Source organism: Bos indicus x Bos taurus, chromosome X (genome assembly GCF_003369695.1).
Source record: "Bos indicus x Bos taurus breed Angus x Brahman F1 hybrid chromosome X, Bos_hybrid_MaternalHap_v2.0, whole genome shotgun sequence".
NCBI lineage: Eukaryota > Metazoa > Chordata > Mammalia > Artiodactyla > Bovidae > Bos > Bos indicus x Bos taurus.
This window is the reverse complement of record NC_040105.1, coordinates 58,596,218-58,884,575: the sequence shown is the minus strand read 5'-3', so window position 1 is coordinate 58,884,575 and position 288,358 is coordinate 58,596,218. Positions and strand designations below refer to the sequence as shown.

The following is a 288,358-nucleotide window of genomic DNA, read 5'->3' as shown; positions in this document are numbered from 1 at the left end:
CACTCTATATATTCACTCACTATATATTCACTCACTTCTCATATCCTTTTTGAATCAGCTTGTTAAACTTTTGGCTTCCTCATTAATGAATTAAATCAACATTTGATACTGGTTCACTGTCAATTTGTCTATGAATTATGTTTTAATATTATGAAATATATATTTCATATATATAATATATGAAATATATAATATATATATGAATATACCTTGGTAGTATCCTTTTCAAGCAAAGGTTATCAACTAGGAGGCAGTAGGGTAAATAACTGTAAGATGGAATTGTCATTGTTAAAAAGCTGGACAAGAGATGTAGGAACTGAGTTTACTTCTGCCAGCATGGAAGAGTGATACAACAGGTTCGAAAAGAACTTACACTGTCTCAACAGGAAGTATAAGCATGAGTTTTCTAAAGAGTTTGAGAAAAAGAAAAATTTGAAATCACACTAATTTAAAATTAAAATACCATGCCCACATATAAATTTCAAGATTCTGTTATCTTTCTCATAGGAAAGTTTTTAAAAAGAGTTTGACCAAATTTGTACTTCTGGTCATCTGAATGTCTGGTTACCTAGTTATCTCTGCAGATTAATAATCAGTCAGTAAATTTGCATTAGAAATTTTCTTCTTTGCGTATCTGACTCCCGTAGCTCATTTTTTATTGGTTTTCATCAGTTAGTACCTATGGGTTTCACTGTTCCCATTGAGATTTTTCATAATTGTGGCAGATCTGTAACACTGCCAAGAAGATATGGTCTTCCTATTCTTTTTCTGTATCATGTGCCATCATGCACACATTCTGAAGCCAATTAGTATATGAAAAATATGTAATATATGTGAATTCAGACCCTCGCTTTCCAAGAAGTAATATCCCTAATACTTTCAGACAAATGGCTTGTAGTACAGCAAATGGAATGGAAACTTCAGGGCCCTCCATTTGCATGAGTCCTGTACACACCTCAGGAGGGTTCCTAGCAATTTTGTATTCCTAATTTGTATTATTTTTCCTAGAAAAGACCCAAGCTAAGTTGTATAAACTACAAACCCTACAAATCCTGCATTTCTCTCTTAGGATCAACTGCTGTTGATCAGATGCCATTTCTGTTGTTGTTGTTTAGTCGCTAAGTTGTGTCCAACTCTTGGGACCCCATGGACTGCAGCACGCCAGGTTCCCCTGTCCTCCACTATCTTCCAGAGTTTGCTCAGATTTATGACCACTGAGTTGATGATGCTATCTAACCTCTCATCTTCTATCTCCCCCTTCTCCTTTTGCCTTCAGTCTTTCCCAGCATCAGGGTCTTTTCCAACAAGTTGGCTCTTCACATCAGGTGGCCAAAGCATTGGAGCTTCAGATTTAGCATCAGTCCTTCCAAAGAATATTCAGGGCTGATATCGTTTAGGATTGACTGGTTTGATCTCCTTGCAGACCAAGGGACTCTCAAAATTTTTCTCCAACACCACAGTTCGAAAGCACCAATTCTTCAGCACTCAGTCTTCTTTATGGTCCAATTCTCACATCCATAAATAACTACTGGAAAAACCATAACTTTGCCTATATGGACCTTTGTTGAAAAAGTGATGTCTCTGCTTTTTAATATGCTGTATAGGTTTATAAATGAATGAAAGAAAAGAGCTAAAGATTATGTTTTCTTGCCTGATTCATGCAGCTGGGTGTTTGTGGTGGGGAAGCAAAGAAGTGGAAAATGTGAAATCTAGCACAAAGAAATCTAGCAAGGCAACTCTTAAGGAAGATTTTGTCTAGAATGAGCCCTGACCTTTTTTTTTTTTTTAACTTTTGCCAGGAACCGGGGCGGTGGGGAGGGGGGGCGGGGGGAGACGGGACAGTAGGAAAGAAATCCTAATCTTAAAGTCCCAGGGACTTTCAAGCCTGCTTAGGTGTTGGCCATCTCTATATTAACCACTTCCTCATGTAAGATGTAGGAAACGTTGTTAAATATCCTTTTACTAAATTTTTTGCCTTGTGGCATCAGTTTTCTTCGCCAAATCTTTCTTATTGACTATTTTGGAATTGTATACTATACAATTGTTGACAAGTAGCAATTTATGGGTTGGGATCTTTATGTCAGATTGAGAGCTTATGTTTTATCCACGTGCATAGAGGAAACTAGGAAATAAAATATATAATTTAACTTGGGTGAAATGGGAAGTAGCTCTTTTATTAATAAGATCCCAAAGGTAAAAACAAATTTTATGAACTAACACACTCTGAGTAGCTCTGTGGCTTTAGTTTCATCACAGTTTGTCCCTTTCCTGAAAAGTATTGAAATGAATGTCTGGAAAATGAAATTTTCACTAGAAGATTTTTTTAGTCCAGAAACTATTTTTAAAATAGTTTTCATTGGAACTGCTTTGCTGTAAAGTTACTGGAATGATTTTTATTATATGCTGCTAAAACCATTTACTTCTGAGACTCCTTTCTTGACTTTTCCACCCTCCCTGCTCCTGTTTCAGTTAAAAGTCTGTTTCCTTTGTCATTCTTTCTCTGTACTAACTTCCAAATATTGCTTGCTTGGTTTACATTAAGAATTTTCCAACAACAGTCAACAATATATCCTATGCTAAGAGCAGTCAGAGAAATATGCAGTCTTTATAGTCTGATTACCCACAATTTTTGATGCTTTTAAAAATCATTAGAACTGACTGATAAGAGGGTAAAAAAATAGATAAGAACTAACTAAAAGTTAAAGTATGAGAAGAGATGTTGGTTCAAAAATCTATAAAAAGAAAACAAATTATCTACATATATAGTTTTTTAAACTTCTCAATTTCTTCTTCAGTATACACACACACACACACACACACACACACACACACACACACACACAGTTCATATATTGACAGAACTGACTCTTGCTATGTCATCTCCTCTGAGATGACACCCCAGAAATCTATGCCTTCCAGTATTTATTTGTTTGTTTAGTCCCCTGCCTTAGGGAGTCAGGGCCAACCCTGTGTTGTTACTGCACAGAGCAAGCTCCTTGCTGCTACAGCAGAGGCTCCAGTAAAGCCTTGCCTGAATTTCTTGTCTGGCCTCTGGTCAATTTCTATTGATTAAGGAGGCCAAGAACCCTGATCAGTAACATACTTTTTGATGCCCAGTGTAGGGCAATTGTTCATCAGGCACTCTATCAGATCTAAGCCCTTAAATCTATTTCTCACTTCCACTGTATAATCACAAGGGATTTGATTTAGGTCATGCATGAATGGTCTAGTGGTTTTCCCTACTTTCTTCAATTTAACTCTGAATTTGGCATTGTACAGGAGACAGGGATCAAGACCATCCCCATGTAAAAGAAATGCAAAAAAGCAAAATGGCTGTCTGGGGAGGCCTTACATATAGCTGTGAAAAGAAGAGAAGCGAAAAGCAAAGGAGAAAAGGAAAGATATAAACATCTGAATGTAGAGTTCCAAAGAATAGCAAGAAGAGATAAGAAAGCCTTCTTCAGCGATCAATGCAAAGAAATAGAGGAAGACAACAGAATGGGAAAGACTAGAGATCTCTTCAAGAAAATTAGAGATACCAAAGGAACATTTCATGCAAAGATGGGCTCGATAAAGGACAGAAATGGTATGGACCTAACAGAAGCAGAAGATATTAAGAAGAGATGGCAAGAATACACAGAAGAACTGTACAAAAAAGATCTTCATGACCCAGATAATCACGATGATGTGATCACTGACCTAGAGCCAGACATCCTGGAATGTGAAGTCAAGTGGGCCTTAGAAAGCATCACTACAAACAAAGCTAGTGGAGGTGATAGAATTCCAGTTGAGCTATTTCAAATACTGAAAGATGATGCTGTGAAAGCACTGCACTCAATATGCCAGCAAATTTGGAAAACTCAGCAGTGGCCACAGGACTCAAAAAAGTCAGTTTTCATTCCAATCCCAAAGAAAGGCAATGCCAAAGAATGCTCAAACTACCGCACAATTGCACTCATCTCACACGCTAGCAAAGTAATGCTCAAAATTCTCCAAGCCAGGCTTCAGCAATATGTGAACCGTGAACTTCCTGATGTTCATGCTGGTTTTAGAAAAGGCAGAGGAAGCAGAGATCAAATTAACAACATCCGCTGGATCATGGAAAAAGCAAGAGAGTTCCAGAGAAAGATCTATTTCTGCTTTATTAACTATGCCAAAGCCTTTGACTGTGTGGATCACAATAAACTGTGGAAAATTCTGAAAGAGATGCGAATACCAGACCACCTGATCTGCCTCTTGAGAAATTTGTATGCAGGTCAGGAAGCAACAGTTAGAACTGGACATGGAACAACAGACTGGTTCCAAATAGGAAAAGGAGTACGTCAAGACTGTAAATTGTCACCCTGCTTATTTAACTCCTATGCAAAGTAGATCATGAGAAATGCTGGGCTGGAAGAAGCACAAGCTGGAATCAAGATTGCCAGGAGAAATATCAATAACCTCAGATATGCAGATGACACCACCCTTATGGCAGAAAGGGAAGAGGAACTAAAAAGCCTATTAATGAAAGTGAAAGTGGAGAGTGAAAAAGTTGGCTTAAAGCTCAACATTCAGAAAACGAAGATCATGGCATCTGGTCCCATCACTTCATGGGAAATAGATGGGGAAACAGTGGAAACAGTGTCAGACTTTATTTTTCTGGGCTCCAAAATCACTGCAGATGGTGACTGCAGCCATGAAATTAAAAGATGCTTACTCCTTGGAAGGAAAGTTATGACCAACCTAGATAGCATATTGAAAAGCAGAGACATTACTTTGCCAACAAAGGTTCGTCTAGTCAAGGCTATGGTTTTTCCAGTGGTCATGTATGGATGTGAGAGTTGGACTGTGAAGAAAGCTGAGTGCCAAAGAATTGATGCTTTTGAACTGTGGTGTTGGAGAAGACTCTTGAGAGTCCCTTGGACTGCAAGGAGATCCAACCAGTCCATTCTGAAGGAGATCAGTCCTGGGATTTCTTTGGAAGGAATGATGCTAAAGCTGAAACTTCAGTACTTTGGCCACCTCATGGGAAGAGTTGACTCATTGGAAAAGACTCTGATGCTGGGAGGGACTGGGGGCAAGAGGAGAAGGGGATGACAGAGGATGAGATGGCTGGATGTCATCACTGAATCGATGGACGTGAGTCTCAGTGAACTCCAGGAGTTGGTGATGGACAGGGAGGCCTGGCGTGCTGTGATTCATGGGGTCGCAAAGAGTCGGACACAACTGAGCGACTGATCTGATCTCATCTGTAGGGCAGTTGTCCCCTTCTGGGGAGCGGATACAAGCACCTCTAGGACCACCTAACACAGCTCTGTCGGTGACATGTGGCCACCTGAACCTCTTGTTTCAGCATCACCACATTTGGTAAGTCTGCCTTCCTAGCCCATGGGGACCTCAGGACCCTCATTCAGCCATCACTTTCCTCTCTCCCCTTTGTACTTTTTCCCTCACCATTTTCCCTTTCCCCTTTGTCTTTTTCCCTCTCTTGAAATCTCTCTCTACTTCTCTCTCTGTCCTCTCTTACTTCTGTCCTCTCCTTCTGAGACAGTGGACATCAGACAGCTACAGCATCACTCCTCTCAGCTTGCGAGACCTGCTCCCTCTGGCCTGCAGTGGCTCACCTTGACGGGTGACAAGCAGAGGTGGGAGAGGCTCGCCTCACACTGTGCAAACCTTTATGCTTCCTTGATAGCTCAGCTGGTAAAGAATCCGCCTGCGATGGAGGAGACCCTGGTTCAATTCCTGGGTTGGGAAGTTCCCTGGAGAAGGGATAGGCTACCCACTCTAGTATTCTTAGGCTTCCCTGGTGGCTCAGCTGGTAAAGAATCCACCTGTGATGCAGGAGACCTGGGTTCAATTCCTTGGTTGGGAAGATTCCCCTAGAGAAGGGCATGGCAACCCACTCCACTATTCTTGCCTGGAGAATCCCCATAGACAGAGAAGCCTAGAAGGTTACAATCCATGGAGTCTCAAAGAGTCAGATGCAACTAAACACAGCACACAGTACAAACCTTGGTCCAGTGGGCTCTCCCTCATAAGAGATTTATGAGAGTGATAGAGGTTCAAACCTCACATTCTATAGTGGCTGAAAGTACGACTGTCCCAATATTCTCACCTTTAATTTCCTGCCACCATGAGAAGTCCCATTAGGAACAGGCTGAAGTGGCAGATTTCTGTATTTTGGTGTATGCTGGATAAGAGTTTCACCTGTAGACTGCAGTGCCTCAGATAACATACAACAGTCTGGTTTCCAGGTTGATCACCCCAGTGGGCTGTGGACAGGATGCTCCCTCCTTCACTGGCCCTTTCTGGAAGCACGTGGGTTGGTGCCTGAATAGACGTCTACAGGGAACGCATTGAAACTGCAATCTCTCTCTCTCTTTCTGTCTCTTTTCATCTTTTCTGTCCCTCCTCTCTTTACCTCTCCTTTGATCCTCACCCCTGCCCTCCCGTCCCTTTTATCAAAAAATTTCTTGTTTGTGTCTTTCTTTTGTGACTTGTATCTTTGTTTGTGATATAGTTTTGTCTGTCCAACTGCTCCTGTAAGTCTCTGCCAACATTGTGGGCACAGTGGAGCACTTAGCCTTGAAATACAAACGACCCACATTGCCCAAGACTCCAGCCTTGGGTTACGTCAGTTCAGTTCAGTTCAGTCACTCAGTCCTGTCCGACTCTTTGTGACCCCATGAATCACAGCACACCAGGCCTCCCTGTCCATCACCAACTCCTGGAGTTCATCCAGACTCATGTCCATCAAGTCAGTGACGCCATCCAGCCATCTCATCCTCTGTCGTCCCCTTCTCCTCCTGCCCCCAATCCCTCCCAGCATCAGAGTCTTTTCCAATGAGTCAACTCTTCCCATGAGGTGGCCAAAGTACTGGAGTTTCAGCTTTAGCATCAGTCCTTCCGAAGAAATCCCAGGACTGATCTCCTTCAGAATGGACTGCTTGGATCTCCTTGCAGTCCAAGGGACTCTCAAGAGTCTTCTCCAACACCACAGTTCAAAAGCATCAATTCTTTGGCGTTCAGCTTTCTTCACGGCCCAACTCTCACATCCATACATGACCACTGGAAAAACCATAGCCTTGACTAGACGAACCTTTGTTGGCAAAGTAATGTCTCTGCTTTTCAATATGCTATCTAGGTTGGTCATAACTTTCCTTCCAAGGAGTAAGCATCTTTTAATTTCATGGCTGCAATCACCAACTGCAGTGATTTTGGAGCCCAGAAAAATAAAGTCTGACACTGTTTCCACTGTTTCCCCATCTATTTCCCATGAAGTGATGGGACCAGATGCCATGATCTTCATTTTCTGAATGTTGAGTTTTAAGCCAACTTTTTCACTCTCCACTTTCACTTTCATCAAGAGGCTTTTTAGTTCCTCTTCACTTTCTGCCATAAGGGTGGTGTCATCTGCATATCTGAGGTTATTGGTATTTCTCCCGGCAATCTTAATTCCAGCTTGTGCTTCTTCCAGCCCAGCGTTTCTCATGATGTACTCTGCATAGAAGTTCAATAAGCAGGGTGACAATATACAGCCTTGACATACTCCTTTTCCTATTTGGAACCAGTCTGTTGTTCCATGTCCAGTTCTAACTGTTGCTTCCTGCTGCACTCAGTATTACAGCAAATTTGGAAAACTCAGCAGTGGCCACAGGACTGGAAAAGGTCAGTTTTCATTCCAATCCCAAAGAAAGGCAATGCCAAAGAATGCTCAAACTACTGCACAATTGCACTCATCTCACCCGCTAGTAAAGTAATGCTCAAAATTCTCCAAGCCAGGCTTCAGCAATACGTGAACCATGAAATTCCAGATGTTCAAGCTGGTTTTAGAAAAGGCAGAGGAACCAGAGACCAAATTGCCAACATCCACTGGATCATCGAAAAAGCTAGAGAGCTCCAGAAAAACATCTATTTCTGTTTTATTGGGTTACTTAGTGGGATTTTAAAAGACAAAAAGAAAAGACAGGAGCTTGCATTTTCCCCTCCTCTGCCTTTGCAATGTAACTATTCTGCCTGGGATCTCAAGAACTATATGATTCATCTGTAGTCCTCCAGATTGTTGGGAGAAGAAAGGGGCCCTTTTAAATTCAAATGGGAAAACCATGAGATCTCTGGTTCTGTCTTTCTGTAAAAATTAACTTGTAAATGAGCTGTACTCAATTGGTTTAAAGGAAATTGAGGAACTTCCTTCCCTGAGAGTCCCGTGGTTAAGACTCCATGCTTGGACTTCCCTCTTAGTCCAGTGCTTAGGAATTCACCTGCTAGTACAGGGGACATGGGTTCAATCCCTGGTCTGGGAAGATTCTACACACCATGAGGCAACTAAGCCCCTGTGCCACAACTACTGGGCCCATGCACCACAACTACGGAAGTCTGCATGCCCTAGAGACTGTGCTCCACAACAAGAGAAGCCACCGCAATGAAAAGCCCATGCACTGCAACTAGAGAGTAGCCCCCACTCACTGCAACTAGAGAAAGCTGGCAAGCAGCAACCAAGACCCAGTGCAGCCAAAAATAAATAAATAAATAAATAAATAAATAATGAATTTCTAAAACTAAATTTAAAAAAAAGACTCCATGCTTTCAATGCAAGAGGGCCAAGCTTCTATCCCTGCTTGGGGAACTAAGATCCTACACACTATAGGACGGGCCAAAAAAAAAAAAAGGAAATACAGCCTCATATATATTCTCAAAAATATAGAAGAGGCTCACCATAATATGGGCTTTGCTTGTGACTCAGCTGGGAAAGAATCCACCTGCAATGCAGGAGACCTGGGTTCGATCCCTGTGTTGGGAAGATCCCCTGGAGAAGGGAAAGGCTACCCACTCCAGTATTCTAGCCTAGGGAATTACATGGACTGTATAGTCAATGAGGTCACAAAGAGTTGGACATGACTGAGTGACTTTCACTTTCACCAGAATACATTTTGGGTTCCTATGATCTGGGAAATATTCAATATTTAATTACTATCTGGTATTAAAGCTAGCTTAAGCTTGTGGGTTTAATTAATACAGACCCCTCTTTTGAGTTATCAACATTAAGTATACTACTTTTACTGTACCTAGGTTTACTGGAAGTCAATCAGTGCCTATTGTCATTGTTATGAAATCTGTTGATGGGAAAGACAACCTGACATTAATAAAATTTTTAAGCAAATGTAACTGGAATAAGAACTTTATGGTAAATGCTATAAAAAAGTATGTTTTGGAAACATCCATCTAAAATAATCTCTTCAAATGTTGGTAAGTTGAAGCTAAACTAAGTTGAATAATAGGAATTCATTTAATATCCAGGTCATTTCAAATAAAATAATTGAGAACATTAATTGCTAAACAGGTCTAAATTTACCTACTTTCATCTTCTTGTGTGAGAGAAACTAAAGATATCTGATGCCACCTTGAGATGTTGTTGTTTTTTTTTTTTTTTAAACCAATCTATAGAATGCTAATGTAGAAGACAGTTCACCGTTGCTTAAGGAAAGTAGGACGTGTGTTTTCAGAAAGGAAGATGTGAGGAATGGAAATATGTTTTGTTGAAAGGGAAAAGGTTTTTCATCCTCCAGCTGGTTATTTCTGAATGGAAAGAGTAAGGAACAAAGTATGGCTTCAGAAAGTTACAGAAGGTTTTCAGAAAGGGAACATTGAGAAAAGAATTTTATATGTGGCGAGCGTCTTCTAAGTTGGATTAAATTTAATTAGGTAAATGGATTTTTATTAAGAGTAGGCTGTTACAGGACAGGATTTGGTTTTTCTCTCTCATAAGAGAATGAAGTTTTCCTGGAATGCTCCTTTTGATATCAGATTGTGTGAGTTTCTTTCCCTTTAAGTGATCTAAAATATTTTTTCCACTTTAGGTTAAGAAATAATGATTTCACAGTGACCCATGATTCTATCTGATCAAGCATTTTAAAACTATTTGAGACTTTTGACAGACTTCTCAAACATCAATTTCTATGGAAATTCTCTTGACTTCCAGTTAACTTTGGGGTGCTTCAAGGGGCCCCTGGAACATCCCAAAGAGAGATCCTAAACTAATTGGGTTAATCTATAAAGAGAGGTTTGCCACGTTCTCAGAGAACCCTGGCAAGTTTAGGGATAAATTTGTCAGGCTGGCGTTGATACTCTGTCTCACCTGGAAGGACATCATGGTTATTCTGCCTCATTCTTGCACCCCGGATGAAAGGAGTGTATACCAAGAAATGCCAGGGAACTCGCAAATGGCCTGCTGCTGCTGCTGCTAAGTCGCTTCAGTTGTGTCCGACTCTGTGCGACCCTATAGACAGCAGCCCACCAGGCTCCCCTGTTCCTGGGATTCTTCAGGCAAGAACACTAGAGTGGGTTGCCATTTCCTTCTCCAATGCAGGAAAGTGAAAAGTGAAAGTGAAGTCGCTCAGTCGTGTCCAACTCTTAGTGACCCCATGGACTGCAGCCCACCAGGCTCCTCTGTCCATGGGATTTTCCAGGCAAGAATACTGGAGTGGGGTGCCATTGCCTTCTCCGAGCAAATGGCCTACTGGCCATCAATCCACACTACCAAATTTATCAGGTAGGTGGGGATGCAATCCCAGAACATGACCCACCTGGGGACTATGAAGATTGTGTAGGCCAGGCTAGGATGAGATGTTGTATTACTTATCTATCAGAAGAAATGAAGAAGGTATATGATGAAGCCTGTAAATTATGATAAGGTCCAAGAGGTTACACAGGAAATAGATGAAAACCTGGCAGTCTTCCTGAGTCAGGTGACAGAGGCATTCAGGAAGCACACCAATATAGACTGAGTCCACAGAAGGGAGGACACTATTGGCCATGCATTTTATCACTCAGGCTACTCCAAAAGTCTGGGGAAAATTATAAAAGCTTGAGGCTGGGCCCCAAAACCCATTATCAACCTTGGTAGAAAAGCCCATCAAGGTCTCTAACAACTGAGACTTAATGGAAGAGGCCAATGAGGATAAGAGGTTAATAAAGAAAACACAGCTTTTATTGCTCTGATTCACCCACCACCTTGACGGGACCCTGGATGGCCAAGAAGGCTGGACAGATCACCCAGAACCTCCCTAGGCCCAAACCAATGTACCTTTGGTTGTAAAGGGAGGCATTGGAGGGAGGAATGTCCTGAGTGCCCTCCTGTGGGACACCTGAGGGGCAACTCCAACTAGCCCCAGTTCCTTGTGAATCTCTCAGATGAGAGATCCCCATACACCAATTGATGGGCCTACGTGGCTTCCCAGCTCCAGATCCCACACAATCCATCCTCATTACCCCAGTGGAGCCTTGGATCACCCTTGATGTGGCAGGTAGGAGAATTAAATTCCTTGTAGACACTGGAGCTGCCTCCCCTGTTTTGACTTTGCTGGCCAGCTCCCTCTCCAACCATAACTGTACTGACAGGAGTTGAGGGACAGCCAAAGATAAGGGGATTTATGCCTCCCCTTGTCTGCAGAATCGGGTCCATTATTATTACTCACTCCTTTTTATATATGCCAGAATGCCCTGTGCCCCTCTTCGGGAGAGATCTGGTGAATAAGGATCTAGACAGGGTGAAGTCCAAGGAGGTAAAGAATCTGAACGGAGAATGCATCTGTTAGTATCCCCAGATGACCCACCCATTGGGCATCAAAATATCCCCCACAACATCCCCCAAGAAATCAGAGAACAGGTAGATTCTGCAGTTTGGGATACCTCGGTGCCAGGAAGGGCTAAATGTGTTCCCTCAATAAAAATAGGATTAAGGCCTGAGGAGAAATACCCCTGGAAGAGACAATTTCCCTTAAAGCCTGAGGCCCTGAGGGGACTCAAACTGTTGCTCAGCAAATCCCTAAAACACAGACCCATTACACCCTGCCAATTCCCTTGCAACACCCCCATCCTCCCCATTCAGAAGCCTAGCAGAGAGTATCAGTTTGTGCAACACTGACAAGCAGTGAGTGAGGCAGTCATCCCTATTCATCCACTGGTGACACCCATACCCCCTCCTCATCCAAGTGCCAGGGAACATCCAGTAAGTATTTCTCTGTTTTGGACCTCAAAGATGCATTTTTTTCTATTCTCTACATCCAGAATCTCAATACCTTTTTGCCTTTGAATGGAGGGACCCTGACACCTGGGGGCTAACCAATATACCTGGACAGTGCTTCCCCAGGGTTTTCAGAACAGCTCCCATCTTTTTGGAAATGCATTAGCAAGGGAACCGAGAGAACTGAGCCCTGAGAAGGGAACTCTGCTACAGTATGTTGATGATCGGTAATGAGACTAAACAAGATTCAGATAAAAACACTGTTAGGGTCCTAAATTTTCTGGCAAAAATGAGGATATAAAGTCTCTCCAACCAATGCTCAGATCTCACGGCAACAGGTTCCATATTTAGGATTTGTTTTGACCCCAGGGGCAAGAGCCCTGGTCACAGATGGAAAAAAAGCAATTAGTGCATTACCATCTGAAACCACAAGGGGGCGGCTTCGAGGCTTTCTTGGGATGTCTGGGTTCTGTCATATCTGGATTCCAAATTATGGCCTTATAATGGCACCCCACTCCGGTATTCTTGCCTGGAAAATCCCATGGACGGAGGAGCCTGGTAGGCTGCAGTCCATGGGGTCGCTAAGAGTCGGACACGACTGAGCGATTTCACTTTCACTTTTCACTTTCCTGCATTGGAGAAGGAAATGGCAACCCACTCCAGTATTCTTGCCTGGAAAATCCCAGGGACGGGGGAGCCTGGTGTGCTGCCGTCTATGGGGTCGCACAGAGTCGGACACGACTGAAGCGACTTAGCAGCAGCAGCAGCAGAAGCAGGAAAATCCCTATATGAGGCTCTAAAGGGAGAAGAATGGGAACTCCTTCAATGAAATAAGGACCACTAGCGAGCCTTTGAGACGCTAAAGACTGAGTTGAGTGGAGCACCAGCACTGAAGCTTCCAAATTCAGACAAGCCCTTGAGAGAATCCCTTGGGCTGCAAGTTCCAAACAGTCCATCCTAAAGGAAATCAGTCCTGAATATTCATTGGAATGACTGATGCTGAAACTGAAACTCCAATACTTTGGCCACCTGATGGGAAGAACTGACTCATTTGAAAAGACCCTTATGCTGGGAAAGATTGAAGGTGGGAGGAGAAGGGGACAACAAAGGATGAGATGGTTGGATGGCATCACCAACACAATGGACATGAGTTCAAGTAAACTCTGGGAGTTGGTGATGGACAGGGAGGCCTGGCGTGCTGCAGTCCATGGGGTTGCAAAGAGTCGGACACGACTGAGTGACTGAACTCAATTGAACTGAACTTACCCTATATGTTCATGAGAGGTCAGGGATTGCACTAGAAGTCTTGACTCAAAACTGAGAGTGGATCAGAGATCACTGGCTTATTTTTCAAAACAACTGGAATCAGTGACCCTGGGATGGCCAAGCTGTCTGTGGGCAGTAGCAGCCACAGCCCTGTTGGTTATGATGCTTTCAAGATCACCCTGGGACAACACTTAGATATGTTAACCCCTCATCAGGTACAATCTGTGCTGAAAGTCAAAGGACATCACTGGTTGACAGGAGGAAGGTTATCAAGATATCAGCCCTTCCTAATGGACACCCCTGACATTATCTTAAGGGTGAACCAAACAACAAATCCAACAGCTCTGCTTCTAGCTGTTGAGAGTGAAGACTTAGTGCATCAGTGTACAGAGGCCACAGAATAAACTTATTTCAGGAGGTCTGATCTTCTAGATGGGCCCTGAGGTCAAATGCTTTACTGATGAGAGCAGTTTTGTAGAAATGGGAACCCCCAAAGGCAGGGTATTCCATAGTCAGTCTAGATGAAGTTATAGAAGCCAAGACCTTGCCACCTCAAACACTTGCCCAGAAGGCTGAACTAATTGCATTAGTGAGAGCATTGAAATTAGGGAAGGATAAGAAATTGAAGATTTTTACTAACTCTAAATATGGGTTCCATGGGCTACATGCTCATGCTGCCATTTGGAAAGAAAGAAGAATGTTAACTGCTAAAAATTCCCCCATAAAACATAAAGATTTGATTCTGGCTCTTTTTGAAGCAGTGCAGCTTCTGACCCAGGTAGCAGTAAATAGGGCCCATCAGAGGGGTGGATCCTTTGTGAGTCAGGGGAATAGCAAAGCTGATCAAACTGTAAAACAGGCAGCTTGATCATAGGAATCTGAACAAGTTATGGCTCTAGTGATTGGTCCCCCAGAACTCCCTAGCCTTCACCAGTATTCCACACAGGAACAAGAACATGCTGAGAAATGGGCTATGAGAAGGGAATCACAGGGTGATACTAAAAAGGAAGATAAGATTCTAATCCCTGAGGCCCAACAATGTAAACTCACTAAGAGCTTACATGATGCCACCCGCTCTACGAGGGATGTACTACGGGACTTGATGCAGAAGGTCTTTTCGGTGAAGGGGCTTAAAAGAACAGTAAAATAAGTAATACATGCTTGTGATTTGTGTGCCCACAATAACCCACAGACCCATCCAATCCCCCCCCCTCCTTCATTATTCAGGTCAATCCAACACCAAGATACTTACCTGGAGGAACACTGGCAGTTAGATTTCATCCAAATGTGCCCACTGTCAGGATATAAACAACTTCTGGCATCTGTTGATACTTCCACATCCAATCTGAAGAGGTTAAGGACATCTGTAAGTCCTCTTTAAAATAAATAATTCCTCTGTTTGGACTTTCAAAATCCCTCCAGAGCAATAACGGGCCTTCTTTTATAGCCAAAATCACACAGGGGCTCACAATGGCCCTAGGAACAAGTACACACCTCTTGGTATGCCCAGTCTTCAGGGAAGGTAAAGAAAATGAACCATACTTTAAAGAAAACCATAGTGAAGCTCTGCCAAGAAGCTCATAACCCTGGACCAACTTGTTTCCTATTGTACACCTCAGGGTCCATGTAGCCCCCAGGAGTGGTCTGAGGCTCAGCCCATTTGAAATGACCAATGGAGGCCTTTTCTTACTACTGACTTTCTACTGGATGAAGACATGAGCCAAGCCCTGAGATATATTATTAATCTGGGACAAGGTCAGAAGGCAATCCAGTACTGTGCCTCCAAGGCACTGCCCACTCCCACTAAAAATACAGAGGAAGGAGCAGTTCTTACACAAACAAACCCCAGGGACCAAGTTTTTCTTAAAATCTGGAAAGAGGGGTTCCTCCCAATACCAACTATTGCCAAAATGCAAGGGCTTCTATAATATAATTTTAACCACTTCCACTGTTGTCAAACTGCAGGGGATATCCAGTTGGGTACATTTACCCAAACCAAAGCGTTTACCTTCAGAAACCCTGCAGGTCACAGCAGAACAATACACCCATAAGCCAGTGGAAGATCTGATATACCTATTCAAAAAACAGACACCATCAACAGATAAGCAAAATGATGTAGTATGTTGGCTCCTATTTGAAACCTTAATGTGACTTGGGACCTCTCTTGTTTCCTTGGCTAATGTGATTCTTGACAATTCTCTGACACTTGATTGCCTTCTGGCAGAACAAGGCAGAGGGGCTTCATGATTTTGGCAGAGGCAATATTGCCTTCGTTGTCTGGTCAACAGTTAAGGAAGCCCAAAGTTAACCCTGGTTCCTTCCCTTACTAGGCCCTTTCATGGCTATCGTTCTTCTCTCCTTTTAGCCCTTGTTTGTTTAACCTCTTGGTTAGTTTGCATCTTTTAGGCTCCAACAGTTTGAAATAAGGCTCATAATCATGGCTCAAGGAATTCAGTCCATTCTAGCAGTAAGTGGGCCAGGTTCCTACAGTTCCTCAGAACAGTCAGTGAGGGGCTTTTACACCTCTAGGGTAAGCTAGGGTCTGTGGTCCCTGTCCAGCAGGAAGAAGTTTCAAAAGAAGAGATCTTCAGCCCCTTGTTTGTTAAGTCACTCAGTCGTGTCTGGCTGTTTGCAACTCCATGAACAGAAACCTGCCAAGCTCCTCTGTCCATGGGATTTTCTAGGCAAGGATACTGGAGTAGGTTGCCATTTCCTTCTTCAGGGGATCTTCCTGACTCAGGGATCGAACCCACGTGCCCTGTTTGGCACTTGGACTTTTTACCCCTGATTACACCTCAAGAATGAGTGTGGAGTCTCTCAGGGGGGATGAGACAGGCCTGGGACCATTTGCCGGAGTGCTGCAATGTTTGCACCTGGACACACCTCTCCTCCAGCAACAAAATACAAAAAAACTATATGGAACTAAAAATAACTGTGTACATGTACAGTTGGGGCAAATACTGGACCCAAAAGATACAAAGAGACCAAAAATTCCAACTGCCACTTTTGAAGAACCTAGTGCAAAAACAGGTTATCGAGAGCACAAGCAGGGTGTAGAGAGCAAAAACAGAGTGTCAAGAGCAAAAGCAAGGTGTCGAGAGCAAAAGCAAGGTACTGCACATGCCCCCCTGCACACAATGCCACCTAATGGGTGGGCAAAACACCTAAGCTACCCCTCCAGCCTGACTCCTGGACACACTCCTACACTCACCCCATGGAAGGAGCAAGCTTGCCCCCAACTCAGAGAGTGATCAAGAAAGGGAACCTATTGTTTGTTCTGTCTCCTGCCTGGGGCAGCAGAGGCCCCAGTAAAGCCTTGTCTAGATTTCTTGTCTGGCCTCTGGTCAATTTCCATTGTTTGTGAAATGCCAAGAACAATGTGATCAATAGAATCTAGTGAAAGTGATGTGTCATTTCTTTTTTATTTTATTTTTAAACTTTACAATATTGTATTAGTTTTGCCCAACATCGAAATGAATCCGCCACAGGTATACCTGTGCTCCCCATCCTGAACCCTCCTCCCTCCTCCCTCCCCATACCATCCCTCTGGGCTGTCCCAGTGCACCAGCCCCAAGCATCCAGCATCGTGCATCGAACCTGGACCTGCAACTCGTCTCATACATGATATTACACATGTTTCAATGCCATTCTCCCAAATCTCCCCACCCTCTCCCTCTCCCACAGAGTCCACAAGACTGATCTATACATCAGTGTCTCTTTTGCTGTCTCGTACACAGGGTTATTGTTACCATCTTTCTAAATTCCATATATATGCCTTAGTATACTGTATTGGTGTTTTTCTTTCTGGCTTACTTCACTCTGTATAACAGGTTCCAGTTTCATCCACCTCATTAGAACTGATTCAAATGTATTCTTTTTAATGGCTGAGTAATACTCCATTGTGTATATGTACCACAGCTTTCTTATCCATTCATCTGCTGATGGGCATCTAGGTTGCTTCCATGTCCTGATGTGTCATTTCTGAAGTTACATTTTAAGAGGCCTTGCACTTCCCCCTCCGGCTCCCCCACCCCCACCCCCTGCCTCGCCCCACACCGCCCCCCACCGAGCCGTGCTGGTTCTGCAGCTCTGTGGCAAGCCTTGGAGTCTTGTTCCGTTCCGCGGAGTCTTGGTTCTGTTCCGCAGGATGAGGTTTGTTAAAGTTGTCAAGAACAAGGCCTACTTCAAGAGATACCAAGTGAAATTCAGAAGAAGGTGAGAGGGCAAAACTGACTACTATGCTCGGAAACGATTGGTAATCCAAGATAAAAATAAGTCCAACACACCTAAATACAGAATGATTGTTCGTGTAATGAACAGAGAAATCATTTGTCAGATGGCTTATGCCCGTATAGAAGGAGATATGATAGCTTATGCAGCTTATGCTCACGAACTCCCAAAATACGGTGTGAAGGTTGGCCTGACAAATTATGCTACAGCATACTGTACTGGCCTGCTGCTGGCCCGCGCTGCTGGCCCACAGACTTCTTAATAGGTTTGGTATGGACAAAGTTTATGAAGGCCAAGTCAAGGTGACTGGAGATGAATACAATGTGGAAAGCGTTGATGGTCAACCTGGTGCCTTCACCTGTTACTTGGATGCAGGACTTGCCAGAACTACTACTGGGAATAAAGTTTTGGGGGCCCTAAAAGGAGCTGTCAATGGAGGCTTGTTTATCCCTCACAGTACCAAACGGTTCCCTGGTTATGATTCAGAAAGCAAAGAGTTCAGTGCTGAGGTACACCGAAAGCATATCATGGGGCAAAACATTGCAGATTACATGCATTACCTGATTGAAGAAGATGAAGATGCTTACAGGAAACAATTCTCTCAGTACATAAAGAACAACATAACTCCAGACATGATGGAGGAGATGTATAAGAAAGATGTATATGCTGAAGTTAAAAAGAAGAGGTGGAACCGTCCCAAAATGTCACTTGCCCAGAAGAAAGATCGGGTAGCTCAGAAGAAGGCAAGCTTCCTTAGAGCTCAAGAACAAGCTGCTGAGAGTTAAACCAAACCACAATTTTCTATCAAGATTTTTCAGATAAGACAATAATAAATTTATTGAACAAGCAAAAAAATAAATAAATAAGAGGCCTTGCAGCTTCTGCCTTGGTCTCATGGAAAACTTATCCTTGGAGCCTTCAGCATCATATATTAAAATCGGAGTCATGTCAATATATGACAAAACCAACACAATATAGTAAAGTAATTAGCCTCCAATTAAAAGAAATAAATTTATATTTAAAAATCTGAATACCTTAAAGCTACCTTGTTGATCATACACAGAGAGGCTCTGAGATTTTATGTAGAATGATTCAGCCATTTGAGTTATCTCAGCTGAAGCTCTGGATGCAGCATGAAACTGGAATTGAGCTGTCCACCCTGGGCCCTGCTTAAATTACAGATTCAAGAGGAAAATAAATAATTGTTGTTTTAAGCCATTAAGTTTGTTACACAGCAGTGGATCATAGAAACACTCCTCTCTTTTCTCCTTCACTTGTAAAGTGTTTCCTTAGGTGAGTACAGAGTGAGCAAGCATGGGTCAGGTCAACTCGAGAAAAGGGACTTTTCCAGCCACCGTTGCTGGAGTAACTGGTTTATCCATGCTGTGAAGATATACGTCTTCAGTGCTGTCTTCTGAGAGGTAAATAACTCTATCATTTCTGTGGTCAAGACACTCAGGGGACCCAGATCATATCTGCAGCTTGTATCCAGGTGCAAACCCACAACTCAACTTCTTAATGCATATGCACATCCATCTATTTCACTGAACATGAAGGATAAGTTTCTATAGAAAAGCTATAACAAGAGTATAAGTAGCAGGAGGATTACAGGCAGAAGGAATGACCAATTTCTTTCTGGACTCTATAGACTTAGGACTGCCAGCACATGTGCCCCTTTAGGACCTGCTCCCCACTCGTGTTTGCAAAATAGAACTCATCCTATGACTGAAGCAATTAGACCAGGGGTGTGCACATGACTGATGAGTAACCATTCCATTATTGTGCATGGGTGTGAGCATGCTAAATCAGTCTGACTCTTTGTGACCCTACAGACTGTAGCCTGCTAGGATCCTCTGTCCATGGGATTCTCCAGGCAAGAATAATGGAGTGGGTTGCCATGCCTTCCTCCAGGGGATCTTCCCAAAGCAACCCAGGGATCCAACCTGAGTCTCCTGTGGCTCCTGCACTGCAGGCGGATTCTTTACCACTGAGCCACTGGGGAAGTCCAATCTGTTATTGACTGCCCAACACTTTATCTGGTGATCTTCCTTGAGAATTTGAGCTAAGATATAAAGAGACTCTAGCATACACTTGGACAGAAAGGAATGAGGAATCGGTGAGATGACTCTTCTCAGCCATATGTATGCCAATGAGTAAGTAAAGAGTGCTGGTTTGCAGGGGGAAAAAAGCAGTTATAAAATTCATTGGCAGGGGAAGGAAGGGGGGAGAAAAGAAAGAAAAAGAAAGAGCATGAGTGAACTCTAGCAGTAGTTCTTTTATTGGCTTTGAATATGCCCTAGTTTAAATAATTTAATTATTAAACAGTAATAATTATTAAACTATTTCATTTTTGGTTAGGGGTGATGGTGGGATGGGATTTAACAGAAAGGGAATTTTGTCTTCACTTTTTTTAAAGGATCCCTGAAAACACCACTCTTTGATATAGATTTTGTTTTAGGTTTAAGTTTCTCATTAATGAATACTTCAAAACCATGAGCTTTAGAGATTGTTTCTCTAAAATTAGTTTTGTTTGTTCATTAAAAGGAACAACATCACTGTGGGACAGAGCTCCCAAGGCATCAGAAGGCCTAAGCAGATACTTCTTTACTTCTCTCAGATGAATCAGAGAACAAATTTAGGAGGAGGGAGCCTTGAACAGTGCAGGCTCTGGATCTTTCTAGACCCTGTCTAACCACTCTCATTGTGACTACAGATTAGTCTCTTCACCTCTGTGGACCTCTGTTTCCTCCACTGTACTACATGGAAGTCACAATTTTAACCTTTTATGAATATAAAACATCTAAGGGTCTTACTCAAAACATTGTCACATAGACTTTTCATCTCACTCTGAAGAAGGAAAAGTGTGTACTGGTTAAAGACTCTATTGCCTAAGATCTGGAACTTAAATTAACAGTAATGTCTAATACTTGAGCACATGTACTTCTCTTCCTGATTGTGCAATAAATGGCAGGAAGTGAAAAAGGGAACATTCTTAATGCTCAAGTTAAGTCAGATGCTCATTAAGGATATACATTAGATGTGAATAAGTGTGGGAAAGTAGAAAGTTAACCAAATTTAAGCCTACACAATCTGCATTTGATGTCCTACCAAACGCCAAAATACTGTGCTCAGAGAATTAAACCAACAACTTACTTTGTGTATTGTAGTAAAAGTCAACCCAAGCATAGCATATGTTAATATTTAATATTTTAAAAAAGTCTTCAAAAAAAATAAAAAATAAAAAAAGTCTTCAGACAAACCCTACAGCATTTATTGAGAATATATCTGATAGTTTATATGGCAATGCTTACGTCCTCCATGAGGCTATAAACTCCATGAAAACCCTTTTACCATTACTCTCCCCCGACCCCTCCTCTTGAGCCACTTTGGGAAAGAATAGGGAAAGGTTGTAAATGTTTCCTTCACTAGTATGCAAGCATTCATTTGACAAACGTCTTATTGAGCAATTAGTGTGGAGTTAAGCAAGGCTTGGGGGATTTAAAAAAAGACAGGGCTTTTGGTCTCGAGAAATTCACAGTTCCAATAAGGAGACAGTACAAAAATACTTATTTTTCCAAGTTCTTGTTCAATTTTAGAGTCATTCGCAGAAGCTCTAAGAAAGCACGTTAGAGAGGGCAAGGAGGGTCAGAAAGGTCGTTGGGGGAATTTCCTGGGGTGGGGGGTGACACTAGCCAGACGACGTGGGGTCAAGGATTGAGGCCAGTGAATTTCAGGACCCTTCCTGCACCAGCAGGAATTCCTGTTCCCTCACCAATAGCATCACAAAACTGAAGTCTAATGTCAACTAGGCTGCCCTTCCGGGTCTAGAACTTGGAAACTGAGAACCTAGGGCAAAAAGACCTGGCTGTCGCAGATGTACTACCGGCAGCCGGACAGTCCGGTTGAGTTCAAAGAGGGGCGGGGCAGGTTCGGAGCTGGGTCGGCTGTGCGGGAGCCGAAGCCGGCCGGACCAGCCCCTGGAGGCCGGCGCAGGAGCCCGGCCAAGATTGGTTGTGTTCGTGCGTCGACCTCTCTTCATAGGCCGCGCAGGGCTACTCGCGGGACTTTGATTGGTTCCCCGAGCGCTGAGCAGTCATTGGCTGCGGTGGGTCGTCAGGACAACTGAGAGGAAAAAGAACAGGGGTGTTGGGCCTGGCGGGCAAACCTGGGCTGCGGGCTACTGGGTGGTTCCGCGGGGCAGTGTTCAGACCGCTGCGGGGCCCAGGCGCCCGGGGTTCACATTGCAACTCCAGGAGGTGCCTGAGCCAGCAGGCCGGCGAGGAGTAGCGGCCAGTGAGACCCGGCGGGCCAAGACCATGGGCTGCTTCTTCTCCAAGAGGCGGAAGGCTGAGAAGGAGTCGCAGCCGGAGGACGAGGAAGTGCAGCCGAAGCAGTACAGCTGGGACCAGCGCGAGAAGGTAGAGTCCCTTAGCGGCTGGTCTCAGTCCTGCTGAGCAGCTCGGCGAGGGTCCCCCGCGGCCAGCATCGCTAAGGGGGCGGGCCCAGCAGCTGCTGCTCTTGCGCGCGTGCTCTCTCCCGCAAGCTGTTGAAGTCGAAGTGAATGACTTTTGGGGGAGCCGTGAAATTGAACGCTAGAGAAGGCTTCAAGGAGGGCGGTGCAGCTCTGGATGGGGCCCTAGAGCTCATTGTCCAGGCAGTTGAACACTGCGGGCTTTCCCTCCTCTCTGCATCCTGCTCTCCGGTCCAAGAATGGACTCCAGAGAAGGAAGGAGAACCTGGAATGCCCCAAATCACGTCTGCTCATTTCACTTGCAGCGCCGAGCAGGGTTTTGTCCAGTCCTCGAGTTACACTTGGGACTGATCTCATCTCTTTTGCGGCTTATGTTCTTTCTGTGGCTGTTTTCTCTTTTGTCTGCCCTAGTCAGTAAATCTCTGGTGCCTCCTGATATATTCCACTGCAGAATTTTCTCAATGATGAAGTGGACCATTTGACATATACAGCCCTGCTTTCCCTCCTCTTCCCGAAAGGAATGATGAAAATCAAATCAGTCTTTGGAATGTGTGTTAAGACTGTAAGGTGAAAATAACCTACATAAGCTAGGCAGTATTTTACTGTTGAATGAGTGAAAATGTCCTTATTTTTACTTTTCCCTATAGCCAGAAACGAAAAACCTTTGAACACGTCCACTACCTTTGAACAGTTTTAGTCTTACACAAAACACACTTAGTCATAAATTTCATAATGCTTCCTCTTTCTACATAGTTCTCCATTTATGTTTAGAAAAATACTTTGATAGATCCATTAATTTTTTTCTCTTCCAAACAAAATGATAAGAAGTTTTAAATGGGTGTTATGAACAGTTAATACAACTCCTTGCTTAATGAAACATATCTTTATCAATGAATGCTTTATAGTAAATGTTTTATTAATGATTTGTTTTCATAGACCATCCTACATGATTTCCAGTCCCCCGCAGAATTTATTCACATGAACTCGGTTCTCCAAGTGTCAGATTTTAAAAATTGGACACTTTTTTACAGACTTCTCAGCCCCATCTTTCTGCCCCTGCTTCACAGGGTTGCATAGTCGGTTTATTCTATTTTATCCATACTTGATAGCTGCATTTTTTAAATTATATTTATTTATTTTAATTGATTGATAATTGCTTTACAATATCGGTTTGCTTTCTGTGATAATCAACATGAACTAGCCATAGGTGTACATATGTCCCCTCGCTCTTGAACCTCCCTCCCACCTCCCACCCTTTCCCACCCCTCTAGGGCCTTACAGAGCCTGGGTTTGAGTTCCCTGAATCATACAGCAAATTTCCATTGGGATAGCAGCATTTTATAACGTAGGAGTGGAAAGTACTGTACTTTCTGTCTGAAAGCAAGCCCTTTTAAAAATCTTTTATACTGTTAGAGAATTGCCAGCTTACATTTTGAGACAACAGAGATACCACATTTCCCAACATTGCTTTTTCTTTTTGGAATATTTTGTTCTTTTGGAATTACTAAGAATTCATTCTTGGGCCCCTCTAATTTATGATGACCTGCTAAGGTTGTATATGATTTTAAAGTTTTTTTTTCTGCTCCTTAACTCATGAGCTCGATATGGGTAGTGTGCATATGTTCTATATTAATCCAGTGATACTTTTATTGAGTTTAGCATGGTCTTGCTTGCTTGTAGAAGATTTTAATTGTACCTTAAAAGAAACAGGATGTAAATATAGCCCAGAGAACATGAATGAGATATATTAAAGGTATATAAACAGAATGGTTTGTATTAAAAGTTTAGATCTCTGTAATATGATCATGAAATATAAACAATTTTAAAGTTACATCATACAATTACCATTAAACTTGTAAGACTTAGCTGTAAAAACAAAGTGCATTGCCTGAAAAGTTTCCTTGCAACTTGGAAAAGTGGTGTTTAGACTTTTCCTTAGGTTGCTTAATCAGTATCCTTATTCAGAGGCACCCTCAGGGATTTGGATTTTGAGTTGTGTAATTGAGTCAGTCTTAAGGGACTGAAGCTAGAAGAAATTGTCTCAATTAGAAAGAATGTTTGGGGACTTAAGTGTTGTCATGACAACTGATTTACTGTAATCAACAGTGTAAGAAGCTCATTTTCTGTTGCTGACTTTGAAAAAGAAAAAAACTTATCGTACAGTTACTACATTGATAAGATGCAAAGTATTTTTGGATTGTAAGATCTGTGTTTAAATCATTTGGAAAGAAATGCTTGTATCCTTGTTATCTGTATGCTGCTTCCCATAGCTAGGCAAATTATTCAATATATATGTCCTCAAACACCAAGGAAGACTCACAATGACAAGAATTATTTTCCATGCCCTTGAAGAGCTAACTGGCATTTTTAAATTAAAACAAGAAATATTTAAGTACAAAGGAAGGATGAGTAGTACAGGAAAATAGCTTTCATTTTCTAGTTACTTATACCATTCTCTTCCTAGATGATAGAAATGGTGGCATAGGTATGAAAGTTGTGATTTTGAGCACAGACAATACATATTATATCCACTCAGTTTTCTGAGCTACAAAATGAAACCTGGTAAAGATTTCTCTACTATTTAGTAAGGTAAACGCCTGTCCTGAGGAAGAGAGGTTAGACAGTACTGGCTACTTCTGAGGACAGAACTTGGACAGGCAGAACCAATCTTAATACAAGGCAGATCATAACTCAAGAGTTGTTCATCACCAGAAGGGGTGGCTTTGTGAAGAAACAATCTTCATGTTAGTCAGAATATTCACATAGAGGTTGGATGGTGATTTATTGGAAAGAAGTATCTGCATTGAGTAGGGGGCTGTTTTTGAGTAGATGGTATTTTTAACCTCTTAAGTACCTAAGGTATTCTGTTATCCATGGTTGCCTAGCAAACTACCCCAAAACTTAATGTCACAGAATAATGGCAAGTACTTATTTTGCTTACAATTCTGCAATTTGTGTGGGGCTTAGCCTGGTTGGCTGTCTGCTCTGTGTGTCATCAATCGCGGCAACTTGACTGGGGGATGGAGGATCTGCTTTCAATATGACTTAATCACAGAGGTGGCTGGCAAGTTGATGCTGGTTTTGGCTGGAAGCTTAGCTGGGGCTAAGGGCCAGGGGCCTCGTCATGTAGCCCGGGCTTCCCCACAGCGTGATGGCTGGGTTCCAAAGGCGAGTGTCCTGAGACTGACAGAAGCTGCATGGCTTTTTCTAACTGCTCTCTTAAGTAATGTGACATTACTTCTGCCTTTTTTTTTTTTTTTGGCCATATCGAAGCATGTGGAATTTGGGATCTTAGTTCCCCAACCAGACCAGGGATGGAACCTGTGCCCCCTGCCCAGAGTCCTAACCATTGGACAGCCCGGGAAGTCTCTGCCATATTGTTTACTAAGGCAATCACAGGTGTCACCTACATCCAAAGGGAGGGGTTCTCTTGATGGGAGAAATGTCAAACTTGTCGACTTGTTTTAAATCCTTTACATAAAGTTGTTACTTAATGGAAATAACTAGTTCTTTCTTTATACATTTAAAAATAGTTTTATTGAGATATAATTAATAGGCATACAACAAGTTCACAGAGTTCTGTTTCCATCACTGTGATGTAATTTTTTAACATTTCATCCCTCACAAAAGAAACCCAGATCCATCCCTACTCCCCCCAGCCCCAGGAAACTATAATTTTACTTTCAATCTCTAGAGATTTTGTCTATTTGGGACATTTATCAGTGAAATCATGCAGTATATGTTCTTTTGTATACTTTCACTTAGCATGTCTTTGAGATTCATCCATATTATAGCATATATCAATAATTTATTCCTTTTTATTGCTGAATAACCTTAAAATAGAGTAGATATTTTATTTAATCTTATTTATAAATAAATTTTATTTATTTTACTATCCATTTTGTTAGACATTTGGCTTGTTTCCACTTTTTGGCCGTTACATTCCACTCCTAAGTATATCCCAGAGAAATTAAAACATACTTCCACACAGAAGCTTGTACACAAATATTCGTAACAGCATTATTTGTAATGGCCAAAAAGTGGGAATAAGCCAAATATCTAGAACAGTACAATCATTTCCCCAAATTTCCTCATGCTCTTTTGTAGTCAACTCTGCCTCTAGCCTCTGATCAGTTTTTTTTTTAATTGAAGAATAATTGCTTTAGAGAATTTTGTTGTTTTCTGTCAAACCTCAACATGAATCAACCATAGGTATGCATATATACCCTCCCTTTTGAGCCTCCCTCCCATCTCCAGCCCCATCCCACCCCTCTAGATTGATACAGAACCCCTGTTTGAGTTTCCTGAGCCATATAGTAAATTCCAGTTGGCTATCTATTTTACATATGGTAATGTAAGTTTCCATGTTACTCTTTCCATACATCTCACCCTCTCCTCCCCTCTCCCAATGTCCATAAGTCTATTCTCTATGTCTGTTTCTTCATTGCTCCCCTGCAAGTAAATTCTTCAGTACCATTTTTCTAGATTCCGTATATGTGTGTTAGAATACGATATTTATCTTTTACTTTCTGACTCACTTCACTCTGTATAATAGGTTCTAGGTTCATCCACCTCATCAGAACTGACTCAAATGTGTTTATTTTTATGGCTGAGTAATATTCCATTGTGTATATGTGCCAAAACTTCTTTATCCATTCATCTGTTGATGGGCATCTAGGTTCCTTCCATGCTCTAGCTGTTGTAAATAGTGCTGCAATGAACAATGGGATACATGTGTCTTTTTCAATTTTGCTTTCCTCAGGGTATATGCCTAGGAGTGTGATTGCTGGGTCATATGGTGGTTTTATTCCTAATGCTTTAAGGAATCTCCATACCATCTTCCATAGTGGCTGTATCAATTTACATTCCCACCAACAGTACAAGAGCATTCCCTTTTCTCCACACTCTCTCCAGCATTTATTGTTTGTTGAAATTTTGATGAGGGCCATTCTGAATGGTCGGAGAAGGCAATGGCACCCTACTCCAGTACTCTTGCCTGGAAAATTCCATGGACGGAGGAGCCTGTTGGGCTGCAGTCCATGGGGTCGCTAAGAGTCAGACACGGCTAAGCGGCTTCACTTTCACTTTTCACTTTCATGCATTGGAGAAGGAACTGGCAACCCACTCCAGGATTCTTGCCTGGAGAATCCCAGGGACGGGGGAGCCTGGTGAGCTGCTGTCTATGGGGTTGCACAGAGTCAGACACAACTGAAGCAACTTAGCAGTAGCAGCATTCTGAATGGTGTGAGGTGGTATCTCATAGTTTTGATTTGCATTTCTCTAATAATGAGTGATGTTGAGCATCTTTTCATGTGTTTGTTAGCCATCTGTATGTCTTCATTGGAGAAATGTCTGTTTAGGTCTTTTCCCCACTTTTTGATTGGGTTGTTTGTTTTCCTGGTATTGAGTTGTATGAGCTGCTTGGATATTTTGGAAATTAATCCTTTGTCAGTGGCTTCATTTGCTATTATTTTCTTCTATTCTGAGGGTTTTCTTTCACCTTGTTATAGTTTCCTTTGCTGTGCAAAAGCTTTTAAGTTTAATCAGGTCCCACTTGTTTACTTTTGTTTTTATTTCCATTACTCTAGGAGGTGGGTCACAGAGGATCTTGCTTTGATTTATGTCATCGAGTGTTCTGCCTATGTTTTCCTCTTAGAGTTTTATAGTTTCTGGTCTTACATTTAGGTCTTTAATCCATTTTGAGATTATCTTTTTGTATGGTGTTAAGAAGTGTTCCAATTTCATTCTTTTACATATAGCTGTCCAGATTTCCCAGCCCCATTTACTGAAGATGCTGTCTTTGCCCCATTGTATATTCTTGCCTCCTTTGTCAAAAATAAGGTATCCATAGATGCATGGGTTTATCTCTGGGCTTTCTATCTTGTACCATTGATTTTTTGTGTGTGCCAGTACCATACTGTATTGATGACTGTAGCTTTGTAGTATTACCTGAAGTCAAGAAGATTGATTCCTCCAGCTCCATTCTTCTTTCTGAAGACTGCTTTGGCTGTTAGGGGTCTTTTGTGTTTCCATATGAATTGTGAAATTTTTTTGTTCTAGTTCTGTGAAAAATGCCCTTGTTAATTTAATATGTATCACATTGAATCTATAGATTGTGTTTGGTAGTATAATTATTTGCATAACATTGATTCTTCCTACCCAGGAACGTGGAATATCTCTCCATCTGTTTATGCTATCTTTGATTTCTTTCATTAAGTTGAGTTCAGTTTAGTTCAGTCACTCAGTCGTGTCCGACTCTTTGCCACCCCATGAATTGCAGCACGCCAGGCCTCCCTGTCCATCACCAACTCCCGAAGTTCACCCAGACTCATGTCCATCGAGTCAGTGATGCCATCCAGCCATCTCATCCTCTGTCGTCCCCTTCTCCTCCTGCCCTCAATCCCTCCCAGCATCAGAGTCTTTTCCAATGAGTCAACTCTTTGCGTGAGGTGGCCAAAGTACTGGAGTTTCAGCTTTAGCATCAGTCCTTCCAAAGAACACCCAGGACTGATCTCCTTTAGAATGGACTGGTTGGATCTCCTTGCAGTCCAAGGGACTCTCAAGAGTCTTCTCCAATACCACAGTTCAAAAGCACCAATTCTTCGGCGCTTAGCCTTCTTCACAGTCCAACTCTCACATCCATACATGACCATGGGAAAAACCATAGCCTTGACTAGATGGACCTTTGTTGGCAAAGTAATGTCTCTGCTTTTCAATATGCTATCTAGGTTGGTCATAACTTTTCTTCCAAGGAGTAAGCATCTTTTAATTTCATGGCTGCACTCACCATCTGCAGTGATTTTGGAGCACAAAAAATAAAATCTGACACTGTTTCCCCATTTATTTCCCATGAAGTGATGGGAACAGATGCCATGATCTTTGTTTTCTGAATGTTGAGCTTTAAGCCAACTTTTTCACTCTCCACTTTCACTTTCATCAAGAGGCTTTTTAGTTCCTCTTCGTTTTCTACCATAAGGGTGGTGTCATCTGCATATCTGAGGTTATTGGTATTTCTCCCGGCAATCTTGATTCCAGCTTGTGTTTCTTCCAGTCCAGCGTTTCTCATGATGTATTCTGCATATAAGTTAAATAAGCAGGGTGACAATTTACAGCCTTGACGTACTCCTTTTCCTATTTGGAACCAGTCTGTTGTTCCATGTCCAGTTCTAACTCTTGCTTCCTGACCTGCATACAGATTTCTCAAGAGGCAGATCAGGTGGTCTGGTATTCCCATCTCTTTCAGAATTTCCCACAGTTTATTGTGATCCACACAGTCAAAGGCTTTGGCATAGTCAATAAAGAAGAAATAGATGTTTTTCTGGAACTCTCTGGCTTTTTCCATGATCCAGCAGATGTTGGCAATTTGATCTCTGGTTCCTCTGCCTTTTCTAAAACCAGCTTGAACATCAGGAAGTTCACGGTTCACGTATTGTTGAAGCCTGGCTTGGAGAATTTTGAGCATTACTTTACTAGCATGTGAGATGAGTGCAATTGTGTGATAGTTTGAGCATTCTTTGGCATTGCCTTTCTTTGGGATTGGAATGAAAACTGACCTTTTCCAGTCCTGTGGCCACTGCTGAGTTTTCCAAATTTGCTGGCATATTGAGTGCAGCACTTTCACAGCATCTTCTTTCAGGATTTGAAATAGCACAACTGGAATTCCATCACCTCCACTAGCTTTGTTTGTAGTGATGCTTCCTAAGGCCCACTTGACTTCACATTCCAGGATGTCTGGCTCTAGGTCAGTGATCACACCATCGTGATTATCTGGGTCATGAAGATCTTTTTTGTACAGTTCTTCTGTGTATTCTTGCCACCTCTTCTTAATATCTTCTGCTTCTGTTAGGTCCATACCATTTCTGTCTTTTATCGAGCCCATCTTTGCATGAAATGTTCCCTTGGTATCTCTAATTTTCTTGAAGAAATGTCTAGTCTTTCCCATTCTGTTGTTTTCCTCTATTTCTTTGCATTGATCGCTGAGGAAGGCTTTCTTATCTCTTCTTGCTATTCTTTGGAACTCTGCATTCAGATGCTTATATCTTTCCTTTTCTCCTTTGCTTTTTGCTTCTATTCTTTTCACAGCTATTTGTAAGGTCTCCCCAGACAGCCATTTTGCTTTTTTGCTTTTCTTTTCCATGGGGATGGTCTTGATCCCTGTCTCCTGTACAATGTCACGAACCTCATTCCATTGTTCATCAGGCACTCTATCTATCAGATCTAGGCCCTTAAATCTATTTCTCACCTCCACTGTATAATCAAAAGGGATTTGATTTAGGTCATACCTGAATGGTCTAGTGTTTTTCCCTACTTTCTTCGATTTAAGTCTGAATTTGGTAATAAGGAGTTCATCATCTGAGCCACAATCAGCTCCTGGTCTTGTTTTTGCTGACTGTATAGAGCTTCTCCATCTTTGGCTGCAAAGAATATAATCAATCTGATTTCAGTGTTGACCATCTGGTGATGTCCATGTGTAGAGTCTTCTCTTGTGTTGTTGGAAGAGGGTTTTGCTATGACCAGTGCATTTTCTTGGCAAAACTCTATTAGTCTTTGCCCTGCTTCATTCCGTATTCCAAGGCCAAATTTGCCTGTTACTCCAGGTGTTTCTTGACTTCCTACTTTTGCATTCCAGTCCCCTATAACTCCCAGTATGGTTGATTTTCTTTGAAGATGGGGCCTCTAAGGAAATAATTAAAGTTAAATGAGGTCATAAAGGTGGGACCCTGGTCTGACAGGATTAGTACTCTTATAAGAAGAGACATCAGAAAGCTTACCCTGCACTCACCCAGGAAAGACCATGTAAGGATAATTCAAAAAGGCAACCATCCAAAAGACAAAAAGAGAGGTCTCTCCAGAAACCAACCCCAATGGCACCTTGATTTTGTACTTCCCAGCCTCCCAAATTGTGAAAAATAAATTTCTGTTTAACTTAACCAGACTGTATTATTTTCTTATGGCAGCCAGCCTTAGTCTACTCAGGCCATTATAACAAGATACCATAGACTGGGTGGCTTAAACAACAGAGATTTATTTTGCACAGTTTTGGAGGCTGGGAGGTACAAGATCAAAGTGCCAGCAGATGCAGTGTCTGGTGTCAGAGATAAATACTGCTGGACATTAGTTAAAGCAATGAAAACAGATCTTGTTCAGTGACTCCTGACAGGGGAAACAGCTGAGTTCCATTCCAATTTGTGCAGAGGTGATTTAGGCCATTTAAGAGAGAATGAGGGATGGGGGAAGAGCAGGGCCTCAGTAGAGTCAGAAAAGTGAAAAATTACAAAGTTGGTCCTTGTAAATGAGAATAGGCCAGCCATGTTTGTTAGCTGGCAGTTTAGAAGTTAAGATCTTATCTTCCCACAGAGACTGGTAAACAGAGGCCCTGTCCTTCCTAATAATTACATTTCATAGCAATGGCTCTCAGGTCCTTGAGAAAGACACTTCTAGTAAGGAATACAGTCACAGTTGTAAGCCTGTTTCAGTAAATGTTCTAAGAAAGGGAGGTCAGGGGCCTGTCATCAGATATTGGCTAGAACAAATAGTAAATGTTCATGCAGGGTTGAGCTTTTCTTGGGCAGGCATTTTAATAGGACATAGCCTTGTGCTACTAGAAGCCTTGCTAGAGTTTGGTCAAGTTTCTTAGTGCAAGGATTTGAATGGGCTTGCAGCGTGCCAAGAGTTCTGTATTTCTCACTGGTGAAAGCCCTCTTCCTGCTTGTAGTTAGCTGCCATCTTCCTGTATACTCACATGCCCTTCTTTTCCTCAGTGCCTGCCTGCATCTCTTCTTATAAGGGCATTAATCCCATCCTGAGGGCTCCTCCTTCATGACCTCCTCTAAACCTAATTGGGCTTCCCTCATAGCTCAGTCCGTAAAGAATCCGCCTGCAATGCAGGAGACCTGGGTTCGATTCCTGGGCCAGGAATATCCCCTGGAGAAGGACATGGCAATCCACTCTAGTATTCTTGCCTGGAAAGTCCAATGGACAGAGGAGCCTGGCAGGCTACAGTCCATGGGGTCACAAGAGTTGGACAGGACTTAGTGACTAAACCATCAAACAAACCTAATTACCTCCAAAGTCCCCACCTCCAAATACCATTAGAGCTTCAAGGCATGAATTTTGAGACAACACATTCAGTCCATAATACAGCCCAAGCCTAAAACAGCAGCTCAGTATTTTTGAAGTTAAGAATAGATTTTCTTTCTGCATTTGCAACAAGTCTTAACTACACTAGTGATATAGTACTAGTTATATTATAATTAATATAGTTGAAATTTCTGTATGTTAAATACTGTATGTTTATAATATATCATAAATCATTTCCCATGCCAAAAAAATAGCTGAATTCCTTTAAGAAGTATTAACTGTTTTATTTTTTATCTTTATCCAAACAGTGGTTTGTTTCCTACTTAATTCTGAGATAAATATGCTTGCAGACTTTTGAACTTGCTATCTGTGTCTTACACAAAGATAATTTGTCCAGAATCTTGAAGCCCAAATCAATTCCCCAGGAAAATACACACAAACTTTTACCTAAAAATTTTAAGCAGTTTCTGGTACAGTGAGAGTAACCATACTGAAGCTTGAAGATTTCCCCTTGCTCATTGAGTTTGAGGCCTTGGTAGAGACAGGCCAACTCCTGGGCTCTTTTTTTAAAAAGCAAAAACACCTGTTGGTGGCACTCTAGATCTTCTCATTCCCACTGTGGGAGGTGGACTGGTGCCAAGAGACAAGCTGAAGACTAGAGAGTGCTTTTTATCCTGCTTAAGGTCTAAAGCAGAACAACTTCAACCACTCTTGCATGTTGCCGACTAGATCAATATCCTATTATCCTGCTCCATGACCACATTCCCACCCCTTTCCACTGTTTGTGTTTTTGTTCTTTTGTCTTCATCATTCTTGACAGAAAGTTACCTAATTTTTAGATCCCCGCCCCCCACAGAAAAAAAAAAAAAAACCTATTTTGGGCTTTGCTGATATTTTCTACTGTATATTTGATTTCTAAATCAGTAGTCTCATATTATTTTTATCTATTTTCCTTCTACAGAAAGTCAGTTTATTGTACTTTTTATTGTCTAATTTCTTAGGATGGACATTTAATGCATTAATTTGAGAGTTTTTATTGTGGCTATTTAAAATCCATTTTTGGTGTATTCCATAGATGGTTTTTTAATATTTAATCCTAAATATTTTAGGTTATCGATTATTAAAAATAGAGACTTTCTTTACGATCTAGTACTAGTACATGAAAACGAAGATCATGGCATCTGGTCCCATCATTTCATGGGAAATAGACGGGGAAACAGTGGAAACAGTGTCAGACTTTATTTTTTGGGCTCCAAAATCACTGCAGATGGTGACTGCAGCCATGAAATTAAAAGACGCTTACTCCTTGGAAGAAAAGTTATGACCAACCTAGATAGCATATTGAAAAGCAGAGACATTACTTTGCCAACAAAGGTCCATCTAGTCAAGGCTATGGTTTTTCCTGTGGTCATGTATGGATGTGAGAGTTGGACTGTGAAGAAAGCTAAGTGCTGAAGAATTGATGCTTTTTAACTGTGGTGTTGGAGAAGAGTCTTGAGAGTCCCTTGGACTGCAAGGAGGTCCAACCAGTCCATTCTAAAGGAAATCAGTCCTGGGTGTTCTTTGGAAGGACTGATGCTAAAGCTGAAACTCTAGTACTTTGGCCACCTCATGCGAAGAGTTGACTCATTGGAAAAGACTCTGATGCTGGGAGGGATTGGGGGCAGGAGGAAAAGGGGACAACAGAGGATGAGATGGCTGGATGGCATCACTGACTTGATGGACGTGAGTCTGAGTGAACTCCAGGAGTCGGTGATGGACAGGGAGGCCTGGCGTGCTGCCATTCATGGGGTCGCAAACAGTCGGACACAACTGAGCGACTGATCTGATCTAAATCACTATCAAAGTTAATCACCACCCATTTTTCTTAGCCCTTCACCAGCACAGGGTTTTTACCTGAATTTGCTCCCAAGGAAATCTAGACCAGCAGTCTGAGTCCCAGCAGGTGTAGGGGAAGCCTTGTTGTCTCAAGATTTGGGAGGGGGAGAAGCGAGAGCAGAAATCTGAGTTTCCTTTTCTGTTTTATCTTTCACACCCACCACAAGGGTTTTGCATCATTTCCCCTTTTCTTAGTGTTTTTCTTACTTGATCCATTTGAGATTGATCTTGGGCAGTTGGGAGCCAACAATTATGCTAGTTCAGTATCTTGGTAGAGACCAAACTGGAGCACTGTACCTTTATATATATGCGTCACATGTAAAATCCTAGAAATGGAATTGTTTGAACATCCCTTCCCACTTTAAACGTGTTTTGCCTCTTGTATTTTCTTCTTTTTTTTTTTTTTTCTTTTTGGTGTGTGACAGCGTGCTGAGCTATGCAAAATCACTTCAGTCATGTCCAACTCTTTGTGATTCCGCAGGCTGTAGCCTACCAGCATCCTTTGTCCATGGGATTCTCCAGGCAAGAATACTGGAGTGGTTTGCCATTGCCTTCTCCAGGGATCTTCCCCGCCCAGGGATCAAACCCGTGTCTCTTATGTCTCCTGCATTGCAGGCATTTTCTTTATGACTAGCGCTACCTGTACCACCAATATCCAATCACATAAACCAGAGCAGTGTTTTTTCAAACCTTGGGTGGGTTAATAGAAAATATTAGGGATTTAACACAAAATAAGTGTAAGTGTTATTTTGTGAAACTTTAATTTCATTGGTATGTGTATACAAATATTCATATATATGTGTACTGGGCTGTGCAGGATAATGTTCTAATGTGGATTGTAGTCAAAAAGATTGAAAAAGCAGACTAGAGAGCTAGGTATCATGTTTGACTCATCCTTCTGCCTTACCTCCTACAGCCACTGAATTACTAATTCTGCTGATTCTACTTCCTCAATTTCTCAAATTCATCCTATCTTCCTCTTCCCTGCTAACCACTGATCTAGTTCCAGCCCTTTCTGGATGACTGAAACCGTCTCTCCAATCCCTTATACAGTGGAAGTGAGAAATATATTTAAGGGACTAGGTCTGATAGGCAGAGTGCCAGATGAACTATGGACGGAGGTTCGTGACATTGTACAGGAGACGGGGATCAAGACCATCCCCAAGAAAAAGAAATGCAAAAAAGCAAAATGGCTGTCTCAGGAGGCCTTACAAATAGCTGTGAAAAGAACAGAAGCAAAAAGCAAAGGAGAAAAGGAAGATATATACCCATTTGAATGCAGAGTTCCAAAGAATAGCAAGGAGAGATAAGAAAGATTTCCTCATCGATCAATGCAAAGAAATAGAGGAAAAAAATAGAATGGGAAAGACTAGAGATCTCTTCAAGAAAATTAGAGATACCAAGGGAACATTTCATGCAAAGATGGGCTCAATAAAGTATAGAAATGGTATGGACCTAACAGAAGCAGAAGATATTAAGAAGAGGTGGCAAGAATACACAGAAGAACTGTACAAAAAAGATCTTCATGACCCAGATAATCACAATGGTGTGATCACTGACCTAGAGCCAGACATCCTGGAATGTGAAGTCAAGTGGGCCTTAGAAAGCATCACTACAAACAAAGCTAGGGGAGGTGATGGAATTCCAGTTGAGCTATTTCAAATCCTGAAAGATGATGCTGTGAAAGTGCTGCACTCAATATGTCAGCAAATTTGGAACACTCAGCAGTAGCCACAGGACTGAAAAAGGTCAGTTTTCATTCAATCCCTAAGAAAGGCAATGCCAAAGAATGCTCAACCTACTGCACAATTGCACTCATCTCACACGCTAGCAAAGTAATGCTCAAAATTCTCCAAGCCAGGCTTCAGCAATATGTGAACTGTGAACTTCCAGATGTTCAAGCTGGTTTTAGAAAAGGCAGAGGAACCAGAGATCAAATTGCCAACATCTGCTGGATCATGGAAAAAGCTAGAGAGTTCCAGAAAAACATCTATTTCTGCTTTATTGACTATACCAAAGCCTTTGACTGTGTGGATCACAATAAACTATGGAAAATTCTGAAACAGATAGGAATACCAGACCACCTGACCTGCCTCTTGAGAAATCTGTATGCAGGTCAGGAAGCAAGAGTTAGAACTGGACATGGAACAACAGACTGGTTCCAAATAGGAAAATGAGTACGTCAAAGCTGCATATTGTCACCCTGCTTATTAACTTATATGCAGAGTACATCATGAGAAATGCTGGGCTGGAGGAAGCACAAGCTGGAATCAAGATTGTTGGGAGAAATATCAATAACCTCAGATATGCAGATGACACCACCCTTATAGCAGAAAGTGAAGAAGAACTAAAGAGCCTTTTGATGAAAGTGAAAGAGGAGAGTGAAAAAGTTGGCTTAAAAATCAACATTCAGAAAACTAAGATCATGGCATTTGTTCCCATCACTTCATGGCAAATAGATGGGGAAACAGTGGAAACAGTAGCTGACTTTATTTTTTGGGCTCCAAAATGACTGCAGATGATGATTGTAGCCATGAAATTAAAAGACGCTTACTCCTTGGAAGGAAAGTTATGACCAACCTAGATGGCATATTAAAAAGCAGAGACATTAGTTTATGAACAAAGGTCCGTTTAGTCAAGGCTATGGTTTTTCCAGTAGTCATGTATGGATGTGAGAGTTGGACTATAAAGAAAGCTGAGTGCCGAAGAATTGATGCTTTTGAACTGTGGTGCTGGAGAAGACTCTTTTTTTTTTTTTTAATTTTAATTTTAATTTTTTTTAAATTTTATTTTATTTTTAAACTTTACATAATTGTATTAGTTTCGCCAAACATCAAAATGAGTCCATCACAGGTATACATGTGCTCCCCAACCTGAACCCTCCTCCCTCCTCCCTCCCCACACCATCCCCCCGGGTCGTCCCAGTGCACTAGCCCCAAGCATCCAGCATCATGCATTGAACCTGGACTGGCATCTCGTTTCATACATGATATTTTACATGTTTCAATGCCATTCTTGAGAGTCCCTCAGACTGCAAGGAGATCCAACAGGTCCATCCTAAAGGAGATCCGTCCTGGGTGTTCATTGGAAGGACTGATGTTGAAGCTGAAACTCCAGTACTTTGGCCACCTGATGTGAAGAGTTGACTCATTTGAAAAGACCCTGATGCTGGGAAAGATTGAGGGCAGGACGAGAAGGGGACAACAGAGGATGAAGTGGTTGGATGGCATTACTGACTCAATGGACATGAGTTTGGGTAAACTCCAGGAGTTGGTGATGGACAGGGAGGCCTGGTGTGCTGCAGTTCATGGGTTCTCAGAGTCGGACACGACTGAGTGACTGAACTGAAACTGAACTGAACTCAAATCCCCATGCCATTTGTCTTTATTCTTACCAAATAATCGTCCTAAAATGTAAATTTTGCTTATTTATTTCCTTCTGTGGTACCCTACTGCCCATAGATCACTTCCAAGTTTCATAATATGGCCCCTGCCTGTCTCTCTAGCTTTATTTGCTCCCATTGCAGTATCACTGGTAACACCAAACCACTTTCCATTTTCCTCACCCTCCCTGAAGAGTTTTATTTTGTTTCATTTCTTTCGTTTTTGCCTGATAAGGGAAGGGAGATCCTTTACTACCATCCCTTTTACCTGGTGAACTTCAGCTTATTCATTCTCACTTTGAATAGGAAGTCTTATACCCCTACCTTCCCTACCCCTGGTGTTGCTTCTCTGTACTTCCAGAATATTGTGGGCATCTCTCATTACCCAGCCACATTATTTTATTGGTTTTTCCCCCCAAATTCAGATGTCCAATTTATTTATTTATTTTTAACTTTTTATTTTGTATTGGAGTATAACCAATTAATGATGCTGTGATAGTTTCAGGTGAACAGCAAAGGGACTCAGCCATACATATATATGTATCCTTTCACCCCCAGACGCCCCTAACATCAGCCAGGTTGTTTTAAAATTATTTGTTTAGTTGGTGTTCAGTTCTTTCATGGAAAAAATCTGGCCATATTCATTTTAGTGCTTAAAACAATGTCTGGCTCTAATTGGGTGTTCAGATGACTGAAAAGGTGAGTGACTGAAGATCTTGAAAGTTAAAGTGCTTTTTTCATTCATGTTGCTTATAGGTGACCAAATTGAGGCTAGAAAAGAGGCCTCTTTTGTTGCCTCATGCTACAGACCAATATTTCTTCTAGTACATTGTGTAAAACCAGATGAGTACAACATTTATTGTGTAATACTGAATAAGTCACTTTAAGCTAGTTTGCGTATGATTAAGATGATTAAATTATTCCTTTGTAAATAATGAAGTTTTTGATGTACTATACCTATGGGAGCCTGTTTCTGGTACATGAATAGTTTTGCTTGAAATTTAATATTCACAAAGAGGTAAGACAGTGCAAGTAGATTTCAAAGTAATTTGGAGAAATCAAAATGGTCCTTTAATGACTATATTTTGAGAGGTCAGCTAAAATTTAAAAGATAATGTGACAGATTCCAGGTATACTGTTTAAAAGATTCTGTGGGTTTTAGTTTAAAATACCTAAAGCTAGAAATGGTGAAATTTGGGGGAAAAAAACTTACATTGTAGGAGTAGCTTAATAAATGTTTGAATCAAATTTGTAGATACAAATTCTAACATACAGTGACTCTTATGCCTTCACGTTCTTCCATTTTCTGTAGCACGTTGCAGAAATCAGTTGGGGTTTAGAAAGTAAGACCCCAGGCATCAGTTTATAGAAGAAAAGAGAAGCATATTCCAATCTGGGCGTATTTCCAAATTCAGAAGTTTTAAAGAAACAGTTTTTTTTTTTTTAAGTGAAGCATCAGAAAAAGAAAAGGGTCAAAGCTGAAATATTACTTAATATCATCCAATATGCTGTGTGTATGTATGAGAATTTCCCCAGTTGTTTCTAAAAATTACTTTTACAGTTGATATATTGAAACAGGATCCAGCAGTGTCCACACATTGTTTGGTTGGTATGTCCTTGAGCCTTTCTTTATCTATAACAGTTTCCTCTCCCTTTTCCCTCCCATGCCTTTTATTTATTTATTAAAAAAATGTTGTCATGTTTATTTTCTCACTATGTTGCAAAGTCATTAAGAGTTGGAATATATTATTTTATCATTAAAAATTGTTCCTTCCCTTTTAGGCACCATCTAGGGCTCTGAAAATCTTTCAAGTGAATGTCAAATGAAGTAGGTCTTCTGGGAATCCTAGCTGAGATCCCGAGAACTAGGAAGGCCACTTTCTTCATAAGTCCTACCCAGTTTAGGGCATCATAAAAGGCTCTGCGGCTCTTAGTCTCCCCACTGTATCCACTAGGTTAGCCAGAACCTACCAGTTTGAGATACAGGTAGATGTGCCTGACTGCCCCACCAAGAGATTGGACTGATTGGCCTCCTTCCATGGTTTCAATGACTAGAACCCAAAAGTAGCTTTCTACTTTGGGGACTGGGTACTCAGCTTATGTAAGCTTACTGGAACCTTGTGTAGGAAACTGCCAGGTCTGGTTATAAGAAAAGTTCGTGCCATCACCCCCACGCACATCAACCAGACATGTCTCCCAGGAAGCAGGTGTCCTGGAGGCAGAGTATGTCAGGGCTCTACAATCTGTCTGTGTGGTTATTTGTGATCTTTTTTCTTTCCCTGTATTTATGAGGCTCCTGAAGGAGCCAGGAGTGTGTAGACCCCAGCTGGGGAGAGTAAAGGTGACTGATTCCAGTTTTCTGTGTGTCCTTAGCTCTGTACTTGCTTGTATCCCTGCTGGCAAAGAAAGCAGGCCTCTCCGTGTCCACGATCCCAGGCTTTCCACTTGTGTATTCCAAGGCTGGCAAACCTTGGAGCCTCTGGGCTCTGACACTAGACAGTGATCATTAGCTGGCTTGAGTCTCTGTTCTGGCATTTAAAAAAAAATTGTTCCTGACACCTAATAGACAATGTTTGCTGAATAATGTTAATAATACTGAAGGTCTGTGTTTTGTTCCTACAGGTTGATCTGAAAGACTACATGTTCAGTGGACTGAAGGATGTAACAGTAGGTCGCTTACCTGGGAAAGTGGCAGGACAACAATTTCTCATTCAAGACTGTGAGAACTGTAACATCTATATTTTTGATCATTCTGCTACCGTTACTATTGATGACTGTACTAATTGTGTCATTTTTCTGGGACCCGTGAAAGGCAGCGTGTTTTTCCGGAATTGCAGAGATTGTAAGTGCGCATTAGCCTGCCAACAGTTTCGTGTGCGGGACTGTAGAAAGCTGGAAGTCTTCTTGTGCTGCGCCACTCAGCCCATTATTGAGTCTTCCACGAATATCAAGTTTAGCTGTTTTCAATGGTATTACCCTGAATTAGCTTTCCAGTTCAAAGATGCTGGGCTCAGTATCTTCAATAATACCTGGAGTAGCATTCATGACTTTACACCTGTGTCAGGAGAACACAACTGGAGCCTTCTTCCAGAAGATGCTGTCGTTCAGGACCATGTTCCTCTACCTACTACCGAAGAGCTCAAAGCTGTCCGCGTTTCCACAGAAGCGAGTAGAAGTATCGTTCCAGTGTCCCGGGGTCAGAGACAGAAGAGCAGTGATGAGTCATGCTTAGTGGTATTATTTGCTGGTGATTATACTATAGCAAATGCCAGAAAACTAATTGATGAGGTAAGGAGAAGAGAGAGAACCAAAACAGACATACATCTATATAGGAACAAACCACTTCCTGGAGAATATCCATTCTTTTCAAATTGGCTATTAGAAATACAGGCAATCCTTAAATTATAGTCCTCTGCCCACTATGGATTTATCTGAAGTTAGGCCTCAAATACTTTCCCAAAGAAACTTTAAAAACATAATTCAATTCTGGAAGCATCCATTAAGCACTCATTATGTGGAAGTTACTGTTACCATATTTCATTGATTATAGGATATGTCTTTATTTTCCAGTTTTGCTTCTCAGAAATGCGTCTTACAATTGATGGAAGTTTAGAGCTGATGAAATGTAATATATGCTGTGAGGAGAGATACACAAACAAAATTATCTGCCCTCAAATAATTTCCATTCTTTATCACAGTAGTACTACAAAGTGAAGCATGACCTTTTATAATTACTTACTGGGGAAATTTATCTGGAGTTTTTAATTGTTTAGGGTGTGAGAAAGACATTTAGGAATTCAACTTTTGGAGCTTGTTTTGACTGTGAGAGCAACCTCCACATTACTTTCCTTACTTCCCTTTGCCCTATTGCCATGAAGAAGAAGTTAGTGTGATAGAATGAGGTGGCAGCTGGGACGCCAGAGGTTGTAGGCTCATGATCAGGGGCTTTTAGTGCATTCAGGAATAGAGAAGGGTTCTTTGGGTAGCAACTTTCACTTGAGAAATAAGTGGGGATCTGGAGGTTAGGGATTCCAGAAGTAGTAGTTCTTGGTTGGTGGATGCTCCAATGGGGAGGCAGCAATAGGAAGTATTGATTATCCATTAATCAAGCTTTCTTCAGAAAGTCTCTTTGAATTTGAAAATCAAACTTCCAGAAATGGAGAGGTGAACGGAAAACTCTTTTTGAATGGATTTTTTTAAAGTTGTAACACTTCTGTCAAAAAGAATGGTTTTAGGGGAAAAAAAAACTACAAGTGACTGCTTCTCTGTAGTTTATACATTCCACAATGTAGAAAGCCCATGTCTGAAATCTTCAAAGTATATCTGAGGTCCAGTTTTCCAAACAACTGAAGCCAAGTATAATCTTAAGAATTTGATATTTTCTTTTTGATTATGCCAATCTGATAAACATGTGCTGTGGATCTGGTGAGATGTAGAAAAAGTGCTCTGGCCTTTGAGCTGTCTAATCACATGTTAATCCAATATCTGAGGTAAACATTTTCATTATACTGTATGGTGATTTTTTTTTAAAAATCTACATACATTTTTCAAAAGAAGTAATTATTCAGGTTAAACTCCTTTTTGGTTGATAGTTCAAAGAGAACATAAAGAATGTATAATATGTTTAAAGAAAAAAAGCCATCGAAGCAAACACTGTCATTCTTCATGAGTCATCAGACATTCTTAACCTTTTAACTTGGTATCTGATATGTGAAATGACAGGTTGTGTGCACTTGAAAGTAACCTGACCAGGAAGATTTGTGTTCTTTATATAGCCTTCTGGATTACAGAATAACTGAAATAAAAATGCAACAATAACAAAAATTAAAATGATGACAATAATAATAATAGCTAACATTTATATAGTGTTTATTGTATAATATTTAAGTGAATTAACTCACTTAATTCAGAATAACCTATGAAATAGGTGCCATTGTTCCTCTTTATACAGATAAGAAATTGAGTCACAGAGAAAGTAAGTAACCAGCAAGAGGTCACTCGCTGGTAAGTAGCAGAGCCATGATTTAAATCCAGGGAGTTTGGCTTTGTAGACCATAGTCTTAACCCTTAAGCATGATACTGTTATGCTGCCTCAGAGGTAAAGGAAAGTTGATAAATGCCTGGTGGAGTAGAAATGTGACCAAAAGTGTGTGAAAGCAAAGCAGATACTACCCTCTAGCCTAGAAGGAAGAACCATGGAACTTTTTGGCTAGAGTTATCCTAACTAATTCTGAAATCACAGAATAAAGAGAACAAAAAGAAGAAAATACCAAGTACATGTGAACAGGGTATCACAACATGCTGAAAGACCAATGACTTACATATTAAGAGAGAGGTTACATAGTTTTTTTAGAAAAAAAAATGAAGCTAGAGTTCCCTGGAAAATATGTGTAGAAGCTAGTTAGTGCTGAGACGGAAAAAATAAAATGAGTCTTTCCATATCATAACACAAATGTCTTAAAACAGCTTAGACTAAAACTGTGATTGCTGTCTCTGGTTTTGTTAAACCGTAGGAGTAACACAGAATTTTTTTCATACTGTTTTTATAAATTAAAGCTATTGTAATAGTTTTTTGAGATAGAAAGTATAAAACTTGGAGAGAGTAGGAAGTCTAGAAAAACTGGGTAAACCAGAAAACACATTCCATAGGAGTCAAGAGAAATTCTCATTGTTCAGTCGCTCAGTCATGTCCAACTCTTTGGGACCCCATGGACTGCAGCACACCAGGCTTCCCTGTCCTTCACCATCTCCCAGAGTTTGCTCAAATTCATGTCCATTGAGTCAGTGATGCCATCCAACCATCTCATCCTCTGTCATCCAAGATGGTTGGATGGCGTCACTGGAGCCTCAATTTTCTCATCTAAAAATCAGATTTCCTGCTGGCTCTTAACTGCATCACAGATATGCATAGGATAAATTAAAGTAAAAGTAGTTTGAGTTGTTTGGAAGTAACCACGTGCATACGTGCTCAGTCATGTCCGACTCTTTGTGACCCATAGACTGTAACCCACCAGACTCCTCTGTCCATGAAATTGTCCAGACAAGAACACTGGAGTGGGTTGCCATTTATTCCTTTAGGGGATCTTCCAACCCAGGGATCGAACCCACGTCTCCTACTTCTGCATTGGCAGGCGAGTTCTTTACGACTGCACCATCTGGGAAGTAAAGTATTGGATAATTTAAGTTGGGTAGTTACTGCTACTTTCAAGTCTTTAAAAGTAGAATTTTCATGAAACAGTTTCTTCACATGTCTGCAGTGAAACATCAAACTAGATATACTAGTTTCATAGTTCATTATTTGTTTTTAGGTAATGGTATTTTGAATTAATCATCTTAGTTTTTGTCAGTTTATGTGTCTGACTATAAAATGAGAGGTAATGAGCAGTCTAGGGAATTAGAAACAGATGTCGGATTGTTTCTGATATTTTAAGTAACTTTGCAGTCATCGTCTGGCAGTGATGTTTATGTAATTTTCTTCTACTTTTTTAATGGGTGTTTCTTTTTATTTCTGAGGCAGCATTGAGGGCTCTGAAAAAGGATTTGAGTTTGAATCCAATTTGATGAAATAGTATGGGATAATGTAGCCATAGAATGAAATACTATCAAACATTAAAACTGATTTTATAGTAGAATAGTTGGAAAATGTTTACAACTAAGTGAAAATTTGTAGAATATTATGTATCTGATTTTTTTAAGTAGATAAGTCTGGAAAGTTATATATGCTAAAATGTTAATAGTTGTGGTTCTTCTTAGGAAGTGGATTAAGATCAGGGTTTTCTTTTTTTGTTTTTAGTTCTATGGATTTTACATAAAACCTGTATTATTTCTGTAATGGAACAAAAACTGGAAGGGTAAAAGGAAGTATACCAGGACTTCCCTGATGAAGTGGTCCAGTGGTTAAGACTCTGAGTTTCCACTTCAGGGGGCATGGGTTTGATCCCTGGTTAGGGAACTTTTAAGATCCCACAGGCCATGTGGCATGGCCCAGAAAAGAAGGTGTACCTATTATAGCAGTGACATCCTTGAGTAGTGGCAGTTTGGTCAATATTTCTTTGTTTCTGTTTTTTTCTTAATATTCTATATTGAGCTTATTTGTTACTTTTATGATTAAAATTTTCAATAGGCTTTAATTGGCTGAGTCACTTTGCATTTTTTAAAAATCTATTTATTTTTAATTGAAGGATAATTGCTTTACAGAATTTTGTTGTTTTCTGTCAAACCTCAATGAGAATCAGCCATAGGTATACATATATCCCCTCCCTTTTGAACCTTCCTCCCATCTCCCTCCCCATCCCACCCCAGTAAGTTGATACAGAACCCCATTTGAGTTTCCTGAGACATACAGCAAATTCCCATTGACTATCTATTTTACATATGGTAATGTAAGTTTCCATGTTACTCTCTCCATAATTTTGCATTTTAAAAAACTATTTTCATAATTATCTTAAAAATTAATGTGTACTCATTTTATATATGACTGAACAGTCCTATTCCTAAATATTTGCCCAAGATGGATGAAAATTATTATCACACAATAAATTGTGTTTGCATGTTTAAAAAAATATGTACTTACTGTAAAGAACTATAGAAATAGAGTAGAAATAAGCTTTTTATGCTGAACCTTGAATTATCTTTGTAGGAATAGTTTTTAATTTATTTAGTCTGTAATCACATTTGAGCAAACCCAGGGAGATAGTTAAGGACAAGGAAGCCTGGCGTGCTGCAGTCCATGGGCTTGCAAACATGGTTATGACTTAGCAACTGAACAACAGCAGTCAGATTACTTGGATTCAAATCACAGCTCTGTCACTTAATAGTTGTGTGATCACGGGCAGATGTCTTACCCACTCTGTGCTTTAATTTCTCATCTGTAAAATGAGAGTAATAATAGTATCTGTCTTGTAAGAGGGTTAAACATGTTATACATATAGAATACATAAAACTGCCTGGCACATAGTAAGTGCTCCATAAACATAATCTATCATTGTTGTGCTAGACTATGTAAATTTGAATCATGGTTTTTAAAATTAACATTATTATATAAGCTTCCCCCATTATTATTTGTTATATTTAATGAACTATGGTATTTTATCATGTGAACATACCATAATTTACTTAACCATTCTCCTCTCATTGGACATTTGCGCTATCACCAAACTAAAGCTTATATTTGTTAGTTTCAGTCAAAAAAAATTTTAAATAATGCTTAAAATTTTGAGGGCTAATTTATGTTTCTTTGGCTCTTAATTGTAACAGTAAGCATAGCAGTACTCATTCTTAACCAGAACCATGCATCTGGAAGGAAGAATCTTGTGTATGTGAAAACTTGTTACAGTAAACACCCTGAATTACAGTTCTAACTAAAATGAAAATCAGAGTGCTGTGTTGCATTTTATATAGAAAAATTGTAGAATAGGAAAACATTGTTTTAGCCTCAGGTCATTTTAAAATCTGAATGAAATTTTATTTCCCACAGATGGTTGCTAAAGGCTTTTTCCTAGTTCAGACAAAGGAGGTGTCAATGAAAGCCGAAGATGCTCAAAGGGTTTTTCATGAAAAAGCACCTGACTTCCTTCCTCTTTTGAACAAAGGTACCTTCTGGATAATTGGTATATTTTTTGTGGTTATTCTTTTAAACTGCTGATTTGACTTACTCTTGCCTTTAGTATTTCTCTTAAATTGTCTTCTCTTTGTCATTTGTTTTATGTTTTTCCTGTTACCATTCAGAAATGTCAAAATTTCACATCATTCAAAATGCCATATATAATTAACTAGACATTAGTGAAGTGAAAGGTGAAAGTGTTAGTCGCTAAGTCATGTCTCTTTGACCCCATGGACTATGGCCTGCCAGGCTCCTCTGTCCATGGAATTCTCCAGGCAAGAATAGTGGAATGGGTTGCCATTCCCTTCTCCAGGGGTCTTCCCTACCCAAGGATCGAACCTGGGTCTTCCACATTACAGACAGATTCTTTACCATCTAAGCCACCAGGGAAGCCCCAAAGACAAATGGAAGGGACCTCATACATGTAAAGCACATGCTTTACCACTGATCTGCAACCCCCACCCTGCAACTAGACACTACGCATTAGGTTTTTTCCTTCCCCTGTTCTATCATCTTATTTCTTGAAAGTCACATTTTATTATTATGTATTTTATCATCTTTAATTATTATTTTATTATTGTTGTATTATTATACTATAGTGAGTGATCATTTCCTTCTCCCTGCCAGTTATAAAGGACTTGATAAGGATTCTTTCTGCCTTCAGTGAGTGTGCTTTGACAGTACTGGAAAAGAAATAAGAAATATAAATCAAAGGGCATACCATTCTGTGTACTTAACATGATTGATTAAGTTTCTATGCATAATTAGAATTGTTTTCCCCAGTGGGCAAATGCCACCAGTAAATTTCAGACGCTGGAAATATGTCTACAAACAGAGGAACTAGAGTTCATGTGTACTTCTGAAGTGTTGCTGTTTGTCTCCATGTATTTGAAGGTGTCCTGATTCTAGAAGACAGAGTTCATCCGTCAGAGCAGGGATGTTGTTTGCTGAAGGCTCATCAGGCTTTTCTTGACTGGCCTGAGCAAAATATATAATAATACATAATGATGATTGGATATATCCTGGAAAGGGGGCACATCTGCATTCATATGCTCTTTATGTATAAATAAGTTAAAATAAACTGCAAAAAGCTATAGGAAAATATTGGAGGATTGTTAGGATAATCTTAATAACTAATGCTGGGTGTGATGCAGTCCTTAAGTATTAATACAATATATTTTATATACTTTTGTGATTCCTCTGGTAGTACCATAGACTGTCTCTAACCAGTGTATGAATCTATCCTAGATTATATATAGGAAATTATGACCTGGCTCCTTTGATGCAGCCTTATTGATACAGGAACATTCTGATGGAACCTGGAAAATAAATCTTTAAACCCTTAGCAGCTTTAAGAAAATTCAATCAAATAATAAGTGTAATAGACATATAAAAGTGTGAGGATTAGGGATGAAGTGGGCATATGAATAGACCTAAATTAATGATTTATATGCTTGTGTAATGTTAGTGAAGTGGTTTCATAGAATTGCTCTAACACAACCATAGTATGTGTTTTTAAGTCACATAACATTCCACATGGAAGAAGTGTTCTGTTCCTGCAAAAAGTAGAACTCAAACTAATGGACAGATGTTTTAAGAATTTCAGCAAAGCAATATATAAACAGCTTTTAAAATCAGAGATGTCCATAGGAAGTAGTCAGAGACTAATGAGGCCATGTCAAAAGGTCACAGGAGTCAGTTTAAAGGAATCTCAAGGAATTTCCACTGGTCAAATTTGGGACAATTTGAGCATCAAAAGCATGATGAAGTAGGGAGTATAGGTTCAATCCCTGTTTAGGAAACTAAGATCCCACATGCCATGTGGTGTGGCCCCCCCCCCAAAAAAAACCACAATAATGAAGGGAATTGATTTAACAACATCAGAAATCCATGCATCCATAGTGGTAATAAAAAAGAGGAGAGAGGAAATTGGCACTGGAACCATAGACCAGCATACCCAGTCATCTTGGAATCTATCTAACTGTATGGTCCTCACAGATATCATGAATGACTGCTAGATATTCCCATGATCCAGAAGCTTCCTATGTATGTGTTAGTCACTCAGTCGTGTCCAACTCTTTGTGACCCCATGGACTGTAACCCACCAGGCTCCTCTCTCCATGGAATTCTCCAGGCAAGAACACTGGAGTGGGTTGCCATTCCCTTCTCCAGGGGATCTTTCCAAGTCAGGGATTGAACCTGGGTCTCCTGCATTGCAGGCAGATTCTTTACCATGTGAGCCACCAGGAAAGCACTCTTCCATTAGCTTGAAATGACCAGTTCTCCAGGACCCCAAATGGTCTCACAGTAATAATCAGTTTCTCATCTAGGTAATCACAAACAAATCATCTGTTTAAAATTTGTTTTTATAGTCTGAGGAATATCTCTATAAAATTCATCAGCCCATGCTTTTTATCTAATTTGTAAAATCAATAGTATTCAATATATTCAGTTAATAAATGTGCATTAAGCACCTGGAGAAGGGAATGGCAACTCCAGTATTCTTGCCTGGAGAATTCCATGGACAGAGGAGCCTGGCGGGCTACAGCCCATGGGGTCACAAAAAGTCAGACACAACTGAGCGAATAACACACACACACACAAGCATCAAACAAAAGGGTGGGCAGGGAGAGAGGGAATAAGGAAAGCTCTTCTGTTCTTTACAGAATACTGTGGGCTAATAAACATAGAAGGAATGATAGACTTCAGAAATCACTATTTTCCAAACCCTGATGTAATAATTAACTCAAAGGTTATCAATGAATGCTAAAACTATTGGGGTAAAAGTTGATGAGAAGTAGGATACACACATTCTAATTCAAATGGAAAGTGTGCCTTTACATCAGGGTACTTAGCATCAGTGATGGCAGAGCAACCTGGCATTGTATTTCTCCTGATGTGATGGTAATAATATACAACATCATGTGTGAAGTATTCTTGCCAAAAATATTTTGCCTGAATCTAATTGAGCCAAGATTTAGCTTCTAGTTTATAGAGAATAAAGGAAATCTGGAGACATGTTAAATGACACCATGAGGGAACAATGAGACAAATCAAAAATGGAAGACATTTTACAAGGCAATTGGCAAGGACTCTGCAGACAACACCCTTGGATAAAAACAATGGGGGACTGTTCTGGATTAAACGAAACCTATATGCAGGTAAGGAAGCAACAATTAGAACTGGACATGGAACAACAGACGGGTTCCAAATAGGAAAAGGAGTACATCAAGGCTGTATATTGTCACCTTGCTTATTTAACTTATATGCAGAGTACATCATGAGAAACGCTGGGCTGGATGAAGCACAAGCTGGAATCAAGATTGCCGGGAGAAATATCAATAACCTCAGATATGCAGATGACACCACCCTTATGGCAGAAAGGGAAGAGGAACTGAAGGGCTTCTTGATGAAAGTGAAAGAGCAGAGTGAAAAAGTTGACTTAAAGCTCAACATTCAGAAAACGAAGATTATGGCAGCTGGTCCCATCACTTCATGGCAGATAGATGGGGAAACAGTGGAAACAGTGTCAGATTTTATTTTTGGGGGCTCCAAAATCACTGCAGATGGTGATTGCAGCCATGTATTTAAAAGACGCTTACTCCTTGGAAGGAAAGTTATGACCAACCTAGATAGCATATTGAAAAGCAGAGATATTACTTTGCCAACAAAGGTCAATCTAGTCAAGGCTATGGTTTTTCCAGTAGTCACGTATGGTTGTGAGAGTTGGACTGTGAAGAAAGCTGAGCGCTGAAGAATTGATGTTTTTGAACTGTGGTGTTGGAGAAGACTCTTTGAGAGTCCCCTGGACTGCAAGGAGATCCAACCAGTCCATCCTAAAGGAGATCAGTCCTGGGTGTTCATTGGAAGGACTGATGCTAAAGCTGAAACTCCAATACTTTGGCCACCTGATGCAAAGAGTTGACTCATTGGAAAAGACTCTGATGCTGGGAAGGATTGGGGGCAGGAGGAGAAGGGGACGACAGAGGATGAGATGGCTGGATGGCATCACCAACTCGATGGACATGAGTTTGAGTGAACTCTGGGAGTTGGTGATGGACAGGGAGAGCTGGCGTGCTGTGATTCATGGGGTCGCAAAGAATCAGACACGACTGAGCAACTGAACTGAACGGAACAACTAAATGAAAGGAATGAACCTTAATTGGATTTTAGATTAGGGTGGGGTGAACTCTAAAGTTTTAAAAGTCATTTTGGGGACAACTGGGGAATTTTGAAGATGATATTATGGAATTATTGTTGTAGCCTTAAGTATGATAATAGTATTGTGGTCATTTATATAGGAGATGCATGCTAAAGTGTTATGATATCTACTATTTTCAAATGGCTCAGCAATGCAAAGTGTGTGTTTGTGCATGTCTGTGTGCATGTGTGTGTATGTGTATAGTGTGTGGCAAAGCAAATGTGGCCAAATGTTAGCATTTGATGGGTATAGGTGAAGAGCAAGGGCTTCCCAGGTGGTGATAGTGATAAAGAACTTGCCTGCCAATTCAGGAGAGGTAAGAGACGTGAGTTCTACCCTGGATCAGGAAGATCCCCTGGAGGAGGGCATGGCAACCCACTCCAGTATTCTTTCCTTGAGAATCCCACGGACAGAGGAGCCTGGTAGGCTATGGTCCATAGGGTTGCAAAGAGTTGGACACGACTGAAGCGACTTAACATGAATGCAAGCGAAGAGCAAATGGATGTTTGTCATTCTTCCAACTTTTCTATAATATCTGGAATTTTTCAAAATAAAAGTTGGGCAAAAGTTTTAAGCTGCCAGTAGTGCATTGATTGACATGGAATAATGAACAGGCTGTCCGTGGAGATATTCCTGTAGGTATTGGAGGCATTGGGTCTTTATGTAAAAGTGGCCATCAGACATTCTAAGGAGAGTTTTTCAACCTCACCAGTATTTGATATTTTTAGATAATTCTTTGCTGTGATGGGTTGTTGTGTACATTATAGGATGTTTAGCAACATCCTTGGCCTCTACTGACTAGATGCCAGTAGCACACTGCCCCAATTATGGCAACCAAAAACGTTTCCAGACATTGCCAAATGCCCCTTCGGGGGCTAAATTGCCCCCAGTTGCAAACCACTGTTCTGAGAGGGGAGGGGAGTGGACTTACCCTTTGGAAAATTTGCTTTTATTTCAAATAGTTTTTATTTTAGAGTCTCTAAATTTTCATCATCATTTAAAGTAGTCACAGTTATTTCCTTTCTATTAATGAAGCTATTTGACAGCTTAATGAGGGAATTCATTGTGTTTTTTCATCCTGAGAATCTTTCGAATGACTGATTCTCAGAACTGCCTGGGGTACTATTAAAGATTTAAATTTCCAACTCCCACTTCAGGACTGATTCAAATATCTCTGAGATATTCCCTTGGCATCTGCATTTTACAAAGTTCCCCATATGGTTCTGATGATTAGTCAGATTTGGGTTCCTTTGTTTTAAAGGATCATTCATTCATTTATTCAGCAAACATAGATGAGATATGAGAAGTAGTAAAGGAAGAATCAGATAATGTAGGGCCATGTGAGCCACTGTAGAGACTTTGGCTTCTAGTTTGAGATGAAAATCTACTAGACATTTCTATTTTTTTAAATAAACTTATATTGGAATAATTTTAGACTTTCAGAAAAGTTACAAAGGTAGTACAGAGAGTTTTACTACTTATGTTCCTCTTATGTTGACATAAGCATGGTACATTTGTCAAAACTTTACATTGGTAAAATACTCTTTATTCAAACTATAAACCTTATTCAGATTTCACTGGGTTTTTTTTCACTTATGTCCTTTTTCTGTTCCAGAATTTAATCCAAGATCCCACATTGCACTTAGTCACCATATCTCCTTAATCTCTTCTAATCTATAACAGTTCCTGAGTCTTTCCTTGTTTTTCATAACCTTGAAATATTTGAACAGTACTGGTAAATTATTGTAGAATGTCCCTCGATTTGTGTGTGTCTTAGTGTTTTCTCTGGTTATACTGGGGTTTTGAGTTTTGGAGGAGAGGTGAAGTGCCTTTCTCATCACATCACATCCCATCACACCACACCGTAGGGCACGTGATAGCAACATAACTTAACACTGGTGATGTTGCCCTTAGTGACTTGGTTCAGGTGGTATCTGCCAGGTTTCTTAAACACTGTAAAGTTCCTTTTTCCCCCTTTCTATACTCTTTGGAAGTTCTTTCTATTTTTTTTTGGAATTTGAATCTCTAAGAACAGTCTACACTCAAGAAGAAGGAATTAAGCATCACCTCCTAGAGAGAGGAGTATCTACATACATTATTTGGAATTCTATATGAAAGATTTGTCCCTTCTCTCCCATTTATTTATTCAGTCATTTATGTCTGTCAGTAGGGACTCACAGATATGTATTTTATTCTTTGGGTTATAGTCCAATACTGTCAAATTGTTCCAATTTTACTCTTTGGGAGCTCTTTTAGGTTAATTCCTCTGTCTCTTTGACATGCCTTTTATTTCCTTTTTTGGCATTATTGTGTTGGCTAGGTCTTGTTGTGTAAACTAGTGAAAAGAGGACATCTCTGCCATGTTTCTGATCTCAGGATAAAATGTGTTCAGTCTCACCATTAGGAATGATGTTAGTTACAGATTTTTTTCATATATACCTTTTATTAGACTGAGGGAGTTTCATTCTATTCCTGGTTTGTTAAGTTTTTATCACGCATGGATATTGAATTTTGCTAAATTCTTTTTCTGCATTTATTGAAATGACCATATTTTTTTAAAATTATTGAGTCATTTAATCTGGTCAGTGACTTTTGTTAATTTTGAATGTCTTACCAGCCGTATATTCCTGAGATGTATGCCCTTGATCATGATGTTTTATCCCTTTCATATATTGCTGGATCCAATTTGCTAATTGAGAATTTTTACATTTTTGTTCATGAAGCATATTGTGTCTGTCATTTTCTTTTCTTGTAGTATCTTTGTCTTGCTTTGATATTAGGGTAATGCTGGCCTCATAAAATGATTTGAGAAGTATCCTTCATCTTCTGTCATCTTGGAGAGATTATAGAGAATTAGTATCATTTTTTTCCTTAAATGTCTGGTCGAATTTGCCAGCAAAACCATCTGGGCCTGAAGACTTGAGGGGAAGATTTGTAGCTATACATTTAATTAATTTATTTATATATTACATATAGAGCTCTTCAAGATATATTTTTCATCTTGGGTGAGTTTTGATAGTTTTTGTCTTTGGGGGAATTATTTCATTTCATCTGAGTTATCAAATATATAGGTGTAGAATTTATAGTATTTCCTTATTCTTATTAATGTATGCAGAATCAGTAGCGATGTCCTTATACTCCTATTGGTGATTTGAGGCTTCTCCCTCTCCATTGGCCTTGATAGAGTTTATCACTTTCGTTGATAATTTCAAAGAAAGAACTCCTTGTTTTATTGATTTTCTCTATTTCTCTTTTAAGTTTCATTGGTTTCTGCTCAATGCTTATTTACTTTTTATTTGCTTTAGGTTTGATTTGCTCTTCTTTCTCTAGTTTCTTAAGGTTTTAGTTTGCATTACTGGTTTCATCTTTTCTAATAGAGTAATTCTCGTTATTCACAGTAAATATGTTCTATAAAGTTGCTGTGAATATTGAATCAGTGAGTACTGTACTGCTACTCCTAGGAGAAATGTAGGGCTAGGTTCCTGTAAGTCTCTGGTCACAGCATTTCTTTCAACCAATCAGTATAACCTTGTTGTATGTGTGTTTCTGTTTAAAACCCTCATTTAGTATATTTTTTTGATTCATTAACATTGAACTCACAGCCAACAGCACTATAACTTGTACCTGAATGAAGCTTATCTGTTAATAACAGATATTTTCTCTGTAAGGCACTTCACAGATTTCCTAAGCTTAAGAACATTAGACCGTACTTGAGCACTACATTTGAAGGCCATTTTAAATACCAATATTACCAACAAAATGTATAAAAATGTGGTACTAAATGGACTGTGAAAAAGCCAGTTGTTTACAGAATGAATGGTTAAACAAGAAGGCAGAGCATCACTTTGTTCAAATTTACCTTGGAGCATGGATGTGAGGCAGCTCATATTTTTTGCCACTTTGTATATGTCCATGAATGACCATGAAAAAAGTGCAAGTATTGATATTAGGTAAAATATTTTGCCTGTTTGGTAAAATAAATTTTACCAAGTAAGCAATTAGCAAATAAGGAACCTGCAAATAATGAAGATTGACTGTATATGTATTTTGTGTTAGAAATTTTCCTTTAAGTGCTGCTGTAGTTGCATCCTGCCAATTTTGATATGATTTATTTTCATTTAACTCAGGGTTTGGCAAAGTATGGCCTACTGTATATTTTGTAAATGAAGTTTTATCAGAGCACAACCACACTTGTTTATTTATTAGGTTTTGCTGCTACATCTCTGCTGCAGAGATGATTAGTTGTGGCAAACATTGTATTTAGACACTAAGCCTAAAATGTTTCCCATCTGGCACTTTACAGAAAATGTGTGCTGACCCCTGATGTAGTAGTTTCCCTTGAGACTTTCCATTTGATCCATGGATTATTTAGAAGTATAATGTTTATTTTCCAAATATTTGAGAGATTGTCCAGATATGTTGCTATTACTGATTTCTAGATTAATGATCTTATGGTCTGAAAATGCACGTTGTATGATTTCTATTTTCTTTAAAAAGTTAAGGTTCTTCCTAGTCTGTGTGCATGTGAGAAGAATGTATAATCTGCTTTCGTTTCATGAAATGTTATGTAAATGTCCACTAGATTGGTTTGGTTAATGGTGCTATTCAGGTCATCTGTATCCTTACTGATTTTCTGCTTATTTGTTCTATAAATTAAAGAGAGAAGAGTGTCAAAGTCTTCAACTATAATTGTGCATTTGTCTATTTCTTTTTTCAAATCCTATCAGATTTTGCCTTATGAATTTTGAAACTCTGTTTTTAGGTGCATACACATCTAGAATTACGTCTTCTTAAAGAATCCTTTATCATTATGTAATGTCCCTCTTTGTCTCTGATAATCTTCCTTGTTCTGAAATCTGCTTCGTCTGAAATACATCTACTGCAGCTTTTGTTTGCTCATCATATATTTTTATCCATTTTCTTTTAACTATCAAAATCTGTGTATCTAAAATGAATTTTTTGTAGACAGCGTATAGTTTGTTCTTGCTTTTCAATCCAATCTGACAGTCTCTGTCTTTTAACTGCTGTGTTTACACCATTCATATTGAAAGAGATTGTTATAGTTGGATTAACATCTACATCTTGCTAGCTGCTTTCTGTTCCACTTGTTCTTTGTTTTTTTGTTAACTCTTTTTCTGTTAAATTGGGTATTTTTTAATAAAACCTATTGATTGATTTATTTATACTTCTTTTCCTAAGTCTTCTTTAATGGTCACCTTTGGTTTTACAGTATACATATTTAAATAATTTATCCAGTATTCTTGGGCTTCCCTTGTGACTCAGCTGAAAGAATCCACCTGCAATACGGGAGACCTGGGTTTGATCCCTGGGTTGGGAAGATCCCCTGGAGAAGGGAAAGGCTACTCACCCCAGTATTCTGGCCTGGAGAATTCCATGGACTGTATAGTCCATGGGATCACAAAGAGTCAGACACGACTGAGTGACTTTCACTTTCACTTTATAATAGTACTGTACCACATGGCTTGTAGTTTATAAGGACCTAATAACATCATATTCTCAAATCTTCCTTCCTATCCTTGTGTCATTGCTATATGTTTTACTATTATATATGCCGCTGCTGCTGCTGTTGCTGCTAAGTCGCTTCAGTAGTGTCCGACTCTTTGCAATCCCATGGACTGTAGCCTACCAGGCTCCTCCGCCCATGGGATTTTCCAGGCAAGAGTACTGGAGTGGGTTGCCATTGCCTTCTCCATTATATATGCTACAAACACCTAATGCATTGTTTACATTATTAAACTGTCAGTTATTTTTTTCTTTTTCTCAAGGATTTTAATAGACATTCAAGAACACATTCAATTTATCAGAAGTTGTCCCTCTACAAGAGTTGTCTGCTGTTAATCCCCTAACCACAGAAACACTTCTGGGCATCTAATATCTTTTCAGCAGAAACAAGAAATAAGGTTGCAAGATTATTGTAGTCACTCAGGAGAGAAATATTGTCCAGTAAGTCCATTATCATGGGAAGAGGTGGAGAGAAGGGAACAAATTCTAGATATGTTTTGATCGTTTGTACATAATATCACATATAAAGGCCTTATTTCTATGACTTATATACACTGCTAATCAGCAAAGAGAATCCAAAAGTCCAATAAAAAGAAGCAGTGGATATGAAGCATTCACAGTACAAGTAAGTGAGGAACTCAACATCCTTCATTATTAGAGAAACGTAAAATAAAAGGAATATGTAAAATATCCTTCAGTGGGAAAAAATGGAGGTACTTAAGAGTGTGATCTCAGTGTTGAATAACTATACTCTTTATTTCATTTTTTTAAGTTTTAAAAAATATTTATTTATTTTTGGCTGCACTACGTCTTTGTTGCTACACAAGGGCTTTCTCCAGTTCTGGTGAGCGGGGGCTACTCTCTAGTTGCAGCGTCAGGACTTCTCATTGCAGGGGTTTCTCTTGTTGCAGAGCACATACACTAGGCACACGAGCTCAGTTGCCTTGCGGCATGTGGGATCTTCCTGGTCCAGGAATCAAACTGGTGTCCTCTGCATGGTTGCAAGACAGATTCTTAACGACTGGACCACCAGGGAGGCCCTTTATTTCAGTTTTAAAGAAAGCTATGGAAGAAAAAGTTTTTATTTTTCTTTTTTATAGTCATCCTACTGTTTTAAACTTTTTACCATGGTTATTTCTAAATATTTTCATTTACTATTTGTTTGTTTCTCATGTCATTTATGCATGAGAATAAATGATTTTCTCCTTTTTTGATAATACAAGCTTCAACACAAGTGTAATGAAAGTTCTGGACAAGCCTTATTCACAATCTTAGAAATGAAGTAGCATTGTTTCCTCCATTTCTTCTTCTTCTTACTCCTCTTCTCTTCTTTTCTCCTTTTCCCCCTCACTATTCCTCCTTCTCCACAGTTGCCAGCATTTCCTACTGGTTTTCTCTGTTTTGTTCCTCTTCTTTCTTTTTTACTGCCCTTCTCTTCCCTCCCTTCTCCCTGAATTATGCCTTATTTCTCTTTCACAGATTCTTACATGACTTCAAGAGAGCTTCTCAATAAAAGAGGGAATCAGTGTGATATATGAACTATTCTTCTCAAAGACTATTAGTCAAATATTCTTTTTTAACTTTGGAAAAAAATTCTTTAACAGTTACCATGCACTCCTAACTATAATCTTTCTTTATAAAAAATGAAATTAACAATTTATAGTAAGCTCTCTGTACATCTTTTCTGAAATAATTTTCAAATTATTGAAATAAATGTAAAATGTCATTTTCAGAATCCTTTTTAGAATGTGTTTTCCTAAGTAGAGAGAGACAAATTGAGTCCCCTGATGATCTTGGCATTCTGCCTTGAGACAGTTGCAGACTTAAGTTTCAAGAAAAGTGATACCAGGAAAACCTGATGGTATCCTTCAATTGAAAGGAATAAGATCAGTTTCTCTGGGTGTAGGCAGATGGGTTTTATAGGAAATAACAGTGAGGAGCAGCTTTACAAAGAAATAGCTCTAAATTTCTGTTTAGAGTTCTGTCTTAATTCTGTTGTTGAGTATTAAGCTATTACCCTACCCTATGTGTAGGATAAAACCAAGTTTCTTCTGCAGTTCTTCTTTTTCACATTCATTGTCCTTCTGTGGTACAAATTGATCCATATTGGTGAGAATTGGAACCTTAAGTGTCAACAAGGGACTTCCCTGGTGGCCCAGTGGCCAAGATTCCACACTCCCAATGTAGGGGGCCTGGGTTTGATTCCTGGGCAGGGAATGAGATCTATGTGCCACAATTTAGAGTTCACATGCTGCAACTAAGACCCAGAGCAGCCAAGTAAATAAATAAATTTTTTTAAATATTTTATTTTATTTATTTATTTTTTATTATTATTTGCAGAGGGAAATTTTATTTTTTCATTTGTTCCAGGATTATGTGTAGCATTTAGTGGTCATGGCTCTCCCTCAATCTGAACAGCGTTTCAGTCTTTGTCTTTGGTGACGACGTTTTTTAAAGAGTTGTCTGAGGAGACTATACAAATAGCTGAGGAAAGAAGAGAAGCTATAGACAAAGGAGAAAGGGAAAGATATACCCAACTGAAGGCAGACTTTCAGAGAACACCAAGGAGAGATAACAAGCCCTTCTTAAATGAACAATGCAAAGAAATTTAGTTCCGTTCAGTTCAGTTCGTTTTAGTTGCTCAGTCATATCCAACTCTTTCAGACCCCATGGACTGCAGCACACCAGGCCTTTCTGTCCATCACTAACTCCTGGAGCCTACTCGAACTCATGTCCATTGAGCCAGTGACGCCATCCAACCATCTCATCCTCTGTCGTCCCCTTCTCTTCCTGCCTTCAATCTTTCCCAGCATCAGGGCCTTTTCAAATGAATCAGTTCTTCGCATCAGGTGGCCAAAGTATTGGAGTTTCAGCTCAACATCAATCCTTCCAATGAATATTCAGGACTGATTGCCTTTAGGATGGACTGGTTGGATCTCCCTGAAGTCCAAGGCACTCTCAATAGTCTTCTCCAACACCATGGTTCAAAAGCATCAATTTTTCAGGGCTCAGTTTTCTTTATAGCCCAATTCTCACATCCATACATAACTAGTGGAAAAATCGTAGCTTTGACTAGATGGACCTTTGTTGGCAAAGTAATGTCTCTGCTTTTTAATATGCTATCTAGGTTGGTCATAGCTTTTCTTCCAAGGAGCAAGCGTCTTTTAATTTCATAGCTACAGTCACCATCTGCAGTGATTTTGGAGCCTTAAGTGCCAACTAGAAAAATATATCCACAACCTAAATGTTAAGAGTTGTGTTTTATTTGGGTGGAAAATTTTAGGAGTTCAAGCCTGGGAGACAGCATCTCAGGTAATCCTGAGACAACTGCTCCCTAAACTGTCCATTATTTTTAGAACAATTAAAAATAAGAAAAGTATAGACATATTTTACTGGAGGTTTTAGAGCATAGGAATGCCATGGTCCCTTTAAAATGTAGCTTTTATCATTCTGGTTACTCTAAGAGAAAAACGGAGAGACCAGCTGGGAGGCTGTTGCTGTAATCTAACTGAAACGTGATAATGGCTTGTTCCAAGGTCATGTTAAATAACATAGAGTTCATTAGATAGGATATCCAGAAATCATTTTTGTTTACTTCAGAGTCTCACATTTTTTTCATGACAGTTCAAATATTTAGATTTAAAGCTACTGCAAGCTATTTGATAAGACAGTCACATTAAAACACTAAAAACATGACCAGTGATCTTCTTGACCTCATAATTCAGTTTGAAATAATCACTTGAAGTAATCACTTTGAAGTCATTGTAGTCCTCGTCATTAGATGACTAGAGATGACTGCTGCTGCTGCTAAGTCGCTTCAGTCGTGTCGGACTCTGTGCAACCCCATAGACGGTAGCCCACCAGGCTCCCCCATCCCTGGGATTCTCCAGGCAAGAACACTGGAGTAGGTTGCCATTTCCTTCTCCAATGCATGAAAGTGAAAAGTGAAAGTGAAGTTGCTTAGTCGTGTCCGACTCTTAGCGACCCCATGGGCTGCAGCCTACCAGGCTCCTCTGTCCATGGGATTTTCCAGGCAAGAGTACTGGAGTGGGGTGCCATTGCCTTCTCCAGAGATGACTAGAACTGCTTAAAAACGGCATTGTTGGTGGTGTAGTTTTTTTAAATCTAGGGTAATGCACACATGTTAATCAAAATTGATACACTTATCCGCCTTTTTGGTTAATGTTTCTTTGTTGGCAAATTAAGTCACTTATCAGAAGTTCTTAATGTTCTATTCAAAGGATAGCAACCAAGTTACATACTTGGGTAATTCTACCAAAACTGTATTTCCAAATTCTAGATTTTATTGTCTTTGTAGAATACAGGAACTTTCAGTAATAAATGTCTGACTTTATATATATATAGTGTGTATATATATTATACATATAATATTTATATATATATAATATATGTGTGTATATATGTATCTATATATATATGTATCTTTTAGTGATCCTGAATAAAAGCATATTCCATTCTATCCTAATTAAAACTTTCCATTCTCTGCAAAACTGGAAACCCTACATTATCAACTTTTTTCTTTTTAGTTCAATATTTATTCAGTTTAAAATGTATTTTTAAACTTTTTTTTGCAAACTTCTATATGTACTATCTCTACTCTAAAGTAGCTTCCAATGATTCCATGTGTACCCATACCCCAGTTTTATCAACTTTTTGCCATACTTTTAAAAATAATCTATATTCTTTTCTGCTGAAGTATTTTAATCAAGTTTTGATATGTCCTGTCATTTCATCCCTAAATATTTCAGTATGTGTGTCCTAAACAAAATGAAGTTAAAAATGACTGTTTTCTTTTTAAATAAAGATATAATTTATATACTACACAAATGTTCTCCTAAGTGGTATGTATTATCACATCCAACACGATTAACAATTTCTTAATATCTACTGACTAGTCCATATTCAAATTTCCCTAATTGTCTAAAAACGTTCTTTATATATTTTTATGATTAATTTGATCCAGATCTAAAATTGGCCTCCTTACTCACTGGATATGGTTGTTTTGTATCTTATATCACTCTTAACCAGAAACAGGTGTTCCCCGTCCCCTGTTTGTTTCATGCCTTTGTCTTGTAAAAGAAACCTGGTCAATTGTCCCATAGTATGCATGGGTTTGTTTAATTTGTCCTTCTGTAGTTCTTGTGGATTAAAAGTTAAATCAAAGCCTTGTTTACACTCAGGTTTAAGGAGTTTTTTGGGGGGTGGAGGGTAAGAATATTTCACAGGTTGTACTCTTTTCTGTAATGAGAAGGCACATAATGTTTGATTGTTGTACTTCTAGTGATGCTAAGATTCTTAGGCTCAGGTGGTGACAATCTTTTTATTGTAGTTTCCAGTCAGTCTTCCCTGTGGGATACTAAAGCCATTGATGATTGTTGCCTGATCCAGTTATTTTATTAACAGTTTCAAAATGATCATTTTCTAATTGTGTCACTACCTCTGCATTTATTAATGGATATTAACAGAACTTCTTATACACTGAGATATTTGACTAACTTGAAATATGCTTCATATCAGAAATGCAAAGTAAATAAAGGAAAAATCATTAAACATCAATTTTCAGAGTAAAAAGTTGGTGCCCTAGCAACCTTCAGTGGTGTCCAATGAATTTTGTTTGTTTGTGTCTTTTTTGAATGTTATTATGAGCTCATGACTTTATGTATTCAGTATGTTTTAATAAATTGCCATCATTATTCCTTCTGATCTCACTATGTATCATCTTTGGCCATTAGTAGCCTATTCAAGCTGGCTCCTATATCCTTTTGATAAAACCCTATTGGTCTTTGATAGCCTGATTGTTTTTTGGCTCAACAAGATATTCCAGGTTGATCTTACTCATTTCTTGCCTCAGACATAGACTCATCCTTTTTTTTTTCTGAGAAAATATTCCTCAGTTATCTTCTTTACTCAGCACCTATCTTAATCTACATACTGTGATGCTGCCAAAAGTCAAACTTGTTCACTGTATCTAATTGTAGAGTTGACTGTGACATAGCCTGTCTTTTCTGTATTTGTTGTCTGTATTAAATCACAAGCCCTTTTCTCTCATTCTTGTGCCTTGTTCTGAGGCACATGTCTACATTCATTTTAGTATTTCATTCCTTAATACTTCATTATTCTCCCTTGTTCCATATGGTTTAATAGATTTATGTCTTTTTTTCAAGAAATTTGTAATTTCCTGGAGGTCAGAACTTCTACATTACTGGGAGATAAAGAGCAAATCTATTAGGAATATAACTGAAAAAATTGAATTGACTTGAAAGGCTTGTTTTGTTTGGCTGACTTATGGCCATGTTTGCCAATAACTTGACACCAGTAGTGCCAGTGCTACATTTAGATCCCCGCCCAAACTGAATCACTAATCTTTACACCAGAATTTCAAGTACAGGTGGTTTAAAAGTAATCAAAGTAAGTATGGAAAAGGAGGCACAAATATTCTATCCAGAGAATTAAAAAATAAAATTTGTTCTTTGGTTCTAGAATATAGTTTTATGGTACATTCAAGAAAACACTTTCAGATGATCATGACTTTTGGTACCTGGCCTCAATTCCTACTTGGCTTAGCTTCATTATTGGTGGCCCAAAACTTGGCTGTAAGTAGGAGAGTTGGAAGAAAGCCTGGCTGCCTGGCAAAATGACTTGAATAGCTTTTGATCTTATTTGTCATTTTATCAGCTATTTTTTTGTACTGCTAAATGGGTGGACTTTTTATGGTTTTCATAGAAGAATGAAAACCAGAAAAGCCAGACTATTTACAACACTTAAAAATGTGACACTAGACCTGTAATGGCACTGAAGCTACTTGTCATGTGATGAAACTCTATGTTAATTTGTTTTATGATTAGAGTAAAAGTAGCTGAAGTGATGTGTCCTATCTATCTACTCTCTTCTTTCTTTTCTCTTACCCCCAAAGAAAAGGCTGTAGATTTTTCAAGGAAGAATAAGAAGATTAATTTGAGAATAGATTTGTGTTCATGATAAGACAACACTTCCTGGGTTTGCTTATAGGTCCTGTTATTGCCTTGGAGTTCAATGGAGATGGCGCTGTGGAAGGATGTCAACTTATTGTCAACGAGACATTCAAAGGGACCAAGGTACAAGATACTATTGACTATATTTCAGTCGAACCTTTCATTTCCTTCTCTTTTCATTACAATTAAATAGTACTTTTAGCACATCATGATTTTTAAAACTTTTGGTAAACAATCGAGAACTAAGCTTTGGTTTTTCCTTGCCAAACTGAAATTTTAATAGCTTAAAAATTCACAAAGTGTCTACGTGTTAAAAATCTCAATCATACGTGTTTCTAAAGTCAAATGTCTCACCAAATGTCTCTTCCTTTTTAAAAAATAGTGATATGTTGGGACTTCCCTGGCAGTCCAATGGTTAAGAATCTGTGCTCCCAGTGTAGGCAGCATAGGTTTCATCCCTGGTCAGGGAACTAAGGCCTCACAAGCCGCACAGTGTGGCAAATAAATAAAAATAGTGATATGCTGAAAATGTTACATTTCTAAGATTGTATACTTTAAATGGACAAGCCTATTGCTCAGTGTTCACTTTTATTTGCTTCAGTAATACTTCATCAAAACTTGAGCTATATCTAGAAATCATTACATGTAGATGTTGATGAGTCTAAGAATTTCAAATTTTTACTTAATATAGCTTAGAAACAAACATATAAGAGGATTAAATGAGTATATGTAACTTTTTTTATAAATATCTGAGAGGAAATGTTTGGTTTTGTAGTCTGATTTAGCTTATGGGCCTTTGAATTTGCATAATTTGAAGTACTTTGTCTTTTGTCTCATTTGATCATTGCACAAGTACTTAGGGAGAGGGCAAATATAATCAGATTGAATGGAAAAGGAAACAGAGAGAAAATGTTTATATGATTTGGAGCTTTTAGATCTGAATAAGTTATAGATTATCTAATCCAACTTTCTCATTTTACAGATGTGGAAATGGAGCCCAGAGAGGTTGATTAAATTGTCAGCATCATTCAGCTAGTTATGATAAAGATAAATAGAACTCAGGTCTCCTCTGATTTCTGGCAGACATTTATAAAAAACTGTTTTTGAAGGGTTCTATTGAGTACTGCTTTGTTGATGTTTGGAAAATAGTTAATTTAAAATTAGTAAAATATCTTTAGCAGCTTTGAAAAAAATAATCTCAAATTTTGCTTCTTGGTCTATTGAGATTCTTATTAGAAAATAGAAGAAATTAAGAGTTCTTTACATAAATCTCTTTATTCAGTAGCTTTCATAATATTGGTTTACATGTTTTAAAAACTGAAATTCCAAGAGTAGTAAAATAAAACCAAAGCATTATAAAGCAAAGACTTTAATTATATCATAAATGCTTTTAAAAGAGCTGTATTTACATCATAGCTAATTGAAACTATACTGCATGAATTCTACAGAAAATCCAGAATTTCTTTTAAATAGCAAGCTTTTGACTGTTTTGTGGAGGATGTGGGCTTTGGAATTTGGGGATTACTAATATGTTATTTTTTTCTCTTACATTTAACATAGATATTTGTATCAGAAAGCAAGGAGACGGCACCTGGAGATGTAGACAGCTTCTACAATTTTGCTGATATACAGATGGGAATATGAAGTGCAATGAGGAACCAAGGGCTTCGTATTAAGCCCTTTTCAATTTGTGTGTTAGCAATGGGTTTTTTTTTAAACTGATGCTAAAATTGTTAAAGTCATTTTTTAAATAAATTGTTGAATACTGCATCATTTATGTGAGATTCGGAAAGAGTTCATTTTAAATTAAGTAGTTTTAATCAGCTTAAAAACCATTTAACCCAGTTCAGTGAGCTTGTAGGTTTTCTCTGCATATGATACTGTTATTAGAAAACAGAAGTGACTAGCAGTTCATTATTTTAATCCTAATTAAACATTCTTTCAAATCTCTAATTTACACTTTACTCAGTACTCTATAATACTTGTTTGAGAATATCTTCCATTTTCTTTTTTAATTTAGAAGGATTCCTTACTAGCTGATCAGTTAAAATGAACCTGTGTACATTTTTCTTGTATACATATCCAGTTAAATATTTGCTTCCTAGTTCCATAATATGGAAAATGAGATTTTGTGTACAGAGTTGACCTAATACTTTGTAAATTCAATTTTTTAATTAATAGGTATTTGATAACCAGTTTTGCAAGTAGCTCATGTTGGTATAACTGTTTAAAGACTACTTTAAACAGTTGTGAGTAGTATGCTTATTTGAATATATTCCACATTGTTTATTTTTTGAATAAAACTGTTAAATGACTCTTCTGCTTCCTGGTAGGAAAAGGTATATGGAATAATGAAACTATAGAAGCCCAATCACCAGCAGTTCACAAAGGTGATTACCGTTTTATCAACTCTTATGAGCTATTAGAATTAAAACAAAACCTTGCAGCATTTTTAGGTAAGAATACTTAAGCATCTTGATGAGTTATGCAGATTGTTAAGAAGCTAGATAAATTCCTATCAATCAATGTTCAAGTCTGGTAAAAATTATTTTGGTTGCTTTAAAGCATTATTTTCCAAATCAACCTGAACGTAATAATTTACCAGGGGGCAGGAGGGAGCTACTTGTTTAAAAATCCACATTCTTGGACCAGTCCTTAGGTGCATTGATTCAGTGCCCAGGGAAAACTGATTTAAGAGGGTTGTTGTAACAGAAAGTAATCAGAAGATTTTGATAGGTTGATCTTGTGAGAAGGGACTGAACCTGCCATCTGCATCACGTGCTGTGTGCCTAGTTACTCAGTCGTGTCTGACTCTTGCAACCCCATAGACTATAGCCTGCCAGGTTCCTCCGTCCATGGCATTTCCCAAGCAAGAATGCTGGAGTAGGTTGCCATTTCCTTCTCCATACAGAGTAGCTAATTGGAAGTTAGCTTTCGTAGGTCTATTTTTAAATTTAATTCTATTTTGATAAAACTAAGACTGAAAAAAATCACTTGCAAAAATTCCTCTTACAATTGTTACTAACAATTTATTTTCATGTTTAAACTCTCTGTGGATATTTTCAGATTCATTTACAACTACTGTATTGTATGTCCAATGTTCAGAAATAATACATTAAAAGACTTTTCACTTTAAACTAATAAGTAATGTTGACCACCTAGCCTGTGCCTCACCTGTATTAGCATCATATCATTTCAGTCTTTTATAAGAGCATTCTATATTACATAACCTCTCATTAAAATCAAAATGATTTTATAAGATGCAAATAAAAATCAGTGATGGATTTAATATAATTTTGATCATAATTTACAAATTAGCTTTGCCAAATAGTGGTCAGAGGGCATTAATTTTTCTCATAGGTAAGCTAAATTAAGCATATTCTTTCTGATCATAATTATATTATTAAATCTCATTATTCACAGTTTTAAAAATCATAATACTTTTTGTCTTCCAAAAATATAGTACAATGTTATGCAATGCTGTAGACTGAGTTCTTTATCTATGGTATTTTAGCAAAAACTCAGGAATATTACATATAAGGCAGATGTTAATTTAAAAATTTCCACTAAATTTTAGTGTCTATTAACCAAAGCCTAAAATTTTATACTCTTCAGTTAGGTAAGAGCTTTTACCCAGATTTAACTTGTCTTTTAGGACAGTTCTTGTTTCTGAATGTTTGAAAAGATTTTAAAAAATAAGTAGTACTATGGTTGTTGTTTCTATCACCTTAAACCTTGATTATAATTAGTATTATACATTTTACTTCTGAATGGCTTTTGAATTCATGCAAATGTATTAGCAATGAAAACTTAGTAATTTTATTAAGTTATAGATATTTGACATTATATTAGCTTATTTCTCTTGTGTCAATAGTACTGCTTTTTACTTCTATATATTTGTGTCTAGCTTTTGTATGTAATTTATCTAGTGTTTATAAAATGTGATTTGTAATAAATATTGTCAAAATGAAAATAATTTAACACCAATTTTTGAAGAGCACTTCTATAGTATAAATTTATTCATATGTGTACCAAAATTTGATCATGACACAACTTTTTTAATGATAAAAGTAAAATACAGTGGTCTAATCTGTCTTATATTAGTGAGAAATGAACTGTATGCCATGTTGTGTGTACAAAGCTCTCTGGAGAAATGCAGAGGAAGTAGAAAACTTGTTTTAATCTGAGGAATTTCCAGTATCATGTTCCCTTTGTTAAAAGATACATTTTGTTATGATTGAATACTTACTAAGATTAGGCATGTTTTTCTTCCATACTTGAGAAAATAGCAAATTGTGACATACTTTCAGATTTATTCAAGTAGACCTTATTTTTAAATTACTACCAAATTTACCAGCCTTTCTATCTAGCTTCTCCCTCTCCCAGCCCATAAATCAGATAAACTTCAGATTGGTGAGTTTTTTAAATAACATTTATTATTATTATTTCTATGTATAAAGCTTCTACATGTACATTTAGAGCATTTGGGGGAAAAAAACAGAACTGTACAAGACAGCAGCAAAAATTACTTCCTGCTTATTGGATAATTCTTGCTGTGCTGAGTTAAAATTTTTTTTCTCATTTTTAACTCTATTTTCCATAGGAAGAGAAGATATTGTAATTAGGGTATGATTCTCCTTCAAAATCCATTCTAGAAAATATTTCATCCTTTAAAAGTATAATCTTAAAAAGTCAAATTTCATTTTAATTTTAGTAATGAAAACTTTTTTGTGAAAATCGTTTTGGGTTTCTTTTTTGGTAGAGTGTTTGAGGAGGGGAGATGACCCCCCTGGTGAAGGGAATGGCTACCCACCTTAGTATTCTTGCCTGCAGAATTCCATGGACAGAGGAGCCTGGTGGGATACAATCCAGGGAGTCACAAATAGTCGAACACAGCTAAATGACTAACATACTTCATCCACACCTTAAAGTTGGAGAAGCTTTGTCCTAGACTATTGGCTCCTCAAGCGCTAAAATCAAGGCTTAGAAACCTTTGTATTCATAGAGAGTAGCTTAGGGTCCAGTGAAAGTTGCTCAGTTGTGTCCTACTCTTTGTGACCCCATGGATTTACAGTCCATGGAATTCTCCAGGCCAGAATACTGGAGTGGGTAGCCTTTCCCTTCTCCAGGGGATCTTCCCAACCCAGGTATCAAACCCAGGTCTCCCACATTGCAGGCAGATTCTTTACCAGCTGAGCCCCAAGAGAAGCGCTTAGGGTCCAGTAATGTGATCATTATTACATTTAATAAATGTTTCTGATTGAATGAAATAATCCAGTGCTTCATTCTATTAATTCTTTATCAGATCTTAGTCTTTCCTGTAATTCCTCTCTTCACATACTCTCCTTGATTGGCTTTGGAATAAAAACATTATACAGTGTTTACTCCCTGCTCCCTGCCCCCGTGTTTTGTGTTGAAATAGTAACCAGGGTCTCTGCCCACTGAGGCTCCTAGGGAGCTTTAAGAACATCAGTGGTATGCATTGTAAACAGATAAGAGCACAGCAGTTTCTGACTTAACTTTTCATCTGATGTTCATATTCAGGTTTTATTTAATGAGCAAAGTCAAGTCAAAGTCATTCAGTCGTGTCTGACTCTGTGCAGCCCCATGGACTATACAGTCCATGGAATTCTCCAGACCAGAATACTGGAGTGGGTAGCCTTTGCCTTTTCCTTCTCCAGGGGATCTTCCCAACCCAGGGATTGAACCCAGGTCTCCTGCCTTGCAGGCGGATTCTTTACCAGCTGAGCCACAGGGAAGCCCAAGAATACTGGATTGGGTAGCCTATCTCTTCTCCAGCAGATCTTCCCAATGCAAGGATCAAACCCAGGTCTCCCTCATTGCAGGCGGATTATTTACCAGCTGAGTGTGATAATTTATTGCAGAAGCAGTTGGAAACTAATAAAGCCAGATTTCTGAGAACATCCAGGCCATATCCCAGTAACAATAAGAAAAGCTTCATGGTATTTCTATTATTCAGAAATGTAATATATCTATCACTGAACCAGTGTATTCAATCATTATCTGGTAATTATTTGCCCATCCAGTTATATATCCACTTCTCCAGTGCTTTTTATGGACCTCCATTTGGTTATCTAGCCTCCGGTCAGTAATATAAGGAGGGGGCTATACACAATAAATACAATCAATGCACACAAATACATAACAAGTACACTGTAGGCTCACAAGTGGGCACAGAGTAGGTACTCAAATGGTTGGCACTGGTAGGCAATACATATGCTGTTGTTAGCTTATTTTGTAGGGGTACATGCCACAAATGAAAGTGAAAGTCACTCAGTCGTGTCCGACTCTTTGCCACCCCATGGACTATACAGTCCATGGAATTCTCCAGACCAAAATACCGGAGTGGATAGCCTTTTCCTTCTCCAGGGGATCTTCCCAACCCAGGGATCGAACCCAGGTCTCCTGCATTGCAGGCAGATTCTTTACCAGCTGAGCCACCAGGAAAGCCCACTTAATGAGGAAACGTGTTGCATAAACCTGAGTGGTGCACTGTTGATGCTGGGGCTGAGTTAAACAGCAGTCAGCTAGTTGCTTTGGGCTTGTGGGGAAAGTCACTTAGTCCCTCTCAGATGTTATCCTCCCTCTTTATCTCTTGACATCTTCCCACCTCAAGAGTGCTTAGGGATGAGAGTGGCATCATCATCAACAGAACACGTGCAGGATTATCCAGGGAAGTAGGGGAGGAGAAGAGTAACTCTGAGCTTCCTTTCCCTGAAGACCAGCATTATCATAGCAAGTAAGTGGTAGAGCTGGGGTTTAAATGGCTGTGTCTTAACCATTATTACAAAGAGAGGGGCCTATCAAAATTACTTGTGGGTATTTTTCAAAATATATATGGCCCTTCAGGCAGTTAGAAAATCTAAACAAGGTGATTGTGTAAAGCATTAAAGGTGGGGGAAGAAGATCAAAGATGGGCAGAGAAACAACATTCACATAGCAAAAACCAAAGATCCATCTTGACGTACTGTGGACAAAAAATGTGGATTGCCATCTCAGTAAACAACAATGTTGCCCACCATTAAGCCGTCAGGCACTGCAGCCCCCAACCCCCACCCCAAGGTGACCCTCAGAGAAATTCAGATGGAGAAAAACAGGATAATGGTCTAGATAGTTAAGATGCCTATCAAAGGAACAATTTCAATGACCAGTTCATCTTCCCGTACACAGAAAAGCACTAAAATCAGTAACTGGAGGTAACTGGATTTTTTGTGATTAGCAGTAATCTTTCGATGTTCAACTACTTTTTTTGCAAAAGCTCCTATATATCCTGGCCCCTCCCTCACCTCTTCAGAACAGTTCCTTAGAGCTATCTGAGTGGCTGGCTCCTCGGCTATAGTCCTCTCTCAGTAAGGTTCTCAAATAAAACATAACTCACAACTTTTATGTTGTGTGCTTTTCTTCAGTGGGCAGTACTGATAAGGAGTAATGTTACTTGTAGGTTACAAAACTAAGGTCTACAACAGTGTAACCACTATGCTACGTTATGTATAAGAACAGGGGAGATAATAAGTACACACACACACACACATATATTCTTAATTTTGCAAAAAGGACTACTGAAAGGGCAAATCAAAAATTGCCCACAGGAGGCAAGAGGAACCAAGGGGGATGAGGTTAGAAGTGGGAATGAGACTCCTTACAGCTTTGACTTTTGAACTTTGTAAATACATTACCTGTTTTTAGATCTGAGTTGGGGGTAAAAAGCAGAAAGAAGGTGGTTAGAGAGTAAAAGAGGAAAAGAATAAAAACAGATAGTAAAATTCACGAGAATACTTTTGCCAAAGACTATTTTTTTAACTTGGGAGGGAATTCAGTCCCTCAGTCGTGTCCCCATGGACTTTGGGACCCCATGGACTGCAGCACGCCACGCTTCCCTGTCCATCACCAACTCCCGGAGCCTACTCAAACTCATGTCCATCATGTCAGTGATGCCATCCAACCATCTCATCCTCTGTCATCCCCTTCTCCCGCCTTCAATCTTTCCCAGCATGAGGGTCTTTTTCAATGAGTCGGTTCTTCGCATCAAGTGGCCAAAGTATTGGATTTTCAGCTTCAGCATCAGTCCTTCCAATGACTATCCAGGACTGATTTCCTTTAGGATTTACTGGTTGGATCTCCTTGCAGTCCAAGGGACTCTCAAGAGTCTTCTCCAACACCACAGTTCAAAAGCATCGATTCTTCAGTGCTCAGCTTTCTTTACAGTCCAACTCTCAAATCCATACATGACCACTGGAAAAAACCATAGCTTTGACTAGATGGACCTTTGTTGGTAAAGTAATTGGAGGGAATTTAGGGAAAGTAAAAAGTTAGTACACAGAGATGGCTGGTAAGAGATGACCTTTGGCTTGATACCTTAGACTGAATCTGAGGTCCAGATAGAAAAGGTGTTTCCTGAGTGACTGAGAGAGTTGAGGAAGAATCCAACTTGATGAAGGAATAGGAACCAAATAACTATCACGTCAGTGGCACATCTTCTGTTGCTATTCCTGTGCATTACTCTGCCCTCCTTGGCATGTGTTCTCCCTGCAGTGGAAGCATGGAGTCTTAACCACTGGACCACCAGGGGAGCCCCTCCCACTTTTTGCTGTGAATGTCAATGCCACTTATATTTCAGAAGAGTGCCTCTAAATCTTCTCATGAAGATCCATAGATAGTTGTTGTCTTTTATTTTTTAAGATCACACTTTGTTCCCTGTAGCATTTTTCTCTGATAATCATTGCCTTGTTCTTTAAACTTTCTCCCACCTTGGTTCCTGTGATAATGATGCAGTTATCCACCATCCATGAATTCACTGAACGCTGCTTCTTGGGCCAGGCACTGTGCTAGATTCAATTTTTCCTACTTCTTTGAGACTTAGTTTCTTTGGATAGCTCATTTCTTTTTTATTCTCTTACCTTCATTTTCCCTCTTCCATCTCAGCTGTCATCACAGTACAAGGGTCAGTTGTGAATCCTCTGCTTTGATCACCATGTCCTCTCCTTTGGCTCCATGAACCTTTCTCACAGCTTCAACCAGAACCACTGAGGACAGCTGTTTATCTGACTGCTATTGCTCAATCTTCAACTCTACCAAATATGTCCACTCCAGTAGTTAAATTTTAATTGTTCTCCTGGTCTCACCACATACTACACTGAACTCATCACATTTCTCCTTCCTAGATGGTCTCCCTGTCCTGGCATCTTTGTTTTCATTGATGACACAGAATTATCTCAGTTATACCATTGCCATTTTGGAGTCATAGTAGAATGTTCTTCCCCCACCCAACCCACCCCTTGCTAGACATTTTTTTTTTGTTTTTTGGGTTTTTTTGCTAGGTAGCTCTTAACTAGCTCTGATGTTGAAATGTTTCCATTCTCCATCCTCCCCTTTTCATGCCCATACTCATCAACTTAATGTAGCTGCATGGTTTTTATATGAGTCTTCTCACTAGAAACCCTATTTAAGATCTTTGCTTGCTTCCTCCAATGCATTCCATACACTGCAGGGTTTTGCCCTACATAGTAAAGAGCATAGCCTTTGGGGGTAGTTTTCTAAATTAATTTTTATTGGAGTATTGTTGCTCTACAATAGTTTTTGCTGTGCAGCAAAGTGAATCAACCATACATATACATATACCCACTCTTTTTAGATTTCCTTCCCATTTTCGCCACCATAGAGCAATGAGTAGAGTTTCCTGTGCTATACAGTAGTTTCTCATTAGTATGTATATATCAACCTCAATCTCCCTTTGGGGGTGGTTTTGTTACCATTAATCTCACAGCATCTTGTGACACTTCCTATTGTGGAACTCTTAAATTTCTCTCCCAAGCCAGATCGTCAACTTTTGGAGTAATCCAAATGATGAACACTTTCATTTTCAAGTCTAGGACCACTTTCTTAAAGAACAAAAATAACATAAAAAACCAAGTGGAGGGGAGTAGTGGAGGGATGAATTGGGAGTCTGGGATTAGCAGATGCAAACTATTATATGTAGAATAGATAAACAACTACTATGGATAAAGGTCCTACTGTATAGCACAGGGAACTATGTTCAATAACCTGTAATAAATCATAATGGAAAAGAATATGAAAAAGAATATATACATGTGTGTATAACTGAATCACTTTGCTATACAAGAGAAATTAACATAAATCAACTATAATTCAATAAAATACATTTTTTAAAAACTGAGCAACGACTACATGCCAGGTACTTCCACAAAATTAACTTTGGTATAGCCCACAGCAGCTATCACAGGATGCTGACAAAAGTCAACAGTTACTTGTCTAAAGAGCTCAGTCCTCCACTTTAGCCGTTTGATCTCCTGACTGTAGAATAGTCATGATCAATGAAAACTGATCTTTGCTTATGTTCCTCTCCATGCCTGGAAACTTTGATCATTCTTACTGCCCACCCCCTTACCCCAAAGCTTCAAATTCTGCCCTTCTTTCAGGACCGGCCTTATTTCTATCTCCTCCAGTAAGCCACTGGCCTCTGATCATTTGAACAAGTCAGATCAGAGTTGCAAAGAACAATTATGGATTTGAGAACCATCAGATCTGGATTTGACTTAAATTCTGCTATGTATACTACCTTTGTAGATCTCCAAAAGCCATATATGTCTATAGTTTTATCCTCTGTAAAATGAAAATAATGCCTGTTTTTCAGTTATTTTGAGTACTCAGTGAAATAAAGTAAAATTTCTAGACTAGTGTTAACTCTTCTTAATCATGCAGAACTCTGAAGTGTTACTTTTCTTGTGTCTTATTTTTCTAAAATGGCACAAAATTCACTGCGGACAGACACCAAGACTTCTGTACCTGCCATCTGTTAGCCTCAGGCAGCCAAATACTGCCTGATTGTAGATTTGAATACCAATGATTGTAGACTTGAACCATATCTACAAAGCACCTTCACATCTCCATCTAGATTAGTGTTTGAATGAATAGCTGGGAACTATAACCTAGCCCTGTAACACTAATGGTGTTGGTTGGTGTTTCATTTTGTTTTTAAATTCCATCAGAACACTTTGATCTTTGTGAAAATAAATCACAAGCCTGAACAAGCTTCCAAGAAGAGAGAATACTGGTTGGATGAATACAAATATAAACACGTATAGGGGGCTCTAGTACTCTAGTTAGTGTTAGTCACTCAGTCGTGCCGGACTCTTTGCGACCCCATGGACTGCAGTCCACCAGGCTCCTCTGTCCATGAGATTTTCCAGGCAAGGATACTGGAGTGGCTTGCCATTTCCTTCTCCAGGGGATCTTCCCAACCCAGGGATCGAACCCGGGTCTCCTGCACTACAGGCAGATCCTTTACCGACTGAGTTACAAGGGAAGCCCTCTAGTACTCTAATGCAAATACCTAAGAACATTGAACTTTTATGAGCTGAGATGATGAGTCATATGTAACAACGTCTTAAGCTAGGCAGCTAGGCAGCCCAACAACTCCAAAATGTGTTTAAGATCCTAGGTTGTATCTTCCTGCTCTGCCATCATGTTAACTTTTTTGTTATGCCAGTAACATGTCTTTCATACCTCTAAGTATGTGACTGCTTTCTAGGTAGAAATAACACAGAAGGGGAATGCCAAAAGGCCAGCTAAGTCTGTACTTTTCCATTGGGAAAATACTAACTTTCCCAGAAGTCTCACTCAGTGGACTTCTACTTATATCTCATTTGCCAGAGCTCAATCAAATGGCCATCCTACCTTCTAGAAAGTATTCCCTATTCTTACTGCGCATATTGTCTCCCTGGAAAATTGAGGTTCTGACAGTAAGATCAAAAGATCAAAATGACTATTTGGTAAGCAACTATCAGTATTTGCAACATGAAACTTACAATCTGTATAGTTTAGAATATACCACAAACAAATGGGAGGGGGAAAGTTTAAGAACATTTCCCCAAATAGCCCAAAAGTTTTTTCAGAGGAATAAAGAATGGAATGAGATCATTTGGGTAAAATATCTCAGAGGAGTAAAAAAATTCCCAAGAAATTTCTGAAGAACTTCAGGAACCAAATTATTGCTGTTGTGATTCAAAGAAACAAAACAACAACAAAAAAAAACATGTATACCATTCAGTTCAGTTCAGTTCAGTCGCTCAGTCGTGTCTGACTCTTTGTGACCCCATGAATGGCAGCATGCCAAGCCTCCCTGTCCATCTCAGGGAGTTCACTCAAACTCACGTCCATCGAGTTGGTGATGCCATCCAGCCATCTCATCCTCTGTCGTCCCCTTCTCCTCCTGCCCCCAATCCCTCCCAGCATCAGAGTCTTTTCCAATGAGTCAACTCTTCGCATCAGGTAGCCAAAGTACTGGAGTTTCAGCTTTAGCATCATTCCTTCCAAAGAACACCCAGGACTGATCTCCTTCAGAATGGACTGATTGGATCTCCTTGCAGTCCATGGGACTCTCAAGAGTCTTCTCCAACACCACAGTTCAGAAGCATCAATTCTTCAGTGCTCAGCTTTCTTCACAGTCCAACTCTCACATCCATACATGACTACTGGAAAAATCATAGCCTTGACTAGACAGACCTTTGTTGGCAAAGTAATGTCTCTGCTTTTTAATATGCTATCTAGGTTGGTCATAATTTTCTTTCCAAGGAGTAAGCGTCTTTTAATTTCATGGCTGCAGTCACCATCTGCAGTGATTTTGGAGCCCAAAAAATAAAGTCTGACACTATTTCCACTGTTTCCCCATCTATTTCCCATCGAGTGATGGGACCACATGCCATGATCTTCGTTTTCTGAATGTTGAGCTTTAAGCCAACTTTTTCACTCTCATCTTTCACTTTCATCAAGAGGCTTTTTAGTTCTTCTTCATTTTCTGCCATAAGGGTGGTGTCATCTGCATATCTGAGGTTATTGATATTTCTCCCGGCAATCTTGATTCCAGCTTGTCCTTCTTCCAGCCCAGTGTTTCTCATGATGTACTCTGCATAGAAGTTCAATAAGCAGGGTGACAATATACAGCCTTGACATACTCCTTTTCCTATTTGGAACCAGTCTGTTGTTCCATGTCCAGTTCTAACTTTTGCTTCCTGACCTGCATATAGGTTTCTCAAGAGGCAGGTCAGGTGGTCTGGTATTCCCATCTCTTTCAGAATTTTCCACAGTTTATTGTGATCCACACAGTCAAAGGCTTTGGCATAGTCAATAAAGCAGAAATAGATGTTTTTCTGGAACTCTCTGGCTTTTTCCATGATCCAGCAGATGTTGGCAATTTGATCTCTGGTTCCTCTGCCTTTTCTAAAACCAGCTTGAACATCTGGAAGTTCATGGTTCATGTATTGCTGAAGCCTGGCTTGGAGAATTTTGAGCATTACTTTACTAGCATGTGAGATGAGTGCAATTCTGCGGTAGGTTGAGCATTCTTTGGCATTGCCTTTCTTTGGGATTGGAATGAAAACTGGTCATTAGAGATGCATAATTTATGGATGGCTTTGACTAGAGTAGAGAAGGCCTGGAACAGTTTTCATGGCCTTCTGTCTATGCCATAAGATCCTGGTGCTTATATCTTCAGAAAGTCAGATACAGAGACTTCTGAAAAGTCACTTAGATGATGGTTTCCAAAAGGATCCACTCTCTCCTAAGCCACACATGGTGCAGTTTACTTCTAATATGGAAAATGATGGTTAGTCTCTAAAGTTGAGCATCCTCTGGAATCAGACAGTTCATCCCTTTTGAAATTTCCAATCTAGAAAAATCCTATCTAAGGAGAGAAGACAAAGTTCTAGATTCTGGATTTATACATAAAAGTAAAGACAGTGGTTGTATCATTCAGGATTCCACCAGAGAAACAGAATCAAGGAATTGGCTTAGGTGATTGGGGGCTGGCTAGGTAAGTCCAAAATCTGAAGCCTGTAGATGGGGGTATCAGGATGGGCAGGCTGAAGCTCTGAGGCACAAGCTGATGCTGCTGTTTATGGGTAGGATTTCTTCTTCAGGGAAGCCCTAGCTCCTAAGGCCTTAAACTGATTGAATTAGGTCCACCCAGATTATCTAGGATAATCTTCCTCACTTTAAGTCAACTGTTTATAGACTTGAATCATATCTACAAATTGCCTTCACACCCCTATCTTGATTACTGTTAAATGAATAGTTAGGAACTATAGCCTAGCCCTGTAACACTAATGGTGTTGCTTGGTATTTATTTTGTGTTCAAATTCCATCAGAACACTTTGTTCTTTGTAATAATAAATCACAAACCTGGATGAGCTTCCAAGAAGAGAGAGAGCCAATATTATCAGTCTGTCGCATCAGCATTAATACATATTTGGTCTATAAAGGTCATTAGCCAGCTGGTAACAGGAAACTTCATTGATTATAACTCACCCATTGGGTGTATGCTATTGCTTGATTCCACTAAATTGTTTTCAGCTTATTGGGCTTCCCTGATAGCGTAGTTGATAAAGAATCTGCCTGCAATGCAGAAGACCTGGGTTTGATCCCTGGGTTAGGAAGATCCCCCGGAGAAGGGAAGGCTACCCACTCCACTATTCTGGCATGGAGAATTCCATGGACTATCCATGGAGTCTCAAAGAGTCGGACACAACTGAGGGACTTTCACTTTCTATTGGTAAGAAAACTAGTTCTCCAACTAAGTTGCAGTTTCTTCCTAAAAAGGAACAAAGTATTTCAAGGAATAGGTGTGTATTTCTTCATCTGTAAATCATGTATTATCTATTTATTTGGCTGTGTTGCACAGCTTTTAGGATCTTAGTTTTCTGATCAGGGATTGAACCCAGGTCCCAGCAGTGAAAGTGCTGAGTCATAACCACTGCACCGCCAGGGAATTCCCATCATGCAACAAATGTTTAATGAATATTGGGCTAGATTAATTGACAATTTTTACCTTCACTTGATATAAAAATGGTGGATGTTTTAAATAATGAAACCTACACAAGAGTAAAAAGCATTTTGTTTGAAGCATATCTACTCTCTGTTAATGGTGTGGGGAAAGTTATTTTCTCTCTCAATCTCAGTCTGTGTACCTGTGAAGTGGGAATAATGATTACTATCTGGAGGGTTTGGGGAAGGATTAGATGACAAAATGTAAGTTGAAACACTTGAAACACACTAGATTCTCCGTACATTGATTTTCTGTCTCCTTCCATGGTAGCCTTCACAAGTGAAATCCTGTGAATTAAAAGTTCTCTCCAATGTTCTTTGCAGATTGTTTCTATTTGATAGAATTATTTTGGATATCAATATATAGCAAAGAATCAACCGAGGTTACCAGTGCTTGTGAATTTATCACACTGGCTATACTCTTTCACTGTAGTTTCTTTTGTATTTACTTACGTGCATGTTTACATGTTATCGTTTCAACCACGAGTGCAGATAAAATTCTCCATGTGTTTACAATTGCTTTTTTGTTTGAAAAATCAACAATTTTTCAAATTTTATCTGAAAATGTTCCTGAGTCATAGACGCAAAGTTCTGAACAAAGGTTAGGTGTCATCAGATTTCACAAGTCTGAATTATTTGGCTGAGGAATATTTGGCTGAGGAAAAGGGAGCATATCTTAAATTCTTTTCCTTATCAGTCTTTCTCATGTGGCCTGGCAGATGCACGGGTTATTTTGTTTTATTATTAATTGTTAATTGTGGCTCAACTGGTAAAGAATCCACCTGCAATGCAGGAGACCTGGGTTCGACCCCTGGGTTGGGAAGATCCCCTGGAGAAGGGAAAGGCTACCCACTCTAGTATTCTGACTTGGAGAATGATGGCACCCCACTCCAGTACCCTTGCCTGGAAAATCCCATGGACGGAGGAGCCTGGTAGGCTGCAGTCCATGGGGTCGTGAAGAGTCGGACACGACTGAGCGACTTCCCTTTCACTTTTCACTTTCATGCATTGGAGAAGGAAATGGCAACCCACTCCAGTGTTCTTGCCTGGAGAATCCCAGGGACGGGGGCGCCTGGTGTGCTGCCGTCTATGGGGTCGCACAGAGTCCGACACGACTGAAGCGACTTAGCAGCAGCATATAGTCCATGGGGTTGCAAAGGGTCAGACATGACTGAGAAACTTTCACTTTCACACAAATAATACCATTTTATTTTCCCTGAGAAAAATGGAAATAAATCTAAAATCCTCTTTGATTCCTACTCCCCATTGATAACTACCATCATCAATTTGGTCTGTATTCTTCCAGACCATTTGTCTATGGATTTACACATATATTACAGTACACAGACAGATGAAATTATATGGAAAGTAGCTCTTTTGCTTGTCTAAGGAAAATGGGGCCTATTATTGATTTTTATCATATAAAATTGGTGTGATGGGTAAGAGAGACTGGAAAGAAAAGAGAAGGATGGAAGGTCTTGCCAAGAGTGATAATTTAGTTCACTGTATTTCTTTGGCCTTTTCACTTTCAGTCCCCCTGAGCCCATTTCGGGCAAGCTACACATCATAATGTCTGCATAGGCAGTATAAAGATCTTGCATCCAGTTTCATCAAGGACTGGCTCAACAAAGACAGATACACAGTCCCCTAGGCCTTCTGAAAGTCTCTCTCCACTGAAGTCCAAGCATTAGTACTTCTAATTTACAAATTAAAAAAAGAAAGAAAAAGAAAAATAGTTTTGGCTTTAAAGTGCAAGCTGAAGTCATCATGATGGCAAATTCTTTCTGTTTTCCAAGTGAAACAAAAATCTCTTTGTTAATCATTTCATTAATTTCTTTTAAATGATGAGGTAACTTCATGTTCCAGACAAGAAGAAAAGTCCATCATAAAGAGAATCTGGTGCTGGAAAGAGGAATGTGGGCTGGCCAGATACCACAGGACTTGAGGAAACATAGAGGTGAGGTCCCTGGTTTCTCAATATTCCAGATTGGGTGCTGGAGAAGCCTGAAACCTAGAATCTCCAATTATAGCAGACCGAAGCAAACAAAAACAAACAAAGTCGAAGAAAAACCTGTTCTTTCTGGCCAAAGTACCTGGAAAGGAGAGAAACCGAGTCCAGAGGAGAGAAACCTTTTTGACAGCAAGTGAGGACCGGCACTAGACTTTGGTCCTCCATTCTGTAGCTGTAGTCAGCTAGGGAAAATGCTTTCCTATGCTTTCTTCTTCCTCAAAGAGCACAAACCGTGTGAGTGGGAGTGCCGTAGCACCAGACGGCCTGGGAAGCCCTCCCTACCCCCACTCCACCCCTCATGGAGAGCAAGCTGGAGCCACAGTGGCAGCCACACTGGCATGGGTGGGAGTAGGGGGGAGGGGAAGGTGGGGGTGGGGATGGTTCTGTGCTCTGCCGGCAAGAAATCCACACCACTGTGGCCCACCCGGCAACACCAGGTAGCCAGGGCTAGCACTTTCAGCCCCAGCAGGCCTGGCATCTCCCAACCCCCTCCCCTCAACCTGGTGACATGCCAAGACCAGGGAGGCACAGGATCTCCTGACCCCCATCAAGTGGCAGGTGGTGGGGAGTCACTTTCCTCTCCCACCACGGGTGTTGGCTGAGAGCACACGGGGGAGTTTGGATCTCTGTCACTCCTCTCCCACAAAGCACAAAGAGAGGATCCAGAGAGCCCCTCCCCCTGCCTGCTGTGTCAGTGGAGACCAAGTGAGAGGTCTAGACTTTTACCCTTGTCTGCCAGTGGCAACTATTGCCCTCATTCTCTCAATAAGAAAGTGAAGAGAGGATCTCAAAGAGGAGGGAGCTGGGGCGGGATTCTTTAAATCTGTATAGAAGTCCTGGAAAGATACCTGACTGACCACAAGGAAAAAACCGACTAAATCAACATGTTTGAAGGTCTGAGAACTGAACTACAGTGTGGAATACCTCTTCACTTGTCAAGGTCGTTTCAAATAGTACACAAACAAAGCAGACAGGGATAGTACTGCAAAGGTTCTAAAAACAAAATTGTCATTGGAACCACAGCCCACAAAAGAAGGCTAGCACCTGTACACTAAACCTAAATAGGATTACTGCCTGCTGAAATAGAAGATTTAAGTAGTATCCAGAGTCTCCTAATGTGCAAAATGTCCAAGAGACAATAGAAAAACACTCATCATACCAGGATCTAGTAAAATCACACCTTGACTGGGAAAAGAGAATTAACGGATATACCACTGAGATCAATCAGAGGTTATAGTTATCTTGAACGAACTATAGCGTAGCTGTCATAAAAAATGTTTCAGTGAACAATTACAAATTCTCTTGAAACAAATGGAGAGAGAATTCCCTGGCAGTCCAGTGGTTAGTACTCCCTGCTCTCACTAGACTATGATTGAGGACAGAACAATAATATTTCTCCAATCTGAACAAAAGAGAGAAAAGAGGGGTAAAACTTCCCCTGTTGTTGGACAGTAACAAAAAAGTGCTAATATTCATAAAATTGAAGTCACTGAAAGAGAAGTGAAAACGAATTTAAAGAAATAATGGCTGCAAATGTCCCAAATTTGGTGAAAGACATGAATTTACAAATTCAAGAAGCTCAGTGAAACCCAGATAGGAAAACTAAAAAATATCCACACTAAGACATATCATAAATAATTTCTGAAAACTAAAGATAAAGAAAACAAATCTTGAAAGAAGCTAGAGGGGAAAAAAATGCATTATCTGCAGAATAACACTGATTTAGATGATGGTGAATTTCTCGTCAAAAATTACAAAGGCTAGAAGGAAGTAACACATTTTTCAAATGATGGGAGAAAAGAATAGTCATATCTGGGAATTCACTGGTGGTCCAGTGGTTAAGACTCCATGCTTTAACTGTTGAGGGAATGGGTTCAATTCCTTGTTGGGGAATTAAGATCTGCAAGCCGTACAGTACAGCAAAAAAAAAAAAAAAATCAAACCTGAATTCCATGATCAGCAAAATATCCTTCAGGAATAAAGGGGAAATAAAGACATTCCTGGATAAGAGAAAACTTATAACATTTTTTATTAACAGACTTACTATTAGTGAATGGTAAAGGGAAACTCTCCAAACACAATGGAAATGATAACAGAAGGAAGCTCGGAACTTTAGAAAGAAAGGGAAACAAGAAACCATCACAATATTGTAAAGTAATTATCCTCCAATTAAAATAAATTAATTTTAAAAAAATGAAGGGAAACAAATGTGTCAAAATAAGGATAAATATAGTAGATTATCCTTCTCATGAATTTTTCAATCATGATGGATTGTTGAAACAAAATTATAACACCATCTGATGTTGGGTTTCATGTATACAGAGAAATAGATAAGAAAACTGTATTTTAAAAGTGGGAGGGTAAAGGGATATAAATGAAAATAAGATTTCTACACTTTACTAGAATTGGTAAAATTATGGCCATAGTACACTGTGATATTACATATGTGTATTTTAATATCTAGAGCAAACATTAAGAAAACTATACAAGGAATTCCCTAGTGGTCCAGTGGTTAGGCCTCTGTGCTTCCACAGCTGGGGGCCTGGGTTCAATTCCTAGTCCAGGAACTAAGATCCTTCATGCCATAAGGCAGGGCAAAAAAAAAAAAACAAAAACTATATAAAAGGATATACTCAAAAAAACAATGCAAATCAAAATGGAATTCTAAAAAAATATTCAAGCAACCTACAGTTAGGCAAGAAAAGGAAAACAGAGGAATGAGAAATTGAGGGGAAAACAAAAAGCAAATAAGAAAACATTAGACTTTAGCCCTAAGGTATCAATGACTATGCTAAAGGTAAATAGTATAAATACATGAGTTAAAAATAGCTCTGTATTTTATACAGTATTCTAACGCATATATATGGAATTTAGAAAGATGGTAACAATAACCCCGTGTACGAGACAGCAAAAGAGACACTGATGTATAGAATAGTCTTATGGACTCTGTGGGAGAGGGAGAGGGTGGGAAGATTTGGGAGAATGACATTGTAACATGTAAAATATCATGTAAGAAACGAGTTGCCAGTCCAGGTTCGATGCACGATACTGGATGCTTGGGGCTAGTGCACTGGGACGACCCAGAGGGATGGTATGGGGAGGGAGGAGGGAGGAGGGTTCAGGATGGGGAACACATGTATACCTGTGGTGGATTCATTTTGATATTTGGCAAAACTAATACAATTATGTAAAGTTTAAAAATAAAATAAAATTTAAAAAAAATAGCTCTGTATTTTAATGGCATTTAACAGAATGGCTTTTAAAAATACCCTACTATATGTTGGCTACAAGAAACTCACTTCATGTATAACATGGATAGGTAGAAAGTAAAATGATAGAAAAGGATATACTATTTAAACATTAATTTATAAAACTAGGAGTGGCTATATTAATATAAGATAAAGTAGACTTCGGAGCAAACAAAATTATAGGGATGAAGAGGAATATTACATAGTGATAAAAGAGTCAATTCACCAGGAAGACATAGCAATCCTAAATGTGTATGCACCAAACACAGGGCTTCAAAACACATGAAGTAAACTCTAATAGAACTGGAAGGAGAAACAGACATATCTATAACTATAGTTGGAAACTTCAATACTCATTCTCAGCAATAGAACTACTAAACATAAAATCAGCAAGATTATACAGCTCAACAACATCATAAAACAAGAGGACCTAATTTATAGGACACTCCACCCAAAAACATAATTCACATTCTTTTCAAATACCATTCACCAAGATAGCTCATATTCTGAGTCATAAAACAAACTTCAACAAAATGTCAAAGAACTGATATCATACAGAGTATGTTCTCAGACCATAATGGAATCAAATTAGAAATCAATAACAAAGTCAACAGGAAAATCCCCCAATACTAGGAAACTAAATAACACATTTTTCATTAATCCATAGGTCGAAAGGAAATCTCAAGGGAAATTTTAAAAAATATACTGAACTGAATAAAACTGAAAATACAACACATCAAAATTTGTGGAATGTAGCTAAAATAGTGCTGGCATGGGAATTTAGAACTAAATGCTTACATTAGAAAAGAGGAAAGGTCTCAAATCAATCATATAAGCTCCCATTACAGGAGACTAGAAAAAGAAGGACAAAAGAAAATGAACCCAAAGTGAGCAAGCAGAAGGAAGGAAATAACAAAGATAAGAACAGAAATCAATGAAATTTAAAAACAGGAAAACAATAGAGAAAATCAATTAAACAAAAAGCTGTTTCTCTGAAAAGGTCAATAAAATTTATAAACCTATAGAACTAATTGACTAAGATTAAAAAGAGAGAAGACATAAATCACTAATATCACAAATGAGCCAGAGAAATCTTTTCACAGATCCTGCAGCCAATTGAAAGGGAAATAAAGTTCTCAACCCAGTACCCAAAGTCTTTGGAAGAAAGATGCTATGGAAATGTTTGCCTATAGCAAACATATAGTCAATCCGTGACCAAAATATTCATTTAAAAATGTCACTATTTGCTTTTCTCTCCCCCTCTTTTTTTTTTTTTGGCCACATTGTGTGGTTTGTGAGATCTCAGTTCCCTAACCAGGGATTGAACCCAGGCCACAGCAATGAACGCCCAGAATCCTAACCACTAAGCCACCAGAGAACACCCCCAAAATGTCACTATTTGGAAAAGAAACTTGCAAATTATTGTATTTCTTTGACATTAGGAACACCCCCCCCCAAAAAAAAAGCTACCATATGATCCAGGAATTCCACTTCTGGGAATATATCCAAAGGAATGGAAATCAGGATCTCGTGAAATATCTGCACTCCTATGTTCAAGGTAGCAATATTCACAAGAGCCAAGGTATGGAGGCAACCTAAGAGTGTCAACAGATCAAGTAATGGATCAAGTAAATATGATATATGTGTATATATATATTTATTTATATACCATATATTCAAGAATATCACTCAGCCTTAAAAAAAGAGAAGGAAATCCTATTATTTGTGACAACATTGATGAATCTGGAGGGCATTATGTTACGTGAAATAAGTCAGAGAAAGACAAATACTGCATGGTATCACTTACATGTGAAATTTTTAAGTTAAACTGATAGAAACAGAGAATAGAATAGTGGTTGCCAGGGACTGATGGAGTAGGGAGAACTGAGAGATGTTGGTTTAATGGTACAAACTTCCAGGGGATTCCCGGGTGGTTCAGTGGTTAGGACTCCGTGCCTCCACAATAGGGGACACAGGTTTGGTCCTTGGTCTGGGAACTAAGATCCCACATGCCACGTGGGCAAAAAAAAAAACAAACAAACTTTCAGCTATAAAATGAAGAAGGTCTGAGACTCTAATGTATAACATTGTGAGTATAGTTGATAATACTATATTGTATAATTGAAATTGCTAAGAAAGTAGAACTTAAATGTTCTCACGAAAGAAAAAGAGAGTAAATATGTGAGATGATGGATGTGGTTTTTTTTTTTTTTTTTTTTTTAAGGAATACTATGGGGAATTCCCTGGTAGTCCAGTAACTAGGACTCTGAACTTCGACTGCAGGGGACATAGGTTCAATCCCTGGTCAGGAAACCAAGATCCTGAATGCCATGTGGTGTAAAAATAAATAAATATATTTTTTTAAAAAAGGAATACTATGAAAAACCCTATGTGTATAAATTCGACAACTTAGATAAAATGGACTGATTCCTTGAAAAACACAAATTATCACAACTCAGAAAATATGAAATTTATAATCTGAATGGTCCAATAACTATTAAAGAAATTAGATTTGTAATTTAAAAGGTCTTGGGAAGAAAAGTTCCAGGTCCACATGGTTTCACTGGAAAATTCTACCAAACATTTAAAGAATTAACACCAATTTTCCACAGTCTTTTCCAGAATATCAAAGAGAAGGGAGCATTTCTGTGTAAGGGGTTTCCAAGACCATCCCTGTGCTCATGCACAATGATTCACTGGGACCTCAGCATACAATCAGACTCAAGGCTATTATTTATTACAGTGAAAGAGAACGGAGCAAAACCTTCAAAGGAAAAAGGCACATGGGCAAAATCCAGAGAAAACCAGGTACAAGGTTCTAAGAGTCCTCTCCCAGTGGAGTCACACAGGATATACTTATGTCCTCCAGCAGAGTTGTGACAACACATGCGAAATGCTGTCTATCAGGGAAGCTCATTAGAAACTTAGTTCCTAGGGCATTTATTGAGAGTTGATCATATAGGCACTCACTGCTTAGCACTTACCAAAATTCCAGACTCCCAGAAGGAAAGCAGATGATCAACATAAACCATACTGTTTGTACAGTTTAGGCAGAGTGGGCTATTCTTATCAGTCCTTGGAATGGGAGGAACTCACCCCAAATCCAAGTTTCCAGATGCCATCAAAGAACCAACTTTGCAAACAGGCCTTTCAAAGGATAACAGTCAGCCTGCTATGTTAACTCTTCCGCACAGCTTGGAAATCAGGAGACTTGAATTTTAGTCCCAGCATAAATCACATTTGTACAAACAGTTTAGGCATAGTGAGTCACTCTTATCAGTTCTGGGGATGGTGGAAATCCTCCTGAAATCCCAGTTCCCAGAGGCCCACCAAGGGCCTGCTATGTTAACTCTTTTCTGTACAACTTCTCTACTCATATTATGAGGCCAGTATTCACCTAATACAAAAACCAGACAAACACACTATGAAAAAACTCTCCAAACTTCTTTTAGGGACTTTGACACAGAAATCTGCAACAAATTATTAGTGATATAGAATCCAGAAAGGTATAAAAACAATTATACCATCACCAAGTAGGGTTTATTCCAGTTATGCAAGATTAGTTAAAAAATCAATATTCAATCAATGTAAACTAAACTATGATATCCACAGGCTATAGAAGAAAAATCATATGTTCATATCAAGTAATGTAGAAAAAGCACCTGACAAAATTCACCATTCATTCATGATAAAAACTCTCAGAAAATTAGGAATAGAAGGGTATCTGCTCAACTTGACAAAAAAAGCATCTACAAAAACAAATACACAGCAACTAACAGTTTTCTTAATGGTGAAAGATGGAATGTTTCCCCCTAATATAGGGAACACGGGAAGGATGTCTGCTCAGGCCACTCTGAAAGTTCTCATCTGCACAATAAGGCAAAAAAAGGAAATAAAAGGCATACTGATTGGAAAGGAAGAAATAAAACTGTCCATATTCATGGACAACATGATTGTCTGTGGAGAAAATCCCAAAGAATCTACCCAAAAAACTGCTAAGACTAAATAATAAGTGGATTCAACAAAGTCAAAGGCTTTCCTCAGCTGCCGCTAAGGTACACGGTCCTTCCAAGGAAGCTAAGGCCCCGCTAGGGTGAGACCCTCACTTCATCTGGGCGACTAGCAGGGTTCCCGGCAGCCCCCACCAGGCACTTGCCTGCACCATACTCGCATGCACCATAGCCTCCTTGGAGCTCGCCTGCATCTACTCGGCCCTCATCCTGCAGGACACAGAGTGTAAGATCAATGCCCTCATTAAAGCAGCCGGTGTAAATGTTGAACCTTTCTGACCAGGCTTGTTTGGAAAGGCTTTGGCCAATGTCAACATCGGGAGCCTCATCTGCAACGTGGGAGCTGGAGGACTTGCCCCAGCAGCTGGTGCTGATCCCGCAGGAGGTCCTGTCCCCTCAGGAGGTCCTGTCCCCTCCACCATTGCTGCCTCAGCTAAGAAGAAAGTAAAAGCAAGGAAAGAAGAATCTGAAGAGTCTAATGATGACATGGGCTTTTGTCTTTTTGACTAAACCTTTTTAGTAACACATTCAATAAAAAGCTGAGCTCTTTGCTGAAAAAAAAAAAAGTCAAAGAATACAAGATCAACACCCAAATTAACTGCATTTCTATATATTAATAAGGAATAAAGAAGGTGAAATTCTAAACACAATATTATTTACAGTCACTCCAAAGAAAATGAAATATGGTATACACTTAACAAAACAGGTACACGATCTGCATGCTGAAAATTCCAAAATGCAATGAAAGAAATCAAAGAATATCTAAATAAATGGAGAGATATATATTGTGTTTATGGGTTAGAAGACTCAGTATAGTATAGATTTCAATTTGCCCCAAATTGATCTATAGTTTCAACACAATTCCTATCAAAATCCCAGCAAGGTTCTTGTAGATAGAGACAGGCTTATTCCAAAATTTATATAGAAAGGCAAAAACCTTGAATGGTTAAAACAGTTTTGAAGAAGAATAAAGAAATACATACCTACAGTAATCAAGATTGTTTGGTGTTGTACAGCAGAAACCAATTCAACATTGTAAAGTGATTATCTTCCAATTAAAAATGAATTTTAAGAAAGACTGCTTGGTATTCACAGAGGGATAGACAGGTATAACAGTAAAACAGAATAGTGAACCTAGAAATAGCCCCCAAACAGCCAAATACAACATGCCCAACTGATTTTGACACAGGTGCAAAAGTAATTCAATGGAGGAAAAAATAGTTATTTTAACAAATTGTGTTTCAGCCATCAGACATTCATAGGCAAAAATATGAACCTCGACCTCAAGTTCACATTTTTTACAAAAATTAATTCAAATTAATCATGGCCTTATATATAAAATATAAAACTCTAATACTTTTATGAGGAAATACAAGAGAAAATTTTGTGGGACCTAGGGCTAGGTGAAATTTTTCTCAGACGTGACACCAATTCATCATACATAAATGCAAACGTTGATAATTTGGACTTCATCAAAATTAAAAGTTTTGACCTTCAAAATCTCTTAAGAGGATGAAAAAACCAGTTACAGACTGGGAAAAATATTTGCAGATCACTTATCTGACAGAGAACTTGTATCTAGAATATATAAGGAATTCTCAAAATGTAATGGGCAGGGCTTCCCTGATGGCTCAGTAGTGAGGAATTCGGTTGCCAATGCAGGAAACACAGGTTCAATCCCTAGTTCAGGAAGATCCCACATGCCAGGGAGCAACTAAGCCCCTGTGCCACAACTATTGAGCTTGTGCTCTAGAGCCTAGAAGCCACAACTACTGAGCTCACGTGCCACAACTTCTGAAGTCTGCATGCCCTGGAGCCCGTGCTCCACAGTAAGGGAAGTCACCACAATGAGAAGCCCCCGCTTGCCACAACTAGAGAAAAGACTGCATAGCAACAAAGACCCAGCAGAGCCAAAAAAAAAAAAAAAAAATTAATGTTGTGGGCAAAATACATGAGCAGACATTTCACTAAAGAGGATATACAAATGGCAAATAAGCATATAAAAAGATGTTTAACAACATCAGCTATTGGCGAAATGCAATTTAAAACAAAGAGGTATCACAACACATCTATTAGAATGATGAAAATAAAAACATAGTCAAAAAACAACAACAACAACAACAACAACACATAGTCACTATACCAAATGCAGGCAAAGATGTAGAGAAACTGGATCTCTACATTGCTGGTGGGAATGTGAAATGGTATAGACAGTCTGGAAATTTTTGGCAGTTTCTCATAACACTAAACATACACATACCATCCAACCCAGCAATTGCACTCCTGGGTATTTGTCATGGAGAAGTTAATGTTTACACAAGAAACTCTGCATGAATATTCATCGAAATTTTATTCTTATACACAAAAATCGAAAACAACCCTAATATCCATCCAGGTGAATAGTTAAACTGTAGTACATTCATAGCAATATTACCACTCAGCAATAAAAAGGAATGATCTATTGATATGTGCAACTACTTGGATGAATCACAAAGAAATGATGCTGAATGAAGAAAAGCCAGTAGATGAATCACAAAGAAATGATGCTGAATGAAGAAAAGCCAGTTTCAAAAGGTATGATCCCATTCACATGTGATAAAATTGCACAGTTCTATACATACAGACACAGAAATGAGTGCATTTAAAACTGGTGAAATCTGAGTAAGGACTGTGGCTTGTACTAATGTCAGTATCTTGGTTATGTAAGATATTACCATTGGGGAAAATTGGGTGAAGAGTACTTGAGACTGTTTTGTAATACTTTTTTTTTTTTTTTACAGATCCTGTGAATCTATAATTATTTCAAAGTAAGTATAATATTGAGGTAGGGCTTCCCTGGTAGCTCAGCTGGTAAAGAATCTGCCAACAATGCAGGAGACCTGGGTTCCATCCGTGAGTTGGGAAGATCCCGGGAGGAGGGCATGGCAAACCACTCCAGTATTCTTGCCTGGAGAATCCCCACGGACAGAGGAGCTTGGTGGGCTACAGTCCACGGGGTCGCAAAAAGTCGGACACGACTGAGCGACTAAGGACAGCACAGTCCAGCAATACTGAGGTAAATAAAAGGAGGATAATAAATAAATGAGGTAAGTCTGAAGGACCACGAATATTTTAGAATTCACATATTTGCACGTTATGAAATAGAACTACATCTTTAATACTGAAAACAGACAAAATACAAAAAGAGCCCACATTTTTGTTTAGCCTAGAAATGTGAATGAAAACGACAATTATGAGTTCATGGTAAAGAGTTTGCTGCTTAAACATCTGTATGAGTCAGTTTTCCACCAGAGACAGACCCACAAAGACGCATACACAGTCACATTTTTATTCATTCATTGATTAGAAGACATTGGCTTACAAATGTGGGGCAGGCAAGGCAAATCCAAAATCTATAGGGCACGCAATCAGAAAGGAACGACCAGACCCATCCAGATTATCCAGGATAATCTCCCTCACTTTATGTCAACTGATCAGGAGCTTTAATTACTCGAAAATACCTTCAAAGCAACACCTTGGTTAGTGTTTGACTGAATAACTGGGGGCTGTACCCTAACCAAGTTGACTCATCAAAAAGCCATACCTCATAAACCACTTGTGCCTGCAACTGAATAAATTTATTCTGTGAATAGCCACTTCGGCTTGAATATTATTATAGGTGTAATTTAAGCGCAAACGGCTTAAATCAATAGTGACCGACAACAAGTTGCATACAGGAGGGTCCACTTATAGAACTTCAGAGTTGAAAGGGGCCCTGAAAAGCTTAGGTAGTATTTCAACACAACCCAGGCACCTCCCCGTCGTCGGCGTCTCCAGCCCTCAGAGGTGGTGAGGCGCCTCCAGGCTGCAGCGCACCCAGCAGGAGCTGAGAGGAACCCACCTGGAGCCCCGCGCGGCGCGTGCGGGAGCAGCAAGTGGGCGGGGCCTCAAGGCGCGCGGCGGTGGCAAACTGCGCCCGGCCCGCCAGAAGAGCGCGCGGCGGTCAGAGCGGTCGGACAGCAGGGAGCCAGAGACGGGTAGGGCGAGCGCGGCCGGCGGTTGGCTGCGGGTGGGGGGGCGGTTGGAGTGGAACGCGGAGGTTGGGGAGACGGTGGAGAAGGAAGGAAGGGGAAGAGGCGGAGCGTGGGAGCGCACAGTGTCAGGAATACAATAGTGTTCCGCGCCGCTTCAGCCGCTGCCGCCGCCGCCTCCTTCGCTGCCGCCGCCGCCCAACCGCCTGCCCAGCGCTGAGGCCTGACGGGCCGGGCGGGCGGGCGAGGGCCGAGGGCGGGAGCTGAGGCGCGGGGGCCGGCCCCGGCGGATCCGGCGGCGGGGCGGAGGGCGGGGGGTAAGGGAGGAGATTAGGGGGCAGGTGCGAGGGAGGGGAGAGAAGAAAGCGAGCGGTTCAGGGGGCGGTTACCACCTCTACCGGACTCGCCCGGCACGTTGCCGGGCCCTAGTGTGGAGCCGGGAAGGAGCAGCGGTCGCGCCGCGCTAAGGTAGGCGCCTCTGACTGGACGCGGGGCGAGCGGGTTTTGGGGGCGTCGCGTCGGGTGGGTAGCGGGAGTGGCGGCCTCTGGGGGTGGAAACAGGCGCCACGGAGCGCAACGTCCCAGACCAACCTCGCCGCGCTCCGGGTCGGTCCGGCTCCACACGGCGGTGGCCTCCGGCGTCCCCAGAGCCTTGGAGCCGAGAGCGTGTGTGGGCTGAGGTAAAGTGCCCGGTGGCTCCTCGGCCGGCTCCGGGCAGCGCTGGGTGGCCGGCCCGGGGGCGTGGGTGGTGGGGGCGGCCGGCCGTGTTCGGCTGCGGCTACACTCGGGCAGAAATTGAGCGCCATAACTGTTGCGGCCGTTTCCTCCGGTGCCCCCTCCTGGCGCCCCCTCCCTCCCGGTTTACTGCCTGCTCTCGGGGCTCCCGGGGTCCGACTCGCGTCGTGAGGACCCGCTCTGCGGGCCCCCTGGGGCCGGATGCTCCAGGGAGCGGGGGCGCACCCCGACTGTTTCGCTGTTGAGGGGCGGGAAGAACCGAGTCCCAGAGACTGGGGGCCGGGCGGTGCGGGCGGCGGCGTGGTCCCGCCGTTGGTGAGCCCCGGCGTCCCGCGGGCTGACGAACTTTCCCTCCCCCTCGCGTTATTGTTCCAGAGCTGCCGGTCCCGGGCCGCCGCGACCGGCGAGTGCCGGGCGGTCCGGGGGGGCGGGGGTGGGAAAAACGGGAGGGCTTTCCGAATCTTACGGGAAAATTTTTCCCACAGCTGGGCACGGCAAACTTAACTTTTCTCAGCGATTGAGTTGGTTTTATTCCCCACGCCATGGGGATATCGATTAAAAAAAAAAAAAGTCTGCCTCCAATCTTTTCCTCTCGCTTTTCTCGAGCTACTGCTTCGGTAAAGTCCGGCTTTAAATTGCACGCGGTAACCAACCTGCGTTTATTATTTGTGAGGGGGGAAAGCGGGCGAGGGACCTCGAGTGTGGGACCATAATGGTGGTATGTGAAGGCATGTTTAAAAGTTGGTATCATTGTGTAGCCCTGGGACATATGCAGCTCCTAAGCATTTGGCGAGAAACTTGTTTGGCCGCTTCTCTGACTTTCTGAGATGCAAGGAAATCCATGCTCTCATATTCATGGGGTTGTTTTTGATGTGAGATCCGTTTATCTGTAAAGCTGAGGATGAGATCCCCGTGTCCGCCCCCCCAGCGGGCCTCCTCGCCCCCCCCCCCCGCCCCCGCGCGCGCGCCTGATTGTGTAAGAAATCAAAACCGTGTTGATGGTGATTCCAGTGGCCTGGAGGGAAAGGCGACCTCATTCTCTGATAAAGATAACTGTCTGCTTCTCTCTAAACTGGCAAAGTAATGGAAAATAATTTAGGTAAAGACTGGTTGCACAACATCTTGGCTTAGTTTAAGCAACCCAGAATCCACTTTCCCAGAGTAGTTCTCTTAAATACCTTCCCTGCAGCTATTTCTTGTCAGCCTGGGGGGTGATACTGGGGCCGGGGGAGAAAGGAGTCGGCCTGAACAAAGCATTGTATTTTTATTTAATACTTTCATAATATCTGTAAACAATGGGAATGTGGATCCTAGGCCTCTGTACCCTTTGAATAGTGTAGTTCTCATGCTTTCATAGCATCATGTGGATAAGTGAAATATATGTAGGTTTTTTTTCCCCCTCTTCTGTTTAGCCTAGGAGTAAGGATCCCACCTGCTAACTCAGGAGACTTGGGTTTGATCCCTGGGTCGGGAAGATCCCCTGGAGGAGGGCAGGGCAACCCACTCCGGTATTCTTGCCTGGAGAATCCCATGGACAAGAGGAGCCTGGCGGGCTATGGTCCATAGGGTCGCAAAGAGTCCGACTTGACTTAGCAGGCAAGCATTCTATTTACCTTTATAACGTGTCATTTTCTTTTTCATCTAAAGTGAGCTCTGAATTTAAATACTTGAACTATAAGAGGGTAAAAACTCCAAGGGTGAAAGAATTACATGAGATCTTCTCAGGGTTATTTACCATCACTGACACCTTTTCTTCAACTATGCTCTTCTCTACAGTTTTGTTTGCTAGAGAAGTGCTTGTAACCTAGTCTTGGTGCCTTGACAGAGTTTCTTGCATTCTTTGTCCAGTCATTTCTGAAATATTCAGGGGTCCTTGTCTGGTTCTAGAACCTACACTTTCGTTCTCCTACTTTTCTGAGTCGTGTTTCTGTGAGTTGGTGAATCATGGTCACAGGTAGGGGAAAGTGAAGAAGGGCCTCCCAGTCCTTCCTGAAGTGTTCGTGATTAGTTGGCCGCCAGGAGTGATGTGGAAGCAGCCTGAGGGGCACCTGTGACCCACCTTCTGGCCTGTAGAGAAGGTTCCCAGGAGCAGGACAGATGATGGTTCATGGCTCTCATAGTTGAGTTGTATGGGTTAGCGAAAGTTAAAATATTTAAGAACAAAGGATGTTGAAGGCTGTAGGTTGAATATGAATTTCTTTGGTAATGCTTGTCTTTTTTTCTCCTTTGTCTTCCACCAACTCTATCAACCCATTTCTCCCCTAAGCTACACAAAGCCATTTCTTCTTTCTGCATACTACTTTGAGGTATGGCTGGAACTAAGCAAGTATTTGGGGGGAGGCAAGAGGCAGAAAGCATTGGGTGTTTTTGAAGATAGGGCATTACAGATAGGGCATTACAGAGGGCTTTAATAATCCTTGATCAGGGATACAGAGGTTGAACATTGTGTAGGACATAATGCATCTACCTCCTCATAGAGCTTACACAAAACAGGAGCTGAGGAAGGTAGAGATCATATGCTGGTTTACATTAAGAAAATCTCATCCGAGGATAACTTACTATGATCTTTATTTGTCTCACCTTATAGGTGAGGGTTGAGTGTTGGGTGACACCCATGTGGCACTCTTCTGAAATGGCTAATATGGGGACACTTGAATGATTTACAAGTTTCTACCTGTTGTCCTACTTACAGTGGCTAGGAAAGCTGAAGCATTCTGGTTTGGGGAGTGGGGAAGGTCTAGGACGAGTAGGTAGAAGTGATGAATGAATAAAAGGGTGCTAGCAAGTGGTTGTTACAGACCAAGTAACTACCGCTTTGAGTTTTCTGTTTTCTGGAATCTTTGTGATTCCCCTAGGGTTATTTTTTCTTACTCCCTGTAAGTCTCTCCATAGACAATAGCAGCAAAGCTCTTACCATCTGATCTGTCTCTGTGCTTCTCTTGTGTGGGTGGAACAGTGAGCAAGAAAGTGTGAGGAGAATTTGCCTGGCCCCATAACTGAGCTTGGGGAAGGGAAAGTAAGGACTCAAAGGGTAGCTGACTGAAGAAAGTAGGGTGCCTGGTGTGGGGAATAGTGCTGGAGCTTTGTCCAATAGGATACCTATGTGTTCATTAGTACTCTTCAAGCAATAAATAATTTAATCTCTGTCCCAACCCAGAAGTGGTGGCTGAGCCCTGTTGCCCATGGGATTTTTGTCCTTTGATATTGGCTGACAGGCAAGGAACCATGACTGGAGTGTGTTTTTTGGAACAAGTGACAAGATAATACGAAACCAGCATGGCCAGTACCTTGTGTGTTCAATCTCCTGGGAAAATCTTTTTTTTTTTTTAATTTCAAATTTTCAGAACATTTCATTTTGATATAATTACAGAAAAGTTGCAAAAATAGTACAAAGAACTCCTGTATTCCTTTTGCTCAAACTTACCATTTACTAACAGTTTGCTCCCATTTGCTTTATCATTTGCTCTGTTTTCTTTTATGACCCATTTGAAAGTAACCATTGAGATATTTGTCAAAGGCATCCGCTCATGAGGGTGGCTCGAATGCAGCTGCTGGGTATAGCAGAATATTGGTGAGTGGTCTACCTAAAGTTGTAAAATACACATTTGTAAATAACATGGAATCTCTAATACTAGATATAGAAATCATTATCAATTGTAAAAGTGGTTAAGATAAACTCCCTTTTTGTTGTCATTTTTGTCAAGTTTGTTTTTAGCTATGCCAAACTTTAATATTTTTATGAAAAGTCATTCCACCACTCCCCAACTTTGTACTTATTATATATTCTCCAACATTTTAATTTATTTAGCAAATTTGTTTGCTAGGGGTATAAGACGTGAAAGATATTCATCCCCTTGAAAGCTCAACATCCGGTGGAAAGGTAAGGAAATCTACCATCTCAATCAAGGGGAAGAGTATTCTGCTGAAGGAATTTACATGGCTGATTGGAACATCAGGCTGGTTAAGGATTTGAAGAGTTAAATACCTGGGAGTCGTTTGAGAAGTATGTAAATGTGAAGATTCATTTTTTCTGATGCTTGCTGCTCTTAGTTGACAAGGTTCATGAGTTAGAGAAACCTTTGGTGTCATATACAGCACAGGCTGTAGGGTCATGCCAACTTGGATTTTAATCCATCACTTGATTTTGACCACTTAATTTCACTGTGCCTCGGTTTCTTCATCTGCCAAAACACACTTTTGAGGTAATAATTGCTCTATAAACATTCATCTTCCCTTCCAGAATTGCATTATGGGGGAAATAGCATGAACAGGATTAGGTATTAAGGTGAAATCCAAGGAGGTGTTTCTATTTTTCTACAAATAAATATCTAATTACTAATCGTACTAAATTGCAATGAAGATTACTATAATAGCTATAACAGCAGTGATGATTTGTTAAGCATTTTTTGTGTGCTAAGCATTGTGCTAAGTGCTTATCACAGGGTTTCTTTCTGAGATATGAAGCTCAAAGAGGTGAAGCAATGGTAACTTGCCTAAAGTCAAACAGCAAGTAAGAGGTAGAATCCTTCAGAGAGGGAGATGGAGACCAGCATGGTGCCTTGAATCCTGAAGACTTAGCAGGAAAAAGCAGGGAAAAAGAGAGAAGGGATTGCCAGGCAGAGGGAACAGCAGGTGTTGTAAGGGCACTGAGGTGGGAGAGAGGTGGTAAGGATTCAAAGAGGTTTGACTAGGACCTGGAGAAAGAGATGAGACAGGCAGGGTAAGATTGACAGGGTCTTAGGGGACCTCGTTAAGGAGCTTGTGTTTTACTCCAAGGGCTGTAGGAGGCTGCTAGAAGGTGTTTCTGTGTGTGTGTGTGTGAATCCAGAAAGGCATCTCCTGAGGCCTAAACAAAAGTGGCTTAAGAGAGTCATTTCCCTTTTAGTGTCTCACTTAGTGATCCAATAGAGGCAATGTTTCTGGCCCAAATGTGTAGATCTTAAACAGTTTTTACTGCCCGCCATTAACATGGCTAAAAAGAGTTGCTGTGATGCTGGAAGAAGCTGGTCCTGTGGAATGCTTCTAGGAGGTTTAATTGGGCTCTATTACCTGATGCTTTTTAGGCTGCATTGAGGGAGCTCTTTGAGCTTTCACCAAGCCCTGTCAAATGGGGAAGCAAGTAGAATTGAAAGAAAAAGTAATTCCTAGAAACCTGAGTTCATGTTAGAAATGGAACTGTTGACTATAAGACTTTGGTTTAAATATATCATGATAAAGATGCTTCATTGACTAAATGGAAATTTTTTGTGTTGTGTGTGTGTGTGTTTTAGTGTGTGCCATCTGTGATGGCAGACAGTGCATTTGTGAGAATCCAGGAGGACTCAGGAATTTTTTTGATACTTATATATTTATTCTCATCCAGGTACTGCAGGTTTTTCTGTTTGGAACTATTATGTGCAGAGTAAACTTCATAGGGTAAGATCAGTGTTCTCTTCCCCTTTCCATATGTATTGGACCACAGACATATTTACTTTGGAGTAGCCTATGTCAGTTAACTTTTTTTTGGAGGAGGAGAGGGAGGGTGGTTAGCTGGCAAATGCATGATCTAGGATGGCCTTGCTCATACATCTGGTAGTTGCCAGGCTGGTTGGTCTAGGAGGCCCTAAGCTGGGATGGCTCATCCTCACTCCAAGTGGTCCCTCATCCAGCTGGCTAGTTTGGACTTGTTAACATCATAGTCTCAAAGGCACAAAGAGTAGCAGATGAGAGCAAGCACCAAGGCAAAAGCACTTCTCAAGTATCTTGTCTGTCACATTTGATACTGCCCCATCAGCCAAATCACAGAAGTTCCTTGGCCAAGCCCAGAGTCATTGTGGGAGAGGACCCTCCAAGGCATGGACACAAGGAGATGTGAGAAAATTGGGGACCATTACTGCAGTAATGCATATTAATTATTAATGAATATAATCTGTTTTCCTTTGATAAATCATTTTAAACACTTACTTATAAATGTAGTGTATTCTTTTTTTTTTTTTTTTTTGCCACACCACACAGCATTGTGAGATCTTAGTTCCCCAAACAGGGATCAAACCTGTGCCCCTGGCGTTAAAAGCACAGAGTCTTAACCACTGAACCACGAGGGAAGTCCCAATGTAGTATATTCTTGAAACTAAATAATATGATTGTGCCATCTCTCTTTTATCAAGTTTGAAGCTGAGTGATGGTTTTTCTGGAAGGAAGCCAGAGGGTGACATTGTGGCTCAAGATATAGTCTCATGAGTGGCTTGTTGCTCACTGATCTTATATGGCTATTATCAAAGGAGCCCCTGGGTTTCCTCAACCTCTGGTTCAAGCTTTAGCACAAAAACTGTAATGTGCTAGACTGCAATAGGTTTTGAGGTCAAGCAAAAAGACAGTTAATTGGGAATCCATCACTACCTGAAAGATGAGAGAAACATTTGCAGCCTTTCTTCATAACCTTTATGTGAGTTACAGTTTTACCTAAGAGAAGAAATCCTTATTTGGGCATTATAATAAGGACAAAGAATTCTGTTGCTGCTGCTGCTGCTGCTGCTAAGTTGCTTCAGTCATGTCCGACTCTGTGCAACCCCATAGACGGCAGCCCATCAGGCTCCACCGTCCCTGGGATTCTCCAGGCAAGAACACTGGAGTGGGTTGCCATTTCCTTCTCCAATGTGTGAAAGTGAAGTCGCTCAGTCTTGTCCGACTTAGCGACCCCACGGACTGCAGCCTACCAGGCTCCTCCGTCCATGGGGTTTTCCAGGCAAGAGTACTGAAGTGTGGTACCATTGCCTTCTGTTAGGTATGTTTTATTTGGTCAGAATTTTAAAATCTCTGTGTGGTTGCAGTGAAGAATCCACTGTTGTGCTACAGAGTTAGTGGCCAGTGATTAGTAATTTGGGGCGTCAGCCGGCCTTTGCTTGTGACGATTTTAGAAGTAATACCTTTTACATACCTGAAATAGGTTTTGCAACCAGCTTGTGGCCTGAAATATATTACATGAAAATTCAACTGGATCCTAGTAAGCACGTGGGGAAAACTGAGTAGAAGGCTTTATTTTGTACATCTTAGAGCTCCAGAAAATTGCCTGGTGATAGAATCTCAGTTTCTTTTTTTTCCTCTTAGGAGAAAAACTAAACATCCCTGATATTTTAAAAGTCAGTGACTTGGAAATAGCCATCAAAATTATAAATGCACATATCATTTGACCCAGCAAACACTTGCAGAAATGAATTCAACAAATACTTGCATATTACTTGGAGTATTGCTTATAATAGCAAAAGAGTGGTTATAGCCTAAGGATCAATCAAGGCTTGATTTCCGCAGTAGAATATTACATTGATATCACGTGATCTTCAAGATGTACAAAATGAAAAAGCAAGAAATAGAGCACTGTATATTGTATACTACCATTTGTGTATAATAGTGGGGCAGTAATACATGCATTTTTGCTTATATAAGCATAAAATATTTCTGAAAGGATATTCAAGACACTGAGCTTTGGGGCACACATGGCTGGGATAGAGGGAGGGAAGGAGACTTCATTGCATAAACTTTTATGTATGCTGCTGCTGCTGCTGCTGCTGCTAAGTCGCTTCAGTCGTGTCCGACTCTGTGCGACCTCATAGAGGGCAGCCCGCCAGGCTTCCCCGTCCCTGGGATTCTGCAGGCAAGAACACTGGAGTGGGTTGCCATTTCCTTCTCCAATGCATAAAAGTGAAAAGTGAAAGTGAAGTCAGTCGGTCGTGTCCGACTCAGCGATCCCATGGACTGCAGCCTACCAGGCTCCTCCGCTCATGGGATTCTCCAGGCAAGAGTACTGGAGTGGGGTGCCATTGCCTTCTCCGACTTTTATGTATACTTTTGGAATTTTAAGCCATGTGAATATATTACCCTATTTTAAAAATGAAGGACATTTATCTAAAAAGAAATGGTGTATGTTTATGGTGATATGAACTTCCATTGACCTGGTCAGAACTATCCTTGGTAAAAAATATATCCAGCCAGTTTTGTTTCCTAGAAATGCCTCAGAATAGCATACTTCTGAATGTTTAACTATAGCCCTACCTTTTCCAGAATGTCATATGAATGGAATAGATGCAATATGTAGCCTTTTTTGGTCTGATTTTACTTGATTCATCTAATAATACTTCTTTCCTTTTTATCATTGAATTGCATTCCATTGTATGGATGTACCACAGTTTGTTCATTCACCTGTTTGAGGACACAACTTGGTTGCTTCCAGGCAATTATGAATAAATCTGAATAAACATTTTGTGTGGATATAAGTTTTCAGTTCACTTGGGTAAATACCTAGGAGTGGGATTGCAGAGTTTTTATAAGAAACTGCCAAACTATCTTCCAAAATGGTTCTCTGTCATTTTGCATTCCCACCAGCCATGAAAATGAGTGTATGTCAAAGTTCATCTTCCTGTGTATGGATGTCCAGTAGTTCCAGAACCATTTGTTGAAAAGACTGTGTTTCTCCATTGAATTGCTTTTGTACTTCTGTCAATGCTTGTGACATATGACAATGCTTGTGTGGGTCTATTTCTGAGGTCTCTATTCTGATGAATTGATCTGTGTGTCTATCACTTTGCCATTACCACACTGTCTTGACTACAATAGATTCATAGGATTCTTGAAATCAGGTAATATGAATACTGTTATTTTTTCTTCTTTATCAGAGTTGTAGTGGTGAGAGAGGACATCCTTAATTTGATCCAATCTTCGAAAGTATTCCATCTCTCACTGTTAAGTATGATGTTAGCTGCAGGGTTTTTTTTTTTTTTAACTCTCTTGTGCTGAAAAGGGCTTCCCAGGTGGTACTAGTGGCAAAGAACCCACCTGCCATTGCAGAGATGGAAGAGATGTGAGTTCAGTCCCTAGGTCGGGAAGATCCCCAGGAGGAGGACATGGCAACCCACTCCAGTGTTCTTGTCTGGAAAATCACATGGACAGAGGAGCCTGGCGGGCTACAATCCTTGGGGTCACAAAGAGTTGGACATGACTGAAGAGACTTAGCATGCACACACACTGAAAAGATTTAATATAGGCCTAAGGGTGCTATCTTTAGAAGGCCTGCTTGAAAGATTGACCCTTGACTGGTATCTGGGAAATTGGCTTTTCAAACATTTTTCTAATTAACATTTTTAAAAATTTTATTTGGTTGTACCAGGTCTTGGTTGTGGCATGCACAGTCTTTGATCTTTGTTGCAGTGTGTGAATTCTTTAGTTGCAGCATGTGGGATCTAGTTCCCTGACCAGGGATCAAACCCAGGCCCCCTGCATTGGCAGTGTGGAGTCTGAGCCACTGGACCACCAGGGAAGTCCCTCATTTTTGAAACATTTTGAAAAGAAAATATTATATTCTACATTCATTTATTCCTTTCCCAGTGCTTTTCATTTCTTTATGCTAATCCAAGTTCCTACCTTATTCATAATCTTTCTGCCTGAAGAATGTTCCTTTAACATCAACTTTTATGCTAGATATACTGTCAGTAAATATTTTGTTTCTGTTTGAGAAAGTCTTTTTTTCCCTCACTTTTGAAGGACATTTTCATGGGATGTGGAATTTTCATGGAATGTTGACACTTTTTTCCTCTCTCCATTGTTGCCTTGCTTGCGTGGTTTCTGATAAGTCTGCTGTAATTCTTTCTTGTTCTTCCATAGTTAATTTGTCTTTTTGCCTCTGGTTCCCTTTAATCACTTTGTATTTGCTTAGGTGTGGCTTTCTTTTTTTCATATTTATGCTGCTTGGTATTCTCTGAGCTTCTTGTATCTGTGGTTTGCTGTCTGTCACTAATTTTGAAAGTTCTCAGCCATTATTTCTTCAAATAATTATTGTGCCCAGTTCTCTATTTTTTCTTCCTTCTGGGGTTCCAATTACAAGTATGTTATTCTGTTTGATATTGCCCCACAGTTCTTGAATGCTGTGTTCTATTTTTTTCTCTTTTGTCTCTTTTCATTTTTATTGACCTGATCAGTAAACTTGATCTGTATGTTCACTTATTCTTTCTTTGTCTGTGTCAGTTCTGCTGTTGAGCATGGTGTGTTTTTTACTGTTTTCATATTGAGCATTTCCATTTGATTCTTTATCACAGTTAACACCTCTTTGGTGAAATTATCCATCTGCTCTTGCATATTGTCTACCTTTTCCTTTAAGAGTTTTTAGCATAGTAAACATAATTCTTACAGATTTCATTTCTGATAGCCCCAATTTCTGTGTCATACTGAGTCTGGACCTGATGGTTGTTTTGGCATTTGGAATATCTTCCTGCCTTTTATTATACCTCGTAAATAAGCTGAAAGCTGAACATGGGTAGGAGAACACAAGTTTTCTTCTGCTAGGCCTTTAGTGTGGGGATTTAAATTAGTCAGGAGTTGGCCTATGTTCCATCTTTGTTTTTGCTATGGGCACCAGAGATTTCTGATTCTTCTAGTGATTGATACCTTCTTTTTGACTCCTGCTTAGCTTTGGGTTTTTCCTTGTGCTGTTTCCCAAGAGGAAAGAGGTCTCTTATAGCCCTCCCAGTTGTATTCCACCATTGCTAACCCAGTAGCTGGTTTGCCAGGTGGTGGTTGGTGGGGGAGGAGTTCTCTGATGATTTGAATAACTCTCAGGCAGGTGCTGGAACTGCCTTTAGTGTGTCTTGAGTGTGTCCTTCATAAAATTTCCTGCCCCGCTTCCAGGGGTGGAGCTTCTTTTTCTTTTACCTCTGTTCCTTCTCCCAGCTGCAATGAGTATCCACCAGTATCCTCAAGCCAGAGATTTTAAGTCCACCCCTCAAACCCCTGCAAATTAAGCCTTTTGTTCTGTGTGATAGATAAAGGAAAGGGGTCTGAGTGGATTTCACAGTGAGTGCTGTTTTCCTCAGCCAACCAGCACCTTGGTGGAAGCTTTGACATTTTTCCTAATCCCTGTAGGAACCTTGTGGGATTCCTTTTGGTAAAACTTGAGGATGGGAAACCCCACCCCCACAATGTGGAGCCCAGGAACTTCATACTCTCATGATGTTTCCATACTCTGGTCTCCAGTAATTTGTCAGAATCTCTAGTTTAATCTTCCTCCCAGCTTACACATTCAGATCCTGTGTCTACCTGCAGGCACCAATCGCTTCAGATAGTGGGATGGTGGTTTGCCCTGTGACTTCATTTCTCTGATAGGGCCATTGGACATATCAAGAGGAGTCATTGATTTTCAGTGGATCTAGCTTCTTTCTTGTTGTAAAAGTGGAAATGATGGCCTCCCAATACTTTACATGACCGAACTGACACTTAAGTCCTCAAAGAAAGTTTTAATTTACATAAATGTCTAGTATGCAGCCCACAGAAACTTAGTGCAGGTTAGTTTTTTCCCCCTATTTTTATTTTTCTCATACCCTTGAATTTTATAGTTGTATGGTTAGGGAGCCAGGAATAATTGATTCTGGTTTGGCTTCTGCCTATTTTAGACTTTAAAAACCTCTGTACCACTGGTGGTATGTTAAATGTTTGTCTTGCTCTCTTTCAAAATTCTGTGTGTGCCTTTGTAATTATTGAGTATGTTGTTAGCAGTCAATAATAATTTGCTTCATTCAAAATTAGAGCATGGTTTAGCCTTTCTAGATTATAGGGTTTGTTGGTGACCATGTGTTTGTCATTTTTATTCTCCACATTTCCAGGTGCAGTTCAGTTCAGCTAATATTTGAGTGCCCACTGTGTTATGAGTGAGGCACTAAGTGTTAAGTAGAATACAAGCCTAACCTGGTAAATAGAGTAACCAAGGGGTGCCTGAAGGCAATGGAAGCCCCATGGATGGAAATATATTGTAACTTGGGAATCATCTCCATTTTAATTGAGAAGGATTTTTAAAATTCTTTTTAAATTTTTGTTTTTAATTATACTAGTGATGCATGAATGCATTCTAGTAAAAACTGAAAAGTTGTAGAAAGAGCCATGGTTGTCCATGACATCCTTATGACACTCATTCCATCACGTTCTCCTTCCCAGAGTTAATTTTGGTTACATACTTTTGTTTTCGTCTGCAAATTGCTATATTAAATATATCATCTAATAAGTTTTTTGCTGCTGCTGCTGCTAAGTCACATCAGTCGTGTCTGACTCTGTGTGACCCCATAGATGGTACCCAACAGGCTCCTCTGTCCCTGGGATTCTCCAGGCAAGAATACTAGAGTGGGTTGCCATTTCCTTCTCCAATGCATGAAAGTGAAAAGTGAAAGTGAAGTTGCTTAGTCATGTCCAACTCTTAGCGACCCCACGGACTGCAGCCTACCAGGCTCCTCCATCCATGGGATTCTCCAGGCAAGAGTACTGGAGTGGGTTGCCATTGCCTTCTCCAATAAGTTTACTGAAATACTTTTAATATTTTTTGGCCGCATCACATAGCATTTGGGCTCTTAGTTCCCCAACCAGGGATCGAACCCATGCCCCCTGCAGTGGAAGCACAGAGTCTTAACTTGGACTTCCTTCAGGGAAGTCCTGTGAAATACTTTTATTTTTAATGAAATAAGCATCCAAATTCATTTAACTTTTAAGGAATGTTTATTAGAGGTAACTGTCATCATTCCAATTGGATGTGTGGCCTAATCATGGTTCTTTGCTTCACATTATAATTTAACTCTTCTAATTTTTAAACCTGAAGACTAGTGTTGGTGATACATTGAACTGTAGAAGGTTATTGTGAGTAAATGAGAAATACAGAAATTAGTACTGACCAAAAAGATGATGACCTGTTGCCTTTTTCTTTATCTTACGGTATATATGACTTTTGGGGGGATGTGTATAGTTGTGTGGATTTTGACACATGTATATAGATCAGTGTAACCACTGTCAAAATCAAAGTACAAAACAATTCCATCACTTCAGGAAATTCCTTTGTGCTACCTCTTTCAGTCACATTCTGTTCCCACCCCAACTCCTGGCAGCTACTGATCTGTGCTCTATCATACTCTAGTTTTGTCACTCTGATGTAACATAAATGGAGTCAGACTATATGTAATCTTTTGAATCTAATTTTTTTTCACTCAGCATAATGCTTTTGAGATTCATCCAAGTTGTGTGTTTCAAATGGCTTGTTCTTTTTTATTATTGAGTAATCTTCTATTATATGAATGTACCACATTTTGGTTGTTTCCAGTTTTGGGTGATTATAAGTAGAGCTGCTATAAAAGTTCACATGCAAGTGTTTGTGTGCCCATAAATTTGCATTTTTTCTAGGGTAAATACCTGAGCGTGAGATTGCTAGAATTACACTGCCATTCATGGTAAAACTAGTTAGCTAAAGTTTGAATGCTAGAATGGATAGAATAGCGAAGAGCCAAGTTGTTTAAATCTTGCTTTTGCCTTTTTCTAGCTATGCAACCTCGAGTGAGTTTAACCTCTTTGTGCCACAGTTTCTTTATTTGTATAGTTTTAATTGAGTTGTTTTTTTTTCCTCGCCTCTCCACATGGCTTGTGGAATCTTAGTTCCTTGACCAGGGATTGAACGCACACCCTCTGCATTGGAAGGTGGAGTCTTAACAACTGGGCTGATGGGGAACTCCCCAGTTTCCTTGTTTGTAAAATGAAGTTCATATGGGCTTCCCAGGTGGCACTAGTAGTAAAGAACACACTTGCCAATGCAGGAGGCACAAGAGACACTGGCTCAATCCCTGGATGGGGAAGATCCCCTGGAGGAGGACATGGCAACCCACTCCAGTATTCTTGCTGAGAGAATCCCATGGACAGAGGAGCCTGACAGGCTACAGTCCATGGGGTCACAGAGTCGGACACAACTGAAGTGATTTAGCATGCACGGGATTATTGTGTGGAATTAATGGCAAATTAAGAATAAAATGCTGATCAATGTCTGGCAAACAAATACATTATTCTTATCATCTCATGTTTAATAGAACCTTTACTTGTCAGAAACATTTACCTTTAGTCAGCTAAAATGGAGAAATTAAATAATCCATAGGGGTGGCGTGTTTGGTAGGCAGGTCTTCAAAGCATGTTGTCAATGAGTGAAATCTTAAAAGTTGTCCTTAGTGGTGAAAAAGTTTAGGATCATATAGATGTATGGGAGTCCTATATAATATCTGAAGTTTGGACCCACTTTTGGACAACCCAGATGCCTACTGTTAATGGTTTTCCTTGTCCTCCCAATGTTAAAGAATCAGTTCACCAAAAATTTAGTGTATTGCTATATTTTATAAAGAAGCTGCAAAAAGCTCAGAATCAGGTAGTTCAGAATCAACTAACACTCTTTGAGTGCTTGCTGTATACCAAGCCCATGTCTAGACACTCCTCAAGTATGTATATAAACCTGAGTATCTTCCCCATGAAATAATTTGGATAATCACTAAATGTTATTTTTATACTTTTAAAAAAAACTAACTGTTAAGGACACTAATGAGGCATGATTTCTGGGAACCTCCATGATATGAACCATTTATGATTTCTTAGATCCTAAAATAAAACACATATTTTTAAAGGAAGTCTCCCCAGTTTTGAAGAGCACATTGAGAGAATTGGCAAAAACTCAGCATGCCCACTCAGATCTCTACCTAGAACACTATGTCATTAGGAAATGCAGTGGAGTCCCTTTCTTGCATAACTGCTATATACTGTGGTCTGGCTCAGTCTGAGCAAGCACCAAGGGCAGAGGAGATGTGTTTTCCCCTTGAAGAACTTTTTCCTATCCTGTGATGTACTCACAAAGGGCCACCCATTCACCTACCAGATAGTAGATGAAGCCCTGTATATGCAAAAAGGAACCTAAATATCCTTTCTTTTCCTGTCTGTTAGTTGAGTTGTTTGTAATGTTTTCACATGATACAATCCATCAACTGAGGACAGTTCTTCACCTGGAATTTCAGAGCAACTAGGTGGAACAGTCTAGGAAGTCATTTCTGAGTTGTTTTCTCACTGCCTCCCCTCTACCAATACCACCAGCACTCCAGTTTACCTGGAGCCTTTCCTCACAACTAGATCATCCTGTCCTCTTCACCCTGCCAGTCAGTCCTGCCTGGGCCAATTCCAAATTCTTGGAAATTCTAGCTTAGCAGGAGATTCCCCACTTCCCCAAAGGCCACTCATTTGGATGTAATCCTCTACACTATATTCTCTCATTTTAAGTCTTGTCTTCTGTATTCACTTTGGCACCTAATGCCATACTTCCTTACTCTGTGACTTATTTCATATACACATGACCTGAAGGTTACAACTAGACTTCCACTCCCATGGTGCTAGGAAGCCTTCAAATTCTCTACATTTTATCTCTCAGAAATACCTGAAACAGAATTGTTGCCTGCTGATGTTTTTATTTTCTATTGAAGTATAGTTGATTTACAATGTTGTATTAGTTTTAGGTGTACAGCAGAGTTATTCAGATACATATATATGTATGTATATAAGTGGCACTAATGGTAAAGAACCCGCCTGCCAATGCAGGAGACATAAGAGATGTGGGTTCAGTCCCTGGTGGCTCAGACAGTAAAGAATCTGCCTGCAATGTGGGAGACCCGGGTTGAATCCCTGTCTTGGGAAGATCCCCTGGAGAAGGGAATGACAATCCACTGCAGTATTCTTGCCTGGAGAATTCCACGGACAGAGGAGCCTGATGGGCTATAGTCCACGGGGTCACAAAGAGTCAGACACGACTGAGTGACTCACACACACACACACATTCTTTTTCAGATTATTTTCCCTTATAAATTATTACAAAATATTTAGTATAGTTCTTTGTGCTATACAGTAGGTCCTTGTTGGTTATCTGTTTTCTGCCTGCTGTTCAATTAACAAACCAAATATCACTTCTCATTTTGTGTTTAAAAATCACACATAGCATATTTTGATGGCCACGTAAGTCCTGTGGAAAGCAGTAATTTGGGGGAAAGAAATACACATTTTGCAGACTGTCAAAAGAAAACTGATATTTTCCTATGTTGCCAATGTGAAAAGTGTAGCTATACAGTCTGCCTGGGCAGAGCATGGCTTCACAGTATAGATTACAGTCAAAACTGCAGGCAGCTTTCACCTGGCTCCATCATGGTTTCCAGCCTTTTCCACAACTCCTTGCCTACTTATAATATTAAGGAGCACTAGGATTTTTTCTTTTGAAATATAGACAAAACTTTGACTGTAAACAGTTGTATCCTACTTGTCACACATGAAACTTGCATCTTACACAGGAGAGAGGGGTGGGTGGGTGGGTGGGTGTGGGGGGGGGGTGTGTGTGTGTGTGTGTGTGTGTGTGTGTGTGATGAGTCTAAGTTTAGCTCTCTCTAGGAAGGCAATGGCACCCCACTCCAGTACTCTTGCCTGGAAAATCCCATGGATGGAGGAGCCTGGTGGGCTGCAGTCCATGGGGTCGCTAAGAGTCAGACATGACTGAACGACTTCACTTTCACTTTTCACTTTCACGCATTGGAGAAGGAAATGGCAACCCACTCCAGTGTTCTTGCCTGGAGAATTCCAGGGATGGGGGAGCCTTGTTGGCTGCCATCTTTGGGGTCGCACAGAGTCAGACATGACTGAAGCAACTTAGCAGCAGCAGCAGGATAACCTTATATGCAGAGTACATCATGAGAAACACTGGGCTGGATGAAGCACAAGCTGGAATCAGGGTTGCTGGGAGAAATATCAATAACCTCAGATATTCAGATGATGCCACCCTTATGGCAGAAAGCGAAGAAGAACTAAAGAGCCTCTTGATGAAAGTGAAAGAGGAGAGTGAAAAAGTTGGCTTAAAAATCAACATTCAGAAAACAAAATCATGGCATTCAGTCCCATCACTTCATGGCAAATAGATGGGGAAACAGTGGAAACAGTGGCAGACTTTATTTTGGGGGGCTCCAAAATCACAGCAGATAGTGAGTGCAGCCATGAAATTAAAAGATGTTTACTCCTTGGAAGGAAAGTTATGACCAACCTAGATAGCATATTAAAAAGCAAAGACATTACTTTGCCAACAAAGGTCCGTCTAGTTATGGATGTCAGAGTTGGACTATAAAGAAAGCTGAGCGCCGAAGAATTGATGCTTTTGAACTGTGGTGTTGGAGAAGACTCTTGAGAGTCCCTTGGACTGCAAGGAGATCCAACCAGTCCATCCTAAAGGAAATCAGTCCTGGGTGTTCAGTGGAAGGACTGATGTTGAAGCTGAAACTCCAATACTTTAGCCACCTGATGCGAAGAGCTGACTCATTGGAAAAGACCCTGATGCTGGGAAAGATTGAAGGCGGAAGGAGAAGGGGATGACAGAGGATGAGATGGTTCGGTGGCATCACTGACTCGATGGACATGAGTTTGAGTAAACTCCGGGAGTTGGTGACGGACAGGGAGGCCTGGCGTGCTGCAGGCCATGGGGTCATAAAGAGTCGGACACGACTGAGTGACTGAACTAACTGAGGATAACCAATTAAATCCAGAATAAACATGTTTTTATACTTCTAAATAAGCTTACTTGTAAAAAACTCCAATTATGCCCATTAACTCCTTGAGCAGAATCCATGTAAGCACTTGTCTTTAGGGAAACTGTCTCTAGGCTGATTTCTTGCCATGATCTCTGTACCACTCCAGGTCCAGCTCAACTTCCTTCCAAATGGCTGTTCATAAAGATGCAGGTTGTAAAGGCCTCTTCCGTATACCCACTTCTGCCACTAGGCCACCATGCACCCCTCACTGCTCACTGCATAGTAGGTATATCTGTACTCCTGAGAGCCTAGCAGGTAAAGTCCCCCACAGCCAAGTATAACCTTTCCCATCATTCTTAATACTTATGTCTGAAATCCTCTCCTCTACCCATTGTACCCAAGTGTGCATTCACTAGAGTCTAAACATACCATGAGTCATCCTGCCAGTCCGTCTGTACTGACTCTGCCTGAAGTTCTGCACATTCCTCTGTGTTTGTTCTAGCTGCATGTTTCTCAGGATCCACTCAGAAGCTCATATTTTTTTTCACCTCAGTGGTTCCTACCGTCTCTCAAGGCTCAAGAACTATGTGCTCAACACTTATATTCCCAAATGGGATAGTGTGATAGAGTGCTTAGTGCCCACCCAATCTTACATCTCTGTATATATACCACTTTACAGTGTGACTTTGCAGCTCCTCCCATCAGGAGGTGGAATATATTTCTCTACTCCATGAATCTGGGCTGTTTTTGTAACTTGCTTTGGCCAATATATGCAGCATGAGTAACTCTGGGTGACTTCTGAGCCTAGATCTCAAGAAGTCTTGTATCTTTCCTCTTTTTCCTGGGAACTCTGAAGCAACCATGTGAAGAAGCCCAAACTAGTCTGCTGGAGGAAGAGAGGTGGTGTGGACAGGCCAGTCAACAGCCAACCATTAGACATGTGAGTGAGGCCATCTTTATTCAGCCCTAATCATATTGCCAGATGACTAACCTCATGAGGGACTCTAGGAAGGACTAGCAGAACCACTCAGCTGATTCTCGCCCAAATTGCTGATGCAGAGAATTATGAGCAAATAAAATGGTTGTTATTTTAAGCCACTAGGTTTCGGGGTGAATTGTTTCATGCAGCAATAAATAACTGAAAGGGCAGATTTTGTTCTGCTGTATTCCTGGCTTCTAGAGAGCATGTCCATGATAGGTTTTCAGTAAGAGATTGTGGATAACTGTCATTATCATGTCATTCCTCTCTTTACTTAGTAAGCAACCAAACTTCCCAGTCCTTATGTCTCTCCCTGGCTCTCAAACAATTCAAAGCTTGAGCTCAACACTGTCTTCCAGAATGACACCTTGTAGTTCTCTTTTGCTCCACTGGACCAATATCCATTCACTTGCTCCCTTCACACCCCTGTGACAGGTTGTATCTCTCAGCTCTACTCTGCATCCCTCATTACTTACCTCATTCACTAACTCTGAGGGGCCAACCCATGGACTGCCTCAGTGCCATAAAGCTGTTCTCAATTTCCCAGCCTTCCATCATCACTCTGAACCCTCACTACCTGATTCACATGTGCTTATAGTTAGGAGAGACCCAAGAGATTGTCTAGGACAACCCCTTCTAGTTATGAATGAGGAAAGAAGGTCTCAGATTAAAAAAAATAATAAATGGCTTATTCAGGGTAATATGGTGGCAGTCTCAATACCAGAACCCACATGTCATGTAGATTATCACCTAGTAGATTGCTTATTTATGCTTGGTTCCTGTGTGTGCAACTGTGCCCTGTGATTTAGACTGTGGAAGTTCTTTGGAGACAGACATAATATCTTTAACTTCTGCTTTTTTACACTCTCCTGCTATCCCCAAAGACTAACCAGTAACTATTGGACACATCAGTAGTCAATAAATACTTGTTGATTAATTGACATTTAAGAGGAAATTATGCTTGGAACTGTTTTGTATTTGGTTTCTGATGTTAATTGCAACCATAGGTATTTGTCAAAACTCGAACTGTATATTAAAAAGGGTAAATTATACTGTGTGTAAATTTTTCAATTAAGGTATAATTCAAAGCAATTATGCTGAAGAGATCTATTTATTTGATAAAAGTGGCTAAATATATAGGTAATGTATTACTGTGAGAAAATAAATTTGTACATAATAGGCACTCAGTAACGTTAGTTTCCTTCCTGTACACAAATGCTTCATGATTACCTGTCAAAACTATGAAAGAAAGCATTCCTGTCCTAGGAGATGCCTGGATCTCAGATGACTTCTAAGATACAGTGATTGGTTTGAAAGGTAAATAAATTATTATTTTGGAATGTATGTGTAAAGTAAAATACAGAAGTGCTACCACACTATTCTAAAGGTGAGCCCCCTAGAACCTTAATTTTATTTCCAAAGATTTAGACTCACTTATAAAACTATTAACCCTCTGTTAATAGAGATTATTTTAAAACTTAAAAGTAATACAAAAGAATGATCAAATGTCCTTTCATTGTCATCCTGGAGCATTGTCCCTGGGTGGAGAGGCCCACCCAGGGATTATTTAGTTCTCTAGGGAATTACATCTTTGCTTGGCTTATTATTCACTAATGATTAGGAGCTAGACCTTTTGAAGAGACATGTTAACTTACAGATTTTTGTCTGATAGAGATGAAAAAAAAATTTATGTTCGGTAGAAGAAATAATCCCAAAGACTATGGATTAACTGTCCTATAGTGCATTAACCACATTTCTATCTAATTTAGCTATCTTATTTTAGCCTTTTTACTTTCAGTATCTATATATACTGAGTCTCTCAAACATTCTTTGAATCAGCCTTGCATAATTCTGGGCCCTCACTAATAGTCTTTGACATGTTCATTCTGTATTTGTATATGAGTCATGTTTTTAATTTTGAAAATTATATTTTGACACTCCAGACATCATATGATGTTGTCTGTGGACCATGCCCCATCCTATACAAAGTCACTGAAATCTACTACTGATTGCTGGTTTTAATGCTGTATGAGCACCTTGAGATACATTTTTGATCATGCTGGTACCTAAAGAGATCTTCTCAGGAAAAAAACTAAGTGCCTCTGCAAGTGCTCAAGAAAACTGCAGAAAGACTTTCTGGAACTACTCCCACAAAATTCGAAACTGATGTTCTTTCCTATCATGTTACTGTTCTCTATCTATAAACCAAGAGGATGGCATTAAGAACCGTGGTTTTAGAGATCCAGAGCAAAGAGACTCACACTGGGCCCTTCTTTCCTGTTAAACACTAATCCTATAATCTGCTTTTGCTAGTAATGGCCATAAAATAACTATATTGGGGCACTAAAAATTGATAAACTAGGAGCTGCCTCAAAAATCTAATAGCTTTGGCAAAATATACTGCAGCTTGTTGTGATAGAGCTTCCTTTTCCCTAACAGGTTTTATTTTAACACTTTCTTTTTCACACCACTGAATAGTATAATCAAATTAACAAATTCAGCAAATGCTCAGTGAGTTCCAGGTACTAGGCACTACTCAACCAGGTACTAGGCACTACTCAGCCCTGACTGCCCTCACCGCCTTCCCTAAGCAGGCTCAGCTAGTACTCAATATCAATCATTGATTTTCAGTTGTCCAGGATGAAAATGGAGACTAGAACCCAAATATAGGGTTGCAGTCTGCCCTGTTGTCACCCAAAAGATTTAAAATAGAGTCAAGCAAAAGAATGGATCTGTTTCACTTTAAAACAATTTAATGATCTACAACACCACTGAATATTTAATGCATACAGATTTGAAACATACTGAGAAACAGGAAGGGTGGGTTAAAACATGGTTCACAAACAAACTGGTATTTATAAATATTCTGAAATCACCTTGACAACTTTATTGAAAGAGGTATGAAACAAATATCTTCCAATAAATATTCAAACTCAGAAATAATCCAAATGTGCCCTTTCTTACAAAGACCAAAGTGCCACGTTTCCATGCAGTGTAGGGAATCCTCTGCAAAGGAAGTCTGAATCAAAATTCTAAAACACCAGAGAGGAGGGGGTGAAGTGGGTTGAGGCTATGGAACAGGAATAGGAGAAAGTTTTTCAACCTACCTTTTCTCTGGTGATTATTAAAACGAAATTCTGTAATAGTTCACAATAAAATGCTTTTGAAAAATAATCATTTTGGGCCAGCTTTGCCTTGGGATGTAGGGAGCTGGAAGTAGTGTTGCTCTTACCCTTATAATTTAGCCAAACTAAATTAAAATTCATGACCTTTATTGAGTCCATCAGAGAGTAGTATTTTACTCAAGTATTTGTTGAGAAGAATATTTGTTCAAATATTTCTGCTCATTTTTAAATTTAGTAGTTTTCTTACTGTTGTGTTTTGAGAGTTTCAGGGGTTTTTTGTTCTGTTTTGTTTTGTTTGGCTGCACTGTGCAGCATGTGGGATCTTAGTTCCCTGACCAGGGGTCAAACCCACATCCCCTGCACTGGAAGCGTAGAGTCTTAACCATTGGATGCCAGGGAAGTCATGTTCATGTTTTGTTAGATTTACACCTGAGTGTTTCATTTCTTTGAAGCTGTTGTAAATGATACATGTTTTAAAGATTCAGTTTCTAGTTTATTGCCACCATATAGAAATATGATTGATTTCTGTATTGACCTTATATCCTGCTTCCTTGCTAAGCTGTTAGTTATAGGACTTAAAAAAATAAATTCTCTGATATATTCTAAGCAAACAATCATGTTGTTTAGGAGTAGGGATACTTTCATTTTCTTTCAATCTGTATACCTTTTATATATTTTTTGTCTCTTATTGCACAGGCCAAGATTTCTATTATGAGCTTTAATAAGAGTGATGAAAGAGCACATCTTTTTTTTTTTGTTTCACCTTTAAGTTCTTTATCAAGTTGAGGAAGTTCCCTTTTCCTAGTATGCTAAGAGTTTCTATTACAAATGCATTCTGAATATTGTCAGATGCTTTTGTCCTCATCAACTGATACGATCATTTGGTTTTTCTTTCTTAGATTCAATATGTTGATTATACTGAGTGACTTTCAAATATTGGACCTGCCTTGCATTCCTGGGAGAAACCCCATTTGGTTGTATATGTGTGTTCAGTCGCTCAGCTGTGTCCAACTCTTTGTGACCCCATGGAGTATAGCCCACCAGACTCCTCTGTCCATGGAATTTTTCAGGCAAGAATACTGTAGTGGGTTTCCATTTCTTCTTCCAGGGGATCTTCCCAACCCAGGGATCGACCTTCATCTCTTTGCATCTCCTGCATTCACAGGCAGAGTCTATAACACTAGTGCCACCTGGGAAGCAAGGTGTTAGTTTTTTGTTTTTTGTGTTTTTTTGTTGTTGTTGAGGGTATTTTCTGTTATATTCCTGAGGGATATTGGTCTATAGTTTTCTTTTTCGTATTATGTTTGGGTTTAGTATCAGGGCTTTATAAACTGAGTTGGGAGAAATTCTATCCTCTACTGTTTTCTAGAAGAGATCTTACAAAATTAGTGTTATCTTTTCTTTAAATGTTAGTTCAAATTTGCCAGCAAAACTATCTGGGCCTGGGCATTTCTTTCCAAAAAGATTTTTAGCTATGAATTGAATTTCCTTAATAGATGGAGCATTATACAGGTTACCTAGTTCATCTTCAATGAGTTTTAGTAGTTTGTGGAGTTTTGAGGAATGTATTTCATTTAAGTTATCTAACTTACATGCATAGAGGTATTCATCATTGTATCCCCCTTATTATCTTTTTATGTCTGTGGGGTCTATAGTGATAATCTCTTTTGTTCTGCATATTGGGTAATTTGTTCTTTTTTTTATTTCTCAGATAAAGTAGAGGTTTATCAATTTTATTGCTCTTTTGAAAGTACCAGCTTTTGTTTTCATTTATCTTTCTCTGTTTTTCTGTTTTCACCTTCATTGATTTCTGCTTTATCTTGATTATTTCCTTTTTCTGCTTGCTTTGAGTTTATTTTACTTTTTTAAATAGTTTCCTAAGGTGGAAGTGTAGATTATAGTTGACCCTTGAACAATAGGGATTTGAACTGCATAGGCCCACATATATGTGGATTTTTTTTCAGTAGTAAATACTACAGTACTGCATGATTGGTTGAATCCACAGATGTGGAACTGCCAATACAGAGGAACAGATGTTATGGAGGAACCATGGATAGGGAGGGCTGACAATAAATTAGATAAGGATTTTCAACTGTGCAGAGGTTTGCCACCCCTGGCCCCTGCATTGTTCAAGGGTCAACTGTATTTATATGAAAACTTTTTTTTATCTAGATTATTATTTATTGCTATGAGTTTCCAAGTCAACAAGTTGAGTTATGTTGTATTTTCATTTTTCTTTAATTAAAAATATTTTCTAATTTCCCTTAAAAGTTTATCTTTGATTAATGAATTATTTAGGTGCATGCTATCCAATAGCCAAGTGTTTGGAGCTTTTCCTCTTCTCTCTCTATTGTTAATTTCTGTTTTATTTCCTTTATAGTCAGGGATCATATTCTTTATGATTTCAATTCTTTTTATGTTTGAGGTTTGTTTTGTGGCCCAGGATGTGGTCTCTCTTGTTGAAAGAATATATATTCTGCTATATTCTGCTATTGTTGGATAGAGTGTTCTGTACATATTGGCTAATTCCACTTGGTTGATAATGGTGTTCAGTTCTTACATATTCTTGCTGATTTTCTGTCTACTAGTTCTGTATATTAATTAGAGAGCAATATTGAAACCTCCAACTATAATTGTGGATTTTTCTGCTTCTGATTGTAGATCTAAGAGTTTTGCTTCACCTATTTTGAAGCACTGTTGTTAGGTGTTTACACATTAGGATTGTTAAGCCTTTGAGGCGAATTAAATAACCCTTTTAGCATTATGATACTCCCTTTATATCCCACTTTATCCTTTAGGTGAATATACATTTATTCTATTATTATATATAGTTGAACAGGCGCTATACACAAAATTTTATGGTTTAAGTTTTTTTTTTTTTTTTTTTGAGTGGGAAGGAATTTGGGTCTCAGAAGTTTTTGTGAGCCTGCTACATGTTTTCTGGCAGTCATTTAAGTGGGTTTTTTAAAAGCCCCTTGAAGAAAATATGATAAAAGTTGGTTCAAGAAAACCAGCAATTAGATTTCAAAATTAAACTACCTGTTAAGATAGTAAACCAAGAACTGGAAAGAACTGGGGCAATTCCTCTTCCACATTTCCTATATACCCAAATCCACCCTGGGAAACAGAAGCCTAGTCTAATGGGAAGACATGATGCAAGCAGAATGTGGTGGCATGCCCAACCACAACTGATGGCCTGGCAAGTTTGTGGAATGATGAGGCTCTTGAGGATAGTTTGAGCAGGGATGAGAAAAATAGCTGTAGGCAACACATAAAATTGGAAACCAACTGAAATTGTGTTGACACCAACTACATGACTTTTATCAGTAGCCTTATGGGAATGGATAAAGTGACTTGACCCATAATAACACTGATTAGACTTTGCAATGTTATTTTTAAATAAAACCAACCCTATTTCCCCCCTAAGGTGGCTTAGAGATTTCATAATGGTCACCAAGTAATACTGCAGATAAAACATTTAAAGTTTTGGTCCAAGCTTTTTCTGTCCTCCTGCATTTGAAAGGTATTTGATGAACACCAATTTCCCAATCCTAGCATCACTAGGGAGAAAGCAGTGGCAACTCACTCCAGTATTCTTGCCTGGAGAATCCCAGGGACAGAGGAGCCTGGTGGGCTGCCATCTATGGGGTCGCACAGAGTCAGACACGACTGAAGCGACTTAGCAGCAGCAGCAGCATCACTAGTTTACAAATCTTAGGGCTAATTAACTCCCTTCTCATTTACCTAATGTGCAGTTTCCATCTGTTTCAGTAACCAGTGTAAATAGCGTGGTTATTTTGCATGAAGTTCAATATTCTGCAGATCCCAGTTTTGTGATTGAACCAGGAACTGCCACCTTTTATGTGAATTTTAGTGGTAACATGGAGGCCAAAGCATTTTAATTTAGGTTAGCCAGGATGTTTCATTTGTAAAACCCTCTTGCAACAGGTTTATTCAGTTCTCTTTAAAATGGTGGCATTCCTTTACTTTTCACCTTTCAGAAGCAGCAATTACATAAATTGAATATTAGATTGTCTAAAAATGTGGGCCCTATCAACTTTCATTGTTTTTCTGTATATGATCATGATAAAGGATTAAGACATCCTTCATATTGCAAAGGAAAATCCAATTTAAAAAGTTTGTCCTTGTCAAACTCCATAAAATAGCCACTTTAGAGTAAACCAGCAGAGCATTGTATCACCCCCAAAAAGCTGTAGATTTCATCACATGCACCAATAAATCTGCATGGCTAGTTTCTGCACTTTTCTTTTACAGAACTTATTTTACACCGATTGTACCAAACAGCATTTTAAACACAGACATATCAACTCTCTCATAAAGCAAAGACAAAGACATTTCCCATATTAGAAACAAGATACAGCATCACTTAAAGTCTTCAAACATTACTGCACTTTAATTTTCATAATTTGACACTGCATTCAGTGAAACAATCTGCAGAAAACTAGTTTTAACAGACAAATTAAAAAAGCACTTTTAAGCAGACATTTATTAGGTAAGAATTTTACAAACGTTACTTACATTAATGGTAATGGTAGAACTGGAGAGTATTGTACCTTTATTCCTATAATTTTCTTTGCTCTAAATTCTTTGTTTTGATTAGCATTTGCATCATATCTTTTTTCATCTTTTACCTCTCATCTACCCGTATCATTATATTTTAAATTATTTTCTTATAGTCTGTGTAGTGAGGTTGTGTTTTTTTTTAATTTGTTCTGACAGTCTCTGTCTTCTAATTGTATGTTTAGACCATTACACTTAATGTATTGATATGCTTGGTTTAAACCTACCATTTTATCATTTTTTATGTTACCTCTGTTATTATTTCCTCTCTTTTCTACTTTCCTGCCTTTGGGGATATTTGAACATTTTTAGTGCTCTATTTTAATTCATCTACTGTGATTTTTGAGTTTATTGCTTGGCATATCTTTTGTGTTTGCTCTAGGGATCATAATATACAGCTTTGCACAGTCTACTTAGAATCTATACTTTACCACTTCAAGAGGAATGCAGAAACGTTATACCCTGTAGGTTCCTTTATCCTCTGCCCTTTATATTATATGTGTCTTACCTATTGCATCTACACATTTGAAAATCCCTTCACACATTCATTATTTTTGCTATCAGCTGCCAAAAACATTTTAAATAGTTCAAGAGAAGAACAGTCTGTTATATCTACCCAAATTTTACTATTTATATTGCCATTTATTCATTCCTAATGTGCTAAATTTCTTTCTGTTGTGATTTCCCAACTGACTGAAGAGCTTCCTCTAACAATTCTTTTAGAGTAGATTGCTGCTATAAATTCTCATTCCTGAAGGATATTTTTGCTAGATATAGAATTGTATGTTGACAGTTCTTTTTTCCCCACACTTCAAACATGTTGTGTCATTTCCTTCTGACTTCCATGGTTTCTGGTAAAAGAAATCCACTGTAATTCAAATTTTTATACCCTGATAAGATAATGTGTTTTTCCTCTGGCTGCTTTCAAGATTTTTTTCTTTGTATTTATGTTCAGAAATGTGATTTGGATATGTCTGAAAACAGGTTTTTTGGCTTTATTCTGTTTGGGATTTTTCACTGCTCAGGCTATTCAAAGTCGTCCTATGAGCAGGCTGTGGCTCCAGAATAGATTGGAATAATAATGACAGAATACTTCTTATGAAAGTATATTTGCTTCATAGGGACCTTCACACAGTAGAAAAGAAATTTTTCTGTATATTCCAGATAGAATTTAACATTAGTGAATTATAGTTGTAACTCCTGCTCCCTTTCAGTGATGTGGAAGATTATTGCAAATGGACTAGAATGGAGAGAACTGAGCTTCAGAGAGAATGAGTTTTGTACTTTTACACACCTAGTAAATTTGCAGGTCTCTAATTTAGTGTTCAAGTTCTGCTTACATTACTATAATATGTTCTTATGCACTTACAGAATTTATCCCTCCTCCAAAGCTGAAATTTTAACATAAGTTTATGATGAGATGCTGGTTTGAAATGTCTGCTTTTTAAAAAAATCAGGGAAGGTCTGAAATTTTAAATTCCTTCAGGGAGGCATCGAGTCTTGGTTTGAGCAAAGACTGGTACACTCTAGTGTGCCAGCTAAATCTGGCCAACTACCTGTTTTTATACAGCCCATAAGCTAAGAATGGGTTTTTCTGTTTTTAAGTGGTTGAAAAAAATCAAAAGAATATTTGATGACATGTGACAATTATATGAAATTCAGATTTCAATGTCTATGAGTGAAGTTTTATTGGAACAAAGCCATGTTCATTTATTTACATAAATGTCTGTGGTTTCTCTTATACTGTAATGGCAGAGTTGAATAGTTAAGACAGAGGCTGAGTGGCCTGCAAAGCCAAAAATATATACTGTCAGGTCCTTCACAGAAAAAGTTTGCTAACTCCTTATTTAGAACAATGTCCAGTGAACTGAGTTAGAATGTCATTAATCTGAACTGTGTGAAAAGGGTAACTGAAATTCAAACTTTGCTCTTTGAATAAGTGTCAGGTATAAGAATAGTAGAAGATAAGAATCATTAACTGATTGTAATACTAGTCTATTGACATGTATTAAATGTTTTCAGTTCTGTAATATTCTGTTCTTTTCAAAGTAGCCCTTTAGGAAATCCTGCATTTGCAGCACCATGAACAAACCTGGAAGGCATTATGCTCAGCGAAATAAGCCAGACAGAGAAAGACAAATACTGCACGGTATCACTTACATGTGGAATTAAAAAGACGGGGGGGGGGTGTCAAATTCATAGAAACAGATTAGAATGATGGTTGCCAGGGGCTAAGAGTTGGAGGAGATGGGGAGAGGTTGGTAAAAGGGTACAAACTTTCAGTTATAAGATGAATAAGTTCTGGGGGTGTAATGTACAGCATGGTCACTATAGTTATCAATACTCTATTTTATACTCGAAAGTTGTTAAGAGAATGCTAGCTACCATGGTCTCAGTGGTAAAGAATTAGCCTGCAGTGCAGGAGATGTAAAAGACACTGGTTCAATCCCTGGGTCGGGACGATCCCCTGGAGGAGGAAATGGCAACCCACTCAAGTATTCTTGCCTGGGAAATCCCATTGACAGAGGAGCCTGGCGGGCTATAATCCATGGAGTTGCGAAAGAGTCGAAGGCCACTTAGTGATTAAACAAGAGAGTAGATCTTAAATGTTCTCACCACAAAAAGATAAAACGGTAACTGTGAAGTGTTAACTTGATGGTGGGAATCCTTTCACAGTGTATAGGTATATCAAATCAAATCATCACATCATGCACTTTAAATATATTATAATTTTATTTGTCAATTATACCTCAGTAAAACTGAGGGAGAAATTAAATAAAGGCAAAAAGTAAAATTAGCATTTCAGATCAGGAGGAATTGATTAGAAGAAAAGGCAGAACTGTTTCTACCTGGTTGAAGATGATTGTCAGTTGGAGGTATATGAGGCCCAAGGTTGGGGGGACTTTGAGAGGTTTTCTTGGCTGGACGAGATAAAGGTCATTATTTAAATTTTGTTTTCCTGCTTCTCTGGGCTTTTGTGAGTCTTTTTTCTTTACGACTAATGAGAGGAAATGGCTGATCACTTTTAAATGAAGAGGGAAGCCCATCTCAGAGCAGGAATCATTGCCACTCAACCCAACCCCTATAGGTGGGCCTTTCCTCTGGGCTTACTGACCTGCCTTGCCAGCTGCCATCAGAAGTCCATTGAGATGTCCATGGCCTGTTTCTGCTATAACCTCTTCCCTCCATCTCAAGGACCAAATGAACCACATCTGAATTATGCACGCATTTAAGGACTTTTTTAAGTCTGAGTGAACTTCTGTTGCCCATTAAAATTTAAACATCCCAGGTGGGTTGCCTATCATAGAGTTCCTAGCAACAATCAATTTTAAATGCACAATATACATTAATTTTTAGGGTAAGAATATTATCTTGATTTGGAAGCTTACCTTTTAGGTGACAGGAAAACAAATTTCTCTGTACTATGCATGCATATGTATTTTCTATGTATATGTGTTCTATAACTTTATAGCCACTCTTGGATATATTACTATAATGAAATATAGCTGTTCTGAATGTCCTTGGCCACACCATTCTGGAGGTGAAAGCAGGGTTTGAATAACAGTCCCTTAGACTTTTGCTATTTCTGTTATAGTTCTACAGCTTCCAGGGAAGTCTTCAAACATACCCAGTTTACTCTGGAGGTATCTGGTATTTTCCTGAATAGGTATTCTAGATCTCCAAGTGTCATCTCGCTCCTCTCCTCTTTCCTCTTAGCACCTTTGGTGACCTCTGGGGCAGGGTCCTTGATGGGCTTCTAGTGTTTTTAGCCGCTATAGGTTCTCCTGTGTTTGTACAGCCTTCAGTGCTGCAGACACCACTGACATGCCTGATTCTGTCCACATGGATGACCCAGTCATACAGTACCCAGTTAAAGGTACTGGTGTGTGTGCTATGACCCTTGACTCTCTCTCATCCTCCTGCTGCAACTGGATCTTACTGGATTCTGAACCAAGTCCTTGAAAGCTAAGCTTTTACATAAACCTGAATAACACCCTTCCCTCCCGTTTTCTGAGTCATTCCTTTCTCATACCTTGGGGTATTGCCTCTAGATCCAGTTGATGAGCTACCGTCTTCCTTGGGAACCCCTTCTTTACTAGGGAATTCTTGATCCCTCAAGAAACTAGATTCTTAGTAAGATAGACTGCACACCTGACAGGTGAGAATCCACTAGTGTGTTAATCACCTTCTACTCAAGTTAGGCCCCTCTGTAAGTCTGTGTGTAGGTACTGATAATATATGCCCTGTGGTACATATCCTTGAAGAGATTTTAAAACTGGACAGCAACTATAGGAAGCCCAGAGCTTATTTTCTACTTTTACCTAAACTAGGCCATCTCTTGCATTCATCTGAGATGTTAGCATTCATTTGGCCTTCTCCCTGCCCAAACATTCTGCCATGTACCACCTAGTGCCCATTTCAGGCCTGAGTAGTTGACCTACCTATCCAGTGTTGCTGTTTCATAGAAGTTGACTATCATTCTTCCCAAATCTTCATCTACTTTTGTATCCTATTCCAAGAACTGTTATCCTCTTTTGTTCTAGTTTCTCGAGGCAAGTGCTTTGATTATTGACTTGAGACTCTTCTTTCCTAATGTATTTAGTACTATAAACTTCCCTCCTAACACCACTTTAGCTGTGACCAACAAATTTTGATATGTTCTATTTTCATTTTTATTCAGTTTAGTGTATTTTAAAATTTTCCCTTGATATTTCCTCCTTGACCCATGGCTTATTTAGAAGTATGTTATTTACTGAGATTTTCCTGTTGTCTTTCTGCTATTGATTTCTGATTTGAGTCCATTGTAGTCAAAAATGCACTCCACATGATACCAATCCTATTAAATTTGTTGAAGCTTGTTTCATGGCCCAAGATATGATCTATCTTGGTATATTAACTGTGGGTGCTTGAAAAGAATGTAATCTGTTGTTTTGGATGCAATGTTCTACAGATGTGAATTATATCCTGTTGGTTGACTGTGTTTGTTGAGTTCTTCTATCAGTATATCCTTGCTGATTTTCTGTCTACTAGTTCTGTCAATTGTTGAGAGAAAAATTTTGAAATCTCCAACTATGACTGGATTTATCTGTTTCTCCTTTCAAGTCAGTCAGTTTTTGTTTAACATTTTGCAGTTGTTTTTTTAGAGCATACACATTTAGGGTTGCTATGTCTTAGTAGATTGACCCTTCTATCATTATTTAATGTTCTTCTCCATCTTTGGTGATTTTCTTTTTATTGATATTAATATAGCCACATCTGCTTTCTTTTGTGTAATATTTATATCCTCCATTTTTTTCACTTTCAACCTACTTATATCCTTATATTTGAAGTGAGTTGTGGAAGACAACATATAGATATATCATGTTTTTTAACCCACTCTTTCAGTCTCTCTCTGTCTTCTAATTGGCTTATTTGGACCATTTATATTTGCTGGTCATTCAGATACCAATAAAATGTCTTATCTATAGAATGTATTTTCTAGATTTGTGTCTAACTTCTTCATGAGTGACTCTTAAATATATATTATAATGAAAAGCTCACTAGATGAGGAGCCAAATGTCTTGGGACATAGGCCTTCCTTTGCCATACAGCAATTCTGTGACATTGGACAAATGATAATAAGCAGATCCATCTAAAAATGCTCACTGAATTTCTGTTGGACGCTAAATACTGGGTTATGTACTAGAAACATAAGACATGACATACTCCACCTTCCTGGAATTTAGAGTCCACTGGGAGACATGTACAAATGATCAAATGATCACAGGGGATGAATATTATGGTAAAGTTTAGTATGGGCATTTTAAAGCTTGGTAGTGGGAGGGGAGATTAGGTAAGGCTTCCAACAGAGATGATGACTGTGATGAATTTTAAATGACTGGTAGAGACTGACACGGAGAAGGCAATGGCACCTCACTCCAGTACTTTTGCCTGGAAAATCCCATGGATGGAGGAGCCTGGTAGGCTGCAGTCCATGGGGTCGCTAGAGTTGGACACGACTGAGCGACTTCACTTGCACTTTTCACTTTCATGCATTGGAGAAGGAAATGGCAACCCACTCCAGTGTTCTTGCCTGGAGACCCAGGGACAGGGAAGCCTGGTGGGCTGCCGTCTATGGGGTTGCACAGAGTCGGACACGACTGAAGCGACTTAGCAGCAGCAGCAGCAGAGACTGACAAGGTAAAATGGAGCACAGGAAGAAAATTTAGAATATTTCTGAGTTTTTGTTTTCTTGTGTTCAAGGAGATTGGCAATCCAATCAAAAAAAAAATTCAGCTCCTCAACCCCTGAAAACACATTTAATATTGTGTAATCTTGATATCCTCAGGCCTTGGCATCCTGTGGCTCTGTTTGTACCCAAATTGTGTGGTTCTTGGTTCTACTGGCTCCTGCTGGTCTTTCAGGATCCAGCAAAGTGTTCATGGGGTATCTTATATGTCTTATAAGTCAATATCAATTAAAGTCATTATTCTATGTAAAATATTTATACAGTAGATGCTTAGGATAGATGGTAGGGAAAGGGACGGATCATAGTCTTTAAAGGACTACTAATTTATGTTTGAAATTTTTCACGTTTCTAATTCCTATATTCACCCTAGTGGTGTCTTTGTATAAAAGTAAGTTTTATAATATTTGTTTCCCTCTTCCTAAATAATGCTTGTATTTATTAGTAAGGATTAAATAAAAAAAATTTAAATTCTTTAACTAGCTTAATTATTCTTAACTCCCTTTTTGAGAGTTCCCATGGTTTTTCTAATAATTGATAAATATATGGTAATACAAAATACAGGAACTACAGGGTAATCTCCTTATGGTGTTCACCAGCAGTCATGCCTTTTAGAAGAGTATCTGGCTTGGGAAAACATGGAGAATAATAAAGAGTTGGAAAGCAAGACTTTAGAGTAGCTGGTAAAGCATTATGATTATTGACTCTGCAAAAGAGAAGGTTGAGGGTACTCCTTCAGTACTTGGGGACATTTTAAACAAAGTTTGGTAGTGGCCAATTATAACATGAGTACTAAAAATAATATAAGAACTTTATTGCTATGATGGGTTTAGGAAAAGAAGGAAGTATTTCTAACAACTGTTGAGATGGATTCCAAAAGTATATAGTAGAATTTCCTAGCTGGGCCTGAGAGGAAAATTTCAGTCTCCCTTTTAGGAGTTCAGGTAAATGTAGAGAACTTAAGAGGCAGTGGGGCAGGATTAGGAAGGGGCATTCTTACATCATCACCCAGCCTTCCCATAGAAGTAACATGAACTAATGGGGAAATATGGTTTTGGGAATCAGTTTATGGGTAAAAACCTCAGGTCCATAATCCTTCACTGAGGCTCTTTTGTATAAATGGATAATATCACATGACAGGTATGATTAAATGAATTAAAGTATATGAAGTATTTACCACAGCAAAGGGTACCCCTATGATACCCCAATCCCCCTCTTTATATTCTGTCCCTAGCTTGGCTCCCCAAATTCACTGCTCATCCATCTCTTATACCACCCTATAATCTACAGAGTGAATATTCTGGTCTATGCAGAATTACTTATTTCTTTGTCTGTTAGCTTGTCAATTTTATTTTGTTTTTCGCATGATGTGCCTTTCCATGCCATCATGTGTGTTACGCTCTTCACCTTGGAGAATTCACCTTGGTCCAGGGCTGCTTCTACTTGGTGGACTCCAAACTCCAATAAGGATGGACCCCTACTTAGGAATTGACTTAAGGTCACTTAGCTCTTGAGATCTGATCTTTATAAGCCAAGATGACAATTTATTGATATATAGTGGAAATTTAACTGATTGCATGTTGGTATGGTAGTCACTTCACACCAGATTGCAAGAGCCATTTGTACACATCACTTTCAAACTCCATGATGAGTGACATCATCTTAATAGCTTGAAATTGACCATGGTGAGAGTATCTACATTTTAGAAATCAGTAAACTACAAATCAGAGCTTTCCCCCACCCTCCTGGAGAGCCTGTTAAACATTTATCAGCATACCACTGATACTATCTGTCTCTTTGGGCAGGTTGTGTGGGAAGCCAAACCATCTTCACAAGATTTTTACATATAAGTGTGGACTTGGACCAGGGACTTTAATGATTCTCATATTTGATGTTAGCATGAGAGCTGCTTTTCTGAAACTGTGGTGTTCCAGTTCTTCAGCCCAGAGGGGTGGGTACTTGGACATGAGCCCTGTCTTCTCTGAGCCATGCTTAGATGGGAACTTCTTACTGTGTGACTCCTGTTTGCAGTCCTGATCTACTTTTTATTCTGTCTTTTTCCATCCTAAGTAGAACATAAAATGTAATTTTATTTTTGCTCCTAGCTGTAGTCAGTCATATCTCAATCCTGCTTCCCTGAAATGAAGTCAAACTGTTTGTTTGTTTGTTTTGCATCCAGGCCGCTCCCAAATTAATTTGTTGGGAATTTTAGGTGTTGAGCATTTTGGTCACCTGTATAGGCAGTATGAGGGTTTGCCCCCATAGGTGTTCAGTCACATCCAAATGTGGGTTTTACTAGTCATTTCTCAGAGTAAACACCTGCATTTTGCAATTCTAGGTTCTTGAGATGTCTCATACTGAGAGATCCCATGCTGTTTGGTTGGTCCACATCCTGATAGTGGGTCACGTCCAACATGGAATCTCCATACTGTCTCTGGATAGATTTAGTCACTATCCTTGCATGCTCCTAGGAAATTTGGAGCCTTCCCTTCTTTTTCTGTTAGAAACCCTGTCACTCTGGTAATTTGTTTTCCTCTCCTTATCACTCCACCAGAGCCATGAGCTCCTTGAAATTACAGGCCTTGCAGTTTTATCTGTCCCTGTATCTTTAGTATTGAGCAAGGTATCAGGCCTGTGGGATCTTGTATGTAAATTTAGGTTGTGGGTAAATTAACAAAAAACATTCTTTGAAATTAGGGAATGTGGAAGTTAAGTTAGCCTGTGGGAGTTTTTTGTGTGTTTTTTTTTTTTAATTTTAAATTTAATTTTATTTTTAAACTTTACAAAATTGTATTAGTTTTGCCAAATATCAAAATGAATCTGCCACAGGTATACATGTGTTCCCCATCCTGAACCCTCCTCCCTCCTCCCTCCCCATACCATCCCTCTGGGCCTGTGGGAGTTTTTAAAATTAAGTTTCCTTAAGTCCAAATTTTACATTGTGGGTTAAGAATCAATTCCAGACAGCCTTTTTGCCTCCTTTATAATATTTTTCAACTCTGATAATTGCTAAAGTATGTGAAATTGCCTTTGGGAAAATTCCCTATACAGGAAGGAACATGTAAAAGAATGTCACTCTTGGGTCTCCAGCTTTGTCCTAGAATTATGTGGACAAATAAACTAATCCTACTATTTACAGGATGGTTTCTTCTCTGTGGATAGACAAGGGCTGACTTCTTTGATGCTGATTCATGAAATTCTGCCTGTTTAAAGGATGTCTGTGTTCTCCCTGCAGTTATATTGTGGGCTTGCTTTCAGATCAGTCGCTCAGTCATGTCCGACTCTTTGCGACCCCATGAATTGCAGCATGCCAGGCCTCCCTGTCCATCACCAACTCCCGGAGTTCACTCAGACTCAGGTCCATCGAGTTGGTGATGCCATCCAGCCATCTCATCCTCTGTTGTCCCCTTCTCCTCTTGCCCCCAATCCCTCCCAGCATCAGGGTCTTTTCCAATGACTCAACTCTTCTCATGAGGTGGCCAAAGTACTGGAGTTTCAGCTTTAGCATCATTCCTTCCAAAGAAATCCCAGGGCTGATCTCCTTCAGAATGGACTGGTTGGATCTCCTTGCAGTCCAAGGGACTCTCAAGAGTCTTCTCCAACACCACAGTTCAAAAGCATCAATTCTTCAGCGCTCAGCCTTCTTCACAGTCCAACTCTCACATCCATACATGACCACAGGAAAAACCATAGCCTTGACTAGACGAACCTTTGTTGGCAAAGTAATGTCTCTGCTTTTCAATATGCTATCTAGGTTGGTCATAACCTTCCTTCCAAGGAGTAAGCATCTTTTAATTTCATGGCTGCAGTCACCATCTGCAGTGATTTTGGAGCCCAGAAAAATAAAGTCTAACACTGTTTCCACTGTTTCCCCATCTATTTGCCATGAAGTGATGGGACCAGATGCCATGATCTTCGTTTTCTGAATGTTGAGCTTTAAGCCAACTTTTTCACTCTTCACTTTCACTTTCATCAAGAGGCCCCTTAGTTCCTCTTCACTTTCTGCCATAAGGGTGGTGTCATCTGCATATCTGAGGTTATTGGTATTTCTCCCGGCAATCTTGATTCCAGCTTGTGTTTCTTCCAGTCCAGCGTTTCTCATGATGTACTCTGCATATAAGTTAAATAAACAGGGTGACAATATACAGCCTTGACGTACTCCTTTTCCTATTTGGAACCAGTCTGTTGTTCCATGTCCAGTTCGAACTGTTGCTTCCTGACCTGCATACAGATTTCTCAAGAGGTAGATCAGGTGGTCTGGTATTCTCATCTCTTTCAGAATTTTCCACAGTTTATTGTGATCCACACAGTCAAAGGCTTTGGCATAGTCAATAAAGCAGAAATAGATGTTTTTCTGGAACTCTCTTGCTTTTTCCATGATCCAGCGGATGTTGGCAATTTGATCTCTGGTTCCTCTGCCTTTTCTAAAACCAGCTTGCACATCAGGAAGTTGACGGTTCACATATTGCTGAAGCCTGGCTTGGAGAATTTTGAGCATTACTTTACTAGCATGTGAGATGAGTGCAATTCTGCGGTAGTTAGAGCATTCTTTGGCATTGCCTTTCTTTGGGATTGGAATGAAAACTGACCTTTTCTAGTCCTGTGGCCACTGCTGAGTTTTCCAAATTTGCTGGCATATTGAGTTCAGCACTTTCACAGCATCATCTTTCAGGATTTGGAATAGCTCAACTGGAATTCCATCACCTCCACTAGCTTTGTTCATAGTGATGCTTTCTAAGGCCCACTTGACTTCATATTCCAGGATGTCTGGCTCTAGGTCAGTGATCACACCATCGTGATTATCTGGGTCGTGAAGCTCTTTTTTGTACAGTTCTTCTGTGTATTCTTGCCATCTCTTCTTAATATCTTCTGCTTCTGTTAGGTCCATACCATTTCTGTCCTTTATCGAGCCCATCTTTGCATGAAATGTTCCTTTGGTATCTCTGATTTTCTTGAAGAGATCTTTAGTCTTTCCCATTCTGTTGTTTTCCTCTATTTCTTTGCATTGGTCACTGAAGAAGGCTTTCTTATTTCTTCTTGCTATTCTTTGGAACTCTGCATTCAGATGCTTATATCTTTCCTTTTCTCCTTTGCTTTTCACTTCTCTTCTTTTCACAGCTATTTGTAAGGCCTCCCCATAGCCATTTTGCTTTTTTGCATTTCTTTTCCATGGGGATGGTCTTGATCCCTGTCTCCTGTACAATGTCACGAACCTCATTCCATAGTTCATCAGGCACTCTATCTATCAGATCTAGGCCCTTAAATCTGTTTCTCACTTCCACTGTATAATCATAAGGGATTTGATTTAGGTCATACCTGAATGGTCTCATGGTTTTCCCTAGTTTCCTCAAATTAAGTCTGAATTTGGCAATAAGGTGTTCATGGTCTGAGCCACAATCAGCTCCTGGTCTTGTTTTTGCTGACTGTATAGAGCTTCTCCATCTTTAGCTGCAAAGAATATAATCAGTCTGATTTCAGTGTTGACCATCTGGTGATGTCCATGTATAGAGTCTTCTCTTATGTTGTTGGAAGAGGGTGTTTGTTATGACCAGTGCATTTTCTTGGCAAAACTCTATTAGTCTTTGCCCTGCTTCATTCCGTATTCCAAGGCCAAATTTGCCTGTTACTCCAGGTGTTTCTTGACTTCCTACTTTTGCATTCCAGTCCCCTATAATGAAAAGGACATCTTTTTTGGGAGAATGTGGTCCACTGGAGAAGGGAATGGCAAACCAGTTCAGTATTCTTGCCTTGAGAACCCCATGAGCAGTATGAAAAGGCAAAATGATAGGATACTGAAAGACGAACTCCCCAGGTCAGTAGGTGCCCAATATGCTACTGGAGATCAGTGGAGAAATAACTCCAGAAAGAATGAAGGGATGGAGCCAAAGCAAAAAGAATACCCAGCTGTGGATGTGACTGGTGATAGAAGCAAGGTCCGATGCTGTAAAGAGCAATATTGCATAGGAACCTGGAATGTCAGGTCCATGAATCAAGGCAAATTGGAAGTGGTCAAACAAGAGATGGCAAGAGTGAATGTCGACATTCTAGGAATCAGCGAACTCAAATGGACTGGAATGGGTGAATTTAACTCAGATGACCATTATATCTACTACTGTGGGCAGGAATCCCTCAGAAGAAATGGAGTAGTTATCATGGTCAACAAAAGAGTCCGAAATGCAGTACTTGGATGCAATCTCAAAAACGACAGAATGATCTCTGTTCGTTTCCAAGGCAAACCATTCAATATCACAGTAATCCAAGTCTGTGGCCCAACCAGTAAGGCTGAAGAAGCTGAAGTTGAACGGTTCTATGAAGACCTACAAGACCTTTTAGAACTAACACCCAAAAAAGATGTCCTTTTCATTATAGGGGACTGGGCTTGCTTTACTCACTGCAATTTTGACTTTACGTGTTCTGTTCCTAGTCACTGCCAATGAAGATTCAGGTTAAGTACCAAGTGTTATTGATAGGCAGACAAGAATTCAAAGGAAGGGAAGTTTACATGCTAAAGAAGGATAAAGGGGGCAAACGGAGTAGTGGTGGTGGCAGTGAGCAAAGAGAGAAAGCCTTAATTATATGTACATATAGCATAAGCAACAGTCTAAAATATAAGTGAAAGTAGAATGTACCTGAAGAGAAAGTGAATAGGTCGTAAGTGCACAACTGTATTCATAATCTCAAAGTGAGCGCATCCATTTAACCAGTGCCCAGGTCAAGAAAAAGAACATCATCAGCACCTCAGAGGGCCCCTTCTTGACAATGACTTTCCCCTTCCCTCTACCCTGAAGGTTACCAAGTTAGCGCTATCTTGAATTCCATCAATATAGATTAATGCCATCTTTTCACTTTGTGTAGATGGAAAATACATGTATATAATACATCATACGGTTTTTAAAAATCTGTACTGTGATGAACATGTCTCATCTGAACATTCTCACACATCTTTTGAGGAACAAATGTGTGCATTTCTGTCAGATATATAACTAAGAGTTGAGTCATAGGGTATGCTTATGATAAGCTTTAGTAGAAGTTTTCAGACAGCTTTTCAAAGCATTTTTACTAATTTCCATTCTTGCCAGCAGCATACAAAAGGTACCATTTGTTCACATCTTCGATAACACTTGTGTTATTAATTTTTTTTAATTTGTATTCTCAATATTGTATTGGTTTTGCCATATATCAACATGAATCCGCCACAGGTTCTTTACCCCTGGGCCACCAGGGAAAGCCCTAGGCAACCACTAATCTACTTTCTGTCTCTACAGGTTTGCCTTTTGTGGGCATTTTGTATAAATAGGTTCATACACTATATGCTCTTTTGTGTCTGGCTTCTTTCATGTGTCACATTGCTTTTGAGATTCATCCATGAATATGCCATGTATCAGTAATTCATTCCTTTTTATTGTTGGATGGTATTACATTATATGAATATAAGACATTATGATTATTCTCTGTGGATGGACATTTTTGGTGTTTCCAGTTTGGGATTCTCATGAGTAATGCTCCTGTGAACATTTATGTACATGTCCTCATGTGGGCATATGTTTTCATTTCTCTTGAGCAGATTCCTAGGAGTAGAATTGCTGAGTTGTGTGGTAAATTTATGCTTAACTTCTTAAAGAAACTGCCAAACTGTTTTCCAAGGTGGCTGAACCAAGTTATAGACCCACCAACCCCTGGAGAATGTTCCATATTCACTTGAAAAGCATGTGTATTTGTAAATGAGAGGTGTGTTTTGTAAATGCCAGCTAGGTCAATTTTGTGGTAGTGTTGTGTAAGTTTTCTATATTCTTGCTTGATTTTCTTTCGAGTTCTGTTGCCTTATCTAGTTCTGTTAGCAAAAGTGGGATGTTGAACTCTGTTAGTGTGAATTCTCTGTTTCTTCAGTTCTTTGTCTTTAGTTTTCAGCAGTTTGATTATGATGTGTCTGAGTGTAGATTTCTTTGTATTTATTATGTTTGATATTCTCTCAGCTTGTTGGCAGTTTTCAGCCATTTTTTTCTTCAGATATTTTTCGACAACACACTCTTTTTCTTCTCTGTATTGGATTCCAGTTACACAAATGTTAGATCGTTTATTCCTATACTACAGGTCTCTGACACTTTGATTCCCCCCACACAGTCTTTTTTCTTTCTGTTATTTAAATTTACTACTTAGTCTGTTTTCAGTTTCACTGCCTCTTGCATTCTGCTATTGAATTCTTCCAGTCAGTTTTTTATTTCAGTTATTTTATTTTCCAATTCTAAAGTTTTAATTTGGTTATCCTTTATATCTTCTCTGTACTTTGCCAATAACTTTCTGTTTACCTTTATTTCAAGAGTGTTCAAGTCTGGTGATTGCTCATTGGAGCATTTTTATAATAGCTGCTTTTACCTACTTGTTAGATAATTTCAACATTTGGGTCATCTCACTGTTGGCATCTGTTGATTGTCTTTTCCTATGTTAGTTGGCATTTTTTTTTTTAGGTTTTATCCTGGACATTCTGAATATAATTAGACTCTGGATCTTGTTTCAGTCTAATGGAGAATGTTGATTATTTGTTCAGCCGTCAGTTGACCTGGTTAGGTTTTGACTGCAAGTTTCAGCTCACTTTCTGTAATGGGCTGTAGTTCCAGTATGAGTTCAGTATTCAGTGCCTTTGCAGTGCTATTTAGATCTGTCCCATGTGTGATGCTCACTGGTCAGTCTGAGACCTGAGTGTCTCTTAGCTCAGTTCTCAAAGTCTTTGACATGCTAATTAGGATCAAATCCACACATACACGATGGGGTGGTGATCACAGTTGTTCATAAGCAGCTTTATGGGTTAGCTTTCCTGAGGTCTTCCCTATTCATTATTACCTTACCATGGTACTTTCTGGTTTTTTAGAGGTTTCCTTTCCAGTCCTCTATAGTCAGGAACCACCTGCTTTCATGATGTACTGCCTCCAGGGCATAAAGGACAGGCAGACAGAAAGAAAGCAAGAAAAAACAGTGGGACTTGGTTTTGCCCTTTTGGAGCTAAGCTATAAGCTCCACCAAATGGAATGGAACGTTCTTTCCCTCAAGAGTTTTAACTCCTACAGTCTCACTATGCCAGTCAATTTTGTTGCTATTGGCACAACCTCCACCATGAGATTTTCTGGATACGAGAGAAAGGAGGAAAAGGAGAGAAAACCCCAGGGAATTTCCCCCCAGTCTTTCTGAGTTTTAAAAGTTCCCTTTTCCAAAAACAGCTCCTTGAGCCAGAATATGTGTTCTAAACATAGTGCTCACTTTCAGGTTTTGGTATGTTTTCAGGCCAGGGAATACTGGAGGAAAAAAAGGAGTGAAGTTCAGTTGTACTGGGCACTCTGATACTCTTTCCTGATTCACCTGCTGATAATATACTTTCAGGAATTCTGTAACAGCTGCCCAAGCATTCTATGCAGATTTTATAGCTGCTGCTTTCAGTGGACAGAAAGGTAAATATGGTGACTCCATCTTACTTGCAACCAGAAGTCTTAACTGATATTTTATTTTTTTTTAATTTTATTTTATTTTTAAACTTTACATAATTGTATTAGTTTTGCCAAATATCAAAATGAATCCACCACAGGTATACATGTGTTCCCCATCCTGAACCCTCCTCCCTCCACCCTCCCCATACCATCCCTCTGGGTCGTCCCAGTGCACTAGCCCCAAGCATCCAGTATCGTGCATCGAACCTGGACTGGCAACTCATTTCTTACATGATATTTTACATGTTACAATGTCATTCTCCCAAATCTTCCCACCCTCTCCCTCTCCCACAGAGTCCATAAGACTGTTCTATACATCAGTGTCTCTTTTGCTGTCTCGTATATATAGAAAACTATAAAACACTGGTGAAAGAAATCAAAGAGGACACTAATAGATGGAGAAATATACCATGTTCATGGATTGGAAGAATCAATATAGTGAAAATGAGTATACTACACAAAGCAATTTAACTGATATTTTAAATGATGTTTTCAATTGGCTTCCTCAACTCCCCAAAGTATTTATGTCTCTGAAATAATAGTTTCAAACATGCAGTGTTTGGTGTAGTTAAGTGGACAAAAGTTTCTAAGTGTAAGCAGAGAAGCTGCACTATTGGCAGAATCATCATCTCCTGAAAAAGCCACTTTTCTGCAAGGCATATATGGTAACTTCATCCGGAAGCACAGTTCTTTGTCCTCATGCAGCATATCATTGACCTCCTTGTTTTCCTTGGCCTTGCCTCTTTGTCACATTCTCTTACTTCTGACCTGCTGTTTTTCAGTAACCTTTGCCCCTCAGGACTTCATTCATCAACTCCTTTCTCCTCCTACTCCCTCCCCCATTAGTCTCTAGTTTCCCTACACTCTCTTATTGCGAACATTACATTCTTCCATTTTATCACCAGACCCTGTCTTCCATGGATAAATACACTGCTCTTGGGATGTAAGTGCTTGAACTTGAAGGATGGAGAAGCTAGGCTGGGGAGATGGAGGATGAGTAAGCAGCTTTTGCTTATAGATTAGGGCCAGACCTGAGTCCCTGCAAGGCATTGTGGTGGTCTAGCCAGCTGCTGTTTCAGCATATTAAGGCTTTTCCTCTCATACAGTATTTCTGGTGAGAGTGGGTCCAGGTCTGGTGGAGCTCCAGCATAGCCAGAAATATTGGTCCAAAAAGAAGGTAGTGCTCAAGCCACACTAACCTCATTAACTTGGGAATAAATCAGAGCCTTCTGAGCTATTTTGTTTTGCTGTTAATTGTGAGATTTAATAGGAAGAAACTATTAAATAAGTTACTTTTATGCAAGCATTTCCTATTGTTTGTTATGGTAGTACAGAATTACTGCAGGAAGGAAATCCTAAAAGGGCAAAAACACGTGGACAAAGCACAAGTTTTTAGGTTGCAGCACACTTTCAATATTTTTATGGTGGAAGCATAACATTCCTTAAAAACCACAGTGGGCTTCCCAGATGTCTCTTCAGATCCGTCAGGTTCCAGGCATGCAAAGACTGCTCAACTCATAATCTTCTGGGCCTGTATTAACTATGTATATTAACTATGTGTAGATAAAACTTGTAGGTACACAAAAGATATGGTACTTTTTGGAAAGAAAATCATCAGGTACAGCATGTTGTCTCATTTACTCCCACTGAAATTCATTATCTTCTTGTCTGAGAACAGGGCAGCAGCAGGGAGCTGCCTGAGTTCTGACCCACTGTTTTTATTGCCAGACTGGCCCTCCTTACACAAGGACAGGTCAATGATACTCTTTTCCCCTGATTAAATTTTTATTTTTTCGGGTCAATGATAACTGTTTTTCACTGCTAAGATTTTTATTTTTTTTCTTTTGGTAGTAGCCAAAGCAACTAGTTAGAATAATGAGTGTGTTTTCTTTTTAACTCTTTCATTTTACACAGTAATGCTCATTTCAGTGGCATGTTTCTGTGGAGATCTCTTTCACTATCAGAGCAATTTGACTTTGGTACTAGAAAAACAGTAAGTCACAGAAACAGTGATTAAATAGGCAATAGTTAATTATGTACATAAAGTCAACCAAGGCATGAGAATTAAAGTGAGCTTTATTTAAGGCCAGTATAGTTCCTGAACATCCCCTGCCCGCCCCCTAAACCTGTAATAATTTTCAGGCCCAATTAAGTGAATTTTTCCTCATTGATTGTGAAATATTCCCAGGTAAAACCATTAAAGGCTATATTGATTTTGGATTGTTGCATTATTTTTTAAAGTTTGTCTTGGGATAACTGTTGAATTTTCCAGAGTCTGTGAGCTCTAAACTGTGAGGTTCTTACCTAACCTTGATGGAACCTGAGAGCTAGAAGGGCTTTGGGGATCATCAAATCCAGGTACCTTCCCAGTGCAAGAATCCTCTCCACAATATTCTGTCAGACAGTTGTTTGACTCTTTACCACTTTTCTCCCCAAAGAATATATATATTTTTCCTCCATACATTTTTGATGCTATTCACTTATCTTTCCATGATAGGTCATTTTCTTATTCCCAACCCAAGATGTGCCTTCTAGGGTCTCTCACCATTATTCCTAGCTTCTCCATTACTGCACAAAGCAAATCTCCTTCACCCAACATAGTTAAAGCCATCTATTTTCCTACTTTCCCTTTCTCCCACCTGTGACCCCAGGCTAAAAAAGTTAGTGGTTCTTTCAACAGCTTATGTCAAGGATTTTTAACGCAGTGGAAAATTTAAAGAATAATATAATGAACCAACCAAAATTATCAACAATAAAGATTTTATCGGGCTTCCCTGATAGCTCAGTTGACAAAGAATCTGCCTGCAATGCAGGAGACCCTGGTTTGATTCCTGGGTCAGGAAGATCCGCTGGAGAAGGGATAGGCTACCCACTCCAGTATTCTTGGGTTTCCCTGGTGATTCAGCTGGTAAAGAATCCGCCTGCCATGCGGGAGACCTGGATTCAATCCCTGGGTTGGGAAGATCCCCTGGAGAAGGGAACGGTTACCCACTCCAGTATTCTGGCCTGGAAAATTCCATGGACTATATAATCCATGGGGTTGCAAAGAGTCGGACACGACTGAGCAATTTGCACTTCACTTCACGATTTTATCATATTTTTCTTAAGTAAAAGAATTAAAGCATTACAGAAATGGTTATTTCTCCTTTGATCACCCCTTCTAGTGTCTTCATCCTCCCTCTCAGTGTCATGCATGCATACATATATATATATATATAAATATATATATAAACAACATATAGACTTGTTTTAATTTACACAAATGGTGTTATTATGGATGTGTCTATATATTTTGTCCATACAGCAAATGTCTTAAATCTTTTCATATGTTTTGTATTAATTTTCCCATACTGTGTATTGTATTAGTCATTATATATATAAAACATAAAATATTTGGCTGTCTGTCATCTGGGCATTTGGTCGGTAGTTCTGCCTCTCTTGAAATTAGATGATGTGGCTATGTGACTTTCTTTCGTCAATAAAATGTCAGTAAAAGTAACAGGTGCATTTTCAAATGGAAGTTATAAGAGCCAGTATGAGATTACCATATTTCATTCCCCTGACAAATAGAGATGGGCTCTCCCTGTCTGCCTGGGCCTGAGAAAGTCTTGGACTTTCCTGCCAATTCACTTTTTAAACATGTAGTGTAAGGAATAAATAGACTTGCTGTATTAAGCCACTGGAGAAGGCAATGGCACCCCACTCCAGTACTCTTGCCTGGAAAATCCCATGGACGGAGGAGCCTGGTGGGCTGCAGTTCATGGGGTCGCTAAGAGTCGGACACGACTGAGCGACTTCACTTTCACTTTTCACTTTCTTGCACTGGAGAAGGATATGGCAGCCCACTCCAGTGTTCTTGCCTGGAGAATCCCAGGGATGGGGGAGCCTGGTGGGCTGCTGTCTATGGGGTCACACAGAGTCGGACACGACTGAAGCGACTTAGCAGCAGCATTAAGCCAGTGAGATTTTAGGTTTCTTTCATTAATTTGGCAAACTTATCCCATCCTGATTTATAATTACACCTACATCACTGATTTTAGCAGCTGCAAAGGATACTTCACAGTTTGAATAGACCCTATTCTATCTAGCCATTCTCCGATTGACAGAAGAAGCCTAAAGATTTACTGAATTTTGCTATTATAAACAGTTTTGTATTGGTAATTGTGTAAATTTGTGAGTTTCTCCAGAATATATCATCTAGAAATAGGATTAGCTGGATCACAGGGTATGGATATTTTCAGTTTTACAGGATTCTGTCTTTGCTATCTAAAGTGGCTATATCAATTTACATTCTCACCTTTTCAACTGTCATTTGTGTGACATGATTCCCAAACCTTTTTTCTAATCTTGGTTCCCCTCTCTGGATTCACTTTTGTTGGTTATTGTTTCTTTGTGATACTGAGACTGGAACTTGCTTGTCCTGTTGTTGTCCAACTGAGGTAGATGATATATTTTTGAATCCAGCCCAAGTTGAGTAGCTGTATCACCCTGGGATATTTGCTGACATAGAAAACTGAACATCTATCATCCTGTATTTAGAATATATCCTGTATTTAAGAGTTTAAAAACTTCCAGTGGCTTTACATATGTTCTCATTCAATTTCATACTGTTTTTGCTTATATTAGCTTTTGACTTTTGCCCTTTCCTCTGATGTTACCCCTCCTACGTCAGTAATCCTAGGTTCATCTACATTACTGATCAAAGTTTGGACCAACCAGGGCCAAGGACATAGCTCTGTGTCCTACCATGCGACACGTTTCAGGTTTGCCTGTCTGCAGGATTCTCCATCTTATCAACTGGAAAATCCTGATGGCCTTTGTCAGCTACGCCACATATACTCTAACTAAAAAGAATTATCCCAATAAATGAATTGAGTGACTGGAACAGAAAGAAGTCTGGGGTAAGTTGGGTATGTCATGATTTTAGAGAGTCTGTGGTGAGTGTTAGTGATTATTTTTTCTTTTTCAAGTACTTATCCAACTAGTGCTTTATTAATCTGGTATAGAATTTAATTTGGAGTGAGATTCAAGTGTTTTATCAGTAATAATTATACCCTTTGAAAATAAGAGAGATTTTTGCCTCTCTCCAGTCTGTTCAGAGGTCTGGTTTTTGTGAGTTTTCATAGATGAAAGGAAGTGATTCTGCTGTCATAGCTGCAAAAAGTTTTTTATCCCTGGGGAGAGGAACAGGGAGGTTTTTAGGATTATGAGCAGCCGAATGCCTGTGCTCTCTTCCCCAGCCAATGTCTTTTCTTCCAGCACCAGAACCAGACCGTTTCATGGTTTAGGAACTAAAAGGATTCCCTCGGCCAGTAGCTGACATTAGGCTTGTTGATGGTCTTTCTCTTGTTCTTTGGGACCAACTGCATGTCTAATTCTTGTTCCTGTTTTTGTATTAGGTTTCTTAGTTACATGTGTCAGCATCCCAACTCAGATTAGCCTAACAAAGGAAAAGAAAGTTTACTGGTTTATGAATAACTCCATGGATGGCTGGCTGCCTTTAGAAATGGCTGCATTCTCTCACTCATCACATCCCTGATCCTCCTCTCACATTTGCCTTCCTCTTAGTTTCACTCACAGGCAGGCTCTCTGCAGCAGATGCATTACTTGTTTTCCAGTACTTTTGTCAAAACCCTTGAATGACTTGTTGATCTAGCCTGGTTCATGTGCCTTAGGCTCAAGAGATATGTATGTGTTGGGAAGCGAGGCAGAGATTGCCCTTACCCAGACTGCATGAACTGAGAGTTAGCCCTCATTCATTCCTCTTTCATTTTCATACATTTGCTTAGTGCCCACTGTGTGATAGATGTCATATTAGGCTCAGGGGTTATTATAGTGAACAACATAGTCAAAGTCTCTGCCTTCATTTTTTCAAAAGATTTTCTGATTATTTGGTTGTGCTGGGTCTTAGTTGTGGCAGGCAGGATCTTTAGTTGTGGTAGGTGAACTTTTGTGGCATGTAGGATCTAATTCCCTGACCAGGGATCAAGCCACTGGGCCACCAGGGAAGCTCCATCTCTGCCTTCTTGAAGTGTATAAGTGTTTTATTAAATGGACTTTAATCTGCTCACAGTAATAAAGGAGGAGTTACTGGTGCCGGAAGGCAAATGACAGGGGTTCTGACCTACTGTGGGGCAGGTAAGGGAAGGCTACCCTGAGGAAGTGCTTCATGGATTGAAATCTGACATGAGTAGGAGTTAGCTGTGGGAAGTAGATAGGAAGATTGATGGCCAGCAATTGGTGGAGGAAGGTGGAATGTAAAGGGCCTTGGAGGTGGAAAGGAGCACATTCCAGGCACTGAAAGAAGGGCAGGATGTTTGGATCATAGAGACTGAGGGGCAGAGAGGTACATGTGGGGCTGGAGAAGTAGGTTGGTGCCACTTCTTGCAAGGCCTCAGGGCTTGGCAAGAGGTTTGGAAACCATATAAATAGCTCTAGTCCGTGTGGGTAACTCACTTCCTTCAGCTGAGTCTAGATAATTAACTAGCCAGGATTACCCACATGGTTGGGACTTAAATCTAGGCACATCACAGTATCTGTCACGTGTCTAGACCTGGCTCAGGCGTTGCGTCTCCCAGGAAGCAGTCCTTCCTGCCAGTGGGAAAGGGTAGGTGTTCCTCCATTCATGCTGCTCAGAAGACTCTCATGGTTTTATACCCCATCTACACCTGGGCAGGACATGTTGATGCCAACCCAGGCTAATGATTGGCACTTGTGTAAAAAAGTGTTGTCAAAGCAGGCCTGACTTGGAAGGGTCCCTTTGCTGGCATCTGGATCTTGGTTTTCAGGGGGATTCGCACCAGTACCATTCCCAGAACTGAGAAGGGTGGCCCAGTGTGCCTGAACTGTTTATACAAACAATGTGGTTTCTGGTGAACACCTGCTTTCCTTCTTGAGGTCTAGAATTTTTATATTTGCCAATCAGAGGGTGCCTATGTGGTCAACGTCCAATCAAAATTATGGGCACTGAATCCCTAATGAGCTTCCTTAGTGGACGAGCTTCCTTAGTGGACAACATTTCATGTGTGTTGTCACAGCTTGTTGCTAGGGAAATTAAGGTATCCCATGTGACTCCACTGGGAGAGGACTCTTGAAAGTTTGTGCCTGGTCTCCCTGTATTTCAGTCCACTGATTTTGCTTTGTATCTCTTCACTGTAATAAATCATAGGCGATGAGTGGTTATATGCTGAGCTCTGTGAATCTTCCTAGTGCATCACAGAACTTGGAGTGGTCTTGGGAAGTCCTGACACAGCACCCCTGAAAAACCATTGTTAAGCATTTTTCAACACTTATTTTCGAAGGAGTGAATGAGTCTGGTGAGGAGCTAGGGCAGAGAAAGAGGCTCTCTGGTGGTGGCACTGACTCTACTCTCCTTTTGTTGGTTCTAAACTTGTACTTTCCACTCTACTGAACTTTAGGCCTGTGGAGGCCTGCAAGGGAACCTGTGACTGGGGATCAGTGGAAAGGTTTTACACTAAGGAGTCACGATCAGATTTACATTTGGGGAAGAATAAATGCCCAAGAATTGTCAGGAGAATTTGTAAGTAGAGTTTGCTTTACCAGAATAAAACTTATTACAAAGCCAGTGTCATAAAAGTAGTGTTATAATGGACTAAAAATTTGATGTAACAGCCAGATTTCCTGAATTCCAGCCCACGTACCTTCATCAAATTTTTATTGAGTTCTTTGATAAACTCTGTAAGAGTGAACATGTGAAACTCAGTTCCTTTTCTGGTTTACTTCTAAGACAGATTATGCAAAAGCAAACATTATTTATACTGTCTGCAGTGGAACCCTCTGAACTTCTTTTTAGGTGGTTGGGATGCTGTCAGCTGTCAAAGTAGGAATGTGGGGTTCTGAATTCAGAACATGGGGAAAACAGTAACTAAATAATCAACTTTTACTCCCTCCTATGAATTGCTGATATTTCACATGCTAACAGCTTAGGAGTAATTTTGGCACTTTTGAGTTTTATAGTTTTTCAATTGGTAAAAAATATTCCTATTTTCACAATCTGCCACCATTGTTTTATCTTTCTTTTCATGTCAGGGCTGATGTTTCCTAAGGGGAAACCTAATTAGACCATGTGATAATCTTCTTGGGGAAATAGAGAAAGTTGGTTATTTAAAACACTAGATGAAAGATCTTATTTTCTTCAAAAACCTTTGAAAGAATAAAACATCCTGTACTGAGGGAACAGAGGTGGGATGATGGAGTTCTGCTGTCCCTGTTTTGCATTTCTGTCAGTAAACTTGAAAGCACAGGATCTTCTGACCATTGAAGCTGAAATTATGTATTCACTGTTTCTCATGAAATAACATTTACCATTAAAAAGAGATTGCATTTATATTTGTCTTGGGAAAATTTCTATGCAGGAAATTCATAAGTTCAAGACCCGCAATAGTACACAAAAGCATCACATTGATTACATGTCCCATGTATTGGCTGATTCCTGAAATAGTGTCTCAGAAGGATTAAAATTGAGCCTCTGTTCTGAGCACGTGGTGTTGACTGTGGCTTGGGAATGTGCCAGTTAGTCGCAGCACCTGCGCCTCCTCACAGGGTCTTGTTGCTGCTGTCCAGGAAGATGGAGGAAAACTGCCTCAGCATTCCAGCCACAGATGCAAGGCTAGAAATCCTGTCTCTGAGGCTTCTTCTCCTGCTCTAACAGGAGATCCAGAAACAATAGTCTAGCCAGCTGGCTGCAATGCTGGGGCAGGAAGAGCAGCAAAAATGAGAATAAAATCATCTCCCCCCAACCCCCAAGCCCACACTGATAGTAACGATTAGACACCTTTTTGTTGACAACCTCATCTTACATTAAACAACATTTAAGAATCCTGGGTGTGATGGCCTATTTGCAGTGTGTAAATAGAACATGGGAAGAGGATGCTCAGATCTGACCTAGAAATTCGAGATGTAGGTGGAGAGACCTAACACCCCACTGGGGACTCACAGGCCAATTACCTTGAGTCTGGTAACTGGAATACAACTCCTAAAGGAAACTAGGTGTTTTGAACTAAGAAATAATATATGTATAGGTGAGGCTTCTTGCATTTTTCCTTTGTTTATTATAAGTCCTCAAAAGTTCATAGAAATTAAGGTTTTTCAGAGTGTGTGAGAGCTTTGGAGACAAAGGAAGAGAAGCAAAGGATAGGGCCTTTTCTTTTTTTTTTTTTTTTTTGTTCGTGAGCAAGATCCTGCAGTATTAGATGGAACGATATGAAATTGCTGATACTCAAACATTTTTACCTTCAACAATGGCAATTTCATATGATTTAACTTGATATGTCTAAACTAATTTCACCACACAAATGCTTTGAAAATATTCTCAGCTTATTTTATTGGGCATAACTTCATCAGAGGAGGAAGGAGATCATAAATTCTTACAAAGTCATTTATAAAAATTTATGACATAATCATCACTTATCAAATATGTTCTAAGCAATTCTATTGAAGTATAACTGATACATTAAAACCACACATTCCATTGTATACAATTTGATGAGTTTGGACTCTGCATATACCTGTGAAACCATCACTACAATCAAAGTAATAGACATATCCATCACCTTCAGAAGTTTCCTTATGCCTCTTTTTTGTGATAAGAACACTTAACATGAGATTTACCCTAGTAGATCTCTGGAACTTAATTCATCTTGCAGTTTTGAAATTTTACACTGATTGAACAATAATGTCGCATTTTCCCTTTCTCACAGTCCTTGGCAACCACCATTCTACTGCCTGATTCTGTGAGTTTGACTATTTTAGATACCTCATATAAATGAAATCATGCAGTATTTTTCCTGGCTTATTTCACTTAGCATAATGTCCTCCAGGTTCATTCATGTTGTCATAAATGAAAGGATTCCCTTCTTTTTTTAAGGCCAAGTAATATTCCATTGTGTGTATATACCACATTTTCTTCATCCATTCATCTGTCAAATGGACATTTGGATTTTTTATATATCTTCACTACTGTGAATAATGCTGCAGTGAATATGGGAGAGCCAATATCTCTTTGAGATTCTGACTTCAGTTATTTTGGATATATGTGGCTAACAGGTGTGTGTGTGTGTCTATATATATATATAAAGGTGCTCAACATCACTAATCATCAGAGAAATGCAAATCAAAACCACAATATCACCTCACACCTATTAGGATAGCTATTATATATAAAAAAGCTAAGTGTTGGTGAAGATGTAGAGAAATTAGAACTCTTTACTCCCACACTATTGGTGGGAATGTAAAATTGTGCAGCCACTATGAAAAACAGTATGCAGATTCTTCAAAAATTAAGAATAACAGCTACCATGTGATCCAGCAATCTCACTTACAAAAACAATGTTTGTTTTTAACTTGGATATTCTTGAGAGAGAATCCCAAAGAAATCCAGAGCCCCAAGGCCTGCTGCCTTAAATACAATGGCATTGTGATCAGTGGTCTAGATAGACTGGCTGCTGCTGCTGCTAAGTCGCTTCAGTCGCGTCCGACTCTGTGCGACCCCGTAGACAGCAGCCCACCAGGCTCCCCCCTCCCTGGGATTCTCCAGGCAAGAACACTGGAGTGGGTTGCCATTTCCTTCTCCAATAGGTAGACTGGGGTAACCTGGAATTTTTAGTTCATTTCTGGCTCAGTACCTCATTCACTAGGCTTTCTTAGGCAGTCATTAGGCCTGACTATAAATCAGTTGTTATTCTGACATTTCATAACTTCGTTCTCAAAATGCATGTTGGAGACACTCCCTTGTTCATAATGTTTTTGGGGCTCTCCTTTTTGGAATTACCTTTGGAGCCATTTAATAAACCACATGCAGAATTGATTATTCACTTCATTCATTCAATAAGTGTTTCAGTTTTTTCAAATTTATTTATTCTTTTTATTGAAGGATAATTGCTTTATAGAATTTTGTTTTCTGTCAAACCTCAACATGAATCAGCCATAGGTATACATATATCCCCTCCCTTTTGAACCTCCCTCCCATCTCCCTCCCCATCCCACCCCTCTAGGTTGATACAGAACCCCTGTTTGAGTTTCCTGAGCCATACAGCAAATTCCCATTGGCTATCTATTTTACATATGGTAATGTAAGTTTCCATGTTACTCTTTCCATACATCTCACCCTCTCCTCCCTGCTCCCGTTTACAAGGTTGGCCACTATATCAGATACAGAAGCAGATGACATGGACATAGAAGGTGGTCCAGGGAAGGAGTGTGAACAGATCCATGTGTGCAGGAAAGCACCAGGACATGTGAGTGGGGAGCAATGAGTGGCGCATCTTCCCTAGAGAAGAGACTGTGCAAGGAAAATAACACTGGAAAGGTGACCCACAGCCACATTGTGGAATGCCTTGGATACTAAGCTTGGGAGTCTGAAATTTGTGCTGTGAACAGTAGGGAGCCATTGAAGGTTTTATGCTTTTAGAGTTTTTAACTGCCGCTAATGACAGTAGAATTGGAATTGTAAATCAGTCTTGCAATTTATTTTCCCAGCTTGTTACTGACTAAAACTGGTTTTACATACCTCCATCGCATGCCCATTTGAATAGATTTTGAATAACATTTGATTGTTTCCAAAAGTGAAATTCATTCTCAAAGGAAGAAAAATTGCTTCCATTGACTTTATTCAAAGAAATATGATACACCAAAGGGACAGAAAGCAAATTCAAATAAAAAATGTCCTAAGTGTTTTGAAGAATTGCGTTTGCTTCAGAGAGTCTCTTGGAAGTCAGCCTATAATTGAATGTGTGAATTCTGGTATATTTGGGTTTTTAATTACTTCATAGTTACATACATCTGTGTAATTAACCTTTTGAGTTGGTATCTGCCCTGTCTTTACTGGAGTACACTGAAGGGTAACAGTGTGCAGATAGAGGATGGGGATTATAAATAAAAAGAATAGGGGTTCCAGTAGCAATGCTGAGTTCTCTTCAGGTGAGGTATTAGGGGTGTGGGCCATGTTAACTAGTTAAGTGCTTATTGTAGGTACCACTGCCTCTGGTCTGAAAAAGTACCTGCCTTGGCATCAGGATAAGAGACTTACACATAGAGTGACATTTGCTATTTGTGTGGCCGTTATTACAAATTTCTTCTTTGGGATCAGATGGTTGACTCCCTCTGTGATCTTGGCATTAGCTAGAGTACCCTTCTAGAGTACTCTAGAGTACTCTTCTCTAGTGGAGCCCAGCAGTAGTGCCTGCTTTGGAGAAGTATTTACTGTCTAAAGTGTCAGTATAGTAGGGTTGTGGTATGTAATGAAATTTCCATTCTATATTTAATCATTAAAAACTGACTTCTAAATTCTATCAGTTAACTCTTGCTGTATACCTTGCCACTTCAGAAGTTAGTGGCTCAATGTAGTAATAATTATTTATTCTGTGAGTTGGCCATTTGGGCTGGGTTCTGCTGACCAGTTCTGTTCTTAGCTGGTCTCCTTTATGCCTGTGGTCAACTATAGATCAACAGGGAGCTCTACTTCTCAGGTTGGCTATGACTGTCAACTGGGACAATGGTAGAGGGTAAGAGTATTGGGCTATCCATCTCTTAACCTACAGCAGTCTACCCAGGCTTGTTTTCATAATAGCTGGGCAGGCCTCTTGAGGCTTAGAATTCGCATAGCATCACCTCTGCTACATTTTCCTGGCCTAGGCGAGTCACAAAGCCAGTCCAGATTCAAGGAATGGAAGGGAGCTTCAAAATCACCTTGAAAGAGCATAGATAAGAGAAGGTGGAGAATTGAGAGCATTTGTGCTATCAGACAAATGCAGATTTCTCTTCTTAAAGGCTTCAGTTACTTCTGTAACATTTAAACACTCATGTGTTCTGTATATTCACATCATTTGTATTCACAGGGTTAAAGACTGATCAGAAACAAATAAGAAAATACTAAGTTTTTCACAAGTCAGAGCCGTGATTATAGCCCTTTTGTGAAGTTGGCTTTTGGGGGGTACTTGGATGTTCTGAATGTGCCTCACATTTTAAATCAAAGCTCCTCCATCCATGGGATTTTCCAGGCAAGAATACTGGAGTGGGTTGCCATTTCCTTCTCCATGGGATCTTCCCAGCCCAGGGATTGAATCCGGGTCTCCCGCATTGCAGGTAGACTCTTTACTGTCTGAGCCACCAGGGAATTCCTTTAACTTTGGATCCTTGCTACTAAGTGATGTGACAAGCATAAATGGAAATTTTAAAATGTAGCCACAGATTCTTTGACATTACCCTCATCAGGAGGTAGAGCCTATATCTCCTTCCAGTTAAATCTGGGTGGGCTTGTGAATGTTTCAACCAGTGTGATAGAGTATGTGATTCTGAGGCTAAGTTATAAAAAGCATGTAGCTTCTGCTTTGTTCATTAGAACATTTATGCCGGGACTCCTGAGCTGCCATGTAAGAAGTCTGTTTACCCTGAGGCTACTATGCTGCAGAGGCCTTGTGTAGACACTTCAGAGGTAGTCTCTGCTAAGCCCAGTCATCTCTGTCAAAGGGGCTAGCTGAGTGAAGAATCCTCTAGATCATTCCAGCCGCTTTGAGTCTTTCCACCTGTGGTCCCAGACATCATAGAGTAGAAAAACAGCATCCCTGCTGTGTGTCACCTGAATTCCTGATTCACAGAATTTGTAAGATGATAAAATGATGATTCTTTATGCCACTGTGTTTTATAGTGGTTACATAGCAGTAGATAACTGGAACAGCAGAAGTGAATGGCCATGGCTGTATTCCAGTAAAACTTGTTTCATGAACACTGAAATAAGAATTTTTCATGTCATAAAATATTCTTTTTTTCCCCAACAATTAAAAAATGTAAGGGCCATTCTTACCTCATGGGCTATACCAAAAATTAGCAGTGAGCTAGATATGGCCTATAGGCCAGAGTCTACTGACCTCTGCTCCAAAAGATTATGTTGTACTTGTAACATTTAAACCTAAGGGCTTCTGTCAAGATGGCTCTGCTTTCATGCTTCACACTCATTTCTCCTGTCTAAATAAAGTTATAATAGATAAAATAAAAAAATTAGAAAGACAATCTGTGATGAAGAAAAGATAAATCTCTGGACCAGAAACATATCAAATAGTAAGTGAAGATTATTAGTCATGAGCTTCTAGTTACTGACCTACTGGACTCTAGATCCAGAAGAAGGTAGAGATGGCTGGGAATTGTTTTTCTGTAGATAATGGAAAATCAAAACACTCTGTGATTGGAGGAAATGATCCCTGGCTATGCAAAGTCAAAGGTTGCTCATGAATAGAGACTGAAAAAGATGTTACTTCTGTTTGTAGTGGCAGACAGACAAGCAGAGAAACTGTTTGCTTTGTGTGTGTGTGTGTGTAAAGTTTACTGTCTGCAGCTGTACTTTTATCCCTATTGGTGGGATGGGACTGAGAATGCTGGGAGGAAGCCACTCTCAATGGAAAGTGTCAATGAAGAAGGAGGGAAATGAACTTTCTCCAAAGTTAGCTTACAGACTAAAACCTCAAAGTGAGAACAGTTGTCCAAATTAGCCACCAGCAAATACATTTACTCCAAATGAGAATCATTTTAGAGTGATTTTAAAGTTTATTTTAAAAGAGCTAAAGAAACAGTAACTTCCACTATGAATTTCTTAAAAACCCTAGCCATATTTGGTAGGAACTCATATTCTAGTTAGGGTTAGGAGAAGGAAATGGCAACCCACTCCAGTATTCTTGCCTGGAGAATCCCATGGACGGAGGAGCTTGGTGGGCTACAGTCCACGGGTCGCAAAGAGTCGGACACGACTGAGCGACTTCACTTTCACTTCACTTTCATATTCTAGTTGGAGATTTTTTTTTTTTTTAATGAACACCATAATATTATACCTCTTTAATAATATTTAACTTTCTGGAACATTATATTTTCCCCGTAAGAAATTTATAACTTTTTTTTAAACATGTATCGGTGACTACAAAATAGCTTATGTAAGCGATGGTGCTGTACACAGCCCACTCTGAGAGTATACTGCTTTGGCGGCAATTGTCAAGGGGGTGAGTCAGACAAGGGAGGCTTTTTAGAAGAGGTGACATGTTTGCTAAGCCTTATGAGAATGAGTTTATGTGTTTGCAAAGTGAGGAGGTTAGAAGAGAGCCTTCTAGGCAGAAGGGATAGTATAATTATATAAAGCAAAGGGGTGAGATGCAATGTGAGTGTGGAAACTACAGAGGTTCAGCATTGTTTGAGCATAAAACTGGAGCATAGTGTATTGAGGGATAAAGCTGCAGAAGTAGGTGTAGCTCAACTTTGGAGGATCTTGTTGGCCTTGATGAGGACACTAATAAAGATCTAGGAGCGAAGGGAAGCCATTAAAGTTTCAACAATGATGGGGCATGGTCCAATTTGTGTTTCAGGTAAGTCTCTGGCATTTGGGTAGAGGGTGAATTGAGGACAAGATCAGGAGCCGCAAGACAAGTTAGGAAGCTGCTGTTGCAGTTTCAGGAGATGGTTAAGTCCCAAGCTAGAAAAATGAAGGCTAAAATGGGATAGGAATATTAATTTAGAAGATTATTTCAGAGGTTAACTTGGCAGGGTTTGATGAGGATGTTCTAGGATGAGAGAAAGGAAGAGTTAATGTTTTCTAGATTTTGCAGTTAAGTGGAGAGTGCCAATTGAAACCACTAGAAAGGAGAAAACCAGTAGAGAAAAGATAATGGTGTTGGTGTTGATCACCTTTCAGGTTGATGTATCTGGTTGGTGGGGGTTGGGGATGTGTAGGAGGATGGTGGTGGTCGATTTTTTTTCTTTTTTTATCTTTTCCTTTCCTTCCTCTGTCCTCCTATGCCTCTTTCTATTCTGGAAGCCATAACGTGGGTTTAGTGTAGTAGGGCACTTTGGGGAGACACCACCACTTACAAGATGGTTAGAGGAAGAAAAGGGTATGAGGAAGCAATACAGGGAATCCGGAAAAAAGCCTTTGGAAACCAAGGAATCTGTTTCAAGAGGGAAAGTGGGAGGGAGGGACTGAACGATCATATGTCAGATGCAACGTACAGATACTTAAGAGATGGGGGTTGAGACTGCACAAACTGGTGACTTTGCCAAGAACTCTATAGAAGCCAATTGAGGAGTGACTGAGAGCCAGGAAAGGAAGACAGACCATAGACTACATTTTGAGAAGTTTCCAAAAGAAGGGAAAGAGATTAGGTATTAGAGAAAAATGAGGGCTTCCTGGGTAAAGAATGCTAGTAAAGAATCCACCTGCAATGCAGGAGACCCCGGTTCAATTCCTTCCTGGGTTGGGAAGTTCCCTTGGAGAAGGGATAGGCTACCCACTCCAGTATTCTTGGGCTTTCTTGGTGGCTCAGATGGTAAAGAATCCTCCTGCATTGTGGGAGACTTGGGTTTGATCCTTGGGTTGGTAAGATCCCCAGAAGGAGGGCGTGGCGACCCACTGCAGTATTTTTGCCTGGAGAATACCCATAGACAGAGGGGCCTGGCGGGCTACAGTCCATGGGGTCGCAAACAGTTGGACACAACTGAGCAACTAAACACAGCACACAGAGAAAAATGATGTAAGGCAAGAGATAATTTGGGAATAAAGGTAGGGAGAGATTGGAATCTGTTAACAGAAACAAGTCTTAGTATAAAGGCAGACTTTTTTCATCATAGAAAGTTATTCTTTGTTTAGAGCTGCCTAAAAATGAAAATGGATTGCCTTATTAGATAGTTGCTCCCTGTCACTGGTGTGGTCAAATAGAGGTTAGATTTAGATATGTAAAAAGATATATTGGTTGGTGAGTGTCTTTGGGTGTTTTAGTCTCTGTTCAATTCTCGACACTTTGCCCAAAGTTGTTTTAAGCATTATAAACTGATGAGTTATTCTGTGGACTTGTGTTGCCTGGCAGTTCTCCATAAATTGATCAAATCAATGGACCAAGTTAACTTACATACCTTTGATCTTGAAGGATGAAATTAAACTGCAGATTCTCAGATAAGAAAATATTGAGGCTCAGTGTCCAGGAAAGTTTCATCACTATGACAGTCAATCATGGTCTGAGTTCACAGGTATTTTTGACAAAGTAGTCATTTTCCACACACAACAGCAAAGCCTTTATTTCAGATTTTTGAGAGTTTTATTTTTTATCTGTCCATCATTTTTGTAAAACACTGTTCCTTGTAATAATTAAAATTGCACTGAGATGGATAGAGAAGAAAAACCTGTTTCCTTTCCTCTTTCTGTGATTCATATTCCTATATGGATGCTTTTAGTTTACATGGAAGTTTGTTGTTTTTTAAGGGCCAAGAGCAGATAGTTTCCATCTATGCTCTCTAGTCCTCATCTTAGATCTTTTTAGTGGTTCTTTTGGGTCGTGTTTAAAACAGTTCAGGGGTAAATTTTGCTGTTAGTCTCAAATGACTACTTATCTGTATCCAAATCTGGCTTCCTGGGGTACTGAAGCATGAACGGCATAAATTACTGAACTCAACTAATTCTCAGAAAGCCACATTTTAGTCAGTACTTTCCAGCTTTCTCACTCACTTCTTTTACAGAACTAACAAGTGGTATAACTAATTACTTAGACTTTTATTCCTTCTCAAGTTGTACATTTTAAATTCTGTTAACCTTTTGAAAATGTTAATATGTAGTAAAACAACAAATCCATACAGAGAAACTGGAAAATGCAAGTATTGGGGAAAAAACAACTCCCCTGACCCAAGAATAAGCACCAGGTGTGGTGGATATTTATCTTTTAAGGAAAAATAGATGCATCTTTGTTACGAACTGACTTTCCTTCTTATGGCCCTCAGATAGGGAATCAGCCTCCCAGTTACTTCTAGGCCTGTAAATTTTACTTGTTTCTTTGTTTCCTTGTTCTGAGAGAATGTAGTAAGTGAAAATCTCTCAGGTTGATTTTCCTTTCTTAATACTCTTCCCATCATGTTAGGGACATGAATAAAATGCCCCTTTAATCGTGTACTTAAGTTTTTAACAGTCACATTTTTTATCTTGAAATAAGAGATTTTGAGATAATATGTCTAAATTTAGAGAGGAATTGCAAAAATAATATAGAGAGCAAATTTCCTGTTCCAAACAAAATGGAGTAAACACATTTCACAGTGTTCGAACTAAATACAACAATACAGGTAGTTTAAAAGTAAATGGGTGGAAAAAGACATACCATGCACATGCCAATCAAAAGAAAGCTGGGGTGGCTATACTAATATCAGATAAATTAGACATCAGAGCAAAAAAAAATTACAAAAGACAAAAGGAGCACTGCATAATGATTCAGAGGGTCATTCCACCCAGAAGACAGGACAGTCTTAAATGTGTATGCACCAAACAACAGAACTTCAAAGTACATGAAGCAAAACTCTAGATAACTGAGAAATATTAATAGATATAAATCCATAGTTATAGTTGGGAACTTCAGTAACATTATATACTTACTTTTCAAGTGCACATGTAATATTTACCAAGATAGACTATATCCCAGGTCATGAAAAAAAAAAACCAACAAATATGAAAAAATTAAAATCATACAGAGTATATTATCTGACCATAATGGAATCAGACTAGAAATGAAAGACTACAGGAAAGTCTTCAAACACTTGGAAACTAAACAACACACTTATTAATCCATGGGTCGAGGAGGAAGTCTCCAAGGGAAATAAAATACATTGACCTGAGTGAAAATGAAAATGCTGCATATCAAAACTTGTAGCTTGTAACAAAATCAATGCTGAGTGGGAAATTTATAGCACTAAGTGCTTATATGAGGAGTAGATGAAAAGTTACAAATGAATAAGCTTCCACCTTGAGAAAATAGAAAAAAGAAGAGCAAAATAAACCGAGAGTACGCTGGAGGAAGGAAATAATAAAGAATAGTTAATATAATTGAAAACAAAAACAATAGAGAACAACAATGAATCCAAAAGTTGGCTCTTTGGAAAGAGAAATTCTGACTTAATTGGTAATGGGTGCAGTTTGGGTGGTGGAATTTTTACAATCTCCCCAGATGATTTTTAATCCCAGAAAATGTTTAATAGGGATTGAGAATCTCTGCTGGGGAGGCCAGATAATTTTCTCAGGGTTTAAACTGTGTTGGCATCTATTGCCCAGCCACTTTTCATTTCTCCTGAGAAAAATTTGTAGCCGTTTCATTTTCTCTCACTTTTTGTTGTCCTCAAAGTCAGTGCTGATCCTTTCCCTTATATGTTAACTTCCCTGTCTGACTACTCTTTGGCCTTTAGTATATCTCTGAACAGAGGTGAACATTTCACTGTAACCCCCCTCCACTTCACACCCACACCACCTTGATTGATTTGGGATTAACCCCAAAACCCCCCTCTGATTGGTTTGTCATACATCACTGGTCACTAGCTTTAGGCTGTGATCACCCAAGCCATAGTAACAGTGTGTCTAGCGCACCTGGTCTTGTGACCTGTCTCTGAGGGAGCCAGAAGTCTTGGTTTTTCCATTCTGGTGGCCAGTGCAGTGCCTGCCCTCTATTAATACAGTACTAACAGTTGATGTGCAGTGGATTTGCTCTTGCTCAGTAAGTTTGGGGTTGTTTATTTGTTTGACCTTACATGTGAGACCTGTTATTCTTTCTAAAATCTGAGGTAAAGGTATTTTTCCTCCTAATAAATTCTGATGATCATTTTAAATCAGGTAGATGTTATTGTAAATGTATTAGGGGTACATGTGACTAAATTTAAATGTGGAAGCAACCCACAGCAGGAGATAAGACATAATGAAAATCATTATTTTTTAAAGTTGTTTTGAGTTTCTATCTAGAGAAAGAATTATGTATTTCATAGTAAAAGCTTTTGTTGATTCACTTAATTTTTAAGAGGTCTTATTTGCAAATGGCATTTTATCTTTAAAGGATTTATGCTTTGTACATATATCTCTTTATTCTTAAGATGCCAAACCTATATTTATATGGGTAGTTGAAATTGTTGAATATATGTTATAAATTAAAAAGAAAATGTGGGGAATTCCCTGGTGGTCCAGTGGTTAGGACTCTGCACTGTCACTGCCATGACCCAGGTTCAGTCCCTGGTGGGGGAACTAAGATCCTGCAAGCCATGAGGTGCACTCAAAAGAAAAAAAAAAGAAAGAAAATGTACTACTAAGTTTTAAAAAGTTATTAGAACTGAGGCCTTTTTGCTTAAAAGACACAAAACAGATTTTAATTTAGAAAGGTTCTAGGACCATTAGAATAGGCCACCCAAGCTAAAAACCTTCCAGTGAGGTCTATATTATCCAGTGGGGCTGAGAGATTGGGAAGGAGGGAGTGTTGTTAGGATAGTGATAATTCAATTGTATGCTTCCAATTTTTAATAGTCTATCATTAAAAGAAAGGTTTCTTATAGTTTAGATCAGAGGTTGACAAGGTGTGACCTGTGAGCCAAATCTAGCCTGCCACCTGTTTCTGTATGGCCTGGGAGCTAAGAATGGCTTTTAACATTTTTAGTTATAGGTTTAGTGAAGTGTTCAGTGAATTTGAAAAATGAATAGTATAAGTGAAAATTATATGAAATTTGAATTTTAGTATGATAAAGTTTTATTAGAACAGAGCCACGATCATTTATTTGTTTATGTATTGTCTGTGGCTGCTTTTGTACTACAATAGCAGATTTGAGTAATTGCCATAGAGACCATATGGCCTACAAAGCCAAACATATTTGCTATCTGGTTCTTTACAAAAAAAGTTTGCTGAACCCTAATTTAAACTCCCTTCCCAATGTGGCCTTCCCATGCAAGATGATTTCTACCCAGGAGGTTTGAAATTTGTTAACATGTCTATTAACATTAAAGAGGGTAAGCCTGTTTCCTGGCAACAGGGATAACTGTGGTTGACATAGAAATACTTTACTGAGTGGCAGGCACCTATCTAGGTAAATTTGTATTTTTTTTCTTTTTTCTTTAATGGTTTTTGAGAGCTTTGGAAAAGAGTTGACCTCCAGACTATTCATCTGGTCATAGGAGACTCATGAGTCACACAATGTGTCTTTTAATTTTTAAAAACAAGCTTTAAAATGACTGAGATGAAGGCAGGTTTATTTTTAGAAAGTACAGAAAAGTTCATCTACTTCAACTTCTGGTATCTTTTTTAAAGACAAAGGAGAAGCAGTAAAATATGTAGGATATGTTCTTTTTCTTCTGATTTGTTTACTCTGTTCCGTATTTATGGTTTTAGTTACTGGACTACTCAAGAAATACATTTATAATATTTATGACTTCTGTTTAAGGAAAAGTTTGGGAGGTTCTTTGCCCACATGGGCAGGAATTGATCCTTAAGGATGAAAGAAGTGTTCTACTCTGGTCTGACTAGTGGCCTAACTCAAACATCTCTCTCCATTAATGGCTCCGAAGGGTATTCCTGAAAGTCTAAGGGAGCTGGACTTTCAGATGTTCTTTTACTTAAGGATTACTTCCAAATACCATCATGGATTTATCTTCCCTGATTTTTATCTCAGTCCTTCTTGAACCTGTTTACATTTTCATTCTGTTCCACTTCTTGAGCTGATGAGTTCTCTAAGTTCCCTAAGCATTGCTCAAAGTCCTGCTTTCTTTTTGATAAAATTTCCTTTAGGTTACAGGGAGTGCCCCTTTGTTACTTTAACTTTGTGATTGGGTGAATAAAGTCAACAATTTCCACACTCTTCTTGATTCTTATCAATCTGTTTCATTCTTGTAGAGCAAGATTTCTCAGCCTTGGCAGTATTGACATTTCGGGCCAGATAAATATGTGCATTGCAGGATATGTAGCAGCCCCCTTGGTGTCTATCCCCTAGATGTCAGTAACAATGCCCCTTGCCAGTTGCAACAACCAAAGATGTCTCTAGATATTGCCACATTGTCCCCAGGGAACAAAATTGCCTTCAGTTGGAAACCACTGCTTTAGATATTTGTCTTTGTCTTTTCTAAACTGTAAGGTTTGGTGCTTTGGGGACTAACTTTATAAATATGGAGGTTTATATATCCAATTAATTATATTGTGCTTTTCTGGATTTTTTCCAGCCCTGCTTGATGTCCATCTTGAACAACAGTGAGAATCACTTTCATAGTTTCAGTTTTTCAAGTCAGGTGCATCGTTTGTGAGTGACATGGGGAACAAATACCTTGAAATCTTAGAAGTTTTTTCTAATTATAAACGTCCTGTGTGTACTGTAAAAAATGTGGAGAATGGAAAAAAATGGAAAGAATGTTTGTCACTCAGAAAACTTATTGATGCAACTAATGTCAGTAAATTGGTTTATGGCCTTTATTATTTTCTATATATTTTATTTCATAGATACAGTCTTGCTATAAAACTAATTTTATACTGTTTTTTCCACAATGTTTTAACATACACATTTTCTGTGTATCATGTTTAAATAATTGAATGAAATACCATAATATTAATATACTTTACTCCTGTTTTGTTTGATAGCTAGATTTCATTTATTTTTATTAGGGAGCTTTAATGAACATTTTGTTCATAAATCATTTTCTGTGTTTTGGATTATTTTTCAGACATGGATGTTGGAAGTAGATTTCCTGGATCAAAGGGTGTGGATATGTTTAAAGTGGAGCCTCAAGTTATTTTTAAGCTGCTGCATAACCCCATAGATGGCACTCAGTTGTGGCTCTTTGCACTGACCATGCATTTCATAAGTATGTCTGGTGGGCATATAGAAGGAAAGAAAAGGGCTATGTTTGAGTTAATCACTTTTCCTGCCCCCTGCTCTTCTGGAACATTAATGGGGAATCAAGAAAGTGAAGTTGCTCAGTCATATCCAACTCTTTGCAACCCCATGGACAGTAGCCTGCACCAGGCTCCTCCATCCATTGGATTTTCTAGGCAAGAGTACTGGAGTGAGTTGCCATCTCCTTCTTCAGGGAATCTTCCCGACCCAGGGATTGAACCCAGGTCTCCTGCATTGTAGACAGATGCTTTACCGTCAGAGCCACCAGGGAAGTCCTAATGGGGAATCAAGTAGCCACCAAACCACAGACTTAGATTCTCAGCCCCAAATAATCCTAGTTGGGTTGACTTCCGACAATGCTCCTTTAAAAAGGAGTTTCACCCAAGAAAGGCATTTACTTTATACTATTGTATTTTGCCTGGCTTACAGCACTTAAGATAAATCAGAATCCTGTTAATCATTTTGAGTGAGATTATAGTAGGAATAAGATCTGAAAAGGCTTCCCTGGTGGCTCAGACGGTAAAGCATCTGTCTGCAGTGCAGGAGACCTGGGTTCGATCCCTGGGTTGGGAAGATCCCCTGGAGGAGGAAATGGCAGCCCACTCCAGTATTCTTGCCTGGAAAATCCCATGGATGGAAGAGCCCGGTGGGCTACAGTGCATGGGGTCACAAAGAGTCGGACACGACTGAGTGACTTCCCTTCACTTCACTTCAAGATCTTAAAACTGCCTTCAAATTACTGTTCTCAAGGGTGCAAGGTGAGGGCTGGTACATATTTCATTTCTGCCAAAACAAAGGAATACTCATTGTGGGAGGTAAGGAAGAAAATAATGCCTTTCTAAAGTCTGCACCCTAAATAGAAGACTAGAATATAAACAGCTGAATAACAAATCCAGATGTAAGACAATGAGGTGCTTTGCACTGTACTTATTTATGGTTTTGCTTAGCAAGAAATTTTATTCTAAAGTACTTTTTAAAGTGTGCCTCCAAGTGAAGTTTCACATGTTGTTTTAGGGATGGCCGTAAGCAGAATCTGGGACTGTATTTGAATGTACATGATTTGTTGAGGGAGTGCTTTCAGGAGAAACTTATAAGGGAGCAAGGACAAGAAGGTAGGAAAGAGGAAGGAGCTAAAGTGAAGATATGGTCTTAGGAAAGTGTAGCCTTAGCCAGTTATGGTTAGGGGCAGGTGTAGAGCAATTATTGGCTGCTGGCTGCCCCTGGGAGGGAAAGAGAGTATAATCTCCCTGGCAGGACTCCAGCCCTTGGGGAAGGGGACAGCTGTGAGCCATTAGCAGCCAACAGGCAGTAGCTGGGAGATGGGTATGCTAGCTAGTAAAGGAGATCTGGGTGAGGCATCTTTTACTCTTTCTCATGTTTACATTGTGCAGGACTCTGTGCTGAGACCTGGGGGTAAAAGATGAATTTGACATAGTTACTGCTTTGAAGATGGTTGTGGTCTTGTGGCAGGGCTGACCATGTAAAGAATATTTACAGTGCAAATGAAGAGCACTTTACATGGACTGAAGTATAGAGAGAACCTTACTGAGGAGATCCAACAAATGAGTCAGACCAGGTTGAGAGAAAATGGGATGGTCCAGGTAAATAGGCAGGATACTGTAGGCAGAGGGAAGAGCCCTGTCCAAAGGCTGGCAAGTATGAAACAAGATGATACATTCATGGAATCACATGGCGCATAGCAAGTGCAGGAAGTAGGGGAGCAGCAGCTGATGAGATCTGACAAATTGAAGCTGGAATGCTCTGGACCTAGAAGGCCATGCTCAGGAAGCTTGGGCTTAGAAGGGGCAGCATTCCTGCTGTTAACTCCCTAGCCTGCCTCAGGTCTCAGGGTCAACTTGGAGTGTCCATTCTCCATATACTTGCCAGCTATGCTCTGCCCTCTGGTGGCCATGTAGCTCCAAGCATGTTATTTAAACATTTCTGGTGGCTCAGGCAGTGAAGAATCTGCCTTCAATGCGGGAGACCAGGTTCAATCCCTGGATCAGGAAGATCCCCTGGAGAAGGAAGTGACAACCCCCTCCAGTATTCTCGCCTGGGAAATTCCATGGACAGAGGAACCTGGTGGGCCTCAGTCCATGGGATTGCAAAGAGTCAGACATGACTGAGTGACTAACACTTTGACTTTGAGCCCCAGTTTCCTCATCTGTAAAATGGTGGCAATGATATTTATAGGACTGCTGCTGTTCTATAAACTTGATTAAAGGTAATAAAGACAGATCTAAAGGTTTACCATCATGGAATTATTCTGCTGATATTTACTGTTCTTTGTCATTTTCTATAGTAATTAAAACAGCAGTGATCACTGAAATAGATCAGTGGACTTTAACAGCCCAGACCCCCAAATTTGCTTGCTTTGTTTTCTTTAAGTTATAAGCAACCCAGTTTCCGGGACTGGTATTATTGGTGTTAATCTGTTTCCTAGGCTCTTTATTGATAATACAAGATTTTTTGGTTTCCATCTAACAAAAAAGGATTGTTACTGTATTAATTTAGAAAGTACCATATTTGGGAATTCCCTGGTAGTCCAGGGGTTAGGACTTGGCACTTTCACTACTAGGGTGTGAATTCAGTCCCCATGCATGTCTCATAATTTTTTGCTGTAAACTGGGCGTTTTAGATAATATAACAATTCAGTACCGGCACCCTGCCGCCCGACCCCAGGGCTCTTTATTATTTGCTTATTTACTCTTTTAGTGACTAGCTGCATTATTTTACTGAAGTCTGTTTACTCTCCCCATTTGCCTGAAAGTGTGTGTAGTCTCTCTCTGTCTCTCTCTCTCTCTCACACACACACACACACACACACACACACACAGATGCTTAAACCACTGGAAATTTTATTTAGAGACATTAGTTTTCCCAATATAGGAGCTTTCTGTAACATTCCTCGGCACTGAAATACTGGGTTTCATTTGTCTGGGCTTCCCTGGTGGCTCAGAAAGTAAAGAATCCACCTGCAATGCAGGAGACCTGGGTTTGATCCCTGGGTTGAGAAGATACTCTGGAGAAGGAAATGGCAACCCTCCAGTATTCTTGCCTGGAGAATCCCATGGACAGAGGAGCCTGGCGGGCTATAGTCCATGGGATTACAAAGAGTTGAACAAAACTGAGCAATTAACACTTTTTTTTTTTTTTTAGCATTCCTTGCGATAGATGTAACTTTAAGTTAAGCTAGTTGTTTGTCAGTTGGGAACAAGGGAGAAAGCGCAAAAGGGGGAAAAAGGGCAGGCAGAAAAGCAATGGGTTGTGCTTTCAACCATTTTTCCTTTTTGCATTTCTTTTTCTTGGGAATGGTCCTGATCACTGCCTCCTGTATGTCACGAACCTCTGTCCATAGTTCTTCAGGCACTCTTAGGTCTAATCCCTTGAATCTATTTCTCACTTCCACTGTATAATCATAAGGGATTTTATTTGGGTCATACCTGAATGGTCTAGTGGTTTTCCCTATTTCTTCAACTGAAGTCTGAATTTGGCAATAAGGAATTCATGATCTGAACCACAGTCAGCTCCCAGTCTTGTTTTTGCTGACTGTATAGAGCTTCTCCATCTTTGGCTGCAAAGAATATAATCAATCTGATTTCAGTATTGACCATCTGGTGATGTCCATATGTAGACTTGTCTCTTGTGTTGTTGGAAGAGGGTGTTTGCTATGACCAGTGTGTTCTCTTGGCAAAATTCTGTTAGCCTTTGCCCTGCTTCATTCTGTACTCCCAACACCAAACTTGCCTGTTACTCCAGGTATTTCTTGACTTCCTACTTTTGCATTCCAGTCCTCTATAATGAAAAGGACATCTTTTCTGGGTGTTAGTTCTAGAAGGCCTTGTAGGTCTTCATAGAACCATTCAACCTCAACTTCTTTAGCACTACTGGTCGGGGCATAGACTTGGCTTATTGTGATATTGAATGGTTTGCCTTGGAAACAAACAGAGATCATTCTGTTGTTTTTGAGATTGCACCCAAGTACTGCATTTCGGACTCTCTTGTTGACTATGATAACTACTCCATTTCTTCTAAGGGAGCCTTGCCCACAGTAGTAGATATAATGGTCATCTGAGTTAAATTCACCCATTCCAGTCCATTTGAGTTCGCTGATTCCTAGAATGTCGATGTTCACTCTTACCATCTCCTGTTTGACCACTTCCAATTTGCCTTGATTCATGGACCTAACATTCCAGGTTCCTATGCAATATTGCTCGTTACAGCATTGGACCTTGCTTCTATCACCAGTCACATCCGCAACTGGATATTGTTTTTGCTTTGGCATCATCCCTTCATTCTTTCTGGAGTTATTTCTCCACTGATTGCCAGTAGCATATTGGGCACCTACTGACCTGGGGAGTTCCTCTTTCACTATCCTATCATTTTGCCTTTTCATACTGTTGATGGGTTTCTCAAGGCAAGAATACTGAAGTGGTTTGCCGTTTCCTTCTCCATTGGACCACATTCTGTCATGACCAACCTACACAACATATTAAAAAGCAGAGACTTTACTTTGCCAACAAAGGTCCGTCTAGTCAAAGCTATAGTTTTTTTCCAGTAGTCATGTATGGATGTGAGAGTTGGACTATAAAGAAAGCTGAGCAGAGAATAATTGAAGCTTTAGAACTGTGGTGTTGGAGAAGCCTCTTGAGAGTCCCTTGGACTGCAAGGAGATCCAACCAGTCCATCCTAAAGGAAATCAGTCCTAAATATTCATTGGAAGGACTGATGCTGAAGCTGAAGCTCCAATACTGTGGCTACCTGATACAAAGAACTAACTCATTTGAAAAGGCCCAAATGCTGGGAAAGATTGAAGGTGGGAGGAGAAGGGGACAACAGAGGATGAGATGGTTGGGTGGCATCACTGACTCAATGGACGTGAGTTTGAGTGAACTCCGGGAGTTGGTGATGGACAGGGAGGCCTGGCGTGCTGCAGTCCATGGGGTCGTAGAGAGTCGGGCATGACTGAGTGACTGAAATGAACTGTGCATTCAAAGATGGGACGTGCCTCACTTCTTTCTTCAGCCAGCCTTGTCTTATGCCTTTCAACCTTGGCCTTTGACAGCTCTACCTTTCTAACTGCTTTTCCTTTCTTGCTCATCTCTTATTGGGGATCCCTGACTGATAATGACCCTGTGGCTGCCCCTCTTTGTTTGGTTGAATAGTGGTCATGTGGCCACATTTGACATAGGACTTGCCAGTCCTATGTCATTCATCCTCTGCAGCTTAGATTTCCTCCTAAAGCTAGTATGTGGCCTCACCCAGTCTTTCACACTCTGTAATGGGGAGAATTTGGTAGAATTCTTCTCCCACCACTCTAGGTCATTTGAGAATATTCTTAACAAAAATAATATGATTTGTGTAATTCACCTGCTGCTGCTTCTTGAGCAGTGTTGACTGCCCTATGGGATGGATCTGTGTGTTGAGTATTTATTCAGTGTTGCCTTCTCTTTCCCAGGATGCGTCACGATGAAGCGCCATAGAAATATCAGCAGCAGTGACAGTTCAGAGGACAGTGAGTAGAACCAGCCAACAGCTGGTAACTCTGTATCTATAATCTTTTAGAGTTTCTTTGACTTGAGAACAAGCTGTTTCATGCTTCTTTCAATGGGTTAAAAAATGTTTCTAAGAAGGAAAACTTGGGGTACCATTTTTCTTACTTGTTTAAATTCCTTTAGACAGGTAAGTTAGATGAGATAATTGGTTTTGTGTGGCATATAGCATTTTGTTTTGCACTTTTTATTTACCCAGGCAACAAAAGCCACATCTACCAATGGAACAGTGCTTTTCTAGAAAGAAAAGTGTGAGAGCATAAATTGTAGACCCTGTAGTTTTATTTTAGCTGAGGTGCTAAGTGTTTGGATGTGTCATCATTTGTAAAAGACAACAACTGTATTAACAGTAGCATTTGGGAAAATGCTGAAGGATAGGCAGATTACTTGCTCCACATTTTTAGTTTTTTCAGTTGCTTTTGCGGATACTTTTTCTCTAGATGGAACATAAATTGTCTTGTTCTAAATTATAATGAAGTATGATTATACCAAATTGAATCTCCTCAGTATTAGCATTGTTGAAGCTTTTGCACCCTGGGATGTCACCTATAAATGTCATTAAACTCCTTTATGAGGCTTTTGTGGTTGCAATTTAACTATTTTCTTCAGTGATATGAGGTCACTGTGCTCTTCTCCATCATATATTTCACACACTCTTGGATGACATTTAGTTATAATAACAGGTAATAAGTCTCAGTATTTTTTCTAATTATCTTTTACAGATCCTTGCACTTCCTCTACTTTTGGCTCAATGTATAGGAGCAAGTCAAAAATGCCAAATGAACGCAAGAAGCCTGCCGAGGTGAGATCAGATATTAAATTTTTAGACTTAAAAAATTAGACAGCTACCTTCTGCCTACATACCTACAATACCCAGATCTTAGAGATGTGAGTAGTAAACAGTGTTCCAGTGGATAGGCTTGTATTTCTGATGAAAACAAGTCTATCTACTTTTTTTTTTCAAGAAAGATTCCATTTTATTTTTCCTTTGGGAAAACAGTGGTCTACACTCTGCTTTCATTTTGGTAATGGCACCTAAGTGCCTGGCTTTAGAATATAAATCCTCCTCTAGCCAAGAAGTCAGAGTAAGCCAGAGAATTGGGATGGACCAAAAGAGCCAATGATCTGGTCTATGATAGGAAAGAGCTAAGTTGGTAAGTGGGAGGCAATGCAGAAAGGGTAGATGAAGAAGTCATTGATAGAGAAGAAAAAGACTGGGTTGGGGATCTTTGGGGCTATGGTAAATATTCACAGCCTTCAGGGCACTACCATGAAGCCAGGAAAAATGGCCCAGTCCTTGTGAGGCTGGTCATCTTCTGCCTCAAGGGCAGCAAAGTGCCAGAGTTGCACTTGGATTTGGGAATAGTTTAGTGGATCTTACAGACTTTCCTCTGTGATAATTAAATGATGAGAAACTGATCTTGCCTATCTTTGCTTCTACTATAAGTAGTCTTGCTTGGCTGCAAAGGAAAAAAGAATGTATTAGTAAACTATTGCAGCATTATATGTTATCACAAAGTTAGTGGCTTAAAGCAGCACACATTTATTATCAGTTTCTGTGGGTCAGGAGTCTGGCTACAGCGTGACTAGATTCTCTCTGTTCAAGGTCTTTCAAGGCTGCAGTCAGTGTGCTGGCTGGGCTGTGTTCTCATCTGGAAGTTTGACTAGGGAAGAATTTGTTTGCAAGTTCATTCAAGTTGCTGGCAGAATTCATCTTCTGGCTGGAGTACTGAGAGGTCCCTGTTTGTTGTCATTGTTGGCTTTTGGTAGAGGACACCCTCCACTCCTAGGTTGCTTATAGTTCTTTGCCATGTGGCCTTCTCCATGGGTCCTCTCAAAACACAGTAGCCTACTTTGAAATCCAGTGAGGGGAGAGTCTTTTACTCCAGTCTGACTGAGGCTTATGTAACATAATCATGAGAATGATGTCCCATCATGTTTGCCATTTTCTATTGATTAGAAAGAAGGCCAGGTTCAGTTTGACCTCATGCAGGTGTGGTGGGGGGAGGCATTGCTTTCGGGTGTCAGAGAGAACATTTCTCCCTTTCTCAGAGATCACTTTTCTATTTTTGCCAGGGATCTTTCTGGGCACAGTAGACTATCAGTGTGTATTTATATGTGTCTGTGTCATACAGAAAAACTTAGGAAATAAAATACACAAAACAGGAGCAAAACAAATTTCCCATCTATCCAGAGGTGGCTTTGACTGCAGATTTGATGAGAAAGAAACCTTGCTACTTTCCCATTTAGGACAACCAGTCCTAGAACGTAAAGTGACTCAAGAGCTTTGGGTCGCAAGGCCTGCTGCCTCCAAGTCAGAATATCATTCTTTTGCAAAAGATTGAAGACCTGGGCTACTGGAAGCAAATTTTTTTCATTTATATGCCCCATTCTGTTACAAAAGAAAGAAGCTGATATTGTATAGCAAAACCAGCCTTGGCATTAGAAGAGATTGATTCCATGTTTTGCTGGTTTATTTCATCTCTCTGAGGTAATTTGTTTTGTTGTTATAACATGGACATTATCACATCTACCTCTCATAGGTTCCATTTATTGAAATTTTATGTGCTAGAGCTTTAGATTAGATTGTCTGATTGTTTCCCAAAAGTAAGCAATTATAAAAATATTCTTAGATGCTTCCATCATTTGAAAATCTTATTTAATAACTTATTTATATCTGTATGAACTCATGTATATTTATTTTATACTTTGGATTATAATCCAATACTACATAATATATTGTGTTGCTAAAGTTAGTCTGTAATCAGTGAAATTATCTCTTATTTTTCTCTTTTCAATTTCTCTTGATTTCTGCTCTTATATTTATTATTTTCCTCCTTTTTGCTTTAGTTTTATTTTGTACTTTTTTCTAGACTCTTGAGGTTGATGCTTAGGCTTTGAAAGTTTTCCTTTTTTCTAATATAAGAATTTTAGTGCTGTAAATTTCCCTTTAAATACTGCTTAGCTTCACCCCATTAATTTTGGTATGTTTATTTTCATTTTCATCCATTTCAGTATTTTTATTTTCCTTGAGACTTCCTCTTTGATACGTGTATTATTTAGAAAAGTGTTGTTTAGTTTTTGAGCATTTGGAGACTTTTCTTGCTATCTTTCTGTTACCAGTTTCTAGTTTGAGTTCACTTTTGTCACAGAACATAATCTGTATGGTTTTAGTTCTTTTGCAGGTGTCAAGGTTTGTTTTCTGGCACAAGATATGGTTTATCTTGGTGAATATTTCATGGGCACTTGAAAACAATGTGTATTATGCTGCTGTTGGGTCCTATTAGTTGATGGTACTCTTCTGTATCCTGGCTGATTTTCTGCCTAGTAGTATTATCCGTTGTTTAGAGATGGCTATAGCAGTCTCCAACTGTAATCGTGGATTTGCTTCTTTCTCCTTTTATTTCTATCAGATTTGCTTTGTGTATTTTTAAGTTCTGTTGTTAACTACAAACATATTTAGGATTACTGTACCTTTTTGGTGAATTTATCATCATGTAATGTCCCTCTTTGTCTTTGGTAATTTTATTTTTCCTGAAGTCTATACTATCTAATACTAATATTGTTTCTGGCTTTCTTTTGATCCATGTTTATATGGTATATGGTATATTTTTCCATCTTTTTACTTTTAATTTACACATACGATTTTTATTTGAAATGAGTTTCTTATATAGTTGGGTCATTTTTTACTCTATAAATCTCTTGTCGCTTTATTGGCATATTTAAAACATTTATATTTAATGTAATTTTTATTATGATTTGGTTTAAGTCTGCCATTTTACTGTTCATCTATTTATTTTCTCTGGTTTTTTTTTTTTTCCTCTTTTATTTTCTGTCTTGTGGATTACTTGAATATTCTTTAAAATTCCACGTTGATTTTTTTTTTTTTTGGCTGTGGCATGCAGCTTACAGGATCTTAGTTCCCCAACCACGGATTGAACCTGAGACCTCAGCAGTGAAAGCAAAGAGTCCCAACCACTGAACCACCAGGGAATTTCCCCCATATTGATTTTTCTATGGTGGCTTTTAAGATTTAAAGACATATATATCTTTGTGTAGATTTTTAGTGGTTGCTTTTGAGAAGTAACCTTTTAAAGAGAGGCCCATCTTCCAAAATGACTTATCAGTCTACTGTTCTCTACATTTTATATATACTATTTTGAGTGAAGTAAAGGAAGGCTACCACCATTTAGGTTTGTTTATCCACCCCCGACTTTTATCATATAATTATTTAAATATTTTCTCTACATACATTGACAACTACATTAGACAATGTTAGAATATTTGCTTCAACCATAAAATATTATTATAAAATTCAAGAGGAAAGGAGTAGTCTATTTTATTTACCCATATTTTTATTCTCTTGTTCTTTCTTTATTCCTGATATTCCAACTTATTCCTTTTGTTTCCTTTCTCTATGAAGAACTCCATTTAGCTATTCTTTTAGGGGAAGTCTGCTAGTGATAAATTCTCTTAGTTTTCATTCAGTTGAGAATGTCTTGGTTTCACCTGAAGGGTATTTTCACTTAATATAGAATTCTGGTTTGACAAAACTTTTTTTTTTTTTCAGCACTTGAAAAATGTGCTAGTTCCTTCTTGCCTCCATGGTTTCTAATGAGAAATCTGTTCTCATTCAAATGGTTGCTCTCCTATAGGTAATCAGTCATTTCTTTTCCAGTTGCCTTCAAGATTTTTCTTCACCTTTAGTTTTCCAAAGAAAACTTTACAACTGCATACCTGGGCATGGATTTCTTTGGATTTATCCTGTTTGAGATTTGATTCTAAGTTAGATTGTATAATCTAAGTTTATATCTTCTGCCAATTTTGTGAAATTTTCAATCATTATTTCTTCAGCTATCTTTCAGCTTCATCTTTTTTTCTCTTCTTCTTCTGAGACTTGAGTTGCTTGAATGTTAGATCCTTTATTATTTTCCCACAGATCCTTGAGACTCATTTTTTCCAGTGTATATTCTTTCTTTGGTTAGATTAATTTCTCTTGTTCACTGATTCTTTTTTTTTTTTTGATAGGTAAAAAATTTTATTTACTTACTTACATTTCTCCTAAAATATAAAAACCTGAATGGTTTCCTGAATTTCAGCTTTTGGCAGTAAATAAAGGTCAATGCAAAGAACAGTAAGCCCCAACTTTCTGTAGCAGCTTTTTATTTTTCTCTGAAAAAGAGAGTCCATTTTCCTAAAGAGACATTCATTCAGATGAGACATATATGAGGGTTTTTTGCTAAATTGCTAAAAATCATATAATTCCTGTAACTCTAGGTAAGAATTACAACAGGAAGAAAACATTAACTTAAATACTCCAGGTCACTGCAAACCCTGCAAAGTCCCTGGTGTCTGTGACAGGAGAAGAATCTGACATGTACATACTTGAACTAAAATCTAGGCCACAATGCTCTAAGACTTCATTTACTGGTCTGTAATTCATTAACAGACTGTAAGACTTACTTAAATCTAATTATGTGGTAACAAGACCTGAGAGTGTTTTTGTAAAAGTTTGTTTTAGAAATCCTTAGATAAACTTAATTTGCTAATTTTCTATTCTGTTTTCTATATTTTTCTTTGTTTCATTGGTCTCCTTTGCTTTCCACAAATTCCTAAGGACAGTCCCTTAAAAAATTATTAATTCTGTTGTTTGGTTGGAGGTGAACTTTTCCCAACAGTCTTCAGGTCTGTGGATGTCCAGAGTATAAATCTGGTGAGCCACATGGGCTCCTATAGCAGCCAGGGGAGTGTAGTAGGGTGCAGTCTGGCCGCTCTTCACTCCCACCAGACTCAGCGCCCCCAGCAGGCCACACTGAAACCGCTGAGCCACTTCTTGGTGTCTTCCCAGAACTGCAGTGCCGTGGACTTAAGCCCGATCAAAGCATCATCTCTCTTATTCTGATGGGCATAGATAGTATCGTATATTAGAGTCCACATAATTCCAGAAAAATAAAGAGGAAGGCAAACAGATGGATCACAGGAACCCTTGATAGCAGACCACACAAGTAATGCTCCTCAATTAAATGTCAATTCCAAGGCCAACTGAGGCCAGTATGTAATTCCTTTCTTTAGTGGGTAGGTGATGACAAGAAGTAGGGATGCTGCTTCAAGAGCTGTCGTAATTCAGACACAGAAGAATGCCCAGGGCCAAGGTCAGCTGTTCCCCAAGAAAAACAAAGGATCAAAAAGTTGAAATGTCTCCAGCAGCTATTGGGCGACTTGCTGTTCTTGTAACCTTTTTATCATAGTCCTGGTTCCACATGTCATTAATAGTACAGCCTTCTTCACACATCAGAACAGCTCCAGTGCCAAGGAGGGATAACATGTACCAGTCTGGGAGACAACCTGGGTCCGCTGCCAGACCAGTGCTCCAAGTACATGGTAAACAGAGCAGCCAGGTTCCTAGGGGCTTGTCTAACCGCATGAGGCACAGGTAGGGCAGCAGAGGGCGGGGACCGAGTTCATGATCATGGCTGCCAACAGGCTCAGTGGATGCCCGCTTGGCCCCTGCCCGGCCGAGGGCTGCCAGTTTGCAGCATGGAGCCCATGGGCCATGCATACAAGGGCCAGGAAGCGGCTGCCTGAGCCCCACAGCCACTCCTGCACCCCAGCCCTCAGGCCCCATGCCGCCCACTCCCAGCTCCTGTCCCCTGATTCTTTATTCTGTTAATTCCATTATTCTATTGAGCCTATAGTATGTATTTATGTCAATTGTTATGTTCAATTCAGTCGCTCAGTTGTGTCTGACTCTCTGTGTCCCCATGGACTGCAGCATGCCAGGCTTCCCTGTCCATCACCAACTCCCGGAGCCTACTTAAACTCATGTCCATTGCATCGGTGATGCCGTCTAGCCATCTCATCCTGTGCTGTCCCCTTCTCCTGCCTTCAATCTTTCCCAGTGTCAGGGTCTTTTCCAGTGAGTTGGTTCTTTGCATCAGGTGGCCAAAATATTGAAGTTTCAGCTTCAGCATCAGTCCTTCCAATGAATATTCAGGACTGATTTCCTTTAGGATGGACTGGTTGGATCTCCTTGCAGTCCAAGGGACTCTCAAGAGGCTTCTCCAACACCACAGTTCAAAAGCATCAATTATTCTCTGCTCAGCTTTCTTTACAGTTCAACTCTCACATCCATACATGACTACTGGAAAAACTATAGCTTTGACTAGATGGACCTTTGTTGGCAAAGTCATGTCTCTGCTTTTTAATATGCTGTCTAGGTTGGTCATAGCTTTTCTTCCAAGAAGCAAGCGTCTTTTAATTTCATGGCTGCAGTCACCATCTGCAGTGATTTTGGAGCCCAAAAAAATAAAGTCTCTCACTGTTTCCATGGTTTCCCCATCTATTTGCCATGAAGTGACAGGAGCAGATGCTGTGATCTTAGTTTTCTGAATGTTGACTTTTAAGCCAATTTTTTCACTCTCCTCTTTCACTTTCATCAAGAGGCTCTTTAGTTCTTCTTTGCTTTCTGCCATAAGGGTGGTGTCATCTGTGTATCTGAGGTTATTGATATTTTTCCTGGAAATCTTGATTCCAGCTTGTGCTTCGTCCAGCCTGGCATTTCTCATGATGTACTCTGCATATAAGTTAAATAAGCAGGGTGACAATATACAGCCTTGACGTACTCCTTTTCCTATTTGGAACCAGTCTGTTTTTCCATGTCCAATTCTAACTGTTGCTTCTTGACCTGCATAAATATTTCTCAGGAGGCAGGTCAGGTGGTCTGGTATTCCCTTTTCTTTAAGAATTTTCCAGTTTGTTGTGATCCACACAGTCATAGGCTTTCAGTTCAGTTCAGTCGCTCTGTTGTGTCCGACTCTTTGCAACCCCATGAATCATAGCACTTCAGGCCTCCCTGTCCATCACCAACTCCCGGAGTTCATTCAGACTCACGTCCATCGAGTCAGTGATGCCATCCAGCCATCTCATCCTCTGTTGTCCCCTTCTCCTTCTGCCCCCAATCCCTCCCAGCATCAGAGTCTTTTCCAGTGACTCAACTCTTCACATCAGGTGGCCAAAGTATTGGAGTTTCAGCTTCAGCATCATTCCTTCCAAAGAACACCCAGGACTGATCTCCTTTAGGATGGACTGGTTGGATCTCCTTGCAGTCCAAGGGACTCTCAAGAGTCTTCTCCAACACCACAGCTGAAAAAGAATCAATTCTTCAGCGCTCAGCTTTCTTCACAGTCCAACTCTCACATCCATACATGACTACTGGAAAAACCATAGCCTTGACTAGACAGACCTTTGTTGGCAAAGTAATGTCTCTGCTTTTGAATGTGCTATCTAGGTTGATCATAACTTTCCTTCCAAGGAGTAAGCGTCTTTTAATTTCATGGCTGCAGTCACCATCTGGAGTGATTTTGGAGCCCCCAAAAATAAAGTCTGCCACTGTTTCCACTGTCTCCCCATCTATTTCCCATGAAGTGATTGGACCAGATGCCATGCTGTTTGTTTTCTGAATGTTGAGCTTTAAGCCAACTTTTTCACTCTCCACTTTCACTTTCATCAAGAGGCTTTTGAGTTCCTCTTCACTTTCTGCCATAAGGGTGGTGTCATCTGCATATCTGAGGTTATTGATATTTCCCCGGGCAATCTTGATTCCAGCTTGTGCTTCTTCCAGCCCAGCATTTCTCATGATGTACTCTGCATCATAGGCTTTGGCATAGTCAATAAAGCAGAAATAGATGTCTTTCTGGACCCCTCTTGCTTTTTCAGTGATCCAGTGGATGTTGGCAATTTGATCTCTGGTTTCTCTGCCTTTTCTAAATCCATCTTGAACATCTGAAAGTTCACGGTTCATGTACTTTTGAAGCCTGGCTTGGAGAACTTTGTGCATTACTTTGCTGGCTACTTTGTGTGATGAGTGTAATCGTGCGACAGTGTGAACATTCTTTGGCATTGCCTTTTTTGGGGATTGAAATGAAAACTGACCTTTTCCAGTCCTGTGACCACTGCTGAGTTTTCCAGATTTGCTGGCATATTGAGTGCAGCACTTTCACAGCATCATCTTTTAGGATTTGAAATAGCTCAACTTTAATTCCATCAAGTCCACTAGCTTTGTTCTTAGTGATGCTTCCTCAGGCCAACTTGACTTCGCATTCCAGGATGTCTGGCTGTAGTTGAGTGATCACACCATCATGATTATCTGGATCATTAAGATCTGTTTTGTGTAGTTCTTCTGTGTATTCTTGCCACCTCTTAATCTCTTCTGCTTCTGTTAGTTCCATACCATTTCTGTCCTTTCTTGTGCCCATCTTTGCATGAAACATTCCCTTGTTATCTAATTTTCTTGAAGAGATCTCTGGTCTTTCCCATTCTATTTTTTTCCTCTATTTCTTTGCATTAATCACTGAGGAAGGCTGTCTTGTCTGTCCGTGCTATTTTTTGGAACTCTGCATTCAAATGGGTATATCTTTCCTTTTCTCCTTTGCCTTTTGCTTCTCTTCTTTTCTCAGCTTTTTGTAAGGCCTCCTCAGACAACCATTTTTCCTTTTTGCATTTCTTTTTCTTAGGGTTGGTCTTGATCACTGCCTCCTATACAATGTCACAAACCTCTGTCCAAAGTTCTTCAAGCCCTCTCTCTATCAGATCTAATCCCTTGAATCTGTTTGTCACTTCCACTGTACGGGATTTGATTTAGGTTATACCTGAATGGTCTAGTGGTTTTCCCTACTTTCTTCAATTTAAGTCTGAATTTGGAAATAAGGAGTTCATGATTATTGTATTATTTCATTTCAAATTTTCCATTTGGTTATTCTTTATATCCTCTTATTTTTTTGCTGAAACTTTCATTTTTTTTAAACATGTTTGTAATTTCTCGTTGAAGCATTTTTGTGATGGCTGCTTTAAAATCCTTGTCAGATAATTAAAACATTTGTGTCATCTTGGTGTTGGTGTCTATTTATTGGTTCTTAGTATTCTGAGAAATTTTCTGTTGCATCCTGGGCTAGGTTTTTATGGGGCAGGGCAGGGAGGGGTATTATGTTAACAGACACCAGGTCTTTAAAAACATTTTTTTTTTGTTTATTTCATTTTGGCTCTGCTGGTCTTCACTGTTGCACAGGCTTTTTTCTAGTTGTGGAGAACAGGGGCTACTCTTTAGTTGCAGTGCGTGGGTTTCTCATTTCAGTGACTTCTCTTACTGCGGAGCATGGGCTCTAGGGCAAGTGGGCTTCAGTAGTACCACCACATGGGCTCAGTAGTTGTGGCTCCTGGGCTCTAGAGCACAGGCTCGATAGTTGTGGTGCTCTGGCTTAGTTGCTTTGAAGCATGTGGGATCCTCCCAGATCAAGGATCAAACCCGTGTCTCTGGCATTGGCAAATTGTTTCTTTACCACTGAACCACCAAGAAAGCTCAGACACTAAGTCTTATTTAAATCTTTTTTTGGCAGGCCTCCATAATAAACCAGACCGGTGGGGAAGAGGCGTGCTGACTTTTTACCACCAGTTGCAGATTTCCCTACATTCTTTATCCTAGTTCTGTTATCTCTCTAGGAAGGTAGTTCTGTTCTCTCTCTGGGAATGGGGAAGGGTATCTCATTACTTCTTGGCAGGGGTGGAAATCCGCATTTTGTTGCCTCCACTTATAGCAGGGAGTGGTGTGGTAACAGGTACTGCATTACTGATGGACAGTGGCGACAGTCTAGGCTCCCTACCCAGTCTCTACTGATATCACATTGAGGAGGAGGAATGCCTTGTTATTGCTAAGTGAGAGTGGATGTCAACGCCTTTCAGATGATGTTATTAGTACCATAGGGATTGTTCTTTTTTAAAAAAAAAAAAAAACATTTTTATCATCTTTTTTAAAATATTCTTACAGCATATAATTCATCTACTTAAAGTGTATAATTCAGGGGGTTTTAGTATATTCACAGAGTTGTGTGGGTAAGCATTACCACAATCTAAATTTAGAACATTTTCATTACCCTAGAAAGAAACACCCTATCCATTAGCAGTTAACTCCCCGGACCCCACTCCCAGCCACTGGCAACCACTAATCTAATTTCTGCTTCTATGGTTTTGCCTATTCTGGACATTCCATATAAATGGAATCATACAATATATGGCCTTTTGTGACTGGCTTCTTTCACTTAACAACATTTTCAAGATTCATCCGTGTTGTAGCGTGTATCAATACTTCATTTCCATTTTATGACCAAATGATATTCCATTATATGCATATATCACATTTGAAAAATCAGTTCTTTAGTTGATAGAAATTTGGGTTGTCTGCATTTTTGGAATATTATGAGTAATGATGCTGTGAGCTTTCATATACATGTTTTTAGGTGGACATATGTTTTTCAAAAACACCTAGGTGTAGGATTGCTGAGTCCTATGGTAACTGTTTAACCACTTGAGAGAATGCCAGACTGTCTTCCAAAGGGGCTTAATCAGTTTATATTCCCACCAGCAGTGTACAAGGGTGTTTGAAATTAGTTCTTACTATGGGTACCAGAGACTTGGCATTCCTCTGGTGACCCTGTTTTTGTCTCCTTTTTTGACCTTTTCCTTTATGCTTGTCCTCAGAGATTTTGTCATCTGCAGCTCTTCTAGTATAGCTACTGTTATCAATCAGGCTTTAGTGTGGTGGTAATGGTATTAAATATTTAGGATATTTAGGAGGGATAGTGTTCTCTATTCTTCTGATTACATCTCAATCTCAGGAGCATGTAGTAGTCCTGTGTTTGGGAGCAGGGTTGGAGAGTGGCCTTCAGGGATAGAGCATTTTGCCCCTGCCCACTATTATCCTGTCTGCCTATAGCAGGTATCCTCTAGTATTCTCAGTCTGTGTCCTTGAGATTCTCTCTCTTGAGATTAGGGCTTTTTTCTCCCTTGAGTAACACAGGGAAGCTGAGGCTGGGTGCTTCTCCCTTCCCATAGCACTAGTCAAATTATTTCAGTGCCCTCACTTGAAATCCTTCCTCTGTAGATGAAGCCTTTTGTTCAGTAAGGGAGCCAGGACACTGAACACCAGCAACCCAGACAGTACCACTGGGGGAGCTTTTTCTCCAGGTTCTCTCCCTAACTTCCCTGTGAGATCGCTCCTAGGTTTCTAGAGAAAAAGCTTACAAGAAGGTGGGAACTCCCTATGAGTACAGCCCCCAGAAACTTCATATTCTCATAGTAGTCCCCACTTGGCCCCCAGAGATTCATCAGAATTTCTAATTTAATGTTCCTACTGTGACCTCTGCCCCAAGAAAGTAAATGCTTCTGTCCTATGTCTCCCTGCAGGCATGGTTGTCTCTCTTTGAGTCTGACCATTTGTCCTGTGACTCATTTCTCTAATGGTTTCACAAAAAATCGTTAATTTGCTGCCTCTCCTGCCTTTTTCTTCTTGTAAGGATGAGAATTTCTTTTTTCTGACTCTCTACAGGTCCAAGATGAAACCTCATGTGTTTTTTTTTTTTTTTTTTTTTTAACTAGGAGTTAATCATTGAAATGCAGTATAAATGATCTTTTTCTCTGAGGCTTAATTGGCTACACAGATAGACAAATATTTTCTTTGATGTTTAGTGCTTTGCTGAGATTCCTGTGTGTGCCTCCCCCTGATTTATCCTCTAGAGAAGCATTTCCTAGGGCTGTGTGAATTCCACATACGTTTAGGGGCTTTGATACCTTGTGAAAATTGTATGCAGACTTTTAAGGATATGTTTTTATGTATATTTTTTTCTGAGCTAGTAGCCTTCTTCTGATTCTCAAGTGGGCCCCTATTCTTGAAGAAGTTTTTAAAAAGCTAATTGCTGTAGAAAAAGTTCATAGTACTAGGTGACCAATTTGAATATATTAAAAAATCTTTCATTCTTTCTCAAAGCCTGGATATTTTCACCTAATATTAGTCTAACTGGTCTATGAAACATATCAACCTACCTTAAAAGATTGACTGTGTGTCTCCTCTAGGCCTAGAGTCTCATTCGTTACATCTGAGACTTTCATAGCAGCAGGGTGAAAGCTCATATATTTCAAGTCAGCAGAATACACTGCATACTCTCAAATAGAGCCTATTCATATCATTTTACCTGTATCTCTAACAAACTTGATTATTTGGTTTTCTGACCCACAGCAGATAAAAAGTACTAAGCTTGCAATGCACACTTATTGCACAAAAAGGGACGTTGAGGAATGGGAGAAAAACTTTGAAAGCAAACTTCAGTTGTCATCTCTTATGCGAAAATTGCTCAGATCTTCAAGTCAGACTCAGTTGCTCCCACTCCTCCATTACCAGAATATATCAGTATCATGGTAAATACCTCTGTGATACAGGGTAGGAGAATTATCAAACCTATCTAAGCAGCCTAAAAGTACATTGCTTTTTGGGAATCAGTGTTTCAGTTGATGTCAGCCCATAGCCATCAGAAATGTCCTATTTATTCTTTATAAGAAACCTAAGAATTATTTTAAACTATCTGAAAGATATGTCCATGATTTTTAAAGCTTTAAACTGAGAAATAAGTTTCGCTTCACTGGAAAAACCACTGTGGGACATAATATCTTGACAACATTGGCTATTTTTGTTTATAGAAATTCTTTGCTAGGCTTTCTCTGCTTTGAATGGTTTATTCTTTCTAGATAACCTGAAAAGTCTCTTTTTGCCTTAAGATTTATAATTCTAAGAAAATCACTTACAGTTTATTCCTTTTGATTAGATATAGTTACTGTGTTTGCAGCTGTTTTTTCTTTTTTAATACTTTTGGGGTGACATCTGTTTGTCATCAGTTATGTATAGTTTTAGATTTAGTGACTATGAATCAAAACTGATCAATCTTCTCTGCTTCATTATACATGGACCAGACAGTGTTCCCCTTTGTGTCATATAGGAAGTAAATGTTTTGGCTTTTCCTCTAAAAAATGTCACAGAAATGTTCAGACTAGCTGTGCTTTAAGAAACTGCCCACTGAGAGATGTTAATGAGAACAGTAAAAGCCAGAGCTGTCCATGAAGGGCATTTTCATTTTGTGGCTCTGGCAGGTTAAGCATTGATATTCTAATTGAATTCGTAGTGAGGCCTCCTTTGTTTCCGCAAGCATCTGAGGGGCCAGGATGGGCATGCACTGTTGGACTTGGCATAGCTGCTGGACTGTATGTTAGGCTGTGAATTCCCTCTTTGACCATAAATGAGCAGATATCTGGTAAGTACAAAGTCTTTTTGTTTCAGGAACTTTTGGGGAAACTACCAGTGCATATAAAATAGGCACACAATTAAGAACTTGTAAAACTTGTAAACTTCATTACCTAGGTCAGTGTCAATATCCAGATCCGTCATTCACAATCTTTAATTTAGCAGCAAATACCCATGTTTCATTCTGTGAAGTTTCTGCATTACCTCGTGACCTATAGAATGTTGGTTAAAGTTCTCGATGGGGCTATTGCTTGGGAACACTGTCTTTGGAAGTCAGACCATCCACGTTTTAGTTGAGCCATGAATTCACGTCTCCTTTTACCTATCAACAATTAATTTATGGACTGGAAAAGAGAACTTTCTGCTTTTAGAACTAAAGCTGAGACTATGTTGATGATAGTAAAATAACTGCAGCTGGAGTTTATTTACCAATTACCATGAGCCCAATACCATACTAAAGATCTTTACATAAATTCACCTATTTAATCCCTACAACTACCCCAGTGAGGTTAAGGGTTCTTATTCTTGTTTTACAGATAAGTAAACTGAGACATAGACAATTTAGACAACTTCCCCAAACTAGTAAGTGGTAAAATTAGTAGACCAATCCCAGCAGTCTGTCCCTAGACACATATTCCTTTCTTTATAAAGATTTTTAATTTATTTTTAACCATTTGAAACATTTGTTTGGTTCAAATATCAAACTGTGAAACAAAATACATTCAGAGAGATCCAGCTTTTGTCTCTCTTGTCCCTGTTTTCTCCCCTTTTCTCAGCGTTAAATGGTTTTCTTTGTAAGTTCTTGGCTTATCTTTTTATTGTTTCTTTATGAAAATAAATACAAATATGAATGTATGTGTGTACTACTATATATGTATAAAACTGATACCTCTATCAGGATACACTATAACTATTTTGTTTGCCCATGTTTATTTTAAAAACCTTAAAAAATACCTTTTCTTACCAGAAGCAGATTCATGAGACCAGTCTGGTAAATATATTTTGTATCACTTTGCAGATATCTTCCTGAGTACTGAACTCACATTCCTATCCCCTCTTCAGCATTTTATGTTCTGCCTCATACTTGAAATGTTTGACTTCTACAGCAAGATAAGGCAGACTCTTGCACTCTGCCTTGAGTAAAAATGCTTCTCTGGAAACCTTGGATCTGATGCTATTTAATCTGGCTAGCCTGTTAAATTGAAATCAAGCTTACCATATAAGTCTTTTTTTCTAAAGGTGGAAGAGAGAATTACAGTAGTCATTGGATTTAGCTTTCATTTGCTTAAGAAAAATAGGTATGAATTGATTGGTATTTCTACAGTCCCAGGTTCCCCAGACTTCACAATGTTCCTGTTCCCTGGAAGTTTGCTGTTTCTGAAGCAATGGACAAGAGCCAAGTTTCACTGGCCTCTGCTTTTTCTCTTTGTCTAGAGTCTTCAAGTTTCTCTTATGTTTGGTAAATGTGTGTATTAGTTTCCTAGGGCTGCTGTAACAAATTACCACAAACTGAGTGGCTTAAAACAACAGGAATTTATTTTCTCACAAGTCCAAAATCGACCAGATTACTCCCTCCAGAAACTTTAGGGAAATTCTGTTCTTTGCTCTTCCAGGTTCTGATATCTGTCCGCACTTACTGACTTGTGGATTGATGAATCATTCCAGTCTCTACCTCCATGGTTGTACTCCCTTCTCTTCTGTCTCAAATTTGCCTCTGGCTTTCTCTTATAAAGACACTTGTTACTGGATTTAAGGCCCACCTGGATTTTCCAGGATTATCCTTTCATCTCAGAATCCTTAAATTATTTTTATCTGCCAAGAACTCATTTCTAAAGTAATGCAACATTGACAGGTTCCATAAATTAGGATGTGGACATGTTTTTGGAGTTGGGGGGGCACCATTCAGCCCACTTCTGTGTCTCTAGGCTAACTTAGAAAATGCTACAGAACAGATTTTTGTAAGCAATTTTATCAGGTATGAAGACATGGTATATGCTGTGTGATTGTTACTAAACCCAAAGCATGACTTTGCAGTCAGTTGATATATTTTGAGAAATATATGAAAAATAATGAAATATTTTAGGAGGTTGAAAAATACTTGGTTGTAATAGTCTTTCCAGAGCTAAGGTAGGATTTCCCACAGAACCCTGTTTCACAGAGGCAGTAGTTGAGCACAATTGTAAATTGCTGCCTCTTCTTAACCACTGTCTCATTAAAGGCATTCTGGTAATTTATAGAGATGGTTCAGAGTCTTCAGCAAAATGGTGATTCAGTTTCTCCCACTGGCCACCCAGAACACTGAGCCCTGTGCAAAATATGTTAATAGATATGTCTGTGATCCTCTCTTGCTTCCTTATACAAAGCATTATGTAATAAACCTCCCATTTTTGTTTCCTATAGACTTAGCTTTCTCCCCACACAGTAGCCAATTAATTGGCTAGGATTCTTCATAGGAAGGTCATTTTGTTACCACCTCATCACCAGCATGTTCAATGTTGGTTTCCTGTTCAGGTCATGTTATTAATTCTAAATCTTCCCTAAATGAAACCAATAGGCATTTGCAGAGTTGTCCCTGCAAAGTAGCAAATGGAATGAGTCCTTATTCATTTAAATGACATCATTGGAAGGACTGATGTTGAAGCTGAAACTCCAATACTTTGGCCACCTGATTCAAAGAGCTGACTCATTTGAAAAGACCCTGATGCTGGGAAAGATTGAGGGCAGGAGGAGAAGGGGATGACAGAGGATGAGATGGTTGGATGGCATCATCAACTCGATGGACATGGGTTTGGATGAACTCTGGGAGTTGGTGATGGGTAGGGAGGCCTGGCATGCTGCGGTCCATGGGGTCACAAAGAGTCGGACACGACTGAGCAACTGAACTGAACTGATTATATGATTGTTCAGTCCTGTACTTTGTGAAATGTCAGTTTAAACAGACTACACCAACTGAGAATTAATTGCTTTATTGTATCATACTCTATACTTCAACTTTCATGGTAATGATGACCCTATGTGTGAAACAGCAAAAGAGACACAGATATAAAGAACAGACTTTTGGACTCTGTGGGAGAAGGCAAGGGTGGGATGATTTGAGAGAATAACATTGAAACACGTATATTACCATATGTGAAATAGATGACCAGTCCAAGTTCGATGCATGAAACAGGGCACTCAAAGCCGGTGCACTGGGACAACACTGAGGGATGGGATGGGGAGGGAGGTGGGAAGGGGGTTCAGCCTGGGGGACACATGTACACCCGTGGCTGATTCATGTCAACGTATGGCAAAAACCACTACAATATTGTAAAGTAATTAGCCTCCAATTAAAATAAATAAATTAATTTTTTAAAATGTCTTGAACTTGAGAGGTCAGAGAAAGCAACCCAATAGTGTTAAATTCACAGTATGTTCTCCATTTATTGGATAAATCAAATTTAAAAAATCACCAGAAAAAAAAGAATTCAGCAAGGTGGCAGGATATGACATTAACATATAAAATCAATAGCTTTTATAATCAAGTGGAAGATGCCTAGGGCACGTTGTAATGTAGGAAGTTTAAAAAGTACTCAAAAAAAGAGTGGGATGTGTCAAAAGTGCATAGGTGCAAGCCAACCTGAAAGAGCTCCCAGTGACCAAAGGTAGAACAACTTGAGCATAAAGTTGTTAATTAACAGTAATACTGAATTATAACCCAAAGAATAAAATAGATCCATGAGGTTCTAGAGGCTTCCCTCATAGCTCAGTCGGTAAAAGAATCTGCCTGCAATGCAGGAGACCTGGGTTCTATCCCTGGATTGGGAAGATCCCCTGGAATGGGGCATGGCAACCCACTCCATCTTGCCTGGAGACTCCCACGGACAGATAAGCCTGGCAGGCTACAGTCCATGGGGTCACAAGAGTCGGACACAACTTAGCAACTAAAACAACAAACCACCATATAAGGTGCTAATGATATAAATAAATAATTGAATGAATGAACAAAAAAATAAATTAGGGAGAAGGGGCAGGCCTTTTTTTTTTTTTTACAGAGGAATTCCAATTCATAAATGTAGGGCTGGTAGAACTAAGGAAGATAACAAATCACCATTAGAATACCATAACAAAAGTAATAACTTTTGCGGGGAAGAAATATATCTGTCAATGCTAAAATTAGTTCATGGCAGTTTGAGGAGAAACAGGGTGTTTTTTATAATCTCAGAGTACCTCCTCTAAGATATTTATTAAGTAGAAAGGAAAATATAGTAACCTGACAGCTGAGAAAATCAGCAAGACACACTATCTTAACCAACTGATCGAGTTTAACATTACCACTAAGATGACACTGGCATCATACATTCCTTATATAATGGGATAAGAGAGTCATAGCATCCTTTCTGTGGCGTTTTTGCTCAAAAATGAATAACCTCAATCTAATCATGAGAAAATACCAGACAAACCCAGATGGTATGGACATTATATAAAGTATGTGAGCGGTACTGTTCAGAAGTGTCAAGGTCTGGAAAGAAAAGGAGAAACTATCACAAATTGAAGGATACAAAGGATACATGACAACTACTGCAAAGTGTGATTCTGGATTGAATTCTGGAACAAAAAGACATTGGGGGAAAATTAGTTGTAGGTGAATGTTAATTTCCTGGTTTAGGTAATTGTAATCTGGTTATACAAGATGTTAACATTAGAGGGAAATATAAGAAGGATATATGGGATCTCTGTATTATTTTAGTAACTTCTCTGTAATACTAAAATTATGTAAATAATTTTAAAATTAGGTGATAGCTAAATGATCATAAGTTATCATAGGATACTTGTTGATTAATTTGAGAGAGTTAAGGATTTTTGTTTTACATAGACTTTTTAAGAGTAACCTGTACTGTTGATTTAAATTCAAGGAGCCCAACAAAATTTAGGAAGAACCCCTTTACTCTTTATTAAATCCAGAACAAGCTGACTTTCCTGTCAATTCTTCACACCCTTTCCAAATAGAAGTTGATGTGACCATTTAGGAAGTTAGAGATGTCTCTTTTGTTGGAGTGCAGAGTGGGTGGGGATGGTCTTTTTAAAAGAACATTAAATGGTGTTAATTCCATAGTGATGGTCTTCTCAAGGTGTGTGCAATGTCTTACCAGGTGTTCCGGAAGGACCTTATCAGTGCCATGAAGATTCCAGACTCTCACCATATTAACCCTGACAACTATTACCTCTTCACGGATACATGGAAGGAAGAATGGGAAAAGGGAGTCCAAGTACCAGCCAATCCAGACACTCTTCCACAGCCTTCCGTCAGGTATTTTCATGGTTGTACCTTTGATTTAGGGGATGAATGCTCTTATGGTTGCCTGTGAGCTGCTTGAGGGGAGACTTTGAGTGGCTAACTATACATTTATAATGCTAAGTCACATACATGTTCAGCGATTCATTCAGACCAATGGCAGATTATACCAGACTAAGATAGGTCAGTAGTCATTCAGACTCTTTATTTAGGGATATAACATGTACCTATTCACAGGATAAAACTGTTTGAAGTCCAATCTGAAATTATGATAAGGTTTTGGAGACCAAGATTTCCCAATCTGACTCAACAATCAGTAGCATTTATTAGCCTTTGAAGAGAAACAGAGCACTAATTACATAACCCCATAATACCCCTATTAATATATAACTCCATGAGAAGTTGCTTCATTTTAATAGGGGCCTCATAGTGATAGCATCTGTAAACAGAGGGCCAAAACATACAGAGTTTTTAAAATGCATAAACCCAAATGAAAGGGGATAACTGGAATAATTGGGTTGACCATAAGCACACAGCCTTCCTTTGCAAAGACTTGAGAAGAAGTTTAAGTAGGAGAGTATTTTTTGCCAAGAGGACATAGTAAGTTTAGCTCTTCAAGAGTAATGACTAGTTTTGGAAGCCATTTTTTCCTCCTGGTCTTTGCCAGTGTTTTGCATGAAGGCCAGCATGAAATAAAATGTTTGGTATAAATTTAAATGAATGAGTGAGGGAAGGAAGGAAAAGGAAGGAATAACATCAGATAAAGGGGCTGGTGGGACCTCCTGGTTACTATGAGAAATTGTACATCTCTTTGTACAGCTATCTATTTCTAGTACATATTAGGTTCTTAAAGATCAGAGACCACATTCTTGAATTTTTGGCCACTAGCATCAGGTTCTTGGAGAAGGAAATGGCAATCCACTCCAGTATTCTTTCCTGGAGAATCCCGGGGGTAGAGGAGCCTGGTGGGCTGCCGACTATGGGGTCACACAGGGTCAGACATGACTGAAGCGACTTAGCAGCAGCAGCAGGTTCTTAGGTCTTAGTCATGTTCCAGAAATGCTTGTCAAATCACTTCTAAAAATGCAAGCCCAGGCTGTCCCACCCACAGAGAGACTGTCTATTCTCTGTTAAGAAAAACTTCAGTCTTGCCCAACACACATACGTACCCTCACTAGCTCATCATCATTGCCACCATCCTCTAGAAATCACAAGAGTATCATGAATGAACATAAGTCAGACATTTTCATGTCTTTACTGTCAGTATTTTTATATACTGTTGCAGTAATAGCAAGGAGCCTAGATTACCACCTTAAACCAGTAATAATCATGTATCCCTCTCTTTCCCATCTGTAGGAGACTTTAACCACTCCTTAGAGGTGATGAGGACACCTCCCCCTGCCACATGGTATCAGTGAAGACCATATAGGGAGCAGTAGTAAAGTTATCTTACCAATCCCAGCAAGGGAGGTATCAGTGGAGGCCTGGTGAGAAGCCAGAACTCTCAGTCTCCCCCAGTAGTAACAAAGAATTCCTGCCCCTGAATGTCAACATAGGCCAGATGGTGAACCAGGACTTCTACAATCACATAACAGTGATGAGGCGATATCCTCCCCAACCAGATCTCCAGCCAGAGCAGTGTCAGAGGAAGCCAGTAAAAATAAAAGGTTTAAAGAAGATCCAGAGTCTTGTAGCATAATACCCAGGTTCCAGTGGAAAAAAATCACTCATATCAAGAACTAAAAAGATCTCAACTTGATCAAAGATAATCAGTAGCTGCCAGTACCAATGTGACAGAGATAGTAGAATTGTCTAACAAAGATTTAAAAGGAGCCATCATAAAAATGCTTCAGTGAGCAATTATGAACACACTTAAAGCAAAAGAAACAGGTGTATATCCCCCCTCTTTCATACCTGATATTGGCCATTTTTATCTCCTTTTTTACTTGCTATAGGTTGGTCATTTTTATTGACCATTTCACAAAGCCATCTTTTTATCATGAATTAATAAACATATTCATTGTCTCATGAAACCAAACAGGCCCAGGTTGCTTTCTGTTTATCTGAGTCAGCTCTCTATAAACTCATTTCTCTCAAACTTGCTGTGTAATAAAAACCAAGGTATTTCATTTCTTCTTTGCAATTAACAAGAGATGGCAAAGGGCTCAACCCTCTAAATCAAAGGGTTCTTGATTCAGAATCAGAAAGTACTTCTTCTTGGGCAGAAGGTTCATAGTCTCTTGCGTTTTCAGTCAATTCAATATCTAACTCATCAGTACTATCTGTACTGTAATCTATTTCTCCAAGGAATCGAGGTTCATCTTCATCCATAACATAAGTGGCGGGGGGCTAGTTACTTTGCAGCTCCATTCAATCAAGTCATTTTCAAAATCAAGCAGACGGGAAGGCAGATTATATTCGAATGGGGATATCAGTCTTTTCAAACATGATAGGCCAACATAAAATTTTGCTCCCATCTCTTCCAATTCTCGAGTACCAATCTGTAAACCCTTACATGTTCCCTGATCACAGCCACACAAAGTACTCTCCATGGTATAGCTTCTTTGTGCTTCTGTCTTTCTCCAAACTACAACACGTGCTATAGATTCTTTAGATTTTTCTACTGCAAAGCTATATAGCTGCTCATGCAAAATGAGGGGCAGTATGGCTCAGAATCTTAGGCAGTGTTCTGTATCCCACATGTTCCACAGCATCACAGGAAGCTGCATTGTCATTCATATGCCACACTGTCTGTTTGGTGCTGCAGCCATACATAAATAACATTCTTCCTTCAGGAGTGGCCAAAATAATCACAATAAACCAGTGGTAAACGCTTCACTGCAGTCAGGTGTTACAGCAGACCCTTGACATGATAAATTGTAGGATGTAAATCTGAATTTGGAGTTTGGTTTCATTATCTTTTCTGTTTTTAATTTATTTCTGCTCTTATCTCTACTACTTCAATTATTTTACTTGCTGTGGATTTATTTAGCTCTTCTAGTTTCTTGGATTGGGAGCATAGCTTATTGATTTGAGACATTTCCTCTTTCCAATATGAGCATTTAATGTTATAAATTTCCCTCTTATCACTGCTTTAGCTATGTCACAAAAAATTTGATGTGTTATATTTTCATTTTCATTCATTTTAGTGTATTTTTTCCTTTGAGACTTCTTTTCTTCACTTTTTTCCCCTTGAGACTTCTTTTATTTAAAAGTGTGGTTTTTACTTTATTTGAATATTTTCTTATCTTTCTATTACTGATTTCTAGTTTTGATTCCATTGTATTAGAGAACACTCTGTATAATACCAATTTGTTTAAATTTGTTGAGTTTTATTTTATAGCCCAGGATATGGTCTATCATGGTATATGTTCCATGGGTGTTTGAAAATAATGCCTGTGCTGCTACTGTTGGGTGGAGTATTCTATAAATGTCAGTTCAATCGTCTTAATTGATAGTGTTGAGTTCTTCTATCTCCTGGATGATTTTCTGTCTGTTCTATCACAGAGGTTGAAGTCTCCAGCCATAATTGGGAAGTTATTTTTTCTCCTTTCATCCCAATCAGTTTTTGTTTCAAATATTTTGTATCACTGTTGTTTGGTGCACATATATTTATGATTGCTATATTTTATTGGTGAATTTATCCTTTCTTTATTATGTAATATTCCTCCCCATCTCTGGTAATTTTCTCTGCTATGAAAGCTACTTAATCTGATACTAATGTTGTCACTCTTGCTTTCTTTTGAGTAATGTTTGTATTTATATCTTCTCCTTTATTTTACTTTTGACTTATTTATATGTTTCTATCTTAAGTGTTTTTGATAGCATATATTTGAATCATGTTTTTTAATCCATTCTGCCAACCTCTGACTTAATGTGTTTAGACCATTTACATTTAATGTAATTAATGATATGTTAGGGCTTAAGTCTGCCATTTTATTTTATTGTGTGTGTATATGAGTGTTCTCTGTTTTTTATTTTTCTCTTTTGTTTTTCCTGCCTTCCTGGGGGTTATCCAAACAAATTACCACAACTTACTCAATGTGAAATAATCAGTTGAATAGCCTCATAACTATTAATGAAATTGAATTTGTAGTTAAAAACTCTCCATAAAAATACCTCCAGGCCCAGATGGTTTCACTGGGAAATTCTACCAAACATTTAAAGAAATAAAAACTGATAATACTGAAAGAGAAATTTGAATCAAATTCAATGTAGTTATTGAATAAATAGTTGAACATGGGAATGTGGATGCACTGTTGCAGTTTGAGAGGCTCTAGATATGCAGCTGCTGCTGCTAGATATGCAACTAGAGGAACTTAATGAAGGCAGACATACAGACATGAAGAAAGTGATTGTGATGAAAAGAATGAAGATGTTCCAGATAAAATGATGCCAGAATAAAACTTCACATTAAAGGACCTCTCAAAAAATTTTATAGCAGTGAAAGCACAAAGGACAAAATGTTGGAAACTAATCCAAGTTCATAGAGTAGTATGACAACTTTCCAGGACATAGAAGAGTTGCTTATTCTGTTTCATAAGTTTTGTAAATTAAGAATTAAGCACTGTACTCTTGATAAGTTTTACAAAGAGATAAAAGAGTTTAAATTCTCAGTGTTTCAAATGATAGGGTATCAAATACATATCGGTTTTAATATTTTTTATTTCCCTATATAGTATAGCCAACAATAAGAGAGTAAAATGTTTTGACAAAAATGTTAAAGGTCACTGAAAAATCATAATTTCCCCAGTGATTATTAAGATTGCTTTTCACAGTTTCAGTTTGCACAGTCATTTTTACAGTACAGTACCACTGTGCAAAGTGAGTACTACCTGCTTTGGTGACAGCAGATCATTGGGTTTTTTGAAAGTGGCCAGTGGAGCAAGAGGATATAAGAGAACTTTTAGAGGTGATGGTTATATTTATTATCTTGGTTGTAGTTCTTGTTGCACAAATTTATATATCTGTCAGAACTTGTTAATTTGTACATTTTAAATATATGTAGCTTGATATGTCATTTATACCTCAATAATGTTAATAAAAATATCATCCATATATATAACTATAAATATATGCAATCATCACAAATACAAGAGTGTGTAGATGGTAAGAAAATGTGGTAGTGGGCACATGACAGCACAGCAACATGTGATTAGAAGAGAAAAGGAAGAAAGACAACAAATTTGACTATAAGCTACTTAAGAGCAGAACCCTTACTGCCTAATAGTAGGTTTTCAGTGTATATTTATCATTGTAAAGAGAATAGGATGAAGGAAGCAAAGAGGAAAGTGGGTGGGTTTTAGGAAAGAAAATTAGTAACCAACCAAAAGATGTTATAGTTGACCCTTGAACAACGTGAGCTTGAACTGTGCAGGTCCACTTATATGTGGATTTTTTCAATAGTAAATACTATAGTAATACGCAGCCTGCAGTTGTTTGAATCCACAGATCCAGATCCACACAGATATGGAGGGCCAACTGCAAATTATATGTGAATTTTTGACTGTATGAGGTGTCAGTACCCCTTACTCCTGTCTTGTTCAAGGGTCAACCATACATTCCTACCAGCATTTTATGAGGATTCCATTTTCTCCACATACTAACCAACACTTCTATTTTTTTAATTATAGCTATCCTAGTGGGTATGAAGTACATCTCATTGTGATTTTGCATTTGCTTGTTGGCTAATGATGTTGAGCATCTATTCTTTATTATTATTTATTTATTTGTGTACTTTTGGCTATGTTGGGTCTTAGTTGTGGCACCTGGTCTCTAGTTCTGTGGTACAGGCTCAGTAGTTACCCCTGGGCATGTGGGATCTTAGTTCCCAGACCAGGGATTGAACCCACATCCCATGCATTAGAAGGTAGATTCCTAACCACTGGACCACTAGAGAAGTCCTAACATCTTTTCTTTATGTGCTTACCAGCCAGTTGTATGTTCTTGGAAGAGAGCTTTTGTATTTTATTACAAAGAGAAAAAGCTTTTATGTGGTTAGCAAATACAATGTTTTGGTTTTTTTTTTTTTCCTTTCCTGTGAAACATTACTGTTCAAACTGTAAAGTGAAACATGTCAGTTCATCTCTTTATGTTCTGTCATATTCACTTTGAAATGGCTGCCTTTGGCTGCTGAAAATCTAGCCTTTTAGTGAAAAGGGTGATGATGTCCCCCTGACCAGCAGTTGTAGAATGTTCCATTTTTACTTGATGCATCCATGCATACCTCCTATGTATATCTCTTCTTTGGGGAAATTATTCACATATTTTGCCCATTAGAAAAATGTGTTATTTGTCTTTTTATTGTTACATTGTAAAAGTTCTTTACATAGTCTAGATACAGGTTTTTTTTTTTTTTTTTTTTTACCAGATACATGATTTGCGAATAATTTCTCCCATTCTCTGGGTTGTCTTTTCACTTCATTGGTGGTGTCCTTTGAGGCACAGAAGTTTTTAATTTTGATGAAGTTCAGTGCATCTATTTTTTTCTTTTGGTTGCTTGTCCTTTTGGTGTCATATCTAAGAAATCATTACCTAAACCAAGATGAAGTTTTATACCTAGAATTCTTCTCAGAATTCTGTAGTTTTAACTCTTATATTTGGGTCTTTGATCCATTTCAGTTGATTTTTGTGTATGGTATGAGGTGTTAAAGGTCTGACTTCATCCTTTGGCATGTGGATATCCAAGTGTCCCAATACCACTTGTTGAGCAGCTTCCTTTTTGAAAATGGACACCACATCCCAACCTCAACCACCTTGGTTCCACCAGGCTGCTAAGAAAGAAAGCATGGTTCTTGAATAACCAAGAAATCCCAGTTCCATTTTTTTAAATCCCCTTTCACAAATCTACCAAACTGATTTTTTTTAGCTATTCCTATTTTGAACTGAGATGCTAATTTCTCTACTATACCTTTCACTCTGTCCAAAGATGCTACTTTTCCCCACTATATAGGACAATATCAGATATGTTCCTTTTTATTGGTTAATTTTATAACTTTTTATGTTAGTGTTTCTTTTTGTATGTTTTTGTTGTTTTTTTCATAGATTACAAATTTCCTAGCAGTTAAGGAGGTGCCTGGTAACAGTGTGGTTATTTACACTATTGAGAGAATACTTAGTTTTTGAAATTAAAAGATGTAGCTTTATTCTCAAAATAAATAGAAGTATTTTCTTCTGACACAACTTTAGCCAAATCTAAACAAATGTAAATGTTTCATAACAAACCCTTTCTATGATTGCTTTTAAATTTAAAACTAATATTTTCAATGATTATATATTACTTTCATATACAAAGAAATATTCACAGGGTGGTTTATGCACATAAAACTCAAAACCTGCACCTCGAGAATCAGTGCTAGATTCATCTTTGAAATAGTGATTTTAGTTTTGACCAAACATTATTACATTAAATTAATATTGTTACATTTTTAAAAAACAGAAATGTTCACTAATACTTATTTAATGGTAAAAATTCTTCCTGCCTCCCAAACTTAAAAAATTAATGTGTGTGTAAAAGCATGAGGACATTCCTTGATTTTGTGCTAAATGTTTTTAATAAAGAATGTTTCAGCAGTTCACCATACCATAGAAAAAGTATCAGAATGTAAAAATAAAAATCTTTTAATATATTATTTTGAGTTGACTCCTCCATATTAGTTTTAGTAAAATTTAAACCTTGTTGGTTGGTTATCTCTAGAGAGAATATCCCAAAATATAAATCTGTTAGAGAAATTTAAGAATGAATCTAATGTAATGCAATAGTTAAGTGGAAACAAACATGAAAATACTGGGAAATAACTTTTTACCATTATGTATGTATTAGTCATGATAGGCCAAATGCTATAACAAACATCTCCCCAAGAATCTCAGTATCTTAACACAATGAAGGTTTTATTTTTTGCACATGTCTCCATCCAGTGTGGGTTTGGGATGTGAATCATCTCTGCCACTCATAGTCATTCAGAGACTCAGGCTCTTTTTTGGAGTGGCTCCTCTATCTGCTAGGTCTTTTCCCACTCTTCCACCCCCAAACTTTTAAATCCAGTTTGCAGGAAAAGACAAGACAGCATGGAGGGTGATGCAGGTAGATTTGGAGGGGGTCTAGACTTTGAAGTAGGTGATGTGCACATATGCCATTAGCCAGAACTCATTCATATGGCCCACCTAACTGCAAAGGGTACTGGGGAATGCAGCCTTGCTATGTGCCTAGATGGAAAACATCTAGGGTTTGGTGAACATATTAGCATTTCTCTCTTACACTTTGGTAGTGGCATTACAAACTCAAAGCTACATGAGCACAGGAGCCTTACTGATTTTATTCACCACTGTAACCCTGTAGTTGATGCTATGATGTGTATTGCCCAGATTCCCATTTAGTATTAGGACCTGTCCACATGATCAGGATAGCCTGACTTCTTACATGGCAGCTCTGGGCTCTAAGAGTGAGTATTCTTAGAGATAAGAAGTAGAAGGTGCCATTCTCAAGGCCTGGACTCAGAAAATGGCACAGTACTACTTCTACTATATTTTATTAGAGCAGTCTCAGACTGAAGAGGAGGGAAATTGACCCTACCTCTTGACAGGACTGTTAAAGGATTTGTGACTATCTTCAATCCATCACAATAGTAATGTTTGTAATGTTTGTATTTGAGTTACTTGTCTTATTGCCTACAGCCAGATTAAGTCAATCAGCTAGAGAAACTTAAATACTAATAAAACTAAACATGCTTTTTATTTATTATCTAAGTCACAAGATTGTCAAGATACTTCAGAATTGTGTTTTCTAATAGACTTATAGAAGAAATTTTGGATGTGTATGAATTGACATGTTTCTTGGGTCCTAGAATTACTCTTATTCATTGCTGTAGTAACTGAAAAGGGATGGAAAAAGATACAGCAGATTAGGTGGAGCAAATCCGTTTAGAAGTGTTCTGGCTTTCAGGTAAGGTTTTCCTCTCTGTTCTATTGTCATTTCTGCAATTCTCTTGTCCTTTAGGATAGTGTAGTATGTATATGTGGTGATTGAGGTGAGGGGTACAGAGAATTATGAAACAGAGCCATCTTGCACTGCAAGTTTCAGCTATTTAGATAAGCCTGTTCATTACCACAGGAATTTTTTGAAGTTAAGTTCAACAAATAAAAATGATTGTAACACCATTACATGTTTTTTAGGTAGACTGGATGATTTTGATGCTCATCAGTGATAAGCTTCAGATAGTTTTTGTTTTGTTTTCATTTGTTTATTTAAAATAGTTTCTTTCACAGTAAGGGTCCAATGGAAGGAAAACAATGCTTTATGTTTGTTTGAAAGGAAGCATGCATTATAAGTTATATTACACATAAATGGTTAATGTATGTGTGTGCTTGTGTGCCCATGCTCACTCGCTCGGTCATGTCTGACTATTTGTGGCCCCATGGACTGTAGCAGCCAGGCTCCTCTGCCCTTGGAATTTTCCAGGCAAGAATACTGGAGTAGGATGCCATTTCCTCCTCCAGGGGATCTTCCCGACCCAGGGGTGGAACCCTCATCTCTTGTGGCTCCTTCATTGGCAGGCAGATTCTTCACCACTAGCACCACCTGGGAAGCCTTAGATTAATTATTAATTGACTTACTGTAGAAACAAAAACATCAGAACACAAATATTGACTGTATGTGTGTGCTTATACAATATGTACATGCTGCTGCTAAGTCGCTTCAGTCGTGTCCAACTCTGTGCGACCCCAGAGATGGCAGCCCCCCAGGCTCCGCCATCCCTGGGATTCTCCAGGCAAGAACACTGGAGTGGGTTGCCATTTCCTTCTCCAATGCATGAAAGTGAAAGTGAAGTCGCTTAGTTGTGTCCCACTCTTCACAACCCCATGGACTGCAGCCTACTAGGCTCCTCCGTCCATGGGATTTTCCAGGCAAGAGTACTGGAGTGGGTTGCCATTGCCTTCTCTGACAACATGTACATATGTATGTACAAATAAATGGGAATATTCTGTAGCTTGCTTCTTTCACTTAACAAATATACTTCTGAGTCACTAGTGATATTGAAAGAGAGGATGATTAGATATCCAGAGAGGCCCCTATTTCTCCTTGGAATGTAAATGTTTGATTAGGTTACAGACAGCAGTACTTTCTTCACTAAACTCTAGACTCAAATAGGTAAACACCAATGCAGCATTTCCACTTGGATGTCCAATAGACATCTCAGACTTAAAATGTCCCAAACTGAATTACTGATATTCTTCCCAGACTAGTTCCACCTGTAATTTTATACATTTAACTGATAGCAGATTCATTCTTCCTGTTCAGTCTTTCAGACCAAAATTCATAGAATCATCTTGCCTCATACCCCATATTCAATATCAAAGGAGATCCCCTTGGTTCTACTTTCAAGATATATCAGATTTCATATATATAAGTCAAAGGAAGAATGGCCCCTAGTGATATATGGGACCACAAGCCTGCCTCTCACTCCACTGCTGTATTTCACCATCATACTTCTGTCACCTCCCTGTACTGTCCTTGCCCCACTCTTCAGCTCTTTTTCCTTTCTGTTTTAGGCAGCAGCAGTCTACCATTTTGCTTTCAGTTACGAGAATCAATAAAGAGTACTTTTATATACACATCTATCTTATTTAAAGTTTAAAGCAGTCTTTTGGTGGTTTTTCCAGTTACTATTACTGTATAAATTGCTTTTTCAGTTACTGTTGCTCCCCAACTTATTGTCAGGCAACCATGTTTTTATACTTATAGGTTCTGTGGGTCAGAAATTCAGACAGGGCACAGTTGGGATGGTTAGTCTTTACTCTATGATGTCTAGGGCCTCAGTGAGGAAGACTTGAAGTTTGGGGTGACTCAGTAGTTGGGGGCTGGAATCATGTAAAGGTTTTTTCACTAACATGTCTGCTCCCTGGGCTGGGATGATATAAATATTGCACATGGCCTCTCTGTTTGATTTGGTTTCCTCATAGCATGACAACCTCAGTGTAGGAAGACTCTTCACAGGCCTTAGGTACAGGGGTCCATATGCATGTGTTCCAGCAAACAGGGTGAAAGCTGTTTTCCCTTTTATGACCCAGCCTTGCAATTCTCATAGCATCACTTCTGCTGTATTCCATCCGTGGAAACAGTCATATTACCCTCCCTGATTCAAGATGAGGGGAAATAGACTTCACCACTTGGGGGAGGGGCAGAGTCACATTGTAGAAGAGCATGTGGAATTTTTTAAATACCTTCTGTCATAGATGTTATAATTGTCCTTTGTTTCATAGATGAGACATGGAGTCTTGCAGAGAAGCAAGAGTGGCAAGATTAACAAGGGACATCTTGGGAAACTATTCCTAGGGATATTATTAAAAGGGGCTTCTATTTAGTTAGCTTTTAAGACATTTACTCAAGCCTTTTAGAAGTCCATGATGTTATGGTATTTGTGCAGTTTTTGTGCTATTCACAAATGATTCTGATCCACTCATCAGGAAATGAAGTCTCTTTGATAATAGTCTCTCCCTGTTAAATATTTAGATCAACTAGAGGACTCAGTGCGCATAAAACACTGGAAGAGGCTATAGGTCAGCTTAGAGTGGTTCCAGCTTCCTTTTAATGCCTCTTTAGTGTCACAGCAGTGTTCACATGGGCCAGAGGTTAGCTGACCTACCCTGAGGAGCAGATGGAGAGGCCTTCTTTCTGTGAGGCTAAGCAGGTGTGGTTGTGGGTCCTTTGACCAAAATTGGTCATCCAGGAAGTTATTACACATTCATTTACATTCAGGCATCCAAATTTAAAACTGCACTTACTACATCACCCTAACAAAATTGTTCATACCTCTAGACTTGTGTGCTTTTGCTATTTTGTTCAGTGATCTGATGACCATTGAGAGAATGTCCCTCTACCTAGTGTATAGTGGCCAGAGAAGAAAATCACCAAGGAATGATCCTGGGATTTCCACCAGCTATAGCAATATAATGTGTATTTGAAGATCTTAGAGCTGCATTTTACAAAACCCAAAGCAGTATTTTTTCACTTATTGTTATAGACCTTCCCTCTATCATAAGAATTTCTGCTTGTGGGTATCCTTTGGCATTACTGTTTCAGCCTATAATTTTTTTTTATTGTCGTAGTCTTAGTCGTTAGATTTAGACATATGAAAAGATGAATGAGATAATATCATCATCATGTTATAAATTTTGCATTGAAATATACACACAGAAAGATAACTAATGCATAACTATATAACTCTGTTTTCATGATACACTTGTTTAACCTCCACCCAGATCAAGAAATAAAGCATTATCAGCACCCAAGAAGCCCTCCTTCTCCTTCCCACTGACTTCATTCACCATAGGTGACAGTTTTGCCAGTTTTTAACCTTCATACTGAGACTGGATTGTTTTGTTCATCATTATGGTTGTGAGATTCATCCATGCTGTTGCATGTAGCATTTCATTAAGTTTCACTTCTGTGTAATATTCCATTGTGTGAATATACCACACTTTATTTATCCATTCTGCTTTTGATAGATATTGGGTTGCTCTCAGTTTCCAGCTATTATGAAAAATGCTAATATGGACATTTTTGTTCATCTTTTAGTATATATATGTATGTGTACTTTTTAAAGTATATTCCTAGGAGTGGGTTTGCTAGGTCATAGGGTATGCATATGTTCAGCCATAATATCTGCTGCCAGATAGTTTGCCAAAATGATTGTACCAGTTCACACTCCCAGCAGCAGTGGTCTGTTTGCTCCATTTCCTTGCAAGCACTTAGTATCTTCAATTTTTAGTCAATCTTTTCAAGTTTAGCCATTCTGGCAGGTAATGATGATTATGATTTCAATCTGCATTTCTGTATTAACTGATGAAGTTGAGAACCTTTTGAGATTTTTGCCATCTGGATAGCCTTATTTTTGAAGTGTCTATTCAAATTTTTTGCCCAGTTTTTAATTGATTTATCTGTCATTTTCTATTTGATTTGTAAAAGTTTATTATACACTGTTGACAAACAGTATTTCCAATCTCTTCCTTTATGGTTAATGACTTTGTGTCTTACTTAAAATATCTTTGTCTATCCCAAGGTCATAAAGATATTCCTTTTTATTTTCTTCCAGAAGCATAATAAATGTATTAGTTTAAGTCAAGAACATCTATAGGTCTACCTTTTTCCACAGGGAATTTGAGGCAGTTAAGATGAATAGATAAGCAAAATATTATTCCTATTAGAAAAAGATGAATCTTGAAAAAAATATTCTATAATTACCTCATAAAGCATGCACCAAAAAGCACAGCATATTTAATCTCATGGACTGTGGAGAATTCATACGCATGTCTTGGCCTTTTCAGTTGGGTTCATTTCAGTGGGAAGCAGGCCTCATTTAGCATTTCCCAAATTTTTAGCTTCCATTAATTATTTTAGAGTTCTACTTTTTCCTCAAATATTTTATTGCCTTTGGCTTTAAAAGCTCCATATGGTTTTTTAAAAATTAAAATATGTGATTGCATATAGTTATTTTATTCAACACACATTATTTGGAATCATAAGTTTCTAGAAGAATGCTTAGGAAATGTTCACTCTATATTTACAGAGTGGACTGTGCCTCTGTATATTAGGTTGGTACAAAAGTAATTGCATTTTCAGACCATGAATTTTAAATCATTATAACTAGGCTCAAACACATCTTTATTAATCAAAATAGGAACCATTACAATCAACACATTTTTGCTAACGAGAAATAGGTTTGTTTATTCCTGTAGTGCAAAACTCCATGCTTCAGGATTCAGTGAACTCAGAAAGTATTTTCTGCCTTCTGCTGGTTGTGGAAGTGTTTTCCCTGAGAAAAGTTGTCAAGATGCTTGAAGAAGTGGTAGTCAGTTGGCTAGAGGTCAGGAGAATATGGAAGATGAGGCAAAACTTGATAGCCCAATTTGTTCAACTTCTGAAGCATTGGTGATGTGATGTGCAGTTGGGCAGGCATTGTCGTGGAGAAGAATTGGGCCCTTTCTGTTGATCAGTACCAGCTTCAGGTGTTGCAATTTTTGGTGATCTCATCAACTTGCTAAGCATATTTTTCAGATGTAATAGTTTTGCTGGAATTCAGAAAGCTGTCATCAATCAGACCAGCAGCAGACCACCAAACAGTGACCATGACCTTTTCTTGGTGCAAGTTTGGCTTTGGGAAGTGCTTTGGCACTTCTTCTCAGTCCAACCACTGAGCTGGTCATCGCTGGTTGTCATATAAAACCCACTTTTCATCACACATCACAATCTGATCGAGAAATGGTTTGTTGTTGTGTAGAATAAGAGAAGAAGACACTTCAAAATGACAATCTTTTTTTATTTTCACTCAGCTCATGAGGCACCCACTTAATGAGTTTTTTCACCTTTCCAATTTGCTTCAAGTGTCAAACAACCGTAGAATGGTCAATACTGAGTTCTGCAGCAACTTCTCATATAGTTGTAAGAGGACCAATTTCAATGATGCTCTGAATTGGTTGTTGCTACTTCTGATGGCCAGCCACTATGCTCCTCATCTTCAAGGGTCTTGTCTCCTTTGCAGAACTTCTTGAACCACCACTGCACTGTATGTTTGTTAGCAGTTCCTGAGCCAAATGCATTGTTGATGTTGTGAGTTGTCTCCCCTGCTTTACAACTCATTTTGAACTTGAATAAAAAAATTGTTTGAATTTACTTTTTGTCTAACACAATTTCTATAGTTCAAAATAAATATAAAATAAACAGCAAGTAATAGGGCATTAGCAAAAAACATAAAGCAAGAAATGTACATTAAAATGATGTGTAACATAGCCATGTTTATTTAAGGATGTATTCTAATATCAAACAGCAAAATTCAACAGTGCAAAAGCACAGTTACCTTTGCACCAACCTAATATAGTTATGTGTATTCATATGAATACATTAATGTTTATGAATCATTCTACATACATAGTAACTCTAAAGTAGGGAAACTGGCTCCAGAAGCCTTCCAGAGAAACAGTTTTCACTATTTTATATATGTATATATATTTCTTTCTCTCTTTTTTAGATGGCTTACCCTGTTCTTTGTATATCTATGTCTTTATTTTTTAGATGGCTTACCCTGTTCTTTAAAATTTCCAGGGAATAATTATTCAGATCCCCTCTTGGTTATGTGTTCTAATACTTCATGTAGCATCTAAAACATTGATTATGGAGCCAGTCATTGGTGTGAGAATTTCTGTTTCTTCCCTTATTTGGTTTCCTTGCCTTAGGATCTTAAGTATCAGGAGAGATTAGGGGAAATATGGGTTGACTCAGGCCTGCTAGATAATATGTTGGAAGAATGGGAATCTTTCATCCCATTGCCTTATCCTGGCCCAGACTTACATTTATGGTTGATAAATGCCTTAAGTTTGTATAAATCTATAGCTTCTTGGCTTTAACTCATCTGTATAAATAGTGAAAATAAGAGATATAAAAATAACAATGGCATTATTAATCATCCAGCTTTTACTGTACACTGTCCTAAGCACTTTATGTATTTTATTTCATATAATCATCATAATAACCCTATAAGTTTGATACTATTATAATTTATGATTATCATCCTTATATTTTAGCTAAGAAAACTAGACTTTATAGAAATTAAGTAATTGCCCAAGATCACCACGTGAATGAGTGGAAGTGAAAACAGATGGTGTGAGTCTATAGCCTCTACTCTTTACTACCATCCAGTATGGCCTCTATGATAGAAAACATGAGTTTAGCTAAAACTTACCTTTGGTGTGGAATCTGGCTGTGCCTTTGTACAAGTATCACTCCTTCTGCTATTTCCCCTTCTAAATAAATGTGGTGGCCATTGCACCAAGAACGCACAATGCAACATTTTATTAGAATGAGTGGTAGTAGGGACTTAGGAGCCGTGGGGTAAATGAAGCATTTCATTAAAAGTCAGAATATTCACAGCAAATGACAAAACTGGATTTGCAGAACCATTTGCCTTCTAAAAAGGGGTCTTATCATGCCTTTCAGTTGGCAGAGCAGGGGATTTCCCCAGGGTGGGGAAGGATAACAATTTAGCTCCACTGCATGGCCTGAGTGCTGTCTAGCCATCCAGTCAGTGCATGGCATCTCTCATTCATTGATTGTTATCAGTGTCTTTTTTTGCTTTGCTAGGGTTATGGCCGACAAGAAAAAAGAGGTCCTGTTTGTCCGGCCCCGGAAATATATCCAGTGCTCCAACCCAGAGACCACAGAGCCTGGCTACATCAACATCGTGGAGCTGGCGGCATCTGTGTGCCGCTATGACCTAGACGACATGGACATCTTCTGGCTCCAGGAACTCAATGAAGACCTCACAGCAATGGGTAAGTTGTTTCCTCACATGTAACTTGTTCCTTGTCTGAATTTGTTATTTTTTTTAAGTTGTCAGGACCATTTAACTTGCTTTCATTCTGTGGCTTCCTTTCTTTTCTGGGCTCTTCATTTATTTTCCTCTTGAATCTTAATGAGGCATTTCCTGAAGTGCATAAATATATTGAGGTAGAGCAGTAGTATTTAAATCTGACCTTTTCTTTCATTGTTTATGGTAAATATCACAGATCAGAGATGGCATGTAGGTTTCATGAGGCCATTTCCCATTTCTGAGTATGAGACTTGTACTGGCTGGACTTCGGGTTGAGAAGGATTCTGAGACTGGTTCTTCACTCAGCCCTGGAAAGTACTATGATCAGTGAGCAGGGCCAAGGGTAGTGGCACCTCTAACATTGCCACCTAATGTCAAGAAGCTCCAACTTTAGCATTAGGCAGCACCACTGCAACTGACAGGTTGATATGACCAAGGATGCCTTAATGAAGGACTTAGAATTTTGCTGCCTGGAAGAAGAATGGCAGGCCTAAGGCAAAACATCCCCAAAGCAGTTCTTAGCTACCTCAAGTGAGTTCTAAAGTTGTCGTGCAACTCTCAAAATATAGAATAAAATGAAGCAAAAACAAGCAAACAAAAAAATTGGAAGTAAACATAGTAGTAATTTTAAAGTAAACATATGCCATACAGTACCATACCAGCAATGTTTGGAGATTCTGGGCTGAAAGGAAGTTCACCTTATACTTACACATAGTTCTTTTTGACCTGTCTTCCATCTAAACAGTGTTTAGGTCCAAGCGGTCCTGTGAAACTGGGTGGTTCTTAACTCTCTGTATGAGATACAGTAAAGGATACATTTGCTTTTGTTTGAATCACATTTGTTCATTGTTAGTACAGGGATCAGTGGTTTTCCTTTTCTTCCCTCTTTTTTCTCTCTTTTGAGGTTGGTATCTGAATGCATGTGAATAAAAAATTAAAATTATATTAAATTCAATTTGGCATGATAGTGATAGTTATTCTGCCAGTAACCGATACTTACTTCTTGCTTTTTAAAACTTTTTGTTTAGTGTCTTCTCTTGTTCTACCTTCTAAGAGGAAAGAGAGGAGTCAAAATTTTAGGGTGGGAACCCCAAAGAAAAGGGAATAAAAAACTGACAGAAAGGGAAAATGAGAGTATGAGGGTATAATCAAATGGATCGATGGCTCAATGCGCAAATGTATTTATGAACCATATAGCATTCATATACACTGAAGACATTACAGTGCTGCCTTCAACATGACACTGCCTTATAACAAAGTCCCTTTGGTATCTCACATTAATTCTCTTAGGATGAGTTTTTTTTAAAAGATTTTTGAAACAGTTTTAAGTCTGAAGAAAAGCTGCAGATTTAATACAGTATACATACCCCTCATGCAGTTTGTTTCCCCTCATGTTAGCATCTCACTTTACTATGATACATTTGTCAGAGCTAAGAAACCAGTGCAGGTACAGTGCTATATTACCTAAATTCTAGGCTTCGTTGGGTTTTCACCAGTTTTTCCACGAATGACCTTTTTCTGTTCCAGGATCCCATCCATGATACCACATTGCATTTAGGCTTGAATGATTTTTTAAAAGAGGATAACTTTATCTCAAGCCTTCCTTTAGAGTGATATTGTAGTAAGGTTTTAAGAACTTAAAATAGTTTTAAAAATAATATTAACTTCAGCATGTTTTTTATTCAGATTAAGGAATTCTAAAAATTGAGAGCTTACTGCATACTATACTATACATACTATACTATACATTGCACTATACTAAGCAATGTAGGAACATGATCTCATCTCTGCCTCATAAGAAATCAAGAGTTTGGTATTATTATCCTTATTTTTATAGATAAGGAAGCTAAGTCCTAAAGAGGGCAAATAACTTGTCAAAGCTTCAGTTCAGTTCAGTCTCTCAGTCGTGTCTGACTCTTTGCAACCCCATGGACTGCAAAGCTTATGTAACCAATATGAGGTCAAGTGGGAATTTGAATCCAAGTGTTTTTTTAACCAGATACTATAGTCCTTCACTTCATGGGGAAAAGTGTGTAATTTGTCTTGGCTGGAAAAATTAAACATACTTCCTGAGTAGTTTTTGGTTTCATAAGTAGCTACAGCATTGAAAAGGTAGTTTATGTGAAATTCTAAAGTTCCTTAGGGTCTTATATTACAAATTAAGTGAAATATTTGGGTAAATTTGTTTTGGATCATTTTGAGAATTACTCCTGAGTTTATAAGCTGTTAGGGTAAATTCATGTGAGCTCTCACAAAATCATCAGTCCCCCTAAAAAGAAAAATGTTAGTTGTTATCAATAGCCACCATATGAATCTTTGAGTTGGGTTATTATGTATAGAAGACTGAGAAAAATTAAAAGTATAGAAGGAAAAGGAATCAAGAGGCAAAAAAAGGTAATTTCAGAATTTCCAATTAGATTTGTGAATGCTAATAAGTTTATTTTATATTATAGTTTGTCATTAGAAAATATTATTGAATTTTCTAAAAATCAGATTTGAAAAACAAGTATTTCATATGTGTAGTCACATATACAGTACCTAGAATTTTCTTTTATGACTTAATACATTTTTGTATGAAAATTTCCATTAAATGTGCTCATTGGAACTAGTTTGCTGAGAATGAATTGTTATTTATATCCAAATAGTTACATGATTCTAATTATTATACTATAAATTAAAGTGTTCAAAATTACAAAGTTCAGTGAAAGTCCTCCCTCAGTGGGACTAAGAGAAAACAGATTCAGGGGAGTTCCCTGGTGGTCTAGTGGTTAGGATTCCAGGCTTTTACTGCCATTGCCCAGGTTCAGTCCCTGGTTGGGGAACTGAGATCCTGCAAGTCAAGTGGTGCAGCCAAAAATAAAAAAGAAAGAAAACAAATTTAGGAGGAGACTGGCTAGGATTTGGACAGAAAATTGAAAGGGTCAGTGTATGTAACTTACAAGGAATATGGTGAAATGTATTTCTCCTTTCATGTCTCAAACACTAATTTTAGAACAGCTCTAGTAAAAGATTCTTTAAAATCTGGTTTTAAAATCAGAGATGATTTTATCCTTTAGAATCCCCACACCCTTGCTTGCACCGGGCTCACAGTAGGTGATTTGGGAATGACAGCTGACTGATGGGTTGATTGATTGTTTGTATTTCTGTGCAGGTTATGGGCCAGTTGATGAGAATCTTATGGAAAAGACAGTAGAAGTCCTGGAACGCCATTGCCATGAAAATATGAACCATGCTATTGAGACAGAGGAAGGGCTAGGCATAGAGTATGATGAAGATGTGATCTGTGATGTGTGCCGGTCTCCAGACAGTGAAGAAGGGAATGATATGGTGTTCTGTGATAAGTGTAACATCTGTGTGCATCAGGTTAGTGAGAGTGGAGACCGCCACCTCCCCACGGTCACCCTTTCTGAAGCTCAGTGATGATCTCCAGCACCCATATCTGGGTAGCAACTTGCATTTAAGGGTGAAAATACCAACTTGGCCTGGCTGTTCTCCAGTAATTCCTTTAGAAATAATACTTCTTATTAACTTTAATCCAGGGGGCTAAACCCAGGTCTTTATTGTGTATCATCATGCCCAGGCCATTGAGATCGCCTTGTTCAATACTTTTACAGTACCCTGGGGTATCTCCTTGCTACCTGCCTGGGAGTGTCTCCTCTGCCTTGGAGTCCCTTTTATATCATCAGGTTACACCCATGGTCAGTAACCTTGGTGAGTTTACACTTCCTGTATCTGGAAGTGCGGACTTCTCATCCTGGCACCCAAAGCTCTCCTTCATCTCCCAAATATACCACTCTCAGAAAACTTGGTCCACTCTACTTTTAAACAGTAGAATTTTAGGATTGTAAAAAACTGACCCACTCCCTAATTTTACAAATAATACCAAGAGAAATGAAGTGACTTTACCCAACCTCTTACAGCCTTCTCCCATTTCTGGTTAACAAAACTTCACATATCTTTCAAGATCTAGTTCAAGTCCTTTCTTGAAGTCCCTTACCCTAAGTAATTTTTCACCCTTTTGAACATGTGTGTTTCATTCATTTCGTTAATTTATCTAGCAAATAGGTATGCAACACCATCCACGTACCAGAACTCTGCTGCATGCTGAAGACACAATGATGAAGAGGCAGACAAGGTCTTTGCCCCCAGGGAAATCAGTCTGGTGTAGGCTCTACAAGGAAACTGCCCACTGAGCATAGTATACCAAGCATGTTTGTAGATAGAAGTCCATGCTGCTGTAGAAGTGCATGGGAGGGATAGAGGTTGGGGATAACTTCCAGGAGGTGGCACCCAAGCTGAATCTTAACAGCTAAAGGGAAATGCCAGAAAAAAACAGCAGCATGTGTTCAGACAGAGAGGAGAACATGTTCAGGTGGGGTAGTAAGAGTAGGCAAAGTATGTTAGAGGCAACTCTGAGCAGTTCAGAACTGTGGAGAGTGATGGGGTCAAGTAGGGAAGGCATGGAGAGTGAGACTAGAGAGTAATACATGGAACATGTGAAAGGCCTTCCCTGATAAACTAAGGAACTTCGGTTTTGTCCTGTCAACCCTGAAGGATATGATTTGTAATTCAGAAATGTCATTCTGGCTACAAAATTATTAAAATGATTTAAATAATACAGGAGAGAGAAACCAGGATTTAAGACTTTAATTCTCTGGGCCACCTAACCTAACCCTTTGTATTAAAAGGTATTCAGAATTATTCTGTAATCAGTTGGGTCTCTTTCTTCCTTTTACTTGCATCCTTTTGGAGTGAATTTTGAAAATTTATCTTCACTCTATCAGGTATTAGCATTTATGTCCCACCTTTAGTGACAGAGAAAATCTTTATCACTTAAGTATGAACTTAAATATATAAATACCTGACAGCACAGGTCCACAGCCCCTTCTCTGCATTTCCAGAATTTTAAAGCTGTGAAAACTATAAGTTTTGTTTGTTTGTTTTTTATATAAGTTTGATACTAAATGATTTGAGGGAAGATGCAGGACTTACCCAGTGTGAGGCTTTTTGTAGTCTTTAGTCCCTTTTGTGAAAATACTCATATTTTGTTAGAGAACTATTAATGTATTGTATTTGATTATATGGTACTGCCCTGATCCCATTATTGGGTTATATAATATGCCAATATAATATGCCATGTATATACTGTATTACTTTCCTGAGATATGCACAGTTCTAAATTTCCTGATGTTTCTTACCCTAGAGTTTTCAGATAAATGATTGTGAATCTTTAGTAGATTTGAAGGTAACAGTACCAAGATCATGTGTATATGTTTTCTGTATTTTTCCTTCACAGTTAGGACAAAATATTAATGAATTATTTCCAGGTTCTTTGGGTAACAAAATGTAGCATAATAATTCTCCTTAAAGGTATTTTACTTTGAAAACATACCCAGTAATGACTATAAATGGTCCCTTTCCTCACGTAGAAAGAAATGACAATAACACATGACCAGGCCTTGCAGAATATAAGCTGGTATGTATTAAAGCTGAATGTTGGTGCCACACACAGTTTCATGTAAGAGAATTCTTCCTAAGTGAGTATGTTCACTTGAATTCTAAAGAGATACTTAGGTTAGAGCTCCCTCTGTTGACTGAAAAGTGACTTTAAATGATTTGGAAGATTTGGTTTACTTAACAGAATTGGGGACATGTTGACAATTGTTTTTATTAAACATAATTTTTCTTCTTTACTGCCACCATATTATATCAAATATTTGTTTCTTTGTGACTACAATACACTTATGGTCAGTGCTATAGAAGAGAGTTTTATTTTACATCAGTAGATTTTGGATTTTAAAAAGAACTTAAATTTTTTTCGTTAAAAAGTGTGAAAATTGGGACCATTCCAAGTCCCTTAATGTGTTCCATTTTCTGCTTCTTAGCCCAAATATTGAACACTCAAACTGAGGCCTAAATTAATTTACCTGAAGGTACATGCTCATAGTTTTTATACCTATCATATATATAATGTTTGGCACTAAATTTATTAACCCCCTGAAGTTATATGTGAAACATATGTTCGTGCATGTGGGCAGTTTTTTTAAAAATAAGAGTCCAGCCTTCATAATTTTATAGTCTAGGAAAAGTTGAGAGCCACTACAGTGAATTACAAGCTTCTGTGATCTTATGACTAGGAATAAGTCTACATAAGAGCTCAGTAAACGATTTGCTACCCAATAAAATGGCCATATAATAAAGGGTATTCCTAGAACCAGCTACTGGTTTTTCTTCTGCTCATCTGAAAGAGGCTCTATTTTAGGGAGGAAGCTTGCTTTCATTTCTTTGCAGACTTTCTGAATTTCAGAAAAGGAAAAAGCTTTGAAGGTTAGGGACCTTATAAAATGATGTCCTGCTTTTGTGAGAGCAGCCTAGTTAGAATCCAGCTTCAGTTCTTGAGTGAAATGTATTTGTTCTACCAAACCACCTACTCAAGCTCAGCATAGAGAGCCATCCAGATAAATTGATGATAAAGAACCTACCCCAATGACCTTACAGTATCACTGAGGAGATAAAACATAACAGTTAGAGAAGAATACATGATATTGACCAAGTACCCCTTATGAAATGGGCCTTAAGTAGTTTGCCAACCCCTGGTTTTAGATGGGGTTGGGGGTGGGAGCAGAAGGAGATTTTAGAGGCTTTATTGCTGTGCATTGGTATGAAGACTATAGCAGCCAAATAGAAGGATTGAAGGTATGAAGGAAAAAGAAGAGAATTTAGAAATAAATCAGTCCAGGCATGATATGAATAAGGACTTGGGTGGAGTAGTTGTGGTGGAGATGGAGAAGATGGTCAGAGTCTAGTGACGACTCTGAAGGGAATATTAGCAAGCCCAGGGACAATAGATGAAGGAAAGTGGATAATAGGGATCAAGGAATTTGGATCTGGAAGCTGCAAAGTATGGTGGTGATATGGATAGAGTTTGGAAAGGGGCTTAGACTAGTTGGGGCTAACATTGATAATGACTGTTGGAACTTGAATCTGAGCTGTGGGTGAACTCTCTGGGGCAGGCACAGACTTTGAATCTGCAATGGTGAATCAGTCATTGGTAAAGGTATGCTAGGCCACCTGGGGAGCCAAGTGGCCCTCAGCTATAGTCTCTAATGGTCAGGATTGAGCAGTAAGGGGGAAGGATGGGTGAGATTAGAGGTAGTGAAAAGGAAATCTAAAATATTACACAATCTAATCTCCCTCTCCCCACCCATAGTAGTTTATTTATTTATCCATCTTTGTTCTGTAAGGAATTTGAAGTGGCTTCAAGAACTCATTATGGAGTATTGTGATTAGTCTAATATTGTGTTCAGTTTAGGATCCATTAAGTCCCTTTTTCTTCAACCGAAGCAAGTAATTGCTCCAATTTGTTGAGAGTGCTTTTTTTATGCACCAGGCACTATCAGGCTCTTTAACATTAGCTCATTTGCTTTTCAGAAGTGTCATTCTGCTTATTTCCTAACACTTTTTCCTTGATCACAACAGTGCATGACATACAGACATTGTTCAGTAAGTATATGACTGACTAATTATAATACATAAGCATTGAGAAAGCTTTAGAAAATGGAGGTAAAAAGAAAAAAAAAATGTAATCACAAAACTCATAACAGTTGGGCTAACCTTTGTGTGTATATCCTTCTAGTCTTATTCTGTTGCCCTTAAATCAATTCTCATATAGAGACATGCTGATCTTAACAGATGCTAGAAGTTGCTTTTTATTTTGAGTGTTTTAAAATTACTAAATCCTGGATATGAGCTTGTTTGACCTTTTCTCCTAAAAGTGGAGGGTACTCTGTGACTGTGTACCAGAGCAGACATTGACCCAGTAAGTAGATGCTAACCATTCCCTGCTCTCCTTCCCGTGCCTCCAGGCCTGCTACGGCATCCTCAAGGTCCCAGAAGGCAGCTGGCTGTGTCGCTCCTGTGTCCTGGGCATTTATCCACAATGTCTGTTATGTCCAAAGAAAGGTGGAGCCATGAAGAGCACCAAAACAGGGACTAAATGGGCTCATGTCAGCTGTGCCCTATGGATTCCAGAGGTATGAATTCATCCAAGTCTGTGAGCCATTTGTTCTCCCACAACATTCAAACTGACTCAGGCTTTGTAGAGATGCTTCATGCCTGCCCATGATTCTGAGTTGATAATGGTTTGCCTTGACCTCCGTCACATCCTTCTTGGATGCATGTGAGCCCATGCTAATTAATTTATAGGTGGTACTACCAGTGGTATTGGATAAATTTGGATGAGAGAAGAGGGTATGAGCAGCAGATTTTTTAAAATGTAAAACCTACCTTAAATACCACCAGGGTTATTCCCTGGTGGCTCAGATGTTAAAGAATATGCCTGCAATGCAGAAGACCAGGGTTTGATTCCCTGGGTCAGAAAGATCCAGTGGAGAAAGAGAATGGCTACCCACTCCAGTATTCTTGCTTGGAGAATTTCATGAACATAGGAGCCTGGCAGGCTGTAGTCCATGGGGTCACCAAGAGTCAGACACAACTGAGCGACTGACACTTTCATGTTTCACTTTTGCCAGTGGTATTGGATAAATTTGGATGAGAGAAAAGGGGATAAGCAGCAGATATTTTTAAGGTAAAACCTACCTTAAAAGTAATCCCTGGTGGCTCAGATGGTAAAGTGTCTGCCTATAGTGCAGGAGACCTGGGTTCGATCCCTGGGTTGGGAAGATCCCCTGGAGAAGGAAATGGCAACCCACTTCAGAACTTTTGTCTGGAAAATTCCATGGACTGAGGAGCCTGGTGGGCTATAGTCCATGGGGTTGCAAAGAGTTGGACAGAACTAAGCGACTTCACTTTCACTTTTCACTTACCTTAAAAGTACCATATCTTGGATTTCCCTGGTGATCCAGTGATTAAAAGTCTGCCTGCCTTGGGTTCAATCAGAGGACATGAGTTCAATCCCTGATCCAGGAAAAATCCACATGCACGGGCAACTAGGCCCGTGCACCACAACTACTGAACCCACATCCTCTAGAGCCTACAAGCTGCAACTTCTGAACTGAAAATCCTAGGTACATACTACGGTATTCTTGTGGATATGTGTGCTGAGTCTGACTTTTTTCGACCCCATGGACTGTAGCCCACCAGCTCCTCTGTCCATGGGATTTCCCAGGCAAGAATACTGGAGAATACCCCATTTCCTACTCCAGGGGATCTTCCTGACCTAGAGACCAAACCTGCATTGGCAGGTGGATTCTTTACCACTGCACCACCTGGGAAGCCCTCTTATGGATACAGAAGTCAGTATTTTTTTTTAATTTGAGTAGTGGTTTTGTTTTTCTTACTAAGAACATCCAGCTAATAGACATGTGAAATGAACTCTGAGGTTTCTGGCCAGAGAATCATTAATTTCCAGTAGCAAATTCCCTAGCTAATAAAGCAGATTCTTTCAAAATATTAAGTCTGAAAAAAATGTTAAAAGTCTGGAATATGACTCAGAAAGAGTTTTTTTTCAAAAGAAGCTTTCTCACCATTGACCTTCTCTTATGGTTTCTAGTACCTGATTTCTAGTACCTTTGGGCCTGTTCAAGATGTCCCTGATCTTTCTACTGTTGCTTTCTTGATGTGGGTGGAACTTGTACTCATTTGACTGTCCTTATTCAATGGTCCTTCACTTTTTTAAAGTTGTTTCTTAAGAACACATTATATATTTTTAAAGAGAAGGAAAAGAAAACACTTCTTACCAGAAGTTGCTTGACCCCTTATTTTCACTCACACACACACACACACAAATTTCCATCTTTTTTAAAAAAGCATTTCTTTCAGCACCCTCTCAAAGACTTGTTTCACTTTTAAGCTACTTTGAGTACGTCGTTAGGACTCTGCTTCTACTGCAGGAGGCACGGTTCAATCCCTGATCAGGAAACTAAGATCCTGTACACGTGGCATGGCCAAAAAAAAATGAAAAATAAATAAAGCAAGCAAGCTACTTTGGCTGGGAGAATAGACTAAGCTGGTAATAGTTACATGATTTTAAAAACTGGTTTTAAAATGTTAACATCCTCATCTTTTCTACTTATGTGCTGCAGATTGCTACTACTTTCCAATAATATTATGTCACTGCCTCTGTTTTTCATCGTTCATTAGTTAAATGAAAAAAAACAAGGCATATGGCACCATCTCAAACATGTAAGAGGTGCTAGATTTTGTGAATCTTAATTCCTTTCCTCAGTAGCTTTCTTTGGTTCCTAAGTAAAATGTAGATATCTTTGATTCATTAAGGTAACCATGCTTAGTCTCTACTTCTGCCCTCTCCTCCTATATATGAATTGTTTATATTACTGGAAATGATTGAAGGCCTGAGCAGTGGCTAGAGACAGGTTTCATTTATTCTTAGTTCCATAATAACCTTAAGAGATATGGCTCACCTCATTGTTTTGATGTTCTGAGCTGCAAATAATACCACTCATGGTTTGTGAAAGGTACTTCTGCAATGCCTTGGTGCCTTCTGCCTTATGGTGGTGTTTTATTTGTAGGTCAGCATTGCTTGTCCTGAGAGAATGGAACCAATCACAAAGATCTCCCATATTCCGCCCAGTCGGTGGGCCTTAGTCTGCAGCCTGTGCAAGTTGAAGACAGGTGCTTGTATACAGGTAAGTCCAATGAGAAGTGGTTGAGTGGGTTAACACCAAATTAGCCAAACTCATCCTCCCAGTTAGAGCATCCTGCTAACTGAAAGGTTACTCAGGAAGCCACCTCCCACTCACTTCTGGAGCTCTGCTACTGTGCAGACCATTTCTGGAACCGTTTTTTGGATGTTGCCTCTGGACCCTTCAGCTTATTCTTCTCGGTAGCCATAGTGGTGGTTGATTTCCATCCTTTGCTGTCAGATCTGATGAATTAGGTGAGTTCTGAAGCTAGATGATCCTGGGTGGAAACAAGCCATAACTTCTAAACAACCAGGCCCGTGTTCTTATGTGGCTCACCCATGGAGGATGGACGACTTGGGTTCCAGGGCAGTTTGACAGATGATTCTTTTGTTGGACGAAGTGCATCTCACTTGATAGGAAAGATGCATCTAAATGGATAAATTCTGGTTTGATAGACTTGAAAGTCATTCTCAAAGGCACAGTTGTTGCATATGGTAGTGCAAATAGAGTTTTCTGAGACATTTGAGGCATAGAAATTTAGCTACTTGAAGTAGAAGTGTAGCTGGCGCACCCAAAAGCATCATTTGGGGGGGTGGGGTGGAGAATGGCCAGTCACACCCAGAAAAGGCAGAAATATTGATCCTTCATAATCTAGTTTTCCAGAATGTCATCTCACCTTTTATTCCAAATGTAATAAGGTGGCTTTCCTGGCAAGAAGAGAGGAAGGGCTGACCTTCCACTCCCCAGACCTCTTGATAGGAGCTACAGGCTGGTTGCAGTTAGGTTTGCATGTTTACTTTCTTCACAGAAAGGGGGCCATATGATGTCATAGCTTAGGGACAGTGTCTCTAGGTGTTTCATGAGGTTTCTTGCTATCTGATTCATCTTGTAGATTTTTAAACTCATTTTTACATTTGACAGGACTGCATACTTTGTCTTGCTTTTTTTTTTTTTTTTTTGTCATGCTTTTTAAAAAAAATTTTTCCAGCTGATTTTATTTAACTATAGCACTTTAGCAAATATAAGGAGGAAATCGTTTAAGGAAAACTATTCCCATGGGGTCTACTGCATTAACACATTGCCTTTTTATGCTTTTCTAAGTTCCCTCCTGATTGCTCCCCAGATATGAGCTTCTTGAGGGCCAAGGTTATGCATCATTGTTTCCCTAGCACAAAGGAGAATGCCTGCCCAGTGTCAGCCCATTGAATAACTATAACTGTATTTAATTGTATCATAGATTAAATGTAATATGCATTCTTCCCAGTAAAAAAAAATATTCTCCATGTTTTCATAATTACCATATAGTCATTTTATAATAGCACATTGAATTTATATCCATTAATTTACTTACTGTCCTTACTGTTCTCCCTGCATTTTCCCCCATATTTGCTGCTTTAAAGGATGATTTTTTTTACAGCAGTTAGTAATTTGGCAGCATGACTGTGATGAGAGAAAAAAACACACCATATTATCACATTCTTCCCTCTATTGTAGTTACTTACCTACAAGTCTTAGCTTCCCTAGGAGGCTACAAGCTTGGACTGTTTCATCCTTAGATCCTCCAAACCCCTGACATGGCAGATTGACAATAAATATGAGATCAATAGGTAGAAGATAGATGAATAGATGGATGGAAAAAACATTCTGGAGTGGGTTTTTCATTTGCACTGAAGTGGATTTTGTTTTTATTACTTAGAGTTTAGATTCTGCGTTTTGTAAAGGTCTTTCCAAATTAAGACTTAATTTTTTTTTTACTGAGTAAATTAGAGATTTAATGAAGTTCCAATGAAGTCTTAGTTTTTCTCAATCTTAACAGATCCAACACCTTTTTATAACAGATAATTTGTAATGCATCTGTACTACCTTTACTTTTGTAGTATCTCTGCTTAGTATACTATGAGTTTACTAAATGAAAGTAGTGGCTTAAAATATGGTTGTTAAAATACAGATATATAATAGCTAATTCTCAGCTTTCTTGTTGAGGTAATAAAAGAAAATACATTCATCATTTTACTTGTTTCAACATTCCCCATCCAGTTCCTCTGTTGCATGTAGTTTCATGAACCAGCATTAAGTTCTAAGCAAAGGATAATCTGGCTTCAAAATTCTGACTCTGGTGTTCCCAGCAAGTAGGGTTAAGCAATGAGAAGACTCGATAACACTTGTCACTCCAGTTGCTTTGTTCTGGTGGACTTCTCTGAATGGCCCAAACTAGAAATGTTTTGGGGTTTTTTGGGGGGACTGTCTCCATTTTCTACATAATGACCCTCCTTGGGAATTCAGCCATCATTATCTTGTCATGCCTTAATCCCAGACTCCACACCCCGTGTATTTCTTTCTGGCTAATCTCTCTTATTTGGACCTTTGCTATACCACCTCAACTGTCTCCCAAATGCTGATCAGCATCCAAAGCCACTGGAGAAATACCAGCTATGTAGGATGCATAGCTCAACTTTTCTTCTTCCTTGGTTTAGGAGCCACTGAATGTATACTTTCAGTAATGTCCTTTGATTATTAGGTAACTATCTGCCAGCCTCTCCATTACAGTTACCATGCATTCTTAGCTATGCCAACAACTGGCAGCAGTGGCTTGGGTAAGAGATTTCAGCAACTCTTTGGTGTAAACAATGTTGACTTTCTTCTTGCCTCGCTGTGGTCAGTATCAGGTGGAGAATTTCTTCTGTGAATTCCTGCCATGCTTCAATTATCATTGTGTTGATACATGGATCAGTGAAGTAGAGATGTATGCTGCTGTGGTGCAAGAGTACTGGAGTGGGGTGCCATCGCCTTCTCCGAGGGCCCTTATAAGGTCTTTTATTTGAGGACTTTCCTGGCTGTCCAGTGGTTAAGACTCCAAGTTTCCAAGGCAAAGGGCATGGGTTTGGTCCCTTTTCAGGGGAACTAAGATGCCACATGCCACACAGTGCTGCCAAGAGATTAAAAAAAAGATCTTTTGTTTTTGCTCAGCATTTAAAGGGGGAGCCTTGGCAGGTTTTGAGCAGATGAGAGACATAATTTGATTTATATTTTTAACAGATCACTATGGAATGATGTCTAAGATTTGCTTCAAAACATTCTGGAGAGCAGGGTACTACAGAGATTAAAAATGAAACAAGATAGGTCATACATTAATTATCGAAGCTGGATAATGAGTATATAATGAGTGTTCTCTATGCTGTTATGTAGATTTTTCCATAGTAAAATGTTACAAACAAAAATAGGCACTCTTGCTGCTTATTTGAAGTAGACTGTGAGGAGGGAAGGTTAGGAACAAGAAAAGCAATTGGGAAGCTTTTACAGTAATCCTTGAGAGATGGCTGGGGTGGCTTTGTCTGGAGTGGTAGCCCTGTGGAGGTGGTGAAAAGTGATTGGGTTCTGGATGAATGTTGAAAATAGAGCCAACAGGATTAGCTACGAATAGGATGCAAGGTGAGAGAGAAAGATAGGAGTTGGGGATGTTTCCAGATTTTGGCCCACACAGGGAGAAGGGTAAAGTTTCCATAAACTGAATGGAATAATCTCCAGTTAGAAGAGATGTGGAGGGAAAGATCAACATGAGTTCAGTTTTAGATATTCAAGTTTGAGATGTCTATCAGTTATCATAGTGGAAATAAACTGATGGTTGTCTGTGGGAGTTTGTGAGGAAGTTTTACTCTGAAGACATAAATATGGGAGTCATTGTCGTGTAGATATCTTTACCCTGAACTGGGTAAGATCACTGAGTGAGTGTGTGTAGACAGAGAGGAGAATAGTACCAAGCACTAGATCTTGAAGCATTCCAGCGTTAAGTAGTTGGGGGAATAGGGAGAGAAAGCAGAGAAGACTGAGAAGTCATCAGGGAGACAGGAGGAAACCAAGAGAGTGTAATAGCCTAGAAACCAAGGAAAGAAAGCATTTCAAGGAGAAGGGAATGATCAGTGATGTAAAAATACTGCTGAAGTAAGATGAGGACTACAAATTGATCCCTGAATTTAGCAATGTGATTATTAGTTATCTGGATGAGCAATTTAGGTGGAGTGGTGATGGCAAAAGCTACATTGCCAAAGGTCAGGGCAAAGAAATAGAGTAGGAAGTTTGGAAAAGTAGGGAAAAGAAGTTCACTCTTTAAGATGGAAGAAATAACAAGTATGTACAGTCAGCCCTCTGTTTCCACAGGTTCCACATCCACAGGTTCAACCAATGGCAAATTGAAAATATTCAGAAAAAATTCCAGGGAGTTCCAAAAAGGAAATTTGAATTTGCCTTGCGCAGACAACTATTACATAGCATTTGCATTGTATTAGCTTTTATAATGATTTAAAGTATGGGAGGATATGAATAGGTTACATGTAAATACTTCGCCATTTTATCAGTATATAAGGGATTAAGCATCCATGGATTTTGGTACCCACAGGAAGTCTAGAACCAGTTCCCTGTGTATTACTGTAGCTCAGTCGATAAAGAATCTGCCTGCAGTGCAGGAGACCCAGGTTCGATCCCTGGGTCGGGAAGATCCCCTGGAGAAGGAAATGGCAACCCACTCCAGTATCCTTACCTGGAAAATCTCATGGACAGAGGAGCCTGGTGGGCTGCAGTCCATGGGGTCACAAAGAGTCGGACACAACTGAGCGACTAACACTTAACACTGTATGTTTGCTTGTTAACATATAGAACATAACAGTGTGCATGCAAAGAGAGTGACCCAGTGGAGAGGAAAAACTGTTGGATAGAGGTTTTTCAGTAGGTGAGAGAGGGGCGGCTTCAGGTAAGAACACAGATTGTTCTTCCTGGGTAACAGACTCAAAGGCAGAGTATGTAGGCACAGTATTAAGTAGGTGTGCTGCTGGGAATCTGCATAGTGCTCTTTTGATTGTTGTAATTTCCTCAGTGAGGCAGGAAACAGAATCATCAGCTGAGAGTAAGGTTGTGGGTGAAGTCTCCAGTCTAGAGAGAGAAGAGGTGTGAAATAGTGTTTTGGTTTGGGAAAGTGCAGTTTAACTGCCAGGCTGCATTAAAAATCTTCCCCCCAGGTGAGGGAGAGTGAACTGCAGGTGACCTTGTAAAGTGTGGTTGTGTTTTTCTCCACCTATGTTCTGCTTATACCAATATACTGTATTTGTTTACTATTGATTCCCATACAGGAAACAAGATTCTAAATTACTTACCAGTTTGGAATTAACTTAATGGTGGCTTAAAAGGGAAAAGGGGTTTTGGTCTCTTTTGCCACAGTAAAACTAGATGTCAGCTAGGAAAACAAAGCACACTCTACACTAGTATAAGCCGAATATGGGTGGGGGTCAAGTTTTATTAACATCATTGTTTTTCAGAGGTTTATTTAAGGGTATTTGTGATTAGTCACACATTTCGAGTACTTTGCTTTATAAAATCTTCATGGAGATTTCTTAATTCTTCCTACCTTCCAGCAGTGGGGAATACCCACATCTCTCCCCTTCTTTGGATTTGGAAACATTCATTTGGCAAGAATAGAATCTTACACTGGTGGTTTTGGGGTCTAGACTAGCCACTATCTACAGCCTCCATATCTGGGAGCTAGAACCTTTCTTCTGAGGATGAAAGTTTCTGGTAATCCTGGAACAGATTCTAAAGACTGGGTTAGAAACAGATGCCCCAGACAGCTCCGAATTTTGCCTAGACCGTGGACATACAGTCTATCTGCCACCTTTCCAGAATTCCTTTAGGGTCCTTATGTATCTTATCTTCAAGCCCCATTAAGCCTAAATCTAGATGTTTTAGGCCTTCCTTGAGGAAAAAAAAAAAGAAAGAACAGTTGTTAAAAATATGACATTTGAAGCCAGATTTCTGGGGTCCAAATCCTGGTTCCATCTCTTGTTTGTTATGTAGTCTTGAGGAAGTTACCTACCAGATCTGTTCCTCAGTTTCCACATCTATAAATGGAGATGATAAAATAGTACCTACTTAAGGAGGTGGTGAAGAACTTAACACAGTGCCTAACAGATACTGAACACTCAGTAAATATTTGTGATACTAGTAGTTGTACTTGTTACTGTTCATATTAATATTATTTCCTGGCATCAGTCTGACTTTGTTGATGTCCTGGCATTCATCCGCCAGCACCAAGTGTCTAGAATCATTAGACACTTGGTGCTGGTATAGGTGCCCCTTTTGACAGTAGAGGAATGTGGGCATGTCTGGAGTTACATACATGTATATTGAAGTCAGAATAAATTGATGGGCAGCCAGGAGTTTACTGTTAGGCTAACAGTAAATAGCTTTTGACTATGAGGGAAGTGAACTTTTTTAAAACAAGTGAAAATCTTTGACAAGTGGGGAAATGCAAGTATGTCTACTCAGTGACTGTTAAAGATGGTACTAGTAGAAAAGGAAATTAAATACTAAGATTAAAGGGCACCAAAAAAAAAAAAGAGAGAAAGCACCTTAATATTTTTTTCATATATTCCAAATTTTATTTGTGAATACAGATTGTTCCTGTTCTAAGATATTTCTGGTTCTTGCCTTCCGGCATGTATAGTCTATTAAGGGAGACCAGATACAAACATGAGAAAAGTTAAATAACACTCAAGTGACATCACCCATCAGACCTTGCAGACCCTTAGGGATGAGAGATCAGAAAGACTGGTGGCCACTGTTGGTGCTAGAATTTAAGTACATAACAGCTAAATAAGTTTTGTAGGCTGACTTTGAACCATTTATGACATGGTGTCAGTGACCAGACTTTGAGAAAATTGCTCTGATATCACCCATTTGTCTGTTCACAGATTACTAGGTATTAAGGGCAACCAAATGGACACTGCCCTGCAGCAGGATAAAAACTGCTGAGGACAAATGCACCAGGCCCATGGTGTTCAGCACAGATGTTATCTGCTTTTGAGGAGTACACACTGTTTTCTTTTAGGGCGGGTAATAAAATATTTCTTTAAAGAGGCAAGAAACAATTTAATTCCTAAATCAGTCTCTGGTGTTCTTTTTCAAAGATTTTTATTCTAACCACCCTATCTGATTCAATTCTCATCCCACAAGAAACTCCAACTCCCCTTACAAATGTGAACATGTAAGGATAGCATTTTCCCTCTAATGGAAGTATTTCAAAAACTCATTTCTCTTCTATAATTTCTGAAAAATAAGTAGAAAATTATTTCTTCTTAACCCCTTTAAAAGTAAACCACAGTGAGATATTACTTCATACTCATTAGGGTGGTAATAATCAAAAAAGCAGACAATAACAATTATTGGCAAGAAGGTGGAGAAATTAGAACACTTATGTGTTGCTGGTGGGAATGTAAAATGCATAACTACTGTGGAAAACAGTTTGGCAATTCTTCAAAAAGTTAGACATAGAGTTACTATGAAAGTGAAAGTGAAATCGCTCAGTCGTGTCCGACTCTTTGCGACCCCATGAACTGTAGCCTATCAGGCTCCTCCATCCATGGGATTTTCCAGGCAAGAGTGCTGGAGTGGATTGCCATTTCTTTCTTCAGGGGATCTTCCCAACCCAGGAATCAAACCCGGGTCTCCCACGTTGCAGGCAGACGCTTTACCGTCTGAGGCACCAGGGAAGCTAGAGTTACTATATGTCTTGGTAATTCCACTTCTAAGTATATATCTACAAGTTAGAGGTCCCCAAGACCACCCTCAAATTCAATAATTCATTAGAAGGACTCACAGAACTCAAAAGACAATTACACTCACAGTCATAGTTTATTACAGTGAAAGAATACAGATTAAAATCAGCAAAAGGAAGAGGTGCATAGGGCAGGGTCCAGAAGAGACCAGGCACAGAGCTTCCAGTTTCCTCTTTAAGTGGAATCTTGTGGATAGTGCTTATTTTTCTCAGCATTGATGTATGATAATACACACAGAGTATTGCCAACCAGCAAAACCACTCAAGCCTTGGGGTTCAGAGATTTTATTAGGAGTTGGTCACGTAGACATGACTGACCACCTGCATAGCTGGACTTAGTCTCTAGGCTCTCCAGTCCCTCCAAAGGTCAGGCTGATACCACATGACTCAGAGCTTCCACCATAAATCACATTGTTAGCAGAGACTAGCTGACATGGCCCAAGGCCTTCAGGTAAATAAAGACACTCTTATCAGACAGGACATTCTGAAGGTTAAGAGGTTACCTCTCAGGAGCTAGAGGCAAAGGGCCAAAGTTTTCTTTGGCAAAGTTAATCCTTTATTGCATGTTACCAAAGAGAAATGAAAACATATGTCCACACAAAAACTGGTACACAAATCTTCATAGCAGCATTATTTCATAATAGCTAAAAAGTAAAAATAGTCTAAATGTCCATCAACTGAAGAATGGATAAACAAATGCGGTATATCCAATATAATGGAATATTATTTGGCCATATTTTTAAAAGGATGAAATTCTAATACATACTGCAACATGGACGAACCTTAAAAACATGCTAAGAAAGAAACCAGATATAAACTGCCACCTATGATTCCACTTACATGAAATGCCCAGACTAGGCATTTCTATAGAGACACAAAGTAGATTAGTGGTTGCTCAGGGCTGGGATTGGGAACAGGGAGTGGCAAATAGAAATGAGATTTCTTTTGGGGGTCATGAAAATGTACTGGAATTACATAGTGGTGATGGTTGTACAACTCTGTAAATACACTAAAAACATTGAAATGTATACTTAAAATTGATGAGTTTTGTGGTGTGTAAATTATATCTCAGTAAAGCTGTTCTTTTTAAATGAGCATTAAAACACCACCACTCCTGTCACCTTAAGTGATTACAGTAGAAATGAGATATTTACAAAAGCATTTTGTTTAATAGAATGTGCCAAATATATATTTTTGGAAAAAAGTAAAAAGTTATTTGATTGGTTAGCATTTCTCCTTTATCACCAAGATATGTATGTGGACTTCCAGCTTTGAGTATGACCTTAGAATGACCTTTTTTGAAACTAGATGGATTTTATGGCAGTTTCCTAGGGACATTTCATTTTTCATCTAAGTACCTAATTCTTGTTCATATTATTGTCTTTTATTTTGAGTAATTTATATTTATGTCTCTATATTTTATAAATTTGATCTAAGAGAGATGATCTGTTTTTAGCTTCCCATCAGTTTTATGTCACACACTCATCTCCTTGAAAAGAAAACATTCCTTTTGCTTTCTCTTCCCATATTTTTGTCTATTAAACAGCAGAAGAGCACTATGCCCAACATTTTTAACCTTTTCCTATGGAATGCCTTTTGCTACTTGTTTTTTAAACGACCAGTTAGTTTCAGATAACAGAAGGTATCCAGATAAAAGTATAGTTTGGGCTTTTCATCATCCTTGTTTTCTTGAGGCTTTTCAAATCATAGAATTTTTAAGGATACAAATTTCAATGTAATGGAACAAACTCTTCCAGTTAAGCTAAGTTGGGGTGGGCTGTTTTAGGAATGCAGTAGGTGGCTAGAGTACCACTTAACTGAAAAGTAGGAGTTGAGGGTAGGGGCCAGTTTAGGTATAAAATCAGGTACTTTACAGGAAGTACAAGTAATAATGGGCTTCCCTGGTTGCTCAGACAATAAAGAATCCACCTGCAATTCAGGAGACACGGGTTCAATCCCTGAGTCGGGAAGATCCCCTGGAGAAGGAAATGGCAACATACTCCAATATTCTTGCCTGGAGAATTCCATGGACAGAGGACCCTGGTGGGCTACAGTCCATGGGGTCGCAAAGATTCAGACACAACTAAGCAACTAACACTTTAACTACTTTCACAAGTAATAACACGTGTGAGGTTGGATAAGATAATCTTTGAATTGTTGTTCATCCTTGGAATTCTTTATCCTGTGAAATTAGATTAAGTGGAATCTGCTCCCATTAAAGCTTTTGTGGTTGCCAGTATTCTTTTTTTTAATTGGAGGATAATTGCTTTACTATGTTGTGGTTTCTACTATACAACAACACATCAACCATAAGTGTGTGTGTGTGTGCACACACATATATATATCCCCTCACTCTTGAGCCTTCCTCGCAGCCCCCCATCCTACCCTTCTAGGTCGTCACAGAGTGCTGGGCTGGGCTCCCTGTGTTATATAGCAGCTTTTCGTTAGCTATCTGTTTTACACATGGTAGTGTATATATGTCAGTGCTACTGTCTCGATTCCTCGCACCTTCTCCTTCCCTTGCTGTGCCCACAAGACAGTCCTCTACGTCTGTGTCCTTCCCTGCAGATAGATTCATCAGTACCATTTTTCTATATTCCATATATATGCATTAACACACGATAGTTGTTTTTCTCTTTCTGACTGACTTCACTCTGTATAACAGGCTATAGGTATATCCACCTCATTTCAACTGACTCAAATTTGTTCATTTTTTATGGCAGATATTCCACTGTATATATGTACCACAACTTCTTTATCCATTCATCTGTTGATGGTCATCTAGGTTGCTTCCATGTCCTAGCTATTATAAATAGTGCTTCAATGAATATTGGGGGTACATGTGTCTTGAATTACAGTTTTTCAGAGTACATGCCCAGTAATGGGATTACTGAGCTATATGTTACTGAATTATATGGTAGCTTTATTCCTAGTTTTTAAAGAAATCTCCACACTGTTCTCCTTACTGGTTTTATCAATTTACATTCTCATCAGCAGTGCAAGAGAGTTCCCTTTTCTCTGCATCCTCTCCAGCATTTATAGTTTGTAAATTTTTTTGATGATGGCCATTCTAACCAGCATGAGGTGATAACTCACTATTATTTTGGTTTGCATTTCTCTAATAATGAGCAATGTTGAATATCTTTTCTTGTGTTGCCAGTATTCTCTCAAGTGTTGAATTTCTCAGTCTTTAAGGAGGCCTGCCAGGTTTTGCATTTTTTTAGTCTTTATTTGTATCCAAGGTCCTTCTCTATGTTTTGTTATCAAAAACCCAACATATAGATAATTGAGCAGTCTGCCCTCCAGATGGGTGTTTCCAAAAGATGTGAGACTTGGCTTTAATCATGGGAATTCCCACTATATCTTTTGAAACAAATCCTCCATTGCTTTCCTTCTTTTATTTGCAAAAAAAATATAAATACATGTGCATGTTAAATCCTTGGAAGGAAAATCGTAACATAGCCATAACAAATGGTAATTGAAACTAACTGAAGCACAAGAGTCTAGCAGTCATGGGCTAGGTTCTCTTTGCCTCCCTGTGAATCCTCAGTGCATATCCCATAGTGATACCTAAGAAATGTGTTACATCTATGAATGGAAGAATATTGTAAACTTAATTCCAGATTGTCTGTAACCATACTGTCCAGTAGAACTTTCTATGATGTGATGGAAATTTGTGCTGTCCAGTATGGTTGAAATGTGGCTAGTGTGACTAAGGAATTGAATTTTTAATTGTATGTAATTTTAATTTTATTTTATATGTAATTTAAGATAGCCAGTTGGCTACCTTAGCTACCATGTTGGACAGCACAGTTCTATAAGACCAATTTCAAGAAGTTAGGTTACTTAAATATTGGAGTTCCTGTGACGTTTTTAGAACCAGTAGCTGTTCTGGCAGTAATATTGATTCTGGTTTTCTTTCATTTGTTCAGAAGCATTTCTTGAGCACTTGCTAGTTCAATAGTTGATGACAATGCAAAGATGAATGACACAGCTTCTGTCTTTAAGAACCATGGCCAGGAATTTTACATTTGTTATGCTCTAAGTATAGTTTAAAAGGACCATTATAGAAGCATATGATGAGGTGATATTGGGGTCACAGAAAAGATACAGCATGACTCTTTATAGGGGCCAAAGAACAATTCTCAGAAAAACTTAACGCTTGTGCTAAAATTTAAAGAAGAGTTTGAAAAAAAAATATTTTTTTGCCTCTGTTTTTACTGTTTTGTAAAAGAGCAGATTTCCGGGCTTACTTGTAAGGTGTCTGTCATAGTCAGTTTAAGACCAACTTTCTCCCTGTCTTTCCTTTGCTTCCTATGAGCTCTCAGTTTAGGCCCAGGTATATAGAGCTTCCTCTTCCCCACACAGCCCTGCTGCCTTAACACATCTTTTCTCCCCACAGTGCTCAATAAAAAGTTGCATCACTGCCTTCCATGTCACCTGTGCCTTTGAGCACAGCCTAGAAATGAAGACCATCCTAGATAAGGGGGATGAAGTAAAGTTCAAGTCATACTGCCTCAAACACAGCCAAAGCAGGCAAAAGCTCAGGGAGTCCGAGTACCCCCTACACAGGGCTTCAGAGCAGAGCCAGGCCAAGAGTGAGAAGACCAGTCTACGGGCACAGAAGCTTCGGGAGCTGGAGGAGGAGTTCTATTCCATGGTCAATGTGGAAGATGTGGCCACAGAGCTGGGGCTGCCCATGCTAATTGTGGACTTCATCTATAACTACTGGAAGCTGAAGCGCAAGAGTAACTTCAATAAGCCATTATTTCCTCCAAAAGAGGAAGAAGAAAATGTCCTGGTACAGCCAAGAGAAGAGAGTATTCACACTCGCATGAGAATGTTTATGCACCTGCGGCAAGACCTAGAGAGGGTAAGGTGACCAACTATGACCTAGTGTATACATCTTGGTCTGCATAGGAATGGAGGCCACACTTCCAGATTAAAAAAAAAAATAACCCATTTATATTTGTAGTATAGGCTTCTATGCCCTTGTTTATCTTCTGATTTCATTGTGGCCCCAAATGTTGGGCTTAGTTGAAATTCTGCTAGACACATCAGAGAATAGAAGAGTCTGTCCTCACTTAGATGCTTTATGAACCTTAAATATGAAATAAATATTTCATTTGGTTTACTTTTTTTCCACTGTTAAACCTAAATTGGCTCAGCTATATTTTACTGACACACTTATGAGACTGCAGGCTGAAGAAAGAATGAATTTTGCTTAGGAAAGTGCCAGATTAGAGTTTCTTAAACTTGGTACTATTGACATTTGGGACTGGATGGTTCTTTATTGTGGGGGACACTATAAAATGTTTAGCAGTATCCCCAGCCTCTACCCACTAGATGCTAGTAGCAAACCCCCAACATGCCCAGTTGTGATAACCAAAAATGTTCCCAAATTACCAGATGCCCTCTAGGGGTGAAAAATTACTCCTGGTTGAGAGCCTCTGTGCCAGATAATTCAGTGTAACTCATGAGATACACACACACACACACACACACACACACTCACTCACACTAAATTAGGTACTGCAGGGATTTAAAGATAAGTTAGGTCCTGTGTTTACCCTAGAGAATCTTATAATCAAGTGTAATGGTAGCTTGTTTTTTTCTGTGCTACCAGAACTTGGAGAGGAACTAATAGATTTTTTGTTGTTCAGTCACTCAGTCATGTCCGACTCTTTGCGACCCCATGGACTGCAGCATGCCAGGCTTCCCAGTCCTTCACCATCTCCCAGAGTTTGCTCAAACTCATGTCCTTTCAGTCAGTGATACCATCCAAACATCTTGTCCTCTGCTATCCCCTTCTCCTCCTGCCTTCAGTCTTTCCCAGCATCAGGGTCTTTTCCAGGAGTCGGTTCTTCACATCAGGTGGCCAGAGTATTGCAGGTTCAGCTTCAGTCCTTCCAGTGAATATGCAGGGTTGATTTTACTCACTTTTTAAAATTTAACTCACACATATATATAGCACTTACTATGTGGTACCACTCTTCTAAGCATTTTGTAAATATTAACTCATAATCCTGACATGCATAAGAAGAAGGTACAGTTATCCCTATTTTCAGATGAATAAACTGGGACACAGAAAGTTTGAGTAACTTGTCCAGATGGGAGAGCATGAGAGAGTGAGGATTTCACCCTTGTGGCTATGGAAACTTGACTGAGCTGGAAGTGTGAGCAAAAAAAGCTACTTCCAGTCTTCCCAGCAGACTTTTATCCTACTGGTCCAGCACTCATTAGAATACTGGATCCAGCATTGCCACCATTTACTCAGGGATCTAAAGGGAAAGCTAAACTGTTAAGTCATCATTCAGTTTTCTAGCCTGACTGCACAGATAAATATCAAGCCCATGATGCCAAAGGAAGAGTAGACTTGAGAAGGTAGCTTTGGAGCTTTTGCTTGTGCTGCTGATTGATATGGGAACCATGATCCCACCATTGACCGTGCCATGTGAATACCTATGTAGCGGCTCTCTTTATGCAGCTTTTAGATTCTGTCTTCTCTCCTCAGCCCCCCATGCCATGTGACGTAAAATTAAGTTGTCTTAATTTTAGCCAAACAATGTTCAGTTGTCAGGTTTGTGTAACATGACAAAACTCTCTTATTTGTTGGGGGTTGGGCTTACAGGTCCGAAACCTGTGCTACATGATAAGCAGACGAGAAAAAATGAAACTATCATACAACAAATTACAAGAACAGATCTTTGGTTTGCAAGTCAAGCTTGCTAATGAGGAAGTTGCTGCAGGTAAGCTGTATAAATCTTATATCAATTGTTTCACTTAAAAATCTTTTAAATTCATTTGTTCTAGTCCAACCATGATGTAACATGGCCCATTTCACTGTTGACTCATGAGGCAAGAAATCCCAGGGTAGGGTTGGTGGAGTTGCAGGTCTAGGACAGATAACTTATGTCCCAGACAGATATTAGAGGCTGTTAGTTGGAGCCATGAAATGATTCTAAAATCATTGGATTCATTTAGAAATCAGTAGGATACGATCTGATCCTAGTTTCCGGAAAACATTTAATTCCAGGGTTACTCATCCTAACAGTCTGTTATATTAATAACAAATCCTTAGCCAGAATTTAGTAGGAGATCTGGGTTCTTATCTTTTCACTTATTCACTGACGTTTGTTGAGCACCTCCTATGAACTAAGAGCTGAGCTAGAAGACAGAGCAGTGAGCAAGACAGAATTCCTTCCTTCAGAGAACTCTGCCCACTTGGTGAGAGAAACAAGTGAACATAATTACAGTACTCTAAGCATAGGAGCTTGGCTGGAATGATGACAGTCATATTCAGAGATATTTGTAACCTCCCTTTGCCTCATTTAATACAGAGGTCAGTGGCAGAGCCTGGGCAACTAGGGGTCACTGGGCAATGTGTGCAGAATCCAGCTTCTGCCAAGGGCCAGCTATAGAGCAAGAGAGACACCCAGAAATAAGGTGTGAGGTAGGTGTCAAAGTCTTATGGAAAGTTGTGAGGATCACAGGCCACGGCAGAATGGTGTAGGAGGAAACAGCAGGGCTGCTCAGCCATAAGAGTACCATGATAGACAAGACAAGGAGAACCAGAGGACAGCAGGAAGAGCTTCCATGGTGCCAAGGAAATTGGCCCCTAGACCATGTGACTTCTAATTAGTGGGACCCAGCCCCATAACTGCTTGTGGCAGCAACAGATGGCAGGCTCTGGTAGAAGTGGGGGCTGAGTGTTCAGTTTAGACCTTTAGGGAACAGATGTCCATTGAGGCACCTAATAGTTGTCTTTTCTGTATGTCATCTTTGTGAGGCTACAGTGAGATGGTAATGGGCAAAGGTCAAGTCCTTATACAAAAATAAATTGTTTGATACTAGTGCCCTTTTGATTTCAGAACACTCAGAATAATAGAGAGGAATACTTGTCATAAATATGATTATAGGGTTGATATAACCAGGTAATTGATTGCCAGTACTCCCAAGGCCAAGCCCATAGCAGCAGAAATATCATGATTGGCAGAAACATCATGATTCTTTTCTGGGGGGCTTGCCACTACAAAACCTGCCCCACACCTCCATGATGGTCATTCATAGTGAAGAAATTATTTTAAGTTAAGGACATAAAATATATGGGAACCACCAAAACCTGTACTACATTCTTATGAGTTTGTATTTGACTTGCTTTAGGAAGACTGGAGGGTGTGATCTGAAATGTCTATGTTCAGAGTAAAAGAAAGGGAAAGTGTTGGTGGCTCAGTCATGTCTGACTCTTTGCAACCCAATGGACTGTATGGAGCCTGCCAGGCTCCTCTGTCCATGGGATTTCCCAGGCAATAATACCAGAGTGCCATTCCCTTCTCAAGGGGATCTTCCTGACCCAGGGATCGAACCTGGGTCTACCACATTGCAGGCAGATTCTTTATCACCTGCGCCGCCAGGGAAGCCCGAACATTCAGGCAAGTTCTGAATGCTATGCGGTACCCACTCATGCACATGTACAGACACACAAATAGGAAGACCCTATTCTAAACCACTGCTAGTGACATTCTTTTCAGAAATAGAAGGAGCAGAAAGGATGTATGAGGCATCACACTAGTCTTTGTGATTATTTTTACAGACTAGGAGAACAGAGGTGAAGAGGTTGGGAGTCACACAGCAAAAAGTGGCAGTGCTAAGTTTTCCACCTGTAGCAATCCCCACCCTAACCTCTAGTTCAGCTAACTTCAGCTGCTATATGCACATATCAAACACAGGTATTTGTTCAGTATTTGGAAGAGTGGTCACGTGAACTCTGCTGTAAGAATGTATGCCTTTATTTGTTTATTTTTTTATTGAAATATAGTTGCTTTACAAAATTATATTAGTTTCAGGTGTACAGCATAGTAATTCAGTATTTTTACAGATTGTACTCCATTAAAAGTTACTAAAAGATAATGGCTATAATTCCCTGTGCTATACAATATATCCTTGTTGTTTATTTTATACGTACTAGTTTGTATCTCTCAATCCCATACCCTAATTTTTCCCTCCCCCTTTCCCTCTCTCCTTTGCTAACCACTGGTTTATTTTCTATATCTGTGAGTCTGTTTGTTTTGCATATATAATCATTTGTATTATTTTTTAGATTCCACATATAAGTGATGTCATAAAGTATTTGTCTTTTGCTGCTAACGTATTTCACTTAGCATATTCTCTGGGTTAATCCATGTTGCTGCACATGGTAGAATTTCATTCTTTTTATGGTTGAGTAATATTCCATTGTGTGTATATATATATGTGTATGTATATGTGTGTGTGTATATATATATATAACCTCTTCTTCATCCATTCTTCTGTTCATGGGCTTTTCAGTTGCTTCCATATGTTGGCTATTGTAAATAGTGCTGCTGTGAAAATTAGGATGCACATACCTTTTCAAAATAGTGTTTTTGTTTTTTTCCAGGTATATACCCAGGAGTGGAATTGCTGGGTCCTATAGTAGTTATAATTTTAGCTTTTTGAGGAACCTCCCTACTGTTTTCCATAGTGGCTGCAGCAATTTACACACCCACCAACAGTGTACAAGTGTTCCTTTTTTTCCACATCCTCTCCAACATTTATTATTTGCAAACTTTTTGATGATAGGCATTTTGACAGGTGTGAGGTGAAATCTCATTCGGGCTTTGATTTGCATTTCTCTAATAGTTATCAATGTTGAGCATCTTTTCATGTACCTGTTGGCCATCTATATGTCTTCCAAAAAATGTTCAGGTCTTCTCCCCATTTTTTAATTGGGTTGCTTGTTTTTATAATATCAAGTTGTATGAACTGTTTTATGTATTTTGGATATTAACTCATCATTGGTTGTACCATTTACAAAAATTTTCTCCCATTCTGTAGGTTGTCTTTTCATTTTGTCAGTGGTTTCCTTTGCATGCAAAAGCCTTTAGGTTTAATTGGGTCCCATTTGTTTATTTTTGCTTTTATTTCTTTGGTCTTATGAGACAGATCCCCCAAAAAAACTACTGCTGTGATTTATGTCAAAAGTGTTCTGTTTTCTTCTAGGAATTTTATGGTTTCAGATATAACATTTTAGGTCTTCAATCCATTTTGAGTTTATTTTCATAAATGGTGTGAGGAAGTGTTCTAATCTCACTGTTTTACATGAAGCTGTCCAGTTTTCCCAGCACCACTTGTTAAAGAGACTGTCTTTTCTCCATTGTATATTCTTGCCTCCTTTGTTGTAGGCAAGTGTAACTGACCACAGGTGTGTGGGTTTATTTCTGAGCTCTTTAGTCTGTTCCGTTAATCTATGTGTCTGTTTTTGCACCAGTACCATGCTGTTTTGATTACTGTAGCTTTATAGTATAGTCTGAAGTCTGGGCACATGATACTTCCAGCTTTGTTCTTTTATTTCAAGGTTGCTTTGGCAGTTCAGGGTCTTTTGTGGTTCCATATGAATTTTAGGGTTATTTATTGTAATTCTGTAAAAAATGTAGTATGGCCATTTTAACAACATTAATTCTTATAATCCAAGAAATGATTTGTGGTTTCACATATGATATATCCTGGAAAACATCCCATGTGCTCTTGAAAAGAATGTGTATTTTGCTGTTTTGGGATGTAATATCCTATAGATACTGGTTAAGTCCAACTTGTCTATTGTGTCATTTAAGATCACCATTACTTGTTAATGCTCTTTCTGGGTGATCTGTCCATTAATGTAAGTGGGGCATTAAAGTCTCCTACTATTACTGTATTATTGTCAGCTTCTCTTTCATCTCTGTTAGTATTGGCTGTTTATATTTGTTGTTCCTCTATTTGGGTATATGTGGTAACAAGTGTAATACCTTCCTTTTGTATTCCTCCCTTTATCAGTATTTAATGCCCTTCTTTGTCTTTGTTATAGACTTTGTTTTAAAGTATACTTTGTCTAATTAAGAGTATTGCTGCCCCCACTTTCTTGTTATTTCCATTTGCATGAAAACAGATGCTGTTATTTAGATTGGTTGTTAAAATGAACCTTTCTTTTTTTAATCTCAGGACTTCCTGTGACAAATGCACTAGAAAATTCATTGTTTTACCCACCACCAAGAATTACCTTAAAGTTAAAAATGCCCAAATCAGCCACAGAAGATGGCAGTAACAGCTCCACAGAGCCTGATCATGGACCTCTCTATCCTGATGACAGCTCCCCTGCTTGTAATATGAGGAGCATGCAGGTGGCTCAAGATTCACTGGAAATGAGAATGAAGTCATACCCAAAGCATCCACAAGAGAGCCAGACTGACTGTTTGCTGACCAATCCCAGTGATGATAGAAGTGAAGCAGAGGATCCCAGTCCTGCTTGCAAACCTCCATCTCCTAAGTTCTATCATGGGCAGTCTCTGGGAAAGCCTCTGGTCCTTCAGGCTGCCCTGCATGGACAGTCTTCCATTGGGAATGGGAAAAATCAACCTAATCCCAAGTTTGCCAAATCCAATGGCCTAGAGGGTACCTGGTCTGGGGATGTCACCCAAAAAGATAGCTCAGGTGAGATGTTCTCTGACCAGGAGCCCATGCTCAGCTCCCACTTGGGTAGTCAGGGCAGCCTTAGAAAATCTACTGTGGAGCACTCCAGCAGGTCCTTTAAGGAGACCACCAATAAGTGGGTGAAGATCACAGAGAACCTCCAGCGCTATGTGAAGGCAGCCAAGAATATTAACCCCAAAGAGCAGCTCTGGGGCAAGCAGCTTGTTAGGCGGTCTGCAGGGAGAGCTCCATATCAGGAGAATGATGGGTATTGCCCAGATGTGGAGCTGAGTGATTCAGAAGCAGAAAGTGATGGTAATGATGAAAAAGTCAGGGTAAAGAGAGAGAGTTCTGATAGGGAAAATCCTCCCCATGATTCCAAACGGGATTGCCATGGTAAAAGCAAGACATATCCTGTTTCCCACAGTTCAATGCAGAGGTGATTAGAAATTCCAAGAAAACCTCCATCTTTGCCTTTGCCTCATATATTGGGGAAAACTCATACACCAAAATGACTCTAGTATATGTTGGGAGAAATTGTAGTAAAAGGGAATATAAATTTTTCCACACTAAATTGGCTTGCAGTTTTTGAACTGGTATCAAGTCTAGTTTTTACAAGCACATTATAGGGATTACATACTGTCCAAAAGTTTGGGTGGTTGTGTTTTTTTTGCCAGAAGCTAGTGAGAACAGCTGGGACCAGAGTAATTTGCTCCGTAAATACTTTGGGGCAGCATTCCAATTATATTAACACATTGATATACATACATATTAAGAGTCCATGCATTGTTAATGGATTTGCAAGAGACCATGATTATCAGACACTAAAACTACTTATCTTTCGAAGCTACAGCATGTGACTCCCGGACCTGGTGTCTGTAGGAAGTTTCTAACTCCACTGGTACCTGGAAACACTCTTCAGGGAGAGACCAGGGACCAATATTTCAGATACTGTCAAATTCACTACCCTCTTCCTTTGCTCTGCACAAGGTTGAGTTCCTTTCACAGTATCTTAACTTACCAAGTCAATACACCTAATGCTTATAAGTGTTCAGTGCCTGTTCCTAGACTTGCTTGTTGGGGACACACTCGTAACTATTTCACCCAGCTAACAAGCATAAAAAGCTAACTTGTGGATAGTGTTTACAAAAGTACTACTTCCAAGGAAAATGCTCTGATTCTCTCAGTTTAGGCGCTTGTGAAGGATCCCAGAGCCTTTCCCAAAGTGAGAACATTTCTGAGGGATTTGTATCAGGTCAGGGTTTTTGTGTTAACTGTTTTCAAATAAGTTTGGCTTAAATAAGTTTGGCTGACAGTTTTTGTATGCCTGCTTTAATGTTTATAAAAGTTTTTATTGAGGTATAATTAAAAGATAATAAAGTGCAGAGAAGTTAAATATTCTTATCTGCTTTAATTTTGAAACAGATTTTTATTGTCAAACAGAATTTGAAAGCATGTGTTTAAAAACACATGGATATAATTTAGCTTTGTACCAACTATGAGTTCAAGGCAATTTCCAAAACAAAAAGGCTGGAGCTGTTTTTCAGAAGTTGCTCATACTCTGTTCCCAAACTATCAGCCTTGATTAATCCTGGGGAAGAAGAGAATAGTTAGGTTTGTGGAGGATAAAACATACCTGCTTCCCATTTAAAGAAGAGGAAAATGTTAACAGTTTTTAAAATGTGAAGCCAACTATATATAATTCTCTGCTCACTTTTCTTAGCCTTAAATTAATGTTCTCTTTCTTCTATTTTGGGAACATGTAGTGAGACTTTTCAGACAATGAGGCCATTTTAGATTTTTAAAGTTGCTTCCTGGTGAAATATCCCAGCTGCAGTAAAGGCAGGGGCCCTTCTCTCCATAAATATGGGAAACTCAGTAGTTTTCAAAACCTCTTTCCCACTTTTGTTTCTGTAGCTGTCTTTGGTTTTATTTCTTCCTCCTTTTCTGAAAATTTCTGTATTTTGCCTCTCCTTTGGCTACACCTTCAAAATGTTTCTTTTGTGCCTGTGTACATGTGTGAACATACCATAGCATGTGTGATCAGTGTCCTGTATTTCATTTGAATACAAAGGAAAAGGCTATGGATTATCCAAATGAGGAAGAGAATTTCTCCAATTTATGCACTAGGTTTCTGTACTTTTTCTTTGCATTTCCTGGGTTAGATAATAATTTGACACCTTCATGATAATGCCATTCTAGTGGAGCTATGTTATAAACTCCTCTGTTAAAGGCCAGTACAGTAACCTGTGTCCTTTCATGCCTTTCAATTCTGAGTGAGTGGGAAGAAAAGCAAACATTGAAAAAAGTGCTTCAGCCAAATTCCATATATGTAATGCCATTGGGATAGTATTGACAAAAATAATTTCAGTCAGGGAAATATAGTTGTAATATTTTTACAGAATTTTCCTAAATAAATGAAGGAGCCTTCAGCTGTATACATTTCAACTGCCCCAAAATGTATTTGCTACATTTTGCTGTTGTTTGAAGTATTACCTCTTAACCTTCTTGTTAAATCTTTTTCATTTTGTCTTATATAGTCCAGTTTTCAAAGACAAACTGTCTTTTTTCAAATGTCACCTTTTTACCAATACTTTTTCATTAAATTATGAAAACTGCTAACTGCTGTCAGTGTGGTAATTTTTTGGGCATCTGGGTTTTCAAAAAACTTACATATGTGCCTTTTATTTAAAAAAAATCTTATTCATTAAAACAGATGGTAAGGGGAAAGGAAGAAGAAGGAGTGATTGAATGTTTAGAAGCACAAATTCATGATTCGTGTCAATAGCAGGGACCAAAGAGAACTCTGGGGAATTGGACTCTACCTGGAAATCACAATTTCATTGGGCTGATAAGATGGAACCATAGGGTCAACAGAAATCACTAGGAAAATGGATCCTATCTAAAGTCACAAAGCTCAGAGGGCTTAGATCAAGCCTCACTTTTAGATACACATTCTTTACAATATTCATTCTATTTGGAGTCATGTGAGTATATTAATGTAATAAAGGTTATATAGTGTCATGGGGATTTTGAGGGCATTATAAACATTTTCATTATGTTCACAAAATGTATTTGGTAAAGGTCACTGGATAAATCATTAGTGAAGATAGTTAAAAGATAATTATCTTTTATAGTTTCTCTCCCCCTTCTTCTCATTTCCTCTCCTCCTCCCCCTCTCCCCCTGCATTTTCCCCAATACCACATTCATAGATAACTCTTTTGATTCAGTAAATTTCTAGGTAAAATGTTGTGGTACCAAAACTACAAATACTGCTCTTTTAGCCAACAAAAGCTTTGGGTTTATGCTGATGACTGTATTTCTAATAAGAGACGAACTTTTGTTTTTACGTTGAAGAAACTTTCAAATTCACAGAATAAACCAGAGGATATACAGTCCTGGGGCTAAAAAAAAAGGACTTTACAGTCCTCAGTATGCATGCTGACCCTTAAGAATGGAAGAAAAATACATGATAGGATTAAAACCTGATTCACCACTGAATAATTATCATGTAATATTTTCAAAAATGTATCTTATTTATAACAAATATTCATTAGATTTTCACGACCTTAATTCACATTTTTCAAGTTTTATGAAAAGCATCAATTACATATTGACTTTTTTATAACTTTTAATAAAGGCCTGCCCTGAGACTGTCTCTCCTACACATCAGTTCAGTTCAGTTCAGTCACTCAGTCATGTCCAACTCTTTGTGACCCCATGAATCGCAGCACACCAGGCCTCCCTGTCCATCACCAACTCCCAGAGTTCACTCAGACTCACGTCCATCGAGTCAGCGATGCCATCCAGCCATCTCATCCTCTGTCGTCCCCTTCTCCTCCTGCCCCCAATCCCTCCCAGCATCAGAGTCTTTTCCAATGAGTCAACTCTTTGCATGAGGTGGCCAAAGGACTGGAGTTTCAGCTTCAGCATCATTCCCTCCAAAGAAATCCCAGGACTGATCTCCTTCAGAATGGTTGGATTGACTGGTTGGATCTCCTTGCAGTCCAAGGGACTCTCAAGAGTCTTCTCCAACACCACAGTTCAAAAGCATCAATTCTTCGGCGCTCAGCTTTCTTCATAGTCCAACTCTCACATCCATACATGACCACTGGAAAAACCATAGCCTTGACTAGATGGACCTTTGTTGGCAAAGTAATGTCTCTGCTTTTCAATATGCTATCTAGGTTGGTCATAACTTTTCTTCCAAGGAGTAAGCGTCTTTTAATTTCATGGCTGCAGTCACCATCTACAGTTATTTTGGAGCCCCAAAAAACAAAGTCTGACACTGTTTCCGTTTCCCCATCTATTTCTCGTGAAGTGATGGGACCAGATGCCATGATCTTCATTTTCTGAATGTTGAGCTTTAAGCCAACTTTTTCACTCTCCACTTTCACTTTCATCAAGAGGCTTTTTAGTTCCTCTTCCCTTTCTGCCATAAGGGTGTTGTCATCTGCATATCTGAGGTTATTGATATTTCTCCCAGCAATCTTGATTCCAGCTTGTGCTTCTTCCAGCTCAGCGTTTCTCATGATGTACTCTGCATATCAGTTAAATAAGCAGGGTGACAATATACAGCCTTGACGTACTCCTTTTCCTATTTGGAACCAGTCTGTTGTTCCATGTCCAGTTCTAACTGTTGCTTCCTGACCTGCATACAGATTTCTCAAGAGGCAGGTCAGGTGGTCTGGTATTCCCATCTCTTTCAGAATTTTCCACAGTTTATTGTGATCCACACAGTCAAAGGCTTTGGCGTAGTCAATAAAGCAGAAATAAATGTTTTTCTGGAACTCTCTTGCTTTTTCCATGATCCAGCGGATATTGGCAATTTGATCTCTGGTTCCTCTGCCTTTTTTAAAACCAACTTGATGTACATCAGCAGATGAATGGATAAGAAAGCTGTGGTACATATACACAATGGAGTATTACTCAGCCATTAAAAAGAATACATTTGAATCAGTTCTAATGAGGTGGATGAAACTGGAGCCTATCATACAGAGTGAAGTAAGCCAGAAGGAAAAACACCAATACAGTATACTAACGCATATATATGGAATTTAGAAAGATGGTAACAATAACCCTGTGTACGAGACAGCAAAAGAGACACTGATGTATAGAACAGTCTTATGGACTCTGTGGGAGAGGGAGAGGGTGGGAAGATTTGGGAGAATGGCACTGAAACATGTAAAATATCATGTATGAAACGAGATGCCAGTCCAGGTTCGATGCATGATACTGGATGCTTGGGGCTAGTGCACTGGGACGACCCAGAGGGATGGTATGGGGAGGGAGGAGGGAGGAGGGTTCAGGATGGGGAACACATATATACCTGTGGTGGATTCATTTTGATATTTGGCAAAACTAATACAATTATGTAAAGTTTAAAAATAAAATTAAAAAAATAAATAAAACCAACTTGAACATCTGGAAGTTCACAGCTCATGTATTGCTGAAGTAGGGAAAACCACTAGACCATTCAGGTATGACCTAAATCAAATTCCTTATGATTATACAGTGGAAGTGAGAAATAGATTTAAGGGACTAGATCTGATAGAGTGCCTGATGAACTATGGACGGAGGTTCGTGACATTGTACAGGAGACAGGGATCAAGACCATCCCCATGGAAAAGCAAAAAAGCAAAATGGCTGTCTGAGGAGGCCTTACAAATAGCTGTGAAAAAAAAGAGAAGCGAAAAGCAAAGGAGAAAAGGAAAGATAAAAGCATCTGAATGCAGAGTTCCAAAGAATAGCAAGAAGAGATAAGAAAGCCTTCCTCAGCGATCAATGCAAAGAAATAGAGGAAAACAACAGAATGGCAAAGACTAGAGATCTCTTCAAGAAAATGAGAGATACCAAGGGAACATTTCATGCAAAGATGGGCTCGATAAAGGACAGAAATGGTATGGACCTAACAGAAGCAGAAGATATTAAGAAGAGGTGGCAAGAATACACAGAAGAACTGTACAAAAAAGAGCTTCACGACCCAGATAATCACGATGGTGTGATCACTGACCTAGAGCCAGACATCCTGGAATGTGAAGTCAAGTGGGCCTTAGAAAGCATCACTACGAACAAAGCTAGTGGAGGTGATGGAATTCCAGTAGAGCTATTTCAAATCCTGAAAGATGATGCTGTGAAAGTGCTGAACTCAATATGCCAGCAAATTTGGAAAACTCAGCAGTGGCCACAGGACTGGAAAAGGTCAGTTTTCATCCCAATCCCAAAGAAAGACAATGCCAAAGAATGCTCGAACTACCGCACAATTGCATTCATCTCACACACTAGTAAAGTAATGCTCAAAATTCTCCAAGCCAGGCTCCTACACATGGAGCTCTGTAATACTCAGTTCACCACTGTTGAGGGAGGCTTCTGTGAATTCAGTTCATTTTACTTCATGGATTGGAACGAATTGCATGACCTACCATGAGGATAGTTATCCTTGAAGTGAGCCAATATGAAGGGGGTTGTCACACCCCAGACCGGTACCTTCTGCCTTGTCCAGTCACTGATGAGTTCTTTGCCTTGACACTCCCTGAATACATTATCTTAATAAACAAAACATCCATCATTTTTCATCTTGTTCAAGTGAGTTTGGGTGTGAGCATTCCAACCTCAAATCCTGGACACTCCCAAGCATTAATTTCTCTTCCCCTGACTATTCGTCCCACTCTACCTTCTCAGTTTCATTTTATTTTAACCGATTGTCAGGTTATAAACAAACTAAAAAGATGGAATTGGGCTGATTAAGCTGTACTTGCTGTCAGGGGTTTTCTCTCCAGGACTTGAAAACGACAAACCTGAAAGAACAATACTCGGACAGTCTCTTGCAAGGACTGACAAGTTTATTTCTGCAGTCCAGCCTTTTTATAGAAGCAGGAACAAAGAGCTTAGAGTATACGACCAGCAGAGCACGTACAGGGTTAAGACATAATCAGTAAAAGTTATTTCAAGGACAGCGCGTTCTAAATGACCCATGTGTTTATCCCATGACCCATTTTCTCAAGCAACATCCTTAATATTTAATTATTAAATCTTGGGGCCGAGCATGTTTTTCAGCTCGAGGCAGGAGATGTTTTTCAGTTATCAGTACACAAAGCCTGGGTACTTCTGGCCCCTCTGCCATTTTCCCAAGGACCTTCTCCTTCAAGGCTATTTTGCACTGTGCTTCCCAACACTTGCTATAGCAAGTTTCTACTCAGCTTCTCCCTGAAGAAAGCAACCTGAGAGGGGGTTACTCATGAATTCTGTACCACTTGATTCTTGCCATATGGACAGATGATTGGACTAGTCATATAACACAAAGGCAAACAGTTCAGAGGCTCACATTCAAAGAACAAGATAATTCACACAAATCTGGACTTGACAGGCCTCATGCCAGAGCTAGGACCTAGTGAACTTGACTTCTCCATAGCTAGTCTAACCTGTAATTGGCTAAATAATGGCCCCCTAAAGATGTCCACCTTCTAATCCCTGGAATCTGAATGTGTTACCCTGCATGATAAAAAGTACTCTGCATGCATGCTAAGTCGTTTCAGTCGTGTCTGACTCTTTGCAACTCTATGGATTATAGCTCACCAGGCTCCTCTGTCCGTGGGATTCTTCAGGCAAGAATACTGGAGTGGGTTGCCATGCCCTCCTCTAGGCGATCTTCCTGACCCAGGGATTGAACCCACATCTCTTACAAGTCTCCTGCATTGGCAGGCAGGTTATTTACCACTAGTGCTACCCTGGGAAGCTGGAAAGGATTTTGCTGGTGTGATTAAGGTTAGGGACCTGAAATGTGGAAATTATCCTTGGTTGTCCAGGTGAACCCAACCAGTATAATCGTAAAGGTACTTTTAAGAGGGAGGCAAAGGGGATTAGCATTAGTAGAAGGAGGAGTGTGAATAATGGAAGCAAGAGGTTGGAGTGATGCTAAGAAGGGCCATGAGCCAAGGAATGCAGGTGACCTCTACAAACTGAAGAAGGAAAGGAAATGAATTCTCCCCTGAGGTCTCCATAAGGCACCCAGCCCTGTCTACACCATGATTTTAGACTTCTGACTTCCAGAACTATAAGAGAATAAATTTGTGCTGTTTTAAACTGCTAAATTTGTGGTAATTTATTAACAACAGAAATAGGAAACTAATACATTAGACAGAGAGCAAGTGCTTCTTATCCTTCAGGAGCACATTCCTCCTCACCAAAGGGCCCACCTGGCCTGCAGCTGACCACTCTAGATTGGTCTTGTTTTTTCAATCTTAGTTGAAACACTTTCTGGAAATGTAAAAAATACATGTGAGTTTTTTTTTTTTTTTCAGTCAATAAAATCCTTCCTCTTAGAAATTAGTTTTCTATTTCCTTCTCCCCCACACTTACTTTTTCCAAGGTAGCCTTTGGTACTTCTTAAGTAGCCTTGGGTAATCTTCCATGGGCCTGCTTGATCCAGTGTGGCTGGATCTGGCACTGCCTAAGGATTTGCCATAGGTTTGGATGTCCATGTTTTCTGAAAAACTGTCCTGGGGAAGTGGAAACAATTCACTGCTATTCCTGGGGGGCGCAGGGCAGGGAAGTGATAGAAGGCAGGCGGGGCTCTCATTATGAGGAATGATGCTCTAATTATCACAGCCTCCTATAAGGAGATGGGTAGCCTGGAGAATTAAGAGAGTTCTTGAAGGTCCCAGGGATCTGAGCAGAGTTTGAGGATTAAAGAATGCAACTCTATACTGCCCACAAGAAACACTTTTAAGTATAAAGACATGAATAAGTTAAAAGTAAGAAGATGGAAAAGGATACCATGTTCACACTAACCAAAAGAAAGCTGGAGTGGCTATATTAGTATCACATGAGGGCAAATTCATCAAGAGGCCATAAAAACCTTAAATGTTTATGCATCTAATAACATAAATTCAGAATACATTAAGGGAAAGCGATTTGAACTTCAGGGAGAAGTGAACAAGCCTGCAATTACAGTTTATGTCTAATTAATAGAACAAGTACACAAAAATAGGATATAGAAGATTTGAACAAAACTATCAACTACCTAGTTTTGATACCACTCCACCCCACAGTAGGAAAATATAAATTTTTTTTTCAAATGCAAGTGGAACATTCACCAAGATGGACCATATTCTGGGCCCTTAAACAAGTCTTAATAAATTTAAAATGATTCAAAAACAAAGTATGTTTTCTCTGACCACAATAGAATAAAGTTAAAAATCAATAATGGAAACATCTCTGGAAAATCTAAGTATTGGAAACTAAACACACCTCTAAATAACACATGAGTCAAAGGAGAACTGAAAAACGAAATCAAAAAGTATTTTGAACTGAATGAAAAAAAAACATACAATTTGTGGGATGGTGCTAAAGCAGTGCCTTGGAGAAGTTCTATACATAGTGCCAAATGCCTATATTAGAAAAGGAGGGTCTCAAATCAGTGACCTCACCTTCCACCTTAAGAAATTCTAAAAAGAGGAAATTAAATCCAAAGTAGAAGAAATAAAAGATCAGAGCTGAAATCAGTGAAATAGGAAAGAAAACGAATAGAGAAAATTATTGAAATCAAAAGTTCAATCTTTGACAAGATAAAGTGATAAACCTCTAATGAAACTGATAAGAATAAAATAAAAGGCAAATTATCAATATTAGAATTGAGAGAAATGACATTGCTACAGATTCTCCAGATATTAAAAGACTAATAAAGGAGTATTATGAACAATCTGATGCCAGTAAACTCAGCAACGAAGACAAAAGACACAAACTACTAAAGCATATTCAAGAAGAAATAGATAACCTAAAAAGCCCTTTATTATTAAGTAAATTGAATTTGCAGTTAAAAACTTGCTTATGAGGAAAACTCCAGGCCCAAAAGACTTTGCTGGTAAATTCTAACAAACATTTAAGGAACAAATAATATCAATTCTACACAACTCTTCCAAAAAATTTTAATACAAGAGAATAGTTCTCAACTCATTCTATGAGCCAGCATTAACCTAATACAGAAAACAAAGACATAAGAAAACTACAGATGAGGAGTTCCCTGGCAGTCCAGTAGTTAGGACTCAGCACTCTTAACTGCCATAGACCCAAGTTCAATCACTGGCCAAGGAGCTAAGATCCCACAAATAGTGTGGCATGGCCAAAACAACACAAAACAAACAAAATAATGCAGGTCAACATCCTTTATTTAAAGTTCTTAAAACATTAGCAAATTGAATTCCAACAATATGTCAAAAGGATATTATATCATGACTATCTTGGTCCACTTGGGCTACTATAACAAAAAAAACTGTAGACTATAGACTGGGTGGCTTAAACAGGAATTTATTTCTCACAGTCTGGAAGCTGGAAAGTTTATGATCAAGCTGCCATCAGATTCTTGTCTGGTAACCCAAGTCTATGCCCCAACCAGTAACACTGAAGAAGTTGAAGTTGAATGGTTCTATGAAGACCTACAAGACCTTTTACAACTAACACCCAAAAAAGATGTCATTTTCATTACAGGGGACTGGAATGCAAAAGTAGGAAGTCAAGAAACACCTGGAGTAACAGGCAAATTTGGCCTTGGAATATGGAATGAAGCAGGGCAAAGACTAATAGAATTTTGCCAAGAAAATGCACTAGTCATAGCAAACACCCTCTTCCAACAACACAAGAGAAGACTCTACACATGGACATCACCAGATGGTCAATACTGAAATCAGATTGATCATATTCTTTGCAGCCAAAGATGGAGAAGCTCTATACAGTCAACAAAAACAAGATGGGGAGCTTACTGTGGCTCCGATCATGAACTCATTATTACCAAATTCAGACTTAAATTGAAGAAAGAAGGGAAAACCACTAGACCATTCAGGTATGACCGAAATCAAATCCCTTATGATTATACAGTGGAAGTGAGAAATAGATTTAAGGGCCTAGATCTGATAGAGAGTGCCTGATGAACTATGGAATGAGGTTCATGACATTGTACAGGAGACAGGGATCAAGACCATCCCCATGAAAAAGAAATGCAAAAAAGCAAAATGGCTGTCTGGGGAGGCCTTACAAATAGCTGTGAAAAGAAGAGAAGTGAAAAGCAAAGGAGAAAAGGAAAGATATAAGCATCTGAATGCAGAGTTCCAAAGAATAGCAAGAAGAGATAAGAAAGCCTTCCTCAGCGATCAATGCAAAGAAATAGAGGAAAACAACAGAATGGCAAAGACTAGAGATCTCTTCAAGAAAATGAGAGATACCAAGGGAACATTTCATGCAAAGATGGGCTCGATAAAGGACAGAAATGGTATGGACCTAACAGAAGCAGAAGATATTAAGAAGAGGTGGCAAGAATACACAGAAGAACTGTACAAAAAAGAGCTTCACGAGCCAGATAATCACGATGGTGTGATCACTGACCTAGAGCCAGACATCCTGGAATGTGAAGTCAAGTGGGCCTTAGAAAGCATCACTACGAACAAAGCTAGTGGAGGTGATGGAATTCCAGTAGAGCTATTTCAAATCCTGAAAGATGATGCTGTGAAAGTGCTGCACTCAATACACCAGCAAATTTGGAAAACTCAGCATTGGCCACAGGACTGGAAAAGGTCAGTTTTCATTCCAATCCCAAAGAAAGGCAATGCCAAAGAATGCTCAAACTACTGCACAAGTGCACTCATCTCACATGCTAGTAAAGTAATGCTCAAAATTCTCCAAGCCAGGCTTCAGCAATACGTGAACCATGAACTTCCAGCTGTTCAAGCTGGTTTTAGAAAAGGCAGAGGAACCAGAGATCAAATTGCCAACATCCGCTGGATCATCAAAAAAGCAAGAGAGTTCCAGAAAAACATCTATTTCTGCTTTATTGACTATGCCAAAGCCTTTGACTGTGTGGATCACAATAAACTGTGGAAAATTCTGAAAGAGATGGGAATACCAGACCACCTGACCTGCCTCTTGAGAAATCTGTATGCAGGTCAGGAAGCAACAGTTAGAACTGGACATGGAACAACAGACTGGTTCCAAATAGGAAAAGGAGTACGTCAAGGCTGTATATTGTCACCCTGCTTATTTAACTGATATGCAGAGTACATCATGAGAAACGCTGAGCTGGAAGAAGCACAAGCTGGAATCAAGATTGCCGGGAGAAATATCAATAACCTCAGATATGCAGATGACACCACCCTTATGGCAGAAAGTGGAGAGGAACTAAAAAGCCTCTTGATGAAAGTGGAAGAGGAGAGTAAAAAAGTTGGCTTAAAGCTCAACATTCAGAAAACGAAGATCATGGCATCTGGTCCCATCACTTCATGGGAAATAGATGGGGAAACAGTGGAAACAGTGTCAGACTTTATTTTTCTGGGCTCCAAAATCACTGCAGATGGTGATTGCAGCCATGAAATTAAAAGATGCTTACTCCTTGGAAGGAAAGTTATGACCAAACTAGACAGCATATTGAAAAGCAGAGACATTACTTTGCCAACAAAGGTCCATCTAGTCAAGGCTATGGTTTTCCCTGTGGTCATGTATGGATGTGAGAGTTGGACTGTGAAGAAGGCTGAGCGCTGAAGAATTGATGCTTTTGAACTGTGGTGTTGGAGAAGACTCTTGAGAGTCCCTTGGACTGCAAGGAGATCCAACCAGTCCATTCTGAAGGAGATTAGCCCTGGGATTTCTTTGGAAGGAATGATGCTAAAGCTGAAACTCCAGTCCTTTGGCCACCTCATGCGAAGAGTTGACTCATTGGAAAAGACTCTGATGCTGGGAGGGATTGGGGGCAGGAGGAGAAAGGGACGACAGAGGATGAGATGGCTGGATGGCATCACTGACTCGATGGACCTGAGTCTGATGAACTCCGGGAGTTGGTGATGGACAGAGAGGCCTGGCGTGCTGCGATTCATGGGGTCACAGAGAGTCAGACACGACTGAGTGACTGAACTGAACTGAACTGAGGGCCCATTTCCTGCCTTGTAGACAACTGCTTTCTCACTGTGTACTCACATGGCCTTTCCTTGGTGCCTACTTATGGAGAAAGACATCTCTTTCTCTTATAAGGGTACTAATCCCCTCATGAGGCCACCCTTCTGGCCTAATCTAAACCTAGTTTTCTCCCAAAGACTCCACCTCCAAATACCAAGTCACTGTGGGCTAAGGCTTCAACAAATGAATTTGGGGGCACACAAACATTTCAGTCAATGTCAAACAAACAATGGCCAAGTGAGATTTATTCCAGAAGTCCTAGATTGAGTTAACATTCAAAAAAAAAATGTGATTTGCTGTATCACAAAGATACATGAAAAGCATTTGACAAACTTCAATATTTACTCCTGATAATGCTTAGCAAACTAAGGATAGAAGGGAACTTTCTGAACCTGATAAAGGACATGTATGAAAAACCTACAGCTAACATCATATTTAATAGTGAAAGACTTCATGTTTAACCTCTACGATCAGGAATAAGACAAGAGTATCTGTACTCACTACAGAGAGTAAGAATTCAACACTATACTGGAATTTCTAGTCAGTGAATTAAGGCAAGAAAAAGAAATAAAAGGCATCCTTATTAGAAAGGAAGAACTGTTACTTTATTCTCAGATAACATGATTTTCTATGTAGAAAATCAGATGGAATTCACAAAAAAAAAAGCTACCAAATCTAGTAAGTGAGTCTAGCAAGGCTGCAGGATAAAAGGTCAATATACAAAAATCTATTATACAATAACAACGAACAATCAGAAGCTGAAATTTTAAAAATAATAAGATTTATGAAAGAGAAAAACAAATATCATATATTAACACATATGTATGGATCTGGACTTCCCTGGTAGCTCAGCTGATAAAGAATCCACCTGCAATGCAGGAAACCCCGGTTCAATTCCTGGATTGGGAATATCCTCTAGAGGAGGACATGGCAACCCACTGCAGTATTCTTGCCTGGAGAATCGCCATGGACAGAGGAGCCTGGCTACAGTCCATGGGGTCACAAAGAGTCAGACATGACTGAGAGATTAAGCACAGCACAGCACATATATAGAATCTAGACATGGGTTTGATCCCTGGGTCAGGAATATCCCTTGGAGGAGGAAATGGCAACCCACTCTAGTATTCTTACCTGGAAAATTCCATGGACAGAGGAGCCTAGTGGATACAGTACATGGGGTCGCAGAGTCAGACATGACTGAGCAACTGAACACACACACACACACATGGAAAAATGGTACCAATGAACCTATTTGCAGGGCAGGAATAGAGGCACAGACATAGAGAACAGATTGTGGAAACAGTGGGGGATGGAAAGAGGGATGAATTGATATAAAAACACTACCATGTGTAAAATAGATAGCTAGTGGGAAGCTGCAGTATAGTACAAGGAGCTCAGCTTGGTGCTCTGTGATGACCTAGATGGGAGGAGTGGGAGGGTGGGAAGGAGGCTCAAGAGGGAGGGGATATGTGTATACATACAGCTGATTCATGTTGCTGTAGAGCAGAAACTAACACAACATTGTAAAGCAATTATATTCCAATTAAAAAACAAATGCAACATAAAATAATAAAAATAATCCCATTTATGACAGCATCCAAAAATGTGAAATTCTTATGTATAAATCTGACAAGAGATGTGAAAGACCTTTACAATCATTAAAACATTACAGAGGTGGGGAGTTGCTATACAACACAGGGAGCTCAGCCTGGTGCTCCCTAGAGAGGTGGGATGGGAGGGTGAAGGCAGTTCAAGAGGGAGGGGATATATACATACATACATACAGACAGACAGACACTTATGGCTGATTTGTATCATATGGCAGAAACCAACACAACATTGTAAAGCAATTATCCTCCAATTAAAATTTTTTAAAACATTACTGAGAAAAATAGGAGACCTAAATAAATAGAGAAAGACACCATGTTGATGGATCAGAAGGCTCAATATTATTATGATTTCATTCATCCACAAGTTGATCTACAGATTCAATACAATTCCAGTCAAAATCACATCAGGAAAGCAGGCATAGAAGGAACATACCTCAACATAAGAAAAGCCATATATGACGAACCCACAGCAAACATTATCCTTTATGGTGAAAAATTGAAACCATTTCCTTTAAAATCAGGAACATGACAAGGGTTCCCATTCTCACCACTACTATTCAACATAGTTTTGGAAGTCCTAGCCACAGCAATCAGAGAAGAAAAAAAAATAAAAGGAATCCACATTGGAAAAGAAGAAGTAAAACTCTCACTGTTTGCAGATGACATGATGCTCTACAAAGAAAACCCTAAAGATACCACCAGAAAATTACTAGCGCTAATCAATGAATATAGTAAAGTTGCAGGATATAAAATTAATACACAGAAATCCCTTGCATTCCTACACACTAACAATGAGAAAAAAGAAAGAGAAATTAAGGAAACAATCCCATTCATCATTGCAATGAAAAGAATAAAATACTTAGGAATAAATTTAGCTAAAGAAACAAAAGATCTACATATAGAAAACTATAAAATGCTGATGAAAGAAATCAAACATGACACAAATAGATGAAGAAATATACCATGCTCATGTATTGGAAGAATCAGTATAGTGAAAATGAGTATACTACCCAAAACAATATGGTATGAAAAGGCAAAATGATAGGATACTGAAAGAGGAACTCCCCAGGTTGGTAGGTGCCCAATATGCTACTGGAGATCAGTGGAAAAATAACACCAGAAAGAATGAAGGGAGGGAGCCAAAGCAAAAACAATACCCAGTTGTGGAAGTGACTGGTGATAGAAGCAAGGTCTGATGCTGTGAGAGCAATATTGCATAGGAACCTGGAATGTTAGATCCATGAATCAAGGCAAATTGGAAGTGGTCAAACAGGAGATGGCAAGAGTGAACGTCAACATTCTAGGAATCAGCGAACTAAAATGGACTGGAATGGGTGAATTTAACTCAGATGACTATTATCTTTACTACTGTGGGCAGGAATCCCTTAGAAGAAATGGAGTAGCCATCATGGTCAACAAAAGAGTCCGAAATGCAGTACTTGGATGCAATCTCAAAAACGACAGAATGACCTCTGTTCGTTTCCAAGGCAAACCATTCGATATCACAGTAATGCAAGTCTATGCCCCAACCAGTGACGCTGAAGAAGCTGAAGTTGAACAATTCTATGAAGACCTACAAGACCTTTTAGAACTAACACCCAAAACAGATGTCCTTTTCATTATAGGGGACTGGAATGCAAAAGTAGGAAGTCAAGAAACACCTGGGGTAACAGGCAAATTTGGCCTTGGAATACGGAATGAAGCAGGGCAAAGGCTAATAGAGTTTTGCTAAGAGAACACACTGGTCATAACAAACACCCTCTTCCAACAACACAAGAGAATACTCTACACATGGACATCACCAGATGGTCAACACCGAAATCAGATTGATTATATTCTTTGCAGCCAAAGATGGAGAAGCTCTATACAGTCAGCAAAAACAAGACCAGGAGCTGACTGTGGCTCAGATCATGAACTCCTTATTGCCAAATTCAGACTTAAACTGAAGAAAGTAGGGAAAACCACTAGACCATTCAGGTATGACCTAAATCAAATCCCTTATGATTATACAGTGGAAGTGAGAAATAGATTTAAGAGCCTAGATCTGATAGATAGAGTGCCTGATGAACTATGGAATGAGGTTCATGACATTGTACAGGAGACAGGGATCAAGACCATCCCCATGAAAAAGAAATGCAAAAAAGCAAAATGGCTACTGGGGAGGACTTACAAATAGCTGTGAAAAGAAGAGAAGCGAAAAGCAAAGGAGAAAGGAAAGATAAAAGCATCTGAATGCAGAGTTCCAAAGAATAGCAAGAAGAGATAAGAAAGCCTTCCTCAGCGATCAATGCAAAGAAATAGAGGAAAACAACAGAATGGCAAAGACTAGAGATCTCTTCAAGAAAATGAGAGATACCAAGGGAACATTTCATGCAAAGATGGGCTCGATAAAGGACAGAAATGGTATGGACCTAACAGAAGTGGAAGACATTAAGAAGAGGTGGCAGGAATAAATAGAAGAACTGTACAAAAAAGAGCTTCATGACCCAGATAATCACGATGGTGTGATCACTGACCTAGAGCCAGACATCCTGGAAAGTGAAGTCAAGTGGGCCTTAGAAAGCATCACTATGAACAAATCTAGTGGAGATGATGGAATTCCAGTTGAGCTATTTCAAATCCTGAAAGATGATGCTGTGAAAGTGCTGAACTCAATATGCCAGCAAATTTGGAAAACTCAGCAGTGGCCACAGGACTGGAAAAGGTCAGTTTTCATCCCAATCCCAAAGAAAGGCAATGCCAAAGAATGCTCAAACTACCACACAATTGCACTCATCTGACACACTAGTAAAGTAATGCTCAAAATTCTCCAAGCAAGGCTTAAGCAATACGTGAACCGTGAACTTCCAGATGTTCAAGCTGGTTTTAGAAAAGACAGAGGAACCAGAGATCAAATTGCCAACATCCGACAGATCATGGAAAACGCAAGAGAGTTCCAGAAAAACATCTATTTCTGCTTTATTGACTATGCCAAAGCCTTTGACTGTGTGGATCACAATAAACTGTGGAAAATTCTGAAAGAGATGGGAATACCAGACCACCTGACCTGCCTCTTGAGAAATCTGTATGCAGGTCAGGAAGCAACAGTTAGAACTGGACATGGAACAGACTGGTTCCAAATAGGAAAAGAAGTATGTCAAGGCTGTATATTGTCACCCTGCTTAACTTATATGCAGAGTACATCATGAGAAATGCTGGGCTGGAAGAAGCACAAGCTGGAATCAAGATTGCTGGGAGAAATATCAATAACCTCAGATATGCAGATAACACCATCCTTATGGCAGAAAATGAAGCACTAAAAGGCCTCTTGATGAAAGTGAAAGAGGAGAATTAAAAAGTTGGCTTAAAGCTCAACATTCAGAAAACGAAGATCATGGCATCTGGTCCCATCACTTCATGGGAAATAGATGGGGAAACAGTGGAAACAGTGGCTGAATTTATTTTTTCGGCCTCCAAAATCACTGCAGATGGTGATTGCAGCCATGAAATTAAAAGATGCTTACTCCTTGGAAGGAAAGTTATGACCAACCTAGATAGCATATTCAAAAGCAGAGACATTACTTTGCCAACAAAGGTCCGTCTAGTCAAGGCTATGGTTTTTCCAGTGGTCATGTATGGATGTGAGAGTTGGACTGTGAAGAAAGCTGAGCACCAAGGAATTGATGCTTTTCAACTGTGATGTTGGAGAAGACTCTTGAGAGTCCTTTGGACTGCGAGGAGATCCAACCAGTCCATTCTAAAGGAGATCAGTCCTGGGTGTTCATTGGAAGGACTGATGCTGAAGCTGAAACTCCAGTCCTTTGGCCACCTCATGCGAAGAGTTGACTCATTGGAAAAGACTCTGATGCTGGGATGGACTGGGGGCAGGAGGAGAAGGGGACGACAGAAGAAGAGATGGCTGGATGGCATCATCGACTCGATGGACATGAGTTTGAGTGAACTCCGGGAGTTGGTGATGGACAGGGAGGCCTGGTGTGCTACAATCATGGGGTCGCAAAGAGTCAGACATGACTGAGCGACTGAACTGAACTGAACCCAAAACAATCTATAGATTCGATGCAATCCCTATCAAGCTACCAATGGTATTTTTCAGAGAACTAGAACAAATAATTTCACAATTTGTATGGAAACAAAAAAAACTCGAATAGCCAAAGCAAAGAAAGAAGAATGGAACTGGAGAAATCAACCTGCCTGACTTCAGACTATACTACAAAGCTACAGTCATCAAGACAGTATGATACTGGCACAAAGACAGAAATACAGATCAATGGAACAAAATAAAAAGCCCAGAGATAAATCTATGCACCTATGGACACCTTATCTTTGACAAAGGAGGCAAGAATATACAATGGAGAAAAGACAATCTCTTTAACAAGTGGTGATGGTAAAACTGGTCAATCACTTGTAAAAGAACAAAACTAGAACACTTTCTAACACCATACACAAAAATAAACTCAAAATGGATTAAAGATCTAAATGTAAGATCAGAAACTATAAAACTCTTGGAGGAAAACATAGGCAGAACATTCTCTGACAAATCACAGCGAGATCCTCATGACCCATCTCCCAGAGAAATGGAAATAAAAACAAAAATAAACAAATGGGACCTAATTAAAATTAACATTAAAAGTTGCTGCACTACAAAGGAAACTATGCTGCTGCTGCTAAGTCACTTCAGTCGTGTCTGACTCTGTGTGACCCCATAGACGGCAGCCCACCAGGCTTCCCCGTCCCTGGGATTCTCCAGGAAAGAACACTGGAGTGGGTTACCATTTCCTTCTCCAATGCATGAAAGTGAAAAGTGAAAGGGAAGTTGCTCAGTTGTATCCGACTTGTAGCAACCCTATGGACTGCAGCCCACCAAGCTCCTCCATCCATGGGATTTTCCAGGCAAGAGTACTGGAGTGGGGTGCCATCGCCTTCTCCGAAAGGAAACTATAAGCAAGGTGAAAGGACAGCCTTTAGAATGGGAGAAAATAACAGCAAATGAAACAACTGACAATCTCAAAAATATACAAGTAGCTCATGCAGCTCAATTCCAGAAAAATGAACAGCCCAATCAGAAGTTGGCCAAAAAACTAAACAGACATCTCTCCAAAGAAGACATACAGATGGCTAATAAACACATGCAAAAGATGCTCAAAATCACTCATTATTAGAGAAATGCAAATCAAAACCACAATGAGGTATCATCTCACACCAGTCAAAATGGCCACCATCAAAAAGCCCACAAACGTTAAATGCTGGAAAGGGTGTGGAGAAAAGGGAACCTTCTTACACTGTTGGCGGGAATGCAAACTAGTACAGCCACTATGGAGACCAATATGAAGATTCCTTAAAAACTGGAAATAGAACTGCCATACGACCCAGCAATCCCACTGCTGGGCATACACACCAAGGAAACCAGAATTGAAAGAGACATATGTACCCCAATGTTCATTGCAGCACTGTTTAGCTAGGACATGGAAGCAACCTAGATATCCATCAGCAGATGAATGGATAAGGAAGTTATGGTACATATACACAATGGAATATTACTCAGCTATAAAAATGAATACATTTGAGTCAGTTCTAATGAGGTGGATGAAACTGGAGCCTATTATACAGAGTGAAGTAAGTCAAAAAGAGAAACACCAATATAGTATATTAACACATATATATGGAATTTAGAAAGACAGTAACAACAATCATGGAGAAGGCAATGGCACCCTACTCCAGTACTCTTGCCTGTAAAATCCCATGGATGGAGGAGCCTGGTGGGCTACAGTCCATGGGGTCGCTAAATGTCGGACACGGCTGAGCAACTTCACTTTCACTTTTCACTTTCATACATTGGAGAAGGAAATGGCAACCCACTCCAGTGTTCTTGCCTGGAGAATCCCAGGGACGGGGGAGCCTGGTGGGCTGCAGTCTATGGGGTTGCACAGAGTCGAACACGACTGAAGTGACTTAGCAGCAACAACAACAATCATATATGCAAAGCAGAAAAAGACACACAGATGTAAAGAACAGACTTTGGACTCCGTGGGAGAAGGCGAGGGTGGTATGACTTGAGAGAACAGCACTGAAACATGTATATTACCATATGTAAAATAGATAACCAGTGTAAGTTCGATGCATGAAGCAGGGCACTCAAAGCTGGTGCTCTGGGACAACCCAGAGGGATGGGGTGAGGAGGGAGGTGGGAGGGGGTTCAGGATGAGGGAACACATGTACACCCATGGCTGATTCATGTCGATGTATGGCAAAAACCACTACAATATTGTAAAGTAATTATCCTCCATTTAAAATAAATAAATTTTTTAAACTCATACCAGGACAGCAAAAACGCTTTCCTTAAAAGAACATACTTATATTACACTTCATCAAAATTAAAACTACTTTTTGAAAGACACTGTTATAAGGATGAAAAATGAAGTCAGACTGGGGGAAAAAAGGTTTGCAAATCATTTATCTGATAAAGGAGTGGTATCCAGAATGTGTCAAGGATCCTTACAACTTAAAAACAGGAAAATAACCTAACTGTGGACTTCCCTGGTGGCACAGTGGGTAAGAATCCTCCTGCCAATGCAGGAGACACAGGTTTGATCCCTGGTCTGAGAAGATTCCACATGCCACAGAACAACTACGCTCCTCCACTGCAACTACTGAGACCACATGCTGCAACTACTGAAGCCCAAGCTCCTAGAGCTTGTGCTCCACAACAAGAGAAACCACCACAATGAGAATCCTGTGCACCGCAGTGGAGAGTAGCCCCCACTCGCCACGACTAGAGAATGCCCTCAGAAAGCAAAGAAGACCTGGAACAGCCAAAAAAGGAAAAGAAAATAACCTAATTAAAAAATGAGCAAGGGGACTTCCCTGGCAGTCCAGTGGTTAAGATTTTGCCTTTCCAGTGCAGGGTGTGTGTGTTTGATCACTGGTCAGAGAGTTAACCCCACATTCCTTGTGGCCAAAAAACCAGAACATAGAAAACAACAGAAACAATACTGTAACAAATTCAATAAAGACTTACAAAAAATTTAAAAAACAAACAGGAATTTGCTATATGATGTAGGGAACTCAAACCCAGTGCTCAGTGACAACCTAGAGGGGTGGGGTAGGGTGGGATGTTGGAGGGAGATTCAAGAGGGAGGGGATATATGTATACCTATGGCTGATTCATGCTGATGTATGGCAGAAACTAACACAATATTGTAAAGCAATTATCCCTCCATTAAAAATAAATTTTAGAAAATGAGCAAGCCATCTCAACAGGCACTTTAGTGAAGACAATAAATGGCAAATGCTCACATAATAAGATGCTCAACCCCATTAGTCATTAGGGAAATGAAAATTAAAACCACAATGAGATACCATTACACCTCTAATAGAATGGCTAAAATTGAAAAGACTCACCATACCCCATGAACTGAAACTCTCATACAATGGGAGAAGGGAATGTAAAATGGCACAGCCACTTTGGAAGCTTCTTACAAAGTTAAGCATACACCTACCATAAGATTCAGCCATTCTGCTCATAAATATTTACTCAAGAGAAATGAAAGCAAATGTTCATACAAAAATTAGTACACAAATGTTCATAGTAGCTTTGTTTATGATTGCCCAAACTAGAAACAACACAAATGTCCATCAACACTTAAATGGATAAACAATTGTAGTATTTACATACAGTGAAATATCTCTTAGTAACAAAATGAAATGAACTACACACACAGCAGGGTGGATAGTTTGATTCTCAAAATAATTATACTGAGTAAAAGAAGCCATACAAAACAGAAAACATACTGTATAATTCCATATATATATATAAAAACCTAGAAAATGAAAACCGATCTAGAGTAACAGTGGGATCAGTGGTCACCTGGGAGTTAGGCGCACAGGGAGGGCAGGACAGAGAGATAATAAAGGGGCAAGAAGAAACTCTGGAGAGTGATGGATATATTCATTATCTTGATGGTGGTAATGGCTTCGGGCATATGTTGAAACTAACCAAATTATACTCTTTGTATATGTCGGTTTATTATATGTCTCTTATACATCAATAAAGCTATTAAAATAAAACCTTAGAAAGACTTCTTTAAAAAAAAAAAGACTTCTTAAATTATGTCTCTGTGCCCCTAAGAACTTTGTTTCATTGGCCTGGAATCAGGAGGTTTTATTTAGCTTCTGATGAGTAATGGTTGGGCTTCAGCCAGGCTCTAAAGACACAAGATTGCACAAGCACCGACCTGACAGCTCATGAAGTTCTCATGGGGGTCTTCTGAATCTAAAACTGCAACTCTTCCATGCTACACACCCACTCCTTCATATTTTCCTACTAGAATACCCTCTACCTGGCATAATTCCTCTAGGGTCAATTTGAAATTACCATGGCTACATTGGGGAATTTTTGACGTGAAGACTGTTCACTTAAGAGGGCCCCAGGTTCAGTCCCTGGTCAGGGAACTAAGATCCCACAAGCTTTATGGCATGGCCCAAAAAAAGGACGTTAGACCAAAAAGGGAAGAAACTCTCATGAGGAAATTGTTTAAAAAGAGAATATTTTTAACATAAGAGACTATATTAGCTTTGTTTCTATACTTCAAGGATTAATGAATGGTAGCTTTAGATTTGTTTAGATTGGTAAAATTGTCAGTGGCCTGAGTTATTGTCCAACCAGCTGTAATCTCAATATCTATATATCTGTTTATTTCTTTATCTTTCTTGTGTTTTTCAAAATGTGGTTTCTTTATCAATACATTCTTCCTTCTCCTTCAAAAAGCAACATAAATAGCCTTTAAAAAGTGAAATTTCACATTTGTCTGAAGCTGTGCGTGCTGTCACTCAGTCATGTCCAACACTTTGCAACCCCAGGGGCTGTAGCCCACCAGGCTCCTCTGCCCATGGAATTTTCAGGGTAAGAATACTGGAGTGGGTTGCCATTTCCTACTGCAGAGGATCTTCCTGACCCAGGGATTGAACCTGAATCTCTTGCTTCTCCTGCATCGACAGGCATATTCTTTACCACTGCACCACCTGGGAAATCTTGTCTGAAGCTGGGTCCTCCTAAATTTTTTTTGTCCCTCTCTCTCCGTTTTACCTCTTTAGGAAACTTTTAAAGATTAACTGATCAGAAAAACATTCAGTTGTTATGTGTATATACACTTTTCTAGTCCAAATTAAGCCATCAAAATGTCTAAAAACAAGAAAAAACTTATTAATGATGCTTCTTTTTGTCGACACTGAAAAGTGTACTTACGTAATAGCCTTTGTTATTCTAATTATGAGAAACGAACTTAATTCCAAGATGAAGGAGAATTTTGATACAATTGAGAGTCTTTATAAATTAGTTTACCATTTAAAAATAATGTCACCACAATATTTTGGTTTGTACAAAACCAGGGTTAAATTATTTAAACTTTCTAAATTTCTTACACTGGTTTATGAGTTAAGTAAGTTACCATTGTCTCCATAATTTTATGAGAAAATATATATACAAACAAATGACAATAACCAATGTCTTTTTATAGAGTTTAATTTTATGAAATTCTTAAGTTGCTACAAATCACAAAAATTTAACATATTAGCTAAAATTGAAATTTCCACATCCTGACTACCTTTAAGGCCTAAGATAAAAGGTTAAGTTAATTAATAAATAATCTTTGGCTATCTGGACAGTTTCTATGTAAGAAACAGATACAAAACACTGGTCATTGAACACAATCTTTTATTCTTATCTCCTGAAACGACACTGTCCTTATCTTCCATAAATTCAGGAAAGTGAAGAGAACTAATGAGATTTCAAAACCAAAAAATTTAAAGCTCTCAGAAACTCCTTGAATGTCCATAGCCTAAAGTCTTGCCATTATACTTAATAGCAGTAAGCTGTCTCCTCTAGGATCCACAAGTTACCTCCTTCTGAGTAAATATCAGGTTACCCCATGGATTTGGAAAGTATTCTCCATCTTAGACTCTACCCTATGACATGCTGATATCACTAATTACAGCAGGGGACACATACCTCCAGTTTTATCACCAATAAGTACAGCTGTTTTTTTCGAAACACCCACCTAAGCAGCCTCTGCATGATCCCAAACCTGAAGGCTTGGCTTCCTGAAGAGGCATCAGAGAAAAACTGCCCTTGAGCCTCAATGGAAAAGAGATTTTCAGGTACTGTTAGCAACTGACACAACAAAACTCCAAAGTACTGAAGTTTATGTTTTCTGACTTAAAAGACATATATCACTTCAACCTGAATACTGGACAGCCATTCCATTGGCACAATTTAACACTATTCTTAGGATTCCTCCAGGAACTGCTGACTGCAGAAGTGGACAACTTCTGCCCAAGGTTAATCTCATTCTTCAGTGAGCAGCCTTTTTCTTTCCCTTTACCACTCATCATGCCTGTTATTGTACTTTACACTCCCCAGTAAATCTTCTCAATATGTTCTCCCTTACCTTCATCCTTTGACTTTTGACCCTATATGACCTTCTGCCACTTAAAAAATAAAACGTCCTGACAGGTCTTTCTCAAACCATAACTACTGCTCTGAACTTAACTGTTTGCTGACAAAAATTTAATCATTTTTCTTTTAAACACTTGAGAAGATACATTTCCTATTAAGGCCCATTCAGGTTCTTCTGGGCTTCCCTGGTGGCTCAGATGGTAAAGAATTTGCCTGCAATGCAGGAGACCTGGGTTTGATCCCTGGGTTGGGAAGATCCCCTGTAGAAGGAAATGGCTACCCACTCCAGTATTCTTGCCTGGAGAATCCCGTGGACAGAGGATCCTGGTGGGCTACAGTCCATGGGTCACAAAGAGTCGGACACAACTGAGCCACTAACACACTTGTCTGGTTCTTAAGTTTCCCTTACATCATTAATCCCAAACTTTGGTCATATAATAACTGACCTCCAGTTCTGCAGCTCCAGTTCCGGCCCTTCTACTCCTCCACATCCCACCACCTCCTGACGCTGGGCGTGGTGTCACCCCACAGGCAGCCGCAGTTAGAGAGAGCAGAGCTCTGGAGCTAGAGCAAGTGGAGGAGGGCAGCAGCTGGTGGCCAAACACAGAGGGGCGAGTTAGAGGGCCAGTGCTAGCGCCAAGCAACTGCCAGTACCTGCACAAGTACCCTGGGAACTGGCGACGGCGTGTACTTGTGGCCCATGTGTGGGTGGCGGCCTGGAAGGAGCACGGTTCGGGCGGGTGGCATCATGGATGAGAAGGTGTTCACCAAGGAGCTGACCAGTGGACCAAGCAGCTGAACAAGTGCAAGCAGCTGTCCCAGCCCCAGGTCAAGAGCCTCCGTGAGAAGGCTAACGAAATCCTGACAAAAGAATCCAATGTGCAAGTCGTTCGATGTCTAGTCATCGTCTGTAGAGATGTGCATGGGAAATTTCAGGATCTCATGGAATTGTTTAGAATTGGTGGCACATCACCAGATACGAATTACTTGTTTATGGGCAATTATTTTGACAGAGGATATCATTCAGTGAAAACAGTTAATCTGCTTGTAGCTCTTAAGGTTCATTACCATGAATGTATCACCTTTCTTCAGGGAAATCATGAGAGCAGACAGATCACACAAGTACATGGTTTCTATGATGAGTGTTTAAGAAACTACAGAAATGCAACTGTTTAGAAATATTTTACAGATCTTTTTGACTATCTTCCTATCACTGGATAGGATATCACTTCCTATTACTGGATGGGCAGATCTGTCAACATGGTGGCCACTCAGCAGCCATAGATACACTGGATCACATCAGAGCACTCGATCGTCTACAAAAAGTTCTCCATTACGGTCCAGTGTGTGACTTGCTGTGGTCAGATCCAGATGAAAGGTGGAGGTTGGGTTATATCTCCTCGAGGAGCTGGTTACACCTTGGGGCAAGATATTTCTGAGACATTTAATCATGTTGATGGCCTCACGTTGGCATCTAGACCTCATCAGCTGGTGATGGAGGAATATAACTGGTGCCATGACCTAAATGGAGTAATGATTTTCAGTGCTCCAGACTGTTGTTATCCTTGTGGTAACCAAGCTGCAATCATGGATATTCTAAAATACTCTTTCTTGCAGTTTGAAAATACTCCCAGCACCTTGCAGAAGTGAGCCACATGTTACTCATGGTACCCTAGACTGCTTCCTGTAATGAAGTTTTAAACTTGTACAGTTTTGCTCTTCCCATGTCATATGGGAAGAGCAACTCCACAAGTGTCAGAGAACAGTTAACACTCAAAAAAACTTGTTTTCACATGGACCAAAAAGATGTGCCATATAAAAATACAAAGCCTCTTGGAAGGACTGATGAAGGACTCAGCTGAAGGACTGATGCTGAAGCTGAAGCTCCAATACTTTGGCCACCTGATGGAAAGAGCCAACTCATTGGAAAAGACCATGATGCTGGGAAAGACTGAAGGCAGGAGAAGAAGGAGGCAACAGAGGATGAGATGGTTGGATCGTATCACTGATTCAATGGACATGAGTTTGAGCAAGCTCCAGGAGATGAAGGACAGGGAAGCCTGGTGTGCTGCAGCCCATGGGGTCACAAAGAGTTGGACACGACTGAGAGGCTGAACTGAACCTGTCATCAACAGCCATGATCACTTTAGAATGAACCAATTCATTGTATGCTGAAGCGACACTGTTGGTCAAGAAACCAGTTTCTGTCCTAGCGCTGTTTGTAGTTACTTTGTTTTCTCTGAGAAACTGCAGATAATAAGATGTAAACATTAACACCTTGTGAATACAATTTAACTTCCATTTAGCTATAGCTTTACTCAGTATGACTGTAGATAAGAATAGCAGCAATCATTGGAGCTTAATGAACATTTTTAAAAATAAGTACCAAAGCCTCCCTTCTATTTGTGAGTTTTGAAATCATTTTGTTTATTTTTAGGGATACCATTTAATTTAACTGTATGATTTGTCTGTGCTCGATTTATCTCCGCTTCTAAAATCTTGGCCTCATATTGTTCTTTGTTACTGTCAGAACCTGGTGAGTTGTTTTGAATGGAGTTTTTTTTTTTTTTTTTTTTCTCCCTCCTATAAAATGATGTTACTGCACAAGAACACTGCAGTGTTTTTCATAATAAACTTGTGAACTAAGAACTGAGAAAGTCAAATTTTAATTGATCAATGGGCAAGACTGGTGTTGTTTATTTAAAAGATGCATCAATTGATAAATGTTAGAATCTATAGAATTCTAGATAAAGAAAAATAAGAATCAAGGCCACTAAAAAAAAAAACTGACCTCACATCAACAAAATACTTCTACTGAGGCTTGCTGTTCAGTTGCTCAGTCATGTCCGACTCTTTGTGACCCCATGGACTGCAGCACACCAGGCTTCCCTTTTTTTTTTTTAATCTCTCCACAAGGCTTGCAGGATCTTAGTTCCCCAACCAGGTATCAAACCCAGGCCCCCTGCAGTGGAAGCATGGCGTTCTAACCATTGGACCGCCAGGGAAGTCCCTGGTGGTACAAATACCTGTTCTCTTCAGAGATGTTCTTTTGGGGAACTGTTTACTTCCACTCACATTATCCGCCCATTTTAAGGGACATATAATTAACTCATGCAAAATGATACTTATACTTCCAATAAGGTCTGTGCTCCATTAGAATACCATTTCTTATGTGGACATCAGACTTACGCCCACCCGCCACACACTAACTTATCCAATATATTGAGGTAATTGTTAGAGATTTTCAAATATTTAAAACTACCTCTCTTCCAATGGATCAAATTCTCATGAAAAGTAAAGGGAAAAAGCAGAATCTGGACAGCTCCCAGAAAGGTAACTGACTCTTCATGCATTCTCTGTGAGCTGCAGTTCCCACAGTGGTGAAAAGGTGGCCCCAAACCTGTCTCTGATCTTAACAGATGCCATAAATGACACAACTTTTACTCAAGAAGACTCCCCCACCCCACCCCCCCCAAAAAAATGTCTAAATTTATTAGCCATATTGTCACTAGCAGTCTTATAGCCCTTGATTTCCTTGGCTAGCAGAGGAAAGGGTTCTCCTTTAGCAAACACCTCTTGATGTACTTACATAAATACTACAGGTCAATAGAACAATTTCTGATGACGCTAAAAGAAAAAGGCACCAGGCTCTCTACAATAGACCAGCTGAACCATAGGACATGTTTCCATGGCCTGGGTTGGGTCACCTAGGCTCCTATGTCCAGGGTCTATTACAAGGATGAATGATCATCATTTTGTTTCTGGTAACTGCCTGTGGTGCTTTGGGGCAGAGCCTGTCCAGAGCCCTAAATGCCACTGAGCAGCCCTTGTCACATCACAAGATTCAGCACTTCATCCTGCAATAAAAGGAGCAAGAGAGACTTGCCCAAGTCCTTCTGCACCAGCTTTCTCAGTGCTACCTCCAGATCAGCAAAATCTCAGTAATGGTGATGACTAGAATACATAGATTCATGTCCTGTGGCCTGACCTCATCTGCCCTTCGATGAAAGGGAGGAGCAAGAAAGACATGCAGCCCCTGACATGCAGGAGCTGGCCTGGCACTCACAGCAAGGCCTAGGTGCTCTCCTGTTGAACATGCCCAGTTTCACAGATTCCCAACATCAGACAAGGCCACTGTGACTAATGGATCAAGACCAAAACTAGACTAATAAACATTGTCCAAATTCCCAAAATGACTAAACATTATCCTCTCCTAGCTCATATAAATAAATGGGTGCTGCTTCTTTGTCAATCACTCCCTTCACCTCACCTTTCTAGATAATAATTAATATACCCAATCATAAAATCACTCTCACTTTCTACAACCTCCAATCCTTGGAATCTCCCCCACAAATCGCCTTATATGAGGCCACATCCCATAAAAGAATCTTCCCGACCCAGGGTTCGAACCAGGGTCTCCCATATTGCAGGCAGACGCTTTAACCTCTGAGCCACCAGGGAAGCCCCATAAAAGAATCTAACACCTTCTTATTGAGACATCCCGTGGAATGTATGTTCTCCCTCATGACAAGGAATCAATGAACTCAGATTTGCATGACTGGATGAACAAATTAATGAATGAAAGGACTTACATCATAATAAAAGATCCAGGACTTACCCCCTAAGAGCTCATGATGTAGCAAGAGAGACAAAGAAACAGTTCTGTCAGTGTGATGAATATCATAATAAAACATAAAGACAGGATGCTGTACAAGTGACATGTCAGAGCCAGGGATGTCAGTGAAGGCTTCCTGGGAGAGGGGAAACTAGGGTGAATTTTAGGTAGAAGTTAGCCCAGTACAGAGGCAGGGGTTGGATTTAGTGGGAGGAAAATAATGTTTTAGTCAGAGAGAGTAATAAGTTCAAAGGCAAGAAGCAGAGAGAGTATATAACTAGATCATGACTGAGGTCAAGAAGGGACTACCATCAAGTCTTCTGGGCCTTATATGCTTTTAGGTCCACTGAAGGGTGGTAGGATTAGATTGTATTTTATGAAGATTCAATAACCACATACTGTGATCAAAGTTAAAAAATCATTTACCTCCAGATATTAAGATGGAGGTAAATCCAGCATCACTTTTGTTGTATTGCAAAAAAGACATAAATTGAATTAACCTTGAGGAAAAATTAAATGATCGCAAATTAAGGAACATTCTACATTTTGAACTCCAAAAATATCAATGTCATGAAACAAACAAACAAAAATGGCTGAGAAGCTGTTCTAGGTTCAAGGAAAGTAAACATGACTAAACACCATGCTTTACCCTGGACTGGATTTGGGAATTAAATACTTTTTTTCTTTTGCTAGAGAGGATGTCAATGGGACAACTGATGTAACTCAGCTAGATAATACTATGTCCATGTTAATTGCCTGATCTTGGGAATTCTCTGGTGTTCCAGTGGTTAGGACTCTGCATTTTCACTGCTGCTGAGGGCTCAGATTCAATCCCTGGTCAAGATTCCCAGGAGCCATGTGGCACCTCCCCCCCCAAAAAAATCACCTGATCTTGATAATTGTACTGTGGTTATATAAGAGAATGTCCTTGTCTTCTGGAAAGGTGCACCACATTTAGGTAAAGGAAAATCATGTCCATAACTAACTCTCAAACTGTTTAGAAAACTGCTCAGAAAAAATATATATATATATACATATATATATATATATATATATATGTAAATGAAAGAAGCATAAAGCAAATGTGGTAAACTGTTAATATTTGGGGAATCTAGGTGAAGGATAGTCATGAATTCCTCATATTATTTCTGTAACTATTCTGTAAGACTGCAACTTTGTCAAAATACAATTACCCCTTCCCTATCAAAAAATAAATAAATAAAAGCATGTAGTTGAAAAGTTTTATGTGTTAGGACTGTGATGGGACCTGGTAGGGTGAAAGTGAATAAGATGCTCCCATACCCTACTAGACTCACAGTCTAGGAGGCCATCTTGGCAGCAGATCCAAAGGTGTGAGACAGGATCTCCAAGAAGATGACAACAATTTGGGCAAGAAGCAGGGAAGGCCTGAATGAACTAGGGCAGTGCCAACATAATTAGAAGGACACTGAAGGGACAATATTTATGACCTGGTGACTAACTGGACTTGAGGCAGGGAACAAGCGAGGTCTAGTGAGGTGTCCGAGTTTCTTAGACAGACCATTGGTTGGACCATGGTCCCAGTCACCAAGAGAGTGCCCAGGCGGTTTGTGCAGAGGAAGGGCTTGATTTTGGACAGCTCAATGATGCTGTTAAGTAGAGGGTTTGAGATACAGGACTGTAGTTTAGGGGAGGCATCTGAGCTGAGATATATGTGGGGGAGTCATCAGCAGTGAGGAGTTAGAGGAAGCTGCTGAATAGGAAGAAGACACAAGAGAACCTCAACATCTGGAGAGGTATACAGCACAATGATTCACAATTTTTAAAGGTTATATTCCACTTATAGCTATTATAAAATATTGGCTATATTCTGTGCTGTACATTATTTTTTGTATCTTATTTATTTTATACATGAAAAGTTTGTGAAAGTGAAGTCGCTCAGTCGTGTCGGACTCTTTGCGACCCCATGGACTGTAGCCTACCAAGCTCCTCCATCCATGGTATTCTCCAGGCAAGAATACTGGAGTGGATTGCCATTTCCTTCTCCAGGGGATCTTCCCAACCCAGGGATGGAACCCAGGTCTCTTTAACCTCTGAGCTACTATTATACATATAAATATAGTATAATAGTTTGTGCCTCTTTATCCCCTACCCCCGTCTCTTACCCCATTCCCCTTCCCTCTGCTCACTGATAACCACTAGCTTGTTCTCTGTATCTGAGTCTGCTTATTTTTGTTACTAGTTTGTTGTATTTTTTTAGATTCCATCTATAAATGAGATCCCACAGTATCTGTCTTTCTCTGTCTGGCTTATTTCACTTCACATCAACTAAAGCCTCTCCTCTTCCCCAACCAAAAAAAACACCGTTTTTGCAAGAGTTGGCCTCCAGCCTGCCGACTCTTCTCCACTAGGAAACTGAAGATTTGTTTAACCGCTTTGAACTTTCCTTTTGAACCTGTTTGTGTTTAATCAGACCCTCGACCCAATCTCTCATCGAGGCATTTCAATAACTTTTTTTCAGTTAAGTCAGAGATAACCTTTAGCTATCCGTCCAAACTCCAAAGCTTGGGTTCACTGGGCCCCAAGCCTTTGCCCCACCTCCCTGCCCCCGGCGGCTCTGCGAGATTCTTGCAGCCGAAGAGTAGAGGACGGCGTGGAGGGAGCCGATCCCCACCCCCAACCGCAGCCCCGGCCAGGCGACTGTCCACCTGACCTCCAGCCTCCTGCTAGTCATCAGCCTGGTGAGTTCCCCGGGTCGGGCCGGCCTCCCGGTCCCCTCCCTGGAGCGGTACCATCTGGCAACAGCCGCCCCCACCCACAAACCCGCGCGGCCGGGAGAAGACCGATCGCGGGGGAAGAAGACCGATAGCGGGGGAAGAAGACCCCCGCGCCCCTTGCGCACCCCACGGGGCCGACGGGGGCTGGGGACTAGGCAGGCGCAACCTTCAGCGTTCCCGCGGTCACGCGAGGCCGCAGCCGCGCCGCCAGCGGGTGCGCGGGGGCGAGGCCCCCTCGCCCGCACAGATGGCCTCGCGCAGCGCGGCCATATGACGTCGTGTCCCCGCTGGGCGGGCCACCCATTCACGGCCATGGCCTCCTCTCACACCCTGCTCTCCGAAGCCTGAGCGGAAAGGGGTCATTGGCATCACCCAGCTTGCGCCACGGAGCATGGGGCTGAAAGTTGCGATTGCAAAAGTCCCGCGTCTGATCTTGGGCCTTATCTCAAATTGATAGCAGGAAGGCCTTTGGAACCTCTGCCAATTTTGAACAACCAGTGAGATGCTACGGTGCTGGCAGGCCGTATGTGAGAACGATTTGAGCTGTATGTTTCTTTAAAAAAAAAAAAAAAACAAAAAACTGTTTATAGATGGAAATATTAAACCAAAGATTATTTTTCTTTTTTTTTCCCTGTCATTAATTTGCCCATCTGTGTGTGGAACCACTGACTTCAAATCAGATAGCTGTCAGGAAAAAGGATAAAGATGCAGGCAATTTTGATTATCATTAGGACAGAGTTTGGGAAAGAGAGAAGGCTCTGGAAAGTTGTCTTTCCTCTCCCACATGAGTTGCTTAAGTAAGGATTTTTTTCTTTTCCAATAATTTTTCTTTTTCTTCTACCAGTTCACCAGTCATAGCCTCTGGCCTAAAAGTCCCAGCATAGAATGTTCCTGCCTGTGGAGTTCAAGAATCCTTGCCAAACTGGCAGGGTGCCTTCCTAGATAGCAAGGAATAGCTAAGGGCCTGTCATTTCCTACAAGGGTATCCCAGAGAGGTTCTTTTCTCCCCCTTTTCCGGTGTCTGAATTTGAAAATGAATGTTATAGAGAAAAGACTGGTGGTTACCAAGGGGGACGGTTTGGAGGAGGGATGAAGTGGGACATTGGAGTTAGCAGATGTAAGTTTTTATATATAGAATAGATAGACAAGGCCCTACTGTACAGCACAGAGAACTGTATTCAATATCCTAAGATTAACCATAATGGAAAATAATATATTAAAAAAAAGAATGTACATATATATGTATAACAATCACTTTTTGTACAGCAGTAATTAACACAACATTGTAAGTCAACTGTATTTCAATTTTAAAAAAAGAAAATGGATGTTAGTTCTAATTTAGTGTATTTAGTGCATTTCTAAAAATGCAGAGAAGGAAGATTGGCCTTTGGGCAGTGAGAGAAGGCAATCGACACCGTGGGCGGATCTGAAGGGCAGAGAAGAAGGTGACCTTCAGACGCCCAATGAGGGAACTGTCCGCCCCCTGACCAGCCTTGGGGGCTTGGGTGCTGGCATAAAAGCAGCCTTGCCTAGTCCAACTAGCCAGCTCTCTCTGGGGGTCAGCTAGAGCCAAGGTGTGGATGTTGGAGTGTTGTTTTTGTTCTCTTTTTTACAGAAACTTTGAAAAAAAAACACTGGTAAGTTGATTGAAGATGTCTTGTGTTATGGCTTCTTTTTTCTTTTTTATGCATTTCCTCCTGCCACATTGAATATTTTATTCTTACCTGGAGAAAGTGTGTCCAGCCTTTCCAGTTCCGATTTTAAAAGCAGCCTCTACTGGGATCTTACCAGGGTCTTAAGTCAGGTGTTTTGCTGAATTTGCTCTATGTGATAACATATCTCTGTTGCCTTCAGTAGGTCTCCCCCATGACAATGTCTTCCATTAAGATTGAGTGTGTTTTGCGGGAGAACTGCCACTGTGGTGAGTCTCCAGTGTGGGAGGAGGCGTCCAACTCTCTGCTCTTCGTAGATATTCCTGCCAAAAAGGTTTGCCGGTGGGATTCTCTCAGCAAGCAAGTGCAGCGAGTGACCGTGGGTAAGGATGAAGGATGGGCCTGGATCTGCCCAGACAGCAGATCTTCCCTGGGGAGGGGCGGTCACTTAGTGTGTTTTTCCTCTGGGACTTGATTGTTAAAGCTTATGCTTGAAAACTATTGTATTATCTGGATCCCCCACTTTGACCCAAGAGTAAAATCTGGAGAGTCGATACTTTCTTCTTCCCCTGTGGGTGCTGTGCCACATTCCCGGTCTTGTTTGGGATGGTGAGTCACAGTCCAAGAAAGTAGGCTCTTTCCTTAATACCTTCAAACACCAGCATTGAAAGTTGGAGACCCGGTTTGTGGCACAGCAAAGGTTATCTACCTTGGGTCAGTCCAAAGCCTTAGTTTGCAAACAAATAAACAACAGATATATCCTCTCTTTGAATGTGCAAAGAAGAGCTTTTGGACTTAGCATAAACGGGGACTTTCTGTTCGTTTTTGTTTTTTTTTAAGGTTTTATTTTTATTTTTTTAATTTAAATTTATTTATTTTAATTAGAGGCTAATTACTTGACAATATTGTATTGGTTTTGCCATATATCAACACGAATCTGCCACAGGTGTACATGTGTTCCCAATCCTGAACCCCCCTCCCACCTCCCTCCCCATCTGTTCCTTGTTCTAAATGGGATTCACAAGAGAGTTTCAAGTGCCTGTTAATGGCCCTGTGATTTCCCAAGGAGGGGTTTATCACCTTCTATGGCCCAAGGGTATGGGCTTCAGAAGTAATAAGTTTCTTTTCTTTATTGTGCTGGTGGGAAAGAGATACCAGGGTCCTGTGACCTTAGGACACTCTCTCAATTCAAAACTGGGGACTTTTTTCCTTTTTAATGAGAGGGAACAGCTTTTAATACACTCAGGGACATGACTGTGGCTAAAGGCAAAATGACTATGACCTGCTATGATCAGAGTCGGGGGAGGGACCCACGACCTTCTCTAGTCTCCCTTTCCTAGGGTGCACATATTAAGGATTTATGTGAATTGTGAAAGTCACTCAGTCGTGTCCGACTCTTTGCAACCCCATGGACTATACAGTCCATGGAATTTTCCAGGCCAGAATATTGGAGAGGGTAGCCTTTCCCTTCTCCAGGGGATCTTCCCAACCCAGGGATCGAAGCCAGGTCTCCTGCATTGCAGGTGGATTCTTTACCAGCTGAGCCACAAGTGAAGCCCAAGAATCCTGAAGTGGGTAGGCTATCCCTTCTCCAGCGGATCTTCCCAACCCAGGAATTGAACAGAGTCTCCTGCATTGCAGGCGGATTCTTTACCAACTGAGCTATCAGGGAAGCCCAGGGATATATTCCTACCCCTAATCTGCAAAACAAAGACAAAAACTCAAACCCTCCGAAGGGCTTAAACGCTAACCGGGTAGCTCAACTGATAAAGAATCCACCCTCAATGCGGGAGACCCCGGTTTGATTCCTGGGTTGGGACTGAGCAGACTGAGCGACTAAGCACAGAATACAGCACAGGCCACAGGTTGGGATCCCTGATGAGGATGTGACGCTCCTAATAGTGTCCTGCACATTCCCTGAGAGTCTTCCCAGGTGGAATGTGTGTGCGAGTGCTCAGTCGTGCCCAACTCTTGGTGACCCCATGGACTGTAGCCTGCCAGGTTCCTCTGTCCATGGGATTCTCCAGGCAAGAATACTGGAGTGACTTGCCATTACCTCCGCCAACATCCCTATGTTGGATCTTCCCAACATAGTGATCAAACCCGAGTCTCTTGCATCTCCTGCATTAGCAGGCAGATTCTTTACCACTAGCGCCACCAGGTGGTAAAGAATCCGCTAGCACCACCAGATGGTAAAGCATCCGCTAGCGCCACCTGGTGGTAAAGAATCCACCTGCCAATGCAGAAGATGTTAAGAGACGCAGGTTCGATCCCTGAGTTGGGAAGATCCCCTGGCAGAGGAAATGGCAAACCAGTCCAGTATTCTTTCCTGGAGAATCCCGTGGACAGAGGAGCCTGGCGGGCTACAGTCCATGGAGTCACAAAGAGTCGGACATGACTGAGCAGGCACACACACATTTCCTGGGACAATTCACAGCTGGAATCCACTTCTTTGCAGGGCTTTTAGCTAAGAGCCTTTCCCAAACACCCAGCTGCTCCCAAGCACCGTCTTGTACAGAATAGCTGCTTGCAAAATGTTTTCACCGTAAATTCTGTCATTTTGTTTCCCTTGAGCACACCACAGTAATCAATCTATCCACTTAAAAAAAAAAAAAAAAAAGTTTCCATGGAAAAATGTTAAACCCAGGAAACCTAAAATTTAAATATACAAAATAGAGTACTATAAGGACAATGTGAGTTTTAAATCACTGCATCTACATTTCTTTTTTTTTTCACTATGCTTAACTACCAAAAAGGATTTGAAAAGAAAATTTCAGTTAAAAGTATACAAAATATGTCCCTTAAAAAAAGATAAGTCCTAATTAAAAAGAAAAACAAGACAAGCCCTTTTTTGGAGAGAGAGATGGTGCAAAACCCTGTTGCTAGAACAAAACACAATTTTTGTCTCTGAATTTCCTGAAGATCAGGCAAATTGAGTATCACTTCTGTATCAACTGTCCTGGTACACACACACACACACACTTATCACACATCCTTAGGAACCTCTCCTCTGAACTTGCTTTGGTGCCTGCCCCAGTGTATGGTGACTGCTGTGGTTTGACTTCTCTGCTTCACCCACTAGGCTGGAAGCTGGATTTCATCCATCTTTCCATCCCTGCTGCGCAGAACAGCACACAGAGTTCATGCTCAACGAATATACTCGGTTATGTAGCCTTCACTGTTCAACAGAAAGGAGGGAGCACTCCTATTGTCAAAGAGCTGCACACACCTAGAGATGCGGGGTAGTGTGATGGCTGCAGTGTGACTGCTGGCTACCTTCTGACTGCTGCTTTTGCCTCTGCAGATGCCCCTGTCAGCTCTGTGGCCCTTCGCCAGTCGGGAGGCTATGTTGCCACAGTTGGAACAAAGTTCTGTGCTTTGAACTGGGAAGATCAGTCAGCAGTTGTCTTGGCCACAGTAGATAAAGAGAAGAAAAACAATCGATTCAATGACGGGAAGGTGGATCCCGCTGGGAGATACTTTGCTGGTATGGTTTATTTTTAGCACCTACTTACTGAGATTTGGAGCTTCCCAGGTGGCTTAGTGGTAAAGAATCCCCCTACCAAAGCAGGAGATACAAGAGATTGAGGGTTCGATCCCTGGGTTGAGAAGATCTGGAGGAGGGCATGGCGACCCACTCCAGTATTCTTGCCTGGGAAATCCCATGGACAAAAGGGACTGGAGGGTTACAGTCCATGGGGTAGCAGAGTCAGACATGACTGAGTGACTTTAAAAAAACAGAAGAATATGACTTATAAAAGTCTCACAGCTGCAGTGGTAAAAGAAGTATCCATAATGGGTCTTGGGTTCCTCTTTTCTTATTACTTAAGTCACTTGTATCCAAAAAAAAAAAAAAAAATCCCATGAGAAAAACTTCTTAGATATTTCTTTCAATTGCTGTCTGAGGCAACCTAAATTTGTATGGTATTTTGTAGTTTAAATAAGTTTTAAGACAAGGTTATTGCCTGGAAAATCTCATGGACGGAGGAGCCTGGTGGGCTGCTGTGGATGGGGTCGCACAGAGTCGGACACGACTGAGCGACTTCACTTTCACTTTTCACTCTCATGCATTGGAGAAGGCAATGGCAACCCACTCCAGTGTTCTTGCCTGGAGAATCCCAGGGACGGGAGCCTGGTGTGCTGCCGTCTATGGGGTCGCACAGAGTTGGACACAACTGAAGCAACTTAGCAGCAGCAGCAGCAGCAGCAAACTGTGATTGCTGTTTAAATTGGAAATAATTTCAAATTTACGGGAAAAAAAGTAAGAACAACACAAACAACACCCATATAGCCTTTACCTGCTGCTGCTGCTGCTAAGTCACTTCAGTCGTGTCCAACTCTGTGGGACCTCATAGACGGCAGCCCACCAGGCTCCCCTGTCCCTGGGATTCTCAAGGCAAGAACACTGGAGTGGGTTGCCATTACCTTCTCCAATGCATGAAAGTGAAAAGTGAAAGTGAAGTTGCTCAGTCGTATCTGACTCGTAGCAACCCCATGGACTGCAGCCTACCAGGCTCCTCCGTCCATGGGATTTTCCAGGCAAGAGTATTGGAGTGGGGTGCCATTGCCTTCTCTGATAGCCCTTACCTAGACTCACCTATTAACAGCATTTTGTTCTGTCTGTTCTTAGTACATATAAACATTTTTCTCCAGGATCATTTGAAAGTAAGTTGTATATATCATGTATCTTTACTTCTAAAATATTTCCCTGTGAATTTCCCAAGAAAAAAATGACATATTCTTATATAACCACAGTACAGTAATCAATTCAAAGAAGTTTAACATTATACAACAATTTTATCTGATGCACTGCCTACATTCCAGTTTTATCAATTCACCAAATTCACCAGCCTTTTTACATATATATTATTTATGTATAATATAGTTTATTATTAAATATATAATATATTGTATAAAATGTATGGTATATTTATATATATTAAAATATATAATTATATAATATAGTATTTATGTAGTTTATATAAACATTTTATATAAAAATGTTTTTAAGAGTAGTATTTTTCCTTCTAGTACAGAATCCAGTCTAGGATTATGTACTGCATTTAGTTGTCATTTCTCTTTCATCTTTTTTCATCTAGAACAGAACATAGCCTTTCTTTTTTTTATGACATTGCCATTTTTGAAGACTACAGTCCTACCCAACTCTCCTCTTTTTTTTATAGAACATTCCTCATGTTGTTGCATTTGTCTAATGCTTCCTTGTGATTAGATTGATGCTATATATACATTCATGGCTGGAATCACTGCATAGTTCTGTCCTTCTCAGGGTTCCCATCTGGGTAACATCTGCCCCCCATCAGTGATATTAGTTTTGATCACCCAGTTGAGGTCTTAGATTTCTCTACTGCATAGTTACTATTTTTAATTGAGATTTATAAGCAGCTTGTAGGGTTTGTTAGTGATATATTACCGTGTAACAAATTACCCTGAAATTTAGTCATTAAAATAACAAACATCTATTATCTTCTGAAGGTCAAAAACCTGAGTCTGGCTTAGCTGGATGGTTCAAGGCTATGTCATGAAATTGCAGTCAAGTTGTTGTTTGGGTCTATAGCTTTGGAGGAGGCTAGAGTCTCTAAAGGGGTCTGGAGGATCTGCTTCAAAGCTCACTCACATGGCAGTTGGCAAGAGATTTCAATTTCTTACTACATGGGCCTCTCCATAAGATTGCTCAGGACCTGGCTTCCCTAGATCTGGTGATGAGAGGGAGGGAGGGAGAGAGAAAAAGAGGGAAAACACCCAAGATGGAAGCTACAGTCCTATTATAAGCAATCTCAGAAATAACATAGCATCACTTCTGCCGGGTGCTATTGGCCACATAATTATGGAGGGGACTAGACAAGGGTGTGAATAATGGGAGTCAGGGATCATTCAGGGCCATCCTAGAGACTGGCTACAACATGAGGAGACATTTTAAGTCCAAGCAAATATCCTGGTCCTCATCAAAATTTCTCCCTTAGGTTTTACATTACTTGATGATTTGTGCTTGAAGCCATCTTTAAGAAGATGGCTGCAGAATGACTTATACACAGCTTAAAATGAATTTTAAGTCTGTGTTGAAGTTAATAATGCATTTCATATTTAGTTCTCATTTTCATCCCAACATAACAACCCTATAGTTAACCAAGTGTTAGATGCTCAGTTGTGTCAGACTCCTTGCAAACCCCTGAACTGTAGCCCACCAGGCTCCTCCATCCATGGGATTCTCCAGGAAAGAATACTAGAGTGGGTAGCTATTTCCTCTTCCAGGAGATCTTCCCGACCCAGGGATTGAACCCAGGTCTCCTGCATTGCAGGCAGATTCTTTATGTCTAAGTTACTAGGGAAGCCCAATAATTAGCCAAAATTGATTCTAAATGCCTGCTGTTTCCACTCCCCACTCAGCCCCTCACATCATCAGCCATGCTGTCTGGCTTCATTCACTTTCAACATTGAAGGGAGGTAAGATCTGAGCAGGTGGTGTGAATAGTTTCCCATCTACCTGGACTTTATACAACCACAGATTTAGTCCAAGACAGGTTGAAAGATTAAAGCTAATAGTCCATTGGAAGCCCTTCAGCCAGTACTGTGGGATGAAGAAATATGATCAGATACCCTGCCTCCTGTTGAAATTGATTTTCTCTCTCCCTCTTAGCTATAAGTGTACAGCTCTGTGGCATTTGGTGAGACAAAATTATAATGTCCTCAGAGGCCTGATTTCTTAGCCTGGAGTCCCCAGTCCCCAGTCCTTAACCTTTGCCTTCTGGAGACCACATAAAGTTGTAGGCATCAGTGTGAGTATACACACTGGTCGTGTGCATCTGTCAATAGCATCGAAGACCTTTTTTCTACAGAGAGTTCATAGCTTTCGGCAGGTGTTGAGAGCTGTCCCTGGCCCAGAAAAGGGTGAGCTCATCTGATAATCTGGATGGGGTCTCTTAGTGGTGGGTAGTACCCTGAAGGTGTCCCAACACCCATGTTCTCACCTGTCGGGTCTCACTACTAGACAGTGATGCATAACCCAGGGCTCCAGGTTGTTGTTTCCCACTAAAGAAGAGCCCTTTCCAAGCAGTGGGGGATCCCCTTTCATGTTACAGACATCTCTTTCTGTGAGGCAGGTAGTGGGAGAAAGAGATGAGTTGGGGAGGGAGCGCAGTTGAATAGTAACGAAACAAGCCCAATTGTCTTATAGCAAGAAAATAGGGAGGAAGGATTTACCCTGTCCAGCTTCCTATTCAGGCTTCCCAGTTTCAGTCCATTTTGCTCTAAGTCACTCTTCTTTCAGATGGAGTATGTCACAATAAATGAGCTTTCCAGTTTCTACATTATGTGAAATTCTACTCTGTCCCCAGAGATCACACTCAAATCTAAGTGCATTGTCCATGGGCACTTGAGTTAATGGAGTGTTCTCTATAAATGTCACTTAGGTCCAGTTGGATGATGGTGTTCAGTTCTTCTATTTCTTTGCTGATTTTCTATCTACATGGATTTATTATTGAGAAAGGGATGCCAACATCTCCAGCCAGATTTACGGATTTGTTTCTCCCTTCAGTTCTGTCTTTTCCTTTGTATATTTTAAAGCTCTGTTGTTAAGCGCATGAACATTTAGGATTATTATGTCGGCTTAGTAAAGTGACCATTTTCACAATATATAGTACTCCTATTTATCCCTGGTAACTTCCTTTGCTCTAAGTATATCTTATCTGATATTAACATAGCCTCTGCAGTTTTTTAAGTTAATATTTGCATAGTATGTATCTTGGGCTTCCCAAGTGACACTAGTGGTAAAGAACCTGCCTGCCGATGCTGGAGATGCAAGAGATGCAGGTTCAATCCCTGGGTGAGGAAATCACCTGGAGTTGGAAATGGCAACCCACTCCAGTATTCGTGCTTGGAGAATCCCATGGACAGAGGAGCCTGGCAGGCTACAGTCCATGGGGTCACAAAAGAGTCAGACACAGCTGAGCGACTAAGTACACAAGCACACACTTTGACTTAGAGCTACCATTTTGTTATTTTCTCTTCTTTCCTGCTGTATTTTTTTGTTATTCTGTTTCCCTTTTCCTGCCTTCTTTTGGGTTATTTGAGTATTTTATAGAATTCCATTTATTTATTATGATTTTCATCATATCTTTCCGTGTAATTTTTAAGGGCTCCTGAAAGGGTTGCAAATATATAGTTAATTTTTCAGTCTATCTAGAACCAATATTTTACCACTTCAGTTGATAATCACCCACTTATGTTATAGTTGTCTTTATATACATAGATTAAAAATCCCATCAGAAAAATGTAATTTTTGCTTTCTATTATATTTACTCATACATTTACTATTTCTTTTTTTTAATTTAAATTTACTTATTTTAATTGGAGGCTAATTACTTTACAATACTGTATTGGTTCTGCCACACATCAACATGAATCCACCACGGGCATACATGTGTTCCCCGTCCTGAACCCCCCTCCCACCTCCCTCCCCATACCATCCCTCTGGGTCATCCCAGTGCACCAGCCCCAAGGATCCTGTATCAAACCTGGACTGGCGATTCGTTTCTTATATGATATTATACATGTTTCAATGCCATTCCCCCAAATCATCCCACCCTCTCCCTTTCCCACATAGTCCAAAAGACTGTTCTATACATCTGTGTCTCTTTAGCTGTCTTGCATACAGGGTTATCACTACCATCTTTCTAAATTCCATATATATGCATTAGTATACTGTATTGGTGTTTTTCCTTCTGGCTTACTTCACTCTGTATAATAGGCTCCAGTTTCATCCACCTCATTAGAACTGATTCAAATGTATTCTTTTTAATGGCTGAGTAGTACTCCATTGTGTATATGTACCACAGCTTTCTTTTCCATTCATCTTCTGATGGACATCTAGGTTGCTTCCATGTCCTGGCTATTATAAACAATGCTGCGATGAACATTGGGGTACACGTGTCTCACATTTACTATTTCTATAGCTCTTTCTTCATTCCTGATATTACTTTTGGTATTTTTTCTTTCAATATTTCCTTTCTATCTGAAGAACTTCCTTTAGCAATTCTTTTAGAACAAGTCTGCTGGCTATGAATTCTCTTAGTTTTACTTCACATGAGAATGTCTTTATTTCTCCTCTATTCTTCAAGGGTATTTTCACTTAATATAGAATCCTACCTAGGTTGACAAATTAAATATGTATCACTTCCTTCTGACCTCCAGTTTCTCATGAAAAATCAACAGTCATTGAAATCATCATTTTCCTATATGTAGTATGTCATTTTTCTTTTATTAATCTTAAGGATTTCTATTTAACCTAAGTTTTTGGAAATTTGATTACGATGTGTCTAAGTATAGGTTCCTTTGGACTGATCCTGTTGAGGTTTACTCAGCTTCTCAAAGGGCTTCCTAGGTTGGCGCAAGTGGTAAAAAACCCTCCTGCCAATGCAGGAGACTTAAGAGACTCGAGTTCAATCCCTAGGTCCGGAAGATCCCTTGGAGGCAGTTCATAGTTCAGTCACTCAGTTGTGTCCAACTCTTTGCAACCCCATGGACTGCAGCATTCCAGGCTTCCCTGTCCTTCATCATCTCCCGGAACTTGCTCAAACTCATGTCCATTGAGTCAGTCATGCCATCCAACCATCTCATCCTCTGTAATCTCCTTCTCCTCCTGCCCTCAATCTTTCCCAGCATCAGGGTCTTTTCCAATGAATCAATTCTTCACATCAGGTGGCCAAAGTATTGGAGTTTCAGCTTCAGCATCAGTCCTTCCAATGAATATTCAGGACTGATATCCTTTAGGATGGACTGGTTTGATCTCCCTACAGTCCAAGGGACTCTCAAGAGTCTACTCCAACACCACAGTTCAAAAGCATCAGTTCCTTGGAGGAGGAAATCAATCAAACCCCTTGGAGGAAGGCATGGCAACCCATTCTGGTATTCTTGCCTGGAGAATCCCACGGACAGAGGAGCCGGGCGGGCTACAGTCCATAGGGTTGCAATGAGTCGGACACAACTGAAGTGACTGAGCACACATGCACCCACCAGTTCCAACCTGCTTTCTATTAGGTGGCATTAAGTGTGCCACTCAGTGGTCACTCTGAGAATTAGAAAGAAGAGTTCTATCCATTAGCTCCATTCTCCAAGTCTTTTAGTATGCTAATTAGAATCAGATCCATGCATGGACAAGCAGATCACAAACAACTTTATGAGACTGCATTCCTGAGCATCATCCCGCTTCACTAGCTTCTAGTACTTTCCAGCTTCCTGGAGCTCTCCTTTTCATTCCTCCAGCCAGAAACCACCCACTTCTATGATTATTCTGCCTCCAGGGCCAAGTGGCAGGCAGAGAGAGAGAGAGAGAGAGAACCTGAAAGCAACAGCATTTGAGCTGCCCTTTTGTCCCTGAAGCTTCACTAAATGGAGAGGAACGGCACCTTTGATTCCTGTAGTTTCCTGTTGCTGACGGCTCTCTCCCTTTGCTGCTCTAGCTGCAAAATTGCCTGGGGGCTGGTGCATGAGAAAATGGAAAAAAGGGAGTGGAATATAAGCGGGGGTTTTCTTCCACTCTCTCTCTCTCTCTCTCTGAGCCACAGGAGTGTTTTCTGCTCCTTGTGCCAGATTCGGAGGTTTCTCTTGGACCTCATTCTGCCTGCACCACAGCGCTCACTTCCACGTTTCAGACTGGGTTGAGTTCAGGCCAGGACATGTGCTGTGCTGTGTTTAGTCCCTCACTGGAGGATAAAATGGAGAACTTGAAAACTCACTGCTGGTTAGGTGATACTTCAAATTCTCTGTTCTTCTCTGAGCTGACTTACATCACAGAGTTCTCAAAAAACTACGCTGTGTATTTTGTCCAGGTCTTAGAGTTTGCTTAGGTGGTTCAGACAGTAAAGAGTCTGTCGGCAACACAGAAGACCCAGGTTCGACCCTGGGTTGGGAAGATCCCCTAGAGGAGGAAATGGCAACCCACTCCAGTATTCTTGCCTGGAAAATCCCATGGATGGAGGAGCCTGGTGGGCTACAGTCCATGGGTTCGCAAAGAGTCGGACATGACTGAGCAACTAATACTAGAGTTTGCTCAGTGGGAGAAAATGTGTTGATGCAGATGTCTTGAACTAAAACCTCTCCAGGTAGTTTTAATTAGCATGGCAAGCAAGGTAGTTGCCATTAAAAAAAAAAAAAGCATAGGACCCAGATTGGGACTGTATCATCATTTCCTTGATTTCATCATGGGGAAGGAGCCCTGGTGAGAGATGACACTGTGCACAGGCAGGATGCTGTGTGGCTGAGCTCCATGCTCTTTGGATTTTGTAGGTACCATGGCTGAGGAAACAGCTCCGGCAGTTTTGGAGCGCCGCCAAGGGTCCCTGTACTCCCTCTTTCCTGACCACCATGTGGAAAAGTACTTTGACCAGGTGGACATCTCCAATGGTTTGGATTGGTCTATGGACCACAAAATCTTCTATTACATAGATAGCCTGTCCTACTCCGTGGATGCCTTTGACTATGACCTGCAGACGGGAAAGATCTGTATGTGCCTTTTCATTATTTTTCGTGGTATCTTTTTCACGTGCTTATGACTAGTCAGCTGTTGCTCCCTTAATCCATTTGAAAAGGTCCTTATTTTTCAAAGAACTGCCCAATGTTATAATTCCAATATTGTAATGATTACACAGGCTTGACTATGCTGCCAGTCAAGCCATGGCTGTCAGCAGGAGACCTGGGTTCAATCCCTGGGTCTCAGCCATGGCTCTCATGGCTTTAGCTCTCAACTAAGTATGGCCACAATTGTCATAAGATGGCTAGGTCCTCAATCTTTTTTCTTGCAACCATCACTAGAAAGAGGCTCACTGTAAAATGGATCCTGTTCTGCCGGCCAGTGTTTAAAGTCAACTAATATACAGCCGAATGGGACAAAAGAACAGGAAATTAGAGTTTGGGGTTGATATTTCTTATTTGTACTTTAGTTAACTAAAGGAAAATACTCAAAGACAAATTAACAACCATTCAAAATGGAAAAATTAAAAAGGTAGTTACAGATTGTTCAACTCTACCACTGGGCTCTAAATGAGCCATAGTTGGAAGCTGGGAGGGAAGGAATTATTGGGAGGAATTTAAAAGGGCATGCTTGAAACTTTCATGAAAGGTGCCAGACCACAAGAGCAAACCAATCATAAAAATGACTTGAAAAATATCCTAAGAGTCTCATGCAGATTTAAGCAGAAAATTTCCAGCATAGGTGTTTTGCTTTGAAATATGTAGTGCCCTATTTCATGACTGTTTTTACTCATTTTACTTACACATGGTTTCAACATTCCTTCCATTATACCTCAATCTGATTACTGTAATGACTTGGATTGTATAGTGTAAAGTTCCTATGAATTTTGATGTTTGTTTTATTTTGTATATTATGATTTTCTTTAAGGCCAGCCAGCTGGTTTCAAAATACCCCCTTTTTTCAGAAACAAGCCCTTCTAATATTTAGTTTCAATAAGGTGATTTTGGAGCGAAATCGGGCGAAACAGAGCCTACACGTCTTGCCAGTTTTTGTGCATGAACTATTTGCAAATCGGACCCAGGCCCTCGGCAGTGAGAGCATGGAGTCCTAACCACTGGACAGCCAGGGAATTCCACAAAACAGGCAGTTTTGGAAGTAAAACGGCAAAGGTTTAACCATAGACTGAAGTGTATCTGAGGTGGGCAGGCAGGGCTTCAGTTCAGGTAAGCCTCAAAAAGGTCTTTTGGTATTTTATTAAGAATTCTGCTTTCCTTTTTCTCTCCTCCTCTGAAAGCTTAAGAGAGCTGTGTCTGTATGCAGACTGAAGGGAGCAAATCCACCTCAAATCCTGCAGTGAAAAATCCTTCGTTGAGGGATGCCCACTCATGTTTCTAAACTTTTTTAGAGTTAGGAATCCTCATGAATCATCCTGCCTGTGGCACCCACTTGTCAGACCCTGGATAAGCGGAAGTAATCAGTATTTATAATCAACTTGATTGCTCATTGTTTGATGCTCACTAGTGAGTGACCTGTGGTTTTGGGGTGTGTGTGTGTATGTGTGAGTGTGGTTTGGTGTTGTTTTTGTTTGTTTTCTTTTTTACCATAGCCAACCGCAGAAGTGTTTACAAGCTGGAGAAGGAAGAACAAATCCCAGATGGAATGTGTATTGATGTTGAGGGGAAGCTCTGGGTGGCCTGTTACAATGGAGGAAGAGTGATCCGTTTGGATCCTGAGACAGGTAGGCCCACAGCAAAATGATAAATTCCCACAATGTCTAGAAAACACCGGACACTAGGGGCCAGAGAAGCTTCCTTACTAATGAAGTTATAGAGAAATATATTCAAAGGTCTCAGTTGGATGATTTTGTAAATAAAGGCCAAAGATAAAGCCCAAAATGTTATGGTCAGAACTCCTTTATCTGTAGAGGTATATCTTTTTTCTCAAAAGAAATTGTCAAGGAAGGTAGGTGAAACTCCTGGGAGAATTGACCTTCAAATCTTCTTTGACCTTTCTTATTGCTCCACAAGGGGTCCCAAAAGGTTATGTAGTTGGAGATTTGCTAGAGCTAGACTGAATGAAATATTTGGTGATCTAGGGAAAAGACTCCAAACTGTGAAGTTGCCTGTTGATAAAACAACCTCATGCTGCTTCGGAGGGAAGGATTACTCTGAAATGTACGTGACCTGTGCCCGGGATGGGTTGGACTCCAAGGGTCTTCTGCAGCAACCTGAGGCTGGTGGAATTTTCAAGGTGATCTGGCTATCTCTTATATTTTGAGGGTGAGGTGGGAGATTTTCAGTTAGGTAACTCAGTGATTAGTGCTTTTTCGTACTTTCCAAACACAATTCTACTTGGCATTTTAAGCTCATCATGCTAGATTTAAAAACATTTTATTTAGATTTTCTAGACTTTAAGTTAGGCTTTCCTGGTGGCTCAGTGGTAAAGAATCTGCCTGAAATGCAAGAGACATGGGTTCAAGATCCCTATTAGATCCCTGAGTTGGAAAGATCCCCTGGAGAAGGAAATGGCAACCTATTCCAGTATTCTTGCCTAGGAAATCCCATGGACAGAGGAGTCTGGCGGGCTACAGTCCATGGGGTCAACAGAATTGGACACAACTTAGAGACTAAACCACCGCCACCACAGACCTTAAGTTATCTGAAGTCCAGGACAATGTGTTTAGCTTACTTTGGACAGTACTTTAAAATATTTTTTGCTTCAGTAGTGTTTGTCTAAATTCTATAAATCAGTAGAATAAGCTTAGAAAATCAGTGTTTAAAACACACTGATAAGATTAGTTGATTGCTTTGATGTTACAAGAATATTTTCAGGTTCTTAACTTTTTGGCAGTGAAATAAACACTGGTAAAAATTATAGACCTCTTGAGTTGAAAAGGAATGTAGAAATCCCTTGCTAAACAGATGGGAAGAAGATAGTAATAATTCAGTTTTCAATCCTAGTTGTAAATGGTTGCTAGTTGAATTATTATCATGTGAATAATTGATTGGACCATAAATACCTAATCAAATAATTCTTTTTTATTATAGGAAATAAAAGAAGGATAATAGTTGGCTAAATATACTATTGTGAATCATAAAAATGCTTTTGGAGAATACTTGTGAATTACATTGTATCAGAGTTTCTCTCTTTTCTTTTTTTAACAGATAACTGGCCTAGGAGTCAAAGGAATTCCTCCCTATCCTTACACAGGATGAGTGACATCCTCTTCCTAGTGGAGGAAATGTAGAAGACAATTAGAAAATTCTGGAGCTAAAATTTCCATCTAGTTACCAAAAACATGAAGCAATGACATTAACAGGATTAAATTTTTATTTACAATTTTTAAAAGGTAGAGCATTTCTAACAAGGGGTGACAGGTGGTCTTGATAACCTACTATAAGGCCTTCTGCAAAGGTACTATAGAAATATAGGGGTGTTTAACTATCAACGAAGCTTCTTGATTCTTTGTAAATTGCTGGTGGAGTTGGGGGAGGGAGAAGAAACTGTATCTGTTATTTACTCTGCATTCCATACTTACTATACCTAAAGCTTCAAAACACTAATAAATAGTAGTCTGGCAATGACTTATTGTGATTATGTTCCTTTTTATTTTCATCATAATCATATAAAAAATGCTGCAGAAAAATGTTTTAAATGCTGCAAAGCCAGCCTATCTTCATATTACTCTTCCTATATGTTATTTTACAAACTAAAACATTGCTAGAAGATAAGAATCAAACATTTTGTCAAAATGCATGGTTCCAACTGCCACCTAGATGTAGATGTAAAAGTAATGTATCACTTTGGAAAGAATACTTTTTTGAAAAAATAGCTTTATTGAGTTATAATTGACCTACACATATTACATATTTAAAGTGTACAGTTTGATAAGTTTGACATATGTGTGTGTGTGTGTGTGTGTGTGTATTCATGGAACCAACACCTCAAATAAGATAATGAATCTATCCACTACTCCAAGACCTTCCCTGTGTCCCTTGTGTCTTTCCTTCTGTATGCCTGCCCCCATTCCCAGGAAACCACTGATCTGATTTCTGTCACTATAAATTAGCCTTAAAATTGAATACTGTGATTTCTCAACTTCCTTTTTTTTTTTTTTTTCAAAATTGCTTTAGCTCTTTTAGTTCCTTTGGCCTTCCATATAAATTTTAGAATCAACTTGACTATATCTACAGAAAAATCCTGGAGCAATTTTAATTGAAATTGCTTTAAATCTGTAGAACAATTTGAAGAGAAATGGCATTTTTACTATTTTGATTCTTCCAATCCATGAACATGACATGTCTTTCCAATTATTTAATCTTGTCTGACTTGTTTCATCACCATTTTGTAGTTTACAGCATACAAATCTTATACATGTTTTGTTAGATTTATATCCAAGTATTTCATTTTCTGGAGCTATCATAAGTATCATTATTATTTAAATTTTTTGTTTCTAGTTGTTCATTGCTCACAAATTATGATTGGTGTTTGTAGGTTGACCCTGCATGTGATGACTTCACTAAACTCACTTATTAGTTATTACTACCTTGACTATCTCTATAGGTTTTCTGAGGTTCTTTGAATATATAATCATGTCTTCTGTGAGTAGGCAGTCTTATTTTGTCCTTTATAATATGTACATTTTAACTTCTTTTTCTTGCCTTATTGCACTGACTACAACTGCTGGTATTATTTTGAATAAGAATAGTAAGAGTGGATATCATTGCCTTATTCCCAGTCTTAGGAAAAAAGCATGCAGTCTTTGTTCATTAAATATGATGTTAGCTGTAGTAATTTGTAGATGGCCTTTCTCAGGTTGAGGAATTTCTGTTCTAGTTTAGTTTGCTGAGAGTTATTATTAGTAGTAGTATGGATGGATTTTATCAATTTTTTCTGCATTTGTTGATATGATCATATGGCTTTTCTTTTTTAGACATCGCTATGATAGATTTTTATTCCTGGGATAAACCTTGCCCTGGATTATTCTTTTTGTATATTACTAGATTCAACCTTCTAAAATTTTGTTTAGGATTTTTGCATCTGTGTTCATCAGGAATATTTGTCTCTAGTTTATTTCTACTATCTTTGTCTGGTGTTGATATCAAGATAATAATAGCCTCAGAAAATGAGTTAGAAAGTAGTTTTTCCTCTTCTATTCTCTGGAAAAGATGGTGTTTATCTATGGTTATTTATTCTATAAATACTTAGCAAAATGCACCAGTGAAGCCATTTGGACCTGGAAATTTCTTTTTCAGAAGGTTTTTCAAACTTTCTTAAGTAATTATAAGGTTACTCAGGTTATCTATTTAATCTTGGTGAGGTTTGCTAGTTTCTGGCTTTCAAGGAACTGTTCATTTTCATATAAATTGTCAAATTTTTGTGTGTTGTTCACAGTGTTTCCATATTTTTTAATAATGTCAATGAGGTTTGTAATAACATCCCCCTTTTCCTCTGGTACCGATTATTTGTATCTTCTCTTTATTCTTTGTCTTTCCAGAAGCTTATCCGGTTATTAATCTTTTAAAAGAACCAATTTTTTATTTAATCGGTTTATCCTGTCTTCATTATTTTATTCCTTCTGCTTTATTTCTGTTTATGTTTATTTGTATATATGTTTATTTCTTTTTCTAGCTTCTTAAGTTAGAATCTTAGATTATGAACTTGAGACATTTCTTCTTTTCTAAAATAAGCATTTAATGCTATGATTTTTCCCTCGGCACTGCTTTTTCTGAAGCCCACAAAGATTGATATGTTGTATTTCCATTTTTTTAAGTTCAAAATATTTTCTAATTTCCTTGGAGACTTTCTTTTTTTTAATTTATTTTATTTTATTTTTAAACTTTATAAATTGTATTAGTTTTGCCAAATATCAAAATGAATCCACCACAGGTATAGTGCTGCTTAATTTCCAAATGATTGGAGAGCTTTATTGTTCTTTTTGGCAGTGACATCAGGTTTAATTTCATTATGGTCAGAGAGCATACATTCTATAATTTCAGGTCTTGAAATTCACTGAAGTTTGATTTGGGACCTAGGTAAGGACCTTAGGACCTTGCTAAGTATTATATGTGCATTGAGGAAAACGTATATTCTGCTGTTGTGAGTGGAGTGTTCTACAGATGTCAGTTAGATTCAGTTGATGGTGTTGTTCAGTTTTACATCCTTTCTGAGTTTTTATCTTCTAATTCTGTTAATGAGAAAGGAGTGTTGAAATCTCCAACTATAATTTTGGATTTGTTTCTCTATTCAGTTCTGAAAGTTTTGGCCTTGTGTATTTTGGAACTCTGTTGTTAGGTGCATATACCTTTAGAATTGTATGTCTTCTTGGTGAATTGACTCTTCTTCAATATGTAAGGTCTCTCTTTATCCCTGGTAATTTTCTTGGTTCCAAAGTCTACTTTGTCAGTTTCTTTTGGTTCATATTTGCATGTTATATCTTTTTCCAAACTTTTACTTTTCAAGTACCTATATCATATTTGAAATGAGTTTCTTCTAGATAGCATATAATTGAGTATTTTAAAAAATGAAGAATAATTAATTTACAATATTGTGTTAGTTTCAGGTGTAAGTTGAGACATTTTTAAAATCTAATCTCATATTTTAATTGATGTGTTTAAACTATTTACACTTGGTATAGTTTCTGATATGTTGGAATTTAGTCTGTCATTTTATTATGTGCTTTCTCTCTCTCTCTTTTTTCCTGTTTAACACTCCTCTGTTTACTCCTCCCTGCCTTCTTTTGGGTTATTTGAACTTATTCTTGTGTCTATCATGATTTTGACTATATCTGTTTACATTAATTTTATGACTACTTTGGGGATTATAAAATACATAGTTAATTCTTCATAGTGTATTTAGAATCAATGTTTTGTCACTTAATTGGAATGTATAAATTTCACCACCATAGACGTCCCTTTACCCTTCTTCCTTCATGTTATAAGTGTATTGTATACTCTATCTGTATACATACTATATCTACATACCATATTTATATCATCAGTGTTAAATTTTTTGCTTTCAACTATCAAGCATATTCTATTCTTCTTCTTCTTCTTTTTTTTTTTTTTTTGGCCATGCCATGTGGCTTGTGAGATCACAGTTCCCCAATCAAGAACTGAACTCAGGCCACGGTGATGAAAGCCCAGAATCCTAACCACTGGGCTACCAGGGAACTCTCAAGCATGTTTGAAAGACCTCAAGAGAAGAATGCTATATTTACCAAGATACTTACCATTTTTTGTTGTTCTTCATTTCTGATATTCCAAGTTTCCTTCCTATATTATTTTTATTGTCTGAAGAACTTCCTTTAGCAATTCTTTTAGAGTAGATATGCTGGCTATGATTTCTCTTAATTTTTCTTTGTAGGAGAATGTCTTTATTTCACCCTCACTCCTGAAGGCTATTTGCACTGGATATGGACTTCATGGTTGATAGTTCTTTTCTTTCAGCCTTCTAGCAGTTTAAAAATGTGCCATCTCCTTCTGGTTTTCATGGTTTCTGATGAGAAATCTTCAATTGTTGAAATCATTGTTCCACTACAGGCAAAGAGTCATTTTTCTCTCACTGATTTCAAGATTATTCAATCTGTCTTTAGTTTTGAGCATTTTGATTATAATGTGTCTGAAGATGAATTATTTGGGTTGATCTTGTTTATGGTTTGCTCAGCATCTTAAATCTATAGGTTTATGTGTTTTACCTAACTTGAGAAGTTCGGGGGATCCATTGTTTCTTAAAATATATTTTTCTGCCTCATATTCCTCTTTCTGGGCTTTCAATTACCTGAATATTAGACTTTTTATTGTTTTACCACAAGTTCCTGAAGTTCAGTTAATTTTTTTCAAAATTCTTTCTTTCTTGTTCAGGTTGGATAATTTTTACTGATCTAGCTTCAGATTCACTAGCTTTTTATTTCTCTGTTATCTCTATTCTGCTGTTGAGTCCATCCAGTGATTTTTTTTGTTCTTGCTGCTGTTTTATTTTTCAGTTCTAAAATATCCATTTGGTTAATTTTAAAAGTTAACTTATTTATTTTAATTGGATGCTAATTACTTTACAATATTGTGCTGGTTTTTGCCATACATTGACATGAATCAGCCATGGGTGTACATGTGTCCCCCATCCTGAACCCCACTCCCACCTCCCTCCCCATCCCATCCCTCAGGGTTGTCCCACTGGATTTTGAGTGCCCTGTTTCATGCATCAAACTTGGACTGGTCATCTGTTTCACATATGGTAATATACATGTTTCAATGCTATTCTCTCAAATCATCCCACCCTCGCCTTCTCCCACAGAGTCCAAAAGACTGTTCTATACATCTGTGTCTCTTTTGCTGTCTTACAGATAGGGTCATTGTAACCATCTTTCTAAATTCCATATATATGTGTTAATATACTGTATTGGTGTTTTTCTTTCTGACTTACTTCACTCTGTATAATAGGCTCCAGTTTCATCCACCTCATTAGAACTGATTCAAATGTGTCCTAATAGTTGAGTAATATTCCATTGGGTATATGTACCACAGCTTTCTTATCCATTCATCGGCTGATGGACATCTAGGTTGCTTCCATGTCCTAGCTATTGTAAACAGTGCTGCAACGAACACTGGGGTACACGTGTCTCTTTCAATTCTGGTTTCCTCTGAGTACATGCCAAGCAGTGGGATTGCTGGGTCGTATGGCAGTTCTATTTCCAGTTCTTAAAGGAATCTCCACACTGTTCCCTATAGTGACTGTACTAGTTTGCATTCCCACCAACACTGTAAGAGGGTTCCCTTTTCCCCACACCCTCTCTGGCATTTATTGTTTGTTGACTTTTGATAGTGATTCTGACAGGTATGAGATGGTACCTCATTCTGGTTTCAATTTGCATTTCTCTGATAATGAATGATGTTGAGCATCTTTTCATGTGTTTGTTAGCCATCTGTATGTCTTCTTTGGAGAAATTTCTGTTTAGTTCTTTGGCCCATTTTTTTATTGGGTCGTTTATTTTTCTGGAATTGAGCTGCAGGAGCTGCTTGTATATTTTTGAGATTAATTCTTTGTCAGTTGCTTTGTTTGCTATTATTTTCTCCCATTCTGAAGGTGTCTTTTCACCTTGCTTATAGTTTCCTTCGTTGTGAAAAAGCTTTTAAGTTTAATTAGGTCCCATTTGTTTATTTTTGTTTTTATTTCCATTACTCTGGGAGGTGGGTCATAGAGGATCCTGCTGTGATTTATGTTAGAGAGTGTTTTGCCTATGTTTTCCTCTAGGAGTTTTATAGTTTCTGGTCTTACATTTAGATCTTTAATCCACTTTTAGTTTATTTTTGTGTATGGTGTTAGAAAGTGTTCTAGTTTCATTCTTTTACAAGTGGTTGACCAGTTTTCCCAGCACCACTTGTTAAAGAGATTGTCTTTTCTCCATTGTATATTCTTGCCTCCTTTGTCAAATATAAGGTGTCCACAGATGTATGGATTTATCTCTGGGTTTTCTATCTTGTTCCAGTGGTGTATATGTCTGTTTTTGTGCCTGTACCATACTGTCTTGATGACTGTAGCTTTGTAGTATAGTCTGAAGTCAGGCAGGTTGATTTCTCCAGTTCCAGTTTTCTTTCTCAAGATTGCTTTGGCTATTTGAGGTTTGTTCTTTTTCCATACAAATTGTGAAATTATTTGTTCTAGTTCTCTGAAAAATACCATTGGTAGCTTGATAGGGATTGCATTGAATCTATAGTTTGCTTTGGGTAGTATACTCATTTTCACTACATTGATTCTTCTGAATCATGAATATGGTCTATTTCTCCATCTATTTGTGTCATTTGATTTCTCTCATCAGTGTTTTATAGTTTTCTATATATAGTTTTTTTGTTTCTTTAGGTAGATTTATTCCTAAGTATTTTATTCTTTTCATCACAATGGTGAAAGGACTTGTTTCCTTGATTTCTCTTTCTGTTTTCTCATTGTTAGTGTATAAGAATGCAAGGGATTTCTGTGTATTAATTTTATATCCTGCAACTTTACTATAGTCGTTGATTAGCTCTAGCAATTTTCTGATGGTGTCTTTAGGGTTTTCCATGCAGAGGATCATGTCATCTGCAAACAGTGAGAGTTTTACTTCTTTTCCAATATGGATTCCTTTTATTTCTTTTTCTTCTGATTGCTGTGGCTAAAACTTCCAAAACTATGTTGAAAAGTAGTGGTGAGAGTGGGCACCCTTGTCTTATTCCTGCCTTTAGGGGAAATGCTTTCAATTTTTCACCATTGAATATAATGTTTATTGTGGGTTTATCATATATGGCTTTTATTATATTGAAGGTTCCTTCTATGCCTGCTTTCTGGAGGTTTTTTTTTTTATATCATAAATGGATGTTGAATTTTGTTAAAGGCTTTCTCTGCATCTATTCAGAGAATCATATGATTTTTATCTTTCAATTTGTTAATGTGGTGTATCACATTGATTGATTTGCAAATATTGAAGAATCTTTGCATCCCTGGGATAAAGCACACTTGGTCATGATATATGATCTTTTTATTATGTTGTTGGATTCTGTTTGCTAGAATTTTGTTGAAGATTTTTGCATCTATGTTCATCAGTGATATTGGCCTGTAGTTTTCTTTTTTGTGTGGCATCTTTGTCTGGTTTTGGTATTAGGGTGATGGTGGCCTCATAGAATGAGTTTGGAAGTTTACCTTCCTCTGCAATTTTTTGGAAGGGTTTGAGTGGGATAGGTGTTAGCTCCTCTCTAAATTTTTGGTAGAATTCAGCTGTGAAACTGCCTGGTCCTGGGCTTTTGTTTGTTGGAAGATTTCTGATTACAGTTTTGATTTCCATGCTTGTGATGGGTCTGTTAAGATTTTCTATTTCTTCCTGGTTCAGTTTTGGAAAGTTATACTTTTCTAAGAATTTGTCCATTTCTTCCAAGTTTTCCGTTTTATTGGCATATAGTTGCTGATAGTAGTCTCTTATGATCCTTTGTATTTTTGTGTTGTCTGTTGTGATTTCTCCATTTTAATTTCTAATTTTGTTGATTTGACTCTTCTCCCTTTTTTCTTGATGAGTCTGGCTAATGGTTTGTCTATTTTATTTATCTTCTCAGAGAACCAGCTTTTAGTTTTGTTGATTTTTGCTATAGTTTTCTTTGTTTCTTTTTCATTTATTTCTGCCCTAATTTTTGTGATTTCTTTCCTTCTATTAACCCTGAGGTTCTTCATTTCTTCTTTTTCTAGTTGCTTTAGGTGTAAAGTTAGATTATTTATTTGATTTTTCTCTTGTTTCTTGAGGTAAGCTTGTATTGCTGTGAACCTTCCCCTTAGCACTGCTTTTACTGAATCCCATAGGTACAAACATATGGAGGCTAAACAACATGCTTCTGAATAAACAATAAATAACAGAAGAAATTTAAAAATGCATAGAAACAAATGAAAATGGTTAATTTTTATGTCTTTTTTATATTCCAATGCTTTCCATTTTCATATTTGTTTTGAGAATTTTCATGATTGCTCATTCAATCATTTTTATAAAGTGCTTAGCAGATAATTCCAACATCTGCATTATCTCATTCTTGGCACCTGTTGATTGTCATTCCCCACTTGAATCAAATATTTCATTGTTCTTTATACACTGAGTAATTTTGGATTGTATCCTGGACATTTTGAATATTACATTATGAGACTCTAGGTCTTGTTTAAATCCTATAAAGACTGCTGATTGCTTTTTTTGTTTTAGTCACTAAGTTGTGTCCAACTCTTTGTGACACCATGGACTGTAGCCCACCAGGCTCCTCTATCATAGGATTTCCCAGGCAAGAAGACTGGAGTGGGTTACCATTTCCTTCTCCAGAATATCTTCCCAACCCAGGAATCAAACCCACATCTCCTGCATTGGGCAGATTTTTTACCATTGAGCCAGCAGGGAAGCCAGAAGAATGTTGATACATTTGTTTAACAGACAATCTTCATGGTTAAGCTCAGTCCACAGGTTCCATCCTATCTTCTGCGAGTGTGGTTCCAGTGTCAGTTCAGTTTTCACAAGCTTTTCAGTGCTATTCAGATCTGTCTCATGTGTGTATTCCCCAGTGGTGAGTCTGGAACCAGGGGAGAGGTACAGCATTAGCTCAGTTCTCAAAATCTTTGGATCTTTAATCAAGATCCAATCCATGCACATGCAGATCAGTTGCTGGGGAAAGCAACTCCATAAAGTTGTTTATGAACACCTGGGCTCAAGCTCAATCTGCAAAGACCTTTTCGTTGGAGATCTCACGCAAGCATGGTGGATCTGAAGCCTCACCCAGCCTTCTGCCCCAGTCTTCACTGCAGTCCTCTAGTTGTCTGATCTCTGCTTGGTCCTGTCCTACTTTCATTTCTCAAGGGAGTTCAGAGAGCAACCAGGCTGGGGTGAGGAGACTCCCAGCACTCCATGAAGGGTATGGAAAGCTTTATTGTAGACCATCAGGACCAGGGATGATCTGAAGCACAAAATAGGACACCTTTTCCTTCCCCCAATTCAGCTGGCTCCGCTCTTAACCCATTCACTTCCAAATAGTGACAGCAGTGGAATGGCTGAGGAGGCACGTCATTCAAGGTAGATCAGAGAGTGGTGAAATATCAGAGGAGCTCCAGGGACTAAGGTGGCTTGTCTAAGGACTTTGAGGAGCAAATCTAGAATTTCAGGTGATCCCAAGTTTCCAGAGTGACTCTCCTCTCTCCAAGACCCCTAGACCCAGAAACTCAACCTAGTGGGACCCAGGCTCTAGCCCCCTCCCCTGGCAGTGGAAGTCTTTCCCATGACAAACAACCCCCTTGCACTATCTTGAGTCTTTTCTGGCTAGCTGCCCAGATGGCCATCTAGTCAACAAAACTTCTAAAATAACATCTACTTGGCAGTGAATCAAGACATCTGTTTAACCCACAAATGCACAGTTCAGATCAACCCCTGAATCAAAACATCTTGTCAAACCCCAAAGCAGATCATCTGGTCACTTTGACTTATCAAAGGGAAATCTTTTATTATCCCTGAGGGTACCTGTACATTTCTTGCTGGACATGCCAAGAATGCAAGGCCCTAGTTACTCTTAACTCAGTTTATTTTTCAGAGTTGTGTTTGCAGCAAGCTCCCTTGAGAAATGAGGTAATATTTCCTTCCAGACAAAAAGCAGGCTTGTTGCTGCTTTTTGGAGCAATTCAGTTCAGTTCAGTCACTCAGTCATATCCGACTCTTTGCGACCCCATGAATCGCAGCACGCCAGGCCTCCCTGTCCATCACCAACTCCCGGAGTTCACTCAGACTCACCTCCATCGAGTCAGTGATGCCATCCAGCCATCTCATCCTCTGTCGTTCCCTTCTCCTCCTGCCCCCAATCCCTCCCAGCATCAGAGTCTTTTCCAATGAGCAATTAATACCCAACATTTAGTGTTCCTTTCCACTATGTGCACAGGCATGTATCTAGGCTCACCTGTGTTACCTGCTTGGAGAACCAGTTCAAACACTATGCTAGCTCTTTGGCTACTGCTTTTGCTGTGAATAGTAAAGTCCTTTATCTCTGACCCAGGAGTCTCATGTCTTCTGCTTGAAACAGGATAGCATGTTAGCTTGCAAGTAGGGTAAAATCTCAGTGTGAAACTGTTAGTCGCTCTCAGTCATGTTCAACTCTTTTGTGACCCCATGGACTGTAGCCTGCCAGGCTCCTCTGTCCATGGAGTTCTCCAGGCAAGAATACTGGAGTGGGTTGCCAGTCCCTTCTCCAGGGGATCTTCCCGACCCAGGGATAGAACCTGGATCTCCCGCATTGGAGGCAGATTCTTTACCATCTGAGCCACCTTTTACAGTTCTGGACATTGACCTGCACCCATCAGACACTGAGTCCAGGGTCCTCAGGCCAGGCAGTAACACCAGCTCCTCATACCAGGCACTAGATCCTGTCTCCCTCCTGCCAGATACCAACTCCCAACCTCTGCTGCCAACTACTACTGCCCCAATTCCACCTCCAGAAGCTAATTCCACACATATAGCTCCAGAATCTATCTCCTACTTTATGCTTCAGAGACTAGATTCCAGTCTCTCCCTACAGAGACCAAGTTCTGACCTCTCCTGCCAAAAATCAAGTCAGGCACTCTGCCTCCCATCCTGTGCCATGATCAATAAGTTCCCCAATTTCTCCACCAGAGGCCAAACCTCCACTCCCCATCCAAGTGCTAAGTCCCAATTTCAGCTCCAGGATCTAAGTCCTTGTTCTTAGTCATGAGATGAAGGCTCCAATTTTCAGTGAAGAGGCTAAGTCCCAACTTCCACAAGTGATCACCAAAGCGGGTTTAACCACCTGATCTTAACCAAACATTTCATGGTACCATTTCTCAGGCAGAGGAGAAAGGAACAGGGAGAGACTAGCAAAGGTAGACCCTGGAGTCTGCCAGAGAAGATACAGAGTCCCTTCAGGACTGATCCTAGAAAAACCAGGAACAATTAGAGACTCTGAGCAGGCCCCTCCTACCTTCTGTGGCTGGTTGGTCTGTTGATAATGACCCAGGCACCTAGAAGCCCCCTTTCTTGGGCAGAGGAAGTTGGGGAGCAGTGGCACAACATCTGGGGCCAACATCAAGGGTACAGAGGCCTTTTAGGATGGACCCACTGGGAAAAAGGGGTAAACCCAAATATAAGCACATGTTCTCCCGACAGAGTTGGCTAGACACACAACCTGCACCTGGACACTTTGTGGCCTCATTTCTTATGTAGGGGAGAAAAGAATTCATGAAAATAGCACAAGTCAAGTCTGGGGTTCTCCCTGGTGGGTGCAGTGAGTGGCCTTTCAGGAGGGGCAATGTAGGAACTGGATGGATCTGGGGCCCCAAGAAACCCCCCTCTCTGTATCCAGCTAGTCTTCCAATAACTACCAGTGATCTGTGCTCCAGTTTATCATGTGAAGGAGCAAAGGAATCTCATGCAATGATCCCATGAGCCAATGTGAAGTATAAAGAAATCTTTCAGGGGAACCTCCTATGGAACAGGGACCATTTGAAACCTCATCTAAGCTCCATCCTCTCCAGCCTAACACTGTCACTCTCTCATGCTGTAGTCTGGAAAGTTGACTGACTTTCTCAGCTCCCCTGGACCTCCACACAGGGTGCAGAGGCCTTTTAGGAGGTCCCCTCCAGACATCTAGCTCTAGGAAAAGCCTCAGATCAAGCTCCTCACACCTCAGGAGGCTAACTCTTTCACATCAACCCTGTTGCTTCCCAGCCCCAGTTCTCAGAGGTGAGGTCAGAGAGTAGTAGGACAGGCTTCCTGGCCCTTTGATGGCTTCCAAACAGGATAAGCTTGTGGGGCCCTGGGTTCCTACCTTTGCAATCAGTAGGACCAGTGCCAGGAGCCCTGGGGGCCTCTTCAGGAGAAGAAGAGGCCTTTTTGTAGAAAGCTCTGACATTCAAGGCTGGTCCCTACCTCCAGATGAAACTCATCCTCAAACTGCAGCAAGTTAACGAGGTTACCGCAACCCAGTGACATCTTGGTTTTGGTTATCATCTAGGAGAAGTCATTTGCATTTGAAAAGACTTGAGTCCTTGAGAATCCCTGCAGTGAAGGAAGAAGCATCAGTCAGTTCAGTTCAGTTCAGTCGCTCAGTCCTGTCCGAATCTTTGCGACCCCATGAACTGCAGCTCGCCAGGCCTCCCTATCCATCACCAACTCCCAGAGTTCACTCAGACTCACGTCCATCGAGTCAGTGATGCCATCCAGCCATCTCATCCTCTGTCGTCCCCTTCTCCTCCTGCCCCCAATCCCTCCCAGCATCAGAGTCTTTTCCAATGAGTCAACTCTTTGCATGAGGTGGCCAAAGTACTGGAGTTTCAGCTTCAGCATCAGTCCTTCCAAAGAACACCCAGGACTGATCTCCTTCAGAATGGACTGGTTGGATCTCCTTGCAGTCCAAGGGACTCTCAAGAGTCTTCTCCAACACCACAGTTCAAAAACATCAGTTCTTTGGCGCTCAGCCTTCTTCACAGTCCAACTCTCA

At 39.6% G+C, this 288,358-nt stretch overlaps 3 protein-coding genes and 4 pseudogenes across 9 annotated transcripts; 6 read left to right on the top strand and 1 right to left on the bottom strand.

The window, feature by feature from the left end:
* Positions 1-17,405: 17,405 nt before the first annotated feature.
* Positions 17,406-18,288, top strand: LOC113887144 (annotated as a pseudogene).
* Positions 18,289-21,607: 3,319 nt separating this feature from the next.
* On the top strand, positions 21,608-67,902 carry RP2 (RP2, ARL3 GTPase activating protein). Its single transcript, XM_027533999.1, has 5 exons — positions 21,608-21,918; positions 39,934-40,599; positions 45,788-45,902; positions 62,667-62,752; positions 64,190-67,902. Exons 1-5 carry the CDS (start codon positions 21,817-21,819, stop codon positions 64,271-64,273), a joined length of 1,053 nt encoding a protein of 350 aa, XP_027389800.1. The 5' UTR covers positions 21,608-21,816; the 3' UTR covers positions 64,274-67,902.
* A 17,526-nt stretch (positions 67,903-85,428) lies between these two features.
* LOC113888055 lies at positions 85,429-87,267 on the top strand (annotated as a pseudogene).
* A 3,338-nt stretch (positions 87,268-90,605) lies between these two features.
* Positions 90,606-229,489, top strand: JADE3 (jade family PHD finger 3). Of its 3 annotated transcripts, XM_027533556.1 has the most exons (12): positions 91,124-91,235; positions 144,396-144,498; positions 161,355-161,411; positions 162,171-162,250; positions 180,697-180,854; positions 196,972-197,162; positions 200,352-200,563; positions 205,066-205,233; positions 207,691-207,807; positions 219,807-220,277; positions 222,036-222,153; positions 226,403-229,489. In XM_027533556.1, the coding sequence occupies exons 3-12, from the start codon at positions 161,366-161,368 to the stop codon at positions 227,311-227,313; spliced, it is 2,472 nt and encodes an 823-aa protein (XP_027389357.1). In that variant the 5' UTR covers positions 91,124-91,235; positions 144,396-144,498; positions 161,355-161,365; the 3' UTR covers positions 227,314-229,489. The 3 variants fall into 3 exon arrangements, with proteins under 3 accessions (XP_027389356.1, XP_027389355.1, XP_027389357.1); XM_027533555.1 differs by lacking the exons at positions 91,124-91,235; positions 144,396-144,498 and adding an exon at positions 90,606-90,773; XM_027533554.1 differs by lacking the exon at positions 144,396-144,498 and having other exon boundaries at positions 91,114-91,235.
* Positions 166,994-177,245, bottom strand: LOC113887481 (annotated as a pseudogene).
* Positions 229,490-252,615: 23,126 nt separating the features above from the next.
* LOC113887592 lies at positions 252,616-253,557 on the top strand (annotated as a pseudogene).
* Positions 253,558-259,070: 5,513 nt separating this feature from the next.
* On the top strand, positions 259,071-275,959 carry RGN (regucalcin). 5 transcript variants are annotated; one of them, XM_027534010.1, is made up of 7 exons: positions 259,071-259,202; positions 261,096-261,273; positions 264,195-264,377; positions 272,192-272,407; positions 273,982-274,113; positions 274,471-274,625; positions 275,540-275,959. In XM_027534010.1, exons 2-7 carry the CDS (start codon positions 261,105-261,107, stop codon positions 275,588-275,590), a joined length of 906 nt encoding a protein of 301 aa, XP_027389811.1. In that variant the 5' UTR covers positions 259,071-259,202; positions 261,096-261,104; the 3' UTR covers positions 275,591-275,959. The 5 variants fall into 5 exon arrangements, with proteins under 5 accessions (XP_027389811.1, XP_027389809.1, XP_027389808.1 ...); XM_027534008.1 differs by having other exon boundaries at positions 259,114-259,202; positions 261,093-261,273; XM_027534007.1 differs by lacking the exon at positions 259,071-259,202 and adding an exon at positions 260,765-260,875 and having other exon boundaries at positions 261,093-261,273.
* The last annotated feature ends 12,399 nt before the right edge of the window (positions 275,960-288,358 follow it).

What these genes read in the sequence shown, in the direction of transcription:
- RGN (XM_027534006.1), top strand. Translation starts at nt 260,819, where the DNA reads ATGTTGGAGTGTTGTTTTTGTTCTCTTTTTTACAGAAACTTTGAAAAA. An exon ending in ACTTTGAAAAAAAAACACTG is followed by an intron (nt 260,876 to 261,095) that starts GTAAGTTGATTG and finishes TGCCTTCAGTAG; the next exon opens with GTCTCCCCCATGACAATGTC. An exon ending in CCGTTTGGATCCTGAGACAG is followed by an intron (nt 274,114 to 274,470) that starts GTAGGCCCACAG and finishes TTGGTGATCTAG; the next exon opens with GGAAAAGACTCCAAACTGTG.
- RP2 (XM_027533999.1), top strand. Translation starts at nt 21,817, where the DNA reads ATGGGCTGCTTCTTCTCCAAGAGGCGGAAGGCTGAGAAGGAGTCGCAG. An exon ending in CCAGAAAACTAATTGATGAG is followed by an intron (nt 40,600 to 45,787) that starts GTAAGGAGAAGA and finishes TATTTCCCACAG; the next exon opens with ATGGTTGCTAAAGGCTTTTT. An exon ending in AGACATTCAAAGGGACCAAG is followed by an intron (nt 62,753 to 64,189) that starts GTACAAGATACT and finishes CATTTAACATAG; the next exon opens with ATATTTGTATCAGAAAGCAA.
- JADE3 (XM_027533555.1), top strand. Translation starts at nt 161,366, where the DNA reads ATGAAGCGCCATAGAAATATCAGCAGCAGTGACAGTTCAGAGGACA. An exon ending in GTGCCCTATGGATTCCAGAG is followed by an intron (nt 205,234 to 207,690) that starts GTATGAATTCAT and finishes TTTTATTTGTAG; the next exon opens with GTCAGCATTGCTTGTCCTGA. An exon ending in TGCGGCAAGACCTAGAGAGG is followed by an intron (nt 220,278 to 222,035) that starts GTAAGGTGACCA and finishes TTGGGCTTACAG; the next exon opens with GTCCGAAACCTGTGCTACAT.